Genomic DNA, 243,793 nt, shown 5'->3' with positions numbered 1-243,793 from the left:
TGGGACGTGTGACAGCGTCTGGCCGGGCTCCAGGAGTCACCCACAGGCATGCTGGGGAGCTGGCGGCCGGCCAGGAGTGTCCCGCCAGGGGCCCGGTGGGGGTGGGGGTGGGAAGCCCACGAGGAAGCCTGGGAGCCACGAGGAAGGTTAGCCACCAGCCCCCAGCCCCACCCCTGCACCAGGAAGCCAGTCCTGTCTGTCCACCTGTTCGCCCCTCCATGGGGACCGGGGGTCGGAGTCTGGGCTGAGGAGCACCAGAAGGGTCTCGGTACTTTCTAATGCAAACCCCTGGGGTGGGGAAACTGAGGCCCAGAAAGAGGCTGACTCCACCTCCGTCCCCGCCCGGTGATTCCAGGAGGGAGTGGCTGAGGGCTGCTACGTGAAAGCACTTTTGATGGAGGTTTGCGGCAGCGTTCTCAGGCTTCACGTGAATATTATTCCTGCTTTGCTGGTGTGGAACCTGGCGTCAGAGGTGTCTGGCCACGGGCAGCGGCAGGTCAGGCTCAGGACCACTCTGGGCAGGGCTAACATCACCCTGGAGGCCCCACCTCTCAATTTCCATTTTAGGGGTGCTGAGGCCCAGAGCTGAGTCTGACTGACAGAGCCACTGGCCAGGAGCTCCGGGCGGAGTGGACGCCCCGTGTCCTCCTCCTGTGGCCCAGCTGGCCGGATGCTGGGTGGCTTGAGGCCCCCACGGCCTGGAAGCTACAGTGAGAGGCTGGCCGTGACTTTGGGTGAAATGAAGCTGCAGCGGCTCCTGGTCTGACCTGCCAGGGCCCAGGGATTCCTTCCGTATCCTTGGGTGTCTGTGTGGCCCAGGGGCTCGTTCAGACCTGGGGGGTCTGTGGCTGAGTTGGAGACAGGCTCCCCCACCTGCCTCAGAGCCCCGCTTGCCAGTCGGTGGAGGGGAATTTAAGCTACCACCGGGGCTCAGGAGATGGGGCAGTGGGTGAGGTCAGCGCCAGTGTCCCGACGGTGGACGAGGGTGGGCCTTCCAGTGCTGGGGTCTGGGGAGTGGACGAGGGGAGGGAGCACCTTGTCCTTCTCCCCCAGCCCCTGCCTTCTTCTTCACACAGGAGGACAGCTTGCCTCTGGGGCCCGACATGCAGGACAAGCATTGTCTTACCACAGGGAACCATAACGCTGGTCAGGCTGTGCAGAGGCGCCTGCCAAGGTGGCGGAAACCAAGACACCACCGGGAGACCCACGTAGGCCTGCCCCTCCCGCTGGGTCTCAGCCTCCAAAGCCAGCTTATGAGAGAAACAACACTGACCCTGAAATAAAAGTGTGACGGACACGTGGGCCTGACATGCCGACCGAGCCAGGTCCCGGCCTTCCTCACCAGCCGCCTGAGCCTGGGAACAGCGCCTACCTCCCTCTGTGCTCGGCCTCTGTGCCTGCAGAATGGCGACCCCACCTCCAGGGCCTGAGGAGATGTAACAGGGTACAGTATACAGCAAGTGCTCAACAAACAGACGGCGTCTTTGGATGCGACGCACACGCAAGTCTGCTGAGACAAACGCAGTCCTTCCGCTTCCTGGGCGCTTTCCACGTGTGTCTGTGGCCTTCCTTCCTCCACGGCTCTGGCTGGACGCCGATGAATAGACGCAGGACACAGGCTGCATGCCGGCTGCGGCCTCTGAGCAGCAGAGGACAGGACGTCCCTGCCCCTCCCTGCCTCCTGGAGGGCACGGCGCCCACCCAGACGCCCACAGACCCTGGGGTGTGAAGACTGTCCAGGGCTTGGCCCCAACTGTGCACCTGGATGGACGTGGTGGGACCAGCCTCCTGGGCCCAGGGGCACCTCCTCTGGGGGACAGGCCGGCGCAGGCCCTCAGGGCCCTCCCTTCAGCCCCTGCATGCCCACCAACCCAGCCCTCCTTCCAGGGCCTTGGGCATCCCAGGGATGGGCTGCATGGTGACCTTCCAGGCTTGCCGGGACCACGCCCCCAGACCACAGCACCCCAACGTAGCCTCCCCAGGGACAGTGTGCTGGGCCCGCTCCCCTCTCTGGAGTGTTCTGGAGCCGCAGCCACAGCCCACTTGGAAAGGAAGTAGGCGGCGGCTACAGGCCCAGAGAGACCTGGTGCACCGTCCGAGGTCCCCCGTCCTATCTAAGCCCCGGGGACCAGGCAGCGCCTGCCCCCCCCCCACCAAAGGACAGAGAGGAGGCTGGCCTTGGCTGCCCTAGCGTGTCTCCCCTGGCTCAGCACGGGGCTCTGTCCACATCCCTGGAAGGAGCAGGGAGAGGATGCGGTGGCAGGTGGGGCCCGGCAGGTGTGACCGTGATCTCATGACCTTGGGAGACAACCTGCCGTGGGTCGGCGTGCTGGTCTGGCCTCTGCGGGTCTGCCCTCCATGGGTGACCTCACCCAACCCCCACAGCCCATCAGCGCAGGGCCTCAGGATCAGCTCCATCCCACACATGCAGCAGCCAAGGTACGGGGATGTGAGCTGGGCCTGCCCTCCCCTCCCTGCCACGGCGGTGTGACCGTGGCCGCGTCCTTGAGGTCTGCACTCCTGTCCCTCCCCGGTGCGTCCCACGCTCGGCCGGCGCCCGGCACACGGCCACCATGATGACTGGCCAGTGTCCTGGGGCTGCCTGGCAGGGCCGGATTCGCCCCCTCCGGTTCCGGAGGCCCAGGGGAGTCTGCTCCCTGTCCCTTCAGCCTCGTTAGTTCCTTCCTTCTCTCTGACGTTTCTCCCGTGGCTTCCGTGGACCAGGCCCTGGAGGAGCCGTGACCCCACTGCCCTCCTGGAAGCTTCTTCAAGTCCCCTTGCGCTTCAAAGGCCTGGGAGCCGGGCGACCTCTGTGCTCCCCCGGGCGTGGTTTCCGGGCGTTCCTGGGGTGGCAGGCGGCTCTTTGGGGCTATTTTGGGATCGCCACAAACTTCTCTCTCCTCCTGTGAACGGGGACTTTTCATCAAACTCTGCTAAGACGGGGGTGATGTCACTCCCAAATTACAGGGGCTCTGCTGGGTGGGGCGGGCAGGCAGGGGGTGTGACCCCCGCACCCTGCCGGGTGGCCCCAGGCCTGTCACTGGCAGGCAGGCTCGGAGGTCCCCTCCTGAGAGGCCGCACAACCACGGGGGCACGGCGTGCCTCTGGGAAAATCACGACGCTGGGCAAAATGTCTGCTTGTTTATTTAGGACGGGCAGCTGGACATGACCGTCCCGGGGAAGTGAGTAAATTGTCCTGGTCTTTCCCGGGGACGCCCGGCAGGCGCAGCCTGGAAGGGAGGGGGTTCAGCGGGGTCCCTCCCATGTCAGCAGGGCCCAGCCCAGCCCAGAACCTGAGTAACCCAAGCTCTCGGCCTGGACCCACTTGGAGGGGCCTCGTCCCCGCTGAGTGAGGCTGTCTGGCATTGCCCACTGGCCCCTGAGACCCCGGCCACCTCCCCAGGGGCAGAACAAGCCGCAGGCCTGCTCAAGGGGCCTTCCTGGGAGTGGAGAAGAGTCAGTGTGCCCTCTTGCTTCCTTCCCAAATCAGGGTGTTGGGGGGCAGACTGAGGCCGACAGAGGACAAGACAGGGAAAGAGACAGAGACTCTCTCAGGGGAGCTGAGCCCCCAGCCTCTGGAGATGTGGCCCCGTGCTCAGGACCCTCTTGGACTGGGAGGGGGACCCCAGCATCAGGAGGCCCCCAGACTCAGCACAGGCAGGAGGTCCCACAGGCCTGGTGCACCCCTCGCTCATTTATTCATTCACTCAATGAGCGTCTGGAGCTGCTCTGGGAAGGGCACTAGGTGGGGCCTCTCTCCCCAGCTCACTTTGAAATTCCATTCGATCCTTTGGGGTCATGGCACAGAAAACTCCTATTAATATGCAGCTTGCCCACCCGTGGTGGGGTGGGAGGAAATCCCGGGCACCTCTGGGCTCCTGCTCCTGCCGGGCTGGCTGGGGGACACGGGGCAGGTGCAGGGGGTGCACGGAGCAGGGGCTCAGCGCAGGGAGGTGCTGGGCCCCAGGGAGGGGACCACGCGGGAACTGCGGTGCCTGACGGCAGAAAGGCAGCGAGCTTGACTGGAGGGGCGGGGCTGGAACCAGGGTGTCAGCCTCCCTGACCTTGGGAGCCGGGCCTCTCCACCCACCGGTACCAGGACGGCGTCAGCCTGACCCGGCTCCCAAACTGAGCCATTGTGCGGCACCGTCTGAACCCCCCTCGTCAGTCGCCACGGCACTGCTGTGTGCTCGATGTTCTTCAAAGCGACTCATGTTTTAAGACAGAATTTTAATTGTGTTTTCCCCTCTGAGCCTATGACCAGCTCAGTCCTTGTGAACTTCAGCAATTAGAAAGAGATACAGTATTATTATTACTGATTAAAAAAATCAGTCACTTGCCCATACTGAGGTTGACCCAAATGACAGACACAGAGTGGAGTGGAGAGTGGGTTCTAGCCGGGGGCGCGTGTGAAGCCGTGTCCTGCGCATGTAGCCTGCTCCCTCAGCTCTGGGCGTCTGAGGCCGACTGAGACCCAGCGGAGACTTTCTCCTTGAGCAGGAGCTGGAATTACAGAGGGGGTGGGTTTCACACTCCTGCTCTGTCCTGGGACCTCCCAAGTCACCTCTTGCCCCACATCGGCACCCCCCAACTGTGAGAATTGCCAGAGGACAGAGGGTTCTTTCGCTGCAGGTGCCAAAACCTGACCGTCTGACCCAAAATAAAGACGTTTGTAAGAAAGGAAAGAGGAACCCGAGATGGGGGGTCGGGGGGTGCCCAGCAGATGGACGTCTCATCCAAGACCAGGAGTCCCTCTGCTCGGCCACCCTTGCGGGGGTGGCCCTTGTCCTCCGTGGGCACACGCGGGGCAGGGCAGTCGGGAAGCGCAGGGCACAGCTGAGTGCGGCAGGAGAGCGAGAGGAGGGCCCACTCCCAAGGCCTGAGAGCGTGTCCTCCTCTGGCCGACTGGGCTGAGACCCGCAGGTGACGGGCTGGGGATTGAGGCCGGATCACACAATGTTATCGTTTCAACGAGTAATCTGTAAGCACTCTGCTAATGAGCTATTTTCATCTTCTTTTTTTTGTACAGACTGTGAAATCTGGTGCGTATTTCACATTTACAGCACATCCCAATCCACACACGGCCTTCTCACTGGAAATGCTTCACCTGCGTTTAGATTTCATAGAACTCACAGCTGAAAAGCAGACTCACCGAGCTGGTTGCCTGGGCCGTACTTGAGAGTCCTCTGATTGACTCAAACACCCCCAGATGCACCTTTCCTTAACAGTCACTCTTCCGCTGGCAGGACTGCTCCAGGGTGAAGCTTCCCTCCTGCTTCCGCACGCACTTCCGAGCGCATTTTCACGTGCCGTCCTGCTCTGTCACGTCGGCCTTTCTCTAGCCTCTTGTTCTGCCGTGTGCGCCTTCTCCGTATCTGTGAAAGCTGCTTAAGTGACAGAGCTGGTAGCCCTTTGCTGCGATACGGTTTGGAGACGTTTTCCCAGGTTGTCACTGATCTAATTTCTACCTTTTCTGCGAAGCAGAAGGTTTTAAACATAGAAATCACAGGAGAGCCCACCTGTGTTTCCGTCCAGCGCTTTCCAGCGTGTCTATCTCTGCACTTCGAATACTTCAAGTTTTGAAACACAGACGGAGCCGCAGTAAGTGGCAAAGGTACTACATGGGGTCCCCTTGCCCGTCTCCTCTCTCTGATGGCTGAGCTTCGCACAAACGTGGTCAAAACGGGAAGCTGGCTCTGGAGCGGGGCGGTGTCCGGCCGGCGGTGCCTCACCATGCGGGGGGTTTGTGGGTGCAGCGGCACGGCAGGACAGGGCCGAGCCGTCACCAGAGAGCTCCCTCGTTCTGGTTTCATTTTGTTGATGTTGCATCCGTGTTTTTATTTTACTTCTGGCATGAAGTATAAAGAAAGAATCCAATTCAGTCTTTTTTCGTATGAATATCCTACCATCCCGATACCACAGCATTCCTTTCTTTAAACAGTTTTATTGAGGTAACATCGACATTACACGAGCTACACATATTTAAAGTGTATATCCGACAAGTTCAGTCACACAGATACACCTGTGAACTGTCATTAAAATCAAGATACTGGATATACTGTTAGCCCAAAGCTTCCTCGAGCCCTGGGTGACCTTCCCGGCACTGCCCCCCGCACCCCCACTCCACTCCCTGTGGCTTCAGGGCAGCTGGCATGTCTTATGGTTTTATGTAAATGAAGTCATGATGTGGTAACCTTTGGCTTCTTTAACTCAGACCATCATCAGTTTCTCCCTTTTTACATTTGCGTAGCATTCATGGTATGAGTGGCTGGATCCGTGGGACAGATGGACCCGTGGGACAGATGGACCCGTGGGGAGGATGGACCCGTGGGAGGGATGGACCTAGGGGAGGATGGACCCGTGGGAAGGTGCACAGGTTGTGCATCCCACCACCCACTGAGGGGCATTTGTGTTGCCCCAGTTTGTGGCTCTTACAAACAGAGCTTCAGTGAGTGTCACGTCCAGGCCTCAGACGTCCATACACAGCTTGTTCACTGACATTCATGGTGCCTACATTTTACACTTAGGTTGATCGTAACAAAAATGAAATAAAATTTAAAATTTGATTTCTCATTTGCTCTAAGCACATTTCACGTGCTCAGGAACTGGTCTGATGGTTTCTCAATCTTGTCCAAAACTTCATAAACCATCCGGCCTGAAGGGCTGGGCAGCACGGCCGATGGTGGCAGTACGTCCACGAACAGCCGGGGTGCGTCAGGCAGGGGGATAGCAGGCCAGGGAGCGACCGCGGGGGCGTGTTCAGGGTGTTGGGGGCCTCCCTGGGGGTCACCTGAGGGGAGGCCTGGAGGACAAGTTGGGTGGGGAACCCGGTCTGTGACGAGTGGGCAGTGGGGAAGGGGAAGGAGGTGGTTTCGGGACGAGGAGGGGCTGGGCCTATTCCAAGGACAAGGGAATAAACACAAGTTCACGCTGTAGAGCACAGGGAACTATAGTCAAGACCTTGTAGTAACTTAGGGTGAAAAAGAATATGAAAATGAACACACGTGTGTTCACGTGTGAAGGAAGCACTGTGCCGCACACCAGAAATGGACACAGTTAACTGACTGCACGTCGATGAAAACCATGCACCCCAAGGACAAGGGGGCTCCTGTGGGTCTGAGGTTCACCTGTGTGCGGGGGGCCCTGGGCGCGCTGGTGGGGCCTGGCGCCCCTGGAGCGGCTCCTGGGGCCTTTTGCCCTTGGCGGGCCTTGTCCTTCCTTCAGAGTCTGTGCCTGTCCCTGCCCGTCCCCCAACGTGTGTTTGGGAGGGAGGAAGGGACTCTCTGCTCCCTCGGAAGCTCCCTGTTCCTGGGGTCCCAGGCCAGCTGCTCGGGGGGCCCGCCCTGTCCTCCCCACGCTGTCTCCCCACACTCCCTGGACCAGTGGCTGGTGCCTGGGAGGCCCTGGGCCTTGCTTCCCTGCTCCCTGGGGCTGTGCAGGGTGGGGGTCCCTGGCCGGGTCTTGGGGGGCCAAGACACAGAGTCCGAGCTCGTGGGGGCGCGGTATGTACCCGGTGACTCAGAAAAGGCTGCTGACATGAAGGCCGTGCCTCATTTTGGGTAAAGGAAAGGAGGGAACTTGGAAATCCTCAGCGTCCAGTTAATCCTGCGGCGGGTTCCTGAAAGCAGAGCTGCACTGGGCCCAGAAGGCCTCCTGGGTCAGGACAGACTCAGGGGGCCCGGCCCCAGGGAGGCTTCGAGCTGGCCCAGTCCCTCCATCTCCCTCCCCTGTCAGACCTGAGCTCCGGCAGGTGGGTGAGGGAAGGGGGAGAGGTGGCCCTGGGAGACTGAGAAGGGGGTCAAGACCCTGTTTCAAAGTCTGGGGAGCCTAGGAGCTGCCTCAGGGCCGCCCCAGCCCTATGCCAGAGGCCGAGGAGGTGGGGGTGCTGTGCAGGGCGTCGACTGCTCCTTCCCTGCTGTGCGGAGGCAGCGAGGCGGTGATGCGGGACCTCGGCTGTCACCTGTGAGCTGGGGCGAGAGTCGCCAGCAGAGCCCCTCAGGGCGCGGTCCTGGGAGGGACCCGACGTGGGGAGGGGTGGAGCCACCGGGAGGGTGCACAGAGGGTGCACAGGGCCTTTCTCCTTCGAGGGGATCAGCTCAGGTTAGAAACTGGAGGAGGGAAGCCTCGGGGAACTGACTTTCCTGACTGAAGAGAGAGCCTGGGATGCAGGAGGGAAACTGAGGCAGAGTCCTTTCTAGCTGTTCGGCTGCAGGGCTGGCAGCCTGAGTGCCCAAAGCCCACTGAGGCTGTGCCAGCTGGTTCACTTCCCTACCTCCATCCACGTGTCCATCCGCTCACCCTGCACCTGTCCATCCATCCACGCATCCATCCATGCACCTATCCATCAATCTACCCATCCATTCATCCATCCCTCGGGCCGTCCAATACCTTTCATAGCCTTCTCAGCATCGGGTGTGGCTCTAGGTGAGGGAGGCACGTCGAGACACAGTCTTGTCCTCACGGAGCCGACACTCCAGTGCTTTAAATCACAGGGGAACAGAGGTCAGAAGTTCCAGGGCTCCACAAACTCCTTTGCCCCAGGGGCTCCCTCTGGGATGTGGCTGAGGGACCCCCAGGGATCACAGCCAGAGACCAAGGGCTGTCACTGGCCCCTGGCCTTGCGCTCACTAGGGGTTTCCAGGGGCACAAGGGGAGTAAGGGTCCCCACCCTACTTGCCTTCGCTCTGGGGGGTCCGTCCAGCTGGGGCTGGACAAGTGTCCTTGGGGATCTTGGAGTTCCTGACGGTGTTTCTAACGGAGACCCCTGTGAGCTTTTGGCAGGCACTGGGCTGGGAGCCACACTTGCTAAGCGCCTGCTGTGTGTGCCTCACACAGTGATAAACTCACTGACACCCTGAAAGAGAGATTCCATTTTGCAGACAGGACAGGCCCTGAGGGATGGGCAAGGGCGTCGCTGTGGGTCTGAACCCAGGTGGTCTGTCTCTCTGGGTGTTTCTCAATAAGGACCTGCCCTTGGGGGAGGGGAGCTGTCAGTGGCTGAGTGCCCGGCCGGGACACCTGGAGTCTCTCCAAGTCTGACCTCATTCAGAAGCTGGCTGGGGACAACAGGCAGCCGGGCGGCCATCCCAGGTGACCTTTCATCTCACGGCCTCCTGGCCACAGCCCGAGGTGAGTCTCGGCTTCTTTCTGGCCTCTGCTGAGATTACTCAGTGCATAAAGGGTAACTCAGTCCCGGCTCAAGTGTCAGCCTGGGAAGAGCCAGAGTGGGCGGCCAGGGGCCTCTGCCTGCCGGCTGGATCCGGAAAGACTGTCCCTCCCCCTCTCTGCAGGCGGCTGGGCAGAGACAGCACTGGACCCGGAATCAGGGGGTCCCAGGTGCAAGTCAGACCCCGGCCCAAGTGTGTCAGTGAATTTGGGCAAACCGGGGCCCGTTCAGTGCCTCTCGCCGCCACAGGGACGGGCAGACACAGCCCCGGTGCAGAGGCTGGCAGGGTGGATGGGGCTGGGGCGGGCGCAGAGACCTGGGTGCTGGCATCGTCTCCCTCCCGCGGCCACGCAGAGGCCTCCTGGGGGCAGCGTGCCGCTAACGCCAGCAGCAAGTGGACCTCTGTCCTGATGCTAAACCTGGCCACGTGCCGGCGCTGGACCTCCTGGGCCTTCCGTGGACTGGTTGCACCCCAGCACCTGCCTTCTGCTGTGCAGAATGTGCTGCCAGATTGTGCCGCCAGATTCGAAGGCTGAAGCCCTAACCCCGCGGTGTGACTCTGTCTGGAGACCAGGACTTTAGGCAGTACTTAGGTTAAGTGGTGTCATGAGGGGGGCCTGACCCAGTAGGAGTGGTGTCCCTGCAGGAGGAGGAAGAGACGCCAGGGCTCTCTCTCCCCGTGAGCGCAGGAGAAGGTGGAGTCTGCAAGACAGAGGCAGACCTCACCAGAAGTCTGGTGGCACCTCGATCTTGGACGTCTGGCCTCCAGAACTGTGAGAGATAAATTTCTGTTTCTCACGTCACCCCGTCTGTGGCGACAGTCCTGCAGACCAAGCCCGGGCCCCCGGCTAACTTTCCTCCCTTGAAGTAGCAAATGAAAAAGGGGAGAGGGGACGGGGCATCCCGGGCCTGTCTGGACGCCTGGCGGCAGTGTGGCCTCCAACAAGCCCCTTTCGCTTTGCGGGCCTCAGTTTCCCACCAGAAATGAGGACGCTGCTCTGAATGACCGGCTCCTCCACGGGCTTCTCCAGGCCAAGGCCACTGTGCCAGGTGGGGAGGGCTTGTCCTCGGCGAGGATCGCCGGGAACTCTCAGGGCACAGAACTGGGGAGAAATGGCAACTGGCCCTTGCAATGTGATCCCGGAAGATGGGCTCGGCGGGGCCCCACCCTGACGGCTGACGGCAGACCAGGCCACAGGAAGGGGCAACAGGCAGGACCCAGGACGGGGCAACAGTCCCACGTGGGAACCCCCTGGGCAGGGACCTCCTGTACCCGGCAGCCCGGAGTGGCAGGGTCCCAGTGGCCCCTGCACAGTCCTGGAAGCAGGCACCCACCCCACGGCCCCTGGTCAGTCCTGGCCCTTCGTGGGTGCTTGGGAGGTGGGCTGCCAGCTGGACACTTTCACAGAAACCTGTGGCCAGCTCTGCCCAGAGGCCTGGCCCCGGACGCCTGTCTCCTCGGGGCTCCCTTCCAGCTGGAGCTGTGCAGAGAGAAGAACCTATTTCTCAGCAAGCCCGGGGCAGCCAGGCGACCCCCAACAGGAGGCTGGGCTCCCAGCCGGAGCGGGCCGGTCCAGCCAGGTCCCCCGTGCCAGCTCTGGCCCCCCTCAGACCCTTGTGCTTCCCTGGGGTGGCAGAAGTGGCCACGGCCTTTAGAACAGAGCTGGTCACTGTCGATCTGACAGTGATGGATGGGCCAGGGCTCAGGGCTGCTCCGGGGGCTGAGTCCACTCCCCTCAGGGTGGACACGGCCCCTGGGCCTGGGGAAGGGCGCTCCGGGGGTGCGTCTGGGCAGGTGGGCTCTCTGCTGAAACCAGCATTTCTGCAGCTATTTCTGCAGGTGGCCCAGTACCTCTGACCGCGGCAGGGTCCTGCTTGGAGAGAAGCTCTCTGGGCGCTGCAGAGCCTGCTGGGGCCCGTCTGCCTCGCGGGGCCGCCAGCCCGAGACGGGGCTCAGCCCTCCTGGCTTAGTGCGGCCTCTCGGCCTGTCTGCTGTTCAAATGAAAAATCCGGATAAGAGGGGGTCACCCCTACTCTTGGGTACTTGCGGCCGGCCCCTAGGACGCCTGCCCCCTGAGTGTGGGTCTCCCAAGGGGGCTGATTCCCTCCATCCCTCCCTCCCTCCCTCCCTCACTCACTTACCCACTCACTCAGCACCCGGGGACTTTCTCTTTCGGTCTTCGTGTCCTGACACTAAACAGACACAGGGCAATTCTCCTAGGTTGGAGCTGCCCAGTAGCCACAGACTTAGAGCTTCGTGTGTGATTCCAAACTTGCCGGCGTCTGCATCTAAAGGAGTAAAAACTAGCAGGTAAAATTTAATTTCGACTGTGTGTTTATCCAGACAAACTAAAGCATTGTTATTTCTGCATGCAACCTGCGTAAAACTCCCTGGAGAGAAATTTCACTTTGCTGGCACCGAGCCTTTGCAATCCGCCTGTGTTTTATGTCGTGCTCACCTGCACTGGGACCCACCCAGAGCAGCGGTCTGCCCCCACGAGAATCCTTACACCCTGATGGGTCTGCTTCGGGTCTTGAGGTGTGAGGGGAGGGAGAGCAGAGACCGCCGGGCAGGCACTGACGTGCACGGCAGGCCTTGGGGCAGGCAGGGGTGGACGCTCACCCGGGATGCCCTCTGTCCAGGCAGCGGCTCCAAGGCCTGGAGGCCAGGTGGGTCTGGCGTCTCTCCTGTCCCGTCCACTGGGGCCATGTCCGGGTCCAGCTGGGGCAGCAGCCCTGGTGGCACCAGAGGGCATCTAGCCCTGGACTCATGCAGAGACAGCCCCCTCGCTGGGGGACTCCTGGTTTGTGAATGAGGTGGGTTACGTCACCTAAATACAGGGAGGTTAAGTGGGGGCGTTGGGACCCACACACCTCCAGTCCACCTGCCAGCTGCAGGGGCAGCGGTCACTACACAGCTGTGCTCAGGGGCCTCCTGGGCCCACTCTCAGGGTAGGACCAGCCACAGCTGCCAGGGGCCTTGGCCCTTCCGAGGCCAGGAGCAGCTATGCCGGGGGCAGGTGGAGGTGGGCGGTCTCCCCATTCCGGGCCCGGCCCTGGCCCCGTGCTGAGATCTGAGTTGGGGCGCCGCACAGGGCCGGGGGGCCTGTGAATGCACCCAGGATAACTACTTCTGTCCACCTTCGCCCTCGAGCTCCTTTCATCTGATCCCTGAAGCGTTTTACAAACTGACTCATTAACCTCCCACGGCCTGGAGGTAACTCGGTCCACTTTGTGGGAGGGAAACTGAACCACCCCTTGTTCAAGATTTACAGCTGGGCCACCCACTGAGACACCCCGTCCTGGTTTCCCCCCGATTCCAGATGCAGGATGTGCTGGCAGGACCAGGGCCCCCTCATAGGGAGTGAGAACCGAGGGGCTGGTTGCGGGGGCTGAGTGAGGGCCTCTGTGCAGCTGTCTCTGAGCCCGGTGCCCACGTGCTGTTCCACACAGGGCTGTGTCTACCAGATGCTGGCTGAATTCTCTCAAGGATTCACATGCGTCTTGCAAGTCGGTTTGACGCTCCTTCCACAGGTAAGAAAGCAGAGCTTCAGAGAAGTCAGCTCTCTGTGCAAAGCCATCAGAGTGCAGCCCCCTCAGAGCAGTCCAGCCCCCAAGGCCACACGGTCCGTCTGCGCGTGGCCACCTTGAAGGGGCGCCCTGTTCAGGAGCTAACAGGTGAGGTCAGGGTGTGCGCCCCAGGACAGGGCAGGTGCAACGGAGTGAAAGCCACGTTCTGAGAGGAGGGCGAGTGTGTCTCAGCCAAACTGGAAGCAGACATGGGGGGTGTTCGCAGAGAAGGGCCCTGGCGCGAGCACATGCCTGTAGCCCCAGAGATACGGGAGGAATGAGCGGGCTCTAGGGACAAGCCTGCGCTCGCCGACCCACCTGCGCCTGCTTTGCTGACCTGGACGGCACCCGGCTCATTGTCCTCGCCTGTCAGTCAGGCTCCCTTTACCTGCCTCTCCTGCTACTTCGGAGGCCGTCAGCTGCGACTTACAGTGAAAACCATCTTCTGTTTGACAGGGAGGGGGCGGAAATCACTGTGAACAGAGAAGGGCAGGCTACACAAGTGACGTGTCACTGGAGACCAGGGGCTGAGCCCTGAATCAATTCCCTTGGTAGCCTGGTGCTCGGGGTCCCGCCCTCGGTGGCTCCCGCTCCTCCGAGGCCCAGCTACACCTCTTCTGGGGCTGCTGTCTCACCCAGGGGGTGAGCTCGCCCGTCTCTCCGCAGCGCATCCCTGCCCCGGAGTGCAGGCCTGGCCGTGGTGCCCCCGGATCCACAGCACAGCCCGGGGCTGCTCCCTCCCCGACCAGTGCCGGTCGCAGGGGCCACAGAAGGGCCCGGCCTGGCCGGAATCCCAGGCGAGTCTTACAGAGTCAGGCCCCGGGCCAATCGTTTCATGAGACTTACCACATTTAATTTTTACAACCCCCAGAAGTAGGTGCCCCAGTCCCCACATAGAGCAGCTTGCCTGGGGGTACCTCTGGCCAGGGACGGGGGCTTGAGTGTTCTGGGCCACAAAGCCAGACCCCTTCACCTCTATGCCAGGTGCCCCCTAGCAAACACAGACATCCGATTTTCTACTCAGAAAACCCTCCCCTTGTCCGTGCAGTCAGAGTGTGTTTTTGGGGAGGAGAAGGTGGGACAGAGGCTTGGAAATCTGCTTAAACGAAGAGACACTGGGGTGGGGTGGATGCGGGGAATTGAGGCTTCTGAGGTATGGAGCCCTGTCTGGGGTCTCTGGGGATGTGACAGCGTCCCTTCTGTTCCAGAACAGGGCCTCGAGTTGGGGGCTGGCCGAGGGGCTCTGCCCGGGCAGGTGGAGGGTCCCGGCTGCTGAGCTGGGGGGTCCCCAAGGGGCTGAGCCTCACCCAGCCCTGCAGGTGGGACACACGGTCCTATTCCACAGATGGAGTGGGTAGCGTCAGCCTGGGTGACTCTACTGTCTGTGCTTCCGTCTGTCCGTCCCTCCCCGCTGCAGACCCGCCTGGTGCAGAGCCTCCAGGAAGATTTGTGGGATGAATCTGCTGCGTCTCCATACTCCCTTGCTGGCGCGGAGCATGGAGGGCAGGCCTGGGTGGTCCCGGGCACCTGGGGGCCTCCCCAGGCCCCAAGCAGAGCCCAGCAGCTCTGTCTGGCCTGTGCTGGCTTGTGCCACAGCCACTGTCCTTTGGAAAGCACGTGGCCCTGCAACCCCCACCCCCACCCCTGCGTAGTCATCCGGCAGGATGGCTCCCAGGAAGGGGGCTGAGCCTCTGGCCTGGGGAGGGGCTGGCTCTGCAAGCCTGCCTGGCCTGCCTCACGGCTGAGGGCCAGGGCCGGGTCCAGGGGACTGGAGCTGCCCCTGTGGGCATGGCGAGTCCCCAGGGAGGGTGCTGGCCAAGCCCACCATGTGCCCTAGGTCCCTCCAGGCCCTGCTAGGCCTTCCTTCCTTCCTGCCCCTCATCCCTGGGCCAAGCAGTCAGAGCCGGGCTTGGGGGTCAGGGGTCAAGGGTCAGTGGGTGTGACTTTTCTCAGCAGTTCTGCAGAGTCACCCTCAGGACAGGCTGAGCTGCAGTACTGCCCGCAGAGCTGGGCCCGGCAGAGTGAGCAGGAAGGGGATCCGCAGGGCTGGCTGCACAGGTTCCCGTGACCCTCAAGTTTCTTCTGAGGGTCAGAGAGGTGAGGTGACTTGCCCGAGGTCACACAGCAGCACGGGGGGTGAGCTTTGGCTCACCTAGCTCAGGTCAGGTCGGGCTGGGGTGGGGCTCATTTACCTTTGCAGCCCCTGATGGCCTCGGCCCAGTGAGCTCTCTGCTCTCTCATTCAGGCTCAGCGCCTGCCCTGCACACACCGCCTGAGGGTGGCTGCGCTGTCCAGCCTTCATGAACGGCCCCACTGCCCCCCAGTACCTGGACCGTGGCTTCCAGACCTTGGAGCCCCAGCCACTAGCTCTCCAGTAGGTAGTCCCTGGCGTGGCTCTCAGGCCCACTGACTGCTGGCCCCTGGCCCCAGCCTCCACCCCACCGCTGGCTCCAGCTCCCTTCCCCGGCCCTACCCCCAGCAGCTCACCGGAGCCTGCGTCCCTTTCCAGCTCTGCAGCTCTCTGCTGTCCCTGGCCCAAGTCTTTCTTCCCAAGGACCACGGGACCTGGGGAGGCTGCCCAGTCTAGGGCGCGGGCGCCGGCCTCCCTTGGAGGCCACACAGTACTCAGATGTGGGGCCAGAGACGTGTCTGGGGCTGTCGGGAGAGGGCCAAGGCTGTCCAGGCTGCTGGTCCCTTTGTTTGAGTCCCCCCGACCCCTGACTGTGTGGCCGACCCATCGGAGGCAGGAAGCTTCCGTGTGGCCACGGTGCCTCTCCCACTCGTGTTATTGGGAGGTCCAGCTCCTTCCCTCTGGCTGGTGTCTGCTGGCCGTGGCCTTCTGTCGGAGGTGAGAGGGCCTGGAGGCAGAACGAGAGGGGAGTCCAGCCTTTCCCTCCATGTCAGCCATCTTTGCAAAGTTCCTGAGAGCTGAGCTGGCCTCCGAAAGACAGCTCCCTTTTTGGAGACGCAGCCCCTGGCGAGGCCCTGCTGTACACCAATGGCAGAGAGCGGGCAGGCGGCGCCTGGGCCCGCAACTGCGTGACTTCCCTGCTCTGCTGCTTGGCTTCTCCCTGGAACCTCCGGGCCTGATCTTGTTCCCCAACGCTTGCTGGTGCAGCAACATCTGCTCAGGTGAACCTTGGAGGAGTCAGCCTCTGTTAACCTGCACAGGCGGTGTCCCTTGTTGGAATGGCTGCCCTGATGGGGTCTCTGCGGACCTCGCTCCAGGCCCGGGGTTGGGGGGGGTGTCTGCCGACTTCCACACAGTCAGCGCCACCCCCTGTGACCCCAGCGTGCAGGGAAGACCACGGTGGGGCCCCCGCGGCACCGACCCTGCAGATGAGATGCGAGAAGGGCGCCCAGCTCTGACCCCAGAGCAGCCTCGCCAGGAACTGGGAGGTGGGTTTTGAGTGTTTCTGACGTCTGTTCCTAAAAAGCTGTCCGTTTGTACGTTCGTGTAATGTACTGTTTAGTGACGACCCTGTTTAGCCCCCAGCTCACTCCACGCCGGCCACCACTTGTGCCCCAGGTGAGAGTGTGGGCCTGGTCAGGGCAGCCGCGCTCAGACCGGGGCGGAGGGCCCCTGCTCTCCTAGGGCCCAGCCCTCCCCTCAGGCCTCGGGGTCCCACCTGAAGCCCACGCCACCTGCTCCGGCCCACATCCTGGGTGCCAAGACCCTGGCACCCCCACCCAAGTGGCTGAGTGACTTGCCTCCTCGCCGCCCCCTCCTGAGGGGCCGGGCCACTGGGCTCTTCAGCCCCAGACGTGAGGGGTGACTGACCAAGGGGCAACTCTGTGGGGGTGCAGCCGGGCACGGTCACTGGGAGCTGGGTGTCTGGGGGCCCGCACATCCACTTGTGACAAGGGACCCAGCTGGAGGGGCATCTTGAGGGGGAGCAGCATGAGGCCACATTTCGTCAGGGACCCCAGAGTTGGAATCTGACCTCCAGGCCACGACTGGGTCTTTTGTAGGGAGGACAGAACCATGTTGTGTTTCACAGTTACCACCGAGGATCCCCAGCCTGGGCATCTGCTTGGAATCCAGGCTTGTGGGGAGCACAGAGGACCACGCTGGGGTTCAGATTCCACCACCGAGGGCCGAGGGGCTCGGCTGCCACCACACAGCCTGTCTGTCTGCAGGGAGCGGAGGGCAGGGCCTTCCTCTCCGCACGAATGCGGCCCTGGTCCCAGCCTTCTGACGGCCAGCGGTGTCCTCTGAGTGTGCCCGGCAATGTGCTAGTGCTGGCTGAAATACTCCGAAGCCCTGTGGCTGCTGCGTCAGGGTCGGGCCCGAGAGGACGACGGATGCTCAAAGAACCATTCACCTCTCATGAAAAATGCATGATGGTTCTGGGAACGGCCGTGCAGCCTGCTCCACGCCCAAGAGGGGACCCTGCCACTGACGGGGAGCCCACGTGGCCCTGGCTTTCCTGCAGCACCTGAGAGGGTGCAGCCCCTGAGCCCCTGGCTGGGGCAGGAAACTGGGCTCTGGGCCCCCAGAGGTGGGAGGGCAGCTGGCACGGTGCCATGTGCCCCACTGGAAGCTTTGAAAAAGGCTTTGGGCAAAATGGAGGAAGGAAACTGAGTTTAAAAACCAGCTGTGGGCCGAAGGAACTTTCTAGGGCAGGGTGTGCAGTCCACAATGGCAGCCACAGCCACGTGTGGCTATCGAGCTTTTGGACTGTGTCCAGTGCGACTGGGGAACTGACTTGCAAATTTCATTTAATTTTCATTAACTTAAATTTAAGCTGATGTAGCCACCACACGGCACAGTACGAGTCCAGGGTGATGACGGCTCCTGACAGGGTCCGGGCTACACAGGTGTGTGCGTTTGTCACAACTCACAGTCTGGGGCCTTTCAGACTTGTGAATTCCACTGCGAGCAGATGTCATCTGAAACAGACAGGTACTGAGCTCCAGTAACGATGTGCGCAGAAGTACTTGGACTGAATTCTTGTGACGCCTGCAACCTCCTTTGAAATGTACCCAGTAAAATTTGACGACCTATGGATAGGTCGGCGGGTGCACAGGCACGTGGGGAGGAAAGCGTGGCAAGGGCGACTGTGGAATCTGGGCAGTGGGTGGAGGGTTTCCTGCGACTCCTCTGCGACGGCTGCCCCGGTGCTCGGCCGGCACAGGGTGAGAGTCCAGCCTGTGTGTGTGGGCTAGATGTGGGGACAGGGCAGGTCTGGGCAGGACATGCTGGTGGACCAGAGGGTGGCCTGAGGTCAGGGCAGGTGGGGTGGGAGGTCCGAGCACCAGGGAGGGGCTGGAGGCTCCAGCTATACCTGGGGAGGGGACGTTCCAGACACGGCATCATTTCTAGGCCCAGAATGGGCCCCTCTTCCTGTGGCCTCTGCCCTCTGGGTCCAGGCTGCTTTCGAGCCCTGAGCCCCGCCAGCTGATGGATGGCTGCTCACCAAAGGACCTGGGCCCCCGAGTTGGTTCTGCTGTCGTTCCCCCTACTTCATAGCAACAGCCATTTGCAAGCCCGGTCACCACCCTCTACAGTCTGTCTCTTCCTTAGCAGGGACTTGTCCTGAGCTGCCCAGGTGCGGAGGTAGTGGCCAAACTCCAGCCTGCTAGGAGCCCGCTCCAGCTGGTCTGACTGTCCAGTTTCTTCCTGTGTCTTCCAGTGCCTAGGGGGTCACCCTCCGGCCAGTCCACTGCCCTGAGCACCTAGGACAAACCCTGGATGAGAACTGGCCCCCTGGGATGGGCCAGAGTCCTTGGAGGGAGTGTCCCGTCCAGTCCTGACCACTGGGCTCCCTTGACCCTTCTGCGATTTTGCATCTCTGTTGCTCCCATCTCCTGGGGGCTGCAGTGCCCAGGGCCCCCTCGGGGGCCGTTCTCGACCCACCTGGCAGGCAGGTGGCTGAGGGGCTGGGGACCCCTCTCCTCTGCCTGTTCTTTGCTGGCAGGTAGGAGCCTCATGCCCCCTGCAAGCTGGCTCTGCCCGCCCCACGGAGACAGCTGCCCTCCCATCGTGTGGCCAGGGCTGAAGTGCTTGGTTTGGTGGCTTGCCCATCCCCATCCCACAGGCCTGTGCACTCGCCCTGAAGCCCCACCACCCGCACAGAGGAGAAAGCTCAGCCTTGGGGTGGAGGCGACTGGGGCGAGTGTCCCCCCAGGGGTTCCCTGCTGGAGCTTGAGGCCAGCCTGCTCTGAGGTCACCACACCCCCGACGCTGACTCCTCTGGGTGGAGTGGATGCAGTTGCTGCCTGACCTGAGCCTGGAGAAAGCGGAGGTTTGCTGCCCCAGGGCTAGAGCAAGGGCTGCAGGAGACCTGGGAAGCCCACAGGCACCTGCTTCTGACTCCCACAGCCCCCATGGTACCGCCCGAGCTGCTGGGGCTTCAACAGGGCTGAGCTCGCAAGCCCTGCCCACAGGTCGGAGCCCCCATCCCACCTGCTGCTGACGGTGGACCCTGGCCCTGGTGTCCCTGAGGTGCCGGGTCCTCTGGAGGTGCTCTCTGGGAGGGGGGGTAAGCTGCCCCCTAAAGATTGGTTGTGGGAACTCAGGTGACAAAGGGAGTCCAAGCGCCTCTAGCCACTTTCCAGAGGGCCCGCGGCAGTGCTGGGCCCGGGGAGGTCCACGCTCACGTGTGCCCCGATGCTCCCGGGGTGTGCCCCTGCGCTCACACGTGCTCACACACCCTTCTTCATAGTTGGGTTTGTGGTGCCATTTCTCTGCAGCCTGCTCATTCCACCTTGTTCTGCCCCGTGTTGCTCTCAACCCGACACAGATCGGCCCCACACCCTTGTCACCTGTGTTCCACACCCATGCCTCCGCCAGCCCATTGCCTGCCAGCTCCCAAGTCGGAGAGAGGCGGGCACCAGTGCTCACTGGGCCTCTGCGGGAGCCCCCCGCGCCCTGCAGGTCTCAGGTCGGATCTGAGCATCCGCGTGGTGAGTGAGCGTGGCCATCTCTTCACGTGTCCGTGGCCTGTTTCCTTTTCTGGCCATGGCCTCTTCTTGCCCTTTGAGGGAAACATGACTTACACCTAAAAAAAATGTTCTCCCAAGCTCCCTGACCTGCCCTCCCAGCGTGCGGACGGGCGGTGCTGAATGAGCCCTTGTTGGCCGAGAGCTGGGCGCAGGTTGAAAGGGATCTGTGGACCGAGCCAGGCTGGGAAGAAAGCAGGCAGCCACCTCCCCAGGAAGGGTCGTGCCAGGAGACACTGAGCCGTGGCAGCAGGGGGAGGAGGCGAGGGGCTGGCCTCAGTTTCTCTGTCCTCTGAGGGGTTCCGGGCCGTCATGCGGGCAGACGGGCTCCCATGCGCGCCTGTGGGACCCTGGGGCGTTCTTGGGGTCTGTCCTCACCGAGCCCTCCTGCCTCCCAGGCGGCCTCCACTGGGGACGTTTCCGGGCTCCTGTCTGAGTGCTGGGCGTGGTTCCTGCCGTGGACGGGTGCAAACTCCCCTGCCCTCAGCTGGTCTCCTGTGAAGAAGGGACTGCTTTCCATCCTGCCCCACTTCCTCCTCGTCAAGGGCCATGTTGGACGCTGCCCGGTCTCTATCTCTGGTCCAGGTCGGACAGGCTCTGCGGGCTGGGTCCTGGGTGCTCAGAGCAGAAATGCATTTTGTTGACAAAAGTGCTGATGCCTCTCAGGTTCCCTGATGCTCACCCGTCTGTCAGGCGCCCTCGCTGACCCTCTGCCTCATCCTCACCCAGCCAAGAGCCCACCAGCAGCAGAGAGGAGGCCACGTGAGTCTGTCTCCTGCCCACGTGGCCCTGGCCTGGGGCCCTGGCTGGATGTCCGCCTCCCACACCCGTGGCCCGGGTGCCTGCAGGCCCCGCCACTGTCCTGGAACTCGAAGGCCTGACTCTGCAGGAGGGAGGCCAGGGGCCGAGACCCACTCAGGCCTGTGCCCTCCCCTGGGGCTCACAGCTGAGGATGGTAGGGGCCCTGGCCCTGCTGAGGCGGGTGAGGGGACGCCCTCAGTGGGGGTTTGCTGAGCATGGCTCACGTCAGGCTTGTTGGCAGCTGGCGATTTTATTCGTTTGTGAAGCTGGTCCTCCCCTGCCCCCAAATAGGTCTCTGGTCACAGACTCTGAGTTTCTGTTTCCCCATGGAGGGTCCCACTTCCTGGCGTCCCTGGGCCTTAGACCTCCAATGCTTGCTCCTCTGCAGGAGGGCAGGGTTAGGGCTCCGGGCGCCGCGTGCCAAGGTGGCTGGGGGGCTCGAAGGGGTGTCACAATCGGAGAGGAGAGATGGCCCCCAGCGGGGGAGTCAGGGTCCTGCAGGAGTCCTGAGCCCGCCGGCCCCCTGGCTGTCACAGCCACGGGATGTGGCCTGCGGGCAGCTCCACCTGGGCTGGTCTCCTTACCTGTGTGACCCCACGGAGTGGCCACAGCAGCTCTTTCCAGGACAGTGGCCACGAGCCACAGGTGGCTGTTCCAACCTGAATTAATTAAAGTCAAGTAAAATGAGCCCTGAGACCCCAGGGCACCAGCTGTGTTTCCAGTGGCCCACATAGCTGGTGGCCTGTGTGTGGGACAGTGTGGGCACAACACGTCCGTCCGCTCTGAAAACTCCACCAGCAGCGCTGCCTCCGCTGCAGCGGCGCCGTCTCACCTTGCAGCCGGGAGGTGGGGCTCCGCATTGTCCCAGCTGGGTCCAGGGCTCTGATTCCCAGGCTTCCTTACTGCCCAGAGGCTCCATGCATCAGACCACCCAGCTGCCCTCCCTCCTTTGTGTTCCCAGTGCTTGCCCTTCCTGGGGATGGATGCTGGGGAGGTTGGGCAGGTCTGTTGTGAGAGGGGGCTCAGGTCCTGTGGCATCGCCCCTTACAGACTCCGTGGTGGGATCAGAGAAGCATCCCCCCGCCCCGGAGGACCCTGCTGACACTCCCTGGCTCAGAGTGGGACCCCCGCTGCCCCAGCGGAGCCTGGTCAGAGCACACGGGGGTCGGGGGTCTGGGGTCCAGGGCTGGGAGCAGCGGCTCCAGCTCAAAAAGGAGAGCCAGGCCAAACAGATTCACTCTTCCTTTTTGGAATTTGGAGAAGGAAATCTGGAAGGAATGTGCCATCAGCAGAAGGAACGAAATACGAGGGTCCGGGGAGGCGTCAAGGCCAGCCGGGGTGAGCACGGATGACCGAGGCCGTGAGCAGGCAGGGGACGAAGAGTTCTCAGTGAGTGGCCTGGGGGCCTCCAGAAGCTCAGAGGTGCTTGGTCAGGGTGCTGAGACGCTGTCTGCCGAGTGACAGCGGGACGGTGGGTCAGAGAGGAAGATGCTTGCTGCCTCCTGTCCAGCCGGATGGCAGAGAGACCCCAGGCTGCCCCTCAGCCGTGCGTTTCTCCTGTGTGTGGAACAGTGATGTTCAGACAGCCTCGTTATCTCTGCTGACAGGTGGAGGGGTTATCGTCACTCACGGATAAACGGACGAGAGAGTGGCTCAGGTTTAACTTCCATCACAGACAGGAGTGAACGGAAACCACAGCAGCAAGAGCTGTCGGGGGGCCTCAGAAGTCTCTGAGTTAAAGGGGTTCCGAGGCCAAAAGATCTGAGGACTGTTGGTGCCGGGAGCAGCAGAGGCCCTCAGTGGGGGAGGGCTGCCCCTCCCCCGGCCGCGGCCCCGCCCCGTGTGGCGGGAGTTTGTCTTTTCCTGCGGTTTCTCCCCCTGCGCTGCCTCTTCCCTCCTCTTGCAGGCGGTGCCCTCTGGTCCCCAGGAGAGGGAGCAGGCGGGCGCCTGGGTCCTGGGGACGCCGTGGCGGGCGGCTGTCTGCTAGGCCAGGAGGAAGTTTCCTTGTTGGCGAAACAAAGGCCTGGTGGACGCGGCTGACAGCAGGGCTGACCCTGAGGTGGGTGATGGTGGGGCCCACCTGGCCTCATCCTGCAAGTCCAGGACCCCTGCGGACTTCGCTTTCTCAGTCTCTCTGTCTCAGGGTCACAGTGACAGTGGGCAGCCCTTCCAGGCAGAGAGCTGGGGACAGACGCCAGGAAATGTTCGTTTTTGAGGTGTGGTGGCCCAGCCCGCACTCAGAAGTAGCTGCTGAGATAATGGTCCCCGACCACCAGCTGCGGGCAGGACACGGACACCTCTGGAGTGAGGCGTGGGTGGCGGCCCCCAAGGAGGGGTGGACACTGACCACCCGCCTGGACGGCAGTGGGCCATCTGCTCACGCTGACCAGGCTGGGGCATCGGGCCTGTGGGCACGCCGGAGTTTGCCGAGACTGGTGTCGCCGGCTCCGTCAGAGGATGCCCCGGCCCGGGGGAGGGGGCCCCAGGGATGCTGTGTGGGTCCCTCTGGCCAAGGCCCCTGGCCTTTGACAGTGAGTGGTCAGTCGGGAAGGCCAGGAGTGGCCCTGGATGACTGGGGAGACACTTCCCCGGGCGAGGGAACGTGCTTTGGGTGCAGGGCTTGGTACCCCAGGCTTGTCGAGGGGGTGGCAGCAGGGGGGGCTTTCCTGGGCACAAGCAGAGGCGAAGTGAGTGGCTGGAGGGAGCCCTGGGCTCCAGGCCTCAAAGCCACTGCTGCGGAGGTCAGCTCCCTGGCCCCGCCCAGGCCACGTGCCTGGCCAGCAGCCCTCCCTCTCACTCTTGGCTGCCCCTCCAGGCCTGGACGTGAGCTACAGAGGGGCAGGATTCCAGGTGGATGGAGCCAAGGGTTCCCTGGACAAACTGGAGTTGCCTCTGGCCAATTGGGATGGGATTCCAGCAAAACATCCTGCCCTCCCAGCCGCTGCCCACTCGCCTCCTCGAACAGGGCTGGGCAGGAAGTGCCAGCAAAGTCCTTCCCTGCCAAGAGAAGAGTGGCCTGGGGGCAAAGAGCACAAGGACTCCTTGGCGTGGGGTCAAGGATCAAGGCAAAGGACGGACAGCCCAAGGTCACACCAAGGTCACGCTGCGGTCGGTCTGGGGGAGTGGCTGCTCCCTGTTTGCCCCTGTCTGAGACCCCCATCTTCCTACCTTGGATAAAGCCCAAACACCCAACCCTCAGGAAAATGATTGTTAACAGTAAACCCATCACATGTTAACATAAATAACATTTTTAAGAAAAACAACCATATTCTCAAAAAAAAAAAAAAGTATGAACAGCACTGTTTTACATTTTTGCAAATTTCCACAATGTTTGGGCTTCAAAGAAAGTAGCTGCATCTCCCACTTATTCTGCGTCCAGTTCCACACTCCCTCCCGGAGCCTCTGGGAAACCGCTCTGGGGACGCAGAGCAGAGAGAGTCAGAACTGAAAATAGCACCTCAGTGTCACGCCGTGACCCCATAGACACGGGAGGCCCAGGATCTCGCCTTGAGAACTGCTGCTGTGAGACATTTAATTAACACCAAAGAAGAGGGAAGAAGGGGAACCAGAAGAGCAAAAAACGTCTGAAACAAACAGAAAACAGGCAGCAAACGCACAGTGGGTCCAATGACGCCGAGGTTCACGGTGGGCCCTCCGCCCCACTGGCCTCTGGGGAGCACGGCGTGAGCCTGGTGGCGGCGGGGCCCTGGGGAGATAGCTTCCCAGTGCGCTCACTGCCACTCTTACAGCCTAGGTCCCTCACTGGCCTGAGCTTGGCGACTGCCCCACCTGTCGGGCCCACCTGGGTCCTCGGCACCTGCCTCGGGGGTCTCGCTCCGGAAGGGTTTGTGGAATAAACCACTGACGCAGCGATTCTGGAAGTCTGCGGAGTGCTCATCTTTCTGGCTGAAACAGACCCAAAACGGCAGGTGGGATTCTGTGTGGGGAACTGGTTTTAAAGAACAAAACTGTTAAAAGGGGCGTCGGGCAGAAGAACTTCAGGACAGGCACGGGGTGGGGGGGGGAGGCGGGCCTGGGCCAGGGCTCAGGGCAGCTGCCTCCTTCTGAGCCCGCGGGCCGGGCAGGCTCACAGCACCTGCGAGGAGACAACCGCTAGGCGTGTGGGGACTTGGCGAGCGGCCGTCGGACGGCCGGTAGCTTGCCGCCCACCGCGGTCGGCGTATTCGCACCAGGGAGACGGGCAGGCTCCACACGCGGGGGCTTTCAGTTTGGGTGCCGGGTCCCTAGCACGGCACGGCCTCCAGCCACGCCAGGGACAGAGGTGAAGGGTGCAGGCTGACTCAGTCCGCTGGGGCTCCCCTGCTGCTCCTCACGTCTGGGCCTCTGCCGGTTCCTGGGCACTGAGGGGGCTGGGGGGCGGGTGGGGGCCTGCTGGGTGCTGCAGGCCCCGGGGGCAAGCCTGGGTGGGGGTGGCCCCCGCGAGGCGGGCCGGCGGCCTCACCTGGGTGGGGGTGGCCCCTGCGAGGCGGGCCGGCGGCCTCTCACCTCGCTTGGCCCGCCTGGGGCCTGGCTCTTCCTGGCCTGGAGGGATTTGGACAGAGACCGTCAGTGGCGATGTGGACAGGCTGGGCGGGACCTAGTCCTTGGGCAACGATCCAGAAAACATGCCCCAGGTGTCCCTGAGAGCCCAGCCTGCGAGCAGCGCCTCCATCCCTTCCTGAGGTGGGGCAGGGCGGAGGCGGGCAGGACGAGAAGGAGGCGTCTTCGTGGTTCCCGGCTCAGCCGGCTGCGGCCGCTGTAACAGAGCCTCAGGGACACCATCACTTCTCAGCCTGGAGGCTGGACGTCCAGACCGAGGCGCAGGCAGATCTCGTGTCTGGTGAGGACGTCCCCGGGTCCTGGTCTCTGCACACCTTCGACAGCCCTGTGAGTTCCGCTCGGGGGGCTCTGCTTCGCAACCGAGGGATTGCTGCATTTCCGCAGTTAGAGGTGGTCCGAGCAGGCCACTGGGCCAGGCCGGCAGTGCGAGCCTCCTGCTGACTCCTGTGCCCGCCTGGGGCTGCAGGGTTTTTTGGATCTCCAGCGGCTTTCAGATAAGACCCCCAACCCCGGCCCGGCGCGGGGCCCGGGGCCTCTCCCTGAGGGTCAGCCAGCCGCTGGCTGTTGCAGGTGTTGTCCATTAACAGAAACTGGGGCTGTGAGTAAACAGTTGTTGGATTAGCTCAGTTTGCTTGGCAGACAAGATCTTTCAAAACAAGGATTCCGGGGGGAGGTCAGCGCCCCTGCCCCCTCCAGAACCTCGGTACGGCTGCAGGCCTAGTGAGCGTCTGGACAATGTTTACGTCATCCCCTGTGGTGCCCCGTGGACCCAGAGGAGAGGTCAGCGACTGATCACCATGGCGGGGCGGGGAGGACAGAGAAGGCACCCCACAAATTTCCAGGAAAAGTGCCTCCAGAAACCCTGGGTCCTCCCAGCTAAATTCTGGGAGTGGCGAGAGCTGTTTGGCAGCGGCGTGAGCAGCGAGGGAAGGTTGCTGTTCAGCGTTCTAGGCTGAGGTGAGCTGGTTGTGTTCCAACTGGGCTCCCCCAGGTGGGGAACGTGGGAGCCCCTCAGGGAACCTGGGTCCTCCCGCGGCCCAGGCTTGCCCATGGGGGCGCCCTGGCGTGTTATGTCGCGGTGCCCCATGCCGTGGCACCGAGGGGCATGGTGGATTGTGCCGGCTGTGGAGCGGCGTGGCTCGCTGCAGAGGAGACGTACTGAGCCCGGCATGGGCAGCTGGGCGGCACTCGGTCCTGGGTGACCGTCACCTCCCGAGGCTCGTTTTATCTGGATCTCTAAGGGGTTCTCTGCACTCACCCAGCACCTGGATCTGACCACTTTAAACAACAGCTCCTAGGGCACCCCCGTCCAGGAAGGGGAGATGTGTCCTTCAAGCCTGCCCAGCGTTGCTTTCTGCGGCTCAATGTGGGCCAAAGCCAGCTCTGCGACCCAGCATGCCTCCTCCCAGGGCCTCGGCCTCCCCTCCCAGAAACTCGTCACGTGAGGGGTGTTGGTGGGGGGCTGCAAATACTTGGTGAATTGTCTGTTCCCCGCGCCAAGGCCACATCCGATCATAAGCTGTGGTCTCCCGTGCCTGCCGCAGGTGCAGCCCAAGTTCCGCCCAATGCGTGAGCCTGAGGTGCAGGAGACAAGCCCTCCAGCTCCGCCCAGAGCCTGAGCAGACCTGGCGCACGGGGATGGCGGGAAATGGCAGCACTGGCGTGGAGCCAGGGCAGGGGGCCCCTCCAGGCACTGACAGCTGTGGTGACGGCTCAGCTTGTCCCCAGGACAAAGGAGGACACCCGGGGGGACCTGCGTGCTGAGGGGCTGCGGGGGCTGGGCCTTGCCCAGCTTTTTCTGGGCGCCAGTGAGGACCCCTTAGCTGACACACACGTGCGTGCACGTGCGCACGCACGCGCACACACACACACACACACACACACACACACACGAGGCTTGGGTTACGACACGACCCGTCCGTCCTGACGTTTGTAAGTGGGGCACGAGGCGTCCATCCTGACCTGATGGCTTCCCCAGGGCCTTCTCCGTGGGCCTGGAGGCGGGGAAGTGTGGAGAGGGCCTTGGTCGCAGCACAGGTTAGTCCTCGGGCCAGGCTGTGCGGCCTTGTTGAGCAGGAATAAGCACTTTTGTGGGCTAAGGGGGCTCTTGCAGGAAATGTGGGTGAGCCTGGTTTTTGGGGAATCCCAGCTGCACTTTCCCTGACTCACCCAAGCATTGTGCCTGGAAATGTTGAGTCTGGCAACCAAGCACAAGCTCCGGTAGATGCCTGGTGGGGCTGAGCTGGGCCCAGGCATCGCTCCTGTGGAGAGGAGGTGGGGGCTCCCCGGTAGTGGGAGGTGGCCTGCAGCTCCTGCCCCCACTGGCCTCCCCTCCAGTCCCCGACTCCTTGGGACACCACCCCTCACCCTCCAGATAAGCGCCTTGGAAACCCCAAGCCAGAGTCAGTCAAGTACCACACCAGGCCCTGAGCTGAAGAGAGGGTCCCTTGAGGAGACCCCCTGACAGGCTCTAGGGATGGTGCCCAGCCGGGGGTCTGGGCGGACCCTCCCCACACCCCCAGGCGAGGTGGGCTGGGCAGGGTCAGGGCAGCAGGAGGGGCCGATGGGGCTGCTTGGCTGGACTGGACACTGTGGCTAATCCCAGATGATTGCCCCCTGGGGAAGGGGGTGCTTGGGGACCGAGCTGTCTCCTTTTCTCTGCTCTTAGCTCAATTGGACAATCCTGAAAGCAGCTTGTGACACCTTCAAAGGTCCCGAGTGCATTCCGGGCCCTGGGAAAGCCGGCCTGAGCGTCAGGAAACCTGATCGGGGCCCCTAATTGCCTGGTGGGGATTAGCAGGGCCCTGGGCAGCCCCCCGCCCAGGTGCGCACTCCTGCCGCCCCGCCAGGACGACCCTCCCGAGACCTGGGCCTCCTTTGAGCCTGGATTAGTCCAGGCAGACGGAGGAGTCTCTGGGGCTTGAAAGGCCTCTGCACCCCCATCCAGCACCCAGGTGGACAGACCGCAGACAGCTGAGCAGGGAGCCGCACGGCCGTCCTAGGTAAGGCCTCTGTGCCCCGCCTCTCCCACGTGTGGCCCTGAGCAGGGCCTGGGGGCTTCCTCTGGTCCTGGCTCCTCTGCGCTTCGGCCCCCCAGCCCCACCAGGCCCCCAACCCCTGGCTGATCTGCTCAGCCCTGCCTCTCTCTGCCGCTCCCCCAACGCCCCTGCCCACCTCTGATGGAGCCTGGCCCCCTCCCCTCCCCCTGCTTCCCTGATGCAGCTTGAAGTTTCCCTTGGCCCCTACGGCCACTGCTGCTCCACCCTCACCTCCACCTCTCCTGTTCTGCTTTTGAAAGACAATTACCTTGTCTCCCAGGATCGTAACAGCCTATTGGTTAGTGTTTGTGCTACAGAGCATCTCTCTCTTATCTATCTACCATCTATCATGTGCCTGTCATCTATCTATCATCTATCTTCCCATCCATCCACCCACCCATCCGCCCATCCATCCATCCATCCAACTATCCACCCATCCTTTCATCCATCCATCTATCCACCCACCCATCCACCTATCCATCCATCCACCCATCTATTCACCTATCCATCCACCCATACATTCATCCATCCATCTATCCACCCATCAACCTATCCACCCATCCATCCATCTACACTTCCATCCACCCTTCCTTCTATCTATCGATCGATCGATCGATCAATCAACCTAATCTCTCTGTCATCTAAACTTATCTTGTGACAACTGAGGCCCTTTGCAGGGAATTCAGTTTTCAGGATAAGTGAGAAACTCTCTTTTAAAAAAATTTTAAATTGTGGTTACAAAACACATGACGTAAAATTTACCACCTGAACCATTTTTAAGTGTATAGTTCATAGTGTTAAGTCCATTCACATTGTTGCACAACCATCACCCCATACACCCCCAGAACTCCCCATCTTCCTAAACTGAGACACTGTCCCCATTAAACACTCACTCCCCCTCCCCCAGGCCGTGGCCCCTGCCCTCTGCTTCCTGTCTCTGTGACTCTGACTCCTCCAGGGACCTCAAGAAGTGAGGTCACACAGTGTCTGTCTTTCTGTGTCTGGCTTATTTCACTGAGCACTGCGTCCTCAAGGTCCCTTCACACTGTAACAGGTGTCAGAGTTTCCCTCCTTTTTCCAGCTGAATAATATTCCAGTGTGTGGATGGACCACATTGTGTTTATGCATCTTCCTTTGATGGACACCTGGGTTGCTTCCGCTGTTTGGTTTTTGTGTATAATGCTGCAGTGAACGTGGATGTGCAAATATGACGTTGAGATCCTGTTTTTGATTTTTTGGATATACACTCAGGAATGAGATTACTGGGTCATAGGGTAAGTCTGGTTTTAATTTTTCAGGAAGCTTCTCCTGTTTTCCAAGGCGGCTGCACCATTTTACGGTTCCACGAGCAATGCACAAGGGTTCTGACTTCTCCATGTTCTGGCCAACACTGGTTATCTTCCATTTTTTGATCGTAGTCATCCTAATCCCACTGTGGTTCTTACTGGAATTTCTCCAGTGATTAGTGATGTTGAGCATCCTTTCATTTGCTTGTTGGCCAGTTGTTTGTCACCTTTGGAGAAATGTCTGTCCAAGTTCTTTGCCTGTTTAGAAAATCAGGTTGCTTTGTTTTTGTTGTGGTTGAGCTGTGTGAGTTCTGGACATATTCTGAATATCGCTCCCTTATCAGGTACATGATTTGCACCTGTTTTCTCCTGTTCTGTGGGCTGCCTTTTCGCTCTGTTGGTGGTTTCCTTTGCTGTGCAGAATGTTCCCAGTCTGATGTTGCCCCGTTCGCCTGTTTGCGCTTCTGTTGCCTGCACGTTCGTGTGACAAGCTCTCCGCACCCAACTGCTGTTGAGGGCGAGGACGCTGGCTGTCTCCTCCCTCCTCTGCAGGGAGCTCGTTAGTGATCAGACACTTAATTTCTTGGCACATTAGATGTTTCCAAAATACCGTTCTTGCTTTTTTTTTTTGATCTCTGGAAAACTTTGATATTCAAAGCGGGCCTTTGACGCCTGCTCTCCCTGAAGACCTTTTGGGGAGAAGGTTTTGGCCCTATCAGAGGCCCTTGGGGGCTGGCTTTCCTTGGGGAGGGGTGTCCGGCCCAGGGCCAGCTGTATGAAAGGCCCCCTCATCAACTGTTGGGCGTGGGCAGGTGGGGGAACACCAGGGTGGTCTGGAGGTGGGAGGGAGAGTGGGGGAGGGTAGCTTGGAGCCCAAGGGTTTCCAGGCTTGGGGAGCCTGGCAGTGGGCCCAGATTCCCCCAACACCCCCAACCCAGGAGCCTGCAGACCTGAATCTTCAAAACACCAGCTGGTCGTCCACCCTTGTCCCAGCCCCTGCTGGGATCCAGAAACTCAGACAGCTGGTTCTGGCCCTATCTTGGGTCCTGGCGCTCCCCAGACCCCAGCGAGGGGGGTTGCTCGGACTTCAAAGAGTCCTGGGCTCCGGTTTCATGGAGGGAGGCACAGACCAGGGGACAGATGCTCTGGGCAGGACAGGGACAGCCCAGAGGGGTGTGGCCCCTCCGTGGGGGAGGGGGGAGGGGACTGTGTCCAGGCCTAGTGCCAGAGACAGGAGAGGCGGGGGGAGGGGGGACCTGTCCGATGCCCCACAGATGCAGCTCCTCCTGTGACGGCTGTACTCACCCTGCACGGCACAGGGGGCCGAGGCAGGCGGCCAGCTGGATCAGAGTCCTGGGTGGGTGACCAGAGGTGTGACCACAGGGGCGGGGAGGGAGTCCTGGACGTGAGCGGCTCCCAGCCCAGCTGAGGAAAGACCTGCTTCTCAGTTTGTTAAAGCCCTTACCAAGCACCACGCGCGCACGTGCAGGAGTGCCCGCCTCCTAAGCGTGCAGCTCCCTCTCTTCTATTTTCTCTTTTTTTTTTTTTAACAAAACATGCCCATCTGAGGAGCCAGCACCAGGTCAAGACACAACGTGACCAGCACCCAGAAGTCCCTCCTGATTATTTCTTCCTGCCAGGCTTCAGCTCTGGGGGCAAGTGACCAGGAGGGACTCGGGGGCTCTGGGTGCTGGCAATGTCCCATAGCTTGATCTGGACGGCGGTCGTGGGACTGCACGTACGTGTAAGATCACTGAGCTGCGCAGCTAAGACTTGTGAACTTTAAGTTACGCTTAAACAAGACAAATATTTGTAGACATACTCTTCATATGACACAAGTTGTATGAGGCTGGAGCATACAAAATTGCCAGCACTCCACTGTTTTGATGTGTAAAAATGAATTTTCCTGTGGCTAAACCAAAAAGCTCTTTGTTCAGGCCAGGCCTCTGATGTCCCAGAGGACTGTCCTCTCCCCTCCCCCCATCTACGTCCTCCTCATCCTCACAAGCTCCCCGTCCCAACTACACCTGGATGGGGCTGAGTGTCCTCCTCGGGCCACCCCCGCAGCTCATGACACAAGGGGACCTCTCGTGTCCCCGCTCGTGCTTCTGCCGAGGGCAAGGCCCTGCCCCCTCTGTGAGGCCACGTGTTCCCCGAGGGGCTACCCGCGACACGTGGACACCAAGGGGGAAGGACGCAGGAGTGATGGCTTATTGAGCTCCTGCTGTGTGCCAGGCATGGCTCTAGGTGCCGGGAAAATGGGAGAAACAGCTGACAGTGCCTCCCAGCTCCAAGATCATCAGTGCCAGAGAAACAGAGCAACCACTTCTCTTCTGCAGAATTAAATATATATGTGAGGACCTCTGGCCAAGATGAATTAAAGAAGGGAGTAGGTCTACCTTCCTGAGAACAGACACTACATAGACAACAGTGGTTCTCAGGAGCCTGGGCAGCAAGCAGTCAAGGACAGCAAGCAGTCAAGGACAATCCCCAGAAGGGAGGCATGTGGGCTGAGCCCCACAGAAGCGCACCTACTGCCTGGAGAGACCTTTCACGCGTGGCACAGGGCAGGGGGAACTGAGTCGAAGAGACAGAGCTGAGAGTTTGGGAAGACCCAGGTGGCTAGAGTTCTTGGGATACAGAATTGCATGGAGAGAAAACTCCAGAAGTTTTCAAAGAGTCCCCCTTGAGTATTCAGGAGATTGGTGCACAGGAAAAATACTACTAAAGGTGGGGAAAAGAACAACCTCGTCAAGAACGGAGCCTGTTTTTACCGGTCGAGCTGGAACAGCTCAGGGTTCATGGCACTGGGGAGAGTCCTCCGAGGTCTAGCCTCAAGAATGGAAAATATTACCAGCAAGGTAAAATTTACAATGTCTGGCATCCAACAAAAAATCAGCAGTCATGCAAAGAAGAAGAAAATGTGACTCATAATGAGGAGATAAATTGTTCAATTTAAAGTGACACAGAAGTAGCATGGGCGCTAGAATTAGCAGACAAACATTAGAATGTTATTAACACTTTAATGCATCTGCACAAAAAGTTATATAGAAACGTAAAAGATACAGAAAAAGACCAAAATCAAACTTTTAGAAATGAAAAACCACAATATTTGAGATAAAAAATTATATGGGGAGAGAGAGAGGGGAAAAAAAAGACAGATTAGACATCATAGAAGAAAAGATTAGTGAACTTAGAGACACAGCAACACAAACTATCCAAAGTGAAATCCATAGAGGAGAAGATTTAAATGAACAAAGCAGCAGTGAACTTTGGGACAACATACATGTATCCTAATGTGTGTCACTGGAGCTCCTGAGGAGAGGGGAGAGAGGACAGAAACAATACTTGAAGAAATAATGGCTGAAAAATCTCCACGCTTGGTGCAAAATAGAAATCCACAGATCCAGTATGCTCAGTGAGTCATGAGCACAAGAGACACGACGGAAACCACATTAAAGCATGTTATAAATTACACGAAACTAGTGATTAACAGAAAAATCTTAAAAGCAGCCAGAGGAATAAAGATGCATTGTGCACAGAGAAACAAACACGTCAGCAGATGCTCATTTGAAACAGTGAAGCTGGAAGACAGCAGAGCAGCACCTTTAAATATTGGTGTAAAAGTCCTGCAAGCCTAGAATTCAACACCCAGTGGAAACAATCTTTTTTTTTTAAATAGGCAAAATAAAGACTATTCAGACGTGCAAAAGCTGAAAGAATTCATCACCAGTAGAGTTGTTCCATAAGAAATGCACACAGGGAGCTGTATTCAATATCTTGTAATAACCTTTAATGAAAGAGAATAAGAAAATGAATATATGTATGTGTACACATGACTGGGACATGATGCTGTACACCAGAAACTGACACATTGTAACTAACTATACTTCAATTAAAAAAAAAAAAGGAATGCAAAAGGAAGACTTTCAAGCAGAGGAAACTGATATCAGACATAAATACGGATCTACACAAAAGAAATAAAAAAGGATCAGAAATGGTAAACACAGGTAAACCTGTAAGATTGATTGTTATTCAAATCTCCTTAAAAGCGATTGAGTTTTGGGAGTGACAGTGTGGGGAGTTTGGCAAAACTTTTTCCCCCAGACAAACGTCTATTAAACGGGTCAAAATTAGCAAAGACAATCATTCAGAGTTGCTGGAGACTGAGCAATGGGCTGACAGAAAATTGGGAGACGTTTATTCAACAAAGTCTGTGGAGCTTGGCAAGAACAGTGAGAGGCTGTGAGACTTGAGCTGCAGGTTGAACCCAGCCCCATGGCTCTGTGCTGTAGGAGACTGCTCTGGGGGCTTGCAGCTGAGTGGAAGCACCCGTCACTGCCAGCTCCCCTAGACGGAGGACCCATTCTGTGTGGACTCGCAGACAGTGAGTCCCAGCAGCGCCTGTCTCCCTCAGCGTCCTGGTGTGGAAGAGCTGTTCTGGGTGGGCGCCATCCTGCCTGGCTCTGTGTTGTCCGTGATTTCTACTGGGCGGTGCAGACACCTGTTACTGCCCTGCCTTCCTCACAGCTCCGACTCTGCGGTGAGGGTCTGCAGGGTGCCTGGTGAAGAGTGCATTCCTCCACTCCCAGCTGCTGCTCCACAGCACAGAGCTTCTGCCCACGGGAGGGTCACCGCAAGCTTCAAAGACTGCCAGTGACTTTTGCTTGCCAGCGGGCCTGACTTTGTCTGGATCAGATGAGGGAGCAACATACTCTCCAGAGCACTGCTGAGGACAGTAGAGCAGTCATCTGGCAACAGGTTGGTGGGATACCAGTAGAGACAGACAAGCCAGACATTTATCGGGGGGTCGTGGAAAAGCACACTCAGAGAGAGCCTGGCTAGAACCGCATGATCCTTGGTGGTCTGTTAGACTGCACGGGAGCCAGATCTGCACCCTGGGGAGGGACAGAAAGGGAACTGCCTCGGAGGGGCCCAGGTGTGCTTAGCAGACAGAGGCATGGAAGCAACTACTACAAATACGTTCCAAGAAGAAAAGCAAACCACGCTGGAAGACTTAAAGGAAGGCACGGTGGCAATGACTCATGAAACAGAGACCAGCAGAAAAGAGACAGAAATTGTAGAAGAACCAAACGAAAATTCTGGATTGAAGGTATAGTAACCAAAACGAAAAATTCACTGCAGAGGCTCAACGTAGGCCTGAGGTGGCAAAAGAGAAACTCAATGAACTCAAAGATAGATCAATGCAGATTATGTAACCTGAATAAAAAAAAGAAAGAAGACTGAAGAAAATGAACAGAGCCAAGGACAAATGTGGGACCCAGCTGAGCAAACAATATATGCATAATGGGAGTCCTAGGAGCAGAGAAGAAAAATATTTGAAGACATAATGGCTGAAAACTTCCCAAACTGGGAGGATGACAACAGTCTGCATTCAAGAAGGGCAGAAACAAAGAGCTCCACTGTCAGAAGCATCACGGGCAAAACGCTGAGCTCCTGAAAGTGCAGGAGGAACGGGACTCCACGCACAAGACAACCCCATAAAATAACGCTGATTCTCATCAGAGACAAGGGCGGTCAGAAGGCGGTGGGACGATGTAGTCAACGTGCTGAAAGAGAAAAACTGTCAACCAACAGTCCTCTGTCCAGCGCAATGGTTTGTCAAAAATGGAGGTGAAATGGAGATATTCCCAGGCAAGCACGCAGACAGAAGCCGCAAGTTCACGCAAAGCTGCCGCATCTGTTCCCCAGGCCGAAGGGGCACGACCCCTGACAGTAATTCAGATCCACAGCAGAACACGGATCGTGCCAGTGGACGCAATCGCAAAAGACATTGTGGCTACATGTAGATTCTCCTTTCTTCTCTTAACTGATTTAGAAACCAACTGCATAAAGCAACATCTATAAAGTTATACCGTCGGAGCTGTAACATGTAGACGTGCCCTATGTTTGACAACGACGACACAAAGATGGGGGTGAAATAAAGCTGTATGATGCCAGAGGGTAGCCTGAATCCTCTGGGTGAAACAAAGGAACTGGACATGGTAAGAAAGGCCATGGTTATGGCACGTGTAGTTGGGCAGAGGTGCACCGAGGACACATACCGGGGGAGGAGTGGAGTAAAATGTTTGTGTCTTACTGGAAATAACTTCCATAAATATGAAGTATTCGTTGATAAATCAAGTTGTATATTGTTAGCCCTAGTAGCCACTGAAAAAAACTTTAAAAATATAGAAATAGTTTAAATAACTGAAGGAATAGAATTGATACACTGGAAAATGTCCACTAAATACAAATGATAAACAGGCACAAAATACTAGTGGGACATAGAGAAAACAGGAGGTAAAATGTCAGATGTGACTTCAACCTTATCAATCATAGCGTTAAATGTTGATGGATTATGCAATCCAATCAAAGACAGAGACTGTCAGCCTGGATTTGAAAAAATAAGATCTCACTGTGCACTGTCTACAGGAGATGTACTTCAGACTGAAAGACACAAACAAGTTGAAAGTGGAAGGATGCACAGGGACATGCCATGCAAGCAGCAGCCACGGGAAGCTAGGGGTTTGTGGACATCATGCCAAGTGGCACACAAAATAGGCTTTATTGGAAGCAAAGCCTGGGATGGTTTCTATCCAGCCTTTGTAAATTCATATGAAATTGCAAAGGACCTAGAAAAGCTCAAACAACTTCAAAAAAGAAGAGGAAAGTTGGAGGACTGACATCATATGACTTCAAGACTTATTATAAAGCTACAGTAATCACAAGAGTGTGATATTGGCATCAAGTTAGACACACAGATGAATGGGGCAGGGCAGGGTCCAGAAAATCTTTGTCTACAGCCATTTGTCTGTCTGTCTGTCTATCTATCTATCTATCTATCTATCTATCTATCTATCTATCTATGTGTCTATCGCTCTATCTATCTAGCATCTACTCATCTATTAATGACCTGCCACGTATCTGTAACACTTTGGTCTATACACTACAGCACATACAAAAATTAACTCACAATAGAACACAGGCCTAAATGCAAAGATAGAAACCCTAGACCTTCTAAAGAACACGTACAAGGAAGAGCTTTCTGGCCTTGAGTGAGGCAAAGGTTTTTTAGCTATGACAACAAAATCACAGTCCCTAAAAAGGAAAAGTTGATACACTGACTTTTTCAAAAGTAAAAATCTTCTTCTCTTGAAAAGACACTGTCAAGATAATGCAAAGACAAGTTGAGCCGGGAGCAAAACCCTTGACATCACACACCTGATGAAGGACTTGTGTTCAGACCACATAAAGCCTCTCACAGAGCAGTAATGACAGTGCAAACAACCCAAACAAGAACAGAAGGCACGTAAAACGAGGTATACGGACAGCAGATGAGCACATCAAAAGACGCTCCACGTCATCAGTTGTTGGGAACAGAAGTGAAGGCCACATGGGATTCACATTCACTGCACGTTTGTTAGGACAGTTGAGATGGAAAAGACAGACCACACCAAGTGCTGGCGAGGATGGGGAGAAGCTGGACCTCTCATACCTCATAAATATTTTAAAAAGTACTTTGTGAAACAGCCTGGAAGTTTTTTAAAATCAACTTGAACATGCATCTGCCATATGATCCAGCTATTCCGCAGCTGGGGATGCACCCAAGGGAGGTGAGAACACACGCTCATGCGAAGACGTGTACTCAGATGCTCACAGCACCTTTGTGTAACGGTCTAGAGTTGCAGGCAGCCCACGTACCTATCAATGGCTGAACAGACATACACGTTCCAACATGTTCGTGCCATGGACTAGAGCGCAGCAATGGGAAGGAAAGATAACACAACACACGGATGCCGCTCCGAGTAATTAGGGTGGAAGGAGCCAGATGGAAAGGATCGTACGTCACACAATTCCGTGTGCACAGACTCCAGAAAGTGCGGCCTAGTGCAACGTGGGGGGACGAGTGAGCTCATTATTTTATCGCGGTGATGCTTTTCACAGGTGTGCTTATGCACAAATCGCACACACACGTCACTTATCAGTTTTACACTTTACATACGTGCAGCACATTGCATGATAACAATAACTCAATTACAGTTGTTTTCTGTGGACAGTCAGTGCTTAAAACTCATTGCCTCCTAATGATTGTACTACATTTTGCTATTATGTACGACATGGGTTGGCAGAAACTGTACAGGGCAGGTAGTGAATATTTAGGCTTTCAGGCTGGATGGTCTGTAAGAATCATTCTCCTCTGTAATCATGGGGGGAAGCAGCTGTGAGCAACGCTCACATGGATGACATGGCAGTGTCCCTGTAAAAATGCATTTCACAAAATAGGTGTAAGTTGGATTTGAGCTCAGGCCGCAGTTTGCAAACCCCTGTCTGTGTTCTGGAGGACCCTGGGTGGGGTGGGGAGTCACTGGCATCTCCCCCCAGCGCTGACCTCAGAGCTGCTCACAGCTGGACCTCAGCCCTGCTGGGCGCTGGGAGCGTCCACACTGTGGAGTCCAGACATCGCGACACGGTCCTGCCTGGGCGTCTGGGAGGAGGCTCTGTGATGTGCGGGCAGGCCTGGCCGTCCAGAGTGGCCCCAGGTCAAGTGCTGATGAGGATCAAGGGGCTGAGCCTGGGCCAGGGCCTTGCTGGGCTGTGTGGGGACCTCCACCCCGAGGCCCTGGCCCCACAGCACCTGTGGTTTCAGCCTTACTCTCTCTCCCTTGGGCATGTGTCCCTGGATCACCATGTGACATCCTGTGCTCGTGCCCTGCCCTAGCCCACGAAGCCACCTGGAAGGCAGAGAGACTTGGGAGCAGGGCCTGGGCCTAGGTCCTGCCTCCTCCTCTTGCCGACACGCGGCCCTGAGCAGAGGCCAGCGGTGTGGACAGTGAGCTCTGCGACCTGAAACGATGGGGGGAGGAGGGGCCCCACCAGCCCACCAGTCACCGTGGAGGTTAGTGCCGAGGTCAGGACACTGTGACCGGGGCTTCAGCCTCTCGGGCTCTTCATGGGCACATGCTCACGAATGCCCTTCCCCGCCCAAGTGGACTTACCCACCCCCACCCCCCAGAATGAAGGCGGAGCGCTGGCCCCCCACCCCCCCGACACCAAGTCAAGGGGGCCAGGCTGCAGAACGTGCTGGGAAGGGAAGGCAGTGCCCGAGGCAAACAGGTGGTGAGGGAGGCCCGCCCTCCTTGCTGTCACCCTAGCTCTCCCTCCAGGGGACGGGGCCCCTCCAGGTGCACGGCCACCTCCCTGCCTGGCACTGGGAGAGCACTGGGCTTTGCAGGAAGACGTGGCCCGAGAGGTGAGTCAGAGCCCTGGCAGGGCTGCCTGCTCTGCGGGGAGGCCAGGGCCCCTGCCAGGTGCAGCCCTGCGGTGGCACCGGGCCCTGGGGGCGCAGCCCATGAGGGTGCTGAGCGCGGGGCGGGCCACACAGCCCTCCATCCAGGCCCCTGGCGGGGGACGTGCACATTCCACAGCGGTGAGCACACACCTGGGCTTCCCGCAGGAGAATCTGTTCTTACTTGCGGTGGCAGCTGGAAGCCGCCTGAGGCTTTTGGTCCAGCCCTGAGCCACCCGTGGTCTGTGCCTTTCCAGCATCTGGAGCCCCCAGGACAGGCCACACCGTGATGGACCAGACCTGGCTGTGAGGAGCCCCACATGCTCCCCTGGGAGCAGGAGCATGGGGAGGCCCGCTCTGGCCAGCTGCTCCCCGGTGCCCCCACCTCTGCGTGCCCACGCTGACCCCCTCTGCCTCGGGCAGGCGCTCCCTGCTGCCTGACGCCCCTCTGCACCCCCCTCGCTCTGTGACTTGTGGTGGCTCCTCACTGTCCACAGATAAAAGGCACCTCCTGGAGCTGGCCCCAGGCTGACCGCCCACCACTGCCCTCGGCCCTCCTGAACTCCAGGCCCTGAGCTGCTGGCAGGTTCCTGCATACTCTGTTGCCTCCACATGGTCCCCTCCTCCAGGAAGCCCTCCATGCCCCTCCATGGAAGGTGTCCTAGCTCTCTCTCTGAGGTCCTTCGAGGCCCCCAGCCCTCTCTCCCTCACAGGACAGATGTCTCACTGCTAGTCCTGGTTCACAGCTGGCCCTAGCCCAGGGTCGGGTGTTGGCCGCAGCCCCCAGAGGAGCAGTCTGGCCTCCACAGCCTTCTCCATGCCAGCTGGGACAGGGACTCAGACCTTGGCTTTGCCACAGGAGTCTATCTTTAACTCCTGGACAGCCAATTCCTCTCTATTTTGAGAGAAAAAAATTCCACTCTGATGTCTGGTTCAAAAAGTCCTTGCCCAATTCCCTAGAGAAACCACTGGCCTTTGCTGTGATCCTGAGGAGGGGGAGGAGGGGGAGGGGAAGATGGGGGAGTGGGAGGGGGGAAGATGGGGGAGGGGGAGGGAGGGAAATGGGGGCTGAGGGGAGGGGGAGGGGGAGAGCAGGAGGGGGACCCCAGACAGAACCTGAGCAGCTGTGCAGAGGTTCCATCTCAGAGGGCCCGCTGCCTGGCTGCCGCTGAGGGGTGAGGACCCCCAACCCCGGCTGGACCACCTCTCTGGCCTGGCCTCCTCTCCCTCCCCCCTTTCCGGCCACACCAACGTCCACGATCATACCTTGCTTTTCACTGTTGTTGCCGTTCATATAAATAGAACCACGAGCTGTGTCCTTGCGTCCGGCTCCTGTCACTTGCTGTGGTCGCCCATCATCGCTCCTGTGCAGGCTCTGCCACATTCATTCAACCCCCCGTGGTCCTGCACACATGCCCTGGACCCATGCCTGGTGCACTGGTGCACATGCACACACAGCCTTCCTGGGCTGGTCACCCTGAGAAAAGAGAGGGGGCAAGGGCCCTGTGGGGGCGGAGGCCCCGTGGAGCGCCTGCCCAGCGGGCCCCGTGGCTGATTCCAGCCCCTGGGTGGGGAGGTGTGGCAAGTGAGCTGTCACCCTCTGGGTGACATGGATTCGAAGCCCCCATCCTGCAGCCGCGGGTCATGAGAGGGAGCCCCAGCAAGGAGAGTCTCTGTCAGTTTCCGATGCCTCCTTCGTCTCTGTCTGCTCCTTGCCCGAGATGGGGGCGTGGGCGGGAGGCACTGTGGAGGGAGGCTGGGGTCTCCCTCCAGGTTGAGAGGGGAGGAGGGTCTCTGGAAAGGCTGGGCTGCAGTGACTCCCTCGGCTTCCAGACCTGAGGCTTTCTGAGCACCTCTGCTGGGCTCCGAGCTGGGGGGCGTGACCCCGTGATTTCTGGGTCCTTGTGTCCAGGTCAAGATGGGCCCCATTCAAAGAGGTCCATCTTCAAGAAGGGAAGCCCTCCTCCTAAAGGAGCCGCTCCTTCTGCTCCAGGATGAAGCAGTGGGGGCATGGGGCCGAGGTCCAGAGTCACACGGGAGAGGAAACTGGAGTCCCTCCTTGTAGGGAGCCAGTCTCTTCTCAGAGACACGACTACGTGTCACCAAGAGATGGTGGTCGTGCTGCTAAAGGTAGTCACGCAAGCTCCCGAGATACCAAGGATTGCGCTCCGCCACCTGGAGACTAGGCATGCTGTGATCGTGGCCGTTCAGCTTCTCGGGACGGCCCTCCCGCTAGAGGATATGGTGGTCGTGATGGCTGCGGCGGGGGTCGGGAAGGGGATAATTCTGAACAAGCAAATGGAGGCGCTTACAGAGACCTACGTGAGAGCTGCGGTAGTTCCCGTGGTGCACCGCCAGCAAGAGGGCCCCCTCGGGCTTGCGGTGGAGCTAGTACACGAGGTGCACAGGGAGGAGGTCGGGAAGTTACTCAGGCAGCCATCGTAAGCATGGTGCAGACAAATGTAACGTCTCTATTAAAGGTTTCAGAGTTAAAAAAAAAAAAAAAAAAAAAAGATGGGCCCCATTCAGGCCCCAGTGGCCAGCCTCACCTGTGTCCTCGGAAGTCAGCGGTGGGTCCCTCCCCACCTCTTCCTCCTCCACCCCAGCCTCTCCTTCCCTGCCTCTTCCCCTGGCTCTGTATTAGGTAGACCCACTGGTCCCCTCCCGAGCTCTGCCCTCCCCTTCCCATCCTGGGCGGGAGGTGGGAGGTGGGCGGTGGGAGGCGATAGGCCCCCAGGCTCCTCTTTTGCTGGAGCTAGCCGTCCCCGTGGTGTACTCTGAGTGGAGGCCGAGGGCCGTTTGCCACCCTGGGCCCTTCCAGCAGTCCTCAGGACTCAGGCCCAGACACCCACGGGAACGGAAGTTAGTGGCAGCAGAGGCCGTTTCGGGCCAGTGTGGGCTGGGGTGGAACAGGAGGCCTTCATTATCGTCCGTGCGAGATTCCGGCAGGCCCAGGAGAAACTCTGCAATGTCCTTTGCGTACCACCCACGAGTGGGCCGTCCAGCCACACTGCTTCACATCTGGTTAATAAGGAGACGGAGCAGCCCCTGAGGCAGTTTTACTGCGCTCCCCCTGCTCAGAAGTCACCTGCTGGGCCGGAGGACGGCCACAGCCCTTGGATGTGGCTTCCCGGCCTTGGGTTTCCACAAAGAGCCGGATGCCTGCCCGCCAGGAACACAGGCCATCCTGCTCGTGAGCCCCTCACCCCCGACCCCGGCCCCAGGTCCTCGGGCCTCCGGGCCCTCCGTCCAGTCACAGCTACCGTGTCAGCCTGGGAGGCGCTCCGGGTGAGGCTTAGCCCCTGGTTGCAGCGTCGGCAGAGGAAACCAAGTGGAGAGAAGAGGGGCAGGTGGCCCAGCTCCCTGGGGCCCCGGACCGTGGGCCCCACGGGAAATGGCAAGGCCAGGCTCCTCCTCGTGGGTGCAGAGCGGGGGGCTGTGCACCCCAGAGCCTCCGCCTCCTCCTGAGACGTGTTCATGTCAAGTGCCCTGGATGACACCTGCGCGCAGTGGGTGCTCAGAGTGACGGCTGCTGGTTTGTTTGCTCATTAATGATAAATGATCAATAGAATTATAGATAATTAACAGCTTGAACGTTGGGGTCATCTCTACCCTTGAGAACAATCCCGTCTCGGACCGAGAAGGAAACTCTCCCTTCCGAGCTGACCTTGGGTTTTGTCCTGAATGGGCGCTGGGGTTTATCGAGGGCGTCTTCTGCATCGACTGACACGAGTACGTCATGCTTCTTTCTTAGCTGTGACTCAGTGAATTACATTTCCAGACTCGCACGCTTGGAATGGAGGCCAATTGCTCTTGGTGGATAATTCTTTTTATACGTTGTTGGATTCAGTCTGCTTTTATTTTGTGGAGGGTTTTTGCGTCTCAGCTCATGAGAGACATTGGTCTGTGGCGGGTTTTGTCTGCTTTTTGCACTGTCTTTGCCTGGTTTGTACCAGGGTAATGCTGGCTTCATGAAACTGGCTGTGAAGTGTCCCCTCCTGTTCTTCATTCTGGAAGACATTGTTTAAAGTGGGGGTTGCCCCTTCTTTGAATTTTTGGTAGACTTCTTCGGTGACACCATTGGATCCGGGGGATTCCTTCTGTGGAAGCGTCTGAACTATGGATTCAGTTTCTTCCGCACTTTCAGGAACATTCAAACGGCCTGTGTCACGGTCCTGAGTTTGGGTGGCGCGTGTTTTTCGAGGAATCGGCTCCTCTTCTCAGCAGCAGCACTTACAGACGGGGACTCATCCACGCTGCCCCCGTCATCCTTCGGGTGGCGCGGTGATCCGGAGGGAGAGCCGGTTTTCTTCTCGGGACGGTGGCTGCGTCCTCCTTCTGCTTTTGTCGGCCCTGCTGAGGTTTAGACATTCTGCTGATCTTCAAAGAGCCGGCTTTACTGCCGCCGGATTTCTCTGCCGTCCTCTCTCCAGCTCCACACTTATTTGCTCCTTTTTTTTCTGGTTTCTGGAAGCAGAAGCTTTGATGGTGGACCTGAGAACCCCGCTGCTGTGAGCGTGTGCTGCTATGAACTTCCCTTTGAGCACTGCTTTATCTGCAGCACAAACGCTGGCGTTGTGTCTCCTTCTTCTTCACAGTGTAGGACTGTATCTTTCACCAAATTTGAGATGTTTTCAATCATTCTTGTTTGATTACTCGTTCAGGCCAGCTTTGCTTTCTAACAACCTGATGGGTCCTTTGCCGTTGTTCTCTGGTCCTCAAGGCCCTGCTCGTTTGTGCATTTCTTCAGTCGGTTTTCCTCTGTTGTGCGTGCTGTCCTCAGTTCACTGACCGTGTCCTCTGTCACCTCTGCTCCACTACTGGGGCCTGATACTAGTGCTTATGTCTGCAAGCGGACTTCTCAGTTCCATAATTTCTGTTTGGTTCTTTTTTATATTTTCTCTTTCTCTGCTGAGATTTTGTATTTTTCATTTGTTTCAAGAGGACACAGCCTCTGTTTTGGGTGGCATTTTTATGATGGCAACTTTAAAATCCTCCTCAGGTGATTCCAGCGCCTCATCCGTCTTGGTGCTGGTGTCAGTGGACTGTCTCCTCTCCTTCAAGCTGCGACTTTTGATTGTGTCCTGGACACTCTGGCTCTGCTCTTAAGAGGCTTGCAGCCCACTGAGAGCTTTTGTCTCAGCCCTCCGTCCAGGTCTGGCGGCTGGGTCCTGGCGCGTGCTGTGGGCTGTGGTTCGGTGATGTCAGAGCCCCTGTGGCGTTACTTTGGCTTATCTGGTGCTGCCAGGGTATCCGTGGGTCTGGCTAGGGGGAGTAAGGGCCCCAAGGCCTCACCCAGGAGGGAGTTTCCAACCCTATGATGGACCAAGTTTTGACATGGGGTTCCACTTACTGGTGCCATTCAGTATCTCTTGGTGGGGGAGAGGGTCTGGTCTGTGGGGACAGAGGGGCTCCAGGTGGTGTGGTAGGACTCCTGACTTCAGGCTGAGGGTCCAGAAGCACTAGGCCTGGGTCCTCCTGTTCTGCAGTGACGGCGGGCAGGAGGGGTGTAAGGTTCTTTTTTTTGGGAACTGGTACCCTGCCCCTCTGAATGGTCTTCCTTTAGCTCAGGGAGGAGAATCATTTGTCTGAGGGTCTGGGTGGGAGCTGGCCAGTGGGGCCAGGCGTGGGATTCCAGCCCTGCCTCCTGCCCTGCCTTCAGGCCTGAAGGGGCTCCAGTGAGGCAGCCCCTCCCTCCTGTGCGGTGCCCTCTCCCTCTTTGCCCTCCCCCAGCCAATGCACACTCCCGGGCCGGCCCCCTCGCGGGCCGTGGTGGACAGCGCCCTGTAGGTCACTGTCTTCATCAGCCCGGGAGGCAGAGGTGCAGCTGAACCCCCCCACCCCCACCCCGGCCCGTCCCCAGGTGAGAGCAGGGCTCCTGCGCTGCTGGTAGTTGGCTGTTTTCAGGGGAAGTTGCTTCCCTCTCAGGACCTCACGTCCACACGGAGCTGTGGGCTTTGCATGAGGTTGCTGGTGAGAGACCCTCCTTTGGTGTCTCTTGGTTCTCCTAGGGATTGCTCCCGGGAAACACACTCTGCCCCCTCACCCTCAACACCAGCTGTGTCCCTTAAAATTCATGTGAAGTCCTAACCCCTACACCTCCGAATTTGGCCTTATTTGGAAATAGAGTCCTGGCAGGGCGACGTGGGGCAGCGACCTCTGTCAGTGGGGCCAGAGTCTGCCCAGCTCTTCCTTCCAAATGGACTTCTCCCTGTGGCTGTCAGGCAGGGGCTGCCCCTGTAGAGAACCTGGGGAGGGGACTGCATGGCCAGGGGCACCTGGCGCGTCCCTCCTGGAGAAGAGGACACCCCCCCCCGGGCCTGGGGATTCCTGGCCTCCTGCCGTGGGGCAGAGGGCACCGGCAGCCTAGAGGGCCGGCCCTGGGGTGGGGGTGGCGTGGGGGACGCAGGCCCCCACTCATGGCCTGGGGGGTGTCCTCCGTCCTGACGCAGGACTTGTGTAGGGGCCTCGTGAGACCCCAGGTGTGCACCAGTCTGCCTGCACCCTCAGCCCTGGGCTGTCTCTTTTGGTTATCCTTGCAACGCAGCAATCCTGTCTGTCTTACTCAGCTGCATTCTCGTGGACTGTCTTGAATGGAAGGAAAGTGACAATTCCTGGTGGTGATGATGACTGTTTACTGTTGTCCAAGTCCCGGGCAGTGCGCTTTTCCCAGTGAACGTACGAGGTGAGGGCCCTTCCCTCCCCATTTCAGCGGGAAGAAGACTGAGGCCCAGAGGAGCTGAGTGACTTGCTCAAGCTCACCCAGCTACTGAGCAGGGAAGCTGGGATTCAGGCCAGGGTCTCTAACACCTTCACTCTGTCCAGGAGAACTGCTAACTGCTAACTGCTCCCCGGGGCAGCATCTCCCAGCCCCTGGAGGAAGGGGTGCGAGGTCATCCCTGAGCCACTGGGAGCCTTCCTCTAGCCCGTCCAGCCCCACCTGGAGTCCCTCTCCCACGCCCTCCGTCTGGGGCGGCGGCCCCGGTGTGGCTGGCTGGCTGGCTGGCTGCACGCCTGCTCGTGGCCGAGCCAGAACGGTGGAGAAGGCCTGGAGGCCACTCGGGACCTCCCCCAACTTCCTCACTCTCCTGACCTAGGCTGACTGTGGCACCGGGGCCTGACTGGGTCGGAGATGGCCCCACAGCCCCTCTGGGGATGGGGCACCTGGCTCCAGCCTGTCCACCTCAGCTCCATGGAGGCGGGCGGCCTCCCTCCTCCTCCTGGCCTCACCTGCTCCCAGAAGGCCTGAGAGACCGTCCTAGTCGGGCCAGCTGTTTCTTGCTCCTTCAGGAAGGCTGTCCTGCCCTGGCCTGGGAGCAGAGGTCCTCTAGCTGCCATCCCCGGCCCAGAGTGCCAGGCCGGGTCCTGCCCTGATGGTGGCTCCCCTCTTCCCTCAGGCCGGGCTCTCACAGCACCCGGGGCCCTGCCTGCCGGGTCCACCTCGCCGGCCTTGCCCTCCCGCCCACCTTGCCCTTCACCAGGAGCCGGGCACGGGGTGGCCCTGAGCCCCGAGGCCGTCAGTGCTGATTTCCTTTCCTGACGTGGATCTAGTAGCAACGATGCCCCCCTGTGCACGGGGATGGAGAGCTTTCCTTGTCCTGGGACTGGGGCTGGGGAAGGACTCAGGCCCAGGAATGGGCAGCTGGTACGGCCCCACTCAGACCCAGGCCTCCGGTTCCAAGCCTGGAAGTGACTCTTTCCTCCTGGGCATTTGGGATATCAGTTTGCAGGGACTTTTCCTGCAGGGATTAAAAGCACCCCACTTGGTTGGCTGAGCTTGCGGTTGGGAGCCTATCCTGGAGCAGAGTTAGGGTGCCCCTTGGCTCTGCCTGAGGTCTGAGGAAGCCGCGGCAGAACTGGTGGCTCTGACAGTGGCTTTTCCCAGCTCACGCTCCCGGCACGAGGGGCTCAGCCCTCACAGCGGGGCAGTCTGTCCTTCTGCCTTTACAGGGGTAGACCTGCGAGGCCGCCGTGTGCAGGATGCTGGGGCTGGAGGTGCTGGGCGTTGTCTGGGAAGCGAGAGGAAGATGGAGGGAGAGCAGAGTGGGCGACAGGGCAGGAGGCGAGGCTCCGCTTGGTTCTCGGTGGTGCGTTTCTGTTGTTTTCAGCTCCAGGGGCAGTGGGTCGTTGTAGTCTGGAAACCTGAGTGAGGATGAGAGTCACCCCAGCTGAACCCTGTCCAGGGAACTGCACCCCGTCCCCTCAGCATGGAGTGACTCTTCTGACAGGGCAGTGGTGAGGGTTCCCCAAGAAATAGGCAGGCTGGACGACACTGCCCTGACTCTACCCACCCCCAGCCGTGGACCCTCTTCTGCGGCCCGGCCTGTCTGCCTCCAGGGATGCCCCAGCTTTAAGGGACTAAGGACCGTCGCCGCGAGGGCTGTCCTAGTCCCACTGAGGACCAGTGTTGTCAGCATTAGCAGCAGAAAAGGCTGTGCTCAACCCCAAATCTGCTTCTGTTTCTCATGTAGAACTTTCTCTGGTGCCCTGTACAGGCATGGACACGTGGTAGGCACACAGGAAACACTACCGAACCGATGAATGTCTCCAGCTGTGCTCGTCTCTACATTTTCTGAATTTCTGCTGCACCAACAAGTCATCCATCTTCCCACAGTCCATCCACCCATCTCTCCCCCACCCACCATCCACCCACCCACCATCCACCCACCCATCCATCCATCCACCCATCCCTCCATCCATCCATCCATACATCCACCTACTCACCCATTCTTCCACTCGTCCATCTACCCATCTCTCCCCCATCCACCATCCACCCACCCATCCATCCACCCATCCCTCCATCCATCCATCCATACATCCACCTACTCACCCATTCTTCCACTCGTCCATCTACCCATCTCTCCCCCATCCACCGATCCATCCACCCACCCACCATCCACCCACCCATCCATCCATCCACCCGTCCAACCATCCACACACACATCCCCTAGGGAGCACCTGTGTCCACTCTCTCTGATAAGGTGAGCCTTGTAATAGGCTATTGGCTCGTTGCTCAGACAAGGAAGCTGAGGCTCAAGCAGGGGGAGGGTCTCTGATCTCTGGCTCCATGTCTTCCACTCTTGCTGGGAGAACTGGGCCCATCTCATGCCCTCTCACTGTTTGGCTGTTCCCTCGGGCCCAAGTCTTGTTTCCCAGACCCTCTAAGCTGTAGATATGTCCCTCTGTCTCCACAGGACAAGCACTGGGCTGGTCACTAGCGGACATGAGACCATAACCTAAGTCCCAGCTCATGGACCTCTTCTCCGGGTTGGAGGGGCCCGACCTGGAGCGCAAGACGGTAGAGAGTGATGTGGAGCCAGGATGTGTCCCGAGGGGGTGGCTGTGAGGGGTGGCGGTGGTGGCTGGCTGAGCTGGCGTGTCCCAACCCGCGTGGTGCACACCTGACTGGGCAGCCACCCTCCAACCTCAACAAGCTGCCGCCTGCCTGTAGCCTCCTTCCTTCCTCCTGGATCCGCCTGAGCTGCTGGGGCCTCGTCCCCCAGCTCCCACCCACCCCCTCCCTCTCCGCCTTTCATTTCCAGCCGGAGAAAAAGGAAAACCTCTTCCTGAGACACTGCCAGCCAGCAGCCAGGGCAGCCTGCCTCCCTCCAGGGCTCCTGCCAGCCGCCCTACTGAACTCCCCACCCCTGGGGCTTTCCAGAGCCACATGGCCCCCTCCCACCATGCTCTTCATGTGGCCTTCATCTGGCCGCACATCACTCCCTTGGGTCTGAGCTCCCGTGGTTCCCATGCCCAGCTGTCCTCCCTCCTCTCTGCCTGGCAAACTCCTCTCCGCCTGGCAAACTCCTCTCCATCCTCCAGGGCCCCGTTTAAATGCCACTTCCCCCCGGGAGGACTTCTGGGCTCAGTCAGCAGGCAGGCTCATAAGAAGAGGGAGGTCAGAGGTGAACCCAGGAGAGGGGTCTACGGGTCAGAACGCCCGCCCTCAGCCCCTGGCCCACACACAATGACTCCCTGCCGGGTCCTGGCGCCTCCAGGCCCGGCCCCCAGAGTCCCAGGCTGGGGAGCCACTTCTCATGCATCCGGCTGCTTCTCTCCAGAGAAACTGGGCTGCGTTTTTCCCATGGCCCCAGGAAGCGATGTTCATGGCCTGGGCACGGAGGCATCCGTGAACCTGGAGTGAACTCACCTCGTCCCTGGAGCTGCCCTCCCGTATCTTCACAGGGTGCCTCTACCCGGCTCTCAGTACTTCCCAGGAGATGCCGCTGGTGCTGCTCTGAGACCCTGTTCCTGGAGCCCTGCTTCTCCGTCTATGGGACGAGCCGTGGTGCTGTCCCTGCCCGTCACGTGCTGGACAGCCAAGGGACCTGGGGCTTTGGGAGGTCTTGTCCCTCGAAGCTGGCCTTGGCCTCACATGCCTCAGGGTCCTGATCCCCTGAGCTCTGACCTTACCAATCATCACCTTGAAGAGAAACGGACCTTGGGGTCTGGACACTGAAGGTCAGAGTGGTGGAGGATCTCCCTAGGGTCACCTGGCTAGTGGGTGGCAGCTGGATGCAGGAGACCAGCTGCTGGGCTGCGGGTCCGTCCCAGCTGGGCTCATTCCCGGAGGCCGTGCGGTGAAAGCTGAGTCGTTTTGGCGTCTCCAGGGCTCCTGGGAGCCTTCTGGGGGCCAGCGCCTGGTTGGTGTCAGTGCAGACATGGGTGGAGTCCCTTTGTGGGATTTCTGCCCTGTTGGCCTCCCTGCAAACCCTGTACCTCTGGGCTTTCCTCAAGCCAGAGGGGGTGAGGACCAGGCTGCTGGGGCCTGTGTGACAGCCGTGCAGAGGGCAGCCTGGTGAGTCAGGTGGCAGGGTCCCCTTCCACCCAGCGGTTTACTCACTCACCAGGGTGCGTCCTGGCTGGAATGAGGCAGACGCTGTCCCTGTCTCCCTAAAATGAGCAGCCCCGGTCAGCACAGTAAGCACAGAGACCAGACGGGGGTTCTGCAACTGGAGCAGCAGTGCCCACCTTCCTGTCCAGTCTGCCCTGGCCCATCCCGTGGCCACACGTCCAGGTCCCCTCCCCTCCTTCCCTCACCCACTGCGGTGCCTGCTGTGTGCCCCGCCGATGGCCATCGGCCCTTCAGCCAGCCTTCGCTTGCTGCGATCAGGGCTGAGGGAGAAGGCCGAAGCCTGAATTGGGATGTGTTCCATGTTTTCCCCTCCCACCGGACCCTGAGGCCCCTGCGGGTGGAACTGCGGCCCCGTTTCCACCTGTGGGTCCCAGCACCTGGCACAGGCACCCCTGGAGGGGGACGCAGGAGGGAGGAGGAGGAGCGGGGCAGGGGCTCTGCCCAAAGCCTCCTCAGAAAGCCCTCTGTGAGTGCAGGTGGGAAATGCGGGGATTCAGCAGAAGCGGGAGGGGGAGGGCCCAGACCTGGAACAGGGTCCCCGCTTTTCTAAGATGAGATGGGCGTGTAGGGCAGCACCGGGGCTGCTCCGGCGCCGAGGCGACGTCCACCCTCCGGAACCTGGCCTGTAAGGGAAAAAGGAGGCCCCCAGACTCAAACAAGGACTCTCTCAGGGCCGCGTCCCTCGTTCCTGGGAGAGGAGTGTGCGCTTCACTGACTTACTGGTTCATTGTTCGTGCCTTCGTTCACGTAAGCGGTCAGACCCCTAAAAACAAACATCCGTTGGAACTATTTTTCTGGCATCTTTATTTTGGCAAAGTGTATTCACAATTCCTAGACTTGTGAACGTGACCAGAAGTTTGTGCTTTCTTAAGAACTGGAGGTCAAACGCACCCCAGCCATTGAAGACGCGGGAGCTTGGAGCACAGAGCAGGCGCCCCCAGACCAGACGAAGATGCCCCGCTGCTGGGCTTCCCCGGGTCTAGCTGTGCCTCCGACTCCTCCCGAGGGTCCCTGGCGGCCAGCAGCAGGGGACACCGGGCTTCTCTGGCTACATATGCAGGCTCGGTTGTCTGCAGTGCAGGAGAGACGTCTGGGGAACCCGCGCTGTGGGGTCCCAGGCCCCAAGGGTCTGATGCGGGCACGGGGCTGGACTGTTCACGGTGCCAAATGCAGATCAAAGTCAGGGGACGCGGGTGAGCCTGGCGGAGTCTCCAGTCCCCACAGTAAAGCCCGGCCAGCCGGTTGCAAAACGCAAAGGTCTCGGGTGATGCTTGTGCTGTTTTGGGGAAGGCGGCCAGGCCCCTACTGAAGGGACAGCGTTCCCGGGCCGCCGTCCTGCCGCAAAACCGCTTGTCACACATGAAACAGCAGATTAGGAATTTCCTATTCTATTTTTACTGCAAAATTTGCACTGTCAAAGGCTGTTGGGTTTGGAAAAGCTTTCTCCCTTCTGAGCTGCTTGGCTGCCCATGAAAGGGTGGCTGGGCTGGGTCCCCCAGTGGGACACTCACAGCCCTCACAGGGCCCTGGGATGCTGATAAGGAGTCAAAACCCACATTATCTCCTGTTTTTATTGCTCTGGTTAACCATTAAAAAGCTGGGGGGTGGGGGGCAGGGGAATTTGGTGAGTTGAGAAAGTAGCTCCTGAGGTCCTTGTGTGAGCCCAAGCTGGGCCAGGTAGAGGTGGAGGGGGCTGAGGGTTCCCCGCCCTGAGGAGGGAGGGCCCGGCTGGAGGGCCGGGTCCTGCCTGCAGCCCTGGAGGGGAGCCCCCACCCGCCCAGGCATCCCCGGGGCTGGCCCTCAGTCCAGACATGCCTGTCAGGCTTGGCAGGGCATCCACCTGCCCCCAGACCCCCAGCTTCTTTCATGTTTTGGTGAAAAGTGCAGAGGTTTCTGGGTTTGCTCCCCTCAGAGGGGCAACGCCTGTCGGGGGGTCCATGTGCCCAGATGCAGTTCTGGAAAAGTCAGTGGAGACACCCTCTGGGCTCAGAGGAGCAGGCCTGAGGAAGAGGGACAATTCAGTGGCCCAGGAGGGCAAGGAGGGGTGAAAGTCAGTTTCCTGCAAGTCCAGGCTGGCTTTGAAAGGGGAGGACCCACAGGTGCCCATGAGGTGGGCAGTGGCCAGCAGAGCAGTGGCCCCCCGCGAGCGAGCTTTTGACCCCGAGACTGTGCTGGGCAGGTCCCAGCTGTGGTGGTAGGTGGAGGTGCGTTTGGCTGTTCCGGGACCCTCTAGAGTCCCGAGTCCCACGCAAGGGAGGGCTCGGGTCCTTGGACAGAATCTCCTAATGACAGACTTGCTCTTTAAGAGAAGTCTCACTGAAATTTGAAATAGGAGCTGCTCTCCTGCCTTCACCCTCCTTTTTCTATTGGATTTGCAACCCCTGCTATTGTGAGTTTTTTTCTCTGGACAAAGAGAAAAGAAAAGCTTCCGCCTTCTCAGGGCAAAGACTTTCTGTCCTAAGGTGCGGGTGCAGGGGTGGCTCTGCCCTCCAGCCTCTGAGCTGATCTCCAGACACAGGAACCTGCCGGGATGGCTGGGTGAGCTGAGTGAGCATGTGCTCCACGTGTGTGTATGTGTGTGCACACACGGGTGGGCACACGTGCACACGTACGCACACACACGAACACATGCTTGTGTGCACAGACCTGCACACGCCTGCTGACACGCACACATATGAACACACGTGTATACACACACACACACACGCACACACATGCACACAGGCAGGTGGTGACAGCTGCCCCCAAATTCAGGTGCCACAGCAGTGTCGGGGGCTCCCTGACACCCAGGAGCTGACTTGATTCTGAGACGTCCCCCTGAGGGAACCACGTGGAAGCACTTTTCTGCGGGAGAGGAAGCTGTCTTGGGAGGGAAGTCACAGCCTAAGGTCACAGGGAGGCAGGGACAGAGGGACAGTGACCGCAAGGCTTGGGACTCCCTGCTCAGCCCTTCCTGCCCGGGATGGACACAGATTCTGTGAGATTTCCCTCCCGAGGAGCGGGGAGGGTGCAGTGAGGTTGCTTTGGGTGGAATCTGCCCCACTGCCCCTGGGCACCTCCTGGGAGAGCTGGGCGTCCACCAGCACCCAGCCGACACCCGGGACAGCGGGTCGGCCCCCGCCACAGGCTGCGGACCTGCGGTCTGCGTTCAAATCCAGGCCAGCGTTTGCCCCCTGCACCCACCTGGTCGGTTCCTCAGCGATCTTTTCTGGGTGGTGGTAGCTCCACCCAAGAAGTCATTGGCGGGGCTGGAAGGAGGCCGGAGTGCACCCCGTGTCCCACGAGTCACTGGCCAGAGCCGGCCAGTCCTGTGCTGCCATCGGGGGGCATCCCCTCGTTGTCTGGATGGCCCTCCAGCCTCTGTGGCTTGACCAGGGTCATCTAGGAGGGAAGAGAGTGGGGAGTCGTCCACTGCCTCTCTGGCCCGCGTCCCTCCTGTAACTGGACCCAGTGCCCTGGACCCCGAACCGGGAAGCTTTGTGCATGTAGAGGGCAGCCTGGCTAAGTGGTCGGGGGTTCAGGGAACAGCGCTGGGAGCCAAGGGTGGTGTTCCCCTCCACCCGCCTCGAATGGCAAGAGGGCCGGCTCGCGTCCTGTAACTGGCTGGGAAAGGCGTGTGGGACCCGAGGCTCTTCGGGACTTAGCATGTTCTATGAGCAGCACACGAACCCAGCAACCACAGAGAAAGGGTCACAGATCTACTCATCTGAATGTTTAACACTTCTGTATGGATGTTAAAACGCAGTGACAGCACGGGAGGGTGTGTGCTCTACAGAGCTGACACCCTGGTTACAGAAAGGGCGTCTGCGAGAGGAGAGGAAACGACAGAAGAGGAGCACAGGACAGAGAGGACAGGGCCCGCCCACAGGGGGTCCAGGAGACCCGCCTCCGCCCCTTGTCTGCTGGGGGGATGCTGGCTACCAGACCAGTCAGCTGCAGACCTGCAGGCGTTTTGTTTTGGGCGGGTGAGGCCCGGCGTCCTGGAGGACGTGCGCCAGTGCCCAGCGTGCGCACTCAGAATCCCACTTTGGAATCTCTCACTAAGACGCTGGTGGACAATCCCGGCACAGTCACTGGTAGGAGCAAAAAACGGAAGCAATCTAGAAGCCCCGCGTAGGCTGCTGCGCCACAGGAAGGACTGTCACGCCGCCGTGGAAGGCGTGGTGGAGCTGGGGGCTGACAGGAGCGCTGACGGGGCATCCTGGTGCAGGGCGGTCCTTACACCAGGACCCCTTTGTGAAGCCACTGTCTGGAAGGGTCGCACCCGGCGTGGGCTGACGTCCTCCGTGTGGCGAGTGGCGGAGGGGTCGGCTGCTGCGGGATTCCAGTGAAGCGAGTTCCTCCCAAACCGCGGGGATGCCGTTGCTTCCACTGACTCAGCTGCCAAATCGATGTCGGGAAGTTGAAACTGTCGAATCACACTCCCTCCCTGTGGCTCCAAGTTGTCTCTGTCCCCAGAGCTCTGGGGCTGGTTCTCCGCGGCGTCTTTGTCTCTAAGCCCGTCCTTTGGTTCTGGACATTTCTTAACGTTTCTTTAGTGATTTCCCTACGTCTTCTCTAGTCTCTTTCTCTAAACTTCTGTTTGGATGTTGGACGTCCTGACCTGCTTGTCCAGTTTGAAGACTCTTTTTGTCCAATTTTGTACCACTTGGTCCTTTGACTCTACGTTTTGGAAGATTTCTTCAACCCCATCACCCAGACGTCCTGTTCTACTACAGAATTTGATTTCCAAGACCTCTTCCTGTTCCAGCAGTGCCCGATGTCATGTCACGGCCTCAAGGAGTCCTCCCCACGTGGAAGACATTTGTGTCACCTCTTGTTTGAGACGCGCCTCCCCCCCCGCCCCGGTCTCTGTCCTGCACCAGTGTCTCTGTGTTTCCTGCTGCAGCCTGGGGACCGTGGTTTGTGCCTCGTGAGACGAGGCTGGGCTCTTTTGCCGGGAAACCTCAGGCCTGTGTCCTCCTGGGGTGGGGGTTCCCGTTTCCTGGGAAGACCCTCCTGGCTCCTGCTGGGAATGAAGGCATGGCTGAGTCCTGTGTCCAGGGCTGCTGGTCACGTCCACCCCGGGAGTCCCGTTTGTCCTTGGTTTCTGGTTCTCACCAGTCTGGCATGGCAGAGACCAGGTTGTCTGAGCAGATCTCTGCATGCTGCTGGGGTCGGGGAGGATCACCTGGGCGCAGACTGGGGCTCACAGGGGGCTCCCCGAGTCTCCCCGGGGCCACTACTCCCTGCCCTACGTAGCTTCTGTGTCACGACGAGGCTGGCTCACAGCCCTTGGGCGCTGTCCCCTCTGCCCACTTCCCCTGGGCTCTGCCTCTGGGGGCAGTGTCCCATGGCCCGGTCTGCGGGAGGCTAGCCGGGCTGGGAGCCACGGTGCCCCACCCGGCTCCTCCCCTGGGGCGAGTACTGCTTTTTAAAATGTTTTCTTTCAGACAAAGAGTGTATTTATTGCTCTGCTAAAGGGGGTGGGCTTCTGTCCAGGTGGGCTGGGGTGGGATCCAGGCACAGCCACTTTATAACCCGCACGACCTTGGCCGCCCCCTCGCCTCTCAGAACCCCATCTCCTTATCTGTTTAATGGGAGCAAAAATCCCACCTGGCAGGGCTGTTGTGGGGCACAGAGGAGATAATGCGTCATAAAGTGCCCTCTGAGGGCTTGGCACCGCAGCTGGTGTGGCTGTGAGAGCTGCCTTTGTGCCCCGGCCCGGACGGAGCCAGGGCCTCTGGATGCGCATCCCCACACGTTCCGCAGCACCACGGACGCTCGCGGACCGGCCGCCGGCTCCGCTCTGGAGGCCGGCTCCAGGGTGCAGGGGGCCCCCACCCAGGAATGCCATCCATCTTCCCAGCCCCAGGGCTGGGCTCCCGCCTCCGATAGGCCACCTGCAGCCCCGACAGGCGGCCCTATGGGCCGGGCTGTCAGCACCAGGAGGGGCCGCCGTCCCCGCAAGACCAGGCCTGTGCTGGAGCCACATCCGGAATTTGGCAGAGCCGCCCATGTCTCCTCTTGTCCAGGAATGTCCTCCGTCCTCCCTCCTCCTGAGCGTCTGCCGTCCTGGCCCCTCGCCCGGCACCATCCTGCCTCTGCTCTGGGAGGACACGTCCCGGCCGCGGGACCAGGTGTCTAGAGGGACCCGGCCGCCCAGGGATGTTGGGGAGAATCTCGGGGTCCCTGGCTGGGGTCTCCCCTGGTGCCGAATCTAGGCGCACGGTTTGCAGGAGACAGAGCCCGTGGGTTCGGAAGTAGGGTCCCCTCTTCCCCTCCCCTGAATGAGCCGAAGTCACTGAGCGGCTGCATGAAAACAGACCAGCTGGCCCAGGACCAAAGTGGTGCTGGGAGAACCTCGACTCCAAGCCGCGGGCTGACCTGGGTACCCCAGTCTGCAGCCCGAGCGGTCATGACGACCGACCTCTGGGGTCACCAGTGCCCGTGGCCACGGCGGGGGTCTGCACAGGGGACAGATGAGCTCCCCTTTCTCTTCTGCCCTCCTGGGATGTCCAGCGTGCTGGCCACTGGAGGGACGCCCGATCCCCGGTGGCCAGCTGGCAGACCAGATAGAGTTCTGCTGGACGCATGGAGAAGGGGCCGCGTGGGGAACCGTTCTCAAACCTGGTGCCCACAGACATCCCGGGGTGGCGAAGTGATTCCAGGCGCCCCCCCCAGCAGCTCCCACTCAGCAGGCCCAGGTGCTGGGGTCCCTGGTGTTCTGGGGACGGTGTGGGCGGGGCTGGGAGGTTAGTCAGACCCTGTCCCGCTCCTTGCTGGCAGGCAGCTAACCCTGAAGCCCTGGCCGCTGGGCCTGTGAAACGGGCATGTAGTTCTTGGAAGAACCCTCCAGGGTGGGGTGAGGGCCGGAGACAGCAGCCACCACGCCAGTGTGCCTGGAGCGGGGTGTCAGGCTCTTGTCTGCTGCCCACGTTTGAAATACAAGTGTGTCACATTGATTTATGCCCCTTCTGTCAGAGTCCAGCACACAAGTGAGCAATGCAAATCTCACCAAAGTTAAGTCACGGTCACCGAATTTACTGACCCCCTGGGGCCACCAGGAGCCTCTCCTCTGAGTGAAGGCGATTCCGACCTCAGGCCAGCGCTCCGGGGAGGCGCGGGGCCCAGGCAGAACCAGAGGTTGCCTTGCCTGCCCCAGGGCCCCCTGCGGGCTCAATCACTCAGCTTCCTCCTCCTTGAGCCGCAGGATGAGATCGAGTCTGCTTCTTCCACTCAGCGCCATGCCGCCCTCACCAGTGCGACTCTGCCGTTTGTTCCTCTCAGCCGGTGTGTCGTGTCCCACCCTCTGGACAAACCACGGCCCCGTAGATGCACAGGTGGGCGGCTTCCAGCTCTCGGCTCCGAGGACAAAGCAGATTCGACTTCCCCACCACCGTTCTTGCTCAGTGTCCTTCTGGAGGTCCCAGCCAAAGCCACAAGGTGCGAAAAGTAATTAAAAGGTACAAAGCTTGGCAAGGAGAATGCAAACTTTCAGTTTTCCTGGAGGACACGGTGATGCATGTAGAAAGGGCTAAGGGACATAGAGATAAATGGCCAAATTAATGGGAGGCCTAGGACGTGTGCTGGATTCAAAATCAACACATGACAGTTCGTTGCTTCTCTCAACGCCAGCAACAAACTGAGATTTGAAAAGGTATCACTTACAAAGGCCTGACGTGAAACATGTAGGGAAAAAAGAGATGTGCAAAATGTTGGCAGAGGAAATTGACCTAAACACGCTGTTGGCCCGAGTAACCAGCCACGACAAGCAGCGTCCGCGAACCGGAGGCCCTCAAAGGGGCCCACGGGCTTTACGTAATCCCTGTCTTCCTCATGACCCGGCGGCGCTGAAGCGGCCCAGACAGACCGCATCTGATGGACGACAGCGGAGGCCCACTTCGGGCCCTGGTTCCACATTCTGGGAGCTGGGGAGTCACCAGTCCGTCCTCGTGACAAGAAGACGATCAGACGGAAAAGGCAGCCGCTTGTCTCGGGTTCACGAGGGGCGGGGAGGTCACAGGGCAACCGCTGCCCCGTGACTGGGGAGGCCGAAGGGCATTGAGAACAGATCAACAGCAACCAGAAGGGCTCATGGGCAAAGCCGTGAGGACCAGTGCCAGGCAGGAAACCTAACTGTGGTGGCTGCGGGCGGACAAGTCTCTGAGCTAACCCCGGGGACCAAATCACGAGGGGCCCTACAATATCGCGAGATTTACCCCCAGGGGCTCGACCATGTTCCGTAGAAATATCAGAGAAAAATCCCCGGGGGCTTCCTGCAGGAGGAGGAGAAAAGAGATGATCCTGAAGTTGCTGGAGCACTGTGTTCTCCTTAACAAGGCCTTTCCTCAGGGGAAACTAGTTAACCAGAGCCAGATCTGGGGGTTTATCAGAGCCCAGCTGACCCAGGAAGGTACAGCCCGCCTCCTCAGCCCTCTCCAGCCGTCCTGTCCCACCGAAGGGGGAGAAAAAGCGGAAGCCCTCGGGAAGTTCACTGTCTGGGGGCTCAGGCTCACTGAGGGTCCCTTACCCAGCACCTCGTGTCGGGCTGTCAGGAAGAAATGACCAGTGGCACGAAAGGGCAGAAAACACTGTCTGGAGAGCCAGAGCAAGCATCAGAGTCAGACCTGGCCAGACGCTGGGGTGATCAGACCAGGGGCTTATTGGTGAACCCACTAAGGGCTCCCAGGACAGAGCCGTCAGCACACGGGAGCAGGTGGCAGGTGAGCAGAGCTGGGAGCTGAAGGAAGAACCAAGGAAGGCCCTCAGGACAGGAAACATAACAGAGGAGAGTGCCTGCGAGGGGCGAGTGGGCAGGTGGGACTCGGCCAGGGAGCAGCCTCAGCGCTCTTGGGGGTCTCCCCCGAAGCCTGCACGGTGGAGGAGCATGGAGAGCAGGTGAAGAAGACGGAGCACAGGGGCTGTGGGCCACCATGAGCGCGCCGCACACAGAGGAGGGACACCAGGAGGAGGAGGGACGAAGGAGCTGAAGAAACAGGGAGACTGCGGGGAAGAGAGTTTCCCCAGCTGAAACCACAGCCCCAGGGAGAGAGGTGAGCACCCGGCAAGGTAAATGGGGAGAACCCACACCAGATGCGTCCCCTTCAAATCACAGGCAATCGAGGACAGAGAAAGAGCCCAGGGGCCGGAGGAAAGACCCCCGGACTCAGGCAGGCGTCACACCAGCTCCGCAGACACCAGGCGGGAGCAAGAAACCACCAGCCTGAGTCCATATCCAGTGAAATCATCCTTCAGAGGGGAGGGAGAAATAAAGACCTTCTCAGACAAGCAAAAATTGGGGTATTTGAGAAACGCGGGGGGCGGAGGGCAGAGGGCCGTTCTCAGAGGGCAGGAGGCTGATGCAGGTAGGAAGCTCAGGCCTGCAGAGAGAAGGAGAGGGCCTTGGAGAAAAGGTAGGCGAAGGTAAATGAGACTTCCTTTCTGCTCGTTCCACAAACATTTATGATGCTGTAATGCGGTAACTCTTGGTCGCCGCAGCACCAGGTAAGCAGAAGCAGAGCACTGAGTCAGGAGCACTAGGCTTTTCATTGTGAGAATGAAAATACAAGGGGGGAATCGAAACAACGCCCAGCGCCTGGGGTGGCACGGAAAGGAGGCCGTCCAGCGGGGAAGCCAGGCTCGCCCAGGAGCTCGCTCATGCGGCTTATGGTAACGCACCTCTTTTCCTTCTCCTCAGTTGATCCAGCAGGCATCAGTGTGTTCAAAATGCTAATGCCAGCAGCGTGTTCAGTTACGTGTGAATGTCTGTGCCCCGTGCGTGTGCGCGTGTGCCCACGTGCTTATCTGTGAGCCAGACAGTGGCCGCAGCGCCACCAGCGATGGGACGGGGCGGGGGGTAGGGTTGCCTTGTTATTACGAGGCTCTCACACCAGCCGTGAAGTGCTCGGTGCCATTTGAAAGTGCACTTGCATTGTTTGTAGGTGTGTATCGCACGCAAACTCCAGGGCAACCGCTGAAAAAAGTAAAAAAAAAGAAGCATAACTGATACCTAAGAAAGGAGAGAAGTGGAAGTGTGTAAAATGCTCAGCTAAAACCCAAAAGGCAGGAACAGAGTGGAAGACAAAAACAGGGAGACAGAACCAGGGTGACAAACAGAAAACCGTGCCGATTGTGGTGGACACTGACCCAACGGATTCAGCCGTCGCTCTGAGCACCAGCGGTCTGAATGCTGCCGCTCAGAGACAGAGATGTCAGAGTGGACCCCAAACAGGACCCCACTATGTGTGGTTTTTACGAGAATCCCGCTTTGAATATAAAGACACAGAGACTCAAAGTAAAGAGATGGAGGAAAAGACAGCCGGCTAGTAACACTCATCAGGAGAAAGCAGGGGTGGCCGTGTTAACCTCAGGCGGAGACGACCCTGGAGCCAGGGGAGCAAGGAGAGGGACGGAGGGCACGTGGGGAGGGGGGATCTGCTCTCCAGGAAGATGCTGCACCCTTGACACGAAGGGCGGGGAGGCCGAGGTGGGGAAGGATGGGCTTTCTGCGGATGGTTCTGGGACCACGTACCCTCTCACCACGAGTGGCAAGTGTGGTTTGGCTTCACACAAAGACACAGAACCCAACAGACAAATGCCTAAAAGTAAAACAAAAGTAGAGTGGGTTTAGAGGAGAGGGTAACTGTGTAACTGTGGCTGGGATGGAAGTCTTCAGGAATTTACAAAATAGTACGCAAAAAAGGCAAAGACTGGTTGATTTGCTGCATAAAAGCGAAGAAATTCTATTTCATTAAAAGCCCCCTTCAAAGGAGCAAGAGGCAACTGACAGGGCAGGAGGAGATTTGCATACATGCAGCTGAGGAAGGAAGGCCCGGAGCCAGACTTTGATAGAAATCAGTGGGACGGAGCTCCGCACCTAACGCCGCCGGGCGAGCGGCTCAGCAGAGAGGAACCAGACAGCATCAGACCTCGCTGGTCATCAGGAAAGCACATTAAGGTCCCAGCGCAACATCATTACTCACCGGCAGGTTGGCAGAGGTTGAAAAAGTGACCAGCCGCGTGGCTGCCCAGGGTGTGGGGCCCTCACGCCCCGCCGGGGTGGGGACACTCGGCAGCTGCATTTCGGGAAGGCCTGGGGCCGGCCCCTCCGCTCCATTGTCAGGCCCAGAGAAATTCCCGAGCAGCGGGCTCAGGGACTTTTGTGGGAATGTCCACAGCGGTGTTATTTTTAAAGCAAAAAAGCTGGAAACAACCCAAACGTAACACTCAGAGCAGCGTGAACAACGTGTGGGGTATTTGCACAGCAGAGCCACTGACACCGGCAGGAAGGACTGGGCTCAGGGGACAAGCCGGGCACGGAACACGGGAAGCACGATTTTGCTCATTAGGGAAGAAACGGGCAAAGCTAGCTACCTCGTGATCAAAGCACACAGAAAAGCAAGGCAGTGACCACCGGGAGGCCCAGGGCAGGGGGAGGAGGGCAGGAGGTCTGTTCCGTGTCTCCCCAGGGCGGGGGGCAAACATGGGGGTCCCGCCAGTGTGTGTGTGCAAATGCCACACGTGGGGTCTGAATTCACTCTGCCATGGGCACGACTCGTCTCCCAAGTTTGGGAAAACTAAACGTTAAGACAGAGGGAATTGATTCTGTTTCAAGCTGTGCTCAGCCAGCTTCCCCCTGGCCCCACACAGCTGCTTCCTCCTGCCAGCTCTTGGCAGCCTCGTCCCTGTCCCGGAGCCCTCTCTCTGCAGGTTAGATATCCCTCATCCTCCTTTCTCCCCGAGAGGCTTTCCCATTGACCTCAGCTCCCGCTAGCGAGTGATCAGGGTCCGACCAGACACACGGGTGGAGGGGATGGGAGCCCGGCCAGGCCCCGCAGGGTAGACAGACACTCCAGGAAGTGGGCTGTTCTGGCTGTCTTCCTGGGCCCTCAGGAGGGCCCCCACCTGCAGGGACCCGATGTCCCCAAATATGCCAGGAAGACATGCCAACCTGGGTTGTGGGCTGGGCCCCAGAGTGGACCAGGCTACCCGGGGTCTTGGGCCCGACTCACCAGACTGCATGTGCCAGGTGCCCTCTGCTCAGGGACCAGGATCACTGGAGCCAATTCACGGCTCCACGGCACAGACCGGGGGGCTGGGGCCGCCTGGGTCTGCTATGTGTGCCAAGGCTTCCTGATGTTCCATCCCCAGAGCAAAGTGTTTGTTTAACTTTCAGAGAAAAAATAGCTATGAGTCAGCTTTGAGAAAACAGCCTGTGGGAAGGATGCTGGGCTGGGGCAGTGCAGCTGCCTATCTGCTGGGTGACCTCCGGCCAACTCCATGGCCTCTCTGGGCCTCCCTCTGTGCGTCCCTAACCCTCCTGGTGCTGATGGCTCTGCTGTGGGCATCTGCTCCTGGCAGGAGAAGTGGGCTGGTCTCCCCCTCTGCAGGGGTGGGCCCAGTGGGGACAGATGGCCTTGGGTGGACAACTGGCACCTCAGGACCTGCAGGCTCCTTGGTATGTGGCTGGACCCTGCCCCTCTTCAGAAGGTCTCTCCAAACACTCAGGTCCACTGTCACCATGCAGGTGGCCAAGAAGCCCCTCAGGTGCCCCTACAGGAGTGGAAACCCTGAAGGACCCGGGAGTCTGGCCCCGGCCTGACCTGCTAATCCAGGGACAGGGTGGACTGTGTGGAAGGGCTCCCAGGGTGGGGGCAGAGGAAAGCCCTTCTTCTCTTGGGGCCTGTCATGGGCTGAACCATGTTGCCCAGCCCGACCCTAGGGCCCCAGGTTGATGGCACTTGGGAATGGGGCTTCTAGGAGGTTATTATGTTCAGTGGGTCATAAGGATGGGGTTCTGATCCCATAGGACTGTGTCCTCATCAGAAGGGGGGAGGAAGAGCTGGTGCACATGACACAAGGTGGCACCTAGAGGCCAGGAATAGAAGTCCCACCAGGAAAGACCCTGCTGGACCCTGATCTGGGACATCCAGCCTCCAGAACTTGAGAAAGAAGTGTCTGTTGTTGGAGCCGCTGGGTCTGTGGTGTTTGTTTGGCAGCTGAGCTGACATGGCCTCTCAGAACCTGAGTCCTGCTGGACCCCCAGGGCCTCCTTCTTCCCATCTGACCCACTGAGAAATCTCCAGAATTCAGGCTCCAAAAACGTACAAAAGCATGTTAGTTATGTGTAGCTGTGTAACAAGTCACCCAGACCAGTGGCTTAAAAGGATAATAACCATTCCCTTTGTCTCTGGCTTTTGTGGATGGAATTGAGAGGGTCTCCCACCTGGGGAGTTGGGAAGAATGGCTCAGGTTCTCCTCATCATCTGCAGGTTTGACCAGGGCTGAAGGACCTGCTTCCAGGGGGTGATGATGGTGATGATGGTGATGATGGTGATGGTGGTGATGGTGATGATATGGTGATGTGATGATGTGATAGTGGTGATGGTGGCGATGGTGATGATGGTGGTGATGGTGATGATGGTGGTGGTGATGGTGGTGGTGGTGATGGTGGTGATGGTGGTGGTGGTGGTGGTAGTGATGATGGTGGTGGTGATGGTGGTGATGGTGATTATGGTGGTGGTGGTGATGGTGGTGGTGATGGTGATGATGATGGTGATGTGATGATGTGATAGTGGTGATGGTGGTGATGGTGGTGATGGTGGTGATGGTGGTGATGATGGTGGTTATGGTGGTGGTGATGGTGGCGGTGATGGTGGCGATGGTGGTGATGGTGATAATGGTGGTTATGGTGGTGGTGATGATGGTGGTGATGGTGGTGATGATGGTGGTGGTGATGATGGTGATGATGGTAATAATGGTGGTTATGGTGGTGGCGATGGTGATGATGGTGGTGATGATGATGGTGGTGATAGTGGTGATGATGATGGTGGTGATGGTGGTGATGGTGGTGATGCTGATGGTGGTGGTGACGGTGATGATGGTGGTGGTGGTGGTGGTGATGGTGATGGTGATAATGGTGGTTATGGTGGTGGTGATGATGGTGGTGATGGTGATAGTGGTGGTTATGGTGGTGGTGATGATGGTGATGATGGTAATAATGGTGGTTATGGTGGTGGCGATGGTGATGATGGTGGTGATGATGATGGTGGTGATAGTGGTGATGATGATGGTGGTGATGGTGGTGATGGTGGTGATGCTGATGGTGGTGGTGACGGTGATGATGGTGGTGGTGGTGGTGGTGATGGTGATGGTGATAATGGTGGTTATGGTGGTGGTGATGATGGTGGTGATGGTGATAGTGGTGGTTATGGTGGTGATGATGATGGTGGTGATGATGGTGGCTCTAAGAACAGCAATGAGGACAGCAGACACCCTGAGTCCTGACCGGCCAGGCTCATGATCATCTTTCATGATATCTCATTTCTCCTCGTGGCCACTCTGTGAGTATTTTACAAGCTTTGCTGCACCAGAGAATCACGTGGGAGTTTTCACAATTCTGAAGCCCAGGTTACAGCCCCATCAGTTATGGCTGCATGTCCGGGAGTGGGACCTGGGCATCAGGTCTTGCTCAGGACCCCGGGTGATTGCGTGTGCAGCAAAGCTGGAGACCCCTGAGTGGGGCACTCCCTGTGCTGACAGTGAGAGGCTGGGGGAGCCAGAGTTGCACCCCAGGTCACCAGATTCCTGAGCCAGGGCTCTTGGCCTCTATGCTGCCGTGTAAGACGGAGGACAGGTGGCTCTCCTGGCCCAGGCTGACACCTTCCATGGAGAGGACATGGCTACAGAAGGACCTGCTGTGGACAGAGCTCTAAGACCCCCACGGCTCTGCCTCATGCTCCAGGAGACAGGGGGCAGTAGTGGGGTTCAGGACAGCCCCGGAGGGTAGGGAGCAGGGCCCTCTTTTCTGGAGTCCCTTACAGACTTCAAAACTTGCTCTTCTCCAAAGATGAGCAGGGGGCTCAAAACTTCCCCAGCCAGGACTTAACCTCATACCTAGCGATGCTTGTGCAAATGGAGTCCTGCTTCTTAAGGACAGAAGCCCCAGTCAAGACATTCATTTATTAAGCACCTACTGTGTGCGAGCCTTAGCACGAACGGCCTTACTAGGGCCATCTCCTGGGACCCTCCTGCGAGTCACTGAGGCGGGCACTGCGTGGCCTCTGCTGTTTAGAGGAGGTGACGTAGGACGTGCTCAAGGCCATCCTGCTTGAGAAAAGAGACAGGGACCTGACCCCAGGACTCCGTCTCAAGCCCAGGCTATCCCTTCCTGGGGCCTGGGTCTAGTGCAGGACGTGGCCCATTGAGGTGCACACCCTTGGAGACCGAATTCGGCCTTACACTCCCTCCTGGCATCCACTCCCTGGCAACTGGCACAGCCTGGAAAGAATGTTCCAGAGCTTGTTGGCATCTGGGGCTCGTCCTGAGGGCTTTCCCTGTGGGCACTGTGCCCACACCCCCGGGGAGTCTCGGATCATGAGAGCTGGACCAGCAGCCAGATGTCTGCTCCCTCCCTGTCCCCGTTTGCCCTGTGCAACTTGGAGTCACCCAGACTCCTCAGAAACCGGGACCAGCTGCAGCACACGGCAGAGGGCAGAGGGCAGGGGGCAGGCGCAGAGGGGTGACCTGACCTGAGCTCCTCCTTCGCCTGGTCGGGAAACGGGAAACCCTGTCCTGCTGGCATCTCTGTTGGGTGGGTGTCACAGACACCTGTGGCTGTGTTGTCACCTGGTCCTGGGACCCTGACCACTTCTCCCTCCTCTTTCCACCTTTCAGAGTCTCCTGCATGGCCTGGAATGGACCTCCAGACCCCGTCCTGGCCCCAGGCTCCGCTTCATCTCAGACACTGTCATCAAGCCCAGATCTGCAGAGGTGTGGCTGGTTGCCCTCAGGACCAAGTCCACAGGCCGGGGAGTCCAGCGGTGCTTCTGTTCCCCTCAGCAGGCCTCGGCCACACAGCAGGGCAGGTGAAGGGTGCCCTGTGGTCCCTGGTTCCTGGATTCTTTGCTGATTGGTTGAGAATCTGAGCCACAGTCCTGGGGAAGGGCCTAAGTTTGCAGCAGGAACCCACTCCCAGGCCAGGAGGGTGTCCAGCGCAGCCTCCCATCCCTGAGATGTGCAGGCCAACCTCCACGGGCCCTGGCTTCTGTCCACAGGTCCTGACCCCCAGGAGGGGCCCCAGTGCTGGCCGCAGAGCCATCCTCAGTCAAATGAGTGGGGAGGGGAGGATGCCTGCCTTTACCGTTGTGATTATTCAGGTTAAATTAAACCAGGAGCCCAGAATTCCTTCAGATGCAGCCAGAAGCAGGAAGAGGAAATTGGTTTTCTCAAGCCTTGCAAGAGAGCTGGGGAGGCAGAAGCTTCCCTTGCTGCTGTGGCCCCGATGCCGAGGGGCGGGGGCCTCCGCCGGCCTGCACACCCTGCCCTCCTGCGAGGGGCTAGCTCGGACCCCAGCCCCCTGCTTGGGGCTCCTGGGAGGCGGTGCACCCAGGCCTATCATCCGCGTGAGGAGCCGAGGGCCCAGGAGGAATGAGGATCCCCGCCTGACAGGACACTGGGAAGGGACCAGGTGCACAGGCCACTCCTGGCCCAGTCAGGTGGGGCCCCTTGCACTGACTACTTGGGGAGAAGTCACTGAGAACCCCAACCGAGGCTTTCGGTTAAAACCCCTTCCTTCATCCAGTCCTGCAGTGAGTCTGGCTGTAGCTCCACGAGTCACCCGGAGGGATGCAGCCAGGAAAAGTCAAACTGCCCTGGAGGCTTCAAAGCCCCAACATCTGACATGGTCCGCAATTGCAACACCCGCCATGGCAGCGGGGGGGGGGGGCCTGGCTAAGAGCAGGGTAGAGGTCGCCCAGCCACAAGCCAGCTGAAGGCCCTGGGACATCTGAACCCACTGGCACCGGGTCTCCTGCGGTCCCCTCCCACTGCCGATGCCCTCCACGACCTCTGCAGTGCTCCCGCACCCCTAGAAGTATCTGGTGACTCACTCTGGTGCCTCGGTCCTCAGTCCCCAAAGCACCCCCACCCTGAGCCCCCAACCCCATAAAGTCACCCTGGCAATGCAGTGGGCGGCTGGACTCTGGCATCTGACCCGTCATTTGAGGCAGTGTCTTCATGAGTTCTGGGCTGCCACTCTGGGCTGCCACTCTGGGCTGCCACTCTGGGCCACCTCTGCCATTCCCTGCCCTTTTCTCTCCTGCATGTCTCCTCCCCATCCTCTCTTTCTCCATCACATATAGTAGCTCACGATTTTCTCCACATTAGCTGAAAAAAAACAAAACAAGACAAAACAAGAAGAAAACCCCAGAAACTATCACCATGCAATTCTTTAAAAAGTCAGAATGGTAGAAGTCATCCACAGAAAATAAAATCCACACAAACTGAACTGCCTGCTTAAATTTTGCTTTGTTCTAAGTGGAGAGAAAATTGTGCAAAATTTGACCCAGAAAAAGCAGACATTGGTGTCTGCAAAGATGGGAAGGGGGCAAGTGAGGGGTCCTCAGTGATCTGTCCTTGGGTGTCCCACAGGCCCCTGAAGACCCCCTGAGAGAAGCTCTAATCAGAAAAACTCATACGAACAATGAATGATGAAGAAGTCATATTTTTTTGTAAATTGAAATGAAGGAGAAGTGATTGCTATGAATAGAATTTCAGTGGAATGAGAAAAAGCTAATTGGAAACTGTTTGACTTCAAGCTTAGACGATTGACAAGGATTAATTATATTGGATTAATAGAGTTTGCTCTGGAAAAGTGTTTTTTTGTTGAACATTAGTCAACGAAGGCAAGGTCATAGCAACATTTTTTGTATTCAAATGTCACTGGGGTCCCCACAGCTTCACTCTCTGCAACACATGCACATACCATAAACATACACACACCCCTGCACACACGGTACACACACACTGCTCACATGCACACCCCTGCACACATGGTACACACATCCACACAACATCCGCATACCTGCACACATGTGCACACACCTGCATACACCATACACATGCACGCACACCATTCACACATGCACATAGTGACACACAGTGTAGATGTGCACACGCTGCACACATGGCACAGACATACACATGCATGCACACACTCCCTCTCCAGGCTGGGCTCTGCCCTCTGTCTCTTACTGGATGTGTGCCCGCTTCGGGGTCGGGGACCAGCCTGAGTCCTGGCTGTCCTCCCGGCTCTGACCTCAGTCCTTGTCTGGTTGGGTGAGTCCTGAGTCTTGTCAGTGTCCCTGCTGCCCCTCTGGGTGAAGCTGTGAAGCCATTTTCCCTAGGAATTTGTCCGTTCCACCTAGAATGACCATCTCATTGGCATAAACTAGAATCATATTATTATTATATAATATTATAAAAAATGTAATTAATTGGTATAAGGTATAAAAATGACACCTGTGAGGCACCTGGCAGGAGGCACCCGCCTGGCGGCCCAGGCCCCCCACTGGCCACCACCAGACTACTCAGCGCACACACACTGCCCACTCCCAGCCTGTCCCCAAAGATCACCCTCCATGGGGGCCCCTCCTGCTCCTGGGCAACCTTGGCTGTCCCCTGGCTCTCCCAGGAAAGGACTCAGCCTGGACCCCCTCTGATGGCCTGGCTTCTCCCGGCCCAGAATGGACAGTCTGGACTCTGAGGTCTGACCCCAGCTGCTTCCACTTGCCGTGTGCCCTCCACTGGGGGCTAGGGGTGACCCTGGGGCCCACGGGGTGCAGGTCTCTGGGATGAGCTCCATCTGCAGAAGAGTTGGGGAAGCTTCACTTGGAGTAGGGGATCCATGTCTTCCTCCCCCCAGCATGCACCCCATGGCAATTACGAGGCTCAGCTGCAGCATTGGGGGGCCTCTTTTGACCGTCCCCAGAGCTCTGCCACCATCCAGCGAGGGCCCACTGCCCTCTGTCACTGTCCACCAGCTGTGTGGTCATCTGAGCACCCGTGTCCCTCCAAAGGGAGGAAGAGGGCCCATCCGGGCCCCTGGGCTGGGCCTGGTGCCAGCGTCACCCGTGAGAGAACATGTGAAGCTGCGGCCTGGCCTGGGCTCACCAGGAATGATTAACTCCCTGCCCTGAGCACTTTGTTTCTCCCGGGCTGGGGCCTGGGATGGGTACAGCCTCTCCCCTCTCACAGCCCTGTCTTATCTCCCCCAGGCCTCCCTCTGTTTGTTCTGACATTAGAGTAGGGTTTATCTCCTGCTCTCAGCGTGTCAATAAAACCCCAGACCCTGCTGAGAAGCCTCTCCAGGGTCCTGGCCTCTGGGGGTGGGCTGAGGGGTCACAGCCCGCAGCACAGAGGGGAGGGGAGGGCCCTCCCGGAACCAAAGCTCCAGAGGGTCCGAGGGTCCCACCGAGGCAGCAGGGGCAGCTGCCACTTACTTTTAAGGGCGCAGGGGCCTAAAGCCCAGCAGGCGAGCCCCACCTCAGGGTTTCAGAAGCAGCAGCACGTGGGCGGGCAGGGCGAAGACGCCCACCTGTCCTCATGGCACTGCCCAGCCCTGGTGGTCCAGGGCCTCTTGGCAGAGCTGGGACCTGCGAGTGGGCCTGATTTATACAGTACTTGCTCCCTGAGGGTTGGACAGCGAAGTTGCTCTTTTCCCAAAAAGAATACACCCTTCTTGCTCGGGTGAGCCTCTGTGGGTGGGGCTGCTGAGTGAGGGGCTGATGAGGCTTGGGGAGAGCAGACAAAATTTAAAGCCCCGGACCAAGGGGACACACCCTCTTCTCCACCTGGACTGGGGCCTGGAGCCGACCCCACTGTCCCTGCTCCTGGGCCTCGTCCCGAGCCCAGCTCTGCCCCCTTGTCTGGGCCCCAGAGGCCCCGCCTGTCAGGCAGCCAGGCCCCGTGGAGGGTAAACTCCCAGACCTGCCCGCCGGGACCACCCCCACGGCCCCGAGCCGGCACACAGGGGCCAGAAATGGGGCAGGTGTCATGGGAAGTCCGATTAGACTCCCGTGGAGCTGGAAACGCAAACACCGATAGGAGCCGGGAGACTGAGCGCTCTCTGCCGTGAGGCATGATGTCACCTGCAGCACCTGTTTCTGGTCGGAGCTGCGGGAACAGGCGGGTGTGTCCGTGCACTGGCACTGCCCAGAGCAGTGATTGGTGTAATCGCCTGGGGGCTCCGGTCGGGGCCCCGGCGAGACAAAGCCAGAGTGTGTGCAGAGCTGGGTCCTGGCCTGCTGGGCTCGCCAAGCCCAGCTGACCCAGCCCAGCCTGGCCAGCAGACACAGGGCCAAACAGGGCAGCTCTGGGCCTCCCGGAACTTATCTTGAGTCAATAGGATGCCGGGCGATGATGGAGGCTGTTGACCAGGCCGGAGACAAGGGCTGCATTCAGGCCACAGCCTGTTTCCAATGAGCTCAGCTGCTCCACAGCTGGGGCCGGGGATGGGCTCGCACCCCGCCCGCCAGGGCTGTTTTCCCCACTGACTTCCCCCCGGGCTGGGGTGCTGGGAGCAGGGGAGCCCTCAGGCGAGGCGCGCCTGGAGCAGGTGCCACGAGGGGAAGCTGTCAGGGGGCCAGGGAGCTGCCCACCACCGGTGACCTGAGGCAGCTCAGTGGCCACGTCCCCTGCGTTCCCTGCAGGATGCTGGTTCCGCAACAGGTTTTGCAAAAAAACACTTGTTGGTCAGGAAACCTGGGGAGTGAGTGAGAGCAGTAGGGAACCCAAGCTCCAGCCCCTAGTACTGCCGTGAGGGCCGCCCGTGTGGGTCTGTGGGTGGACGTGGAGCTGGTGTCCTGTCTCCGCAGGCAGGCAGCTCAGGACAGGCTGTCTGTGTGTCTGTCCATCTGGGCCAGCTTCTCAAGTGTGGACATGCCGAGGGGTTGCCTGAAGGTGTCCATAAACACAGCTCTGACTCCGGGCAGAGCCTGGGGTTCTGCTTTCCCCACGAACTCCTGAGATGAGGATGCTGCCTGGGACCCACTGTGAGTGGCTAGGCTGGAGGAGGCTGTGGTGGGGACCTCATTTCAGGAGACACGGTCTTTATGTTAAGAGGTGTTAGGGTGGCTCAGAGGAGTCCAGGATATTGGGAGATGACACTGAGGGCTGGAGCAGGGAGGGACAGCAGGAAGGAGGGCACGTGGTGAAGGGGCAGCCTCCCAGCCCCGTGGGCTACACGCAGGCGCACAGGTGCCCCGGCAGACCCCAGGGCCCATGGCCCCTCTCCACTGTGGCCTATGGTGAGTGTTGGTGTGTGAGTGTGGAGACTTTCCCAGACCCTGTCCCTGGAAACCCTGTACTGGATTGACAGTGTCCTCCACAATACGCGTCCACCTGGTACCTCAGAAGGTGACGGTCCCCAGTGCCCCGGCCACCACGACAGAGCACGGCAGGCTGGCCAGGCAGGTAAACAGTCCACGTCTCACAGTCTGGAGTCTGGACGTCCGAGATCGAGGCAGGTGCCCTGCCGGGGAGGACCCGCATCCTGGCTCGTGGATGGTGCCTCCTCACTGTGTCCTCACGTGGGGAAGGGGCCAGGGGCTCTCTGGGTCTCCCCTAAAAAGGCACTAATCTCATCCCGAGGGCCCCACCCTCATGACCTCATCACCCCAGAGCCCCTCCTCCTGACACCTGCACATTGGGGGTTAGGATTTAACACGTGAATCTGGGAGATGCAAACACTAACCCCAAGCTGTGACCTCATTCAGAAACAGGGTCTTTGCACATGTATATCGTTATGGACCTCAGGTGAAGTCATCCCAGATTCAGAGTGGGCCCCATGTCATGTGACAGGCATCCTGCTCAGACAAGGGACTCAGGAAGGAGATATGTCAGAAGGAGGCAGAGATTGGAGTGAGGCACATGCACCAGGAGCCCTGAGAATGCTGGCAGCACCAGAAGCCAGGAGAGCCTGGAAAAGAGGCTGCCTCACAGCCTCAGAGGAGCCACCATGCCAACACCTTGACTTTCAACTTCAGAATCAATTTCCCTCATTTAAGCCACCCAGCGTGTGGTCACTCCCACAGCCCTGGGACTTTCTCAAATCCCTAACCTGCAGCCTGTCACCTCCTGTTTTCAAATATCCAGCATGTTGCTGTAATGCCTTCATTTAACACATGCTTGTTCTCCTGTGTGCCAGGTACAGGGAGCAGACAGACACAGGGAGCAGACAGGTACGGGGTGCAGACACGTACAGGGAGCAGACAGGTACAGGGAGCAGACAGGTATGGGGTGCAGACACGTACAGGGAGCAGACAGGTACAGGCTGCAGACAGGTACAGGGAGCAGACAGGTGCAGGGAGCAGACAGGTGCAGGGAGCAGACAGGTACAGGGAGCAGACAGGTACGGGGTGCAGACACGTACAGGGAGCAGACAGGTACAGGGTGCAGACAGGTACAGGGTGCAGACAGACACAGGGAGCAGACAGGTACAGGAAGCAGACAGACACAGGGAGCAGACAGACACAGGGAGCAGACAGGTACGGGGAGCAGACAGGTACAGGGAGCAGACAGACACGGGGAGCAGACAGACACAGGGAGCAGACAGGTACGGGGAGCAGACAGGTATGAGGTGCAGACAGGACGGGGAGCAGACAGGTACAGGGAGCAGACAGGTACGGGGTGCAGACAGGTACAGGGAGCAGACAGGTGCCGGGAGCAGACAGGCATAGGAAGCAGAGCAGAAGGTGCAGTTTTTTCCTTGGGGAGACTTGCTGCTTCAGCAGACACAGCTGGGGTCCCACCTGCAGCCCCTTGGCCCACCTCTGAGGTCACCTGCAGCCTGGTCCACGGCCCCCAACCAGGCACTAGTGCCCCTGAGGGCTCTCTGTGTCAGGGAGATGTGTCTGTCCCTTGGAGCAGCCTGAAGCTGCCAGGGCCTGGGCCCCGCAGGGCAGCCTGGGGCCAGCGCAGACGGTGCCCAGGGTGAGCCTCCGCGGATTCTTCCCCGTGGACGGTGCTAAGGGCCGTTCCACCAGCTCCTCACAGTGACCCTCACCCTGAGCTGGGCGGGGCCGGGAAGGTGGGGCGCCATTCCCAGTCTTCCTGTCTGACCCCAAAGACCCCACCCACCCTGCCGTGCTTTCCGAGACTCCTCCCAAAGCCCCCGTGGGAAAACCTGGAGCGGGACAAGCATGGCTGTCCCGTCCCAAATCTCTGCTTTCTGAGAGGATTCCCGTGTCACCACCAGGATAGGATGGGGTCAGGGCCTCCTCAGGGCTCCAGGGAGGATGGGGCCCAGGGGGAGGGAGCTGGGAGGAAGAGGCATCCTTTGGTCACCAAGCGGCCTCAGGCTTTGAGCGCCTACTGTTTGCTCAGCTTTGTGCTGGGGCGTAGCAGTGAGCCAGGTGGGACCTTCACAGTCGAGGGGCTTCGGGGGTCAGGGGCTAGTGGTCAGAGGGCTCATTGCGAGAATGTGTTCTGCTGGAAGCCAAGCTCTCTTACAAATGCACTGAATGAGAGGGGCGGACCCTGGGCTGTGGGAGGTCAGAGATGGCCGAGGAGGGGCTCAGGGCACTCAGAGGCTCAGGACTCAGGACTGCGGCCCGCGGTAGCAGGCAATTCTGGGCACCCCGTCCATGCCTGCTGCTCTGCTGGGTGCCTTAGAGCCTGCCCCTCCTTTAGACCCCCCCCCCACCCCACAGCCCTCTTCTGCAGTTGGGAAAACGGGCCTAGGAGGGGCTCACCCAGCGCATGTAAAGCCAGGAGCTCCCGAAGCGCAGCCGGGAGCACCCAGGGGACTCCACACAGCCCACAAGCACTCTGGACGCGGCCACCCTCGCTGCCTGAATGGTGGGTCCCCGGAGGCCACCTTCCTGAGCCCTGAGAGGCATGCAGGTGAGTGACAGGCCCAGGCTCTGGGACTCGGGGGGTCAATTGCCCTTTCTGGGCCTCGGTTTCCTCATCTGTGGAAGGGGCTCGCAGTTCACTCGGAGCCGGGCTGTCCAGCCAGCCACCTCTGGAGGGTGTGGAGCCCATGTCCTGCCACATGGGTGGGCCCCCTGGGCAGCCCCAGGGGACAGTGGGCTGCTGCGGGCCTGGGTCCCAGGTGTCTCCCGACCCTGCAGACCTGCCCAGAGTCTGGCCAGGCTCGTAGCTTCCATGTCCCTCAGACACTGCGCAGAGCCCAGGCTCCCCGGCACCAGCATCAGGAGGCCAGGAGCGCTGAATCACACGTCTGTCGGTGCCTGTGAGCTCCAGCTGCTTGCCGGAGCCTAATTACTTAATTTGCACTAATTCTCATGCTATTAATAAAGGCTGCCTAAAATAACATTGCCTAGAAAACGAACTTGTCTATGACACTATTTTTATCATTTTTTGAGGGAAAAAAATTAGTCACGTTGTCAGTGTTTCCAGCTGTTTCCCGTTTCTTTCCCTTTGTTTGCTGTTTGGTGCTAAACTTGGAGACGGGAATTCTGGGAGACTGCCAAAGGGACAGCAGCTTCTGTTCACAAGTCAGACTGGACACCATGCTCCTCCGGCCCTCCTGTGGATGTGTCCGCCCCGGGTGTGCTGGCACCCCCGCTGCCGTGCACCTGCCCCGCTCCTGACACAGACTGCATCCAGGGCCCAAGGGCACCCTGGCCGTGCACAGTGTCCACACGTGAGTGGTGGGCCTCCAGCCCCTGGGCCCTGCGTCAGTGTAGGTGTCTTGAGGCTCTGTCCCTGGGGGCTGCCGGGCGGCGAGGCAGGGGCCCCAGAAGTGCCAGGGCCTCAATGAATCAGGAGTGACCCTCCGTCGACCAGGAAATCAGCATTCCAGCCCCGCTGCCCCTAGTGGATCCAGAGGCCAGAGCCGTGGTCTGCTTTGAACACTCCTGCTCTCATTCCCCCGACCCTGCTTCCTGAGACCCCCCAGATGAGCCACCAGTACTCAATTCTAGTCTTAGACCCTGCTTGTAGGAACCCAGACAAGGAGGGCACGCTTGTGAACACGTGTGTGTGCGCGCACCTACGCAGGTTAGCACAGTGCAGGCGGTAGGCTGGGTAAAGCCCCCTCCCCCAAAAGAAGACCTCTGCTTTCTAATCCCTGGAAACTGGAAGCGTCACCTGGCACGACAAGAGGGCCTTCTCAGGTGTGGTGCAGTGAGGTTCTGAAGTGGACGGTCCTGGATTGTCTTGGGGGCCTACATGCTGCACATGTGTTTCGTACGAGGGAGGTGGGAGGAGAAGAGGGGTGGGACTGGGGGTCTCAGGCAGAGGGGCTCTCTAGGCAAAGGCAGGTGGCAGGAAGGAAGGTGGGGTGGGCACCTGAAGGACACCCTCAGTGGGGGTGCCAGGCTGAGGGTCAGTGGGCCAGGCTGTGCAGAGCCAGCGGGGGCAACCCTCTGCTGGGCACCACTTTCATTCCCGTCTCATGAAAGATGAAGGAACCATTGGCTAACATTTGAGAGAAAACCCAACGCAAATGGCCCGAAGTAATAACAGGGCTACGGGCTCCGAGCCTGGAGGGTGGGAGTAGGTGCGGGCTTCAGGACTGGTTTGATCCAGCCCTCAGTGAAGTCATCAAGCACCTGTCTTCTCAGGCCCTCTGTGGGGCTGGCACTGCCCCAGGCAGCTTTCCCCATCATGATGGAAAGGCTGCCTCGGCCCCAGTGTCCACTCCATGCTGGGCTCCCCAGGACAAGGTCTGAAGTTCCTGCCATCTTGTTGGCTGGGACCAGGTGCCCCATCCACAGGCCAAGGTGGAGGGCTGTCCACCTGGGCCACCGCAGGGGTCACTGTAGAGGGACGTGGTGAAAACCCCCACCCCTGCCCCAGCCTGGCCCATGCCGGACAGACCCCTAGAGAAATGTGGAAAGCGAGGATGCCATGGTCACAGTGAGGTGACAAGTAGCAGGGATGACCATTCTCTGTCCCTGCAGGGTGGCAGTGAGGGGCCTCTGGGGGCCCCCAGAGCGATGTGTCTTGTCTGAGGCCAGTGACCTGGGTGTGCAGAGGGGGTCACCAGGGGCTAATTTCCCCGGGTTGAGGGACAAGTTTCAGACCAGTCCAGACCTGGCTCCCTGATGGGAGCAACCTTGAGCTCCCTGACTCCTCCTGTTGGCTGCTCCGAGCTCGTGTGTGTGTCTGTGTGTGTGTGTGTGTGTGTGTGCGCACGCACGCATCTTGTCTAAGAGTCCCTGTGTGCACACGTGTCTGCAGATGGTCCGTGTGCATCCCTGGGTGCAGACGCCCTTGTGCACATGAGTGCCTGTGGGTGGGGGCCCCGTCTACACACACGTCTGCACATGTGTGAACAGGGAGACAGAGTGGGACCAGGTCCCCTGGAAACCCTCACTTGCTGCGCTCCGGGCTGTCTCCATTGTCATGTCAACCAGGTATTTCCAGCTCCATGCCCAGGGCCTCTAGAGTGCCCTGTCTCCTCACTGCTTGCAAAACCCGGACAGACTTCCAAACCGCTAAGCAGATTTTGAATCCCTTTTTTTAGCCGTAGAGTGAAACAAAATAAGCAAACACAAATCTGCTGATCCCAGCCTGCCTCCTCTTCTGGGGAATTTAATTTCTGAGCTTTGATCTGATACCAGGACCCAGAGGACTTGTTATTTCTAAATAATGAGCTGAATGTTTGTGCTCGGAGCCTGAACTTTTCTGGTTTGGGGAAAAATATGACTTTTCATAGAAGTTCTTTGATGCGGCCAGTGGCGCTGTCCACACAGGAATGAAAAGGCCTTTCAGAGGCCGGCGGTGGGGTGGGGGGCAGCCAGGGTGGAGGCCGCGGTGCCGGCCCTCAGGACAATGGCCTCACCGGCCTTGTGGGCAGTGTGGGCAGCAAGAGGGGTCACTGGGACCCTCTGTTCCCCTCCCCAGGGGCCTTGCACTGTCTGTGCTCCATCTGCAAGATGTCAGGGACTTGTGGGGGTCAGAGAACAGCCCCCAGGCAAGGAAGGACAAGGTATCCTGGAAGAACCTCGGAGCCCACTCTGTCGTGCTGAAAGGCTCCCGCGCCGCCTCCCTGGGGGCTCCTTTGGAGGAAACCCTGCCACCAGGTTAGTGCCTCAAACCGTTTGGGGGCCAGACCCCTGCTCTAGAGGAGGGGGCTGGAGGCCGGGCAGGCAGCCGAGGGCTGTTGCTGCAAAGGCACCTCGGGAGAGTCAGACCTGCAGGTGCATGGCCAGCTTGTGAGCCGGTGCATAAGCCAAGGCAGAGCCCCCTTGGCGGGCGCAGGGCTGGGGAAGCAGGCACTGGCTGGGCCACAGCACCCAGAGCCCTCTCCCTGAGCCCCTCAGCTGGGCACTGTCCTCGGGTGCACCTTGGCCGTGGTGGGCCAGGCTTGGGGTCACGGGGGCCAGGCAGCTCCTGGGGTCTTTCTCAGAGCTCCAGCTGCTTCCTTCTGCCCCGGGGCCATTGGCTTCTACAGGACGGCCATGCTCTCCCTGGAAAATGACCGTTCCAGGTCTGGGCTGGAGTGAGCCTGACCCACCCCCCAAGCACAGGCAACTGCACGCCCCGGGACGGCTGATTTCACACTTCAGATGGCGTTTCTCCGGAGAGCAGCCTAGAGCGGCAGCAGGCCTGTCCCCAGAGGTCAAGAGGCAAACATGGGCCCTCATCCACCCCGATGATGAGCTCTCGTGCAACCTGGAAGGAACTACCCGGCTGTTCTTGAAGCTTCCACCCTGAACCTTGTCCCCACCGCGTCTGCTGGCAGCCGGAGGCCAGCCAGCTGAGGTTCTGCGGAGCCGGGGCTCCAACAGGCGCTGGGGCACAGGGTCCCCACCGCCTTCCCCTGTTCCAGACGCAGCCCCCCGCCCGGATTCACACCTAGGGCAGCCCGACCTGGCCTGGACCTAATAGTCACAGGCCCCGGTCCACTCGTGGGCCAGAGTAGGATTTGGACATGCTTAAAAAAGAAATTCAATAATTGAATTAACAGGAAATACAGTGACATGGTTCCAAACCCCAGGCAGGTCTGTAAGCAGCAAGGAGCCCAGCGGGAGAACGAATGAGGTGGAACGAGGTGGACGCATCAAGGACAGGGCGTCTGTCCTGCGTTGGTCGGGGAACCGCGCTCCCACGACATTACTGACAGGGAGACAGCAGGCCGGGCGGACGGGGCTCCCTGTGCAGTCCTCACATTTTTTCTGTACATCTAAACATGTTCTAAAATGAAAGTTTTATTTAAAGAAAAGTTGGGTGGGGGCTGGCCACATGCTGGGGGCCCGGGCTGGGACCCCCGCTGTGGCAGGTGCTGGCTCTCTGGGGAGGCAGAGGCCCAGGGCATCAGCAGGCATGGTCTGAACCCAGAGGGCGGATGGGGGCGGGCCCAGTAGCCGAGGGGAGCAGTGGTCAGAGTCTGGGCGTTTTCTGAAGCTGAAGAGTGAAGCTTGAGGCCCGGTCTTGCCCGAGGAAGAGGCCAGGGCTGCACTGGCCAGTGCGCGGGAGGCGGGAGCGGGTGTGAGCTGGATGGGGTTCCGTCCAGGTGTGTCCTGACTCCCGACCACCGTGTTTTCTCCCGGACCAGCGATTCCAGGTTGAGAGAGAGGGCTTGGGGTCCAAGTGGGAGCCGTGGGTGCACCCAGGGGCCCTGCTCCAGTCTGTACCCCAGCACCGCCCGCCCCGACCATGGAGCAAGTCTCCCGGGGGTCCAGCCACGAGGGCCTGGCTGCGTGGGATGGTGTGAAGCTACAGCTGCCTGAGGAGAGGCCTGTAGAGGTGGGACTCCATGCCCCTCCTTGTCCTGGCCGCCACGGCAGCTCTGAGGCCCCTGGCAGAGGCTCCCTGCCGCCTTGTTCATCAAAGCAAAACCAGGCTCCCTGTCTCTTTACAGCTTGTATCTCATCTCACGGGCCTATTCACATGGACTTATGCCACAGTTCTCTCTTGCTGGGCTCTTAGGTCATCATAAGTAAGGATGCACCGAATTCCTGTGCAGGAAACACCTCGCCCGTGCACAGAAGCAGAGCCACCGGGCACTCCCGTCTCTGGTTGCTTCTGTCGACCTCTGACCCTGGCTGTGCCCCGTGCCCCTCTGCCAGTGGGAGGGTCCCTGCGTTGCCACAGGTTTGCCGAGACCCAGCGTGGCCCAACATTTCTCTCTGTGCCAATCTGCTAACACGATGGAATCTCCGTTTCATTCTAATTTGCATTTCTCTTGTCACGAGCGTGTCGAGCATATTTCTATGTGTGAAAAAGCCACTTGCTTATCTGTGTTCTATTCCCAGGTTTCAGTCGGACTGCTGGCCTCTGTCTCGCGGTTTTGCAGGCGCTCTTTACGTATTTGGGAAACTAGCTCGTTTTTTCACATGATTGTTAAAACCTTTCCCCAGCTGGTTGACTATCTTCTAACTTTGCTTGCAGTATCTTAACAGTTTCTTTAGAAACACCTGGCACATTTCTAGTCTGCTGATTCCTAGATACCTGTGCCTTTTGCCACAGCTGGAATATTTCACCTCTCTGTTGGGATGTGAAGCCAGTACTCCGGGCAACAGTAGAGTCGGCCACAGCCAAGAAAATGACAGATGTTTACTGGCAGTCTCAGAGGACTCAAAATACTCTGAGTGAAGAGGCCTCACTGGGAGTGGAGGGGACACGGAATTTGCTGGGAAGGACGAACAGGACACAGAAGCCCACATCAGATGGTGACTGGTGTGTGACACCAGGTGAGCGGTTAGGACCAAGCGAATCACAATCAGACGTGCTTTGTGCTCGGAGGTCAGAGCACCGGGTAAGCCCCTGGCTGGACTGGGAGGGGCGCTGGGCACAGGACACAGCTGATTTACATTTCACATATGCTTGTGCACCTCAACACACCATGCATCTGAGGTAGGAAGGAACACAAGAGTAAAAACTGTTTTGGAGACAGAAGCCCCCTCCTGTCCCCACAGAGACAGGTAACAACACAGCAGTGACTGCCCCGACCGAGAGCCACACCTGGGCCGCCCGGAGCCTGCGACCGCAGCGGGTGGGCCCCGGGCCTCGGTCTAGCCGTGACCCAGAAGCAGGTGGGGCTGTCGCCACCCCGGGGTGACACCAAATCCCACGGCGGAGCCAGGAGACCGGGGGTCAGGTTCTGGGGGGGTGTCGCGTGGCCAGGCAGCCGCCTGGAATCCCGCCCGCCCGCTCACCGTCCGGTCTGGTTGGGAGGGCCCACGGAGGCCAGTCAGGGGTGGGGCTGCTGTCACTATCAGCCGAATGTATCTGCTTTGAAACGTGTCTCTTCACACAGAAGGGAAGAGCGGAGTTGAGCTGAACTCGGCCAGATCACCCGGACTCCACCCTGGCTCTGACATGGGCGGCCGCGGGACCTTTGGCCTGATCTCCGGCCCGCTCCTCCCTCGGGGGCATCCTCCCGACTCCGTGTTGAGCACAGGCAGTTCGTGGTGAGGTGCGGGCAGGGAGCCCCACGGCCTTGCTGGGGAGCAGGTGGCACCAAGTAAGGAAGTAAACACGGGAGTGTGATTACGACTGCGGCGAAGGACGTGAGCCAGGTGCTGACGGAGGGGCAGCGCGGGGCCGAGGGGGAGGTGCCAGCCAAAGAAGAGGGCAGTGCAAAGGAGCCACCGTGGAGAGGGGGCGGGGCCCTGATCCGCCCGCCAGGCCAGTCGGGTCACGTCCAGTAGAATGGTCCGTGCCCGTGACTCAGCCACAGGCAAACATCTCGTGTCAAGCTCCCCGCGCTCGGATAAACCGGGAGCATTCTGGATGCCTCACAGGCTGGCCGGTCAGAGAGGGCCGCCTGGAGTCACCGGCCTGGGAAATGACCTCAGAGCATCTTGCTTGTTACTGATTAATTTTGTTTGATGTGGGAGTCTGCATGGAGTTTTAACAAGCACTAGCCGGGACTGTAGACCGACTGAGCCTTCCAGAATCACCAAGTGCATTTCAGGGTGTTTGCACGCCCAGCACTTCTGGGCTGGTGACTAGACGGCTGAGGAAGGAAAACCTGGGCTCCCTTTGACTCAGCCGTGAAATTAGGGATCTATCAGGGCCTGCAGTTTTCCCCCTTAAACTCCAGCCTGGAGACTTGTGTGCCTCTCACCAAGAAGTGGAGGTGTTGGCCTAGACAATGGAAAGGAAAAAACAGAGAAAAGTCCAGAGTCTCCAAAGCCAGGGGAGACCCCTGTGCCCCTGCGTCCGTCCAGCCTACTCTGAGGGAGGGGAGCTTGTGACAGGTGAGAGAACTGTGGCCCCGCTGGGAAGAGGGGGTGCGGGCTGTGGGCACTGGGGGTGGGGAAGGATGGATGTTGACTGGGCAACCTTGAATACTCAAGACAGTCCAGGTGGAGCGGGGGCCACAGCATCACAGGCCAGGCAGAGGGGAGCTTGCATGCTGGGGCAACGCATTTGGGTTTTATTTCCAAGAAACTCGAAAGCTGTGTCTTGTGGGCAGGAGGGAGGGAGGCCCACGCAGGCTCGCCTGGAGGGGAGGGGCTCCTTACCCAGAGGTGGGCTGGGCTTGTGGGGCAGGGTGGGGCGGGGGGCCGGCACGCCCTCTTCTAACCGGGCGCCCAGCTGGCTCCGGGCCACCTCCCCGCGCACCGTGTCCCCACCCCGTTGGCAGTGTGGGTGCTTGTGCCGTTCTCGTTTTGCAGACTCAGTGGAGACTCAGGCAGGGAATGGATGGTTCTTGAGACCGCACAGCACAGTCGGGGCTCAAGCCCAGTCAGCCAGGTCCTTCCCAACCTGACACTGGGAACCGGAAGGCCAGGCGGGCAGCCCCTCCCAGGAGGAGGGTCCAGGGCCAGATTGAGGCTCCTTGTGGAGGCCAGGAGGCCAGACAGACGGCTGCAGGGAGGTCCAGGGACCAGAGAGGGGACCGGCTTGGCTTTCGGAGCCTTTGCTTTGGAGACAGTGGGAGGGAGCAAGTGGCCTGGCCTAGGCGGAGCCTTTGCGAAAGACTTGGGATGGATCCCAACTGTGTTCTCTCTGCCCCGTGTGTGCTGGTTCACGGAAAACTGACAACAATGTAAATGACTCGTGTCCACAGAAGCCAAGTTAATTTTGTCTGGCAGAATGCAATGGATCACACCTGCGGGCGGACGCCCTTCACATCCCTTATTCCCACGGGTGGGGGGTTTTGAATTCTCCTGAGAGCCGGTTCTACTGTCCTGATGTCCTCACTGAGTTCAGTAAAATCTTTGATGCATTTTAAGTTTGTATGATAGTCATGACTTTACCTTTTAAAATGATCCTTCAATCCCCACCTCGGTCATCCGAGGTGAGGTCTGGGGCTCAGGGATAGGCAGGGCTCCAGGACAGATGCCGAGCTCAGGACAATGTCATGTGGGTCTGCCCGGCCCCTGCCCTGCCCTGCATCTCCCTCCTGACAGCACCCACCCCTAGGGCCCTCCCCTTGGCTCTGGGACAGCCCTGCACCCCCACTCTGCAGTGCTGGCATCCTCCAGACTCCCAGCAAATTCACTCTTACACAGTGTTAGTGGCTGATGGTGGCTTTCTTTAACATTTCTATGAGGATACCTTTAAAACCAGAGGGACACCACAAGGGTGCCCCGACCAGGATATGGGGGCACAGCCCCAAACAGCACCACCCAAGCTCAAACTTGCTTCAACACTCCTGTTTTTGAAATAAGATTTCATGGAAACATTGCATGCTATGCCAAAGGACCAAGGCTTATTTCAGTGCAAAACACTAGGCAGACAGGTTAGAGACAGTCTGTGGATTTCCAAACTCTGCAGCTCCCTCAAAGGGGCACCTGGGGGGACCACACTGAGAGACCCCCTCAAGGCAGCCGTGCAAGCGTCTCTCCCAGCCTCAGCCAGGGCCTGAGGTCTGAGCAAAACCCCTCCTCAGACAGGAGAGGAATGACAGGCCTCATGTTCACTCAGAGACCCTGAAAGGGTATTTGGGGATGGCCAGGGACCAGGGAACACGAGAGCAAACAGAAGCTGGACATCTCGGTGCCTGCTTCTCAGGGCCAGTGTCCTGGAGTCCCACTGGACAGCCGTCCTACAGGACCCCCATCGGACCACCATGAGCGGCAGTGGGAGGAAGTGGGGAGGAGCTGTGCTGGGCCAGAGAGGCCATCTGGGCCGTGTCTCAGCTCAGGCCGGAGTGGAGCTGGGTGTGGGAGGGTGACGGGCGTTCAGTCTCCCAGAGGTGCCCGCGAGGGGCCAGCTCACTCCACGGTAGAGCACCGGTCGGGGGTGGGGGTCAGCTCACCCCCCCCCCCCCCGTTTCTCTGCCTGTGGCCCAGGTGTTCTGTGAGACGTCTGGAGGCCCTCTAGGTGTCAGTGCCCTGCTCCGCAAACGGGGTCTTCCGGGTAACGATTCCAGGAGAGCAAGTGTCAGGTCCCTAGACAGGCCCGGCCGCGGGTAAGCCCGCTCGGTGGCAGAGCCCACCTGCCGCCCTCGCCGCCGGCTCCATCTTGCCCTGTGCACACGTTCCTTCAGGAGGTGGTCCTGGAAAACCCTGGGCTCCAGACCTGGGCACCTTTCACTGTGGGGGCGGGACCTGCTCCGTGGGGCGGGGTAGAATCTGGGCCACGGGGCGGGGCCTGGACCAGGGAGGGGGCGTCTGCGCGGGGTCCGGATCACTACCGCCCCCGCCCAGCCTCCCGGCTCCGCTGACCGGCCCATCCCTGGCGCTCTGCTGCCACCTGGTGGCAAGGTGCGGGCGCGCACCCCCGGGCCCCACCTGTGGGAGACTCAGGTGCCGTTCTTGTCCCTGCAAGGCCGGATGAGCAGATGAGGATGTCGCGCTTTTAGGCGTCCTGAGGCCCAGGCGCAGGAGGTCCGCGGAGAGAGAGTGGACGCAAAGGGAAAGCTGCTTATCCCCCAGAGTTCAGCCGGGCTCAGCTTCTGTGCTGAGAGGGGTCCCTGCCAAGTACATCGCTACCCCTGGTGCAGAGACACCTGGGCTGCACCTGGAGCGCTAAGACTGGCTGTGCTTCCACGAACTGGGAAACTGGGGCTAGAGAGGCCGCTGTAGCTTGGCCTACGGGCGGGCCTCTCCTGCTATGAGCCAGCGCTGGTCTGGAGCCGCGGAGGAAGCTCTCATCTGTGGGTGGAGCCTGTACTCCAGTGAGAGGGACGACAAACGCCAGAAAATTGTACTATAATTAAGACAATACAACATCACAAAGCATGTTGGGGAGTGCAGTGAAAAACAAGGTAACGGGAGAAGACAGCCGCTGGGGTGGTTGCTGGCTGGGTCGGGTGGCCAGGAAGGCCACTGGACAGATGGCATTGAGTGGAGACCATTCCAGGCCAGGAGACAGTGGTCCCAAGGCCCTGGAGCAGGAACAGCCAGGAGGCTGCAGTCCGTAGGTGGGGAGGGAGGGAGAGGAGAGGGTGGGGACAGGAGCAGACCCTGGCCTGGTGGGGCCGCGGCACAGGGCTGAACTTTGTTCCAGGTGCAGGAGAGCCTGGCTCCGGGCGGAGCGGGGCGGGGGGGGGGGGGCGCACTCAGGGAAAAGGTGGTCCGAGTGGTGGGGATTGGTCCCAGCCACCTTGCTTTGGCTGCAGGCTGGGTAATGTCGGCGGGGGGGGAAGCAGGTGGACACTCGCTGCCTTCAGGTGAGTGAGGTGGGGAGGGGCTCAGGGCTGAGGCTGTAGGAAGTAACTGTGTTCAGCACAAAGGCTGCTGCGGGCGCGGCTGTGGGTGGAGGCAGGTAAGATGAAGGCCGCCTCCCAGGTGTCAGGCCTTAATCACCCACAGGTGTGATGGGAGCGGGCCAGGTGACGTGTTGTCCGTGGCTGCGCTTGGTGAGCCTCGTGTCACACCGCAGGCATTATCTCATTTATTTAGTGCAATAACCCGAGCTCTGTGCCTTATCTCGCCCGCTCAGCACAGCAGCCCTGTGAGTCAGGCTTGTTGTCCCAGTCTCAGCACAAGGAAATGGACGCCTAGACGGGGACGCGCTCTTGTTTTCTGTGGCCCAGGGTCTGAGCAGGGCTCGCACCCCAGCTCAGGTAGTGTGTGTGCAGCTGTAAAATTGAGATAATCTACATAACACGAAAACTCAATATTTTAAAGGGCACAGTTCACAACGTTGAACAACCATCACCACTATGGAGTTCTAGAACATTTTCATCGCCTCAGAAAAACCCCACATCTCCAGCGATCACTTCCACCTCTCCCTCCCTCCTTCCCTGGGCGACCACTGACCCCAACCCGCCCCACCCTCGTCCCCCCCCACCCCAGGACCCGTGATGTGAGCTGTGCCAGGTTCCCCTGACTTTTGTAACCGGGGCCCCTGAGGCCTCAGCCTTCTCCCTGCTGAGCGTCCAGTGCTCACAGCTGCACCTCTCAGACTCCCTGGAATCAGGGAGGAGTCAGCCCCCCGCAGGTAACACAGGTGGGAGAGGGTGGGCAACACAGGCTTTGTGCGGCAATGTCCATGATGCACTGCTGGGGTGTGGAGAGCAGGACCAATTTGTTTAACAAGTGTTGGGTAGAATTGTAGGTCTGTATCTGCCGAGAAAGGTGTATGTGTGTGGCCCACAAAGTGTGCAGGGCGCCTGCCTTTGGGGTTCGGGATTGTGGGGAAGTGGCTGAAGTGGGTAACTTGTCCAGAAATGCACACCCACTTCCCCGAGGGAAGTGCCCTTCCCGGCCCTGGACTTGGGCTGTGGCTGTGTGACTTGCTCTGGACACAGGATGTGTGGACGTGGTGCCGGCGGAGGACTTGCATCCGTGCTGCCCTCTTGCACCTCTGAGGCCTTTGCAGAAGGAGCTTCCCCAGGTGGTCTGAACCCCAGAAAATGCAGACAGCAGCCTGAGCCCAGCCTGCAGCGAGGGCAGCACAAGCACAGTTCAGGCTGAGGCGGAGCCCAGCCCTGCTGCGCCCTCTTTGCTTGAGCTGCTGAGTTTTGGAGTAGCCATCTCTCGGCATTCTCTTGGCAGGAGCTGACGGATACAAAGGGAGGGTGAGCAGGGTAGTTCACATTTTACCCTGTATCCGAACATTTTTAAGCAAACACAGTTTAGAATAAAAAGAGGTGTCACAGGGTGGTGGGGGTTGGGGTACACCTACTAACGTCCAGCTGGCCCCGACGTCATGAAGGAGAGAGGTGACGTCATTGCAGAGTCTGAGTATTAGGAGGGTCCTGAGGGAATATTAGGAACCATTTTCATTAATCAGACAACATATGTGAAATGTGCAAATTCCTTAAAAATTGCAAACTGCCAAACCTCATTAAAAAACAGACAACCTGATTAGCCCTATGTTTATTAAAGAAATCAAATTAGTAATTAGAGCCATTCCTGCACAGAAAGCTCATGTGGCTTCAGTGGCCACAATTCTACCAAAATGTAAATTCTACACCAATTCTTCATAAATTTGAAAAGGTGGGAATACTTTCGGACTCATCCTGTAAGATCAGATCAGTGTTCCCTCATTATCAAAGCCAGACCACGTCCTTAGAGGGAAGCTGCAGCCCAATCTCCCTCATGAACGCAGATATAAAAAGTCTAAACAAAATCCTATCAAACTGAATCCAGTGTTTATAAAAAGACAAATATGTCGTGGCCAAGGGGAGTTTATCCCAGGAGTGGAGGGGTGTTGTAATGTTTACAGTCAACGCCATCACCTGCAGTCACGACAGGGAGGGGCGGCAACTTTCAAGAGCCATTGAGGGCTTTATGGAATCCGCCCTGGTGAACATCGGGGACCTCTAGAGGGTGCTGTGTTCAAAGCAGGAAGGAAGAACGCTGGAGTCAGAGCTGCTAGGGCAGGCGGTGGGGTCCTCGGCACCTTCCAGCCCAGCCAGGACAGTCCAGGAAGGCTTCCTGGAGGAGGCAGCCTGAGTGCTGAGTCTTGAGCACAAACATGAGTTAGAAAGCTGAGAGGGGAAGGTGCCCAAGCAGAGGGTGGGGAGAAGGCCAGGAAGGCAGGCTCAGCCTGGAGAGCTGGAGGACCCCCGGCTCTGGGTTGGGGAGGAAGACTTGGTCAGGGTCTCTGGAGACAGAGACCGGGTGAGGGAACACTTATTTACTGCAGTTGCAGGAATGTTAAACAATGAAAAATTACTTTTTTCTAAGATGGAATAACTGGCCAAACAGGGCTGTGTTTTTTAAGGGTGGTCTTAATGCTTAGGTTTCACCACATGTAACAGACTGCGAGTGTCACCTCACTGGACAGAGTATAGAAAATGTACCCGCAGCCCCTGCAGACATGCGGCCCAGAGCCCCAACGTGCCACTGCTCAAGCCCTGGCCTTGGGCCGGATCCCAGCCATCGGGGTGCCCGGCGGCCCCAGGGAGGGTCTCGGCCTTGATCAGCGTGCCCTGCTGGGGGCCGGCAGCCACAGTCAGACAGAGGCGCTGGGGCCTGGACAGAGAGGGCAGAAAAGGGGCTGCAGGGGAGGAAGGGTGGCAGGTGGAGCTGAACTTTCTGTCTGGAGGAGACCACGCTGGACCATCAGGGACGACCCCAGGGGACGTTTGGAAAGTTCTCACGGTCGGATCCCATTTGTGACACAAGCCGGGTGGCCCAGGGCCCAATGCTGGACACGCACTCCCTCCTGGGAGGCAGCAGAGGCTTCCACGCCGCGTGAGAGGCTGTCAGATGGAGGTGGTTATGGATGTGATTTTTCTGAGGTTCTATGAGCAGGTGCCAGGTCCGCGGCCCCACCCAGATTACGTCTCAGTCAGGGTTAAAAGGCATCTGGCGTTTCCCTGTGATTTATGTTCTGACCTTTACAGCCAGCGGCGCTAATTTCTTCACCAGCCCTGCCACCCCTGCTCTGAGAGGTGTCTCACGGCAGCCCCTGAGCGGCGCCCTGAGACCTGGCGGGACCCCCACCAGGCACCCCCGCAGAGGAAGCCTTCCTGTGAGACCTGGGGAGCTCATACACTTCTTAGCATGTAAAGGATTGGAAAAGATGTTTGTGTTACCATGACACACGCACACGAGCTCACCCACGTGAGCACACTTACATGTGCAGTGCTCACCTACGTGCACACACAGTGTACATTCACACCCACGTGTGCACTCACCAGTGCGCACAGGCACATACCTGGCAGACGTGCAGGCACGGCCCCACGTGTGCCAGCATGCAGACGCACGCAGAGCGCCCCAGATGGTTGAGCTGATGGAGGAGAAACCCTTTCTGCCCGCGCTGGGCAGGGCCCCAGGGCAGACAGGACTTCCGCATGTGTGTGTTGGTGGGGGAGGGGTGCAGAGTAAGGTGGCCAGTCCCCAGACGCGGGCCTGAGGTGGACTCGGTGCAGCTGCTGTTTCAGAGGTGACGCCGGGGAACACTGCGGGGGAGCGTGAGCGGCGGGCACAAGTGCAGGAGTAGGTAGGGCTCGTGCAGGTGTTTTGCACATTTATCCCCTATTGTTAAGCAAATATCGAAACACCTTTTGTATGAATCAGGACTCCTTTGTTTGGAAGTGTCAGAATCACAAGTCACTCTATTGCCTTAAGCCCAGTAGAGTGTTGTTGGTATAGTCAATGGAAAGCAATGGCTTCAGGCATGGCTAGATCTGGGCGCTTCTGGTGCTGTCAGGGCCTTCGGCTCTGCTTTCGGCTGTGCAGTTCATCCTCCCGCAGGCTGCTCTGGGCAGTGGTGAGACGGTCACCTTCAGCCAGGCTCATTCTGTAGGCAGACAGTGCTCCTTCCCCATAGTTCCAGCAGAAGCCAGGACAGGGTTTATCCTGTTGTTTTGGGGTCATGTGGCCCTCCTTGCACGGATCTCTGTGGTCAAGGGGGAGGGGTCCTGTGCCCGTCCAGGCCCTCAGTGCACTGCCTTCGCTGCACCTGCGGTGTCTCTCATGCCTGGGCCATGCGGTCTGCAGCTCACCGCTGCATCTGAGGGTGGAGACAGACATGAAGCGCCTGACGCAGGAGTAGATCCGACTCCCTCACCACCTGGAGCCCAGTGTGTCCTGTCAGCGTTTTCAGAGAGGCTGATCTGAACCGTCTCTTCTTGCTCCGGTTCAGGAACAGAGAGTGTTGTCTCTGGACACCAGGACTCACTTTTCTAGCTCACTCTCGACCTGGGATGGAGTAGGTTTGGTGGGTGAGGCACCCTCGGGCGAAAAGAAGCAATCGTGGGGAGCTCTGGGTGTGGAGAGGCAGGGGAACAGGTGAGACGGCCCCAGAGGACAAGGCTACTTGGAGAGCAGTGTGGATGTGACCAGTGAGCAGGCAGGTGGTAGCCGGGCAGGGGCCCAGGAAGGGGACCCGGTGCCCCCAGCCCCTACTCACATTCAGCACAGAGCAGAGTAAAGTCGGGTGAAGTTCAATGTTCTCACTCAGTTTCCTCTCTGTTTTAGAAATGGCAAAGCTGTGCGACCTCTCTCAGTTTATTATAAATCTAATACCGTGAGTTTCAGTTGAGTGAGTTCACATCTTGTTGGACCCTGGGCCCGAAGTCGCCCAAAGCTGGGGAAACGTAATTGCACAGATGCGTGAGGACAGTTAATTTGTCCTCAGCAACAGCCTGACCAGCGGTGCCTTCAGTTCCAGGTCCATTTACATAAGATGCACTTGGTATTTTTAACGGGATGAAAACGTACAATTTTGCAAATGTTTATGGACTGTTAATTTGGCTGAATGCAAAATCAAATTACAGGTAATAGACTGTGTACTTCCAGGGTTCCTCCTAAAGTAATTACTGGGGGGCGGTGCACAGGCTGATCCCCGTGGGCTGACTCCCCCTGACTAAGGGGGCTGGAGGTCAGGCTGCACCGGCTCCAGACCTCAAATTTCTGGTTCGGACCCCTCGAACTTGCTCCAGTGCCGAGTGTTGGTGGACAAGGGGAGGGGACGGAGGGCTGGAGTGTGATGACATTTAACCTCTCAGGGGGATGGGTGGACAGAGTGGGTGGGGGCTTGGGGTGTGGAGACCCTGGACCCGTCCGCCTGAATGACCCCCTGACCGCCACAGTCCTGTTCGACCAATGACCCTGGCCCTCTAGACAGACTGTGGCCGGTGTGGTCAGACCCCTGAGTTCAAATCCACCGCACAGCAAAACCAGGGCAAGGAATCCCTGACTTCACAAGGCCTCGAAGGTTGGGAGTGCTCTGAAGGGTCCAGGCACGGAGAACCCTGAGAAACCCCAGGCGGGCTGCTGTTTTATCAGAACGACCGTCTGCCTGGGCTCCGACTGTGTGGGGCTTGTGGGTGCAGCCAGCTGCTCTGGGAGGGACGTGCCCCAGCCCAGGGAGACCTGCATGAGCAGCAACAACTCCATCTTCTGCGCAGGAAGGCGGCTACAAACAGGCTGCACGTGCCCCTTCCCTGCTCCTCCCCTGCCGTGGGGTCTGCGCCTGTGGCCCTGTTGCTGTCATGTACACCCTCCCCCTAACCGGTTATTGTGGGGCCTCGGTCTGATAGGGGCACCCCTGAAACCCTCCCCCTCCCCAGTTCCCATTTCAGCCGTCTTCCGTCCAAGGAGACCTCGTCTCCCGTGAACGCCCTCCAGGTGGGACTAGAGCCTCGGACACTTGACTGTTCAAAGTCCAGTCACCTTGATGCAAAGTGTCGGCTTCCCTTCTGATGGGAGATCACCCCTCTCGACTCCAGGCTGGTGGGTGGGGGCCTTAGTTCTGCCCCCTTCCTCTCCCTTCACGGGCTCCCGGGTGGGAGGCACTGCCGTGGGGTTGGTCTCCCAGTCTGTTGCGGGGCCTCCTCCCCTGTCCCGGGCACCATGCAGTGAGGGCAGATGGGCCTCCCTCCCGCTCACCCTCGGGGCCCCAAGGGGAAGCCAGCCCCCTCTGTACCCACAGACTAGAGGACACGGGGGCTTCCCTGAGTGCCCCCAAAGCCTCTTAGATTTGAAGGTGACCAGAAGCTCCGAAATCCACGAGGCCAGGAAGGGGGTCTCATCAAAGCTGGTCAAGGGTCTGGGTGGGAAGCGCTCACCCCACACAGAACACACACACGGAGGGCTAGGCAGACGACGGGCAGACTGGGAGGTGCAGGCCTAGGGGCCAGGGGGCCCAGGTGGGCCAGCAAAGACAGGGGCATGTGGGGTGGGAGGAGAGAGGGGGCCCCTGTGTCCCCGCTGCCGGGGCCCCCAGCCCTCAGGCTGGCCTGAGAGGCCTGCTTTCAGCTTATGCTTTGGTGAGAAACAGGCCTGTCTGGGCTCCTAATGTAGAATGTTTATGCGGAGGAGTCCAGGGTCCTGGCGTCAAGATAAACTCACTCCTGCTGGGTCTGTACCCACACAGCCGAAGCCGGCCCCAGGGGAGGCGGGACCAGAGGAGTTTCAGAGGGAGCCCAGCCCCCGGGGTGGTGACTGGGGGTGCCTCTGCTCCCAGCCCAGTGCAGCACCAAGCACCTCACTTCACATGGAGAAACCAAGGCAAAGGAGGAGTCCTGCTTGACTCCTGAGCAGGAGGCCCTGTGGGCGCAGGTTGGGGGAGGAGTCCTGCCCTTTGGGAGAGAGGAAGCTGGCAGTGCCCAGAGGCAGAGGCAGTGGCAGGGTCCCAGGGGAGGAGCAGGGGTCTGGGGGCTGCTTCAGGAGGGGCGGTGCCCAGAGGACTGCCTGCCTGGGGAACCGATTTCCATGGGGCACCTTCAGCCAGGCAGTGCCCCTCCATGCCTCTCCTGCTGGGTCCTGGTGCCCTGGAGCAGGGGATAGGGCGTAGGGGGCATGAGACAGGACACAGACCTGGTCCAGTGCCACCGGTCCAGCCCGTGACATCTCAGCTAAGCCCCAGCATGTGTGCAGGCCTGTGTTGGGTGAAGAACCCCAGGCTCTAGTGGGCAAGTGAGCAGTCTGAGGGTACACAGCTGGCAAGACCCCCAGCCTGGTGTCCCCCCTACTCCTGCCCAGGGAGGCCAGGACTGTGGCATGTTGAGGGCCACTCTAGGGCAGCCGGCCAAGGCCTGGTTGATGCCAAGGAGGGCTGGTGCTGAGGGGGCTCCAGAAGACCCCTCCCACCTCCGTGCAGCATCCTCACCAGCTATGCCCACCAGCTGCCCTGCCTCTGGGTCTCGGGTCCCTGAACTCTGTTTCGTGAGCTCAGGATGGGGCAGGTCAGGGAGAAATGCTTGGGGATAAGACCAGGAGTCCTGTGGTGTGTGCTCAAGCAAGTCAGCCAGCATGGAGGCCACATTAACCAAGGCTAAGTACCAGAACATGGGAGGTGATTGCCCTGCAGTTCCATATGTCAGAAAGAACAGGCAAATGCAGGAGAGGAAAGAATGTGAAGAGAAATGAAGCCAAACCCTTACTCTGCTGCCCGGAGGAGGACCAGGGGCCAATGGGCAGCAGGTCCAGGAGTCCTGTTCAGCTGGTAGAGGGACGTGTCTGAGCATGGCACTGTCAGCTGAGGGAGGCCCCTCTGGGGGGACACAGGGATGCTCTGCCCCAGAGGTCAGAAACGGGGCAGAGGAGGGACCCCTCCCCTGCAGCCAGGCTGCACTCACAGACCCACTTGTGCCCCCATCCTGCGACTCTGTCCCTCCCCAGGGAGGCTGGGTGAGGAGGATTCCCCATGCTGCCCCTCCCTCACCCTTGAGCACCGTGCTTGGCCCGGCTGCTGGGAACAGGGACACCCCACAGTCTGCAAGCTGGACGCTGCCCAGCCTGGATCTCGCGCCGCACGATGGAGATTTCTCGCTTCGCTGAACTCCCACGTGCAGCCTCCCAACTTTGTTAATGGAAACCTGTGATCCGTGACGCGTGTGGCAGACATCTGCTCGGGGTGATGTGGTGGTGATGTACGTATCGGTGATCAATCAGCGGATTTGCAGGAGAGGTACAGAGTATTTAATTATAATTGCGTTGGGCAGGTGTGCGTGGTGGAGGCGACATTTGAATAGGTCAGACCAGCCCTCACCCTGCTGTGTTGTTTGCTATTAAATGCCATTCACTCTGAGGGCCGGGAGCCTTTCCCAAGTCGCAGGATATCACATGCTGGCAAATTGAAAATGTCCCTCTGCTTTTAAAAACATGATTGATATCCTTTGCAAAACAAATACTACACGTCACAGCACACAGATCTCACCGCCTGGTGCTGCCCCTTGGCTCTGGCAGCCATGGGCGTCTGCGTGGGACCGTGCGCGTCAGTCGCCTCGTCTCCCTGCAAGGCTGGCTCCTCCACAGATTGTCCTACTCACGGCAAAGAGTCTTCCTGTCTCAGTGAGGCTTCAATCACCAGAAGGAAATCAGAAAGAGAACTCAAAATGCAAACTTTATTTGCTCGGTATGTAGCAGAAAAATACATCTTCAGATACTCTGTGTGCCGAATGCTTACGTCTAGAACCTCTGTTGTATCACCGTCTGGTTAATATATGGTATAACTTAAAACGAGGCTTTCAGCACACCTGACAAAGGGCTGTAAAGAGCAGGAACGAGGCAGACACCCCACTCGCCCAGGATGCACAGGCACAGCCATGCCCGAGGAAGCCACGTGCTAGCAGCCTGACCCCAGAGCCAGATGACTGCGCCCCAGGCCTGGGCCCGTGGCGCGGCAGGTCCCGATCTGTCAAGTGGGGTGAGGCGCCCAGCACCCCCTCCCCGGGCTGGCGTGCTGGCGGGAGACGCCTGGCATCCGGGGCCCAGCTCCGTGCCTGGCTGGCAGCGAGCACCCACAGACACTGGCTGCTCTGGGTGCCTGCAAAGGCTAAGTGGCCTCTATGTTATGGGCCCTTGTCCTCTCCTCAGGCAGAGGCTGCAGTTGTCGGCCTGGCCGGCCCAAGGGGGCGCTGGTGGCAGGAGTGGATGCCTCACAACAGTGCCCGTCTCTGGAGTTGGGGCCACACACTTCTTACCCTCCCCCCTCTTCTCAAAGCAACTCACAGGGTGGGTGAAGGAAGCAACAGTGCAACTTAAGGAGATGCCTGGCCTTGTGAATGGGAAATGCAGCCAAGCGTGAATGCGTCCCTTGCGCGATTCAGTCCGTCTCATCTACCCCAGCCCCAGCGTCTTCATTCCCACAAAACAAGACTGTAATTCCTCGTCGAGACAGCAGCCTCCGTGGGTGTGTTTTTGTCATTTACAAAATTAGCCAATCATTGTCACCTAGTGAATCAGATTAGGTGTAATCCATACTAATGTTCAAATTAAGTCATGGAAAGCAATTAACTCTGCAAAACTGGGCTGGTGAAAAATGGTAAGGTTGGTCAGATAGTTTCACTGTGCATAATTGTGTTTTTTTAAATGCCCATCTCTACACAGTAATTAAATCATTTGCATTTCAAATGGAGTGTGCGCACCTCCAAAGCTTGTAACTGTGCACTTCCTAATTGCACACTTCGCAGCATAGCAGGGATTTATCAGCTGCCTGCTACCCGATGTCTGTTTTCTCAGGAATCCGCTGGATGCAACGTGCATGAGTAGGGCTTACTCCCTGCTCAGAAGAATAAAGAAAAGTGTGCTTTGCCCCCACGCCAGCCCACGGTTGGACCTCCCTCCCTTCCCCACTCCCACCGTTCCCTTCTTCCTTCCTCCCTTCCTGTATAAAAAAGTCCATGGATTTTTTTAAACAATCATCAAATATTCTGCCCACAACCCAAGATGCATTTGTCACTTTCAGTCACATCGTCCACAACAGGGACACAGTTAAAAAGCTTGGGCAACATTCACAGGATCAATGAGGAGCTGGCTTGACCGTCTGCACTTTATTGTTGCCATTTTTGGCTGGAGAAGGGGGTGCGGGAGGTGCCTGTTGACTTCACTGCCTGTGCACTCAGCTGACTGGCAGCTTCCGGGTGTGGCTGTCTAAGCGGCAAGATTTCCAACGTGGCTCTGAGTAAAAGTGACCCTCACACCCCTTTCACGAGGTCACCCTCTTTCCCTCCCACCCAGCTGCTTTCGGCACCGAGCCCGAGTCTGTGGAAGTTTGTAGGACGCGGCAAAACCTCACTTCTCCACTCAACGTGGGGCTGAAATCACCCCGGAGGCCCCCGGCGGCTTGGGCGCCAGCCCTGCAGGGGGCTGGCCTCAGCCCCGCTCACACTGTCCAGAGGTGGAGGTGCCTCTGCTGGGCCTCCGGCCGGGGGCGTGCGCTCTCCTGCGCGCAGGGCGGCTTGAGCCCAGGAACGGGGTCGGGGGCGGAGAGGATGTAGTCGATGCTGAACCTGAGGTCCCTGTGCTCCGCCCTCCCGGGGACCGGGGGCTCCTGCGCGCTGGCGCTGGCGGGCTCGGGGGCTCGCGGGGGCCTCTCGGCGTCCGCCACGCGAGCTCCTCTCGGCCCCTCGCGCTTGGGGCCGCGGCGCCGCCGCCGGCGCCGGAAGTTGCCGTTCTCGAAGAGGTCCAGCAGCGACTCGCAGCCGCCGGCGAACGTCCAGTAGCTGCCTTTGCCCTTCGCGTGGCCCTCTGTCCGCGGCACCTGTGCGAGCGCGCGAGGGGCTCAGCGCCGGGCTGTCTGCCAGCCCGAGCCGCGTGGGGCGTCAGGGTGAGCCCTGGACAGCCCTGAAATGACGCCTCGGCCTGGGGCTGAGCAGCTGGAGGCCGACCAGTTTGCTAAGACTGAATGTTCTAAAAACGGCCGTGCAAGTGCCACCTCCCCCCACAGCTCAGGGATGACTCGGCCCAGGTGTCACTAGACCAGGGGCGCCCAGAGGCTGCTCCGGGGGGCGGGGGGCTCACCTTGACGAAGCAGCTGTTGAGGGACAGGTTGTGGCGGATGGAGTTCTGCCAGGCGCGCTGGTTGGCGCGGTAATAGGGGAACTTACGCATGATGAAGTCGTAGATGCCGGCCAGGGTCACCCTGCCCGCCGGGCTCTGCTGAATGGCCATGGCGATCAGCGCGATGTAGCTGCGGACAGGGGCGCTCAGGCCACGCGGCGCGGAGGGAGGGCTGCCCAGAGCGCGGCTGGAGTTCCTCCTCGCCCGCGCCCTCGCGTCAGCCCGTCCCGCGCTGGCGCTTCCGCGGGGACCCTCTCTGCTCTCCCCTCCCCCAGGGCGCCTTGGGGTGTTGGAGGTGGACGGCGGGAAGGCATTACTTAGGTCGGGGACACCTTGCACCTGGGGGCTTCCCCTCACCCCGCGGAGGCTGGGTCCCTCGTCCCAGTCCCAGGCAGATCCCGGCCCCTCGCGGAGGAGGGTCGCCAGCCCCTGCGGGTCCGCCCCAGCCCCGTGGTCACCTGTACGCGGGCCGTGTGAGCCGCTGCTCTTCGTCGGAGCTGCCCGCCGGGTAGTCGTCGGCGTCGTAATTGAAGCAATTGTAGGGATACTGCGAGCTGTCAAACATCCTGAGGGGCCCCCTCCGCTGCTGCTGCTGCTGCTGCTGCTGCTGCTGCCGCCGCCTCCTCCTCCGCGCCGCCCGCCGGCCCTCCAGGTCTGTGCGTAGGTTCTCTCGGGCGCGGACCAGCGGCGCGTGCACTGCGGGCTGCTCTCTGCCGGAGCTGGGAACCTAGCCTCCTGGGGTCCCCCCGCCCGCCCCCACCCGGTCCTCTCGCATCCAATCCCGGAGTGGGGGAGGCCCCTGTCGCCGGTGAAGCGGCCGAGGGGAGCGGAGCAGGCTCTTGGTGACCCTCTGACTGGCCTCGGGAGGAGGGAGTGGGGAGCGGCGCGCTGGGTGGTCCAGCGGGCGGGGCCCCGCAGCACCGGGCGGGTGGGGGCAGGAGGGAAGTGCGGGCTGTGAAAGGCAGCGTAAGGGTGGGCGCGGGGGGGGAGGGACCCCCAGAGTTTTGTGATATCACCGCTGCGGGAAACGGTGCAGGATACTGGGGTTCTCTCTGGATTATTTCTTACAACTGGGTGGAATCGACAATTATCTCGGAATAAAAAGTTTAATTAAAAATCCACGGATGGTCTTGGAGACCCTCTCTCCCCGCCCCTTCGTCTTCCGGTTATGGGGCTGAAGCTGTGAGAGGCAGTCGCAGGACAGAGCAGTCTGGGTGCTGGGTCTCAGGTCAGCACCGCAGGGAGAGAGGTCCCCGCCTTGGTCTGGGCCTTTCTGAGCTGTGCTGCCCACACCTGTGCCCCTGCGGGCCTGGTCCTGCCCTCCTCCTCTCTCTCCACTTCCTTTGTCAAGCCCAGGTTCTGGGGTTGCCCCCACCTGGAGCCCCACAGTCAGGCAGAAGCAGAGGAGAGGGGGCTGGCGCTGTGAAGCCCCAGGCCGCCTGTCCCAGCCGGTGAGGTCTGCGGCTTCTGTGCCCCTGGGGGCTGAAGATGAGGACGCTGGTCCCTTGTCAGATACATGATTACAAATGCAAACAAGGGCTGCTACTTTCCTCCAGCCTTCTGTGTCTCAGTGAAGGCCGCCGTGGCCAACCCGAGCGCAGATCTGCACAGTCACAGCTTTCTTGGATCCATCAGAGAATTAAGGGGCAAGGCCACACCCCAAACCCAGGGGAGTGGACCCAGGACCTATCCAAGTGCTCGCTCACCTGCGGCAGGGGCCAGGGACACGGGTTGGGTGCGGTGAATGCTAACGCCTTGTTCAAGGCCACGCGAGGGCCCGCGGGACAGCCCAGACCCCTGGAACAGGTGGAAGGACGGCAGGCTTGTCCATGACCTTGCTGAACACTCAGGAGGAAAAGATGGAGCAGGTGACAGTCTGGAGGGGCCTCCTGCAGGCCAGGCCTCGGGGCGGGGTCTAGAACAAAACTGAATCCGCCCAGGGAAGGTGGGAGCCAGCTGGTGCCTCATCCCAGAGATGCTGCAGGTCCTAAGACAGGGTCTTGGGGTGCGGTGCTGGGAGCTTCTGAAGCATTAAAGGAAGGAGCCTGAAGAACGGATAGTGGAGGAAACAGCTCAAGTTATTTATTTCTTTAATTGAATAGAAAATGAAGGCTGACCGGTTAGAGAACCTTTTTGAATGTGTTTTGGTTTCTTGGAGTTCTGAAACGTGTGCTTGAGTTACTTCTGAAAAATCACTTCCAATTTAGCACCTGGCAATGAGAAAGTAAGCTTCTCCGATCTTTAGCCAAAAATTCCCTTAAAATACCACTGATCACAGCAGCATCAGCCACAAGCACAGGCCAGCAGTTTTCTGAGGTTTTTCACATTTTTTCAGGACAATCCTGTGAGTCAGGACGACTGTTTATTCCCATTTGCAGGAACAGACCAGCTCACCCAGCATCACAGCACTGGGATGGAGCAGATTTGCACCGAGACCCTTCAGGAAAGAATTAGCCACTACTCACATGCTGGTATATACTCCCCAAATTTTGGAGTGTGGGCACCATTTGCCAAACTGCTAATACATCAGAAATTTGATTTTTCATGTCTACAGAATACTGAATGCGTTGGGGTTTATTTACAGACCGTACATGGTATTACCTGAGATTTTCCTTTCCTGAGGTAGGCTTGTGTCGCTGTAAACTTCCCTCTGAGAACGGCTTCTGCTGTGTCCCAGAGGTCTGGGATCACTGTGCTTGCGTTTTCATTTGTCTCAAAGTACTTTCTGATTTCCTCAGTGATCCACTGGTTGCTTAGTCTCCACGTGTTTGCAGTTTTTGCAGTTTTTCTAGTAGTTGATTTCTGACCTTATAGTACTGTGGTCTGAAAAGATGCTCAGAACAATTTCAATTTTCTTAAATTTACCGAGGCTTGCTTTGTGGGCCAGCATGTGGTCTATTCCGGACAATGCTCTGTGCACACTTGAGAAGAAGGTGTGTTCTCCTTGCTTCCGGACAGGATGCTCTACAGACATCAGTCAAGTCCGTCTGCTCTAGTGTTTCCTTACTGGCTTTCTGTCCGGGTGACCTGTCCATTGACGGAAGTGGGGTGCTAGGGTCCCCACTATTTTTGTTATTGTCAATTTCCCCTTTTATGTCTGTTAACAGTCGCCTTATGTATTGAGGTGCTCCTAGGTTGGGTGCATATTTATTTACACTTGTTACGCCTTCTTCTTGGATTGGCCCCTTGAGCATTATGTAGTGTCCTTCTTTGTCTCTTGTAACAGGCTTTATTTTAAAATCTACTTTGTCTGATGTAAGTATTGCTACTCCAGCTTTCTTCTCGTTTCTGTGTGCATGGAATATCATTTTCCATACCCTTATTTTCAGCCTGCAGGTGTCTCTAGCTGTGAGGTGGGTCTCGTAGACAGTGCATATATGGGTCTTGTTTTCATATCCATTCAGCCGGTCTGTGCCTTTTGGTTGGAGTGTTTAATCCATTTACATTTAAGGTAATTTTTGATATATATGTTCTCATTGCCTTTTGCTAATTGTTTTGTAGTTTTTTTTTTTTTTTCTCTTTCTTCTTTTTGTTCTCTTTTCTTGCGGTTTGATGACTAGAGAAGGTCCTTTAACATTTGTTGTAAGGCTGGTTTGGTGGTGCTGAATTCTTTTAGCTTTTGCTTGTCTGTGAAGCTTTTGATCTCTCCGTCAGGTCTGAACGAGAGCCTTGCTGGACAGAGTATTCTTGATTGTAAGCTTCCCCCTCTCATCACTTTAAATATTTCGTGCCCCTCCCTTGTGGCCTGCAGAGTTTCTGCTGAAAAGTCAGCCGATAACCTCATGGGAGTTCCCTAGTATGTCATTCGTTGCTTTTCTCTTGCTAATTTCAAAATTTTCTCCTTATCTTCCATTTTTGTCAATTTGATCACTGTGTGCCTGGGTGTGTTCCTCTTTGAGTCGATCCCGATTCCGTGTGGAACTCTGCACTTCCTGGACTTGGGTGACTGTTTCCTTCCCCAAGTTGGGGAAGTTTTCAGTTACTGTCTCTTCAAAAATTTTTCTCTCTCTCTTCTCTTTCTGGGACACCTGTAATGCAAATATTAGTGTGCTTCATGTTGTCCCAGAGTTCTCTTACGCTATGCTCATTTCTTTTCATTCTTTCTTCTTTATCATGTTCTGCAGTGGTGATTTCCACTAATCTGTCTTCTAGCTCACTGATCCGTTCTTCCGCCTCATTTAATCTATTCTTGTTCCTTCTAGTGTGTTGTTCATTTCAGTGGTTTTATTCTTCAGCTCTGGGTATTCTTTATGTTTTCCAACTGTTTGCTAAAAACTTCGCTCTGTGCATCTATATTCCTCTTGAGTTCTCTGAACATCTTCACCATCATTACTGTAAACTCTTTCTCAGATAAATTGCCTATCTCCTAATCACTTATTTCTTCTTCTGGGATTTTGTCTTGTGCCTTGGCCTGGGAGATACTCCTCTGCTGCCTCATGTTGTCTGTCTTTCTATTTGTATCTTTAGATAGGTTAGTTAACGTTTCTCGATCTTGGAGAGGTGGCCCTCTGGGAGACGTCCTGTGCGTCTCAGCAGTGCACTCCTCTCTTGTCACCCAAGGGTCAGGGTCCAGCCAGTCCCAGGATAGAGTGTGGCCTGTGTGTGTGGATTCCTTCCACAGGCTTTAGGATTGTTGTTCTCTTATTTCTGGCATCTGCCCCTGGTGGGTGAGACTGGACTAGAGGCTTAGGCAGGGTTCCTGGCAGGAGGAGCCAGTCCCTGTCCACTGCTGGGTGAAGCTTGGTCCTGGACCTCTGGTTGGCATTTTTATTTTCAGTTTTGAAGGCGGAGAAGTCCCTCTGCAAGCTGGAGGGCCAGAAGAGCCAGTGGTGTAGTTCTAGTCCAGGACCCAAGTCCAAAGGCCTGAGAACAGGTCTGAGGGCAGGAAAGTATGGATGTCCTGGAGAAACAGGCCACAGGCATGCTTCCAAGGCAAGGAGGTGGGTACGAGTTCCTGAGAACCCCTTTCTGACAGCCTGGCAAGTGCTCTGTGTCACTTCTCAGTGGACCAGCTGGAGTCACCTCTGTCCCTGTCAATCATTGCAGTCAGGAGGTTAGCGCTCTCCCACAGGAAAAACCAGGTCTGGTGCCTGGTCAGCTCTGCTGAAGCCACAGTACTGAGGCCAGCAAGGGACTGACTCCCTGCAGAAGAGCCAGGGGTCTAGTAAAAGAAAGGGCTGCCTCCCCAGGACAGCTGGTGGCAGCAGAGTGTGCTGTGAAGGAGGACCAGGTGCCCTGTGGCTGCTCATTGCATGGACCTGTGCAGTAGCTCATTGGAGACCGGGAGCTAAGCTGCGGAGATGTAGCCGGAGTGGTCTGCTGCTCCCCACAAGCGAGCTTTGAGCAGCTATGAGGAAATGGAGACATCCTTACAGTTCATAGAAAAGCCTTGACACAGGGTATTTTGCTGTTTGTGCTGGGCAACAAGCAACTCCAAACTTAGTGCCTGAAACTAACTGACAGATGTTTATTGTCTTCCAGGGTTTCTGGGAGTCAGGAATCTGGGAGCAGCTCAGCTGGGTGGCCCTAGCTTAGCATCTCGGGAGGCTGCAGTCAGGATGTTGGGCGGGGCTGGTCATCTGAAGGCTCCTCTGGAGCTGGAAGCCTCCCTCATGCCTGGGGCGCCAGTGCCGGATGCTGGGGGACCCAGGTCCCTCCCCACGGGGGCCTCTCATACAGGCAGCTCACCCCCTCACAGGAGATCCAGGGATGGGCAGGGGCCCGGGGGTCCTACAGCCTAGCTTTGGCAGTGACGTACTACCACTCACGTGTGTTCAACAGGCCTCACAGACAAACTGGGCCCAGCACTGGGGGGTCACAAGGGCTTGAATTCTGGAGGCGTGGACCACTGGGGGCCCGCTTCGGGGCTGCTCTACACACAGGGAAGTGGGAACCCTTGACTCCGGTGGTGGGGACAGCATGGGGTCCAGAGAGGGTCAGGAGGGCTGGGGGGACATGGGGGACCTGGCCAGCCTGTGCCAGGATGCAGGGCTGAGGTTGGGGGCACGCCTCGCTGGAACATGATGAATTCAGGGGCAGGAGAAGAGCCGGCCCGGGTGGCAGGGGCTGGAGCTGGTGCTTTTAGTTGTCACATTGTTCCAGTCTGGTGGGATGTGGACGCTGACCTGACGATCTCAGAAATACATGATCCGAGTCCAGGTGGGGGCTCCATGTGAGAACACACTGAGGTCACCCGGCTAAGGGCCAGGAAATCTTCCAGGAGGAAATGTTTGGCAGCACCTGGAATAGGAGTTAATGAAGTAAGGGTGGCATGGGGCAGACAGTTCCAGGGTGGGAGAAGGTGCGTCTAGAAGCTTCTGGAAGGTGGGAGTGCTTCTACACTCCCTCTTCTCTGATGTTGGAATTGCTGCCGGCGGTCAGACCTTGTATTCAGCACTCGTTGAAGAATGACCCACAACTCAGTAAGCAGCTCTGGGGGTCCCGGCGCAGTGCTTCAGGCCTGGGGGCTGGGGAGCCGCTCTGAGCCCCTGGACACGGGAGGACAGGCTGGCCTGCTGGGGCTCCGGTGGGTGGCAGGGCCTGCTGATAGCTCTGCTGGGCAGCGGAGGGGCTTCTGAGGTCTTGGATTCTGGCCCTGAGGACCTGGGGGCTTCCGAGGCCAGGCTCTGCCCTAGGGAAGGTGGTCTTGCTTTTCCCAGGTTCTCCTCTAGATGGCGCCAGGGGATCAGACACGGGCAGCATCCACAGGGCAGGCCTTCCGGCCGCTCCAGGACGGCGACCGCAGGACACATCCGGCCAAGAGTAGCAGGGGGCTGCGTTTTGAAGCAGGGCTGGGCTGGGCCCGGGCCTTGGGTGGGGCTGGCTGGTGGGAGCCTCAGAGCAACCTAGCGGGGCTGCCCCTGAGCTGGACGAGGCCCTGGTGTGCACCCCACTGACCCCACTCCTCTGAGCCTCTCCCCACTTAGCCCATGAAAGCCACCAGGCTGGGAGCTGCCCCACCACTTTGGGACGGGGTAGACACTGTCCCCAGTCCCTGGCCACCCACAAATCCCTCCTCCGGAATGCCAGCTCCGAGAAGAATAAGAAAGGCCCCGCTGTACACGTGGGGATCCCCTCCCGGCAGGGGCTTTGGAATTCCGCTTTCCTGATGGAGGTGAGGTCCATCCAACGTCCCCCACTCCGCCCCCAGGATGAGGCTTCTAAGGTGGCTCTCATTCACCTGTTTCTGCCTTGTCCCTTGGGATGTGAGGACAGTGACTCGTGGGAGAGTTTCCCTGAAGACTGGGCAGGATGTGGGACAGAATGAGGGAGCTCTGGGTGCATCACCCGGGAGGGTGGCCTGAGGGCCCATATCTGGCCCACCTGGGAGCCTGCACCTCGGCGTGGTCCTTGGGGGACTGGCTCCAGGAATCTGAACAACTGACTTGCTCCCAGGTGGGGAGGCACCGGGGTTGGCCAGGTGTCACAAGGTGGCCTCTGCCATCGCCCTCCTTGGGCCTCGGTGTCACTGTCCTTGGGGCAGCTCGGCTGTGTGGGTAGGGGCTGGGGGTCGGGCGAGCCCACCTGCTTCCCCACCGCCCCATCGACACGCTCAGTCCCTTAGGCCCCTGGGGTGGGGGTGGTGCCCGACTCCCCATCGTGCCCTGATTGACTTGTCCATTTATGCGTTTCCGTGAGAAAGCGGTCCCTGCCCCCAGAGCCGCCCTGCAGCCTTGGCCAGGGGCCGCCCCTCCTGCCTCTCCCGTGGTCCCAGGCTGACTAGGGGAGGGCGTTTGTCTTGATTTCCCCCCAGTTTGTTCTTTCAGTCATGCCTGACTTCTTACTGCACAGTCTCCTCTGCCCCAAGGTGCTGTCCTGTTTACGGACAAAGCGGGCTGCCTGCTGCCGTGGGAGAAGCAGCCGTTCACCGAGAGGTATGTCACTGGAAGCCCTTTCCCGCTTTGTTCCAGACGCCCCCTGCAGCTGCAGATCTGGGTCCCCAAGGCCATGCCTCCCTGTGTTACTCCAGGGAAGTCCCCTTGCGGGTCTGGGCCTTGGTTTAGACGGAGTAAAACGGGCTGATGGGATCCAGACTCTACCCAAGAGCGGTGGTGAGGGCCTGAGCTTCTGGCCCCCTGGGCTCTCGGGCCCCGCCAGGCTCGCAGCTCAGGCCCTGCCCCGTCCCCTCCCCCAGTCCAGCAGCTTTGCCTGCATTTTGAACTTGTAGCAAAGCAATGGGTGAACACAGCTTTAAAGCCTTAAATTACACTCCAGATCAGACCGTGAGAAAGCAGACCCCTGCCCCTCCCACCTCCTCCCCATTCCTGCAGCAAAGGCCAGAGAACTCACTTCTGTAAGCTTCCCTGGGTGTTGTGCTGTGCTGTTCTGTTTTGGTGTTACCCCCGTGTTTCTCAATGACAGGCTTTATTTTTAAGCTTTATGTGATACCTACTGACGTTCTGCCCCGAGAGAGGGTTTGGGCCACCCCTCAGCCCCTCCCAGTTCGGTTGTATCCCTTCCCTGTTTTGGAGTAGTGTTGATTGCTTCCATTGCTGCCTGCGACCCGCATTGCAGCTGGGCCAGAAGGTCCTCTGCTGTTTCCTTCCTGGAGGTGACTGCTCCCTCAGGGCCGTGGTTCTAGGCAGGTTCTCACCCTGACGGGGCTGTAGCCTCCTCCACAGACAGCGCGGTTCCTCTCTGTTCTGTGTTTTCCTGGGGACCGTCCCTGGAGCCCCGTTTTGTCCCTCCTACCCTTGTGCCAGGGTCCCCAACCCCCCATCCCGCCTTCCTTTCCCTCGACTTCTTCCTGGTGCCACACCCCGGCAGCGTCCTTGGGGTAGTGTCTGTCGTCTGTCCTCACGTCAGCACGCTCACCCGGCGCTGAAGGAACGTCCCCCGGCACCACTGCTGCTGCCCTGCCCGGAGCCTTGGAGAACACTTCCTGTGTGCAGAGGCGTGAGTCTGTCCTTCCTGGCAAGTGTTAGTCAGGCTCCTCCGAAGTCCCTCCCCCTCGACCTTTGGACTCCTGTGTCTGGCTTTGCATCGCCCAGTTTTAGCAAGAATCCTGCTAAGTCAGTTTATTGAGAGCCCCCAGCCCCGGCCCTGCTTCGCCAGGAATCCCGGTTCAGCCAGAGCCCTGGACTTGGTGATTTTCCACCCACCTGCCCCTTGGCTGGAAAGCCCCACTTCCCAGGCTGCGCTGGGAGTTGAGCTGGTTCTATACTGAGGTCTCTTGTCCCCAGTGCAACGGTCCTGAACGGAACTTTCCACGGCTTTGACTGCTGCCGGGCTCTGGGCCCCTTGGGTGGCTCTGTGGGGCTTGGAGCCTCCTCAGTGACACTGCTTGGCCTTTGAAGGGGAGCAGGTGCCACCCAAAACGTGCCTCTGGCGTAAGGGTTATTTTGAGAAACAACAGCGGAGCAGTTGCCCCTTTGTGAGGGACGTCTGCACGGAGAAGGAGCCTTCCCTTGTTAAGTGTTGCCCTCTCTGTGCCGGGAGGAGGGGTGACTCTAGGTCACGGGGGACACTCGTCGGGGAGAAGCGGACTTAAACCCGAGTAACCATCGTGCCGTCGTTAAGTGCTCTGCCTGTCCACCCCCGTACCTGGCCTCCCCCACACCCTTCTTCTGTTGTCTTCAGCTCAGGGAATTCCAAGGGATCTGGAAGCTCTGTGTCAGGACCGGGGACAAAGACCAAACACCTTATCCTTGTTATGCCCCAGGCTGCAGTACCAGAGCCCTGCAGACTCGGCAACCCAGACGCCGGACCATGCTCTCAGTTCTGGAGGCTGGAAGCCCACCGTCAAGTTCCCGGTGGGGCTGTTTCTGGTGAGGCCTCTCTCCTGGCTGGCCAATAGCCATCTCCTCCCTGTGTGCACGGGGAGATCTGTGGGGTAACAGTCAGGAGAACCCCCGATAAAAGGCAGACGAGCTGTGATTTCTCTGCTGAAAAAACAGCTCAGTTCCTGTGAGCCCTCGGCCAGCAGACTCCCCCCAGGCCCAGCCTGGCCCACTCGCAGGAGACAGAGATGCTCTGGGTGGGAAGGAGGCTGGCGGAGCCCCCGCGGCGGGCTTCGGGTGCCATGGCCCTCAGAAGGGGAGCATGTGGCTGGGGGGCTGGGTCTCTTAGGCTGCCCGTGGCTCAGTACGGCCCCTGTGCTGCTGTCCCTGTGGCCGGTCCAGCCACCGCTGTCCTGGCTCCTGCCGGGTGGACGTGGGTGCCCGTGGTGCCAGGCCTGTGGAGACTCCATGCTGCCCCCGAGCATGGCCCAACCAGGAGCCGAACAGGCCCCTCTTTCAGCCCCGGCGCCTGGCCACGCCCGGTTCTAGGACCGGCATTGGAGGGTTGGCGGGTGGGCAGCTGAGCGCCAGGGAGTGAGGGACCCAGACCCCAGACAGGCCCCTGCACACACTTGCTGAATCTTTATTGCACTTTTACCACATTGCAAACTATTCCATGGAAACTCTGCGCAGGTACCCCAGCGGCCCGGCCGTAGCAGTGTGCCTTACGGACACAGCTTCCAGAGCAAGTCAGATTACGGACAGCCCGGCGGCCAAGCCCTGAAACCCTGCGGTGTTCGTCTGTCGATGTGCGTCCCTGAGGGCCCTCAGGAGCCTCTGGAAGCTGTGACGAGTCCCAGCCCCTGGAGCTCAGCCCCAGGAAAGGAGAGGTTCTGCTGTAGGTCGGACCCACGTGGGAGCACGTCACAGCGACCCTGCCGCTGGCGGAGTGGCCTCCGTGATTCGGGAAGGGGTCCGGGGTCTGCATAGACGTCTCCGTTTATGTACATTTACACCAGGTATAAATACAAAATAGTAGATAAAGGCTTCCTCTCCATATAAAAAGGGTGGGTCGTCCGCCGCCAGGCCGCTCTGTCCGTGGGCAAGAAACGCGCCCTCCAGGTCTGTTCTGGTCTGGACACGGAGAAGACGTGCCCCGTGGACCTGCCGCGAGGGCCCTGGCGTCCCCGGGGCAGCCTGGTGGCCCCTGAGTTCACCAGCCTCCCACGTCCCTCGGCACCGGCCGCGGCTCGTGGTCACTACCTCCCGGCGGAGACTCTGTGCCCGGGGTCCAGGCCGTCCTCTACGACGCTGCGCAGCCCGTCCCTCTCCACGCAGTCCCTGACTGCCTGCAGCACCACGCGCAGCCGCCGGTCCAGCGCCTCCAGGTGCGGCGGGTACAGGACGGGGGCCACACGGTCCCCCCGCAGGGACTCGGCCATCAGCAGGCTGAGCTTGTATTCCTCCCTGGCCAGGAGCTGCAGCCGCAGGTAGGTGGACTTCCTAATCCTGCAGGGACAGCGCGGTCAGGCCCGCCAGCTGAGAACCAGTGCCTCCTCCGCCCCGAGAGCGGGTCCCGGCTTAGCCCCGGCCTGCTCAGGCCCCTGCCTCTCTGAGGCCCTGGGTGAGGGTCCCGCCTCGCAGGACGGTGCCTGGGTGGGCCCAGCAGTGCACCTGTGAGTCCAGGCAGATAGGGCAGGAGGGAGGCGGCCCCCACTCAGCTCACATCTGTCTGGGCCAGGCAGACACGGAGGTGCCCCCAGCCCAGTGCAAAGGGTTCCCCCCACAGCCTCCTTCCAGAGGAGGGATGGGTTTGGGAGCCCCATGGAGGGAGGCAGAGTCTGGAGAGCTGGGACCCTGGGCCTCAGTGTCTTGCTCTGAAGGTGGGCTGTCACAAGGAGCTGGGGTCCCAGGAGGGGTGTCGGGTCTGGCCAGGTAGGGGCTGTGAGTCGCCAGTGGGGGATGGGAGGCTCTGCCTTCTGCTCAGTGGCAGGGTCACAGGTGGTGGGGCCCCTGGGCAGGGGCAGGGCCCTACCTGCAGCACTGCTGTAGAGGCGCCAAGATGGAGAGCTCATCGTGGGAATGTTTCCCAAACCTGTGGGAAGAAGAGCAGAGCGGTGGAGAGGCCCCACGCAGGGGCCGCTGTGTGCAGACATCACGCATGGGCACCTCACGGGGACAGAAGCGCCAGAGCAGGCAGTGCCTGTGTGTGCCCTGCCGGGCTGCAGAGCCGGTGGAGGCCGGGCAGTGTGGCCTGGCCCCTCCTGTCCCAGCCCCAGAGGTGGGCCCCTGAAAGCCGCCAGAGGTCTGGCCACTGGGCTGAGCAGAAGCTCAAAAACGAAGGGTCCCAGGAAGGCTGGGTAGAGGAGGCTTGAGGGTGGGTCAGCCTAGGGCCCAGCTGCAGGGGTGTCTTTTACAGCCAGAACTAGTGACCCACACTTGTAACTGTCCAGGTGCCCAGAGCTGATTCCCCTGAGGCCTCTGGGTACCTGCACATCTGATCGTTTGGAGGGGCGAGTCCCCTGCACACACCCACTTCCCCGCCCTGCATCAGCAGATCACTCTCCCGGTGGCCCAGGACTGAGTAGTGGCCGCCCAGCAGTGGCTGCAGGCCCTCCTGACGGGGCAGGGAGGGTGTCCGTCCCAGCCTCCTACATGCCTCACCACCCCACCCTCCTTGGCCAGAGCCTCTCCAGGCTGTGGAGTTCACAGGCGCACCGGAGCCCTGTTTACACCCAGCAGGAGGACTGGCCGGAGCCCTGCGGCACACAGAGGGGTCTTTGGGGTCTGGTCTGGGCTGCAGATGGGCGGGGATGCGGCAGCCCTTCACTGTGTCCGGAAGAGCAAGACCAGGGCTCACCCTCTTCCATTGTCCAAGTGGATGATAAACGTCTCGTTCCCAAACTTCTCGAAGGTCTCGTAGTGATGGCGGTCCATGTTCCCTGTGGGGACAAGTGTGCTGGGAGCCGCATGCGGCTCAGAAGCGTCCCCTCCCTCCCCCGTGTGGCCTCCAAGTTGGAACAACTGAGCACAAGCAGGACCATGGTGGGTTCCCGGGCGGCCGCCAGACGTACCCATGAGGAAGTCAAAGACGGTCATGTCCATGACATCCAGGATGCGGTGGCCGCTGTCATAGGGGGGCGTCTGCTTCACCTCCTCGCAGTAGTCGGGGTCCACTTCCCACCTGCAGGAAGCCGGCGTGAGAAGACCAGGCTCCTCCTCTATGGACAGGGAGGCCCAGGCCAACCCCAGGGGCTGCCCAGCTCGGGGCAGTGGATTCACGGGCAGCAAGGATGGAACGGAGGAAAGCGCCTGGAGACAGGCGCCTGCCAGTGGCCAGCGGAGGCTGCATTTGCAGGAGCATGGGGCTGGGAGGTGATCCAGGCAGACCACCTGGAGGCCATGCGTTTGGAGGGTCTCTGTTAAGAAGCAGGGCCTGGACACCACACAAGCGAGGACATCTCTGCGGCTGGAAGAACAGGGCGTCTCTTGCAAGAAGGGCAGGGGTCTGACACCACGTCCAAGGGCAGAGACCCCAGCGGCAGGCAGATCAGCACCCCTGCAGGGACACAACCTGTTCCCAGAGTGAGGGGCCCTCTGGTCATCCATCCCGACACGTGCAGTCTAGCCCCACCTCACGCCATGTGGCCATTGACCAGACCCCCGTGCTTGTTCTCGGCCACAGACGGGCAGGGTTGGCCCCCCAGGACCCCATGGAAGTCAGAACCCTGGGACCCCAGCCCCACTCACTCTGCCTTCTTGCGCTTATGGTATGAGCGTCGCCAGGGGTTCCGCCAGGTCTTCCTCTTGGCCAGTGACAGGTCCGGCAGGAAGGCCGCCAGCGAGCCCTCTATCTGGTCCGGCCTCCCGCACAGTGCGTGCTCCGTGGAGCAGTAGTAGGAACACTCCCCGTAGAAGCAGATGTTGTTGGCTGAGGGCAGAGGGACCTGTGGTGGGTGGGCCACTCCTCCGGACATCCATCCTGCCCAGCCACGTCCGCACCTGCGTCCCACTGTCCCTCCCATGGCAGGGCTCCCCTGCGCGCTCACGTTCGACCTCGGACACCTGCTCCAACCCCACAGCACAGAGAGCGGAGCCACACAGCGTGGTGGGGAGTTAGAGTTCAGCTCTGACCCTGGGCTCTTTCCAGGCCCCTCAAAACCAAGGGCCTGGAGTCTCTGGAGTGATGCTTAACGGCTGTTCAGTGGCTTGAAAAAGGCCCTTGTACCGAAAAGAAAGAGCTCAGCACGGGGGTGATGCCCGCACGTTGCAGCCAGGTGCGACCCAGTAGCTGCGCGTACAGACACTTACGACCCAGTAATAAAACGACAGACAAGCCGGTACTAAATGGGCAAAGAGTCCAAAGGGCTCGTCTCCAGAAAAACGTAAAAATGGCCACCGTGGACACAGAAAGCCACTCGTCACCATCAACTGCCAGGGAAACGCAAGTCAAAACCCCAAGGAGATGCCGCTTCTCAGCCACCGGGAGCTCCGACCGGAGGGACGACGGCACAAGTGCTGCCGAGGGCGTGGGTGGGAGCGCCGGGGTGCAGCCGCTGCGAGAAAGGCCGGTGGCTCCTCATCACCACGGGGCCCGCAAGTCCACCCCCGGCACCCCCGGGAGGAACGACACCACGTCTGCACACAGACTCCTGCACCATGCTCACGGCAGACTATTCACAGCAGTCAGAGACTGGAAACAGCCCGTGCCCACCAGTGATGGGGAATAAACACTGTGGTACATCTGCAAAACGGACCGTTACCTCGCCATAAAGGGAACAAACCAACACTTGCTACCACGTGCATGAACCACGAACAGGATGCCCCGTGGACGAGGCCAGACATTCCTCAGAGGAAACGCCGGGAACAGGTAGATCCACTTGGAAACGTTGGTGGCTGCCAGGCCCAGGGTGGGGGAACTGGGGTGACTCTGAACAGGGATGGGGGTTCCTTTTGGGGGTAGAAAATGTTGTGGAATCATAGTGGTGACTGTTGCACAACTAAAACCCGCTGAACTGTACATGACACGAGCTGGATTTACAGCATGTGACGTGCATGCCAGGAAGGAAGGGTGGTTTGCAAAGCGCCCACCAGCATCTCCCGGCCCAGCTAATCGGCCAGCAGGCGTCCATGGGTGTGCGTGTACTGATGGAATCCGTATTCTCTTTTGTCACTTTGTTTGTTGGTGGGGAGCCCCTGAGAGCCTGGGGGTGCAGAAACACAGGGGCCAGAGCCCCAGACGCCACCCCCAAGCCCCCTCCCATTTGTGCGAATGGCCACCTTCCCAGACCAGGCGCCCCTGCCCTGCACATCCTGCCAGAGCGGGATGCATAACCAAAGGTCACTATCAGGGGATCGAGGAAAGACCAGACTGAGATCTTGTCTGTGTCGACACGGCTCGACCTCAGCTCCACTTTCAGTACAAAGTCCTCATCTGAGCCCCTACATCCGCCCACCTAAACCAACAGCTGAGCGGCTTTAGGTGGGTTCATGTGAAAAGACAGCATTTCATGGGCCTTTTCCTCGCCAGAGACCAAATCCGGGCTCTACACAGACATCCAGGGTGGGGCTCTGACAGCCCCGGCCTCTCTGCTTCCAAGCTGTGCCACCTTGGGGAAGCCCTTCCCCTCTCTGTGCCTCGTCTCCTCTGAGCTAGGGCCGCAGCAGCACCGGCCTTGTGGGCGAGTGTTAAACACGTGATCCAGGGAAGGCGTGAGGGGCCCTGCAGAGGGAGAGGAGGGGCTTAGGAGCAGAAGGACCTGAGTCCTGGTCATCTCAGGGACAACACTCAAGACAGACAGGCCCAGGTAACCTCTGACCATCTGAGGGTTCAGGGAAGATGGGCTGCCCAGGGGAGGAACTCGGTCTCTGCGAGGGTCAAGAAGTCCCAACACCCGCCCGCCTAACAGTCCCTGACGGTCCAGACAGGCCTGCCTCTGAATGTTTTGGATGTTCGCAGGCTGCAGTGGTGCCATCTTGCCCAAACTGGACACTCCTAAGAGCAGTGGGGATGTCATGTGTGGTGGGGCCGCTGAGGAGGGGCCTGAGGCTGCCTGGGCTCTGCTATATGAACCCCTCTGGCCCTCCGTGAGAATTTAGACTGGACACTGACCACGGTGTGTGGACAGAGTCCCAGTGACTACCCAGCCAGACCCGGGCCGACATAGCGGGAAAGGGGCCAATTTAAAGAGCGAGGCTGAGTGTCTTGGAGGGGCAGGAGGGGTTTCTGGGGGGTCACATGGGTCCCGGGTAGAAACCCACAGGTTCGCACAGATGGACGTGTGTATAAGATATAAGACAGGAACTTGCCAGAAAAGTATGAGAAACGTGCTCCAGAAACTTGGGGCCTAAAAGCCTTGGGCTCCAGTCACTGGCCCCGCAGCATCAGCCACTTGGCTGCCCGACTGTCCGGCCCTGGCAGGAAGGGCCCCCTGGCCCCGTCGGGTGCCTGGCCCTCCCACTGGCCGCACAGATGTCCTCCTTTTCGACTGACCCGGAGCAGAGCCACTCAGGCCCCGGAGGCGGAAGGGAGTGGAATAAAGGCTCCAGCAAAGCTCCAAAGGCCGAAGTGCCAGCCAAGCAGAATTGGTATAAACGAATCTGAACGGATTTCGTCTTCTAACAGGAGATCAAAGCTGGCTCCCATCACCCGTGGCTTTAGAGAAAACCAGGCACTTTAAAAGGCTTCTGGGACAGAGCAGGCTGACAGAGCAGGGCGAGGGGAAGAGGCAGCCTGGCGGAGGCGCGTGCGGGAGCTGGCCGGCGCACTTAGGGGAGGCTCACCAGAGCATGATCCAAGTGAGGCCCTCCGGCGCCAAGTGAGGCTTCCAGGCGAACCGGCGGCCGGCCTGGGAGCGCAGCCGGGAGCTGGGAGCCCGAGTGTCGGCACGTACCCCCATGCCGGCGTCGGCGCCGCGCACGCGGGGATGCGCCGGGGACCAGCGGGCCCAACGCGGGACAACAGGTGGGGCGCCAGCGCCTTGGCTGGGTCATCTGCTGATACTAGTAGCTGACTGTCTTCTGTTTGCAGAAAGGAGCCCACACCCAACACACGTACGTGAGACACCAGGGCCCGGACCGCAGCTGCCTCTCACCCGGAGGACCCTGAGCCGTTCGTCAGCAGGAAGGCCCCTCTGCGCCAGAAAAAGCGAAATCCAACACACGTTTCCCGGACTTGTTTCCTTTTCTCGAGATTGCAAACGCCAGTCCCTCCACCTCCTTTTGGGCAAGTTACTTGGTCCCCTCCGTTCAACGCCCACCAGCAGTCTGGACAGAGGAAACCCAGGACGCCCGTCCAGTGGAACAGGACTCGGAAACAGGAGAGAAACGCAGGTCCAGGGGGCGGTGAGGATGAATCTCAAGATGGCATGAAGGGAGAGATGGGGCACACCTGGCACCCGCCCTCCACCTGCAACAGCCTGAGGAAGAAGCCACCTACTCGACCACAGGCAAGGCGGGGGCACAGCGGGAGGCGGCTCTGGGGGACGGGCACGGTCACCACGTCTCAACTGTGGGGTCGGTTCTAGGTGCAGCAAAACCCACCAGGCCCTGGGCTTCAGTAGAACTGTTTGAAAATGGGGATGAGGAAAGAATGGGGCTGACCGAGCCTCAGGCTCTGCTATGGCGCCGACACCTGAACCTTCCATCTGCGCTGTGGCGGGCAGCAGGGGCACAGCACTGCGTTGGGACAGCACTGTCCCACCCATTCACACCCGCTGCAGGGCTGCAGCCTGTCGAGGTCTGAGGGAGCTGCGGGCGCTGGTCCACCTGCTGCAGAGCCTGAGCACAGGTGGGACCAGGTTCGATCTGCAAAGTGCCACATCCAGCCCGAGTGGCCACACCATGCATGTTCTCAGGGTTAAGAGGTGCTGGACTTCTCTGTGCCTGGCCTGTCCATCCTTTATCGGATCTGGGATGAGCCCCTGCACAGAAACGCCAAGGCCCATGTTGAACGCAGGAGGACGAGGGGGTCCCCACACCTGGGGGTGGGAACAGGGGAGCCACGCATGTTGCAACCTCACTCTTTAAACCTTTGAGATGAAAAACTGCAGAAGGACATCGATAGGAAGCAGGCACGTGCCTGGTGGTCCCGAGGGTGTGGCCCAGCCTGGACTCAGTGGCTGTCACCGTGGGTGGTGGAGGCGCTGGGGCATCTAGTTTGGAGAGACCACGGGAGGGGTCCCTGACAAGTGGCAGAAAGCACAAGAGCCCACGGTCAGCTCTCTGGGGAGAAAAGCCTTTCCCATGGCTCAGGCCATGCGGACAGGAGCTGAGTTCTCCATGAGGCAATGAGCTCCCCATCCCTGGGGGTGTACAAGCTGCAGCGGTGGGGCAGGCTTGGCAAGGCCGACCGAGAAGCCCTCAGAGTCCATCCGGGAGCACAGGCTGTCACTCGGCCCTCGTCCTGGTCACGTGGGCGAGGAAAGGGGTGAATCCTCGTGCTCCGGCGGTTTCTGTCCTCCTTCCCGCCCACCCACCACGGGCTCCGCACGAGGCTCTCAGTGAGCCTGGATGGCGAGGCTGGAGCTTGATGCCATCAAGGGCTTGTAGGCCCCGGCTCCGACAAGCTCGTGGCCATGGCTAAGACACGTGCAGAGGGTGTCAACCTGAACATCCACGGGACGCGAGTTCAGGGGTTGGGCTCTTAGGTGCCAGCAGATCTTCAGACATAGCCTGTCAAGGGCCCCAGGTGGATTCTGTCTGCAGGAACCAGCCATGGTGGCTGCCGGGTGTGACCGAGACAGTCCTGCAGGGTGGGAGGGGCCCGTGCAGTCTCGGTGGCCCCGCCGCGCCACTCCACTCTGCTCTGCCGGCATCAAGGGGTCAACTCAAGACGCTCCAAGATGAAATGTACGTGACAAGAGGCTCGGGTGTAGGAGTGCCCCAAGCCTCGGGCCTAGTGAGTGGGGAGCGCCTGGGAACTGCTCGGCGCGGGGTCTGGACCAACGGGAGCGCCCAGGGAGGAGGGGAGGGAGGGCTGGGGGGCCCAAGTGCCCAACCCAAGCCAAGCTGGGGTGGGTAACTCGCAGGGTGTGGCTCAGTTCACATGTGCGCCCAAGGTTGATACTATGATATAACACAAATGTGTGTGCACTGAAGGTCTGTGACACAGTCCCGAAGGCACTCATCACCATCAGCACCTCAGTGATGCGCTCATCTTACGTGAGTGTGCAGGGGACCCACCTGCAGGGGGCCCGCACACACCCTCGGCGACCAGGGGGAGCTGCCACTCCCTGTCCAGCGCTGCGTGGAGGAAGGGGAGACAGCACGGCCCTGCCACTACGTGAGGGTCTTGCTGGGCTGTTTTAAATCTGGGGAAAGTCCAGGGAATGGAGGCGCCCTCTGGCTGGACCACCTGGAGGAGATCTCCCAGGAGGCTGGGGTTTTCTAAAGTAACTCATTTGCCTTTTAAGACAAACAAATGGTAGAAACAACCTCTGTGCCAGCCTGGGGATGGAGTCAGTCATGGCGCAAGACCATTCTAGCAGCTCTTAGAGTTCGGGCGTGGCTCCCAGTAAAGTGAAAAAGTAGCCGAACCCAGTGACACACAGGGGTGCAGGACACCTGGAGGAACAAGGTCCCCGGGGAGACACGGTCACCAGGGGGAGACAAGGTCCCCGGGGAGACGCGGTCACTGGGGGCAGACGAGGTCCCTGGGGAGACGCGGTCACCGGGGGCAGATGAGGTCCCCGGGGAGATGCAGTCACCTGGGGGAGACGTGGTCCCCGGGGAGACGAGGTTACCTGGGGAGATGAAGAAGGTCCTCCACAGTTTCTTGTCTCGCGTGACGTCCCGGATCTCCTTGGTCATGTTGACCATCCTGCCGGCCACGGGAGGGACACGGCGGAAGCCCAGGATCCTGGCAGAAGGAACAGGGAAAGGAGTCCTTACCTCTGTGCCCCGGCTGCTCCTGCTGGAGCTGGATGGACACCTCGCTCTAGCCCACGAGGCCCAGTCGGGGCCTGGGGCCTGCCTAGCGGTCACTGACGGGCAGAATTGGACCCACAAGGATGGAGCCTGGTGTTGTGTCTACCTGCCAGGTGCCCAGGCAACTAAAACACACCCTCGCCTCAGGGCTGAGCCTAAAACAAAATTAAAGTTAACCGCTGTCAGTGGGGCTCTTTCTGAACCAGGCGCTGCTGCCCGCTAATTAAACAGAGGGCGGGTGCGAACCTTTCTGGCCAAGGCAGGGCGCGGCTGTCCTGCAGGAGAGGCGCGTGGTGCTGGGGGCACGGGCACGTGGCTACCTCGTCCCACCCCCGCGCCCCACCCCAGTGTAAAAGAGCCCCTCCCAGTGAGCAGCCCTGAGGTTTTCGGGTGAGTCTTCTTCCCCAGAAAGGCTCTTTCCTGGGCTTGGGCTGCTCTCGACGTGGAAACTGCTGAAACTCGACTTGGGGGTTTCTGTTGCCACCACATAAGATTTGACCTTTAAAAACCCATCCCAGCAAACCGGAATGAGCACATGAGTCACCTGGGACCGTGTTAGAATGTGGATTCTGGACCTCAGGTTTGGGAGGAGGCCCGGACTCTGCATTCTGACTGGCCGGGGTGACACTGGTGCTGTACCCCAGCCACACTGGCTCAGGGCTCGCATGCAGACGGGAAGGCTGAGGGCCAAGGTGGGTCTCCCAACCCCCAGGACCCCTAGGCTGACCCAGAGCCAGGCCGTGGACCCTGGAGGGGCCAGAACTCTGAGTGAGTCCATCCAGCTTGGCCTCCTGTTGGTCGCCTGCCCACTTCCCGAGCCACAAGAGGCATGTGGAACCCCAAAGCAATTCACGTTCTGCTGGGCAGAGCTGCCTGGAGACAGGTGATCGTAGGGGGAAAGGCCCAGTTTTGTGAGACTCATGACCTTCGGCATCCGCAGAGAAGGGGACACCCTGCGATTTTCTGAGTTAAATCCATGACCCTCAACGCTCCCTCCTCTTTTCTCTGCTTTATCCCGACAGCCTGCTCCACCACCCTGGTTGAGCACACAGCAGGGCACGTCCACGGGGTTACACCACCACAAGGGCAGGGACCCCTCTGCACTTGACAGGACCGGTTGTGGCATGGGTTATGGGCAAGCCACCTACTTCCGGTGCCCGGGTGTCCTTGCCTGTTCAGTGCGGGGAGCAGGGGACCCACTGGTTGGCAGCGAGGGTGGCAGGGCCCACCGCACACATTGCTCAGACCCCGGCAGCACACGGTGGGGGCTCACCTGTCCAGGTGGAAGGCAGCGATCTCTGCGTTGTGCCTCTCATAGTCAGAGAAGTAAAAGAAGTCAGGAGGCGTCTCCTGCTCCCTCGTCTGCCTGCAGAAGACAGGACAAGCAGAAGGAGTCTGTCACGAAGGAAGGCTCCCAGGAGAAGGCACCTGTGGCTCACACCAGCTCACAGGAGCTGACTGTCAAATTCCGAATTCTGGGATCGGTGGTTGAAGCACAGCTGTCATTAAAAATTAAACTACGTAAGTTACATTTAAGCAGTGATAGATACTCAGAGCTCAGGACTTCCCGGCTCTCTCTCCACCCACTGTCCCTGAGCTCTCGAGGCTGTTCCTGGTCTGCAGGTGGATCTCGGGATGGGCACCTGTTCCCAGCCCACCTCTGGTGACCTCGTGTGGAGCCTGAAGCCGGCCGCAGAGGGAGGTCTGCACCGTGGAAACTGATTATTAACTAGTTCCTAGATCCAGGCCCCTAGACAGACTCTCCGGAGCAGCAGAGGAACCGCCCTGAGCGAACGGCTCCTCCGGCTCAGGTTGTGCAAACTGACCCGACCTGCTCTCCGCCGCCCAGCGGCTGCCTGGACAGAGGGCCCCCTGGGGGGGTGTGGGCTCCCGTTCCAAAGTCCACGAGGGGACTATTTCCAGTGTCCTCAGAGCACCCTGGTGTTTCGGCCGCTGCCCTGCGCCATCCCATCTTCCCGAGCTGAGCTGAGGTCACCATACCTCCTCCGGGGCCCCCGCTCTGCTGCTCCATCTTCCTAGAACGACCTTCCCTTCGCGTCTCACAATGCCTGGGGGTGGGGGAGCATTCCCAAATGTGTGTCCCACCCAACCAGGCCCAGGGGCTCCCAGCACAAAAGGAGGCCTCCGCCAAAGTTTGGAGTTTGGGCAATGGTGCCACTCTCTGAGGTCTCAACCATGCATATTAGCGCTGTAAAGGCTCTGACAAGGCCTGCAGCCCTCTGTTTCTCCACCCATGTGGTTCATAACACTTTCTGCATTTGTGAGAACTGCTGGCTAAGCTCTCAGTGCAAGTTCCCCACTCAAAGGCCAGCTCCTTCGCAAGCCTTCCTGATGCCACAGAGCATGGGCCTCTGCTGGCCCAGGCCCTCCCGACCTGGCGAGCAGACAGCAGTGTTTTCTGCCCCTTGCCGCCGCAAGGAAGCCCCACTGGACCACCAGCTGTTCTCGCGCTGGGCTGGCCGCCCCCTCGCAGTGTGTGAGTGACAGGAGTCTGGCTGGGCCCTCTCTGGACTCAGGTCACCCTGGGGTGGGGAGGATTAAGCAAGGAGCCCCACAGTGCGAGGCAGACTCACCTAGAGGTTAACACTCACCCCTCCACCGGGCCTGGCACAGGAGGCCACGTGCAGGGCTCTCCTGAAGGGTGAACGCCCCTCTGTAAACATCAGCACTCAGCTGGCGCGGGAGGCAGACACACTGAGACGTGTGCCCTCTGTCCAAAGTCAAGTGGGAGCACACGCTGCCTACGTGAAGTCCACCGTCGGGGACCGTCTGGCCAGGGGCAGCGCCTGGCCAGACTCAGAGAGGGGAATCGACCCTCAGCCTCGTAAGGATGCCCGCAACCTTCCTCAAGCTGGGGAACACAGAGAATCAGGGGCCCACGTCTCCCCCACAGAGGCCGTCCGGTCTGGGCTTGAATGCTTCCGGTGACAGAAGACTCAGCACCCCCACCCCCAGGTAACTCTTCCATCCCAGCTCCCGGTCCGCATCCTTCCTACCCAGCACACAGCTGAAGTTGGCTGGGACCCTCAGAGCATCCTGGCCCCACTGCCGGCCAAGGCCACTGCTAAACACGCACAGGTACTGAGTCCTGAGGCCACACGGGAGGGCCAGCTGTGTCTGCTCCCTGTGCTCTCAGAGCTCCTAGCAGGGACACACCCCCTTCTCTGCGCTTCCCTGAATGTCCCCTGAATCGGCCTTTCCAGGAACAAGCTTGTGATGCCGGGACAGACCCTGGCTGGTGTCACCCTGGCCCTGCACCCAGGCCCCGCATGAGCCACAAAGGAAGACATGGCAGGCTGCCCACTGCCCGTGACGGGGCTGGCGTGGGGGCGGGGTGGTGCCAGGAGGTACAGGCCCGGGACAGTTGGGCGCCTGGCAGGAGTGAAGGCCACACTGGCCAGGGCGTCTAAGACTTCAGGGAATGGAGTCTAGGCTTTCTTGTGGCCTCTCCTGAGTTTTAAATGCTAGCACAAGTAAATTTAATTTTTAAAAAAAACACTGTGGATTTGAGACAGGAGGGAAGGGGGCAGGGCACAGCCATTCAAGGAGTGCTGCTACAGCAATCGCCACCAAGATGGGAGCAGGTTCAACCCCCCTTCGGCCTCGAGGCTCAAGATGGCAGGAGATCTGACTTCCAGTGAACTTGAGCTTCATTATATGCTCATTGTAATACATTAGCATGGTGAATAACATGCCCACAGGCACCATGGCAGCTCCAGCGCTGACCATAAAGTCAAAGAGTGGGCAGTGGCCATATTCCTGGGAGCCCCAGCCGCTTCCCCAGGGTAGGTGGAATGGTCCTCCCACTTCTTAGCATGTGGAGCTGCTGAGCCCATAAAAACCAGCAACACCGCGCCCCGTGGCCGCCTCTCTTGCTCCGCACTCTGTCTGTGGAGCGTGTACCTAATTTTACTTTAACCTGAGCACCCAACCCCCACACCTCGTGGCCTCCCTCTTGCCTTCTGAAACAGCCTGCACTCTGTGGAGTATGTATCTCTCTGAATAAATCTACCTTTACTCAGCCGTGGCTCGCTCTTGAATTCATTCCTGCACAAAGCCAAGGACCCACACTTGGCGAGGCACGTCCCAGGCTCCACCGAGACCAGGGACACGGCCCTCCTCTCGCCCACATTTGTTTTCCTGTATCAGGTTGAACCAAATACTAGAGCCTCCCTCACCGGGTGCTGCCCAAGGCCCTGAGTCTGCGGCCGCTGAGGGCTGGGTATTTTTGAGGTTGAAACGTGGTCGTTGACTCAGCTGAGAATTACTGGTTGAGAAACTGCTGTCTACGCACACTGGTTCTACAGATTTCAACGCTTTAACCAGAAAAAGGGTGGTGCAGACTTGAGACTTCTTCCCTGCAGAACTTCTGTGAGCCCTGCATGTGCACAGATCCCAGAACGCCTCCCACCCAGGCAGCATTTTGTCTGCCTCAAACCCTACCCCCCACATCCCTGGACTTATTTCAGTCTGTTGTGGAATTAAGAGGGTTTTTTTTTTTTTTGGAAAATATGGGCCTCAAACACTCATCACCTGGGCAGTCAGAAGTCACTGCCAGTCCGCGGAGAAGAGCCCTTCACAAGGAACCTATAAAAATGTATGAAATTATTGGCTTTAAGAGGCCCCTGGGGCCACACTTGGGGCTGGACAGCACTCCCTCCTGTGCCTTCCATGGACCTGCCGTCCCCACCCTACCCAGGGGCTCCAGGTAGCTGAGCCTGCTTTTTGTGTGGCCTGCACGCAGCCTGAACTCCCCTCACCGGCCTAGCGCGTTCCAACAGGACTTTCCATGATTAGTCAGGTTAATTTACCTCTAAATAGGCACATGTGGCTGGTGGCTACTGTCCTGCAGGTCTAGTGGACGGCCTTCCTGAGGCCTCTTTGCTCCTTCTGATCGTCCCTCTGTCTGCCTGTCTATCCTCCCTTGGGTGCGAGTGTGGGGCCCGGTCCTCTGCCTGCCTCTCCTGGTGGACCTTCTTCCCTCCACCTCCCAGCTGGGTCGTACACCACCACCACCACCATCCCCAGTGCTTGGCCTTTTCCCCCTCTCTCACCCTGGCCCTCACCTCTGAGCAGGTCACAAACCTGGAATGCAAGTGGCTCTGGGCCCTGCTGCTCTGGGAAAAGCCCAGCCACTTCCTGGAGGCTCTGTGACCAGGTTCCAGGGCAGTTCCAGGTTCTTTCACATCTACTGCCTCAGGGTTTCCTGGTGACTCCACCCCCAGGCTGTTCCCGAGAAAGTAGCTCTGCTTAACTCCTGGCGGGTGTCCCACTGGCCAATGCACACCCGGGAGAGCTCAGGGGACTTAGAGCCACGTGTACCTGCCGTGGGGGCATCTGGCACCTGTCAGGGCCAACACGCAAGCATCTGTGGGGTGCGGGGACAGCGGTGCCCACCCACAGGGAGACTGGAATTTCTTTCCTCGCACTGGGCAGGGAGGAGGTGGGTTCTCCTGGCTGCACTGGAGAATATGCCGCTGCCGCTGACTCAGCCGTCTGGGAAAAGCTCTCTGGAAAAGTACTGAACCCAGGGCACCCGGCAGAAGACTGTACTCGGCTGAACCGGTCACCTGGCGGCCTCTCCTTCCTTCAGGTGTCCTGCTGGAAGGTGCGCCCAGGTGCGGGAGGGCAAGTCAGTCTTCTTCCTGGGGCGGGGGGGGGGGGCGGTGGAAATGTGGAAAGGAGATGCTATCGGACTCCGCAGGGCTGGTGGGGCGCCCAGAGCTGGCTCTGACAGGGTGGGAGAGATGGGGGCCAGGGATCAGCGTTTCCCGGAACAGCCCCTGGAGCATGGAGCCCAGAAGTCATGGTCCTGCCCAGCTGCCCGAGAGGAAGCACCCAGACCACCGGGGACCCAGGGATGGGAGGAGCATCCCGTGGCCCACGGCCCCACAGTGGGGCAGTCAACACCTGGAGGCCCCCGACACCGCCTAGGAGGTCGGCCAGCCACACCAGCCCCCTGCCTGCACGGCAGGAAAGTGAAAAGGTTTTAAGGCTGACTTTCCGGTGAAACAGCAGCTGAGGAATGAGGCAAACAAACCAGGGATTAGCGGACTGTCTAAGTGGAAGGTGGCCCCAGCGACTGGGGTTAAAAAGGGAAGAGGCAGCACCTGGTGGAAGCCAGAGGGCCAGGGCCTGAGGAAGGTTCTGGTCCACTCCTCTCTCAGGGAGGTCCCGGACTTCACGCCTCCACCTGGCTCAGACAGTCACACTGAGCCCCACAGACCACCAGAAAGCAGGCACTGGAAGGTGGCCCCGGGGGGTACACCAAGCACTCCTGACACCCTCCGATCCCAGGCCAGCTGAACTCTGGTGAGGCCACTCGGGACCAGTTCTTGGAGCCTCCTGGATGTTCACATCCCCTCCCTCCCTCCCAAACCCCCTTCCTTTAGAGGGACTTCCTTAGCTCTGAAGGAAGCACAACAGCTGATTGTGGTTATTCACACTAAAGTGAGAATGACTACTATGTTGGCCTCTTCCAGGAGACCTGTGATCTGAATCCCCAGAACCTGTGCATATGCTGCCTTAAATGGCAAGAGGATCCCTGCAGATGTGAGTGGGGGTCCTGAGACGGGAGAGCAGCCTGGATTATCCAGGTGGGCCCAATGTCATCAAAATGGTTCTTACAAGAAAGAAGCAGAGGGAGACTTGAAAACAGAAGAAGCTCTGGGAGGAATCTGTTTCCTTCCCCAGCTTCCAGGGGCGCATGCATTCCTCAGCAGGAAGCCATCTCCCTCTGGAACCACTAGAAGCCCATAGCCTGCAGTTCCATTTTAGATTTCAGACCCCCAGAACTGTCAGAGAATAAATGTGTGTTGCTTTAAGCCACTAAACTTGTGGAGTTCTTTTTCGTAACAGCATCAGGAAACAAATACAGAATTGTTGGCAACACCAAAGCAGCACAAAGGACACAGTGGTTTAGCAACCTTGGAAAGGTTGTGAAATTCAGCCTAGTTCCTCCAATCCGGTCATGCTGAAGTGTATTACAATCTTGAGAAATGACGCAGAACCTTTAAAGAGAAGGTACCTCTGTTTCCACAGAAGCCAAGGAGGCAGACTCTGATACACACTGTGCACCGCCCTTGAGCTCCATGATTGGTCCTTGGGGAGCCCTCAAGGCTCTGAGCCTTGTCCCTGTTCTAACGACACTAAAATCGGAGGTTGGGAAAGGGGAGGCAACATTTGCAGAATCACACAGCTAGAAATGGCAAGTCCTGGGTTGGGAACCGGGCATCTGACCCAATCCTGGGCTCTTTCTTTAGGGCCCCCCAAAGTCAGACACAGCTCAAGCTGTCGGTCCTGAAAGTCTGTACTTCATTCAGGGTCAGAACCAACCTGGGTGCGGGAGCTCCCCAGGCTGGGCTTGGTGCGGCCGGAAGACGGTAGCCACCAGGTAGGGTGTGTGGGCTCCCAGGGGACCCAGGAGGGCTGTGTGGCAGCCCCAGAGGTTTGGCTACAGGAACTGTCCTGCGTCTCCAAGGAAGGTCCTGCTCCGAGTGCAGGGAGCTTTCAGGACCGGGACTTCAGTGGGAGGAAGTTAACACCAGTGCGTCTCATTCCTGCAAGAGGCTTGTCCCAGGCCCCTGTACCCTCCATAACAGCTGTCACAACCACAGGTTCCCTCTCACAGACAGCCCCCTTGACTGTTCCCACTGTTACCATCAGCTTCTCAGCGTTCTTTAACTTGTGGAAGAAACTGAAAACCTTTGCTTCGGTTAAAAATAGAGTAAATTGACAGCTTATCACCAAACTTTTGAAAGAATCAAAGCCAACATGTATCTGACTCCCACTCTGAGCTGAGCCCCGCTATGTGCTTTCTGTACATCTACTCCCTGAATCCTCAGGACCACCACAAACTGTCCCCATCCCACAGGCAAGGACACAGCCAGAGAGAGAGGTCTCAGCTCACACATGGAGGGCCCTGATGCAGGGCCAAGTGTTCAGGTCCCCAGCCCTGCTTCGACCCAATGGTGCCCCAGGATTGAGAAGGGGAGGCTGGGGTGGACAGTGGGCTGGGTCACATTCTCTCCCCTGGACACCGGGAGAAAACAGCTGGTGGGGAAGGGTCTGCTGGCATGGGCCCGGCCTGGCTACGCCCTCTGCAGGCTGCCCTCTGAGACATGTGGCAGGAGTGATGGCTCGGGAGTGATGCCTCCTAGGGTAGCAGAGACCTGCTGGTGCTCCCCCTCTCCAGCTGGCTGTCCCCCAGATGAGCAGAGAGGGAAGGGGCTCCCAGTCCCTCACAGGCGAGCCAGTGCCTCCTGGTCAGTGGACCACACCAGGCAGGGCCGGCCATGCAGAGGCCAACGGGGATGCAGGGTCAGCGGGCCACACTAGACAGGGCCGGCCATGCAGAGGCCAACAGGGATGTGGGACCAGGAGGGAAACAGCAGCAAATCGTCAGGTCATACTGGAAAAAGGGCAGCTGTCTGGTTGCTCGGGGCACGGACAGCTGTCACACGGCTTTTCAGGTGTCCTAGTCAGAGTGAAGGGCCCCGAGATCCCTGAGCCCAGATGGGAAACGGAGGCCCAGAGGGTGGCGGGCCACACACAAACGTTCTGTGTGTGGTGGAGATGCACCACCATCCCAAACCCTGCAGGACAGAGCAGGAAGTGGACCCTTCACAGGCTGTGTGAGGACAGCCGGGACACACGTCTGCAGGGGTCACAGCCACTCAGCAGAAACCAGAGTGTTTGCGGACTGCTGGCCGGGGCACCCTGCTCACGCACACTGACCCACATGACGGCCCCACACTCCAGGAGGCAGGCCGCGTTACTCGGCCCGGGTCACCTGGCTGGTAAGGCGCAAGGCTGGGTGAGGCACACTGACCAGACAGCCTGGCCGGCATCCGCCCCTCACCACCTCCAAGGATGGACCCTCCTTGTTCCAAGTGTAGGGGGCCAGGAGGCATGTGCGGGTGTCCTGCAACTGCATGACAAAAGGCCCCACACGACAGTCTATCCTTCCACAGTTCTGGCGACCAGAGTCCAAAATCAAGGCGTGGGCGGGTCACACTCCCTCCAGGGGTTCCGGGGGTGCTCCTGGCCTCTTCCAGCTTCCTCGGTCCCCAACACTGCCTCTGTCACCACATCCATCCTCTGGTTTCTCTTTGTCCAAACCAAGGACACATGTGATTGCATTTCAGGCTCACCCGGGAGTCCACGGGACCGCCTCATCCCGAGGGCCTGACTGTCACATCCACAGAGACCCTTGTCCTAGTAAGGTGACCTGACATCCTGGGGTCAGGCACCACTGAGGGGACGAGGCTCTGGCTACCATCCAGGGCCAGCTTCGGGCAACACACACAGCCATCTCCCCACTCTCGGAAAGGCCCTGTGGAGCCTGACTCACCGAGAGCGGGCAAGGAGACAGCCATTAGCCTGCTCCCAGGGTGACCCTCCAGCAGCCACACAGCAGCAGGCGGCCGCCCTGACCCTCCACCACTCACATGGCAGCAGGCGGCCGCCCTGCCACTAAGGAGACAGACTGAGCTGTTTGATATCAGGGTTTTGGCTGGCAGACCTTCTGGAAACGATGAGGGGGGGGGGTCTGGCAGTTACTTCAGTGAGACCTTGCAGTCGGTATCTCCTGCTAATTTGGGCACCAACGTCCTGGCTCCTGCGGGTGTGGGGATTTGTTGCTAAACACGCCTGTCTTGTTCAGAACCTCTGGCCCCTGTGTGTCCACCCCGTAGCCCTTGAGACGGATCCGAACCAGTGAGCTCTTGAGCCTTGCTGCCCGAGTGCACGTGGCCAAGCCCACCCGTTCCTCACACCTGCTGAGCGTGTGCATCAGGGACCTTGACAGGGAGGACACGCAGCCAGCTGAGCAGCAGCAGATTCCCGGGAGGGGAGCCGCACCCCGTGGACTTAGCAGAGGACGACCTCACCTGCCAGTCCCTGAAAAGCCGGCCTCCTCTGCACGGATTTGGGGGTGACGAAGGTTACAGACCTCCTAATCTGACATGCAGGGGTGTCCTCGGTTGGGACTCTCCCGGTGGACCGGCCACGCACCAGCCAATGCGGGCCTGGTGGAGAGGGCACGGGGTGCAGTGGAGCCGGCCCAGCTGTGATCCACCATCAGCGAGACACAGGCAGAGAGCCACGTCCCAGGAGCCGAGCCGGGCCGGGCCAGGGCCCCCACGTCTGCAGGGGCTGCTCCGTGCGGCTGGACGCTGCCACATGTTGTCCCACAGGCCTGAGCCAGCCCGGCGTAGCCGCACGGTGGGCCAAGGTGGCCAGCCGACCTAAGAAAAGCTTGGTCTGGCAGTGGCTGCCCATCCCTGCTGCTTCTCCTTGGGACTCGCCCGTGGTTTGCACCAGCTCCGAGAAGGCCTCTGCCCTCCACGGAGAGGGTGGCTGCAGCCCCCGTGGAAGCCCTCCCTCCAAGGTGCTGGCCCCTCAGCTGCACAAGACCCGGGAGCGGGTGCCACAGGCCCAGCTGGCCGCCCCCCGGCTGAGCCACGACGCCAGCCCTTGGGTGGCACTGACTCTGGGGGTGCCGACCCAGCAGAGGGGCCTGGGCCCCCACAGAGCTGACCCCGCCAGAGAGCCTGGGCACCATGCAGGCCACAGAGGTCTGCAGGGACCTGCTTCCTGAGCTCCGCCACGGAGCCCTCCTCTCCAGAACTGATGGGGCAGGGGGTACCATGCCAGGATTCGGCCGAGGATGGTGGTCTCCCACCCGTTTTCTTTTGGGAGGACTTCTCTGGGGGCCACGGACTCATAATGACCACACCCAAAGATGGGTTCTTGGCATCTGTTACCCAGGCACAGATCTGCCCCTCCCGCCGGCCACGCCGCCCGCAGCCAGAGCGTCGGAACCAGCAGGTGGTCTGCTGCCGTTCTCGTGACCATGAGGAGCCCTCACCCTCCAAGGCCCCTCCCGCTCACGGGTCTCCAGGAGACCCTGGCAACTGCTCTTCAAAGTGGGACGCAGGAGAAAAGTCACTTCTATAGTGGGGTAGGAAAATTAAGTCAGGTGAGACTCAAACCACTTCCGGTCAATTTAATGAAAACCAATTTAAAAACAATTCAAAATCCGTAATTATAAAGAAAGCCTGAAGTCATTTTCATTTAAAATTAATTGCAATGACTTAGACTTGACTTCAAGAGCAAAAGGCAGAAGAGAGTTCCTTGAAAGTTTATGTTTTAAATCCCGTTCTGTGAGCTCACTGGTGTCTGTGGACGTGCCCGGGAAATGGACTGGAGGGGAGTGAACACCCTGGCCCTGAACGCAGGTGCACCTCCTTCTGTACCGAAGCCCTGTGGCTCAGCACCTTGCCTGAGGTGCTGACAAGAGGGCCTGAGTCTACCCAATGGTGGGTTGAACATTTAGCACCAAGGCTGCTGCTGTGACGTCTTTCCTCCAGTAGGAAAAACAAACCAAATCCAGCGCTTGGGGGCCAATTCCAGCTCATTTTCCAGGCTTGTCTAAGGAGATCTGAGATCTGCAAGTTTCCCTTTGGGGTGTAAAACACAACCAGATGGTCAAGCGCTCCCAGGAGGCTCCCCACCTGTTTCCTACCCAGCACGAGGGAATGAAAACCCGACTTTTCTTCCCTTTCCACTGCTGCCCCTTTCAGGACAGTGGAGCGCGGCCCCGACACCAGCAGGCCCCGCAGACCCCCACTGCCTGAGAAAAACACAAAGATACTCTCGACGTCTTGGTGCAGGAGAATGTTTTCGGAAAAAATGACTTGCTTGCTTTGGTTCTGAACAAGGGGGATAATCTTTTCCAGAAGCTCCATTTGTCACAGGCGGCCAGGGCGGGCGTCCACGGGGCTGGGGGCCTGGGAGACGCTCAGACCCACCCTCTGTTACTGAGTTTCCCATCTGTTCAGTTCCCTGCCAGGCTCTCTGCAATGGTTACAGAACTGTCGATAGCTTCCTTTTTCTTTTACTTTGTTAAGCAAAGGGATTCCCAGCTGCCAAGTAGGAGCAGGAGAGGACGGCTGACCTCTGTGTTTGGCCTGAGTCACGCAGCTCTGGCTGACGGTAAATCAGTGGGGTTTGGGGGGGCCAGAGCAACCCCTGCACCCTGGCCATTCTGGCTCATGGAGAGGAGCAGCCCCATGTGATGGCCATGCCAGGCCACACGGAGCCACGGCAGAGCCAGGCCAGCGCTGACCCCTCTGGGCAGCAGGCAGTGACTCCCTCCTGAGCCTCTGGGTACTGTGAACGTGTGAAGAGGATGACCACTTCGGGACTGCCCTGGGGATTAACTGAGACCCCTCCCAACATGTCCACCTGAGCAGGCGCCCACGGGCATTGGGGGTGGCACTGCTGTGCTGGCCTCAAGGCTCGAATGGCCAGGGCCCAGGGACCCTCGGATTCCCTGAGTGGGCAGAGCTGGACCAGCATTTCTTGGGGGCTTGGAGAGCTCAGCTGGTCAGGGGGCAACGTGGGGTGTGGGGATACCTGGACCCTGGGAGTGAAGCAGGGATCAGTGAGGGAAAGACCCTTCCCAAAGGCCCAGTATCCTGCTCCTCAGGCAACAGACCCCTGCATCTCAGGTGAGCCCCTCTGTCCTCAAGGGCTTCTGCCTTCTCCTCTCATCGGGACAGTTACTCTTGGCGCAGGTGGGCAGCTGTCCCGCAGTGGTGCTACTGGGAAGGGGCCGAGGTGGCCACAGGCCGGGCAGGCCAAGCTGGGGTCCTGGCTGCTCTGCTCAGAGGCCCCCTGAGCTGCCAGCCTCGTCCTGCCACTGACAAACTCAGGAGGTGCTCTCAAAAGCCTGTCATGGGTGTTACTTAGTTGTTTTTCAATTAACAAAGTCCATTGCTTTCTGACTGAAAAAATAGTTCATGAAATGGGGACAAGCTAAGTTCCCTACCGCTGGGGGCCTGTAAGGTGAATGACCATGTGAGACGTCCCAGTGGCTCGGGGCGGGCTCCGCAGAGGCACCAGGAACGCTGACTGGCCTGGGCACAGTCGTCGGAGAGCCCCGCGCACACTCAGACCCTCGCGGGTCACCCGCAGGCCCCGTCCAGGCCCCTTCCACCCCCCATCACAGGGCCTGGGTGGCCCCCGGAGGCCCCTCAGTCCTGGGGCACCCGTCCCTGCAGCTCTGCGCGTTTCCTGTTCACCCTCGCGCACAGCCACCTGGACGGCCCTCAAAGACCCTGCTCCTTCAAGCAGGGCCACGTGTGGACACAGCTGCTGCTTCGAGCCACGCACCACCCCCGGTGGGCTAAGTCTTCCAACGCTGCTGGGTCGGTGGTTCACTCGCGCATTTTCTCACTCCTTCAAAACTACTTGCTGAGCACCTACGACAACGTTGAGGGAAATTACGAGCCGGTGGCTGCACCCTGGAGCTCATGGTCCGGTGGGAGGGCAGGCAGCCATTAAACCCCAACCCCCCGTCACTGCAACTGGATGTCATGTGCGCTCTCACACCCAGGGGCCGTGCCGGCCCAGCTCCCAGCATCCAGCATGGTGAAGGTCGGACCAGACACGACCACCATGCTCGTGTCATCACCAGTGAACCCCTCTCCGGAATCGTCGCCTTTGGTGCCCACCTGCAGTCCCTGGGCTCTGACGCTTGATGCCCCCAGGGTCTCGGCTGTGCACCGAACCCCCCATTCACACCCGGACCTCAGGAAGCAAGGGAATGGAGGAGTGACCGGCCCCACACCGAGGCTGAGCCTTGGGCGTGGACTCAGGTCATGCACATGGAGCTGGGACAGGACACACGTTCCCAGACCCCCGCCACCCTCTTTAGGGATGCAGTTTGGAGCCCGAGGCTCCCTTCAGGTCCACCAGGCCCTGTGCCGACTGGGGACATTAGACGGGTCTTGTAACAGTGTCGAAGGGCCACACCCAGGGCTCGTGGACAAACCGCAGGGCACTGGGCAGTCCTGCATGTGGGGCTGAGGGGCCCTCCCGGGGCGAGAGCAGGAAGAGGACTCTGGGTCTCATGACTGGCTGGGGTGCTGAGACCAGGCAGGGCGTGAAGAGAGGCAGAAAGGCCAGCTGCACTGTCTGCACTTAAATCCCACAGCGGCTCAGGGAGAAAACAGCCAAGTGGGCTGCCCGGCAGTGCCCCTGGTGTGCCCTGTGTTACAGGTGAGGGCACCGAGGCCCAGGGGAGTCCAGGAGCCCAGGCAGCAGATGCCTCTCTGCAAACCCCAACCCCAACCCTCACCCTCACCCTCACCCTATCTGCAAAGGAGGCAGCTCCGCATTCACAGCCCAGCCCCTGCTGTACAGGATCCATGCGGCTCATCGCACGGGCATCAAAGAAGATTAAAACTAGGAGAGACACTGTCTAACTCACAGGTAAACTAGGAGAGACACTGTCTAACTCACAGGTAAACTAGGAGAGACACTGTCTAACTCACAGGTAAACTGGTCCCGGAGAGCAGCACCCAGTGAGGGTCGTGGACGACAGAACTGCTCTTTACACGTTAATCTGGGAGAGGCAATTACCACGCAAGGCTGCGGCAGCAATCATGCTGCAATGCAGACGTGGCCAGTCTCCCCCTCTGCCAGCCAGGGGAGCGCCGCATTCCATCAGAGCCTCCGTAAATCCTCCCCTCGTAAAAGCGATGACTAGAAACAGCATGCAAGTCTCACACTTTGATAACAAGGCATGGGACCCCTGGCCCACCAACAAGGTGGCTGTGTGGGGACCACAGAGACCCCACTGTAGCCTCTCTGCCGGCCAGGCCTGGAGGGAGGAGCTGGGGAGGAGGCATCAGGGAAGAGCCAGCCCCGCCAGTAGCCTCCCGGCATTGGACTGCTGTCCCAGAGACAAACAATCCCTTGGAGTCAAGTCCATTATGACTCCCTCCCTGTGACAGCCCTGGAGCCCACGTGGTCACAGAAAGTGGACTTCCCTGTGCCAGTGCCCATGATAGCCAGACGGGGCCCTGGTGTGGAGGGGGCCCCAGCGAGGGGCAGGGCCTGCTTGGGGCCACCACGTCGCTAACCTGGAGGAAATGCCAACACCAGGAGGACACTGGAGAGGATGCCTGGCTGAGCTCAACTCCCCCAGATACTTGTTGCTGGGAGGCCGTGGCAGGGCCCAGGGGCAGGTGGGTCCATGAGGCCACGAGGGCCCAAGGCTCCCACTCAACTGGGGGCCCCTGCCCCATGGCCCCGAGCGCGCACTCTGCAGACGCACCCTCCCTCCAGCACCTCCTCCTCTCGGGCCGGTACTGCTCCCTGGGGGCAGTGCCTCAGAGCACAGAGGCTCAGGTGTCTGTGTCTGGAAGGACTGCCTCGGCCTGCAAATACTTCTGCAGCTGCCTGTTGTGTGCACCTCAGCCACAAGGAATTCCTGGGCCTGGAAACAGCTGTTTGGGGACGGTTTCCCTGGGAGACGCAGACATGCACGCAAGCGCGCGCCCTGTTCTTTGCAAAGGTAACCCGGGTACTTAGAGCCTCTGCACGTGCAGTGCCCCCGGGGGGAGCAGGCAGTGTGGCACCTCCCCAGGAGAGACCCCATCCCCGTGCAGCGGGCCCAGGGGCCCTGACAGCCGCGGCTCTGCCTGAGGGAGAGCCCGATGGGCCTGGGACCCGATGACCACTCTCTGCTCGCGTTTAAGCCTTGCTGAGCCCCAGTCTCCTCTCCCTGAAAGAACCTCCTGACGTGTCAGCCCCGGGGTCTCTGGCTCCGCTGCTGGCTGGAGCGGAAGCTGCAAACTCCTAACAGACTTGAGGAGGTGAGGGAGCAGCTCTCACTGGGGTCGAGAACCACGGCCCGGCATGTGAGCTCGGGGAGACCAGGCTGCTGCACGGACGAGAAGTACGAGGCGGGTGTCCGTGCAGGGCCGGCCCCAGCCCAGGACGTGCAGATGCAGGCCCCCCAGGGCCACATGGTGGGGCTGCCAGACCAAGGAGCCCAGAGCAGGACAACGGTGGGGAGTGAGGGCCCGAGGGCCAAACATGGGGCGCAGGCCTGGCCTGGGCCTCAGCGACAAGGGCGCTCACAGCCTGCGGCCTGTGCAGACTGTATGCGCGGCTGACCCAGACGTTGGCACCGAGCCAGGGCCCAGACCCTGCTGGGGAACATGCTTCTGGGCATGGACACCCTGGACAGCCGCTCCACAGGGGTCGAAGCTGAACCCGAGACCAGGCCCGTACTCCGGCTGCGGCCCTGCCCTCCGGACGAGTCCTGCAAAAATTCCTGAATGCTGAGAGCAGTTCATTAAAATATCCTCAAATAGGAAACAAGTCCACCAATGGGGTTTTCACACAATGGAATGTGACTTGGCCGGGAGAACATGAGCCATGGCGGGTGGTGAGGGCATGGCGGGGACCCCTCGCTAGGAACAAGAGGGCAGTCAGCGCTGCGGGAGCTGCGGGGGAGAGGGGCCTGGGGGCTCCGTGGGTCTGTTCCTGACCTGGTGCCAGTGACCTGGTGACCTGGGGCCCTGCGTGTGCTCCGTGGTGAGCACTGCTTACCATCCTTGCACACTTTCATAGAAATGGCCCAACTTAACAGAAATGTAAATTTTAAGACGGTGGAATGTGGGGAATTCAAGTGTTGGTAAAACTAAAATTTTACTGGATTTTAGCAACACTGATATATTTGCTGTTGCTCTAACCGACCCCTCCTCATCCGACACACAGAGGAGGGGGCCCCAAGGCGGGCGAGGAGGGTGGTGGAGATGAAGGCTCTTTCCCACTGTCTTCACTCAGGCCTGGGAAGAGGCGCAGGTGGACACGGAATGGAGTCTAACCCGGACGTTGGGAGGGGCTGAGCTGCCTTCCCCCAAGAGGTATGTTGGAGTCCCAGCCCCCAGACCCATGACTGTGGCCTTACTTGGAAAGAGGGCCTTGGCAGATGTGAGCAGTTAAGAAGAGATCACAGTGGACAGGGTGGCCCTGGGTCCGGTGACTGGTGTCCCTACAAGAAGAGGGGACTTTGGACACAGACACACAGGAAGGCCAGGTGACGACACGGAAACTGTAGAGACGTGGCCACAGGTCACGGAGCTGCGGGGATCGCCGGCCGTGCCCCGAAGCTGAGCCAGCGGGAAGTGCCCTTCAGGGGTGTCGGGGCGGCAGCCCTGCGACACCCTGGTTTCGGGCTCTGGCCTCCGGAGCTGAGAGGGAAGAGCTTCCGGGTATTGCCGGCTGCCCAGGCTGTGGCACGCCACTGCAGCAGCCCAGACTCTCATGCAGGGTGGACATGCAGGTGTAGAATACAACAGCGGTTATAAAGTGGGGAACCCAGAAACTAACCCACCTTTTAGTGACATCAAAGGTGGTGGTGGCCCTGCAGGGTGGCCACCTGCTTTAAGATCTGAGTGGGGACAGTGTGGTGGTCACTCCAGCCCCACCTCCTCCTGGCTGGTGACTGTGGGTGCCCTTGGGCACGTCCCCTGACACTCTGAGCTTTGGTCTCCTTGACCGCGACAAGGTCTATGGGGTGACAGTGGCCTCCCTCCTGCCGGTGCCCGCCCAGGTCCGTGAGGCCCGTGTGCCTGGCCTACTCTGCACTCACGACCTCAGCCTGTCTGCCTCCAGGCTGGGAAGGGTGCCTTCCTGGGGGCACCTTCCTCAGTGCCCCAGCTCCTAGGCCTGGGAAGACGAGCGCTCATTAGCCAGACTTGAAATGACCCATTTCAGACTGGCTAAGCCTGGCTCCTGGAGTTTTCCCCTTTTTCTTGGTTTTCAAGCACGTGGATCGTGGATCACGGCGTGCCAGGGACCACACCTGTCAGTCCTGGTGTCCTCTTGCCCTCGTGGCTGTTTTTCCCCTCGAAGCTACCACAGGGCGGGTCCTTTTCCACTCCTCACTGCCTCTGAATACATCTTAGATCCCAAACCACACACAGGCACAGAGGATGTCACAGCCCTGGTTTCCAGAGGCTCAGGAGGCTGAGACGGGACTGGCGGGGGAGTGCACGGCGCCTGCTGGCCTGTGACCTGGGTGGAAGCGCAGCTGCAGCTCTGTTTCCAGCCTGCGATCAGCTGTTGGGCCCTAAATAGCCGCAGTTCCAGCGCACCAACTGGTTGTCCTGCCAACATTTGCAAGAGACTGAAACCAGCACACCGGACGATCAAAGAGCAAGGACTGACTCTGGGGAGGGAACTACAGGCGGCTCCCTGGAGCACCACTGGCTCTGAAAACCCACTGCCTTCCGATGCTGGAGACACGAGGGGCCCTCAGCCTCCTGTGATCCAGCCTCATGCAGAGTAAGGAAACCAAGGCCCAGAGAGGGGCGGGAGGGTTGCAAGGTCACACAGCCAGGATGCCCCTCCATGGCTGCCCCTCCTCCCACTCCAGACCGCATGTGCACCCTCTGCCTGGATGCCCCAAGGCCACTGGCACCCAGGCCGTTAAGCCTTCACGCCCTCAACCCCACTACTGTGCCCAGGGGACCACTGTGCCTGAGATCTGCTTCCCCCAAGTTTCTCTAGAACCCACGCTCGTCCCCCATCCTCACACCTCCTTGGCTGCAGCTGCCAGCATCTCTCAGCAGACCCCTGGTGAGCCCTCCTGCTCTCCCCACCCCAAACCTGCACAGCCCCCATCCCTGCGCAGCACGGCTGACTGGCCTCCTGGAAAAAGTCCAAAAGACCCAGACGCCTGCCCTCCAGAGACCAGCCTCTGCCCCCTCTAGCTGCCTCCTCACCCCTCACGTTCTGTCCTCAAACCCAGGACTGTCCCACAGCTTCTGGTGATGATGGACACGTCCAACATGGCACCACGAGCCACGTGCAGCCACTGACACCCGAGGTGTGGCTGGTGAGACCGAGAGACTGAGCGGTAACTTCACCTCATTTAAATTAACCTCAGCATAAACAGCCATGTGATGTGGTCCTCTGCACAGCAGAGGGTACTGAGCGGAGTGGCCTCTCGCCTGCGGAAGCTGCCCGGTCCCAGAATGTGCTGCCTCCTCCAGGCTGGTCCCCCGGCCTGGGGACTTCACACGCATGCTCAGGCCTCAGCTGGAGGTCACGTCTGAGAAAGCTTCCGGCCGCCTCGAGTGCTCACAGGCTGGTCACACTGGACTGAGGGTGCTGTCTCACACGGGCATCCTGGCTTGTTCTGCAGAATCCATGGAGGACCAGGCCCTGCGCCCCCGGGGCTGCGTGGCAGAGCACGCACACTGCTCTCTGTCCCGCCCTCAGTGGCAGGACTGCTGGGGCTGAGTCATGCCTGTACCCCCGCCTGGCACACGGCCAGGCCTGGCTCGGTGCTGACGGGAGGCTGACGCATATTTCTGCTGGGAGGTGGTCATGGCCAGCGTCACGGGCGCCGGGAAGCTTCCTCTCCAAGAAGCAGGTTGAAATTTGTTGCCAAGAGCCTGTACGCTCTGGTGTGTCTGCCCAGCCCCACCTGCCTTGCCAACCACCAGCAACTCTCAGCTTCCTCTTATAAACTTGGTGCCCTGTCCCCTAGACCAATCCACTGGAGTTTAGACCTACAAAGCCCTCGTCGACAGATGGGCAAACCGAGTCCCAGGGAGGGAAGGGATTTACTGGAGATCAAACAAGGATGGCCACTCCAGGCCTGCTGGCCCTGCGGACACCCCGGTGCTTCCAAACTTCAGCTACACACATCACCTGCACCCCTATGACCCAGCACACACATTTCTCAATATTAAAAACAGACCTGGAGTTCAAAATTTGTAGATACTGACAGGCATATGCAGAACAGATAAACAAGACTATACCGTACAGCACAGGGAAATAAATACAAGATCTTGTGGTGGCTCACAGCGAAAACAAATGTGACAATGAATACATGTATGTTCACGTATACCTGAAAAACCGCGCTCTACACTGGGATTTGACACAACATTGTAAAATGACTATAATTCAATAAAAAAAAAAAGTAAACAAAATTAAGAACTACACCAAAAGCACAAGCTACAAAATAATATTCAGGTCCAACATCCTCAAAATGAAAACTTGGGTTTCAGAGGACACCACATATGTGGTAACGGTCTTGTATCCAAAATACATAAAGAACGCTTATAACTTATGAGCAAAAAGACAACCAACTAAGCACTAACACAAGATCTGAACAGACATTTCTCCAAAGAAGGACATGAAGAGATACCTGACATCATGAGTCGGCAGAGAACTGCGTCAGGAGCACAGGGAGACACCGTCTCACACCCGCTGGACGGCTAGGACCAAAGAGACCGAGAACAACGAGCACCGACCAGCACGCGGAGGCTGCGGGGGGACCACGACAGCCTGTAGCCACAGCTCCCCAAACAGCTGTGTTCAGTTATCACTCGACCCAGCAATTCCACTCACAGGCCCACACGCAAGAGAAATGGAAACACGTGACCACACAGAACCCTGTGCGTAAGTGTTCACGCATCCAGAAGGTGGAAAGAGCCCAGACGCCTAGGAACAGATGAAAGCATAAATAACCCGTGGTCCATCCATACCATGGAGTAGCAACTGGCAGTAAGAAGGAGTGCCACAGTGTGGATGGACCACGCACACACGGTGCTCAGTGAGAGGCGCTGGAGAGTGTACGACTCTATTTACGTGAAATTCTGGGATTGGCAAGTCCACAGAGCCAGAGTAGACCAGTGGCTGTCCAGGCTGGGAGGAGGGCGAGGCGGGAGTCCTGGGGGTGAGGGCAACACCGCACAAGGGCTCTTTGTGGGCTGATGAATAGGCTCTAAAATTGTGGTGCTGGGTGCACGACTCCGTGGACACACTGAAAGGTACTCAACTGCAGACATTAAGCGGCTGAACCAACTATAACGTGAATTACATCCTGATAAAGCTGTTGAAAAACCTTACTTACTTTAACCCTAAAGCAAGAGTACCGAAGAAGTCAGGGCTAAGGTGCTAGCTGCATTTTCCACTGCTTGTCAAAAACATATGCCCATCAAACTTCCAGTGGTCTCACGTAAACTACACGTTGCAGCGCCCCCGAGGGCAATGCCTCCCATGCCATCACTGCTCCCTCTAGGTGGAGACTTCGGTGAAAAAATGCCACCACCGAAGTAACTCAGAATATTCAACTTGCAAAGCTATGACGAGCTCGTAGAAGAAAGTTCTCCTTAAAGAGAACTGTTAATCATGGATTTTAATTTCTTTAATGCTGTGGTCACAAACCACAGCTGTTTTGATGTTTAGACCACAGCCATGGGGGGCAGGAACACGTGGACAAGCCCTGTCCCCTGGGGTCTGCTGGCAAGCAGACCACAGTGGATGCCTGACTCAGGGCCTGGTCAGCACAGGAGGGACGCGGGTGCTGAGACATGCTTGGACTAGACCAGGAGGAGTACCGGGAGTGCCGGCCGGAGGCACGAGGTCAGCCGTCTGTAAAGCCTGCCTGTGCCCACCCTGCCCAGCCAGGGTCCTCTGCCCAGGACACGCCCTGCGCAGGGGAAGGAGGCAGCTGCTGTCGGGCGGGCAGGCTGTGAGCACGTCGTTTCCTTTTCTGGCCTCAGTCTCCCAACCCAGCCCACTGGTCACAAGCCTACCCCAGGCCGTCCACCCTGCTCAGCCTTCAGACAGGAGCCCGATGTCCTTCCCACTGCAGACAGGCCACCAGCGGAGAGCTCATGGGAGAAGGGGGCCAACGTGGGCTTCCCAAGGGGCCCCTGGAGTCCGGCTGCCTCAAGCTGCCAGACCATAGGCGGGTGACCTCCGGACTCAGTTCCTCCTGTGACCACGGTGGTGACGGCCACACCGTGGCAGGGAGATTGGGCACCTTGGCTCGGGGCTCTGCAGGTTTGGGTTCAACCTCGGGCAGTCCACACTACTCGCCACGCGCTGGTTCCCGCACCCGGAAGCGGCAGAATCATGATGGTGGGGGTGCCTCTAACTCCCAGGAGTTCCATGACTAGACAGCACAGCGTGAACCCTCAGCATGGCACGTGGCCCAGGGCACTGGTGGTCGAGGCGCCTGCATACACAGTAAGACACCATAGACGTTCTTACAGACCGCAGCTGGATCAGCAACTCTTCCAAGGTGAGAGTGACCTCGACGGAGAGGCCAGAAGGGCGTGGAGCCCAGAACAGAAGCCTCCAAATGCACCAGCCTGAGTCCCCGTGGCTCAAACCCCAACTCAGGGCATCTGCAGAGGGTCCTGCCTGCACCACTGGGGCCAGGGACCTCACCCCGTGGCTCCGGGTGCATCTGGACACGTCCTGCTGGACTCCGGAGGACACACCACCCAGATGAGGAGCCTGTGTGCCAAAGTGAGGCTAGAGGGGTGGCAAGGACCGTGCTATTGTCCAATTCCACACCTGCCAGGGAGGGGCCAGGCCCACCTGTCACCTGGCCGCCAACAAGCACCCGCGGCCGACCCCGCCTGGCGCAACCTCCTCCCCGCATGGCTCCACACACACCACCTGACATCAAGGGGCCAGGAAGTAGCTCCTCTACTCAAGCCCCAGACTGAGAAGGCGCAAAAGAGCCCAGGGTGACCGGAAAGTTCCAGAGGAGCCCCCACCCCTCCAGAATGTTCCCCAAGGAGCCCACGCGGGGCCTGGGTCTCACCTGGCCCAAATCAACCCTCCTGAGAGGAGCTGTGAACCAGGCTGGCTGTCCTCCCTGGTCACAGTACTAAGCAGGCAGCTCCAGTGTCCAGCGTCTTCCCGAGACAGCCCAGCTCACTATGGACGCTCATCAGGGAGACGTGAACTCCCTCCACACAGATGCGGGGAGGGAGGCCTGTGCTCACGGACCCCAACACAGACACTGGCCTCAGTGCTTGGCTGTTTCCCACCTCCCCAGCAGCCCCCAGCTCTGCCCTCCCGGTCTCCTTGGTCCCTGTGGACAGTCCCCTCTGGCCTCTGCGCACAGTGCTCTCAGCCCCACTGCGCCAGGCAGCTCTGGATCAGCGCAGGTCAAGCGGCCTTGGGGCAGCCGGGCAGGGCCACGGTCCCCTGTGGAGTCCCTGCAGGACATCTGTCCGGAGGAGCGGGAGCAAAAGGCCCTGAAACTGAGGCGCAGCACAAAAGCACGCTCTCAAGTTCAGCAGCAAACTAGCTCTCACGCCTGGTTTGACCTGCAAAGCATCTGAAATGCTTCTGAATTAGTTACCATCATTTTCAAAATTTAAAGATTAGGTAGAAAAAAATTCTGTATCTCGAAACTATCTATCTTGAGAGTCAGACATCAGGGCAGATGAACAGGATCTGGCGAATGAATAGACAGCTGCCCCCAGGTGGGTCCGTGCCCCGCAGCTTTGACAGTCCACACCCAGCCCAGCAGCCTCACGTGACTCAAGTGGCCTCACCGACACCGGGGGTGCAACCCAGGCTTCACACACGGTGAGCCCTCCCACCAGGGCAAAACCGGCCTTGTGTGAAACTAGCCAGCGACGGGAAGCCGCCTCGGCCCTCGTGGGACAGCCGAGCCCCAGGCCCAGCAGGGTGGACTCACGGACCTCAGCAGCTGGCTGTGCGTTTCCAGGGTGGTCTGTCTTCCAGACGTCCCTGCTCCTCCACCCCCAGAGCCCCCCGATGCCGCTGGGCCTTTAATATTGACTTTGGTAGCACAGTTTCTATTCTATCTAGGACAGGGCAAGCTGCGGTCAGAGGTCGTAGCAGCCAAGCGGCTGGTTTTAGGGACAAAGCCTCACTGGCTGGGAGGGCAGGGCTGAGTAGCTGAGACACAGACCACTTGGCTGGCAAGACCGAAAGCAGCCACCCTTTGGTGTCCGTGTTCAGGCTCTTGCTTGAAACCCTGTCCTTGCTGAGGGGAGACTGGGGAGGAGGGGGTGAGGGTGCAGGACCCTGTGTCACCCACTTTGTCCCCTTGGTTCACCCCAAAACCTCTGAAAGACTGCATTTTCCACCAGAAACTCAGTGCCCAAGAGCCCCCAGCACCAGCCCCTCGCCCCCAACCCAGCCGACCCAGCACTTACTTCATGGGTTTGAACAGCGCTTGTCCGTAGTTCTGGAACGTCATGACGAGCTTCAGCTGTGTGCCCCCCGACTTCATGGCTGCAACGGGAGGGAGATAAGGGTCACCTCTGCCCTCACAGCAGGCCTGGGGCCGAGCACAGCCAGCCCCCCATGACCCCACAACCCTGCCTGAGCCCCACAGCCTGCCCGGGAAGTCTGGGGTGTCCTGCAATGATGCTAATACACCCCCCTGACATTCAGGTGCTGGGGCTGAAGGCAGAACCTCTGACCATCTGACCCACAGACAAAGGGACTGGCTTCTGGAAGTGATGGCTGGGTGCACACAGCTGCCAGCTCCTCCAGACACACCCAGTGCACACAGACCCTGCACATCTGTGCGTGCTCACACACACACACTTGCATGTACACACACACCTGCTCGTCCAGTCTAAGTGTCTGAGGTTCTAGGGAAAGTCTGGCAGAGTTGGTATGAAGAGACCCTGAGGACCCCTTGGCTGGAAACACCTCCCCATCAGAGGGGCCTTCTGGGAGCTCCACACGGACATCAAGGAGACACATTGGAGGGGACACACTGGAGGGGACACACTGCAGGGTCTGGTGCATGGCAGCCCCGAGGTGGGCATCTCTGCCCGGCTCCCTGTGACTGGGGTCCCTGTAAGGCACCTTCACCCTCCCTGACCTCAGTCCCCCTTCTGTTGAAAGGGGCTCAGCTTCCCTGCCTGGCCTCCTCCTCGGGGCTGTGGTTGGGGTCGAGACTGACTTGTCAGAGCCTGGCTATGAGGGGGTGAGAGGGACACCACCTCCTGGGGCCACTCTCACGACCACATGGGGGTCCCGCCAGCAAAGCATCTGGAACACTGTCAGGCTCGTTCAAATCGACCTCGAGGTTGACTCCTCGAATGTTCCCGTGGCCTCAGGGCTCTGTGAGCGCCAAGGCCAGGCCCTCCTCCAGGTCCCCATCCTGGCCACCCGCCCCATGGCTGCCAGGACAGCCTGGCTCCATCTGCAGGCCCTTGACCTGGAGTCTGGAGATGCGGCTGAGGTCCGGTGTGACCCAGGTCTATGGGTGAAGCGCTCAGAGCCTGTGCCCTCCTCAGGAAAACAAATTCCACTTCACTCCAAAACACCTGAAACAACCTAAAAATGCCTGACCCGGGAAGGTGAAGGAGGCGGGGCTGTCCACGTGACCGAACACTCAGTAGCCTCTCAGCGGTACTGAAGAGCTTGTAACGACACAGCAGTTCTGTCGCTAAGCTGAGCCGTGGAGCCACCACCCTCACGCCCTCAAGCGCCTTCTTCAGAGTGGAAGGTGCGGACGCGCAGACAGAGCTGAGGCCCAGGGGTCGCCTCCCAGGGCTGGGGCTGCTGGCTTTGATTTCCTTCCCCTTGTCTGTGCCTCCTAAATTCCCACAATGATCATTTACTACTTTTCTAATCAGATGAAAACAGAAGCGATCATTCAAAGCACTAGTGGTCTGATTAAGCCCCAATTCACTGTCCCCAATTCTATTTAATAACTGGGGTCACTGGATTTGATTATTCCCTCCTGGGCCAACTGGGACAGCATGTCAGCTCTTTCCATGGCTTATAATTCTATTATTTTGTTGTTGTTGTTGGGGGAGGTAATTGGGTTTAGCTTTTAAATGGGGGTACTGGGGATTGAACCCAACCTCATGCGTGCTTAGCACGCGCTCTACCACTGAGCTATACCTTCCCCCCAATAATCCTGTTTTTTAAAATAACAAAGTATTATGCAAATCTGGTCAGTTTAATCATCCTTGCTCTGGAAGCAAGTCCCACCTGCACCCCTGTGTCCAATCAGCTCCTCCCACGGAGCAAATAAATGATAAGAAACCAAAGGGCATCAGAACCTCAGTGTGACTGAGGACTCCAGAAACGCAGGGTCTCGCCCACCCCAGCACTGTCCTCTTACTGGGGAACTGGTGCTGTCCCACCAGCCCATCGGTCACTCTGCCAAGCTGGGGCCAAATGCTGAGAGACGTCTGGAATTCTGCTCTAAAATCGCGTAGAGTCTCCTGAAAAGCTGCCGTATGTCACGGCCGAAGGCAGAGTTCAGGGGAGCAGCGGCAGATGCCGCCCGAGCCTCTTTGAAGACAGCTAACAGCTGAGAGGAAGCAGCCAGGAGCCCACCTGTCAATAAATCTCCACTGGCCGCACGAGCTTCGTGAGTGGAGCAAGGACCTAACGGAATCGCTCTGCAGAAAAGTGCCGGAACACTACAGGACGCTTCTCATCAGACCTCTTCCAGACTCACGTTCCAAGCTTGAAGTGACCGCTGAGGCCACATGGAGAGCCGAGCCAGGGCAGGGATGTGCTGACCGTGCGCCTGGAAGCCCACTTCCCTGTTTGCAGGAAGGGACTGGAAGGTGGGCTTGAGTTCCACCTCCCCTGTCACCAGCTCGAAAGGACGGAGCCGCTGAACCCGGAACCCCAAGGCAGGCTCCAGGCTCTTGCAAAGGGGCCGCATCCAAGACTCCCACGGGGCCTCTGAGGGCTGCGCCCCTCTCCCTGAGCAGGCAGCTCCTGTTCAGGGCCCGAGACTCCAAACCTGCCCAGTGGCTCTGCTAAGCCAAGGGCGCAGCGGGCACAGTCTTGGCAGCTGGGTTTCCAACCGCGGAGTTGGGGGAGCACCCCTCCCTCAAGGCCTGCATCCCCAGGCGCCCCAGCCCTCTTCCACCCGCCCACTGGAAGACGAGGCCTGCATCCCCGGGGCACACCTGCTGCCCGGCCCAGCCAGCCCTCTCCTGCCCACCCCCTGGGAAACCGGGCCTGCATCCCCGGAGGCTCCACTGGGCTCCAGGTGGAGGGTGTCCTGCCTCCTGAGGAAGATGGCCCTTCTCCCAGGTGTTGACCCACCAGGTGCACCTCCAGGCCTAGGCAGCAGGGCGTGGGGCTGAGTGTCCGGCTCTGGCCTGTGCAGCACGGCTGAGAGGCTGCCTGCTCCCTCAAGGGTGCGGTGAGCCCGGCCAGCCTGTGGGATCCTCATAGCCCACCCTCTCCCCGAGACCCTGCATTTGCACTCGAGGGGGTGTGGAAGCCACAGCACCAGCTCTGGTTGATGCCATATGGGCCCGGGGACATCCTGGACTAAGACGAGAGTGCCTGAGCCCTTGACAGACAGGAATGAGGCGGGCAGCAGCCTCGGGTGTTCTCTAAGCCTCACCTTAACAGGCTATTTCCCTCCCACCAGGAAAGCCTTTGTCCCATTTGAGACCCGGGCCCTCGAGGCAGAGGTCATCTCCCCGCTGGTCATTCCTGACTATCTTTACCTCAGTGTGTGCTCCCTGTCCTGTCCTCCTGGGACTCTCAGAACCCCTAACTCCCAACACCCAGAAAGGGGCCTGAGATGCAGGAGGTGCTTGAGAGGGCTTGTGAATGGACAGCGGATGGTCATTGCCCTGGACGTCTTTGTAACGGCCTCGTCTGTGCTCGGAACAAGGGGACACCCCAGCTGTGGCATCTACCAGACAATTCCCAGCGTCCACACAGACGGCTTCCCAGCTTGGCCTCCGCGAGGGGCAGGAGGAGGGCTGGGTGGGGCCGGGGTGGGAGGCGCTCAGACTCTGCCTGGGCAGCAGCAAGGAGGGGAGACACTGCCCTGCGCCACCAGTCCCTCTCAGAGGGGGAGCAGCCATGTGACGGGAGAAGATGGGTGCACCAGGCAGAGACACCCAGTACAGCTTCCAAAGAGCTCTGGAAAACCCAGGTGCCTGCCCTCAGGCCACGCCCGGCTCCCCAGCGTCAGTGAAGGGACAGAACCCAGTCAGCAGAGCCCCCTGAGCAGCAGGACTACCCAGATGCCAGGAGAACAGTGCCTGGAGCTGCCTGCCCCAGCACCCATGCTCCAGGGCCACCCTCCACCCTCCACGGCTCCCAGGACCATTCCCCCACTGGTCACTAATGAGGACCTTCACAAAAAACCACCTACAGGCCCGAGACAACGGCACCAGACCTCCTCGCTCAGAAACCAGGGCTGACACGTTTTCCTGAAATCAGTAACTGGCTGCCCTTTTTGGTCTAATTCAGCAGATCCCAAAGCACTCAGAGACCTCACCTCCAACACCCTGGGCAGAGCCGAGCCCCAGTCACCCCCATCCACGTGGGATCTCGGGAGTGCCTCGCAAGCACTGAGGCAGGGCTGCCCCAACTACTAGAAGCCTCGGGGCTCTCCACGGGGTCTCCTGGCTGTGTTGGGACCAGCTCCAGCCACCAGGGGTGCCCTTCCTCCCCCGAGAGGGGTCCTGTGTGCCCCCCAGCCCAGTAGAACAACAAGGCGGGCTGGGCCGCATCCCTCCCTCCTTCACTCATCCTGCAACAGCAGAAGGCAGCCCCCCATGGGCTGCTAATCGCACGGAAGGCCTTCAGGCGCCCTCGCCTGGAAGGCTGTCGGGATAAGGGGCCCAGGAGGCGATGTTCCAGCACAGAGAGCCAGCCAAGCCACCCTGGCCCCGTGGGAGGCCTGGGGAGGGCACCTACCGACACTGGTGATCTTCTGGGTGCCGAGGTCACGCAGCAGGGCATCCACCGCAGGGTTGTGTCTGGAGTACAGCTCGTAGCGGTTGATGCCGATGTGGAACTTGAGCCAGTTGGGGTAGGAGTCCACGGCCGCCTCCCCCGTAGGCAGGAATTCTTCATCCTCAGGACCTTCGTGTGGCCTGCAGAAGTGAAGTGGCCCAGGGTCAGCAGGGTCTGAGGAACGGGGGAGCTGGTGCTGAGCAAGATTTTCACTTTGGAGCCAAACAAAAGCAGATTTATTCAAAGGTGCCTCGACTCAAACAGGACCTGCAGCATCCGCACTTTCCCTGTGGCTGCTGTTCTGCCAACTAATAACAGACCTGAAGGCAGGTAATTTTCACTTAGTCTCGGGAGACGCCACAGACAGCTATAACTAAAGCAGACCAACGCAGACCGTCAGGGCTAGGTCTGCCATGTCTGTCCTGGGGTCACCAAAACAAGCATGATGTCAGCCTGGGGCTCGAGGGGCTGCCGGCTTCCTGGGGGCAGAAGAGCCGTGTTTGGCAGAAGCCTCACTGGGCACCCAGCTTCGGTTCCAACGACCAGGGTAGGAATGATGCAAGAGGCTAAATCTGATTTTAATGAAGTGGCTTTGGGTGGGGAGACAGGAAAGTGGTGCTCACTCCAGCCAAGGCCCAAATTGAGGACCTCCTGCCCACGTGGCCTGGCCTTGTCCAGAGGGAGCCCAGGGACCAGTCTGAGGGAGGACAGACCCTGTTTGCTGTTGGGATGGAGCAAAAAGTGAATTATCTTAGTTCTAATTTACATGCAAGTGAGGCCGTCCGGCCCCACGACTTGCCGCACAGCGGACACTAGAAGCCGCCCTCGGTCTCCATCACTGACCACCGGCTCTGGGCTCTGTCTCTTCTACAAAGAGGCCCAGATCTGGGCTGCTGCTCTGCCTCTCAAGTTTCTGAGTATTACCTCGAACCTGGCCAGCCAACAAAGCTCACACCTTGATGTGTTTAGAGGGAAAACACCAGGCCGGTCCAACTGCAGAGGAGAAAGGGTTTTAGGGGAGGTTTTGGAAACCTAGCCTTTCCCCTCTGTTGCTTGGGTAACCTTTTGCAGGTACTTATTTATTCTGGCCTTGCTGCTAGTTAACATTTCACCACCCTGGACTGTAGCATCTGCTTATTTTGATCTGTGTGGCAGAGGAGGACCTTGGGGGTAGGCGTTTAAACAGAAACAGTTTAAAAAGATACTCCCGGGAGAGGCTACTCGCTGTATAGGAAGCTGTTCCCCCCCCCCAAAAGCTGGCGCTGTCTGCACCCTGGCTGGGAGAACCCCTCGGCTATGCGTCACTGGGCCAGCACGCCCCTCTGCTAATTTTGTTCTCAGTGACTGGTTTACAAGGCTCATTTGGCCTCCCCAGGCTTTTCTGACGCATCTACCAGAGCCATGTCACCAAAGCCAGAAGCTTCCCAAGGAAAGGCTGGGGCAGCCTGTCACTCACTACCCCCAGCTCTTTCATTCACAGCCTGACTCCTTCTGTGAGCCAGTAACCAGGGCCTGGCAGGCCAGCACTGCTTTCCTGTAAATGCAGAACTGGCCCTTTCTGCTCCCGCCAGCCAGGCCTGCCTTCCAGGCCAGTGGCCACAGGGAGCAGCTCCCACACCACCCAGCAGCCCTTCTTGGGGAGGCAGGCATTCTGGAAACAAAGGCAGTGCCTGAGCCGGCATGCTGCCTGCCCCACAAACCTCCCTTCCCTGGGGCCTCTGCTGCAGGGTCCACGCCCTCCTGGGGTCCCGGGGCCTCTTCACACGGTGTCTGGGACGTGCAAGGGCCCTTTCTGGGAAGGGGCCTGAGTTGATCTTGGCTCTCAAAAGGCGCGCGGCTGCCTTGGGGGCCGTCCTGCCAGCAACCACACCAGCCAGCAGACCCTGCCTCACTCACCAGTCAGGGTTCTCTGCCGCCGCCGCCGCCGCCGCCCTGGGGTTGAATCTGATGTCACTGTTCACATTGAAGAGGACGTCGTCCTCCGTTAGTGGCGGAACGGCAACCTGGTACAGGGGGTGTTGGAACAGCCTGGCCAGGAGGGAGCCGTCCCCGCTCGGGCCAGGGGACGCCTCCGGCCGATGTGGGCCAGGGTCTCGGAGCAGTGGCCGGTGAGCAGGGTCTTGGGGTGGCGGGACACCGGGATCCTGCCCCTGCAAGGCGCCCTCAGCCTGTTCAGCCACGGGTGGCAGCTTCTCAAGCGAGTGGGACGTAAGATTGGAGGAAGGGTCGGAGCTGAAGTCCTGCAGGATGCGCAGCGTGTGCTTGTTGGGCCAGCCCGAGTCGCCAGCGGCTGACGCTGCGGCCAGGGGCTCCCCGGGGCGGCCGCGCGCCTGGGCCCAGCCCGGTGCCGCCTCCTCGGCTGCGGGATGCGCGCACGAGCAGCCAGGCTCCCCCGAGGGCTGAGCGGCGCGCCGCTCCAGCTTGGGCAGCAGGTCCAGCACGATGTGCAGCGCGCAGGCCACCAGGAACGCCATCAGGATGAGCACGCGGAACCTGCGCACCAGGATCATCTTCATGGCCCCGCCAGCGAAAGACGCCCCGGGGGGCTCCGGGCTCCCCGCGAGCGCGCTCCGCCCGTGCCCCTCTAGTCTTGGCTTGGCACGAACGCGGTGCCGCGGCGCGGGTCAAGGTCCATCTGGTGTCGTCCAGCTACCAGCCTCGGGGCTGCCCCCAGGCCTGCACCACGCATAGGGCGCCCACCGCCAAAGCGCCTGCTAGCTCGGCCATCTCAGGTCCGTTCCCCCTCGCCTCCCTGGGGCGGCCGCACCCTCAGCGACCCGGGCCCAGAAGCCCTCGTCTGCAGAGCTGGGGGTGTAGCTGGGGAAGGCCCCGCGCACGTAGCAGCGGGCTTGGGTCTCCCAGGCCGCGGCCGAGCTCATCAGGCACACGGGGGCCAGACGCTGCGGCCCATCACGGCCAAGGCGTGGCGGCCTGGGGGGTGGTGGCGACCGCGCGGCGCAATCCGATCCCAGGCTCGGCGCAATCCGATCCGAGGCTGGGCGCAGTCCGCTTCGCGGCTCCAAGCGAGGCTCCGGGCCGGCCGCGCGAAGGGGCGGCTCCTTCGGGCAGGGTTTCGCTCTCTCTCGCTGGCGGGGACCTGGAGGGGAACGAGGGCGCAGGGCCGCACAGACTGAGAAGGGGGTAGGAAGGCGGGGCGCGCACGGAGCTGTCGACCACGTCCCCGGGCAGGTGCAGCGGCCGTCCGGGGAGCGCAGCACCCGCACGGCCGAGCCTCTCGGCGCCCCGCGCCCCGGGCGGCCAGATATCCGAGCGCCGCGGAGCCGCCCCCCGCGTCAGCGCCCGCAGATTGGCGGAGCCGCAGCCCCGCGAGTCCGGGCCTACTCGGCTCCTTCTCTTTTCTCCTCCCCTCGGCCGCGCCCCACCAAGCCTCTGCAGCTCCGGGTCCGCTAAAGAGAGGGCGCCTTCTCACCGTGGCCTGCCGAGAGAAGGCAGAGAGGAAGGCGGAGGGCTCAGACCCGCGCGCCCGGCTCGTGCAGCGCGAAAGGAGCGCTGCGGCGCTGCGGGCTCTGCCGAGGCGGGCTCCTCCGAGGCGGGCTCCCGGGCCAGGCCGCTGTGCCCAGGACCTCCGCCCGCCCGGGGCCGGCCGCCGCCAGCTGCGGCCTGTCGGCTCCTTCTCGATGAGCCGAAGGCCAGAACCCAGGCCAAGTCCCTCCCTGGAGCCGCTGGGCGTCTGCGCCGCCAGATGAGCTCCCCGCCAGGCGGTGACCTTGTGCCCCCCGCCCCCGCCTCGGGCGGGTCCTCGCGGGCCGGGCAGCCGGTGAGGGAGAGGACGACGGGGCGTCGCGGCCACCGCGGCTGGAGTTGAGGATCGGAGCGCCGAGTTTGGCCCAAACCCGGAGGGGACGCTGGAACCTTAGCAAGGCTCCTGCACGCTGAAGCCCCACCCTACCTTGAGGGGACCACGCCTGCGCCTTAACTCTGGAGGCGTTGCTGGGATTCGCTTGGCACCGAAAAGTGCTTGTGTGTGGGAGGCGGCACCTCCCTCACTTTGGGAGGGCCGTGTGTGTGTGTGTGTGTGTGTGTGTGTGTGTGTGTGTCTGTGCACTGGCCTCCCTAGATGTGTAAAATTGGCCACCCACACCCAGGGGCGCAGTACTTCTGGGCCCATACAATTTCTGGAACCCCAGCTCCCAATAGAGAATATTCGTGTAAATTTCAGACTAAAGTCCTAGTTGGGAAAGTAAGTGAGCCTGGCCGAGGAGGACATCACACTCACCGCCAAGAGGACAGGCTTTCTGACCCCTGCCCTCTGGGCACCGCAAGTTCCCGAAGCAGGTAGCTGAAGCTTCCCTAGCAGGACTGAGGAGGGCAGTCTCTGGCGGGGGCCATTGGGTGGGACCCCAGCTCTTCCAGTGACTCACTGTACTGCCCTCTCGGGACCACCTTTTTCTCTTGCATGAATTCGGGGTCCATTTTCCCTGAGCCTCACCACTGCACCTCAGTTCCCGGCCCAGTGCCTGACATTCAGTGGGCACCCATTGGAGGGGGAGTCCCAGCCCAGCTAGTGGGAGGAATAGATGTTTCTGAGGCCATTTGAAGTAAGTGAAGGACTGGGCCCTGCAGAGCTGGAGCTGGAGGGTGTGTTGGAGCCGAGGAGTGGGGTGAGTGGACTCCAAAGGGTGGAAGTGGAGCGTTTGGGGGAGTTTCTTCCCTCCCTCTCTCCCTCTCACACTGACAGCACCAGCCGTGTGCCAAAGATGTCACTTTGGACAGGGTTACTCAGAGACGCCAAGGAGATGATGTCCAGACTGAGATGGAGGTTGAGAAGCACCCCTCATCTGGGGGAGGTGGGAGGCAAAACAGGAAGGACTTTAGGTCTGTGGTCAACAGTGTCTCCCTTGGCCCTGGGGTTCTGTAGGCTGCAGCCGTGCCAGGCCTCCCATGGTCGGTGTCTTCAGTGTGGACGTGGGGTGGGCGGGCCCATGAACCACGGACATCTTGGAGCCTCAGTGGGGCTCCCTGAGCACGTATGTTCACAGCACACACACACCCCCATTCTCTTGGGAGCTATGTTATTCAGACCCTCCGTCCACCACTGGATGGCTCCCTTGCACAGTTCTTGCTTTATCTCAGCTATCACCTTGGAAAAGCACCATCTCAATAGCCAGATGGTGTTTAGTGCCCACCCTTCCCCTGCCCCACGACTCTGATTATCGCCCAGCATCACCCGTCATGGTGGGAAGATGCCGTCTTCTGTTCTCATCTGTGCTTTGTCTCCCTCAGACGCACATGCTCCTCTAAGACCAGTGCCTGGTTCACACCTGTGCCCTGGGCTGGGGCAGAACTTGTTTCAAAGAAGGGACCGCAAGCCACCATCGAGCTTGGAGTCAGCAGGCTAAGGTGACCTGTGGGAAAAAAAGCCTTTGAAAACAGAGCACGCCCCACAGGAGGTCGGAGGATGGAAAACTCTCAGCCACATCTTTCTGCCTGGTTCTGTGGTAATTCTCCCTGAGGAGTAATTTGACTTGGTGCAGTGGGTTCATCCATGGAAATCACAAAAAGGAAACACACACTCAGGTGTGCACAGATATATATACACATGCACACACAGAGAGGCACGGCCTTAGCCAAATACACACACACACACACACACTCGGACACACACACTCACACACAGCAGCATAAGGCCTTAGGACGAGAAAGGCTCGCCTGGGGCTGAGCTCATGAATCTGTAGGGTGGGAGGCCGTAGGGAAAGGAGGGGCTTCAGGGTTGCTCTTGGAGTCCAGCCAGGGCTCCTGGGGTTCCGTGGATGAACAGATTAGGGTTCTGGGAACTAGGGATTTCGGGTCGATTTGAAATGTAAGTTGTCCTTGTACACAGAGCCGTGGGATGGATGGGCAGGGCCAGGAAAACTGGTGGGAGGGCTGAGCACTGGGCCCCGGTACTCCACCACTGAGGCCAGGAGGGGTGACCAGCCAGGGTACCGGGGAGGAAGCCAGGAGGCCATGTCAGTGTCCCAGGACGGCAGGACGCATGCTGTCCCGTGCTACCTGGCAGGTGAGTGGGAGGCTGACCACTGACCCCAGATGTGGCCACATGGGTGTCATTGGTGGTCTTAACTGGATGACCCTGTGCAGCGCGGCTGAAAGCGTCAGCAGTCCCGAGTAGAACAGAAGTGGTGGGGACCAAGGGAACCAATCTTCTGAGGAGCTTTGTGGGAAAGGACGAGGCGGGTGTGGCTCGGGGCAGGGCAGGACCAGCCCTGGGTTCTCGGAGGAGGCCTGGGCAGGAGCCACAGTCTCCACGGCACCTCATCACTCTGGGCTTATCCAGGGAAATTCACCTCCAGTCTCAACCACTGCCCTGCATGGGTGGCAGGAGGAGGCTGGGGCTGCAGGAGTGGGTACACCGTGAGGCCCTCACAGCAGGCGCTGGGACTGGACCAGAGGACAAATTGGGTGTTCCCAGGGAAGTGGGGTAGGAGGTGTGTTCCAGGCAGAGAGATGAGGTCCCTGGGGACAGATGTGGGGGAGATGCCACCTGCCTTTTAGCAGTTTAGGGCAGGTGGCATCTGCTCAGGTCCCCCCACCCTCCAGCTGTTCTTTGAGTCCAGGTTAGAGCAGCCTCGGGGGAGGTGAGCCTTGTGCCCTGAACCCCACGGGGTGTGCGAAGCAGCCAGCTGGCCTGGTTCAGGGGGCATGGTTAATCCTTTCTGGCAGGAGGGGCTGTGAGTGGCTAACTGGAGAGATGAGTACAGGGAGTGGCTACTCGTGTGGGAAGGGAAGAAGCAAGCATGTCTGTAGATGCCGTGTGTGGGGTGTGGGGCAGCACTGGAACCTAATGCACTGGTCACCTGTGAAGTGGGCACCCGGACGACAGGGAGGGGCTGGAAAGGAGACTCATGCCAGGAAGCTCAAGGTATGTGTAATGGTGGTTGGGGGAGGGCTGTACCAGGAGCTGAGAGGCCGCCAGCAGCAGGGTGACAGGGGATCCTGCCCTAGTGGCCAGGAAGTCATCCAGGAGGACCTGGCATGCCTCCTCCTTCCGGGACACCCCAGCCTGCCTCCCCCACTGCACCCCCCCACCTCTGGCCTGGCCAGCCAGTGTCCAGCCTGGTGTGGAGGAAGGAGGCCCAGAGGGACCCGCCCACCAGCTCAGGTCTCACGCCTACACCCCTGCAGTGTTTTCCTAAGGATTACTCATCCCAGACCCACGAGGGAGGCTCCGGGGCTGTTTACCAGGCCAGCCTTGGCCACAGGCTATTCTGGGAATAAGGGAGGGGGGCCAGGTGGGGACTTCTTTCTGGGCAGCAGGGAAGGGGAAGGGGTCTTGGTCTTTACTGGGCATCCATGTGTGGGTTTTAACCCCTGTCTGGGGGAACTAGAGACCAAGGAAAGATTCCTACCCACCTGTTCCTGCCTGGGACTTGGGGCTGATGGGGCAAGGGGCCTGGGCTAGAGGGATTTACACTGACCACCAGCAGGAGAGACGCCTCCTTATGAGAGGGGCAGTAAGACCAGTGTTACCTGTGCTGGGTTTGAGGGGCCCTGAGGATGGTTGCAGCGGGGGACTGTTCTGTGGACCAACGTGGCTCCAATGGCTAGCATACCAAGCACCCCCTTGCTGGTCCTCGGGCCCCACAGCCACAGCCTGAGAGGCCTTTGGAAAACAGAGCCCCTTTGTTCTGATGAAAAATGACAGCTCAAGATGCCAAAAACTGAGTGAAAAAAAAAAAAAGGTAGTAAAAAAGCTTGGCTTTATTTTGTACATTTTGTGTTGCTCACGTACACAATTCGTATTATTTTCTATCAGATTTGGAATAGCCACAAAAAACTGACCATCTACTGAGCATAAGGACAATTATCACGAAGTTCCAAAGGCAGAAAGTCTGCAGTCTGTTCACTGAGTGTATATACGCACACGGACATGCATATACACAGATACTTCTGCATGTATAATCTAGTCTGGTCACTGAGTATGTGTATATATTTTATATATACCCACATGCATGTATACAGATACATATGCATATATAAAGTCTGTTCACTGAACACAATGCAGTTTAATAAAGGGGAAAAAAAGACTAAGCTATAAAAATATTTCTACCTGGAAATTAATGCCACAAATAAAAACTCTGCTAGAAATAATTTGGGTATTATGAAGGAAACCAAAAGGGAGATTACAGACTATTTAGAAATGAATGCAAATGAGAACAGCACCTATTAGAACTGTAGGACGCCACCGAAGTGGTGTTCAGAGGAAACCTGGAATGATAACCGCATTCGTTAGTGAACTAAGCTTTCAACTCATGAAAACGGAAAAAGAACAATAAAATAAAGAAGAAATGGATTCTTACAGGACAAACCAAAAACTAATGCAATAGAAAACAAACCGCAGTGGAGCTGGCTCATAAAACGAAAAGACATTTCTCGGAAAAGACCGACGAAAAAGTCTACAGGTGGTGAAATCCAACAGAGAGAAAAGAGAAGACAGAACAGGGAGGGAGTGTGGCTGGATGTGTGAGTTCTTGGCCCTGCAGATTCTCAGCCTTGGGAGAAGCAGGGAGAGGACGGAGTTGTGAGAGTTTGGGGAGCTTGGAGGGGGTGCTCCCTGAGGCTCCCCGAAGGATGTGGATGGTGGCAACAGGCACCCGGGCAGAGCGTCCAGTGTGCACCCGGGCCCAGCACCTGGAGCAGAGGTGGACTCAGCGAGGGCGTCTGCTGTGCGCCTTCTCCTAGAAGCTCTGGTGCGGGTTTGTGGCCTAGTGCTGGCTGGACCGGCTCAGTGGTGGTTCTCAGCAGGCACCGAAGAGAACACACAGGCGTCACAACGGGGGCGTCTTCAGGTCCGAACTGAAGGTACACAAGCATCATTTGCGGTGCTGCCTGGGGGCCATCTGAGTCATCAAGGGGCCGTGGTCCCCAGTAAGGGAGGGTCTGGGGAGGACCGTACACAGCAATTGAAGACATATTAAGTTAGTTATCCCTTAGCTTTCAGTGATCGACGGACATGACTATGTGTCCACTGCTAACCTGAATGTCAAAAGCCAAAACTGGTAAGACTTACAAAATATTTTTATCTCCAAGTTGCCAGTGGCATCATTCTGTCTTTTCCTGGGTGGAGGGGAGAAATTTTAGGAGGCATTTTGTAAAATTAAAAGGCGTTAACCAAATATTATTTTATGCATGCATGTAATCTACAGGTTTAATGATTAGACATGAAAATGCAAATAAGATTTGATATTTAAAGGCAAATGCAAGATTTAGGTGAGAGGATAAATTACAGCAAAAAGTCTTCTTCGGAGCTGTCAAATTTCTGGGTCTGGAGCAAAAGTGTCATGCTGCCCTGTCACGTGGTGGGGACGTCAGGTTATCCAGAGGAGCAGCCTGCCTTGGGGGCCCGTTGACCCCCACAGCTTCAGGTCTGCCCAATTGCACCACCCAGAACCCCCATTCCACAGCAGTGGCTTCAGGTCCTGAGTCCTTGTTGTGAACTCCATCTCTTCCCCTGCTAACCCATGAAGGTTCCACATCTCCTGCAGGGTTGCCTGTAAGTCCCAGGCTCTGCCTGGAGGAGCCTGGCCAAGGGGAGCCTGGCCAGGGGACCCCCCACAGCCCTCATCCCGGAGGATCCAGACAAAACCTGCTGGTCTCAACGTTACCATAGAAACAGATCCAGGACAGAGCTCAGCACCTCCTCCCCGGCAATGTGGAGATTGCGAAGGCAGGCATGTCCGCCCCCATGGGCCGGTGTGCTGGGGGGCAAAGGGCACAGGAGCACAGCTCTGCCACTTGTCACCAGAGGGACAGGGGCCTGTGCTCCCATGACTGCTCACAGGGGAGGCTTTGGCGGGGAGAGTGTCGGACGTGGACATGGTAAAAAAGTCAGGGGTGCAAAGTGATTGCACGTAGATAATCTGGAAACAGCTGCCTAGAATGTTCTCTACACTGGACAGTGTGCTTTGAGGTCATTATTCAGGATTTTGTAGGCCATTTCTTGGCCGAGCCCCAGGCTGGCTTCTGGCTTTGCAGAAAGGCGACATCGTGTTTTACAGGTGGCAGATGGCTTTTATCACACCTCTGCATCATCGCTGTGGTGACAGGGCCGTGGTGCTGCCCCGGGACGTGAGCAGGGGCCCCAGACGTTGCCCGACAAACGTGTTTCTCCAGCTTCCCTGCTGATTGAGCGCCCATGCTCCCCTGGCCCCCACACCTGCGCACAGGCTGACCAGGCCAGTCTTCACAGGATGGGTGTCCGCTCCAGGCCCCACAGAGGCCTCGTCCTCCCTCTGCCCCTTCTGCTCCTGCAGGGACTTGCTTGGCCAAACCCCGTTCTCTTTATCAGAAAATGAATGAAACCAATTCTTGTTTGTCTGAGCCCCCCAGCCCAGGCCCTCCCCCAGGGATCAAGGCCAAAGCCCCCTCCTCCGCTTGCTCCCGCTGGACACCTGGCCAACTGGCTCCTGTGCCCCAGAGCTCCCGTAGCTGGCTCAGACCTGCCCTAGTTTTCCTGGTGTTCAGTCCAGGGAAATCACTGCATTTGGCCCAAAGAGGAAACGGGGCCCTCTCCTGGGGCCCTGCTGAGCCGCCGGGATGAGGAGCCAGAAGCATCAGCTGGGGTGGGTGAGGCAGCACAGATCCCCGGGATGAGGAGCGTTCCAAAGCCGAGGGCAGAGGGGCTGAGGCAGGAATAGATGTGAGGAGGGGTCCAGACCCTTCTCTAAAAGATCCCAACGGGGCCAAGCCCACGTCCCCCACTCCAGGTGGGAGGAGAATGGATGTCAAGCTGGCTCACTTATCTCAAGCACGTCTGGATCCTGGGTCTCACGGCCAGCGCAGGGCAGGCCCTGGGCCTCCCAGACCACCCTCGCCATGCCTTGGCCAGTCTCTCCCTGTCCCTCTGGGCAGAGCCCGCTCCAGGCCACTGCCCCTCAGACAGGATGTGACCATGGTCCATGCTGGTGCCATCCAGAGTGGTCTTTATTCTTTCAGAGGAGCCAGGGAGGGGCCCTGAGAGGCTGTGGGGACAACAAGTCCTCCTTAGGAAGCCCCCGGCCTGGGCCTCAGGGGACCCGGAGGGGAGGGGACCCAGGCTGCCTCTGACCCCCTGCCGGGAACTGCAGCCTCAGGCGGTGGTCCGTGCTCCCCAGCTTCTCACTCAGCCTGGTCTCTCACTTCAGGATGTAGGTGTCAAGGTTTAAGTGATGCTTTCAGAGGCCTCAGCAGTTTGGGCTATAAATGAGGTTGATGAAAGGTAGAGAAGCAGGAGCCAAAGGACGGACTAATGCTGCCTGGATGACGCACAGCAACGGCAGCTTTCCAGAAACACCCCCCCTACAGCTCTGGGACCTTCTGCCCCGGGGTGAACCCCGGCCCTACCTATGCCTTCGCTCTGCAGAATGGACTCGGGGGAGCCCCCAGCAGCCTCCCCAGGCCCCGTGCTGCCTACAGTGGGGTGTGGCCTCCCCAGGACACAGGGATCTGGAACTGACCGCCCCCCTGCCCCGATTCGGGCACAGGGCCAGCCCTGCCAGGCAGCAGAGGGCCAGGTGCGACCTGGGCTGATGCTCCATCGAGTTCCTGGGGAAGTGATGCCTGGAACTAGGCCACCAGGCTCCCAAAGGGCCCCCCATGACCTGGAGACCCCAGAGCCTGGAGCCACGCCTGTCGTGAACCCAGCCTGGTGCCTGTGGACCAAGAACAAAGTGAGTATTTGGGGTGTGACTGGTGTTATTTTAAATACCTATGGAACCATCTAATCGAAAAACAAAACCATTTTCTGAAACCACTGTGCGTGGAAACAGTGGAACTATTCATCCTTGTCCCCCCGCCCCCCGCAGGCCCCAGGCCGCCTCACGCATGCTCCCTACAGGGGCCTGTGTCCACCTCCCTCCAGCCTCCTCGGTTCCCAGGGGTATCACACGGTGGTCAGGCGGCTTTGACAGAAACACCACAGGCTGGGCAGTGTGAACAGCTTCTGTTTCTCAGTCTGGAGGCTGGACGTCCAAGATCAAGGCGCTGGCAGATTTGGCACCTGGTGAGGCTTCACTTCCTAGTCACTAGTCCATCTTCCCACTGGGTCCTTGAGTGGCTGAAGGGACAAAGAGCCCCTTGGGGTCTCTGCCTAGGAAGGCGCTGACCCTATTCATGAAGCCTCCCAACACAGTCACACTTGGCGGGGACGTGAACATTCAGGCTATAGCCAACGTGATGTAGGAAATGCCTGGGTCTCATCTCATCCCAGGGTCCAAATCCACCGGTAAAAAGAGGGGAGCCGACCCCTGACTTGACCAGCCACTGCCCCGCCCACCTGCTCTGTGAACAGAGGAACGGGGTTGGAAGCCCCTGGAACCCAAAGGAGCACCTGGAGGGCGACACACAATGTGGGGAGAGCTGGAGGGGGGCTGGAGTAGAGGTGATGCAGGAAAACAGATGTGGGGCGTCATGAGAAGGGCTGTGTCCCAGGCTTCGGTGGAGCTCCTGGGACGTGCCCCGCCAAGTGTGGGTCCTCGGCTTCGCGCAGGAAAGAAGTCAAGAGCGAGCCACAGTTGAGTGAAGGTAGATTTATTCAGAGAGACACGTTGAAAGGCAAGAGAAAGGCCACCAGGTGTGGGGGTTGGGTGCTCAGATTCAAAGTAGGTACACACTCCATAGATAGAGTGCGGGCTGTCTCAGAACGGAGAGACAGGGAGAGGCCATGAGGGGCAGGGTTGCCCGTTTTTATGGGATTTGGTAGCTTCATATGCTAATAAATGGAAGGGCCAGTCTAACTAGCCTGGGGAAGGGGCTGGGATTCCCAGGAAGTTGGCCTTTTCCCACTCTGACCTTTTGTGGCTAGCCTTGGGACTGCCATGGCACGTGCGGGCATGTTATTCACCATGCTGCTATATTACAATGGGCGCATAATGGAGCTCAAGCTCTGCTAGAAGTTAAATCTCCCATCATCTTGAGCCTCAAGGCCTACTGGGGGTTGAATCTTTCACCATTTTGATGTTAACTGCTGTAGCAGCATTCCTTGGATGGCTGTGCCCTGCCCCCTTCCTGTCTCAGAGGGGGCGGCCAGCAAGCTCCTCTGTGGCAGAGAAACCCAGAGGGGCATCCTTGGAGGACCCCGCTGGCCAGCTGCTGGCCCAGCCCCGGGAACTGGGCACCAGGGGCTGCCCACCCACAGCCCAGCTTCCAACCTCCGGCCTCATTCAAGGACAGCACGGTCACCACACTCATACTACCTACAAACCCCTGGCCATTTCTCCGTCCACATGGGGGCGGGTAGGTCCACCTGGGCTCAAGGCCTTGGTGTTCAAAGCAACTACATCTGAATTTGTCCCCTCCCAGCCCAGGATCTGTCCGGCCTCTTGTCTTCCTGCCCCTTTCCTCCCCAGCGTGGGGTGGCAGCTGCGGGCAGTGTTCTCTCTCCCTCCACCCTTCCTCAGGCCCCTCCCCACAGCGGCCCTCCCCACCTCAGTGTCCTCCTTGTTCAGCTTTCCCACAGCACCATCCAGGGAGACAAGCCCAGGCTGCTCTCTGGAGAGGGAGCTGATCTGGGACTTTAAAGTACGACACACTGAAAACCTAAGAACTCTGCAGCTGGTGCCCATTAGAACCTGGAAAGCCGTAAAGCCTGCATTTGCAGAAATCCTATTGGTGCCAAGAGTTGCAGGAGAGGGTCACAGTAAGGAACCTGAGATCACCCTGGGCTCTGATCTTCCTGGCCCCCTAGTCTAGCATCTCTCCACCTGCCTTCCTGGAGAACTACACATGCTTCAGGGGCCCCTCCAAGTATCACCGCACCTGTGAGCCCTCCTTGACAAGGCTCGCTCACTCCTCCTTCTTGCTCTCACCTCCCCAAAGACTCCAGCCCACGGGCCCTCCAAGGTGTTGGGGGGTAGCACCGTGCTGTCATCAGCGGGCCTGGGGTGCAGCTCAGAGCCTGGTCTCTTCATGATGGAGCTTGGAACCAGCAGTTGTGGAGAAGAGCTTGGCCTCGTAAAGGTGCTGGCAGCAGGGACCGGGGCGGCCCAGGCTTCCAGAGGCCTGGACAGTGGGAACCCAGGACTGAGTGCTTTCCACTTTGTTACATCCAAGGTGCCCCACAGGTGGGCGTACTCGACCTACTTAGGTGAGGAAACTGACTTGGGACACAAGCCAGGAGTGTGGGTGTGATGTGCCCCAGAGCCTGACACTGTCCCCAGGTGACCTCGCAGAGCTGAAAGGCATGTAAGTGGAAAACCCGAAGGCACAGCCAGGGCCACACCCAGGGCTGTGAGGTCAGCCTGCAGGGGACCCTTGTGGGTCCCGCCCTCTTGGTGATGCTGGCTGACCCTCCCCTCACAGTCTTTCTGTGGACACCAGGGAGGGTGGCCTGTGTCCCACTGACACTTGGCCTCCCATGGGTGCTGGAGGGTCCCTGGCCTCCTGTCCCTTTGCAGAGGGGAACAGATGCAGCTCATGAAGCAGGGAGGTGGGGTCGTTCCCTGCACACCCCCAGATGTCTGGTCAGGGCTCCCTGGCTTCCGGCTGGTATGAACGGTATGAGGTCCCTAGAGCCCCTGGGATGGAGTCCCCACAGCATCTCCAGGCAGAGAACCGCCAAAAGGCCAGATGTAGCAGTTAGGCCTGAAGCAGCTTTCCAGCTTTTCAAAAAAAAAAAAAAAAAAAAAAAGGCAGAAACTTTCTCTCTAGGCCAAGGATAAATTAGCTAAGGGCAAACGCAGCACCATGATCATTTATCATCTCGAGCAGGAGAGGTACTGGGAACCCTGTCCTGGCCTCAGAACTCAAGGTCACAGCTTCTACTTTCCCTCATTATTTCTATTTTTAACGATTGTGCTTAGGCCTCTTGTAAAAATAGCAAGAGGTGAGAACATTTCAAGCGCTAACGTGCCCCTTTGTCAGAAAACCGCAGGGATACAGGAAAAACCGGCCAGGATCTGGGCCACATGGCACAGAGTGCCCAGCACCAGGGCGGGTGTCCTGCGCTCCTCGTGCAGGTGAGTGAGCCTCGGCCATCAGGGCCGGTCAGGGAGGGGGCCCGGAGCAGTGGGTCCCTCTGAGACGCAGGTCCAGGTGGCCAGGGGGCCCAGGTCTGGGGCCTGGACGGCAGGGGGAGCAGTGTCCAGGAGCTCGGACACCACAGTCCCCTTGCAAGGATATCAGGACGTGCCCCTTTGGAAGGCAGCTGAAGGACGAGAAACACACATGTGTGCACAGACCTGGGTGAATGTGCACGTGTGCATACAGGCATGTGTGAATGCATGTACAGATGCATGTGTGCACCCTGTGACGGGTGTGCTCATGTGCATGCATGTATGATATGTGTACATGTGCGTACATGTGCACACACGTGTGTTAGTATGTGTACGCATGCACACAGCCCCTCTAGGCCCGGAGGAGCAGGGCTTCTCTGCGGGGCAGGAGGCTGGGCATCGGCACCAGCCTGGAGCAGCTTCAGGCAGGCCCTGCCTCACCTGCCGTTAGGGTCACCTGAGCGGGTCAGGTGGGCTGGGCTCTGCGGGTCTGGAAAGGGTTAACACTCCCCTGATGCTCTGGGCCCACAATCTGCCTTTCTTCGCAGCTCCATCTAAGACGCAGCATCTGCTCCAGGCTCAGGGCCAGATGGGGGGCCTAGAAAGAGAACAGAGGAGGGGCAGCAGCAGGACGGCCAGCTGGTCCCCCGGCCAGCACTCCGATGGCCCCCCCACCTACCCCCAGCCATGCTGGCTAGGCTGTGGCCTACGTGGAAAGGAACTTCTGGGGCTAACGGTGGCCTTGTCCCTACACAGAGGCCTCAGTGAACCTTCTGGCCCACCAGCCCCTTAGTGAACTGAGCAGACTCCACGAGGAGCTAGCCTCTGCCCTCAGCCTTCGCGCTTCTGAGTGCAGGCGTCACGGCCCTGCAGCCTGCGCAGCCTTTCTGAAAATCAGGACCTTAAAGCTAGTCGTCCCAGTTGACCCCACTAGGAAACTACTCAATTGAAGAAACAAGCAAAAAAAACATAACAGCAACAACAAAAAGGCCTCCATTCCTAAAGATATTTGTGCCTTTACCTGTAAAGTGTGTGGGGCGAAGGCAGCTTAAGCAGTTGAGGGATGGAGGGTGAGTCACGGCTCACGAGGTCACGGGGACAGGACGTGGCTCCTTACATTGACAGGCTCCAGAATGACTGGGAGCTTCAGAGAACAGTGTCGGTTATGTGTTAAAACAGTGTTATATGTGCATGAAGCAGAAGCCATGTGAAATGTGCACACTGGTGCTGAAAACGGTAGATGTGCGCCAATGTGAAAAGAAGTTTCAGCAGCAGGATTACGGGTGCGTGTTTTCCTCACATGCCTCTCTAACAGGAAGATCCAGGTTTTACTGACACGAGGAGATGGGAGGAGGTGAGGGCTGGGGTCGTGGAGGGAACGGAGGGTGGAGGGGCCAGGTGAGGGGCCCCCACCTCTGGGAGCCCCTTTCAGGGCTCACCATCACTAAAGAAACAAAGGTCAATGATGTTAACATTTCCTAAAATGATGATGGAGGAACCAATCACGGAGAAAAAATTTTAACGGTAATGGAAAATGAGGTGTGTGCATATAAACACTTTACCTTTAATCAGTTGTGATGAGGGAAGCCAGTGCCTCCAGCTGTTGTCTGGTGACAAGATGCACTCCCCGCCCCCCGTCCTGGCCGTCACTTACGGGGGCTTGACGGCAAGGAGCAAATCACCCACCAGCTTGTTTCACGACTCATTAAGCAAGCACAGCAGACACAGTCCTGCTTCTGGCATTAAGGAGATTTCGAAGCCTATGCAGCGCTAACGATGCTGGATTAGCAAAGGTCAGACGAACATTAATGGAAATCTTAGAACGTTAATGAGAGTCTTAGCTGCGCAGAGTCAGGGTCCCCCTTCCTCCTCTGGCAGCGGTGTAGGTGCTGCTAAAAGCCAGGCTGGAACCCACCCGAGGAGGACGCTGCTCGACGGCCTAACGCACTGGGGACGGTGAGGCTGGAGCCTCAGCTGGGACAGGCGCTCCTGTGTCCCGGGTGGCAGGACAGACGCAGCACCAGCCCCAGGAGGCTTTTTTTTGACAAAAGCCACATCCAAAGATTCCACACAAACAGGGTCTCCCCCTGGGGCAGGGGCAGCTCACGTGCATTTCCCCTTGAAAATAACCCTCTTGATTTTCAATGTGTAAGTGTTTTCGATGCAGTGATTTTATGCCTTTTTTAAAGGGACGAGGACCTGTAAGTGAAAGAGGATGAAACAGCAAAATGGAGCTGCTGAGGGAGTTGCGAGGGGTGGGGGCCTGGAGTCCCTCACCCCTAGTCTTGGTGGGCCAGGGACCGCTGCAGCTCTGCAGGACCCGAGGGACCCCCGCCGGAGACCCTGGTCCCTCCGACGTGTGAGGGGTCTGGGTGAGCATGCGCCCCCGAGCCTTGGAGACCACCTCTCCAGCTGCCAGGACCTCAGGTCTGAGCAGAGAGGAGAGGCGTGATTTTTGAGATGGCCGGCTCCAGGGAGAGGTAGCCTGGGCGGGTCTGGGTGACACTTTTTGGGGAGCTTCTGGGGAGCAAAGTCACACCAAGGGGACAGTTCTGGGGGGAGGGAGGATGGGGGTAGGTGGGTCCCTTCTGTGGACCTCTAGGTCCATCTGTCCCCCACAGTCCAACTCCTGGAAGTTTTCAGTGACCTGAGCTATAAAATGGTAGTTTTAGTTTTTTTTTTTTTTTTTGTCTGATATGAGGCTTAGCTGCTGCAGTGGGCAGAATGTGCACGTCCCCCAAATTCATGAGTGAAGTCCTAACCCCAATGTGATGGCATTTGGAGGTGGAGCCCTTGGGAGTTGACTAGGCCCTGAGGACGGGGCCCTCATGAATGGGACTAGTGCCCCTGTAAGGAGAGACGGGGGTCCCCCCGCCCCTTCAACCAAGTGAGGGTGCAGCAAGGAGACGGCTGTCCCTGACCAGGAAGTGTGCCCTCTCTTGACTGCTGGCACCCTGATCTCATGCCTCCAGACCCGTGAGGAATAAACACCAGCTGTGGAATGTCTGGCGTATGGACAGAGGACCAGAGACTCCCGCCCGGGGTCGCTCGCTGGGAACAGGTGCAGCCTCACCCAGCGCTCGTGGCCTCAGCCACTAACAAATACCCTTGGTTCTTGACCGCCAGCGAACACGGGAGTCACTGAGGGAGTCTGCTAAATGCAGACTGCCGGCCCCCACCATTGACTCTGTTCCGTGGGCCACAGGAACCTGCATTTCCCACAACATCGTGGGTGGCTCCGGTGCAGACCATACTGTAAAGGAGATGAAGTCTACTCTGACATTGGCTGCCCTTGATCATCCATGATTATATCTGCTCCCAAAATCCTTGCCAAGAATCACAGCCTCGAGCTCTGTCACCACGTCCCCACGGGGAGCTGACCCAGCTCGGCCCCAGGGTCTCCCCCAGGCAGGCCTGAAGGGGCTGTGTCTGACCTCTGTGCGGGCCCTCCAGACCCCGCTGGGGACACAGGTGTGCCCCCTCCCGCAAGGCCTTTTGTAGGGAAGGCCCTCTCATGCTGTGGGACTCCATCTGTGATGAGTCTCAGAGGAGGTCCTGGTCCCTCACAGGCAGACGTGTGGCTCCTGCAACTGGATGGGGAGAAAATGCTGTGTATGCACATCCTTCAGGTGTGGTTTTGCCTCCACCTTCTCCTCACTTGACTCCAGCTGGTGTGTGCCCCACCGTTCTGTCCTGCTTGCGTTTCTGGGGGCCCAGATGGCCCCAGCCTGGACTGAGGCGGGCACCAGAACAGACCAGCTTGAAGCCCCGCCCACGGAGAAGAGGTTCTGTGTAGACCTGAGAACTGCGCTGAAGTGAACAGCTCTGGTGGTCACAGCTTTGCCATTAAAATTCGTGTTTCGTGGGCTCTATCTGAAGGAAAAGTAAACAATTAGGGTGAGTTGTGACACCTCTGTGTCCCCAAGAGGTGGAGCAGGCGGAGGAACCCTCGAGTGACCCCAGGGGAACTGCAGTCCTCAGTTTAAGGAATTTTAAGCGATGTAGACCAGTGGTGCTCAGGAGGGGTGAGAGGTACCTGTCGACCACGAGGGCCGGCCCGCCCCATGCCTCCCTCACGTGGCTGTGCGGCAAGGCCCCTTCTCCGTCACCCTCTAATTTTGCCTGGTGGCAGTGGGTCTCACTCCTTCCCGAAACATCTCCCATCTGGCTGCAGCTCACCACATTTTCCTGTTTTTGTTTTTGTTCCTCTGGCCTGGCCAGCCTCCTTCTCCTGACCTCGCAGCCTCAGCGTCCTGGCTCCATCCAGGCTCTTATTCCCCAGCGTCGCCACCCTGCTCCTGGCGACGACCCCTCGGCTCCGAGCATCGACCTCTGATCTCCAGAACCAGCCTGAGGGAGCGTCATCTCCCCAGACTCCAGGTCCACGTGCCCAAGGCCTGCGCGGCATCTCCTGCCGGTGGGGTGGCAGGCTGGCCGTGTCCTCTCACACCTGCTGGACCCTGCTCTCCCACACGCAGCTTTCCCTTTGCGGGAAAGGCAGCTGCCCGGGGTCTGTCTGTCCACTCGTCTCTCCTCTGTCCTCCTCACGTCTGACTCGGACCCCCTTCTCCCTGGCCGCACTTCCCCACAGGGTCAGAGCTGCTGCCCCTCACCCCTCTGTCCTCCTTCCCCCGATAATCAGGGCGTCCCCTCCTCTTGGGGGCATCCCCTCTTCACCAGAGGAAAGAAAGGTGAAATCCTGGTGAAATACTTGTGACAGGGGCTGTGAGTCCAAGCCCTGGTCCAGGAGGAACCCCTGCTCTCCCGCATGCACACTCACACTCACTTCCCGCACCAGCTCGGTGTCCTGTGCACCAGCTCAGTGCTGACTCCATCTGCCTGGAGCGGACGTCAGATCCCACAGGGGCCAGGCCCAGTGGGATGGCCCCCACTTCACATGCCAGTGGTGGGTTCCAGGTTGTCACCTGCGCTTCCGACCGACCAGCTGTAGCAGGGGTCCCGGCCCCCTCTTTAGGCTCAGTAATCTGTCAGAGCAGCTCCCAGAACTCAGGGAAGCACTCACGCACGTGTCCTGGCTTATTCTAGTAAAGGCTGTGATCTAGGACACGGGCGCAGAGGCACAGGGCCAAGGTCCGGAAGAGTCTGGAGCATAGACCCCTCACTCCCCTGGGGTCGGGGCGCCGCCCTCCCAGCCAGGGGTGTGTTCCCCACCCGGCAGCTCTCTGGGGTTTTGTGGTGGCTTCGTCACGCACACAGGATCAGTTCTTAACTCTAGTTCTAGCCCGTTCCCCTCCCTGGACAATGCGGGCTGGGGCCGAGCGTCCCAAGCCCCTAATCAAGGTCTGGTCTTTCAGGTGACCGGTCCCAAAACTATCCAGGACTCACCGAGAGCCACTGCTTTGGAACAAAAGGCGTTCTTATCACCCAGGAAATTCCAAGGAGCTCTGTGTTAAGAACACAGGTCCAAGTCCAGATAGGAGACCTTTACCATCCAGGACATTACAAAGGCTTCAGGGCTCTGGCCAAGAAGCTCTGTTCTGCCACATTGTCACAGCCAATATCAACTCCTCCTCCCTCTCGCAGTGGCTGGTCTGTGCCTCACCGGAGACGTTCAGGAGGGAACACGGCCACCTGAATTACTGACACGTGTCCCAGACTCCCCTGCAGCCGTGTAGTGGTCAGGGAAGTTGGAGTTGAAGATATGTGAGCAGGAGGGGTGTCTGAGAGCTTCTGGAAACCTCACTGCCAGCTGGGGAATGGCAAGGTGTGAAGGCTGGAGCTCCAGCAGCCGCTTTGGGAGGGAGAACGGGGGCCGTGAGCAGGGGCGGAAGCCTCCCTGGTCACCAGTGACCTGCGCATGAATGTCACAGGGACGCCAAGCTCCAGGCTTCCTTATGTGAACTAAGATGCCCGTCTGTCTTGTTTTAGACCCTGTTATTTTGGGTTTCTGTTTGTGCAGCTGAACCTAATCATGGGAGTAACAAACACTGGCCACATCCGGGATTATTCCAAGGCATTTCCTCCTCCAGGGACACAGGAGCCATCAGCAACCTCTGCCACGTCCCCATCTTCACAGTCACCCTCAGTCCCCAGGCTGTGACCCTGCTGGCTCCATACTCGGGAGGCATCCCCCATGTGTTCCAGGAAGCCCACGGCACCGTCTCTGGCTCTGACTCAACGTTCACCTCTCCCCACAGTGCCTGTCCCCCGTCCGCCTAACTTAAAGTCCTGCCCTTCTGATCTTGTCAGTTGTAGAAAAATCAACTGAGTGATGTGGTCCAACATCCAGCTACTCACCAGGTAAGACCTCCTGGACCAGGCCTTCTGCCCTGCAGACCAGGCCTTGACCGCGGCTTCTGGACTGCGGGTCCCGCTGAGACATGAACAGAAATGGAACCGTGAGGCAGAGGAGCCTGGGGGAGGCAGCCCACCTGCCCTCAGGCCGGGCCTCCTGTGACACTGGGCCTCCTGGTGCCCTTGGAGCGGGGGTGTGTCATCCCAGCTCCGGAAACAGGAAGGAGGTGGCCACCCATGGTCACGCAGCAGGGCACCACAGGCCCATCCAACCCTGACCCGTTGTGTTAACCACCTGCTCAGTGTGAACAGCTTTGGGTGTGAACCACTGTGCAGCCTGTGCCCAGGTGCTGCTGTAAATTCCCCAGGACCTGAAATTTCTGCACCACTAGGGGCAGGGTCACCTGCCCACAAGGCCTGAGTCCAGTGTGGGAGGAGGTCACCTGCACCTGGTTTCCAAAATGCAGCCACGCCACTCTCTGCCACGACAAACACGTCCCGCGTAGAAAGCAGATCCTGGATGTTCCAGATGCCGGGGGCAGGACATGAAGGAAAAAGAAACAAAGGCTCCTGAGAAAATCCACATTCTCAGGCCGAGCTCTTCTGCGAAAGGCCAGGCCCTCCTCGCAGGCCCCCTGCGCCTGCGATCCAGCAGCTGGTTTGTGAACCGTAAAGCTGAGTGTGCTCCCTGATGATATTTCAGGTTTTGTTGAGATTCATCTTTCATAATAATCCAACAACGGGCCACATCGTGTTTACAGCCTCAGGAAGCGAGGGCAAGTGTCCTGTCTTACAATGTCCCGGCAACGTTCATTTTCCTTTAATTATGCCTGGAGAGACACTGCCCGTGTGGATGGCAGACGGCATGTAGGGAAAGTGGCCACTGATGAGACCTGAGTGGGAGGCCACACAGGCTGCCTCCTTACCCCAGGGAGGATCTGAACATGATCAGAAAGCCCTGTGCCCTCCTGTCCCCCAGGCCCACACACACATGGTGGGTCAGTCCTGAGAGGAGGCTGGCCACAGGACCCTGGCACATGGCAGCTTTTCTTGGTTGCACAACCTTCCCCCCACCACCCCTACTTTATGTCTCTGGGATTATCCTGTGAGCTAAACCCACTGTCACAAACACACCCCTTGTACACTACATGGTGGGTTCCATTCAGGAGCAGCTCGGGAAAATTGTCCACGGTGAAACCCTCAAGGTCCTCCACCCCTGCTCGGGAGAGCTTCTAGCCCAGCCCAGGCCAGGCATTTGCAGGGGTGACCCTAGCCCTCCACCCACACTGTGTCCTGGGCAAGGGCCCATCACCTGCCAGCCTTCTGCCACTTCAGGAGTGCCCGTGAACCAGCGTCCCCTCAGGCCAGAGGACCCCAAATATCTCTAGAAGCAACAGACCATTGAGGTGCAGCTGCAGGGCCCACTCAGCTCCCGAGTATGCCCAGGTGCAGGACAGAGCAGGTCCAGACCAGGAGGGACGATGGCTCGGCCATGGCCACAGGCAGAGCCCTGGAGTGTCAGGACGATGAGAGAGAGGGCCGGGTGGCTGGCCAGGACCAGCCCTTAGAGACTGCTGAGAAGGAGGCTGTCTTGTGTCATCTTAATCTCAGCCACAAGTCATTTCCGGCAAGTAAGGGGGGGTGAGAACATGTGGGTACCCCCCACTCACCACTGCAACTGCCCTGATGGAAGCCCTGGAACAGGGGGAAGGTCCCAGAGCGGGGAGACGGGAGCCCAGCCCAGAAGACTCCGAGCAGGCCTGCCCACTCCCCCAGAGCAGGCGGCTGTAGCCGCGGGCCAAGTTTTAACGGCCGGCTCTCAGGGACAGAGACGCATGCACGTAAGCCTATCATAAGTCTTAGTAAATTATCTGGAGCACACAGTCTGCAAATAATTTCCAAAGAATACACAATATTCTTCGCTATACGCTCTGTACAAACAGTCGATTCTCACTGAACACTTCTGTTGACTTTTGGTGATCTCTTGTGTCTATAGGGAACCTCTGGCTGTAACTGACCAGTGAGGGTTGTTCCCACACAAGAGTTTGTGGGTTTTTCTTTCTTTTTTTTGCTTTGATGGATAAGATCAAAATGAAGCCACAAAACCAAGTCTGGTCTTCTGCTTGTCAATGACCTCTTGGCTGAATTGGGTTATTTTTCTAATACCGAAAGGGTACTTCCACCATTTTCTCGTGCTGTTCAAGTGTGCTGGCTTCAACATGGTTTTAGTTTAATCCACGCTGCTAACGTGTTCTCTGTCCCTTTCTTAAGTCGAGATGCTCCACAAAGCGACAAATCAAAGGCTGACCTGCAGGTGCCAGCGTGGGGTGGAAACACTCCCAGTGTGACCCAGTTCAGGCCCACCTCACAGGACCGACGCGGAGGGGGAGGGTGGTCTGCAGCCAGCGCGGTGACACCAGGACGGGGGACCCCACGCGTGGGGTGTCTCAGGCATGCACACTATGCACCCCACGCCGAGACCAAGGGGGTTAATTATGGTTACAGAACAAAAGGCATGTCTATCAGTCTCATAATATAAAAGTAACCATCTGGGAGAGGAAAGGACAGGGGTGGGGCGGGGGCAAGGCACCGACCTCACCTTGCAGAGTGGGCACCGCAGATGCTGTCGGAAACAGACAAAAAACAGGCCTGTGAGTGCCCACTTATAGCAACTTCTGTGGCTCCTGCCCTGTGGGCGCGGCTACCACGCGGGTTCCCTCCCTGGGGCCCGGGCACCGCTGTGGTGCTGCCGAGTGTGTTCACTCTCGTCTTCCTCTCAGCTGTGCCCCTCACCCACTCAGGGCCCCGGCCCAGGACGCCCATCTGTTAGTCACTCACTACTCCTCCCATTTGCCAAGCCCCTCTTACGCCCTAAAATAGCTTTTCTTTATTAAAATCGGCTTATTCCAAAGCTCCTAGACAGCATTGTAATTGCTAGTTTGAAACATTAGCCAGAGGATTGTAGATAAAACAGAAATTACTTCCCAAAGAAATTTCATCTACAAATACACCGGTTTCCAGTCTCACTTTGCCCTAGTGATGCTGTCAGCGGGAACTCGGGACTTGCCTCAGGTGAAGGGTGTTTCTCAGGCCTCCTCACGTCATTCACAGGATCACCCAAGGAGTGATGCAGAGAGAGCTGGGGACCCGGCCATCCAGGTGAACGTTCCTGCTCGTGGAGCCTGCAGAGCCTGTGCCAAAGAGCCTCCCTGGACCCCTGACCCTTTTGCTCTCAGACTCCAGTCACTGGTTCTGGAAGCAGCTGTGGAGACAGCCGATGGACCGGTCCGCCCAGCAGGGCTACTTAGCTCCATTAGAGCGACTGACCCGCACTCGATCTCATTCTCCATTCCCAGCAGTGAAAATGATGGCGTTGTTAAACGCCCCACATCACAGTGAATTCTAGTGAGCCAACGAAAGCTGAGTGCACTAAAATCCTGGTCAGTGGGAACTGGAACAGCCAGACCTGCCTTGCTGTTTCCTTTTCTAAGAGAGAGAACGGGGGAGGGTGCAGCTCAAGTGTTACAGGACATGCTTAACACGCGCGAGGTCTTGGGTTCAATCCCCAGTCCCTCCTCTAAAAGTAAATAAATAAATAACCCTAATTACCCCACCCTAAAAAGAAACTTAAAAAAGGAAACAGAAGAACTTAATAAAGGAAAAATATTAAATAAAAAATTAAAAAATAATTTAAGAGAAAGAGATCAAGCAGAAATATAATCTAAAAGTTTATAATACAAATTTCGGACAACATTCTTGGATCTTGGATTGGTCTAGCATTGCCCTCACCTGCAGTGCAGGGCACATTCAAATTTGCCCTCGGGGACCATGCTTTGGCTGGCTGGCGCCTCAGTCCTGCCAGGCCGCTGTCCGCTTCACCACTCTAACACCGAAGGCCTACGTTTGTTTCCATCCTCTTTCAGGAGTACACCACTCCTGCCTGAGAGCGTTAGGGCAGGACATACCTTCCACCCACCCCATATCAGGACCCATGCACCTCACAGCCGTGGCCCCCAAATTCTCAAGAAACATAACTGATGACAGGCTTGGGTGTCTCAAGGGGGATGTGGAGAGCTGAGTGCGGATACTGTCTGGCAGCCACAGGGCATGTCCCAGCTGAGCAGAGGCCTCTGTAACCCATCCAGCCCACCCCCACCCAAAGGGGCCCCTCTGCCAGACTGCAGGAGCTTGTGCAGCGATGGCAGCCCCTCCCCACCATCACTGTGCAGGGTGATTCCCACCACCCCTCCTACTGTATCCTCCACCACGCCCTCTCCTCTGGCCCCTCCTACCCATCCTCAGGACAGTGATTCACCAAGCACCCCCAGCTTCAAGGAAGGCTGCCCTTTGGAGGGCAAGGTCTCAGGGCTGGGGGAGCAGCAGGGGGTGGCAAGAATTGCCACTCACTCCAGCTTACCCTGGCTGGGCAGCCTCCCCATAACCCTCCTAGTTGATGCCTCAGGGCCTGTTCCTGCATCTGAAAGTGGAAATGACCCCCAGAGGCCCCTGTGGTGTGAAGCCCTTCATCAGACTGTCCTGGCTGAACTGTCCTGGCTGGGGCCACCCACTCCTGGCCCAGAGGGTCTCTGCCCATTCTGATACAGGAAAAACGGACGTGGGGCAAGAGGGCTGTGTTTCAGGTCTTGGTGGAGCCTGGGACGTGCCTCGCCAAGTGTGGGTCCTTGGCTTTGTGCAGGAATGAATTCAAGAGCAAGCCACAGCTGAGTAAAGGTAGATTTATTCAGAGAGATACATACTCCACAGAGTGCAGGCTGTTTCAGAAGACAAGAGGGAGGCCACGAGGTGTGGGGGTTGGGTGCTCAGGTTAAAGTAAAAGTAGGTACACGCTCCACAGACAGAGTGCGGAGCAAGAGAGGCGGCCACGGGGCGCGGTGTTGCTGGTTTTTATGGGCTCAGCAGCTCCACATGCTAAGAAGTGGGAGGACCATTCCACCTACCCTGGGGAAGCGGCTGGGGCTCCCAGGAATATGGCCACTGCCCACTCTTTGACTTTCTATGGTCAGCGCTGGAGCTGCCATGGTGCCTTTGGGCATGTTATTCACCATGCTAATGTATTACAATGAGCATATAATGAAGCTCAAGTTCACTAGAAGTCAAATCTGCCATCTTGAGCCTCGAGGCCGACTGGGGGTTGAATCTTTGACCATTTTGGTGTTATATGCTGTCATTTCTTGAATGGCCATGCCCTGCCCTCTTCATTCCTGTCTCAATTCCCCAGGGTCTCCTTCCCCAAAGCTCTTCCCTGGTCCCTCGAGACCCCACACTCCCTTTGACCCCCACACTTCCTGCAGAGCCCTGGGAAGGGAGAACTCCCCCTCGCCTCCAAACAAAACAAAAAAATCCAGCAAGGAAGTGAGGACCTTGGTTGGTCGAGGACCTTTAGAACCTAAATGAAGCTAAGATGGACAGTGGTATCGAGGCCACTAGGACACAGTGAAGTGATGACTGTTCCTAAGTGCGTACAAGAAAGACCATCAGCTTTCACTTGGTAGAGAAAACTTTAGGCTAAAAATTAGAAACTACAAGTATTTTGTGTTCATGTTTTGGGGGGGCATAACCCGCAGTTAGAAGCTTAAACTCATCTTGACTGAAATAAAATGTGCAATTTAAAAGTTGAGAATTATGTTTCATTTGGTGGATTTTCTTAGGACTTGAGCCGGGGATACAGCCTCATAGATTGCTCCAAGAGGCTGCTCCAAAGTGGCAAGGTAGAAGCCAGGATATATTAGTTTTTGCAACAAAGATCAGGTAGTCAGAACGTTATTGTTAAAGAAAACCAGATATCTCAAGTTAGGGAATTTAGTGCTTCTACGTGTGGGAAGGTGGAAAGGTTTGGACTCACTGAAATCATTCTTTTGAGATGCACCTTAGCTCTCTGGGACCTGTATCCTGTGCTTCTCCATCCTGAGTTCCCTGGGGCGCACGGTTGGGCGGGGCTGCAGAGGCCGGGCTGCCTGCTTGTCTGCAGCCTGCGTTCCTCTTGCTCACTGTCTGGGGGTGGCGGTAGCGGCTGATGACTTGATGGCCGCAGCATCCTTTGTGTACTAATACGGCTGCAACGTTTTTCATTCACACCCAGGGGCAGAGCCCCAGGCGGGCGCACAGCCCCAGGCAGGCGCAGAGCTCAGGACTGGCTCCTGGGCAAGGAGGGGTCCTGCACAGGCGCAGAGTGGGGCACCCCGCAACTTGGCGGCAGGAGAGTTGAGGGGGCACAGACTGAGGAGGGGTGGGGGGCAGGGATGAGTCAAGATGATCGTCAGGCGAGCTGAGGGGAAAACCGGGTGGAGCCCGTGCCTGGGAACTGGGCAATGGGTTGACACTGGAGCAGCCGGGAGACTGCAGACCGCAACTGCTCAGCAAGGGGCGAGCAAGTGCCTGAGTGGTGGTGAAGGCAGCGCTGCGCAGGCGGCGAGCGAGGTCGGGCCGCACAGGCGCAGCGGGGCGGCCGCCGTGCGCACGCGCGGACGGGGCGCCCTCGTCCCCGCTGCCTGAGAACGCCTGCAAACTACGGCCAGCGTGTCTCCGCCGGTTCCGCCGCGTGCTGTGCTTCCGTAGGGCTTACCGGTGCCTGCTGTGTGTGGCGACCTCCAGGCAGGAGCCTCTACCGGGAGCCGCCCAGCCCGTCACGCGGCGGCTCCGCGGGCTCCCCTGGACGCGCGCGGGGTGACGCGTGTGCCCGCAAGGTCCGCGCGGGCCTGTGACGCCATCAGAAGACGACAGGAAGCGCGACGCACACCCGCCCCTCCGCCTTCTCCGCCCCTCCCCCTCCGTGTCCCCGCTCCTTGTCCTCCTCTCCTTATGTCCCCGCTCCGTGCCCCCCTCTCGGTGTCCCCGTTCCTTGTGTCCCCGCTCCGTGTCCCGCCCGTTTCCCTTCTCTGGCTCCACCTTGCTTCTGCCCCACTCCGTGGGTTCCAGTTTTACTGAACTGCTGGGGTCGCCCTCATTGTCACGTTGTTTACCTGGGCTTACCAAGGCCGTCTCCCGCCCTTGCTCGAGCCCCCCATCCCCGTCTCTGCACTTTGTCTTCCGAGGCTGACCTCAGGTGGCATCTCCTCTCTTCCTAGCTATTCCTGACCCTGGAGAGTGCTGGTTGACTTAATTATTTTATTTTATTGAAGTATAGTTAATTTATAATGTGTTAGATTATGGTGTACAGCAAAGTGATTCAGCTTTATGTATATTCTTTTCCATAGGTCTATTGAATGTATATTGAACTATAATCAATATCATTACAAGATATTGAATGAGCTCCCTGTGCTATACAGCAGGACTTTGTTGTTTAATCTGTTTTATATATAATAGTTTATATCTGCTAATCCCAAACTCCTGATTTATCCTCTCCTTCCCTTTTGGTGACTATGTATTTGTTTTCTATGTCTGTGAGTCTGTTTCTGTTTTGTAAATAAGTACATATGTATCTTTTTTTTTAAGATTCCACATACAAATGATATCACATGATATTTATCTTTCTCTGACTTACTTCACTTAGTATGATAATCTCTGGGTCCATCCATGTTGATGCAAATGGCATTGTTTAATTTTTTATGGCTGAGTAGTATTCCATTGTATCAATATACCACAGCGTCTTTATCCAGTCATCTGTCGATGGACATTTAGGTTGTTTCCATGTCTTGGCTATTGTAAGTAGTGTTGCTGTGAACACCGGGGTGCAGGTGTCTTTCTGAATTAGAGTGTTCTCCAGATAAATGCCCAGGAATGGGATTGCTGGGTCATATGGCAAGTCTATTTTTAGTTTTGCAGGGAGCCTGCAGACTGTTTTCCACAATGACTGCACCAAACTACATTCCTTCCAGCAGTGCAGGAGGGCTCCCTTTTCTCCACACCCTCTCCAGTGTTTATTGTTTGTGGACTTTTTAAATGATGGCCATTCTGACCTGTGTGAGGTGATACCTCATAGTTTTGATTGGCATTTCTCTGACAATTAGCAATATTGAGCATCTTTCATGTGCCTATTGGTCATGTGCGTGTCTTTGGAAAAATGTCTAGGTCATCTGCCCATTTTTGAATTAGGTTTTGTTGCGGTTGCTGTTGTTGTTATTGAGTTGTACTAGCTGATTATATATGCTGGAAATTAAGCCCTTGTCCTGCACTTGCATCGTTTGCAAATATTTTCCACCAATCAGTAGGTTGTCTTTTTGTTTTGTTTATCATTTCCTTATAAGTTTAATTATATCCTATTTGTATATTTTTCTTTTATTTCTATTGCCTTGGGACATTGGCCTAGGAGAACATTGCTGAGATTTATGTCAGATAATGTTTTGCTTATGTTCTCTTCTAGGAGTTCTGTGGTGCTTTGTCTTATGTTTAAGTCTTTGAGCCATTTTGAGTTTATTTTTGTGTATGGCGTGAGGGAGTGTTCTAACTTCATTGATTTACATACAGCTATGCAGCTTTCCCAACACCACTTGCTGAAGAGGCTGTCTTTTCTCCATTAAATGTTCTTGCCTCCTTTGTTGAAGATTAATTGACAGTAGGTGTGTGGGTTCATTTCTGGGCTCTCTATTCTGTTCCACTGATCCATATGTCTGTTTTTGTACTGATACCACGCTGTTTTGATCACTGTAGGTCCGTAGTGTTGTCTCAAGTTTGGGAAAGTTATACCTCCAGCTTTGTTCTTTTCCCTCAGGATTACTTTGGCAGTTCTGGGTCTTCTGTGTTTCCATATAAATTTTAGGATTATTTGAAAAAATGTCCTGGGTAATTTGATAGAGATCACATTAAATCTGTAGATTGTTTTGGGTACTATAGCCATTTTAACAATGAAAAAACTCAACATTAATTCTACCAATCCAAGAACATGGGATATCTTTCCATTTCTTTGAGTCATTTTCCTTTTCCTTTATCAGTGTTTTATGGGTCTTAGCATATAAGTCTTTTACCTCCTTGGGCAGGTTTATTCCTAACATTTTTTTTTGGTCGGGGTATGCGATTTTAAAAGAGATTTTTTTTTAACCTTCCTTTTCTGATACTTCCTTGTTAGTGTAAAGAAATGCAACAGATTTCTGTATGTTAATCTTGTCCCTTCCTACCTTGCTGATTTATCAGTTCTGGTAGTTTTTCTGTGGCGTCTTTAGGGTTTTCTAAACTGCATGTAGTGACCATTTTACCTTTTCCCTTCCAACTTTGATCATTTTGTTTCTTTTTCTTTTCAGATTGCTGTGGCTAGGACTTCCAATAGTGTGTTGAGTAGAAGTGGTAAGAGTGAGTATTCTTATCTTGTTCCAGATTTTAGCAGGAAGGCTTTCAGCTTTTCACTGTTGACTATTAATATTAAATAAATAGCTTTTATTAGGTTGAGATATGTTCCTTCTACACCCACTTTGGTAAGAGTTTTTATCATGAATGAATGTTGAATTTTATCAAATGCATTTTCTGCATCTATGGAGATGATCATGTGGTTTTTGTCCTTTTTTGTTGACATGGTGTGGTGTATCATGTTGATTGAACTGCATACGATGAACCATCCCTGTGACCTGGGGATGAATCCAAGGATCATAGTGTATGATATTTTTATATGTTGTTGGATTCTGTTTACTAATATTTTGTTGAGGATTTTTGCATCTTTATTCACCAAAGATATTCACCTGTAATTTTCTTTTCTTTTCTTTTCTTTTTTAAAATTTTTTGGTGGGGAGGTAGTTAGGTTTATTTATTTACTTTTCTGTTTTTTATCAGAGGTACTGGGGATTGAACCCAGGACCTTCCACATGCTAAGCATGCGCTCTGACACTGAGTTATACCGTCCTCACCTGTGATTTTCTATTTTGATAGTGTCTTTGTTTGGTTTTGGTATCAGGGTGATGGTGACTTAGAATCGACTCTGGGAGAAAGTCCCTCCTCTTCATTCTTTTGGAAGAGTTTGAGAAGGGTTATTATAAGTTCTTTGTATGTTTGGTAGAATTTCCAGTGAAGCCGTTAGTTCTGGACTTTGGTTTGCAGGGTGTTTTATTTAAATTACAAATTCTATTTCACTTCCAGTGATCAGTTTGTTCAAATTATCTATTTCTTCTTGATTCAGTTTTGGTGGACTGTATGTTTATGGAAACTTGTCCATTTCTTCTGGTTGTCCAGTTTGTTGGCATATAATTGTTCATAGTATTCTCTCTCTCTCTCTCTTTTGTGTGTGTGTGTGTGTGTGTGTGTATTTGTAGTATCAGTTGTTATTTCTCCTCTTTCATTTCTTATTTTGTTTATTTGAGTCCGAGCTTTTCTTCTTGGGAGCCTAGCCAGAGGGTTATCGATATTGTTTACTCTTTTAAAAGTCAACTTTTGGTTTTATTGATTTTCTCTATTGTTTTTTCATCTCTATTTTATGTATTTCCTCCCTGATCTTTATTATTTCTTTCCTTCTGCTGATTTTAGGTTTTGTTTGTTCTTCTTTTTCTAATTCTTTTAGGTGACAGTTTAGGTTGTTTATTTGAGATTGTTCTTGTCTTTTGAGGAAGGCCTGTATCGCTATGAACTGCCCTTTTAGGACTGCTTTTGCAGCAACCCTTAGCTTTTGTGTGGTTGTGTTTTCATTGTCATTTGTCTTGAGATATCTTTTTAATTTCTTATTTGATTTCATCGTTGACCTATTGGTTGTTTAGTAGCATGTTGTTTAGTCTCCATGCAGTCTTTTTTTTCTCATTTCTCTTTCTGTGGTCGATTTCTAATTTCATGCCACTGTGGTCAGAAAATATGCTTGATATAATTTCTATCCTTTTCAATTTGTTGAGGCTTATATTGTGGCTGAGTATGTGGTCTATCCTAGAGAATATTCCATGTGCACTTGAAAAGACTGTATATTCTGTTTCTTTTTTGGATGTAATATGCTGAAAATATCAATTAAGTATAACTGCTCTGTTGTAACATTTGGGATCTCTGTGGTCTTACTGATTTTCAAGTATGTTAACCCATTATTATATCTATTTGCTTTAGACTGATAGTCATACAGGCTTAAACACATTATTTTTAAAAAAAGAAAAAAAATCTACATTTTCTTACCCCCTCCCTGCCCACACGCACAGTTTATGATTTTGGTGTCCTCTTTTACATCTTCATGTTTATTCTTTTGCTGTTCATTGTACTTATCATCATATTTCCAATTGTGCTTTTTCCTTTTCTGTAGATTCTTACTTCCTTTCTATTTAGAGAAGACCTTCCAATATTTCTTTTAGGATGGGTTGAGTATTGCTTATTCTTTTAGTTTTTGCTTGTCTGTGAAATTCTTTCTCTCTCCTCTGTTCTAAAGAATAGTCTTGCTGGGCAGAGTATCCTAGGTTGCAGATTTTTCTCTTTCAGGACTTGGAACATATCTCGTCACTCCCTCTGGCCAGCAGCATTTCTGCAGAGAAATCAGCTGATAACCGAATGGGATTTCCGTGAAACTAGTTCTTTGCTTTTCTCTTGCTGCCTTTAGAATCTTCTCTTTATCTTTAACTTTTGCCATCAACTTATAAAATGTCTTGGTGCAGGTCTGTTTGGGTTTGTCTTGTTTGGGACCCTCTGTGCTTCCTGTACCTGGATATCTGCTTCCTTTTTTAGGTTTGGGAAGTTTTCAGCCATAATTTCTTCAAATACATTTTTGATCTCCCTTTCTCTTTCTTCTCCTTCTGGGACTCCTATAATGCACAGATTGGCACTCTTTATATGATCCCCTAGGTCTTGTCTGTTGCTCTCATTTTTTTCCCGTTGGTCTTTCTGCCTGCTGTTCTGAGTGGGTGATTTCCATTGTCCTGTCTTCCTGTCTTCCAGATCACTTACTCATTCTTTGGCATTATCCAGTTTGCCATTTATTGCCTGTAGCTCAACTTTTGACTCGACAAATGAGTTTTCTAATTTTACTTGGTTTCTCTTTATACTTTCTAGTTCCTTGTCACAGTAATCGACATTTCTGTTGACAGCCTTTCTTAATTCCTTCAGTAGTTTTATCATCTCCCTTTTCAGCTTGAGCTTTGATAGACTGGAGAGGTCTCTTTGTTCTTTCAGGGGATTTCTCTTGATCTTTTAATTGGGAGTGGTTCCTCTGCTTCTTCATTTATTTATATTTCTCTAAGTCTATGAATTTAGGAGTAATAGTTATCTACTGTGGTCTTGAAGGGCTGTTTTTATGTCGGAGCGTCCACGTGTAGCCTGTGTGCATCTAATATTTGGTTTCCAGGTCTCTTTTTAGCATGGGTGGCTGCCATGTCTTTCCTCCACGTGTGCTGGCTGGCATCCCCTTGACAGGGAGTGTGATTGGTGTTGTGACCAGAGCCTGTTCTAGATGTTGAGTAGGGCCTCCTCTTTGCTGTGTGGTTGTCACGGCCCTGTTGGGAGCCATGTCTGCTCCCCTGTTGTTGGAGTAGAGGCCCCTCCATCCATTTCTGAGCAGTGGTGCAAAGCAGGCTGGACTGGAGCGTTCTTGCTGGGAGAGGAACCATTGAATCTTCCTCTAGAGGACCTGTCAGCCGGAAAGTGTAGTCTGTGATACTGCCTGTCACCTGTGTGTGGGCTTACAGAATCCACTGCTGTTGGTGCTGCCTTCCACCCCCTCAGCCGTGCATATGCAGGCAGTCTGCCTGGGTGTCCCTCAGGCACTGTACTCACAGAGCCACCATGGCAGATCTACAGGTGTTAGGCACCGGGACCCGCTGTAGTCACATGTATTTGCACACCTGCAACTGCCATGGGAACTAAGAAGTCAGCCCCGGCCCCAGTCCTGCCTCCTTGTGCTTGCGCTGCTGCTAACCTGCCCAGTGCGCAGCAGTGATCTACTGGGATGTCCCGCAGGTGCTGTAAATCTGCCAAAGCCACCTGGAAATGGGCTCAGATGTCAGCCCTGCCTCCGCCTGGGGGCAACCCACCGTGAGCTGCTTGACTGAAAGCTGTGGTTTCCAGCTTGGATTTCTTAGACCTCTCAGGGGCGTGAAGAGGTTAACAGTGGGGCACTGAAAGTATATTTTCCAGTATTTTAAAAAGCCTTCGGGAGCCGCATCTCGCATCCATAGTTTGGCACACTTGCTGACGTGTCGGTGTTTTGGTTTTATTTCACCTTGTTGGAGTCACCGTAATGACCTCATGCCCCAGTGTGCCGGTTCTGTGGGGGCAGATTCCCTTGATTAAAATGTAGGCGAGGTTCAGGGATGAGAAGTGGTGAAAAGGAGGCCTAGTCGTAGGGATGAGATGAGGGGCTGACTCCCGAGTGACCTCAAGGGTGATGTTGGTGGAGCTGGACCATTGCACGTACTCTGAGCTGCACCCGTGCCGTGAGCGGGCCCGCAGAGCCACCTCTGGCTTGTGCAGATCCTCGTGCAGGATGGACAAGGCCTCCCAGGACGCGGGCCAGATGTGTTGGCTCTAGGCCGGCGGGCCTCATGGATAAGGGGTCTGGTGGGCAGAGCCCCTCACTGGGCACAATTGTCAGCTGTACCCGCAGCCCCGGACCAGAAGGCTTTCCTCACCACCCCACCCAGACTTAGGGGCAGTGCAGACTGATGGTGGGTGAACCAATGCTATGATTCCGGGTTTTGGTGAGAGCAATTTCAGACAGCTCACTGGCGTGACCTGAGGAGGGGCAGGTGCAGACCAGCTTTACACAGTGGGTAGTTGTTGATATTTTCAGCCTTTTCCTTGTGTTTAGTTCACCCGGGGCTCCTTTTGATTTTTTGTGAAAGGATAATTTGGCCAGCCTGGGATTAGCACCACCCAGCCATACAGACCTGGGAGAAGCGGTATCCAGCAGTGGGCGGGGGGAGCCATGTCCACCTTGGGTGCAGGGAGCGTTGGCATCAGCTCTTCTGCAGCAGGCTGAGCTGCTGGACTCGCCTGACAAGTCACAGCCCAGCGTTCTTGACCTTGGATCCCAAACGCGCATAGGGTGGACACAGGACACAGACCAGCTGCAGAGGGTCAGGACTGCAGGCACGAGGCCGAGCCTGGCGCGGTCAGATGGGCAAAGTTTATTTTATTTAAAATATATTTATTCCTTCATTATGAGAGTAACCGGTAGATGAAAAACTTCCCTGAAGCCAATGAGATCTTTTGGTTAATGTTAAAAGCTTGTGAAAATACATAATGAAAAAAAGGAGGCAGACATACTTTACATGTATTTTTAACTGAAAACTTTAAATATCTATGTGCTATTTTTTTAAATAACTGCATTGAGGTATACTTTCTATACAGTGAAATCTTCAGGTTTTAACTGTGCATTTTGATAAGTTTTGCAAGTGTATGACATCAATCAAGACGCACTGTGTTTTCAGCACTCCAGGAAGTCCCCTCAGCCCCTCCTGGGGTCAGCTACCCAAAGGCCACCACACTTCTGGCCTCTGTCCGCAGACCAGTGTGTGGCCAGTTCCAGCACTGGTGGTGACTCTCTGCATGTTTCTGCATAGGGCCAGATACTTCTGTTTAACGTTGGTCTGCTGACTGTGAAACTGAGCAGGACCCTGTAGGGCCTTCTTGGGGACAGAGCCCCGTGTCCACTGCCTCTTGTTTGTAGAAAAGCTGTAGCTTCCTGGGCCTTCCCTGAGCTCCAAAGAGCAAATTTAATCTGAGAAGGGAGAAAATGCAGAAACAGGAGAACAGTCAAGCCAGACAAAACAGTAATAGTTTAGCCCTAAAACAAACCGAGGGTCTTTAGTTCCTCCTTGCGGGCTATAGGTGATATTCTGAGCCACGTCCCTGAGCTGCTTTGCAGACGCTGCATCCCCTGCCAGGTGGGGATGTTAACTGAATGCTGACCACAGCACGTAGACCCCAGACCCACTGGACCCAGAGGGTTGATGAGGTCCAACCCGAAGTGGCACCCTCTCACCTTAGCACCAGCCAGTCAGAAGGGCGTCCACAACCCTCGCCCCGATGGTGCCTCTATCACCCTCCCTGAAAGCCTGCGGGGTTTCTTGTCCCTTGAACACGAGTTGCCCGTGCCCCTTGCTTGGCCCCACGTCGGGCGCCTGTGGTCACCACCACGCTTTCCTTCCCTGTGACCCGGTGCCAGTCGGCTGGCTTGCTGTGTGAGGACCCAAGTCTGATTCAGTAACAACTGGAGTCCATGGCCTTTGTTTTTTAGGTTGTACCACACCCTTAATCCATCTTTCTAAGATGCCCAGTTTCAGAATTTCTTTAAAGTGTAGAGAAGGTGAATAGAAATCAGTCTAAGACCAGAATTCTTCAAGAGATTCACATTTTCCCCCGTTTTTAAAGAGTTATCTTGTCTATACCTAGTTTAAAAGCAATTTTAAAGCAACCTCAATTTTCTTATATCTTGAGTTCCCAAACCATTTATCTTGGTTTTCATAGAAGCAGCTTTGATTTGTGATCGGTCTACGTAGTATTTAGTGAAATTACACAGGAAGGGCAAGCACACACCCCCAGGGTCTCGGGGACCACAGTTCGGCTGAGGGAAGTTCACGGACAAGAGGAGGCAGCCTGCCTGCCTTTGAGGGCTTGAGCCGGTGAAACAAAGGTCATGGACTTGGTAGAGCAGAGGTCAGTGTATTATAGCTTCTCACGTAAAAGTAGATCAGAACACACACATGAGCCTACACTCAGTCTTCTGCTTTCTACGTTTTGCCATACAGTTTTCCAATCTCTGCCAAGTGGTTTCGTGAACACAGGGGACGGTCCATGTCCACCAAAGTGCCCTCACTGCTGACACGAAGTGCAGGTTTAGTTCCCTTAACGGGTAAAGCGCTTTATAGACAGACACTTCAACAGACAGCAGACAGCAAGTGCTTGGAGAGGTCTGTCCCCAGCCAGGAAACTTAGACAACCACCGACGTGAGGAAAGAAGGTTCAGCTGCACAAGTAGGTGCAAATTGAAACCAGAGTCCTCTTCTCCCGCCCGAGGGATAGAGGTTAAAGGCATCACCACAGCCCCCGGTAGGCAGGGGGACCGGAAAAGTGCACGTGGCCATCCTCTCGGCACCAAAGACGTGGAGAGGTGTCACCTGTGGGCCTGGGGCCCCTTGCGCAGAGTCGAGCAGGCACCAGTCCTCATCTGAGAATAAGAGCAAAGTGTCTCCAGTGCTCGTCAGAACCTTTCGAGAAAACACCTAAGGGGCGTCACACCCACAGAACTTCCTGCACTGCTCCCCTGCCCACTCCCCTTGGCGTCTCCTCCCCGGCAGGCGTGGGGCTGCACCGGCCCTCACGCCCCACTCCTCACCCCGAGCTCAGGTCCTCTAGCTCAGGCTTCACTGTGGAGAGGCAGCCTCTCCGACTTCTTCCTTCCATGGGGACCTAGTTCTCTGAGAGGAAGGGGTCCTAGAGCTGAGTCCTCCCGGGTGCACGGTGGGGCCATGCGAGGGAAGAGCGCGTGGGCCGTGGACATTGTGCAAAGTCAGCGTGGTGAAATGTGTAGCCGCACGTGATCGCTTTGTCTGTTTCCTTTCACCCTAATTTCAAGCCTGTGGTTTTGTAATCCGTTGTTCCGAAGAACTTGGTGTGTTCTAAATCAGAATTACCCTGAAGTTAATAGGTAAGCAGATTCTCATAGAAGAAAAAGCTAAGTGGGGAAGGGGGTGCAGGGAGAGTGCTCTTAGGAAGTTCTGATCTAAAAATGCATCCAGAATGACCTTTTCTTACCACCTCCCCCAGCACAGTGAAGACAGCGAGGATGAGGTGTTTGAGGCCGTGCTAGTAACCCTGTTTCTCCTCGGATTTCCCCGGTCACTGGAAACAGTTATTACAGGCTTGGTTGCCTGATGGTGACATCCTATTTCCCCTATTCCGTCTAGGTTTACTAATTAGAATTTTTCTCTAGGAAAACAGTTTCTTCCACATTTCTTTCTTTATTTGAATATTTAATTACATCAGCGTGGACTCTGACGTTTGGTCTCTGGCTGGCCGCCTGGTACCGTCATTACTGATGAATGAACGGCACACTCATCACGTTAGTAAGTGCAGCAGGGGAGGGAGGGCAGGGAGGCCGTGCTCCTCCCTGGGCTCAGCGTCCACACTGCGGGGAGCGGTGCCACGCTTGCCTGCGCCCTTTGAAGTGCAGGGCAGCTGATAAGGGACCTCTCTGTGGACACATTGGCACAAGCTACCAACCGTTCCCAGCGGAGCTCTGGGCGGTAGAAATAACCACGTTTTCTGTTTTATCCAGAAAAGAGGAAATGTGCAGTGTATTTTGTAGCATTTACTATATTTGAAAACCTGAACTTTTTTCCACGTGTGGTTTTTGAATGTCTTTGGAGCTGTCCTTGGAGGCGAAGATGTGATTTCACCCAGGGCCCCCCACTCCGCAGTCCGATATTCAGGAAACAACTCCGGGAGACAGGGGACTTCCCCCCAGCGGACCTGCAGGAAGCCCCCAGATCAGGTCACTTGTGGCCATTGGCAGAAGGCCAGCTCTCAAGGGCCCCTGGGACCTCAGCCCAGGCAGAGGGGAGGAAGGACCTGCGCATGGCCTGTTCCGCGTGCGAGGGGGGGTATGCTGTCCCTGGGCATGGGCTGCCTCCCGCTCCAGGCTCAGTACTGGACGCTCCCTGACTGCAGGGTTCCTGAGGGGCGGGATGGGGGGTGTTGTGCGCGGCCTTTGTTTTGTGAGGCTTGCTTGCTCCTGATGCCAGCGCCAGATGCTGTGTCCCGGCTGTTTGTCAGGTTCCCTGGTGGGAGGCAGCCGGACTAAGAGGGTCACAGGCCAGTGGTGCCCAGTGCAGCCCCATTTGCAGGGGTGGAGCCAGAGGTAAGTGTTAGAACACGTGGAGAGAACAGTGAAGACACAAACATGTAATGAACACGTTTCCTAAGAAAGTCAATGGCCATTTGGAAAATGTGATGGGGACAAACTGGGACCCAATCTCCATAGGACAGCCCAGGGGCAGACTCCTCCAGGAAGTCAGAGGCTGCATGTGTGGAAAGCCCACGGCGTCACTGAGGCTGTGAAAGTGAGGGAGAGACAGCCACACCTGGGGGGCAGGTGAATTCTCCTGGGTTTAAAGATTCAGGGTGAGCCAAGCAGGAGTATATCCGGTCTTTGCAATCCCCCTACTTGGTCAGGCCCCGCGGTGGCTGTGCTCTTGCTCTCTGTGGTCCCCTGTGCCACCAGCCCCTGTGTCACCTCCACCAAGCATAGGACTGACCCTCCCCCGAGCCATGGGGCTGCATCAGTAACAGCCTCCGTGCTGTCTCACCTTTAGATCAGGATGTCTGCGCTGTGATAGCTCTGATGTCCTCGGCCTCAGGCTGGGTGGGGACAGGGCTGCAGGCCTGCGGGTGCAGCTACCATCTGCTAATGTTGTTCAGAGGCTCATCTGGAGAATGGGGAACACGAAGAGACATGGCATTTAACAGAAGAACATCGAGGACAGAGACCCTTTGTCAGACGTTAAACCATGGTATAAAGTCACAATCACTGAGAAAATGTGGCTCAGCTGCAAGAACCACCATGTATGTCCCTGGGAAAGCACAGATCATTCCAGAAAGAATCAGAATTTAGTGTGTTCATATAGTAAGTTACTAAATGCTAATGGTATCATTAATTAATGAAGGTTTATTCAAACAATGATATGAGATCAAGAGATAAACTACATACAATAAAACTGGAAATCCCAGATCCCCTTAGAATATGTTAAGTTCTAGGCTGATTTGACTTCAAAATAAAGCCATGAAAGAACAAGAAGACAAAGCAGGACAGTGTTTATTGACTCTAAGGTAAAAAGACCTTTTTAGAAAAATGTGTGAAAAAGCACACAGAAACAGATGTGCTGTGGAGCACAGGGAACTGTGTTCAGTGTCTTGTAATAACCTTTAATGAAAAGAAGTGAAAACGGATATGCGTGTGTATGTGCATGACAGGGACACTGCTGCGCAAGGGAAGCTGACACATTGTAACTGACGGTACTTCAGTTAGAAAAAATAGATTTGAATTGACATTGAAAGTATAGTTTAAGACAAAGACAAAGGTGAAAAACAAAGTAGGAAGGTAGTAATTTATACACATACTCCCCTTACATATAATAATTTCCTAGAAATACTGATTATTGTATAAATTGAAAAGTGGGCAGAAGACTTGAGGAGACAAACACAAAAAAGATAGTCAGTAAATGTGGAAACATGTTTAGGGCCAGTATTATCAAGTAAAGCACATTTAGGTGAGAAGTGCTCCCTGTTTTAAGAGATCGTGCGCCATGTTGGAAGTGAGGCATTTTCACAATCTTGGTGGAGGTGGAAGCAGGTCAGAAGTCAGGGCCACGGGTGAGGGGCGCCCTCACCAGCTCTGTGCACCGAGGGGCCCCGGCAGCAGCTGCCCCAAGGGACTGGCCTAAATTCCATTCTCACTGGAAGAAACCAGCACTTGTGGCCCAAGGGCTCATTTCAGGGCTGGTTCGGGGAGAGGTGAGCCTGGATCTGACCATGCAGGACGGGAAGGAAGGTTGGGATGTGTCATGAGTCACAGAAGCCAGCCTGAAGGGGGCCCTGCCAGCCAAACTGAGGGCAGTCTGAGCTTCAAAATAATTAGGTGGTAACCAATCGAATGCATTAACTGATATAAAGAAATACACAATAAGCTCAGAGTTTGCTGAAAAATAGAAATAGACTTAAAGAAGCTTCTCTCAGAATGCTGCAGGGGAACAGGCGGAGAAGACTGGCAGCCCCTGGCCTGTCAGCGAGGAGAAGGAACAGCAGCTGAAACGGCACACTGGCACCTGCTGGGCATGGTGGGGACCCAGCGCCCCCCGTAACGTTCCTGCTGAGGGCACATCTGATCAAGTTGCGGGGAAACACACCTGGCCGCCCGCGTGAGGTGTGCCTGGTCGTGGGAGTCCAGACACAGCTGAGAGCTGGTCTGACCCTGGGCGGGGCCGGGGAAGCCAGCAGGGACCGGCACACGGCCCTGCACTGGGGCCTTTTGTGGGACTGCACGGTCTGTGGACAGAGCAACAGCTCAGTGTCTTGGTTTGCAGGAAAACACAGGGGTTGTAGAGCCTTCCAGTCAGCAACGTGCTTTCCGAGCAGACTCAGGAAAACACAGCTGCACTGTGCTTGCACCTTCTCAGAGGGTCTGAGATCCTCACACACACTCACAGCCTTCGAAGGAAGCACACGGACCCTTCGGCCCAGCACTTCTACTTGGGAATCCACGCCAGCACAGTAATGAGTGACCGTGCCCCAGCTGTGTGCAGAAGGAAGTTTAGTTTCTTGTAAAACATCAGAAACAGCACAATGCCCACCGGCCAGGAGGTACATCCTGATACAGTCACGTGGTGAAGTGTCACTTTGTGTCTGAGTCAGTGTTCAGCAGTGGAATACGGGCAGTGGAATACGTCTGAAGTGTAGTGTTTATGAAGGTAAGTTTATAGAATGGTGTGACAGCAAAAATATCACAGCTCACAAAACGCACAGGAAAACCTGAAAGTCAGGGAGGTTTAGGAAAAGCAGCCAGTTTTGTAGGAAAGTAAGTCACGCAGGGGTGGGGGACGGGGAGGAGGAGGAGTGACAGCAAATTCAGGAAAGAAGGAAGCAAGAAAGGGCCTCCAGCCCTTTAACCCCTGCCCGATGTCACCGTCCTGTGCCATGTCTCCCCTCAGGAGGCCTGCAGTGCTGACCTGGGTGAAGTGCCTGTGTGTCCTCACATTGCTGCAGGAGGACTGGCTGGTGTTCACACTCCCAGGGACTCGGAGAGAGCCCATTGGGGTTGGCAGCCCTCCTGGGCAAGGAGTGGTCCCGGTGGACACCAGCCCAGGTGGAGGGGCAGGGGTAGCAGGGGCGGCAGGGACAGTGGGGGCTTCAGGCTCTGGCCAGCAGCGTGAACACAGAAGCAAGACCTGCCCAGATGACAAGTGTGGGGCCTTGTCCCTCATGCGCTGGCCATGGGGTGTCCCGTCACCCCCTGGCCTGCAGAAGGTGCTTCTCATCGGTGTTACCTAACCTTTGGTCTTCCTCATGTTGCCCGAGGTGAAGGGGCTTTGTCAGGGCGGTGCCTCCTGGGGTACCTTGGCCCCAGGAGGCCCCGAGCATCTCGGGCACGGTGGCTCTGTCCCCTGCGTCCATCTCTGTCTGGCTCAGCATTGCAGCCCAAGCCCCGTGCATCCACAGGCATTTTCACGCTGACCTTGACCTCAGGCTCTTGTGACTCCTGTGACCCCCAGCTCCAGGGCTTGGGTTTGGGAAATCACCCAGTGACTCACGGAGCCACGAGGGCACTTCCCTCAGCTCGTCCTGAGCCGGCTGGGGCATTGTCTCCCTTTTTCCACTTGGAGGGAGCAGCTGGGAGAGGGGCCTCCCAGTGTGGTGGGCGAGGGGTTTGGGATGAGGCCATCCACCAGCCCTGAGCTGCCCACCTGACCCTCATGCGGGAGCCGAGGATGCAGGCTCAGGGGCAGCTGTGCCCACTCCCTCTCCCCTTCAGACCGCTCCCTGCTGCGGACCTCTGCTGACATGTGTTATTGCGACAGGTCAGGAAATCTCTGAGTAACATAGTGACCCTCGGAAAGTGAAAACGGGATGATTTTGATGTTCTCTGTGTGTCAGGCTGTGCTGAAGACTCCCCCACGCCAGGGCTGGCCCAGGGGGTGGGCGAGGCCGTAACGTCTTCACTTTACAGGAGAGTGAACTGAGGCCACTCGCTCAGCCTCCCAGAGCTTCCCCACACCCAGGTGCTCACTAATTCTTTCCTTTTTACATTTTCATTGTATTTATTCTTTTGCTCACCCCTTTGTCCATTTATTTTAAACAGCCTTACTGAGTTGTGGTTCACTCACCACACAACGCACCCATTTAAAGGGACAGCTCAGTGGTCTTGGTTTCTTGATGGACACATCCATCACCACGGAGAAACCTGTTACGTTCAGCTCCCGAGCCTGCCCACCCCAAGGTAGGTGTGATAACAAAGGTTGGTGTGGCTGGTGACGTCTATTGAGGGCCACCTCTGCCATGGCCCCTGACCTGCTGGTCACTCCCGCCTTGGTTGTGGCTCTGGGCTGTGTGTCCAGTCCTGCCCAGCTCCTGTTAGAGACCGGCCGCTTTGAGGCAGGAGTATGGGGCTGGGGCCTCCTCCAAGCAGCCCAAACCTGCTTTGTCTTAGAATCTCCCTGGAATTACTGAAACATGAATATGAAATAGGAAACAAATGGACATGCTTCACCGTGGCCATCGGAAAACCACTGGGCCTAAATCCCTGAGGTCGTAGCACAGTTTGCCCTCAAATCTCCCATGGTGAGTGTGGATTGGACCCAGCATGGGACCCCGTCCGTGGTCCCCACCCCAAGTTAGATTAGTTCACATGGCCCCATGTGAGTCAGCACCGGCGTGTTAGCCAGTGAAGGAGCGATTCCTCCTGAGCACCTCTGTTCCACGGCCTGATGTGGCCTGAGACCCAGGTCACTGCCTCTGTGCAGGGTCTGCTCCAGCCACAGGCCACCTCCTCCCTGGTGGACCCCATGGCAGGGGTCACCACCAGCTGCTGCTCTGCCCATGCCCCTGCCCACACAACACTGCTGCCTCCTCCTGGGAAACCCGCCCTGTACAGACTGAGGGGCCGGGTGCAGGACACGGGGCCTCAGGGCTGACCCCTCCCCTCATCCAGGAGCTGGCTGGGGAGAGGATTTGTGCTAGCGGTGGCCACAGCCCCTGGGCTGTGCAGAGGCCCCCTCTCCTCACTCGCCCACCCCTCCCCAGCACAGGGACCCTCTCCCCTCCTCACAGCCCTGGACAGCTGCAAACTGGGCAAACCTACCCCGTTACCTGAGAACAGATGACACTTCAGCTGGCCTCCAGGAAGGAGAGCGGGGAGGAGCCAGGCTGTCCACTCCTGCATCACCTGGTGGTCTAATCCAGAACCATGTGGCTTTCTCCCTGGACACAGCGTCTCTTTCTGAGTTGGAGCCTGGTGCCTCCCTCGAGGGGAGGGGTGGCCCAGCTCATGGCCAGCACCTGGGGGCTGGGGAAGATGCCTATGAACCGTAGACCACAGTGCTGGGGGCCTGGGAGCTCTGAACGTGCCCCAGAAAGGGCCCCCAAGAGTGCTTGGGGGGCGCTTCTGAGGTTCTGGCCCACAGAGATGGGTGGGGGTCCCACTGGCCCACTAGGGTCACAGAGCTCTCAGGGAGGTCTCGGGGGGTGGCCCTCATCCAAGCTGTTGGCTCAGGGGTCGGGGTGCTTGTTCAGTCCAAGCCTGGTGCTTCTGGGGTGCAGGGAAGATGGGAGGGGGAGGGGGAGGAAAACACTTCCTGGGTCTTTATTAGATGCCTTGCCAACCAGGCTCCCCCACTGGGGACACAGTGGGGCCCAGCAGGCGTGGCCCTGCCTTTCTTGGGCCCACAGTGCGCTTGGGCAGGCCTCGAGCTCTCTGGGAAGACAACTGACCTGCGAATGAGACCATCTGGGGTGCAGTTCAAGCTGCCACACATCAGCCCCGGGCCCTGGGCCCTGAGCACGTCCTTTGACCTTTGGGGACACAGCCCAGGCTGTGCCCAGGGGGCCTGGCCAGAGGACCCCCCCACAGCCCTCACCCCGGAGGACCCCCCGAGTTAGGGTCTCATGTCCAACCCAGACAAAACCTGCTGGTCTCAATGTTACCATGGGAACAGATCCAGGACAGAGGTCAGCGCCTCCTCCCCGGCAACGTGGAGATCGCGAAGGCAGGCATGTCCGCCCCCATGGGCCGGTGTGCCGGGGGGCAAAGGGCACAGGAGCACAGCTCTGCCACTTGTCACCAGAGGGACAGGGGCCTGTGCTCCCATGACTGCTCACAGGGGAGGCTTTGGCGGGGAGAGTGTCGGACGTGGACATGGTAAAAAAGTCAGGGGTGCAAAGTGATTGCACGTAGATAATCTGGAAACAGCTGCCTAGAATGTTCTCTACACTGGACAGTGTGCTTTGAGGTCATTATTCAGGATTTTGTAGGCCATTTCTTGGCCGAGCCCCAGGCTGGCTTCTGGCTTTGCAGAAAGGCGACATCGTGTTTTACAGGTGGCAGATGGCTTTTATCACACCTCTGCATCATCGCTGTGGTGACAGGGCCGTGGTGCTGCCCCGGGACGTGAGCAGGGGCCCCAGACGTTGCCCGACAAATGTGTTTCTCCAGCTTCCCTGCTGGTTGAGCGCCCATGCTCCCCTGGCCCCCACAGCTGGGCACAGGCTGACCAGGCCAGTCTCACAGGATGGGCGTCCACTCCAGGCCCCACAGAGGCCTCGTCCTCCCTCTGCCCCCTCTGCTCCTGCAGGAACTTGCTTGGCCAAACCCCGACTTTCTTTTGGCTCTTCTTTTTCCTCAGGTGCTCACTCTGGCCTGGCATTTGGGATCAAGGCCGTATGTTCTGTTGTCCGTGGGCACCTGCAGGCTTGTACCAGTTGTTCAGGTCATCCTCAGCCCTGCTCCCTTTGCAGCAGTGTTATTTTTAATAACCAGATTTATTCCTCGGTCTGGAAGAAATCACTGCATTCGACCAGAACAGACATGATTTATGTTTTGAAAATCAGTTATGCTCTGCTCAGAAAATAAAGATGGGCACAGACACCAAGGGGCGTCCAGGCTGAAGCCCAGGGACGAGGGGCTGGTCTGGGGCCAGCAGGGTCACTTTCGAGCAGGTCATGAGGTGATGAGTCAAGGCCGCAGCCCAGAAACTAGTCAGACGCCCGCTGCTGCGGGACCTGGGGTCCTGGAGAGGAGCGGGGGTGGGGTGGGAACGCAGCCGGGGCTTCAGGGCTGCGGTCTCTGGGACTGAGAGTTGGGGCCCTGTGCACTCTTGGGCCTGGCTGCTTCCCTAAGTGAGGGACACCCTTCCTCCCTGCACGGGAGTCCTTGGATTCCCCACCGTCCTTGGTCCTGGACCCTCACCTACTGCCTCGTACACGGCCTGTGTTAGCTGGACCTGCTTCGTGCTGAGCTGGACAGAGGGGAGCAGACCTTGATCACGCGGGTTTTCTTGGATCCCGGGGGATTCCAGGCAAATTTTGGGGTCAGCACTTGAATACTCCTCTCTGGCCAAACTGAGTTCCTGATGGTCCCCAGACTCCACGTTCTCCATCTGCCAAGACAAAGTGTACCTTCCTGCGGGGCTGTGCCACTAAGCCAGTCACACCAGTTCTTCAGCCAGAAGAAACTGTCTCCTCCCAACCCGAGAGCACAGCCTCTCCATCCCTTGACAGTCAGAGCTACGTTCGTGATGGTGGTCATTTTGGGCCAGGTGGTCCCTTCCTGTGTCCTGTGGGTCCCTGGGGCCTGGCGCGTGTGGGGGGTGGGGGGTGGGTGTGTGTGTACGTGTACGTGCCCATCTGGGTGTGTGGCCAGCCAATATCCATGGGAACCTTGGACCTCGTGAGAACTCCTGTCACCCAGGTGTCATGGAACCTCACAATTGCATTATGTAGCTGGAAACGTGGGCTCAGGGACCTCACTGTGGGGCGGGGTGGGGCGGGGGTCGCAGCGAGGAAGGGATGGGGAGAGGGCTTAACCCATGTCTGTCTGACACCACAGCCCAGATGTGTCACCACGACTCTCTGCTGCTCCCACGTGCACTGGCCCCTCAGCCTGATGCCCGGGACCCAGAAAATGAATGACTGGGTTCCTGCCTCAAGGAACTTAGTGTTCTTGGGAGAGACTGACACAGACCAGGAGGGCACTGAGTGAAGGTGGGGTCAGGTGGGCACTGAGTGCGGGTGGTGGGGCTAGAGGATCCTCTGAGCGTGATGGGGAAGGGAGCCTGATGAACCCGTTAGGAGGTGACGCATGGTTCATCAAGGGCACGGGCAGGGCCAGAGGGTGGCTGTGGAGATGGAGAGGGTGGACAAGTCCGGGAATTACTGGGGGAGACTCTTCAGATGATGGTGGGGGAGGGGACGGGCAGAAAAGGAGGTCTGCTTTTCTTTTGAAGTGTTGGAAGGAAGCAAGGGAGATGGCTGGTAGACAGAGCACATGGGGACGGGAATCTGAAAATGGGCTTGTTTGCTGGATGTCCTCTGTCCCTCCCTCTTCTCTGTGCTGTCCAGCCCCGGCCCTCGTCCTGCAGACCCGTGGCTCCTTAGGGCTCCCACTTCCCTGCCCTGCAGCTGTGCCCTCTGTTCAGACGGTATCTGTCTCTCAAATCCCTTGCAGTGAAGCCATCGTGACCTTTGAAACAGATGAAACGTACACTTTTTCCAAGTGTGACTCAAAGGATGTGAGGTTTGTGCACAAGGCAGTTCTAAAAGTGGATGGGTAATTGCTGGTTCTGCTTCCTGTAATGATTTTGTAAGATCATGTCCACTCCCTCCCCCACAGAAAACAACTGGAAAATCTGCACAAAAGCAAAAAGGAGCCACTTGAAGGCATCAGGGACTGACTAGCAGGCAGATTTGGGGGGTTGTATGAAGAGTGTTCTGTGGCTTCCCATCTGGGGCCCAGGCACGGGGGGCAGAGTACTCTGGGGGAAACCTGGAGGACGAGAACATGAAAGTCGGGGAGCAGCCACCACTGAAGAGAGTGGGGGACCCGAAAGGGGAGAAATGTCCGGGGAACCTTCAGACCGGCCACCGCCTTTCTGGCCGGCTGCACCACACACGCACCAAGCCTTCTCAAAGCAGCCCGGCTGAGGACAGAAGATCTGCTCTGGGGCTGGAGCTGCGGCTGGAACCACAGCCTGCAGTTGGAGCCCAGCTGTGGTCGCCGCCTACTGAACCAGAAGAGACTCCAGTCAGTGCAGATCTGCTTTATGTGCCACGAGTGGTTCTAACAAGTGATCACACCAAGGCACTCTGTTGGTGCATTGTCAAGGTTTTGAGGAACCTCTGTTCTGCTTTTCATAAAAGCTGCACCAGTTTGCTTTCCTACCGGCAGTGCGCCAGGGCTCCCTTTCCTCTGCGTCTTCACCAGCACTTGTTGCTGGTTGTCTTTTTAATAACAGCCATTCTGACAGGTGTTGTTACTGAAACAGAGGTCCAGCTGCTCTCTGCTTGAGGCCAATAGTTGAGAAGCAAGTGTTGGTAGGAAAGGAAAGATTGCTTTATTCAGGAGGCCGCAACCTGGGGAGAAGTCACACTTGTGTCCAAAGGGCAACTACCCCTGCGGATCAGGGGGAAAGAGCTTTTAAAGGGGTGTCTCAGGGGTGCATGGGTGGAGGGAGGGGGCTGTAGGCAGAACAGCTCTGACAGTCATCTTGAAATTGGTCATGTGGTGGCCTGGTTAGCTTTATCTTGATTGTTTTAAGTGCAGTTAATCTTCAGTTCCAGGGTCAGTGTGTTCCCATTTCTTTGAGGCCAGTTCTCAGAATTGTGGCCGCTCCTATTAGAGCTACCATCTGGTCATCATGTAGTTATCTTCTTCCCCCTGGTGGAGGTTCCAGTCTCTGCAAAACAACTCAGAGGACATGGCTCAGAATATTTTCGATGGCCCTTGAGGAAGAACTAAAAGTCCTTGACTTTGTTTAATGACTAAACTATAATTATTTTGTTTTGCTTGACTGTTTCCCTGTTTCTGTATTCTCTTATTTCTCTGATGAAACTTGTTCTTTGACTGAAGTTGTTCTACAGGCAAGAGGCAGGTGGAAGACATGGGGTGGGGGTCTGTCCTGGAAAGGCCCAGGGTCCTGCTCCATTCTGGTGTGAGGTGGTGTCTCCCTGTGGTTTGGATTTGCACTTTCCTGATGATGAGTGACAGTGAGCACCTGTCCAGGTGTCATCTCATCAGATGTACAGTTCGCAAGTATTTCCTCCTGTTCTGTAGGTTGTCCTTCACTCTGTGGATGGTTCCCTTTGCTATGCAAAACCTTTTGGGTTTGAATGAATCTCATCTCTTTTTTGCTTTTGTTGCCTGTGCTTTGGGGGTCATATCCAAAAAAAAAAAAAACCAAAAAAAACCCCACCAAAATCATTGTCCAGACCAATCTCAAGATGCTTTCTCCCTATATTTTCTTCTAATTATTTTATGGCTTCAGGCCTTTAACTCTTTAATTCATTTTGAGTTGCTCTTTATGTGCGAGTGAGATGAGGGTCCTGTTCCCTCTCCTGCATGTGGAAATCAGCTTTCCCAGCACTGCTTGTTGAAGAGACTGCCCTTTCCCCACTGTGTGCCCTTGGCACCTTGGTCGAGGATTGATTTGCCAAAATTAGCTGGAGTTACTTCTGAGCTATTTTGCACAATTGGTCTATGTGTCTGTTTTTGTGCCAACACCATGCTGTTCTGATTACTGTAACTCTGTAGTGTATTCTGAGATCAGGTAATATGATTCCCCCACCTTTGTTCTTTTGTTCAGGTTTGCTGAACGGCCTGGGCTAGAAGCTCTTACACTGCCACCCTACTTCGTAGCTATTTTAAGTGATAGCAATCTAAAAATTTCAGTTAAAAAGCAGATATTTTCAGGATGGATACAAAAACAAGACTGCAACGTACGCTATCTTAAAAAATTGCACTTCAAACATAAAGACACAGATAGTTTGAAAGAAAATAGCTTTTGGCTTTTGGCTTTTGGCTTGGAGGAGGTCAAGGTGCAACTTTCTTTAGTCGTCCCGAATCCAAGTTCAGCCAACACCAGCCACCTCCACCATGCCGCCCAAGTGTGATCCCAACGAGATCAGAGTCGTATCCCTGAGGTGCACCGGTGGGGAAATCGGTGCCACATGTGCCTTGGCCCCCAAGATTGGTCCCATGGGTCTGTCTCCAAAAACGGGTTGGTGATGACATGGTCAAGGCAAATGGCGATTCCAAGGGTCTGAGGATTACAGTGAAACTGACTACTGAGAACAGGCAGGCCCAGACTGAGGTGGTAACTTCTGCCCCCGCCCTGATCGTGAAAGCCGTCAAGGACCCACCAAGAGACAGAAAGAAGCAGAAAGACATGAAGCACAGTGGAAACGTCACCTTTGATGAGCTTGTCAACCTTGCCCGACAGATGCAGCCTTGATCTTTAGCTAGAGACCCCCCCCCCCAGAACCATTAAAGGGGCCCCGGGGATGGCCCAGTCTGCGGGCTGTGCTGCTGGTGGCCGCCACCCTCACGACACCCTGGAGGACATCAGCAGAGGTGTGGTGGGTGCCCAGCGGGTTAAGACCTACCAAGAAAAGTGGTTTAACAAAGGGTTATTTGACAACAAGAAAGAAAGAAAGAAAGAAAGAAAGAAAGAAAGAAAGAAAGAAAGAAAGAAAGAAAGAAAGAAAGAAAGAAAGAAAGAAAGAAAGAAGGAAAGAAAGAAAAGGAAGGAAGGAAGGAAGGAAGGAAGGAAGGAAGGAAGGAAGGAAGGAAGGAAAAAAGAAAAATTTAAACTGCAATAAGTGGACAGGGAGAAGTGGAACTGCTTCCGGTGTAGAACCACATGTGAGGAGAAACCTGAAGACATGCACGAGCAGTTAGCACAGGTCCTGGGGCCACTGCATCCCCACCCACAGAAGGACGAGGCTGGGGGGGTTCCTGGCTTCACCCGCATACAGAATTAATTCAAAGTGGATCACAGTCCTACATGTAAGAATCAAAACTACAGAACTGGCAGAAGAAAACATAAGAATAAATCTTCATGACCTTGGATGTGGCAATGATTTCCCAGATATGACACCAAAGCACAGACAACAAAAGACAAAGTAGATAAGTTGGACTTCCTCAAAATGGAAAACTTCTGTGCTTAAAAGGAGAAAGGAGGAAGTTAATCCACAATCGAACATGACAGAAGATGTTTGCAAATCACGTCTCTGATAAAGGTCTGGAGCCCACCAGCCAGCCAAGCCCCTGCTGCCCTGCGGGGTGCGTGTGGCCAGCTCCCTCCCAGGTAATGAGGAGGCTTCAGCCCCTCCTCCCCGAGCGGTGGACACCAGTCACCATCAGCATGTCAAGGAGTGAGTGCTGATTTTTTCTGAGCCCAGAGTCCTTCCCGTCACCACCCACAAAGGTTGATGGCTTCAGGGTGCCTCCTACAAATGCAGTGTTTGCAAGTCTTTGAGAATCAAGAGAACGGTGTTCACTTTTCTGAAAAGTGCGTCTTATTATTTCATGGCAGCGACTGTTTCCAAACTGGCACCATGTGGTGCACTCCTACTCTTGTTTAAAGTGGCCACAGGGGTTTGGCTGTCCCCTATCCCACACCCTGTGACGAGGCCAGTGGTGTCAGTTCCTTGTGGTCCTCACCTTCACTGGGGATTACTCAAGACTCAACCTGTGACTCTCTGATGGACCCCTGGGCCTGCAGAGGCGCTGGGGGCGGGGGCTGGGGAACAGGCCAGGTAGACACCACACCTTCTCCTTCCTGGGGCCTGGAACCTGGCTCCTGCCCTCTTATAGGAGGGGTTTTTGGGGTGAAGACTAAGGTTAAGTGCCCCAGAACTGAAGTACTGTCTGGGGAGATGGAATCTGCCTCCAAAGGGGAAGAGTGTGGCCTGTGGGCCAACGTCCACTTCCCTCAGTGCCAAGGCCCCTGTGGTCTGCACTCTGACTCCCTACCCTCACCCACTCCCCTTGGCAGAGAAACTCATGGGGAAGGGGTCTAACCAGGCCTGGAGCAGAACATCCTCAGCTGTCAGCCCCAACTCGGCCCGTCACACAGACAGACGTGTGTGCACAGGCACACAGACGTGGACACACACACACATCTCTCCAGCTTGGGGCCCACAGCCTCACTTCCTTTTCTGTGAAGGAAACAGAAACCCCCTCCCCCGCCAGTGTGGTGTCCCTGGCAATTAGCTGATTGTGAAAACTGCACACTGTTCGTCAGAAGAAAGGGCTTCTCAAATTAATTCTCCAGATTCGAGTGGGTTCCTGTCAATGCCAACTGAATTCATCCTGGAGAATTTCTCGTCACTTCAGACACATGGGCCCCACCAGGGAGGACGCGCATCCAGGCTGGGAGCCCCTTCGTCCTCCCAGGAGGATGTTTTTGGATCCAATGGCCCTTTTATCCTGTGAAGTTTTCCTTCCTTCAAAATCAGAGCCCTCACCAGTGTGGGAACTGGTTTTCTTCCCAACATGCACAAAATCAGGTACAGATGCATCAAGGAGTTAAATACGAGAGCTTCCTCAAAAACTGCCTGGAAAGTATAGGTGAGCCTTGGAGCAGGGATCTCTTAAATACATTGTTGAAGCTCCAACTGTGAAATGAGAGGCAGGTACATACGAGGACATTAAAGACCTGTTAATCGAATCTCCTCAAAGAAAGTGGGAGAGAAGTTAGAAATGAGAAGGTGTTTGCCAAGGACACGACCAACAAAGGGTTAGCATCAGGAAATGTAAAAAAATTCTGAAAATCAACAGGAACAGGAAACGTACCCAGGTAGAAACCCAGGCAGGAGACCTGAAGTGGTGTTTCCCATGAGGAGAACGTTGTGAGGCGATGGCTGTGACCTGCAGCTGGGATGCGGACAGGACCACAGAATAAGCCCGTCTGATGCCCTCTCCCCCAGCCTCATGGGCCCTCCCCCATGGTCCAGGCTCTGGTCCAAGGGGAACGGACCCTGGGATCTGCCCCGAGCCGTCGACTGCCCTTCCCAGGAGATGGTCCTGCTGGGCATGGGTGGGGGGATGAGTCAGGGCTATGGGTCTGAGCTGTGGCCATCTGCGCTCCCTCCTGTGGGTGGCGGGGCCGGAGGAAGTGGCTCTGGGCAGAGGTCCCCTGGGGCTCATCAGGTCGCTGACCTCCCCATGGTCCTGACAGAAGGCCCAACAGAGAAGGGCTGTGGCTTCTGAGTGAGCAGACATAGACAGACACACAGACAGACAGACACAGAGACACAGTCAGATACACAGACACAGTGAGACAGACAGACCGATGCACAGACACACAGAAACATAGACACACAGACCCAGAGACACGGACAGACATATAGACATAGAGACACACTCAGATACACAGACACAGAGACACAGACAGATACACAGAGACAGAGACACAGAGACACAGACACAGACACACACACAGACACAGTTAGACACAGAGACATAGACAGACATGCTAACATAGAGACACACAGACAGACACAGAGAAACATAGACATACAAAAACACCACAGACACAGAGCAACACAGACAGACACACAGACACACACACTCAGATATACACCCACAGACCCAAAGACACACACGAACACACAGAGACACGCAGACACGCGTGCACGCGCACACACACGTCTCCACAGGGCTGCTGTAGACCAGAGCCGGGGTTTGTCTCATGGCCGAGACCGCTCCATCAGGTTGTTCTCCATCCCCCAAAGGGCGTTCGGGCTGCAGGACCACCAGACCCCCGCGGCCACTTTCTTCACTGCGGTTGTCACAGGGGCTGTTGGGAGGAAGCCATTCCCCTCCAAGGCCTGGTGCTTGAGGTCGGGGGTCCAGAATTGAGGTCAGATGGACCTCAGCCTTTCACCAGCTGTGGGACAGCTGGAGAGACTGTCCTCGCCACGCCCACATGCCTCGTGGGGTGTCGTGATGATGGCTGAGCTTCCAGCAGAGTGGGCGCCTGGCACCTGCTCTGGGTGAGACCCTCTCACCAAGGGAAGGGACGTCTGTAGCGGGGGCAGAAGCAGCCTCTGGAGACCCACTTGGGGCTCCTCTGGACCCCGCATGGAGGGAGGGTCTCATGTAAACAAACAGCGTAAGTAAGTGGATGGTGAATTGGTGGAGGAGCCAGCCCATCTGCTGAAACCATGGCTTTTCCTTCTGGTTTCCTCTGTGAGCAGTGTCTCCTGCAGGGCCTGTCGGGAGGTGCACTGGGTGGCAGGTCTGTGAGTGCGGGAGGAGGCCCCTGTGCTTGGCTGGCCCACGGTGAGTACAGGTGCCTCACTCGGGGGTCCCACAAGTCAGAGGGTGGAGGACAGGCTGTTCTGATGGCAGGGCCACTAGCCGGCTCAAGTCCTCCCTCACTCCCGTGGCTGTGAGTCCTGTGGCCCCAATTTGTCTTTCCCTCTGCATGTGATGAACTGGACCCTGTGCCCACAAGCGCTCGGTGGGAAGAGACAGCCCCACATGGCCAGGAGCCTGCCGGGGGACAGCTCGGACAAGAGCCTCCTTCGTGGCTCAGCCCTTTGCCACCTGGAGCTGAAATCTCGGAGATGAGTCCCTTCTTTGCCCCAGCCTGCTCCTCTGAGAGCTGGGGGTGAGGATGTCACCAGGAGTAAAGGATGGATTTTATCCATCAATTGCTGAGCATCAGGCGCTGAATGTGCCATCTCTCCTTTTCCTCAAAGACCCTCTAGGGTTGGTATTAGTGTTGCCACACGGACAGGCTGGTGCCATCGGGAGATCCCACGGTGGGTGAGCAGCAGAGCCGGCACCTCCACTGGGGTCTTGACCACCTGAGTGGGTTCTGTGGCCTTCTGGTGGCGCCCAGCCTCGGTCAGAGCTCAGAGCCCCGCTCTGCCTGGTCAGCAGGCGTCGTGTTAGCTGCGGGTCCTGGTGCCAGCACAGCTCTGTGTGTGGCAGAGACTCAGCAGGTCACTCTGAGTGACTGAAGGAGTGCAAGTCACGGGGAGGGAGAAAGGAAGGGATGCAGAGCCCCGACCCCGATCCCTAGCTCAGCAGGGAAGCTCCTGTCAGAAGACAAGGCAGGTGCTGAGGAGCTGGGCACCTCTCTGCAGGGAGAAGCTGCAGCTGAAAATCAGCTCTGACTGGCTCTGTGTAACAGAGCTTCTACAGAAGCATAAAAATAATTTGCTCCATTAAAGAAAACTAGTTTCTTGGGGATCCCCGCAGCTGCAATTTGAAATGGGCTGCGCGAGGCTGGAGAACAGGTCACCTCAGAGGGTCTCAGCTGCCCAGCCTCCAACCCCGAGCACCCTGCTCTCCCAGGGAGTGTGAAGTCCAGGCTGCCCCGTCTGGCCCGAGACCAGGCCTGGATGTCACCATGTTCCATGCACCCAGAGCAGCTCCATCCAACTCAGAGGTAACAGGATGTGACAGTTGCTGACAAGCAGTGGGGACACTGCCCCCCATGCAGCCCAGGAGATGACAGCTGCTTCCCTCTTGGCCTCATCAGTGTGGCGTATCTGCCCTGGGCAGTGTCCAGCCCCAGGCCTCGGTGACCAGGGACACAGAATGCTGGTGGAGAAACAAGTTAATGAGCTCCTGCGGGGGGGTTTTGGGCAGAGCCGGGCACCTTCCTGGGAGGCAGGCCTGGGCAGCACAGGACACAGCAGTGGCCTAGATTGCCAGCCAACCCTCACCTGCTGGAAGGTTCCACACGACCCTGTGCGCGGGGCCTAGGTCATGCCCAGTGCGCAGAGGGCAGACCCAGGTGCATGTGTGCCCGTGGGAGGGTGGGTGTGTGTGTGGGTGGCTAGCGTGTCTTTGTGTGGATGGTGTGTGCATGTGTGAGGCAGGAAACCACAGTGTAGGCCTGGGGTTCTAAGTCCAGGCTGACAGGAGCCCTCACTTCCCCGGGCCCTCACGTGTACCGAGCGCTGGGGCAGCCGTCGCCTGCCTCCATTCTCCCGGACATCAGCAGGAGTGAGGGGTGGTTGGGGCCACGCCTGCCCATGCGTACAAAGCCACACTCGGCACCGAGGCCTCAAGGTCATGTTCAGGATAGATGTCACCCAGCAGAGGAGCCGCCTCTGGAAGCCACTTCTAACCTGGGCCCCAGGGGCTGTCGTGGCCACCCCTGCCTCCTCTCCGTCCATCAGCCGCTCTTTGGTCAGTTGTCCAGGCGGCGTCCCCCGTCCGGCTGCTGTCTCTCCACAGCAGAGCCCCGGGCTGGAGAGCTGGCTGGCTGTTGTGCCCATTCCCACTCCTGGCTCCGCCCCCCGCAGCCCCATGGTCAGTGCGTCTCGAGCTCAGCCGCGGCTCAGGCTCCTACTTCGTGCCGCCTCTTTGCCAGCATTTTCTCTTTTCCTCCTGTCAAGCTTTGCTCCATTTCACGCAAAATTAAGTTGGAAGTGATTTCAGTCACTGCCAACCCTGAGACGACTTTTTAAATAGTGACAGGATTAATGTCCCGCCTCCCAGGCAGGGCTGTGGGGACAAACTGGCTAATGCAAATCCCACAGGGAAGAGGAAACTGCTGGTCTGTTTCAGCATGCAGACTTTTCCCCTGAAGGTGTGCTTCCCTTTGAAGAGGTCCATACAAAGCTCTACACAGATCCCACTTGTTCCTGCCCCTTGAAATTTAACTTGTAAATCTTCTCCACTGCCTTACTGGTCAGACCAAAATTACAGATATGAACTACCATGAAGCATGGGAGGGAGGCCAGGCCGTCAGCAACGCCTCCGAGCAGCGAAGGGGCCGCCGGGGAAAGCTGGGCGCTCCGCCCGGCTGGGTTCTGGCTCTTGCCCTCACGGCAGACTTGCCGCCCCTGCACCACCTGTTCCCATGGGAGCTGATGGACGCCTGTCTCTGCAGCCGGGATGTGCCTCCCTGGCCCAGGCTTCCTGAACCCCCTCCTCTGGTCTGCTATTCCTCTGCTCTAGAGGGAAGGTAGGAGGGGCAGATTATACTCTATTAGTTGATAGAAAGTGTGGGAAGCAATTAGCTGTAGTGAGTGCTCAGGAAATGGTACTAAATACATGTATTGATTTGAGTTCTTGAGCAAAGTCAGGTTGTGGTCAGGGCACAGCCCTCCATTCTGAGAGAGAACGTTCCATGCATGAACGTATTGGGAACCTCAGTTCCTTCCTGGTCTGCACCACAAGGGTGACCTTGGAATAGGGATCAGGGCTCCACATTCTCCTGACCATGCCTGCCACTCAGGCTCTTTGTGAGCCTCAGGGCAGCTCAGAGATGAGAAAGCAGACTGCACTTTCTCCAGGATTTTGGGGGGGGGGGGGCGGGGACGGGGGTAGACAGGAACCCAGGGCCAGCTTGCTCAGCCTTCTGGAGGCTGCCAGCCAGCCAGGCTAGGCCCACTGGGCAGGGCAGCCCCAGCCATGGATGTGGGCTGAGACCACAGCAGAGCAGGCAGGACAGCACACCTGCCCATAGGCTGTGGCTTGCACCCAGGTCAGACAGCGTGTTTGTGGGAGAAGGAAGGGCCCCCAGGGACAGATTCCAGTGTTAACCGCCAGACTGGACACCAGGAGAAGGTGGTCTGCATTGGGTGAGCTCATTAAGGACCCTCTGCTCCCAACAGGCCAGAGTGACGGGGCCCTCCTGAGGTCTGTGCTGGGTGTGCATGCCCACGTTTGTGTTCCCGAGCTGTGAGTCTGTGTGAGATGGGCGTGTCCAGAAATTGAGTGTGTGCGAACCGTGAGTGCAAGGGTGTGAGCCCGCTGACGTCCTCGGAGACGCAGGAAGCCCGAGCCAGCCCTGCTGTCTGCGAGCACACAAGGCGTGGCTCCCTAAGCCCTGCTCCCCTTCAGAGGGGAGGGGCAAGGTGATGAGTCTTCAAGCCGACAGGCTGGTGACGCTGTGCTGTGGGCGTCAGTGACCCGGGTCTGGGTTCAGATCCTGTTAACTGAGGACTGGGGACCATTCGGCAGCTCACACCCCCACTTCCCTCCTCCGTAGAGTGGGTCGCACAGACCCGCCGCAGGGAGGTCAGGGCTATGAGAAGGTCCCCGTGAGCACTCGAAGCAGCACCCCTTGTGGTGTGCTCCCACCCACTCTGTTTTCAGGGCTTCACTAGCATTGTCAGTGCTGTGGGGGAGCCCACCCTGAGAGGCTGATGCTGGGGGGTCCCCTGCAATGCAGCCCCCCTGCTGCTCCTCAAGCTCACCGTGCAGTTCCTGCCTCAGGGCCTTCGCACATGCTGCCCCCTCGCTGGGGCTCCTCCCTCCACCTGCAAGCAACGGGCTCTGTCCCATCAATAACGTGACCCCTCCTCACTCAGCCTGACCCCAGACCCCCAACTGGAGAGGTGACGCCCCTCCTGCCCCCGACTCCTGGGCCCCTCATCCTGTCCCCTGCTTTACAACCATCGCCACATTTATTTGTCACAAGTTATACAATTAGTCTGTTTAAGGTGCTCTCCACCAGCACGTGAGCTGCCAGAAGGCCACCCCTGATTTTCTATTGCTGGAAACAACATGGGGGACCCAGTAGGAGTTTTTGAACATGTGCTGGGGAACCAAGTGAATGTTTTAAATCATGACTGTGATCTGTTCAGCAGTGGCCCCTCCCCGCTCCGCTTCCCCATGCAAATTCGGGGTGTCAGTCCCTCCTCAGTCTCATGGGCTTGAGTCCCTGTGCTGGACCTTTCCTGGGGGTGGGGACCCTGGAGAAGGCTGGCACGCCCTGCAGGCCGTCACTTCCACGCCCTTCCTCCTGCACGACCGCCGTCTTAAACTCAGAGTCAGCAGCTCCAAGAGGGGCCCTGCTGCACAAATCATCTGCACACCCTAAAAAGCTGTTTCTTCTCTGATGAGGAAAATGTGCTACCATTTCCTGCTCTCCTAAGAGTTGGAGGTTTATTGGCATTTTATTAACTCTTAATTGGACTACAACTTTAAGCAAACCAATGAATGTGCCCTTTAAAACAGCTGTATTTTTATGGGCACTTGTTTCCACAAATTCAGAGTTCAGTGTAAGGATTCAGGTCAGTGAAGCAGAGCTTGCCGAGGCGGATTATGAGCCCCTGTGCAGCTGCCCTCAGAACAGCAGTGCTTAAAAATGGTTTATCTTCACACGTCCTTCCTGAGTGAAAGCAGCCTCCCAGTGTCACGCGATCCAGCTGTGTGAATGTGCAGGACCCTTGATTCTGTGTGAGGTGGAGGAGGATCCACCTGTGCGTAGACCCCTCCCCAGCAGGTCTGGCAGGAAGCACCAGCAGGTGTGTGCCAGACAGCTCCGGTCTGTGTCTGGGGCTCTGCTGGGGCCTCCCTGGAATTCAGGGGCTCACAGACCTATGGCTGCAATAGATGCAAGAGATAACTGATGAGATTAACTTAACTTTGTAATTCCTGCTCCCCAGACAGTCCCTAATGCAGCAACGAGTACTCAGATCCCTAACTTCAAAGAAGACAACTTCCAGATTCTTAAAGTTCTCGGAGAGGTGTTTATGCCATCAGCAGTGCTTAGCTGCTGTCACATATTAGCTCTTGGGGTTCGGTCATCACATCAGGCACCCACATCCGCCTCGGTCCTCTCCAGAGCAGAGAGGAGAGCTCTGACCACGGGGGTGCAGTCCTGCCCTCAGGAGCTGGGAGCCCGTCACACACACGTTTGCGAGCACAGCCACCATACCCCGCGGTTGCTGGGCCCAGGGTTGCCGCTTGGTTGTACATCTGTTGGTTTCACCTACTGACCATCTTCTCCAGGGATAAATGAGTGATTAGTTCCCCACTAGGGTGGATGCCTTCAGAGTGGCTGTAACAAGTTACCACAATCTCAGTGGCTTAAAATGACACAAGGTTATTCTCCTGCAGTTCCAGAATCCAGAGTGCAGAATGAGTTCTGTGGGACAAGTTCTCCAGGTGCCGGCAGGGCTGGCCCCTCTGGAGGCTCCCGGAGAGACCCTGCCGGCGTCCTCCAGCGTCCCCTCCTCTACCCTCACAGCCAGCAGTACCACATCCTCTGTCTCTGCCTCTGCTGCCTCGCCTCCTCTCTTCTGTCTTGACCATCCCGCCCCCTTTATAAAGACCCACCCAAGAAAGCCTCCGTCCAGACACTTACCTTTGTTACGAGGACGAATGCCTCCTGCCTAGAAGGTCACAGAGTCAGCCCTGAGTCAGCCTACCACACTCACATCTGGAGAGAACCCAGCCTGGGGTACTTCTCCCTCCTTGGGCACAGGCTAGAGCCCCAGCCACAGGTCACAGGGCCGGGAGGGAGCAGGGTTGGCATCTGCATGCCTCGTTCTGAGCCTGGGGAGCCCTGGAGCCCCAGAGCCACCCATCAGAGACCTCGTCAGGAGGCTCGCATAGGCACCGACCACACCCTCCTCTACAGGAGGGAGCTAAGGCCCAGGCCTCTTACCCTGCTGGTCAGGAAACTCACTGTCGGAAACTTGCGTGTTTCAACTCCCAGTGGCGATAACCCCCCACCCCTGGTCCCCTGGCCCTGCACTCACCGCACCCGGGAGAGGTTCCGAGCAGGCCCTGGGCCCAGGAACAGAGGGTTCAGGAAGGGACGAGCCCTTCTGCCTGCGGCCTTATTGGAGCACTCTTCCTTTCTCCTCCCGCCCTAGCCAGCGCCCAGCCCCGCCCCTGCACGGCTCCCAGCTCCTGCTGGTGTAACTGGACGTGAAAGGAGAACTAACCCTGCCCCCTTGTGGAGAGGTGGTGGATTGCGTGTTCGGGATGGATCCTGGGAACGGCTCTCTTCGCTTTTAATAGAGCAGTGCCTTCCTTGGACGCTCTGCAAACCAAGATGGACAGCTTTCCCAGCAGCTTTGATGGAGAGCAGAGCCCACCTCAGCACGTCAGCACCCCTCCAGGGATGGGAGGGAGGGACGTTCGAAAAAGAAGAAAACCTCTAGGACACCCCTCCCACCCAGAGAGCTGTTTTAATCGCCGGGTTGGTCTGACGCCAAGGGTGGCTGGTCCCACACTCTCCAGGCGCCTCTCCTAGCCGGGCTGCCAGCCTCGCTCATGGTGTGGGGGCCCCACAGACGGGCCTTTCTCCCCAGCCTGTGGTTTGGTTTTAGGTTGTTCTCAGTGACAGGCACCTGCCTTGATCAGAACACTTAAGAGCTGGACAGACACTGGCTGAGGAACAGCCATTTCAAGCAGTGGGACGGGCAGTGGAGATAACGGACGCCTGGCTTCCCAATACCCTGGCCCTCATTTGCCCTCCTGGGCATGGCCAGAGCAGGGGTGCCTGAGAGTGTGATCATGTGTTGGGGGGGGGGGTCCCTCTGCACATCTGCAGGGGGACAGGAGGGCGTCCTCATGCCTCACCCCCTACGGCCCCACCAGAAAGTCATCCAGGAAGCAAGGGCTAAAGGGTGTCTTTGAAGCTGACCCTGGGCCCCAGGCTGTATCATGCAACCCTCTTCTGAGAACAGATGAGCATGGGTGGTTCACCAGGCTCTGCAGAGCGCCCGGGATAGAGGTCTTGCCAAGGATGAGACCGACAGCCTTCCCCCTTCCAGTCCAGACATGTGGCCCAGAGGCTCTGATGGTCACAACTTGGCCTGGTCAGTCAGCTGGGTGCGGGTGGGGGCCACTTGGCACGGTGGGCTCCAGGAAGCCACTGCCCATTGGGTTAACATTTGGCATCTACCAACCCTGCTTAGAAGGCCTCCCCTCCAGGTACCCACATCACTATTCAGTGAATGTGTGACCCCTTGACCCGTGAAATTGTGGCTGGAGTGGGAACAGAGAGGGGTGGGGTCATCAGAAGCACCGAAGTTTTGCAGAGCACGTGTGCAAGGTGTCCTTCAGGCGCCTAGTCTGGGCTACACTGATGCTGTACATGCAGGGCTCCCCTCCAGTTGAGGGGTCCTCGCTCCTGGACCAGATGCCACTTTCCTGAGGGAGCCTGGACCCTCACCCTCACAGTCAACAAGGCCTCTGCCCCGGCCTGGTCCCCATGTCCTGGACCCCTACCAAAGGACCCCTACTGTCACCTTGTGTCAAGCAGCACAGAGGCCTCACTGTTACATAAATAACAAATTTGTTTCTGCTGACTTTCCAGAAATAGCCAGTGCACGCAAAGACGAGCCCTCCTTTCTCCCAGGCTGACTGCAGGTGGGCACAGCCTGGCAGCTCCAGACTCCGTGTGCTTCCGAATCCAGGACTGGGATGTGATTGGTGTTTGGACAGCAGGTTGGCCCTGCGTTCAGCTCTCTGAGCTTCCCTCCCCAGGGGTGGTGTTGGCCTGGTCCACGTGGTTCTGCGTAGCAGGGGCGGCTTCCTGTCCCTCTCGGGCCCTGCAGGAGGCCTCCACCTGCTTGTTTCAGGGGCATCTACTCTGGGCAGAGCCTGCACGTAGGCCCTGGGGCCCTGGGGAGTTAGGAGGGTCCCTGCCCTCAGAGAGCACCTAGCTGGCTGAAGGGGTCTCATCCACTTCCTAATAGGAGGACTGGGGTCCCCTCCTGCTCATGGTACCCCTTCCAGGACACCCCCTCCTGGGCTCAGCAGGAAGTGGACCTGCTGAGAACTGGGAAGATTCTTCTCCCTTTCCCTCAAAGAAGTGGGAGCTCAGAGGGGAACTGGGGAGGGGAGGTGACTCATTCAGACCCCAGGCCCCAGGTCCTGCTGGGGAGGAGTGGCCCGGGGGCGAGACTGAGCTCAGGGGAGAGGGCATTCTGGGGCCCCTAAACTGCAGGGAGTGGCTGTACTGCAGGAGAGGTGGTGTGATGGGGGGCTGTGGCTAGTTCTGGGGGTGTCTACGCAGAGGCCTCTTGCAGGGATCATGGGAGCCTGGATGAGCCATTTGCCCAGAAGATCTCTGAGGGGCTTTGGTGTTGGCTCCAGCACCCCTCCAGTCGCACCCCAGAGTCACATCCAGACCTCTGCTCATTGGAGACAGAGGTTCTTGTGTGGGATCCAGTGAGCTGGCCAGATCCAGGCCCTGTGGCCTCTGCTGGGCCAGTCCTCACATGGAGGTGCCTTGTCTACCCAAGGAGACGCCCCTTCCCTCACTGAGAAGAGATGCAGACCCTTCACTTTCGGGAGACGCAGAGACGCTCCCTTGCGTCGGAGAGGCCTCTAATTGCGAGGGTTCTTTCAGACCCAAACTGCTCGGAGAATTACACCCCAGAGCCAGGCCTTTTTCATTTAAAAAGCCCTATTCTATAATTAGAGCTTGAAAAAGTGGCAGAAAAGTATATAGGACCTAGTCTGCTTAGAACAGGAGCAGCAATCTTGGAAGAAAGATAAGCCCCCAAAGTTCCGAAAAGGCAGCAAAGCGCGTGCTCTGTGCTCTGTGCTCTGTGCTCTGAGGACTGGGCGGCCGCTGTGGCAGTGGGGCTGGGCGTGGCTGACCCGAGGGAGGGCCAGGGCCAGGGTCCTGGGTAGGAGGGGCAGCACCGACTGGGGAGGGGCCCGAGGGCAGATGGGCCCCAACCACAGGGGGAGCCTTCCCACCCAGGGGAGAAGAAGGTCACCCGTGAGGCCCTCAAAGTCACGGGCTTCCCTTCTTCAGACAGTGGGTGTTGAGACAGCAAGGGTGACCCTAGAGCTTGCTGGGCAGGTCCTGGATAAAGGGGCCATGGAGGAAGTGTCGGGAGATAGTGGGGAGCTGGATGGTCAGGACAGGGAACTGGCCCTCAGTACTGGGACCTGAGGAGGCCACCCCGCTGTCCCCACACCCTCTGCTATCCATCTGCTTCCTGTCCTTGTCCCCTCTCTGGGTCCACCCAGCTGCCTGACCCCTATAAGACAGAGACCTCCGGGGCCCTGCCCAGGGTTTGGCTACACCCAGAGCCAGGTTGTGACTCGGTTTACCCATTGGCTAAGCAGGAACAGTGGCGGCAGGGGACTGAGGAATGTGGTCTGATCCCGAAAGACACACGGCAGTGCCAAGAGTTCTTTATCAGAAACGGTGTAGCCTCAGGCCTGGGCCTAATTTAAAGCCCCCAGGAAAGCAGTTCAAAGGAAAACAAGATCAACAATCTTATTTTTTTTTTAAACCACAGACACGGATTTGATCAAGTTCTATGAGGAGTGAACAATGACAACAAAAAACAAAAAGAAAAGAGAGAAAGAAGAGAAAGGAGAGAGGGAGAGAGACGAAAGAAAGGAAAGAAAGAAAAGAAAGAAAGAAAGAGGGAAAGAAAGAAAGAAAGAAAGAAAGAAAGAAAGAAAGAAAGAAAGAAAGAAAGAAAGAAAGAAAGAAAAGAAAGAAAGAAAGAAAGAAAGAAAGAAAGAAAGTAGGAAAGGAGGAAGGAAAGTAGCCCTTTGTGGGAAAGAGCATCCTGGGAAGGCGAGGGCCAGAGCCGCCTCCCTAGAACATGCTGGGAGACAGACGTCAGCACATCTCCACAGACTGCACTTCCCCAAGCCCCATCCCCTCACCCACCCCCAACCCGGAGACTACAGGAAAGTTTGTCCAAAGATGACTGTGGAGTAGGGTATGCCGTGGTTCTCTGCAGGCCCCCACACTGGGGGGGGGGGGGGGTTGAGCCAGCAGGTGGGGACAATAGCCAAGATGAGGAGATGGAGAAACAGAGAGGCAGGAGAGAGATGGGGACCGACGACAGAGGCTGGAGGGGCCAGTGTGTTGGTGGAGGACCAGGGGAGAGTGGAGCAGAGGGCCCTGTGGCTGCTAGCCCAAGGCACTGATGTACAGCTGGCTCTTGAGAGTGTAGTCAATGACCGGCTGGGACAGGTAACCCACAACGTGGCCGTCCCCATGCTGCAGGGCCAGCCTGCTCTTGGTTGAGGTGACAACAGACATGGGATGGTTGATGTCATCCTTCACCACCATGATTTTTTTTGTATTCGCAGAGTATTGAGGAGTGATTCATGATTTGGTCTGTATTGGCTGTGTCCCAGGGCGCCACCAAGATCCCTAAGCCCCCAACAATTACCTCCGTATCTGCCTAGTTCCAGAGCCCTGGGATGCAGAAGGACTCCAGAAGGTCACTGCCACACAGCAGCAAGATCCGCAGTTCAATCTCATATCGCATCACCGTGCCCAGGTTGGCATTCTCATCCACAAAGGTGAAGTGCTCCACCGGCGGGCGGACACAGCAGATCTGGCTCAGGTTTGCCCCACCTTTCCCAAGATCTTGGCTGCGGTGGGCTTGGTGGGCACGTTGCTGTTCTGGTAAATGGGCTGGGAGGTCTCATTCTGGGGCTGCGTGATCACAGGTGTCATGGAGGGTGTGTTGACATTGGAGAGGATGCAGCCAGTTACCCGCGTCATGAGGTCCGGATGGTGTTCGAGCACGCTGCAGGTCATCTGCCAGATGTCCTGATAGCACTCCCACAGGTCCACCCTGATCCAATCGGAATTCTGGTCGGCCAGCTGACACATGATGAGTCGGTGCCGGCTCGACACAAGGCCGTGTTTTCCACAGGCGTCGTGGACAGAAGAGACAATCCCGCCAATGATGATAAACCTTCCAGTTTTGTGCAGATAACCCCCGGCTCTTTCAGACATCTGAGCGTGCCCTTTGGTGATGGGACTGAGGCTGCTGCAGGTGAGATAACGTGGTCTTGGCAGTCTTGGTCATGGCACGGGTGGGCCCCTCGCGCTGGTCCAAGGGTGGGCACTTTCTGTGTCTCCGTATGTCTGCAGGAGGAGAAAGGACTGTGAGGCTCTGGCGGTGGATGCTGTGTCCCAACAACCTTCTTGAGAAGTAACTTCACTTGAGACACTGCCGGCCTTTGTGGCCAGACGAGGCGGGGGCTTCCTGCGGCCTGGCCAGACACTCCCTCTCAGAAACGTGAACCCACGTAGAAATTATGAGGGTGTAACTCTCCCAACCTGTGGTTTGCTCCCCCAGCTCCTCTTACGTTTTACTCTCGATATGAAAACTGAATTGCAACAGGAATGTTCAGAATAGGTCCTGCTCGCTGCTTCAAGTCCCGGCCGTCCAAAAGAGGTAATGAGACGGTGCTTTCCTCCCCAAGGGTATTTAGTTACACCGTCTCTGCTGGCGTCCCTGTCCTAATCCCGGCCCTGCTCAGATGTCCTCCTACCAGGCCCCTCAGGCCCATCAGAGAGGGATCTTCTGCCCTGCGGGGCAGGGCCCCCAGCTCTCCTGACAGGGAGCATCTGGTGGGTCCTGCGCCCAGGCTGCTCTCAGCAAAGGAGCCTGGGTCTCATCAGAGGAGCCTGCCATGAGGATTGCCCTATTCCAAACACAGGTAGCATCGCCAGAGGAGGGACCTAGAGGACCCTGACCTCCATCGGCTATACCTGTATGGATGAGCACTTGGACTCCACTCGGCCTCACATTGCATAATACTCTCACACAAGCATGAGGAAAGCCCAGGGAGAGGGCTGGGCTGGCAGCAGCAGGGAGCCCAGGACAGAGCTGCCCCTACAACACTACCTCCACCTCTCCAGATGACATGGCAGATGGTGCTTTCCTGGTGGCGAGAGAGGTGCCGCCCACTACCTGGCCTCTGCTGCCCGTTGTCACCCGGTGGGGATCTGGACACACGTCCCAGGGGCTGGGATGAGGGCTAAACTGCTGCCCAAAACCCCATCAGCTTTCTCCAAGCTGTATCCATCATGTCCCCTATTTTCTGTCTTTTCTGATGCTCTGTCATCCTGGGGCCTTGCTGGCCAGGAAGAAACTGCCCCCCAGGGTTAACTCACCTTAGAGATGGTAGGTACTCCCCCATGAGCCCACCTGCCCAAATGCAAACCAGCCAGTGCAGAACCCACGCCCCACCCTCCTCTCAGGGTCATACACCCCAAGCCGCTATTCCCCTGCTCGGAGTCACCTAGGCCAGGAAGCAGACAGCTGGAGACCCCTGGAGCCCAGAGCCCACCCAGATTCTTCAGTCCGTCCAGCTCTAAGCCAGCTCCATGGCTGACCCTGCCTCTCCCGTCCAGGGTGGACAGACAGGTGCTCTGGCACTGCCAGGCTGCAGGCCCCCCAGGCAGCCCACCCGCCAGAAGACAGATCGTGTCTGTCCAGTTGCCTTTTCGAGGCAGGAAGGTGTGTGATCACTGGGATGTTTTGACCCCTCCTTGTCGGGGATCTGACATGAATTGCTGGGGTGGTACTGACTGCACAGAACAGCACCAGCGACAAAACATGGGTCTTGACTCCTGAAAAGACGAGGCCCAGTGTCCCTTCTGCTCCTGGGACCCCTCAGAGGGGAGCTGCACCGCCTGGCATGTTGCTTCCTCCCCGGCCAAGGCAGAACCGGCCAGCCATTTGGGGCAAAAATCATTCTTCAAACAGAAGCAAGCCCTGTTCCTGTTCCCCTTCCCTCTCACTGACTTAGAATGATGCCTTCCTACACCAACACAGCGAGCTGTGGTGTTAGGACCTGATGGTCCACACTGCAAGCATTTGTAACTGAATCTGTCAAGTGGTGATAAAGTGATAAAAACACTAGAGATTGCTTCTCTCTAAAATCACATCGGCTTTGCTACAGTAATCTCTGCTCAGAAGACTTGGTGTAATCATGGTGCAAAGCTCAGACCCCAGCTCGACTTCTAGCACTAACCCAGCGTTTCCAAACATGAACTGAAGCATCACTGCTGTTGACCTTTGTAGAAAATATGTGCAAAGTGTACATTCTTTATTTCCCCCCCCAAAATAGCATATTCTGGGCACATGACATTTCAATGATGGAGCTGCCAGCCATCAGCAGTGTGGAGGGTACGAGAGGACCTGACACCAGAGAGGTCCTTGTGACCTCTTTTCTCATGCCAGTCACCCCAGGGGGCCACCCCTCAGGACTGACTGGCAGAGTCCTGGCTCTGTCCTCCCTCCACGGACACCGGCCCAGCCAGCCCCACCCTGTACACCGTGGTTTGTAGAGAGCACAGCACAGGCCCCAGCGGGCAGAAGGAAGCACTGCCAGAATCCCCTTTGTGCGTGAGGGACAGAGGCTTCAGCCTTGCCCTCCTCAGGGCTCTGGGCCTGAAGCTCTCGTGGTCTCTTACGGCCACTTCTGTGGTCATGCTCTTCCTTTCTGAACCAGCTTGGATGCTTCTCCCCCAGAATTTCTCCTGGTTCAGTCTGTTGGGCTTGGCAAGAGGCCCACACCCTGGCCCAGAGCAGGCTGGTGTGAGGGTCGTCAGGCCCTTGGACGGTGGGACAGGCAGAGGGTCAGTGTGCACTTGGCGCTTCTTTACGGGGATGTGGTCGTAGGACTCACGCTCCTGTCGGGACAGTTCCTGGGAAGGGGTGTGGACACAGGCCAGAGGCCACAGCCGGCCCACAGGCTTGAATCTCCCGTCCCCGCCCCGGCTCTCACTTTGCCTTTGCTGTTACTTTTCTTTCCTCAAATGCACACCAACTGCAGATCCCCAGCCGAGATGAGAGAAAGTGAATAAAGTTGAACTTCCCTTGCTGAGTTCTGATTCTTATAACAGCTAACTGAATTAAAGGCCTGGGCCAGCAGGTGGCTCCTGGCAGAGACTCTGGAGTGCTTCCCTGTGACATCCCACCTGGGCAGGGCACTGCTGGCCCCACTCTGCCTGGGCAGCCCCAGATGCCAGCACAGTATTGGCACCCAAGACACATGTGGATTTACACAGGACTAGGTGGAGGGACCTGGCAGCCTCCAGGGTTAGGGTTAGGGGTTAGGATTAGGGTAAAGATTAGGGGTTAGGGTTAGGGTTGGGGCTGGGGCTGGGGCTGGGGCTAAGGCTAGGGTTAGGAATAGGGCTAGCGTGAGGCCTAGGGTGAGGGCCGGGGTTAGGGTTAGGGTTATGGTTAGTATTAGGGTTAGGGCTCTGGGTAGGATTAGGGTTAGCATTACATTAGGCCTAGGATGAGAGCTTGGGTGATGACTAGTTTGAGGGCTATGGCTAGACCTAGGTTTAGGCTGGGTTAAGGACTAAGGTTATGGCTACAGTTATGGTTAGGGTTAGTTTGGGTTCGGATTATTGCTTGGGCTAGGTTTAGGGTTAGGGTTACGGTAGAGCTAGGGTAAGGGCTAGGTTGGATTAGGGTTAGGCTATGGCCAATGCTGGTCTTTGGGTTAGTGGTACAGTTAGGGTTAGGGCTAGGTTTAGGCCTATGGTTAGGGCTAGGATTAAGGCTAGGTTTAGGGTAAGGATTAGGGTTCAGGTTCGGGTTTGGGTAAGGCTAGGGCTAGGGCTATGATGAGGACTCTTGTTAGGGCTAGGGTTAGTACTAGGTCTATGGCTAGGTTTAGGGTTGGGGTTTCCGTTTGGGTTAGATACGATGAGGGCTAGGGTGAGGGCAAAGGTGAGGGGTAGGGTTAGGGTTAGGTTTAAGTTTAGGGTTAGGGACAGAGCTATGATGAGGGCTTGGCTGAGGGCGAAGGTGAGGGCTACTGTTAGAGCTATGATGAGGGATAAGATGAGGGCTAGGGTTAGTGTGAGGGCTAGGTTTAGGGCAAGAGTTAGGTTTAGGGTTAGGGTTAGGGGTTAGGTTTACGATTAGGATAAGGGCTAGTGTGAGGCTATGGTGAGGGCTAGAATGAGGGCTAGGATTAAGCCTACAGTTCTGGCTAGGCCTAGTGTTAGGGTTAGTGTTAGGTAGGGTTCGAGTTCAGGCTAGTTTTAGGGTTAGGGTTAGGGTTAGGTTTAGGGTTAGAGCTATGATGATGGCTCAGATGAGGGCTAGGATAACACCTAAGTTTAGTGGTGGAAGGAACTGCAGATTTGGTGGAACCAGTAAGAGAATTAGAATCAGAAGTCAAGCCTGAAGATGTGACTGAATCGTTCCAACCTCAAGATAAAACTTTAATGGATGAGGAGTTGCTTTTTAGTGACGAGCAGGGATAGTGTTTCTTTCCTTTATTTTTTAAAAAATAATTTTAATTTTGCTCATGCTTTTTAATTTAATGGAGGCATTGGGGTTGAACCCAGGGCCTTGTGCATTCTAAGCACACACTCCACCGCTGAGCTATAACGCCCCCTCCCCCAGGAAGTAGTTTCTTGAGATGGAATCTACTCCTGGTGAAGATGCTCTGAGGATTGTTGAAATGATAATAAAGGATTCAGAATATTACACAGACTTAGTTGGTAAAGCAGCGGCAGGGTTTGAGAGGACTGACTGACTCCAACTTTGAAAGAAGTTCTAGTGTCAGTAAAATGCTATCACACAGCATTGCACGCTCCAGAGAAATCATCTGTGAAAGAAAGAGTCAATCAATGCAGCCAACTTCATTGCTGTCTTATTTTAAGAAACTGCCACACCAACCCCAACCTTCAGCAACCACCCTGCTGGGTCAGTGAGCATCCATCAACACCGAGGGAAGACCCTCCACCAGCAAAAAGTTACAACTCGCTGACGGCTCAGATGATGGTTAGCATTTTTCAGCAATAAACCATTTTTAATTATGGTATGGTAGTTTGTCTTTCATAGACATAATGCTATTGCACACTTAATAGACTACAGTGGTGTATAAACAACTGTTATATGCAGAGAAACACCAAGAAATTCATGTAAGTCTTTTTACTGCAACATTCCCTTTACTACAGTGGTCTGGAACAGAACCCACAATATCTCAGAGGTGTGCCTGTGCTTTAGAGAACTGGCTTTGTCGCCAAAGAGACCCAAAGTGGAATTCAACCAATTCTAACGTGTTCAAGCTTAAACTACTAACTGTAAAAATAATACTGGTAACACCTCTCTCTTAGAGTTACTGTGAGAATTATTATGAGAAAATGTTTCTAAACGGCTGGGAGGCTGGGACCTAGTACGGTCATAATCAATGCTAAGTATTAGAAAAGGAGTATAAGCTTTTTCCAATATTGAAATCCAATCTATAACAGAAACTTAATTTCTTACAAAATCAATTTACTTTCACTGGTCCCATCCTGTGGACATGAAATATTCCTGTTATAAAATCTGTCTATTCTAGAACCATGTCTGCTATCTCTCTGTGGTTTAAAATTTTTATCTTCACCTGACAGATCACTTCCACTGGACTTCCATGTTATAGCTGTAATCCCACTGGTGCCCTTAGATGTAGTAGGTTCTGTTAAAGAAAAAGAAAATGTATAAAAATGGCCAATTGATACGGTTACTTATCAAAATATGCATGTTAATTTTCCAAAGTCACAAATAACACAAAATCGAGATAATAAAAGCAATGTCTTATTTCCAATCTTCTGGACTAAAGGCCTATAAACAACCTTGCAAAGATTCTTTGAATTAAAGCCAAATGACAAGAAGAAAAAGTAGTAACTAGAACTGATGAAGTTATAAGACTAGGAAAATGACTGGAGCACAAATGAAAACTCAAAAAATAACCCTGAAATGATTATAAAGCTATAACTTCATAGACTATTTGACCAAGCCATAAGGAAAAAAAAAAAAACCCATAAAACAAACTGCAAAGCCAATACTCATCCATGATAGGAATGCTTCTGTGTGCTTCCTCTGCCACTTCAGGAGCCCTGATAGCACCAATTTGTTTAAAACGCTTAAGAAAACTTTATTTACTTAAACTTGTTATTTTGAGATAACAGCTGTTTCATATATAGTTGTCAGAAACAGAAGAAGCCCTTGTATGCCTCACCCAGTTCCTGCAATGGTAACATTCTGCAGAACTACAGTACAGCCTCACAGCCAGAATGTTGATACCGGTACTGTCAGAGAGAGAGAGAGAGAGGGAGAGAGGGAGAGAGGGAGAGAGAGAGAGATAAAGAATTCCATCACCGAGAGTATATCCCATGCTGCCTTTTTAAAGCAAAACACAGCCCCCTCTCCGCCTCATTTCCTAATCCCTGGCAACAACTAATCAGTTTTGCATTTGTACAACTTTGTCAACCCAAGAATGATATATAAATGTAATCACCTATGTCACCTTTTAGGACTGGCTTTTTGTGCTCAGCTGAATTACCTGGACATTCATCAGGTGTGTAATCAACAGTTATGTTCTTTTTATTACTGTGGACAGACCACAGCTTGTTTCACCAGTCACCCCTTGAAGGACATCTGCATTATTCCCAGTCTGGGGCTACTACAAACGAAGCCACTATGAACGCTGTGCACATGATCTTATGTGAATGTAATTTTCGTTCTCTAGGATAAACGTCTAAGGGTGCAATTGCTAAGTTGCATGGTAACTGCATGTTTAGTCTTATAAGAAACTGCCAAACTATTTTCCAGGGTAGCTGTGTCATTTTACAGTCCCACCAGCAATGTGTGAGTGATCCAGCTTCTCCACAACATTTGATGTGGTCACTATTTTTTAATTCAGCCATTCTGATAGGCAGGAAACGTAGAAGGAATGCAGTGACTCCACCTTGGTGGAACCAGAAGTCCCAACAGGAAACTTTACTGACACAGATCAGAAAAGGAATAGATATCTAATAAAAATCAATTTTTCTACTCATATTGAGTAGATAATTGAGTTATAATGCTAAAACAAATATACAAAAACCTTTCTTAGTTACATTTCAATATACTATGAGATTAAGAGATTAGACATTACAACTCAAGTTTTCCAGAAGTTAAATGGTGGGGGATGATTATAGCTCAGTGTTAGAGTGCATGCCTAGCATGCACAAGGTCCTGGGTTCAATCACCAGTACCTCCATTAAAAAACAAACAAACAAACAAAAACCCCAAAAACAAATTACCCCCACAAATTTAAAAATAAATAAAAACTTAACAAAAAAGGAGTTAAATGGCTTCATTAAATATGTATTAATATAACACCTCTGATATAGTAAACCCTGAGGAAACAACAACAAAAAGAAAACTCCTGCCTTCAAGGAATGCATACTCTAAAAGGCCACACTACTTAATCATGAAAAGAAAAATTAAACACTAAATTAGAGGTATGTCATTGTATACTGATGGCACACACAAAAAAACAAAAGCAAAAACAGATGCTCCACTTTGTATTGATCAGGAAAAGAAGATTTACTGACAAAATGATGTCTGGAAAATCAACATGTACAAAGGCACAAAACCATGAAATAACAGTAAACATTTACTAAACACTTACTTTGTGCCCTGAGCATCTAGAGTTGCTAAAGCTGTCTATCCTTCAAAATATAAAATTAAATATAAACCATTCAGAATAACATAAGAACCCACATTGATTTAAAGAGCTAATAAAACTAAGGTGTGTACTTACTTGCAAAAACCATTACCGATCTTTTTTCACTATTATGTGTCTAGAAAAGTAAATCAGAATGAAGAAATGGAAGGCTACAGACTAAAATATCTGTGTCCCCCTAAAACTCACATACTGAAGCCTAATCCCCGATGTGACAGTGCTAAGAGGTGGGTCTTCAGGAGGCGATTAGGCTACGAGGGTGGAGCGCTCATGAATGGGACCAGTGTCCCACAGAAGACGCCCAGAGAGACCCCTGGCCCCTTCCACACGTGAGGACACAGCAGGAAGGTTCTATGAACCAGAGGTCCTCCCCAGACCCCAAATAAATGTATGGACTTCCGACCTCCAGAACTGTGAGAAATAAATTCCTTCTGTTTACAAGCCACCTGGTCTATGGTATCTTTGTTACAGCAGCCTGAGCAGACTAGGACAGGAAATACAATTATCACTATTTTCAGGTTGTATAGTGGATTCATAAACCCATAAATTACAGGCATTTAACTACATAATTTATATAGACAAAACCTCTGCCAGGAATTTATCATGCAGTAACCCATGTTATTTGCTGAAAAGGGGTACCCTTGAAATCAAGGCCCATTCCAATGAAATTCCAGGAAGGACATCAGCCAGACTGTGAGAACAGTTTACATTTACAAACATTTCTGGGTGCCCAATGTGTACCAGGCATTCTGCTGGCATCTGCTGTTACAGGCTGAATTGTGTCCCCCCCGCCCCCAATTCATTCATATGTTAAAGTTCTAACCACCAGCACCTCAGAATGTAACCTTATCTGGAGCTAGGGTTTTTACAGAAGTAACTGAATTAAACTGAGGTAATAGATAGATAGATAGTCTTATAAAAGAAGAAATCTGGACACAGAACCAGACCTGCAGAGAGGGAAGACAATGGAAAGACACATGCAGAGAAGACAGCCACCTGCAAGTCAAGGAAAGAAGCCTGGAGCACATCCTAGCAGGAGCCGACTCTGCCAGTACCTTCCCTTTGGACTTCCAGCGTCCAGACCTGCGAGGTAATAAGTTTCTGTTGGTCAAACCACCCAGTCTGTAGCACGGCATCATGGCAGCCCTAGCCACAGCCTAGCCTTAGCCACCTAGGATCCAAAGAAGAGCAACAGAAGAGAGTCTGCCCTGAAGAAGCCTATGATCGAATGGGGAGAAAAACACGTCAATAAATAATAATTTAGAAATTTACTAATGCCTCTCAAGGAGATTTCTGACCTCAATAACAAAGATTTTGAGAACATATTTTGCAGGGCATTTTAAGAAAAATACTATTTCCTTTTCATTACATAGTTTCATTTTGATACTTCTTCTTCTTTTTTTTTTTTTTTTTTTAAAGTTCTGCCTTTTAAAGAAAATCTACAAAGGTTCCAGCCTCTTTTCAGGTTTTTACCTTCCTCCTTGTCCCTCGCACCTTCTGAGGAACGTGCATTTGCTCACTTCTCTCACCCCTTCCCACTTCCTCCATTTCCTCCCCCTTTCTCCTCTGGTCTTCAGTGCCTTACAGGTAAGGAAACAGAGACATAGAGACAAGGAAACGGGGTCTCCCCCTTTTTCACACACTCTGCTAAAGTATGTTTCCTTATTTCTGATTCCCAGCTGTCCAAAAAATATTACTTCCAAGTCCTAAAAATTTCATAGCCTGACCTGAACTAAAACTTTAGAAGTTACGATTTTAAAAAGGAGCCAGTTCCAGGACGTGCCTGGGCCCCTTTTCTATCAATGTCTATCTGTAAGCTTTTGTTAAATTAGTAACAATTCTTTCTTGCCTTAACAAGCTGCTTATGCTGTAAATAAAGTACACACGGACATAAGCTCTTGCAGCCTATCAGCATATATTGCTCATTCTACAGGGCAGAAAGTTCAGAAGGATGGGTTGAGTATATACTGGGATGGGGAAATGATCCCAAAAAATCCTTTTGAAATTAAATACAAGGTAGCAGGGGATGGCTTGCCATCCACAAGGTCCTGGATTCAATCCCCAGGACAATCAATCAATGAATGAAATAAATGAATACAAGGTAGCAGCGTATTTTTCTTTCTCTCTCCAAGCTGAACTTGACTATGCCAACTTTAAATCTCCAGGAAGAGACACAAGCTACATCTGTATATGAAAACACAGTTAGCTGGCCCTTGAACAACACAAGTCTGAGCCGCGTGGGTTCACCTACATGTGGATTTTTTCCAAAAATAGGTCCTACTACTGCACAGTCCGCAGTAGGTGAATCCATGGGTGCAGAGGGCTGACTTGTAAAGTTTATTACAGGTGGATTTTATACTGCATAGAGGGCCAGCACCTCTGGCCCCCCACGCTATTCAAAGGTTGACTGTACTATTTTCTACATACGTTATATAATGACAGCTAAGAAATCAGAATTAAACTGACCTTTGAAAATCACAGCATTTGGCACTAATAATAATAATAATAAAAAATAAGTTCTGCAGCACCATCAGAAGACTGTGATATTACAAACGCTTTGTGCCAGTTTATTTAATAATACAGTGTTTTATGAATTTAAAAAAAAATGTCCTTGTTTGTCCTCACCCACAAGCATCTTGGAGTGTGTTGTCTAGCTGTAAGTGTTGTCCAAGCGCTTATGGTTTTGCTGTCTCATGACTCTGTGGATTCAGAGACATTTAAAAACTATGCCTTCACTGCTGCCATTCCTGGGTTTCCATGTTGTTAATTGTTTATGTCAGCCTGGGTAGGTGGGAAGGATTCCCATTTTCAACCTCACCACTATAGCAGAAGTGGAGTTTGGGCTTCTGCTCCGAAAGCACATTTTGGTGCCTGTGTAAGAATATGTTGTTTTGCAGTTTATCCATTTTCAGTCTTTCTTCTCTAGTCCTTATTTTTTAATCATCTTGTGTTTGAGTTCTGGTGCTTAAAGCCACAAATGCTTAGAATAAAGTGAGAAGTCATTGAATGGTTGGGGGGAAAAAAGGTATTAGTTTAAGGTAGGGATTGCTAGTACTATTGATGTAGGAAAAACGGATGTGGGGAGTGAGAAGAGCTGTCCCAGGCTTCGGCTGAGCCCCTGGGGTGTGCCTCGCCAAGTGTGGGTCCTGGGCTTCGCGCAGGAAGGAATTCAAGAGCGAGCCACAGTTGAGTAAAGGCAGATTTATTCAGAGAGACACGTTGAAAGGCAAGAGAAAGGCCACCAGGTGTGGGGGTTGGGTGCTCAGATTCAAAGTAGGTACACACTCCATAGACAGAATGTGGGCCGTCTCTGAAGAGGGAGAGAGAGGGCTGGCCGGGAGGCACAGTGTTGCCAGTTCTTATGGGCTTGGTGGCTTCATATGCTATTAAGTGGGAGGGCCAGTCTAAGTGGCCTGGGGAAGGGGCTGGGATTCCCAGGAAGTTGGCCTTTTCCCACTCTGACCTTTTGTGGCTAGACTTGGGACTGCCCTGGTGCCTGCGGGCATGTTATTCACCATGCTGCTATATTACAATGGGCGTATAATGGAGCTCCAGATCTGCCGGAAGTTAAATCTCCCATCACCTTGAGCCTCAAGGCCTCCTGGGGGTTGAGTCTTTCACCATTTTGGTGTTAATTGCTGTGGCACTCCTTGAATGGCTGTGCCCTGCCCCCTTCCTGTCTCACCTGTCCCTATTTTTCCATCGTCTTGTGTTTGAGTTCCGGTGCTCAAAGCCACAAATGCTGAGTACAAAGTGAGAAGTCATTGAATGGTTGGGGAAACAAAAGAGAGAAAAGTATTAGCTCAAGGTAGGCATGGCTAATGCTATTACTGTCAGCATGTAGAATAAGATAAACTAGATTCTAAATCTAGCTAGTTCAGGACTTAGAATATTGAGCCTCTGATGGGGACTCCACAAAGCTCTGCCACTCTTTCCTGGTGACCCAGCTTGACCACCCTACCGTGTCTGTGCCTCGGCTCTCAGTTTTACAGCTGCAGCCAGACCCCTCCTAGCTGCTCCAGCGGTGGCCCCAGTATATGGCCTACCTGTCACTGCCAGCTGAATGTCTGCTTCAGTCAGTCTCTGTGTGTGGTGTGGCATGCCGTGTCCTTCTTTGGTGTGTGCTGTCCGGTTTTCCCAGCGCCATTCATTGAGGGGACTGTCCTTTCCCTGGTGAGGTTCCCGGCTCCTTTCATGTCAATTAACTGACCACATACCCATAGGTTACTTCTGGGCTCTCTCTCTGTTCCTCTGGTCCGTGTCCTTATTTTTGGGCCAATTCCACACTTTTTTGGTGACTGTAGTTTCATAATGGAGTGTGAAGTCGGGGAAGAAGATGCCTCCAGCCTGTTCTTTTGCAGAGTCTCTTTGGCTGTTAGAGTCCTTTGTGTTTCCACACAAATGTTAGAATTCTTTTTTCCGTTTCTGTGAAAAATGCCACTGAAGTTTATTTTATTGTATTGAAATATAGTCAATTTACAATGTTTGGTTTTTTGCTTGTGTGGGGCATAGTGATTTGACCAGGCTTGCTTTGAATTTGAACATTGCTTTGGGTAGAATGGACATTTTAACAACATTAATTCTTTCTATCTGTGAGTACAGGATATCTTTCCACTTATTTGTGTCTGTTGTTTCTTTCCTCAGTGTTGTGAATGAAAAATACTGCAAAATGTATCAGTAAGCAAAGAATGCTGAAACCATCAAGTCATCAGCTGCCGCCGCCACCCCCCAGTGAAGACAAGCCTTGCAGCCAGCCTCTTGGTGCACTGTGAAGGGACTCAGAATAATAAAGGACAAGATACTGGCCCTAGACAGCTAGAAGCTTGTCAAAGGAATGAATTCAATGAGCCCAAATGTTTGCTTCCTCCCATACATAGAAAAGAGCTGAATTCTTTAACTTGAGGTACCTGGTTTTCTTTAGATAACAAGTAATCTTTTATTGTTCCACCTACCTGGTCTTTGTTGTAAAGCTCCTGTATATCCTAGCTCCTCCCCTACCTCTTCGGAGCAGTCCCTCAGAATGATCCGAGAGGCTGTCATCCTGGCTCAAGTCCTCCCACCAAATAAAACATAACTCTCAACTTTAAGGCTGAGCATTTATTTTAGTTGACAGTGTCTTAGAATTTTCAGTGTTCAGGTCTTTCACATCCTTGATTAAATTTGTTGCTATGTTTGTTTTTTTTTTTTTTTTGATGCAATGGTAAATGATTTTTTTAAAAGTCCTTTTTCTGATGCTTCATTATTAATGTATAGAAAGACAATTGGTTTTTGTGTATGGATTTGTACCTTGTAGCTTTACTGAAATGATTCATAAGTTCTAACAGTTTTTTTGATGGTTTGGTGTGGAAAACTAGAAATCAGAAATTGCCCTGTTTGGCCTCCTTCCAGGTCATCCACAGCACCTAAAACATAGTGGCTGTTTAGCATCAGCACTTTGGGTGAACTGGATCTGGTTAAGGGTGGGCCTCTATAAGGAAATCTAATGTCTTCTCTGCTTTTTTCATGTGCTGTTGACATGGCTGTGTTGAAAAGTGATTTAGTTTCTAGTAATTTCAAATGTATAAAACACTTTAAATAGCATTACACAGGCCTCACATTTGCTACCTGATATAAAATACTCCAGTGGGTTTTACTAAAACTGGGATAGTCTCTCGAGGAATCAGCAGATAAACCCCAAATGAAGAAGTTTCATGGTTCCACCTTGTAATCCCATCCACAAGCCCACTTCAACCTTCACCGTTGCCCCAAGTTACGGAAATGTCCTTTTCCATTCTGATCCAGTTTCCTTTTTCTGAAACCATTATGATAATTTCCCTCATTTTCAAAACCTTAATGGATTTAAAGTGCACGAGATGGTGCAGCCTGGGCCTCTGACGTCGTGCACGCAGAGCGCCCTCAGTGCTCATCCCAGCTGTGACGTGAGTCATCAGTGCTCCATTCATTTTCCCATCATGATTAGAGATGCATCACATAACATTTACTGTTTAACCACTTTAAATACACAGCACTATCGCACGGACTGCATTTACACAGTTGTACAAATATTCTCACTATCCGTTTCCAGAATTCACTCATTTTCCCCAAGTGACACTCTGTATCCATTAACGCTGACTCCCCTCAGCCCCTGGCAATGATCTTCTGTCTATCTCTGAATTTGGCTTCTCTGGATACCTTGTCTAAGTAGAATCATATAACATCTGTCCTTCTGTGTCTAGCTTATGGCACGTAGCACAGTGACTTCAAGATTTATCCACCTTGTAACACGTGTCATAATTCCTTAGCTGTTAAGGCTGTGTAGTGCCCCATTGTGTCTACACCACATGTAGTTTATCCATTCATCTGTTGATGGACACTTGAGTTGCTTCCACCTTTTGCTATTGTGATTAATGCTATGATGACCATGGGTGTGCCCATGTCTGTTCCAGTCCCTGCTTTCAAGTATTTTGATCATACACCCCGAAGTGGAATTGCTGGGTTCCATGTTAACCCCATGTGTAAGATTTTGAGGAACTGCCATGTTGTTTTCCACAGTGACTGCACCATTTTACTTTATTCCTTTATCTGGCAGGATCATAGGGCAGTTTATGGACACACCTCATTTGTTTATGTATTCAGCCTGTGACAAATATTTCAATTGTTCCTTCTTTTTGGCCATTGTGAATATTGCTGCTGTGAACATTCATGTACAGTCTTTTTGAACACCTCTTTTTAATGCTTTGATGTTTATATCTAGGAGTGAGGTTGTTGAACCATAAGGTAACTATATTTTAATCTTTTTGAGGAAATGACAAACTGTTGTCCATATAGTCTGTGCCATTTTCCAATTCCACAAGTAACGTTTAAGGGTTCCAGTTTCTCTAAGGTTTGCGAATATTTGTTATTTTTATTTAGTTTTTGATTGTAAGCATTCTAAGTGTGTTTGAAGGGGGATGGCATTGTACTAATTGGCATTTACATCATGACTAATGATATTGTCATGTGCTTGTTGACTTTGTATGTCTTGTCTGGAGAAGGGTCTCTTCAAGTTCTTTAACTGTTTTAAAAATTGGCTTGTTTGTCTTTTTGTTTATGAGTTGTAAAAGTTCTTGGTATATTCTTGATAAAGATTCTTTTCAGGTATATAATGTGCAGATATTTTCTTTGATTTTGTGGGCTGTCTTTTCACTTTCTGGATAGCATCTTTGACGCACACAAATTTTACTTTTGAGGAAATGCAAATTATCTTTTTTCTTTCATTGCTTGTGTTTTGGTGTCAGATCTAAGAAAATTGCTAAATCCAAGGTAAGATGATTTATCCCCATTTTTTTTTTTGACAGTTTATACAGCTGTCCTCCCTTATCTGTGAAGTATTGGTTCCAGTGCTCAAGTCCTTTATATAAAATGGTGTAGTATTTGCAAATAATCTAAGCACAAATTCCTGTTTACTTTAAATCATTTCTAGGTCAGTTATAACACCTAATACAATGTAAATGATATGTAAATATTTCTGAAAAATAGTAATGTGAAATAGTTGCTGGCATGCAGCAAATTCAAGTTTTCCGGAATGGAACTTTCTCGAAATATGTTTTTTTCCCTATTTGAAGTTGGTTGATTCTGTGGATGTGCAACTTGCAGGTAAGGAGGGTTGACTGTAATTTTTTTTTTATTTTTAAATTTAAGCTTTTTAACGTATCTTGAGTTAGTTTTGTGTGTGGTGTGAAGTAAGGACCCAGTTTTATTCCTCTACACTTGGGTACCCAATTGCCCAGCACCATTTGTTGAAAACATTATCTTTTCCCAGTTTAATATTGCCCACGGTTGTCAAAAATCAGGTGATCCTAGACAGATGGGTTTATTTCTGGGCTCACCATTCAGTCCCACAGATCTATAAGTATATATTTGTGCCAGTATCACACTGTTTCATTTCCTGTTGCTTTGTGCTAAGATTTGAAATTGGAAAATGTGAGCCTCCAAATTTGATTTTCTTTTTCAAGATTGTTTTGGGACTTTGGAGTCCCCTGTGATTCCATATGTAAGGTAGGATAGGCTTGTGTACTTCTTCCCTTAGGCCTTGGGACTTTTCACAGGAATCACATTGAATCTGTAGGTTGCATCATGTACTGTTGCCATCTTTGCCATCTTAACAAGATTAAGTGCTTCCATCACCATGGGATGTCTGCATATTTACTTAGTATTTCTTTCACCAGTGCTTTATAACTTTCAGTGTACCAGTCTTGCATCCTTATTAAACCTCCTCCCAAAGTATTGCATTAATGTTGAAATTATTTAAAAGGGAATTGTTTTGTTAAAATCTTTTACAGATTATTCATTGCTAGTGTCTACAAATAAAGTTGATTTTTGTTGATTGATGTTTTGTTCTACTCTTTTGCTGAATTAGTTTAGCAGCTCAAATAGTCTTTAGTTGATTCTTTAGGAGGGTCTATATATAAGATGATGTGAATTGTGTCTTTGAATAGAAGCAGTTTTACTTTTTCTTTTCACATGTGGTTGCATCTTCCTTCTTTCCTCAGTGCTCAGTGCAGATATTCCAGTGCAATACTGAGTAACAGTGGGGAAAGCCAGCATCATGGCCTTGTTCTTGATTTCAGGAGTAAACCTTTTAGTTCTTCATCATTGAGCATGAAGTTTGCTACGGGTTTTGCATAATGCATTTTATCATGTTGAACAAATTTCCTTTTACTGTCTTGCGTGTTTATGAATATGAAACAGCACTGGATTTTGTGTAAAGTTTTTTCTGTATCAATTGACATAACCTTGTGTTTTTATGTCACATAGTTACTATGGTATATTACATTGCTTGGTTTTAATATGTTGAAAAACCTGGGTTTCTGGTGTAGAGACGCTTGTAGTACACGATCTTTTTTTTTTTTTTTTTTTTTTTTTAAACCTGTTATGGTTAAGGGGTATGGGTTAAATTTAGGGTTAGGGTAAGGTATGGGTATGAGTCAGGGCTAGACTAAGGCTAGTGTGTAGTCCTGGGTCAGGGCCATTGTCAGCATTTAGGGTTATTGTAGGGGTTGTAGAGTCAGGGTTGGAGGGTCAGGATGAGGGTAAGGGTCAGTGTTTTGAGTTTACGGGTCAGGCCAAGGGTCTAGGGGCCTGGGGTTAGGGTATAGGGTTATAGGTTAGGTGATTTGGGTATAGGTGAGGGTGTTAGGTTTAGAGCATTAGGGTTAGAAAAGTTAGGTTTAAGCATCACTGGCCCACTTCCTCCTCTTTCCTCTCCATCTCTCTGAGGTCCCCAGGATGGGCAGGGTTAGCCCAGGGGCACACATGAATCAGGGAGTTGACTCTACCACTGTTTTTCTGCTCCCCTGTCCTGGGCTCTGAGAGAAGAATGAAATGTTTGTTCTTGTCACTGATGGTTTCAAATCCAACTCAACCTCAGTCAAGGCTTGTGGGGCCTCAGAAGTCACACAGTGTTTTCCTCTGCCCTCTCACCTGGGCAAGGCATTGCTGTCCCCACTCTGCCTGTGCAGCCCCAGGTTCCAGCACAGTACTGGCACCCAGAACACTCAGTAGACAAGTGTGGATGTACACAAGACCGGGTGGAGGGACCTGCCAGCCCCCAGGTGCTCCCTTTGTGTGTGTTGATGGGCCCCTCCTGGAACTGGCTGGATATTTTGTCCCATCTGAGTGGGCATCAAGGGATAGTCAAGTCAGGCAGGACAGCCCTTGACTTCTGACCATCTGGGCAGGCATTCATGGTCCTCCAGCTCAGGCCAGCCTGGTCCTGTCAAGCCCCTGTTGCCAGTTACTAAGCTGACTATGCTGCTGGGCAATTCAACAGCTCCCTGAGCAGTGTAGAGAGCACCTTGGGAAGTTTCAATTCTCTACATCCATGGGGCTGACAAAAGGGCCTTCAGCCTCGTAACCTCTTAGCTTGCTAAGAGAGATAACAAACCAGGTGGCACCCAGACGTGGGGTCCTTGGCAGCACCATACCCCATCGCCTTTCCATGTGCTTTTGGAGTCTCCTCCCCTCCCCGCAGCAGAAATACTGGGCCTGAGGCCTGCAACGGCTCCACCCCACCAGGCCTCCCACAGGGTCAGCCTTGCACAGCCCCCAAGAAGGCTTTTTTCTGCATCTATTAAATCTCAGTTATCTTCAGCTTTAAGTGGCTTTATACCAACTATGGGATTCTGCCTGGTTTTCCATACCTCCAAATTTGTTCTTCTTTTTCAGGATTCCTTGGTCTATTCTGAGCTCCTTGCCTTTTCCACATGAATTTTAGATTGGTTGTCAATTTCTGCAAAACCCCACCTGGGATTTTGGGAGGAAGAGCTGACTGTCACCAGGGCAGTAGGAAAGTGGGGGATTGGGAAGCCCCAGGCTTCTCAGCTCAGCAACCAGGGAAGGCGGGGCTGCCTCCTGGGGTGTGGGGAGTGGCAGGATCACAGCCCTGTGAGGGGCCTGTCAGCCTCAAGGTGAGAGGGGGATAAAGTGGCTAGACAGATGTATCTGGGCTGGGAGAGGGGTCCAGGGAAGAAGAGGAGAGGCCAGGTTGGGGCTAGTGGGTTACAGCAGACATGTTATCCCCAAGGTGAGAGGGGGATGCAGTGGCTAGACAGGTGCATCTGGGCTGGGAGAGGGGTCCAGGGAGGAAGGGGAGAGCCCAGGTGGGGGCTGGTGGGTTACAGCAGACTCCATGCAGGGGACTGTGGTCCTGATGGAAGCAGCTCAGACCAGAGAGGATTGGCTGTCAGGTGATCAGCTTCAATCTCCTATTCCTTTATAAAGCCACTTTGTCAGAGTTTGAAACACCACCAGGAAATCCCTGAGTCCAGTTCTGCCCTGGCTTCATCCAAGGGGCTCAGGTGGAAAACAGAACCACTGCAGGCCCCACCCAAGTTCCCATAGGGAATGGACCCATCAGGGCACTGGGCTCACAGTCTTCAGGAGACCCTTCCCTCAGAACTGGTCTTCTTCCTTGCTCTGACCTGCTGGTCACAGATCAAGGTACCCTGTCCTGGCTCCACCCTCCAGGGCCTGGATTCTGGGACAGCTCGGCAGTGGTGCAAGACCCTCATGTTCCCTTAGCTGCCTCTGGGTGAGAATGTCTGAAAAGCTGTATTGGCTGATTTCACAGGTCTGGGTGTTTCCAGCAGGTATGGGGGGAAGAAAGGGGTGTGAGGTTCCTACATCTGCAGGGCCTTCCCAGGGCAAAGAGCTGTGCCTTCCCCTGGCCAGTCCACTCCCCACACCATCCACCTAGGAAACTCAGATCCAGGAGTATGAGGGCCAAGGCCCTCCCCTTGCTCATCTCTGACTTGCCATTCCCACAGTGAGGAGCCTGGCTCCCACCACCTGCCCTTTATCAACTCATTTCTCTTTTCCAGGTTCCATTCACAGTGGCTTCAGAATTGTTAGCCACTACACCCCAGAAAGAACTCTATAATGCAAAGCCCACAGGTTAACAGTGGTCCATTCTGCCTTTGCAGAACGATTCTGTGCATTTCCAAAGTTCACTTAGGCCAGCACCTCTTGCCCCACCACTGACTGAGAGTTTTTCCACCTATTTCTAATACAGTTAGATTCTGTCACCCTGTATGTTCCATCCTGTGATGCTGCTACACCCTAAACAACTAAATTTGAATAGATTATGACTGACCTTTGGGCTGTGCAAAGGTGTGGGCTTAGACATACTTATAGTGACACCAGCTGAAGTTTCACATGGAACACTTCACCCCCCCACTCCCACCCCATGATCTGCTCATGTGCGTAGTTTTGCCTTTTCCATAATTGTCGTAAATAGGGTCATACTGTGTGCAGCCTCCTCGGACTGGATTCTTTCACTTAGTAATTTGCAAGTGAGACAGGAAGGGGGCAGGGCACAGCCACTCAAGGAATGCCACAGCAATTAACATCAAAATGGTGAAAGATTCAACCTCCTGTAGGCCTTGAGGCTCAGGATGATGGGAGATTTAACTTCTAGTAGATCTTGAGCTTCATTATACACCCATTGTAATATATTAACATGGTGAATAACACGCCCACAGGCACCGTGGCAGTCCCAAGGCTAGCCACAAAAGGTCAAAGGGTGGGAAATGGCCAACTTCCTGGGAATCCCAGCCCCTTCCCCTTAGACTGGTCCTTCCACTTACTAGTGTATGAAGCCACCAAGCCCATAAAAGCCAGCAACATGGCACCTCGCGGCCACCCCTCTCTCTCTCCCTCTTCAGAGATGGCCCGCATTCTGTCTATGGAATGTGTACCTATTTTAATCTGAGCACCCAACCCCGACCCCTCATGGCCTTTCTCTTGCCTTTCAATGTATCTCTCTGAATAAATCTACCTTCACTCAACTGTGGCTCGCCCTTGAATTCTTTCCTGCGTGAAGCCAAGGACCCACACTTGGCAGGGCACGTCCCAGGAGCTCAAGTGAGACCTGGGACACGGCCCTCATGCCCCGCATCTGGTTTCCTGCATCACAAGTAAGACTTACCCGTGTCTTTCCCTGGGCTGATGGTGTAATGTCTATTGCTGAGAAGAATTCCATTGCGTGTGTGTGGGAGGAAAACCAGCTTTCCCTCTGTCCTTCTAGGTTCTGGGAAGAGACCTCCCAGCCCCTAATAAGACAGATTACCGGGAGAAGAACAAACAGGTTTAATAACTTGCATACCTCCTGTATACAGGGGAGAGACCCAGGAACACCGACTCCCTCCCTGAAATGGCCAGAAGCATCACCTTGAATATCACCTTCAGCTAAAAACAAAAGCGAGGCCTCGGGGAGGGAGGAAGTCATTTATGGCAGGTTACCATGAAAGCTCAGTAGACAAGGGTGTAAGGTTTAAAGTTTGTGTCTCCGTTCACTTCATTCCATAGGGCTTCCAGTCGATTGTTTCTAAGCATTTGGAGAAGTTACAGATACTTGGCTCCATTTCAGTTTGAATTTCCAGTTTAAAGGACTGAGCAGAGCCGCTGTCAGGGCGGGGCCTCCACTGGCAGTGAGGGCGACTGGGTCCGCGCTTTCCCATTGGCTGGCTGGGCCCGGAGCCCGCCTCCCCCACCTGCAGCGGGAACCGTGCGTGCGTTCCGCCCGAGGACTTGGCGTCCTGCGCACCTGACTGGAGCCGCGTCTCCTCTGGACCTGCCGGGGCTTTGGGACAACAGGGGGTTAGGTCCACGCTGACAGGAGCCCAGTCTCCTCAGGACGCAACAGGAGGTGCTGCACTGAGGGAAGGTGAGGAGGAAGGGAAAGTGAGGGGAAGTGAGGAGAAGCTTCCCGTGAGGGGCTGACTGCTGAGGGGAGGCCCTCCTCAGAGGCCCCGGGAGAGGAATGGCCGGATGTGGGAAGCTGTGGGTTTTTAGTCAGGTTCTGTGTGTGGTGCAGACGGTGTGCCGCGTCCTTCTTTGGCGTGTGGTGTCCAGTTTTCCCAGCACCATTCATCGAGGGGACTGTCCTTTCCCCGGTGCAGGTTCCTGGCTCCTTTCTTGTGAATTGACTGACCACACACCCGTAGGTTTGTTTGTAGACTGTCTCTGGTCCATGTCCCTGTGGTTGTGCCAATTCCACACCTTTTTGGTGACTGTGCTTTTGTAATGCTGTGTGAAGTCAGGGAGGGAGATGCCTCCAGCCTGTTTCCCTTTTGTAGAATCTCTTTGGCTGTTCAGGGTCCTTTGTGTTTCCACAGGAATGTTAGGAATGTTTGTTCTGTTTCTGTGAAAAATGCCACTAAAGTTTGTTTTATTTTATAGAAGTATAGTCAATTCACGATGTTCTGTTATTTTCTGGTGGAGGGCACAGTGATTTGACGAGGCTAGCTTTGAATTTGAGCACTGCTTTGGGTAGAATGGACATTTTAACAACATTAATTCGTTCTGTCTGTGAGCAGAGGGTAAGCTTCCATTTATTTGTGTCTGTTCAGTCTCTTTCCTCAGTGTCTTAGGATTTTCAGTGTGCAGGTCTTTCACACCCTTGATTAAATATATTCCTAGGTATTTTTTTGGGTGCAATGGTAAATGGGATTTTAAAAAAATGTCTCTTTCTGATGTTTCATTATTAATGTGTAGAAAGACAACTGATTTTTGTGTGTTGATTTTGTACCTTGTAGCTTTACTGAAATAATTCATTAGTTCTAAGAGTTTTTTGATGGTTTGATGTGGAAAACTAGAAATCAGAAATTACCCTGTTTGGACTCCATCCGGGTCCCCCACAGCACCTACGACACAGCGGCTCCCAGTCTTCCCACAGCGCCTCTAAGTTACATGTGGACTCCTGCAAGGGCGATGAGCATCAGCACTTTGGGTGAACTGGGTCTTGTTAAGCGTTGGCCTCTGTAAGGAAATCTGATGTCTTCTCTGCTTTTTTGGCGTGGTGTTGCCATGGTTGTTTTCAAAAGTAATTTAGTTTCTCATAAAGTTTCTTATAAAGTTGCATGTAAAATACTTTAAATAGAATTTCGCAGTACTCACATTTGCCACCTCATGTAAAATACTCCAGTGGGTCTTACCTAACACTGGGATGGATACTCCCCCAGGGAACCAGCACATAAACCCCAAGTGAAGAGATTGTATGGTTCACCTTGTGACCCCAGCCACAGGCCCACTTCAGCCTTCCCCTTTGCCCCAGCTTACGGAAATCCTTTTTCCCATTCTGTGCCAGTTTTCTTTTTCTGAAACTATTACTGAGAGTTTCCCTCTTTTTCAAAGTCTTAATGGATTTAAGGCGCACAAGGTGAATATGATCTGGGTGGCCTCTTCTGTGTCTCCTTTCACTTAGAATGTTTTCAATCTTTATGCAATTTGAGTCATTAGTGATTCATTCACATTTTTCATTGTCATTAAAAATACAGAACATAACATTTACCATTTAAACATTTAACTATGCAGTTCTATGGTATTAACTAAATTCACATTGTTGTACAGATGCCTCACCATCCATCTCCAGAACTTACTCATTTTCCCCAAGTGAAGCCCTGTGTCCAGTGAACACTGACTCCCCTCAGCCCCTGGCAGTGACGCTCTTTCTATCTCCGCATCTGACTTCTCTGGATGCCTTGTATAAGGGGACTCGTGTAATACTTCTCCTTCTGTGTGTGGCTTGTTTCACTTAGCACAGTGACTTCAATATTTATCCACGTTGCAGCATGCATCATAATTTCCTTAGTTTTTAAGGCTGTGCAGTACCCCCCTGTGTATACACCACATGTAGTTTATCCATTCACCTGCTGATGGACAGGTGAGTTGTTTCCACCTTTTGCTGTTGTGATTAGTGCTGCCACAGATATGGGTGTACCCGTTTCTATTCCAGTTCCTGCTTTCAAATATTTTGAACATATATCCTGAAGTGGCATTGATGGATCACATGTCAACCCCAAGTGTAAGTTTTTGAGCAACTTCTATATGGTTCTCCACCTTGGCTGTACCAGTTTATTCCTTCATGTGGCAGAATAACATGGCAGTTTATGGATATACCCTATTTGTTTATCTGTTTAGCCTTTGATGGACATTTCAATTGTTCTACCTTTTGGGCCACTGTGAATAGTGCTGCTGTGAATATTTGTGTAACTTTTTTTGTTTGAACACCTGTTTTTAATGTTTTGGGGTCTATGTCTAGAAGTGAAGTTGTTGAACCATAAGGTAACCATATTTCTTATCTTTTTGAGGAAATTACAAACTGGAAACATGGGCTGTACCATTTTCCAATTTTTCAAGTATTGTTTAAAAGTTTCAATTTCTCTACATTTTGGCCAGTATTTGTTGTTTTTAGTTTTCTTGGTTGTAGGGATTCTAGTGTGCTTGAAAAGGCATGGCATTATGGTATTCATTTACATGTCCATCACGACTGATTTTTAACATCTTTTCATGTGCTTGTTGACTATTTGTCTTTTCTGGAGAAGGGTCTATTAAAAAAATACTTAATTTTATTCATTTATTGGTGTTTTTCTTTTTGATTTTTATTAGGTAGAATTATTACTGTTTGACTGCACATATACAGTATATTGCATGTAAATACATATATACAATATACTGTAGATTTTTTTTTTTAGTGTGCATATAGAGAAGTGTCTATTTAAGTCCTTTTACCATGTTAAAAATTGGGTTTGTTTTGTCTTTTTATGAGTTGTTAAAGTTCTTGATATATTCTTGACAAAATTATTTTCAAATATATAATGTGCAAATATTTTCCTCGATTTTGTGTGTTGTCTTTTCAGTTTCTGGATAGAACCTTTGATGTACAAAAGTCTAATTTTGAGGAAAGGCAATTTATTTTTTCTTAACTTGCCTGTGTTTGTTATCAGATCTAAAAAAATTGCTAAATCCAAGTTCATGATGACTTATCCCCATTGTTTCTTTGAGAGTGTATACAGCTTCCCCCCCTATCTGTGAGGTATTGGTTCCAGGAAACCCTCTGGATACTAAATATCTGTCAGTGTTCAAATCCATTATATAAAATGGTGTAGTATTTGCAAATAATCTAAGCACATCTTCCTGTATACTTAAAATCATCTCTAGATTACTTATAATGAATAATACAGTGTAAATGATATGTAAATAATTGTGAAGAAAATATAATGTTATTTAAATAGTTTCTGGCATGCCACAAATTCAAGTTTTTCTTTATGGAAAGTTCTCAAATTATTATTATTATTTTTTAGCTGAAGGTGACTGATTCTGCAAATGTGGAATCAGCAGATGAGGGCTGATTGTCACCGTACCACTCTTTAAATTTAAGCTTTTTATGTAACTTGAGTTAATTTTGCATGTGGTATCAAGCAAGGACCCAATTTCATTTCTCTTGGAAATGAAAAAAATTTCACTGGATAGACAATTGCCTGGCACCGTTTGTTGAAAACACAATCCCCCCCACCCCCAATTTAATGTTGCCCACTGTGGTAAAAAAAAAAAAAAAAATCAGTTAGTGCATGTGTCTCTTCACATTAGAGTGTTGCTCTGGATACATGCCCAGCAGGGGACTCTCGGACTTTTCTTGCTTCTGACCTAAACAGGAGGAGGTCACTATGTGGAACTTACACTTCAGGAGAGGGGGCTTTAGCTCCACCTCCTTGATGGATGTCATAGATTATTAAGAAATCTTCCGCATAGGAGTTTTCTATTCAATCCCATTAAAATGAAAAAAACTATGTCATCATTTAACTTCACCATTGTGGACACCTGGATAGTTATTTTAATCTTTTGGTTATAAACCAGCACTACAGGTTTGGTTGCTCTGTTCATTCCTGCTTTGGCCATTGAGAACTCTTTCATTGGCTCCTGTTTCCTTTGAGATCATTCCATATTTTGGGTTTTTTTTCTCCTCTGGTACTTCCTTACTTTCTGATACAAGATTCAAGATGATCCTGGCTCACATATTGACTGTCTCAGTCCTAGTATAAGCCATTTCTTCAAAGAGTCCTGATTCCTTTTATTAGAGAATGGTATTAAGAACTTACACATAGAAGGAAAATGCTCTCATATGCCAGTGCAAGGAAATGTGTGCATGTGTTCCCACCTTAGTGTATGTTGTTGCTCAGGGAGGACTGCCCCCCTCCCCCACAATCTGCCACAACCACATAGTGTTTTAAATTTAAGTTACTTAGAAGTGGCCAAAGCAAGAGGGACACTCTGACCCCCGCTCTGTCTCCCTAAAAGCAGGAAATAAGTCTCACATGAAAGGTTCAGAGGCACACATAAACATAATTTGTGACTTCTTTAATTTACCACTCCAAGCCCAGACTCTGTTTAGATTCTTCATTGAGTACCCAGAGGGTACATTTCTTTGGGCTGTCAATTCCTAACAAATTTATAGTTTTCTAGATGTATAAAATCTGCCTGTTTTCACTACTTCTTACACACAAAAGGAACATTTCTATGAGAATTTTGTGTGTAGGAATTAAAATGTCTTTTTCTCCTGCTGCTCTGTCTTGCATTAGTTTTATTATTAGTCCAGCCACAAGAAGTCAAGAGGGAGAGAGAGTGAAATTTCCTCCTCCCCAATAGTATACACTCCTAATAATAGAGATTTCTATGTGGAAATGTCTGTATTCATATTAGGCAGAAGACAGGTTTATACTGATGCCTCCAACTTGATCCATTATCACATGGACAGTGTACATCCCCCCCTCCCCAGCTTATCTGTAACTCCCAGTCAGACAGTAGAATCCTGATTCCCACCAGCTTCCAGCCATTCAATTCATTTCTCATCCTACTCCAGAAGACTGGTTTCAGCATTCTTAGCTCCTTCCCCTGTGGGATGGATCTTACAGATCCCACTGTTTATGTGCAGTATGTTTTCCCTGTAGTCTACACATTCTGTTCATTCCTGCAGTTACTGAGACTGGCCCCTTCTGCTCCACCAGCATCAGTGAGTGTTTTCACACACTTCTAATACAGAGCCTGTGTTACATCCTGTATTCTGTCCTGTGACACTACCACTTACTTGATCACGTGATTGACTTATTTCTGTAAGAAATGGAAATCTCCCTCACAAAAGGGCAACCTCTACTCAGTTTTCTGAGAGTCTTTTTTTTTTTTTAAATTACTCAGATTGTAGTAGTCATTAGGCTACAGACCTATTTGGGGGGTGGCACATTCTGCTCCCCGTGGCATGAATGTGCACTACTTTGCTTATGAGTTCACCAGCAGACGGGCACACTGACCACTTGAGTTTCTAAGCCGTTATGAATAGACCTCCTGTGCATTACTTGATGTTAGTTTTTATTGGAACAGTTTTTCAAAGCAGTTGACTAAATTCAAGAGATGATTTTTTTTGGATTCTAAGTTGAGACTGTTTAGCTTTGGAATAAACTGCCAAACTGTCTTCCAAAGTTGGCCACACCTGTCTTCCACTAGGATCTTGAATATATTTTTGTATGATTATTTTCTGTCTGTGTACCTTCTTTAGCCAGATGTTTGTTTCTATCTTTACCCATTTTAATGGGGTTGTTTGTTCTAGATTTTATTGGTATAACTTGAGTAAAAATTCTTTATCAGATATGCGTTTTGCAAATACTTTCTCCTAGTGTGTGGTTTCTCTTTTGCCTTTATGAATAAGACCTTTCACAGAGTAGACGTCTATAGTTCTATAAAGTCCATGTTATTAACTTTGTGAAGATAGGCACTTGTTGTTGTGAGTTTAAACTCATCACCAGAACCAAGGTCTTACAGATTTTCTCCCTTTTCCTTCTAAGATTTGTATAGTTTTCCCATTTAAATTTGTCTATGGGCAATCTTGAGTGAATTTTGCTATCAGTTGTAAAGTCTGTGTCTATGTTCTCTTCATTCTATACGTTTTTTAATTAATTGCTCCTTAACCAGTTTTTGAGACAATATAGTGAGCTACTTGGCTGTTTTTAAGTTTGGATTTCCAAAGGCACTACATACAGCAGAACTGCATTCAGGATGAGGTCTCTGGGCTTTGTGAACTCAGTGTCCCCTGAACTTTTCTGATGGTCCACAGCAGGGTGCCAGATCCACCTCTGACCCACAGGGCACAGGTGCATTCTGCCCATGGACTTGGCCCCTTGCACAGCTGGCTGGGGCTTGGTCTCTTCAGGACCATCAGGGCTTCATCTTCTAGACAGTGGGCCTGTGTCCATGCTGTCATGGGCTGAGTTTTCTTGAGCATCATCATGAAAAGGCACTATAAGAGTGGGAGAAAAAAAAAAAAAAAAAACCAAAGTGGGGAGAAGCTTCCTGTGTGCAGCTGACTGTTTGGGGGAGTTCTGTCTACAGAGGAACCTCAGAAAGAGGTTGATGTGGAGAACTATGGGGTTTTAGTTGGTTTTGTGTGCAATGGAGATGGTGACCAGCGATGTTCTTTGGTGCATGGTGTCCCATTTTCCTGGCAATGTTTATGGAGGGGAGTGTCCCTCCCTCTTTGTATGTCCTTGGCTCCATTTTTGTGAATTAACTGACTACAGCCATGCAGGTTTATTTCTGGGCTCTTTATGCTGTTACCCTCGTCCGTGTGTCTGTGTTTGTGCCAGTTCCTCACTGTTGTGGTTACTACAGCTCCGTGATACAGTTTGATGCTAGGGAGGGAGACACCTATAGTTGTGTCCTTCTTTCTCAGAACTTCTCTGGCTGCTCAGGGCCCTTAGTTGTTCTATATTAATAGCAGGGTTGTTATTTCCATTTCAATGAAACATATCATTGAACATTTTATTGATGTTGCAGTGAATTTGTTGATAGTTTTGGGTAGAATCAATAATTTAATACTAGTAATTCTTCCAATCCATGAGTACAGAATATTTTTCTGTTTATTTGTGTCTTCTTTAACTTCTTTTTCAATGATTAATAGTTTTCTGAGTACAGGCCTTTCACATCCTTGGTTAAATTTGTTCCTAGATATTTTGTTCTTTTGATACAATTATAAATGTGATTGTTTCCTTAAATTTTCCTTCTGATGGGTTATTATTAGTGTATAGAAATGCAGCTGATTTTTGTACATTGATTTCAAATTGAACTTTACTGAATTTATGTATTTTAACAACTGTTTGTTAAGTGTTGTGGAAAATTGTAATGTTAAAATCTCGCTGTTTCTCCTGCATCCCAGGTTGTGCACAGCATCCAAGACTCGGTGGCTCCTGGTGTACTCATCCCACAGTGCCTCTTAGTAACAAGCGGACTCCTACAAGGGCGATGAGCATCACAACTCTGGCTGACCTTAGACTGGGTGAGTCTTGGCTTCTAGAACAAGGTTTGAAGTCTGTCTTATCAACTTCTCTGCCGTGGTATTGATATGGTTGTTTTGAAATGTAATGGACTTTCCAATAATTTCTATGATGGTAAGCACTACTCACAGTTGCCACTTTATACAAAATACCGTAGGGTGTTTTACCCCAAACAGGGGTAGTCTCCCGAGGAGCCCTCATATAACCCAGCAGTGAAGAAGCCGTGTGGCGTCCGCATCACTGTGTGACCCGCCGGCCCCTTCAGCTGTCACCACTTGGTCCAGCTGCTTGTTCTCTGTTTCTGGGTTTGTTACTGGGACTCTCACTGTGACAGCCTTGATGGATGTGAAGCACACGTGGTGACCATGTGATCTGGGGAAACTTTTCTTTACGGCTCTTTTCACTGGGGCTCTTTTCAGTGTTAATGGTGTAAGTTGTATCAGTTCTACATTCCTACATGATTTTCACTGTGATGAAAAATGCATATGACACTTTTAATTGAAATCATTTCAAGTACACATTTTTGTGGTATTAACTACCTTTACATAGTTGTACAAACAAGTTGAATAACATGTGTACCTACCTTAAGCATGGGAGATGCCCAGGAAATTGAGTAATTCCCTGAGATGGCCCAAGACATCACCTGAAATACCATCCTTCTCTAACAGCAAGAGAAAGGAAGGTTACGTTCATCATATAGATTTAAATCTTGGCCTTCTCTATTGATTTTTTTTTTTTTTTTGAGATTTAGTCTTTCTTTTATTCCTGGCACAGAAAGGGAGATTACTTTTCAAACGGAGAGTTCCCTTATAAATGTAAATTTGCCTCAGAAAAGGCAGTCTTGACTTGGATTTCATAGAGTCTCATGTGTCTTATTTTTTTTTTTTTTTAAAGAAATCTGCCCATTGTAATCTTCATGCGAAAGAGATGTATTTTAGGGTGTCATTTGCCCTCTTTCCATGGGTGTACCCCAACTTGCTTATGTATTCATGCATGGAAGGACATCCTCATATTTCAGTTTTCAGCCATTATGAGTAGAGTTGCTGTGCATAATTGCATGCTAGTTTTTGTTTGGACACTTTATTAAAGCAGTTGTCTAAATAGTAGAGGTGCAATGTTGGAATCTCAGGTGAGCATTGACTAGCTTTGGAAAAAACTGCCCAACTGTCTTTCAAAGTAGCCACACATGCATTCCACCTGCAGTGAGGGAGAGTTCCTGTTTTTCTTCATCTTCCATCAATCACAAGTAATGTCATTTTTTGGAGTTTAGTGGTTCTAATGAGTGTGCAGTGTTATATCATCATTGTTTTAGTTTGCAATTTCCTACTGGTATATGATTTTTGAGAACATTTTTATATGCTTATCTACTATCTGTGTGTTTTCTTTGGAGAGGTGTTTGTTAAGATCTTTACCTATTTTTATTGGCTCTGTTTGTTGTAAAGTGCTTGGTGTAATTTGAGTCCAAATCCTTAATCAGTTATGTGTTTTGTAAATTTATGTTTCTCAGTATGTGGCTTGTCTTTTCTGAATAAAGTCATAAACAGAGTTTAAATTTTTAATTTTTAAAATTCCATGATATAAATTTTACTTCTGTGGATAGACTTGGGGATTTTTGTAAAAGTTCATCACCTAGACAAGGTTATGTCGATTTCCTTACATTTTTTTTTTTAGAATAATTCCAGATGTGCATTTTATAGTTGTCTATGGACACTGTAGAGTGCATTTTGGTGTGAGTGGTAAAAGCTGAGTGGTTGTGGCCTGCAGTTCCCAGCTGGCCAGCGGGTGGCACCACGCCTGTTCTCTGACCCTCAAGGTGCACGTGTCTCACTGGGGGGTTTGGCTCCTGTGGGAACTTGGCTCCTTGCGGGGCTGGTGGAGGCTGGGTCTCCTTAGGACCCACCATGGCTTCAGCTTCAGGAAAATGCTCAACCAACCAGACCAACCACCCAGACAGGAGCCAGACGTCTTCAAGTATCACCAGGAGGCATCACTGTGGGAGTAAAAGGTGAGGGAAAAGTGGGGAGAGGCTTCCTGTGTGTGATTGCAACTAAGGAGGTCCATTGTCAGAGGATTCAGCAGGGGCTTGATGTGGAAGATTTTCAAATTTACTTGATCTTGTGTCTAGTGTTGATAGTGTCTGGTGTCATTTTGGGGGGTATGGTGTCCCATGTTCTTGGCACCATTTATTGAGGGGACTGTCTTTTTCTCACTTTGTGTTCTGGGCTCTTTTGCCATGGACCAACTGACAACATAAAGATGGGTTTATTCCTGTGCTCCCTGTTCTGCTCCTCTGGTCCATGTGCCTGTTTTTGTGCCAATATCTTACTGTATCTCTGCTGGGGACTGTGGCTTCCTAACGTCGTGTGAAGCCAGGGAGGGAGATGCCTCCGACTGAGTTCTCCCTTCTCAAGGTTGCTCAGGCTACTCCAGGTTCTTTTTTGTTCTGTACAAATGGTAGGATTTCTTGTTTTCTGTTTCTGTGAAAAAAATGCCATTTGGTAGAGTTTGGTAGAGTTTGCAGTTGATGTGTGCACTGCTTAGGCTTCGTGAATGTTACAGTAATGTTCTTCTAGTGCATGAGCACAGCTTGATTTTGTGTGTGTGTCCTCTTCAATTTCTTTATTAGCGTTTTCTAACTTTCCATGTGCAGGCCTTTCACATCCTTGGTTCATTTTATTCCTAGGTTTTATTTTATTTTACTTTTGGTACAATTGTTAAATGGAATTGCTTTATTAATTTCTCTTTCTGAAACTTCTTTATTAGTGTATAGAAAGTCAATCGATTTTTGTATATTGATATTGTATCATGTAACTTTAGTAAAGGTATTTATTACTTTTTTACAGTTTTTTTTTTTTTTTGGTGTGTTGATGTGGAAAAGTATAATTCAAAATTGCCACTTTTTTTAAAAATCACATCCAAGTCCTTCACAACAACCAAGACACAGTGGCTTATGATATTATCTTAAGGTGTCTCTTAATAATATGTAGATTCCTGCAAGGGCAATCAGCTTAACCATTTTGGATCAACTGGAACTGGAGAAGGCTTGGGCTCTATAGTGAAGTTTGATGTTTTCTCTGCTTTCCTGTTATGATTTTGATATGGTTGATTTAAAAAAAATTATTTACTTTCCAATATTTTTAAGCATACAGAATATGTGCAGTAGCAGTACAGTGTACTCTTCATCTGTAAGCTCAGGTTTCTCTCTCATCACTGATGTAGCACGTATGCCACTTCTCATGACAATCTCTAGTGTGTTTTTGCCTTGAGTAGAGACACTCTCTCTGTGTCACCACATAACATCCAAATGAGGATTCATTATGGTTCTCACTTCATAATGCAGTCCACAGGCTCAGTTCCACTGTCGGCACCTGCTCCAGCTGTACGGCAATGGGTTTTCCCAATCTGATCCAGTGGTGTTTTTTTTTTTTTTCTTTTCTTTTCCTGGAACTGTTCTCGAGACTTTCCCTTATTTCCCCAACCTTGATCGAATTAAAGTGAGTATGATCCGGCTGGCCTTTTCTGTATGGCCTCTTTTTCTTAGGATGTTTCCGTTGTTCATCCATGTTGTAACAAATATCAGTACTTCATGTTTTTCATTGTGAGTAAATCTATTCCATATGACAGTTACCATTTAAACTGCTTTAAGTATATAGTTTCATTACATTCATGTAATACAGTTTTTGGATATTAGCTATGTTTACCTTGTTGTAGAAATGTTCTCAGCACTCATCTGCACTACTTTTTCAGTTTCCCCAAGTGAGACTGTATCCATGAGACACTAACTCCTAACCCCCTGGCAAATACATTGTACGTTTTGTTATTGAATTAGACTTATGCAGATACCTCATCTTAGAATCATAGAATGTGTGTCCTTTTTTGGTTTGATTTGGTTTGTTTCCCTTGAATGACTTCAAGGTTCATCCACAGTGTAGCATGTGTCAGAATTACCTTCATTTTAAAGGCTGAATCCTGTTTAAATGTGTAAAGTAATTATAATTATTTTACTTTGATTTAAAGATAAGTATAGTTGGGTATCTACCCCCATACTAACCCACGGACACTACTTTGAACCTTTGTTGACCTGTAATAAGTGCCAGCACTTGTTGAACCACGTGTACGTCCACCTCTAGGTGGCAGTCTGGCCACGTAGGAGCCTCTGCCGACCTAGCCATGTCCTCCGTGTATTTAGGAGGTGTCTCATTCTTGGTGATTTTAATTTTTTAACTACCATCAGTAATATAAAACCATCAGCCATATCCCAATGTATGTAGTTTGAGTTAATTGTATATGTGGTTTATTCCCCTGCATGTGGATAGCCAGTTACCCAGCACCATTTGTGGAAAAGAGTAGTTAAAAAAAAAAAACAAAACCTAAATATTCACGCTTGTCAAAAATGTATTGATCCTAAGTGAATGGGATTATGTTCGGGCTTCTTATGTACTGCCATTTATCTATATTTATATTTTATGGCAATATCATATTTTTATATTGCTTTGTATTGACATGAAATTTGAAAATATGAAGCTCTATCTTTGGTTTTCCCTTTTCAAGTTTGTTTTGTCTTTTCGGGGTTCCTAAAATTATATGCGAATGTTAAAATCAACTTCTGTGTTTGTTCCAAAATTGTCATAGAAATTATGTTGTCTCTCTAGATGACTTTGGGCACTCATGCCATATTTAGTTTTGTTACCAACATGCGATGTCTTTTTTTTTTAAAAAATATTTTATTTCACTTCTTTTAGTGGTGTCATTTCCATTTTAATTTAGTAGTCTTGTACCTTGATTAAATTGACTCTTAACTATTTTAGTAATATTGATATCATGTAAAATACAATTCTCTTAAATTCTTGAGATTATTCATTGTTAATGTGTCCATGTAGACAAGTTTTGATTCATTGATACTTTGTATTGTCTACTTGCTGAAGTATTTGAGTTGCTCACAGTTTAAAAATTGAGCTAGTCAATGAATTGTGTGTGCTTTCAAGATGTATATATGTAAACTGATGTCAACTGTGTCTGTGAATGGACGTCCTTTTATATATAATGATTTTATCTTTATTCTCTTTCATCCTGGATTTGCCTGGAATTTCCTGTACAATAGTGAGTAACAGAGGTGAAGGGAAATCCCTGGCCCTCGTTCCAGATGATTGACATTGACCATGCGTTTTTTATACTGCTTTGTATCATACTGAATAATTTGTTCCTGGTTCTATTTTCACGAGTGTTTATGCCATGAAGTAGGAGTGGAATTTGTTTAAAGCTTGTGGTGAATCAAGTGGATGGGATGATGTGATTTTTCTGTATTGTACAATTGTTGTTGATTACATTGCTTAGCTTTATGTAATAATTTATGACAGTGCTTGGTTTACAATGTTAAAACATTGGGTTATCTGCTTTGGAGACATTTGCAGGAGGTGCATACTCATTTCTATTGTGCTGTTAATTTCAGGTAAGTAGTAATATACAGGGAAGTGGAGGATTCTATTTCATAGGCTAGTTGATGTGTTTTTGTTACATCTTCATGGGATTTGACCATCAGGAGAGTGCTAGGTTGTTACAAGAAAATAGGATTAAGGATTAGGATTAGGGTCAAAATTAGGGGTAGGGTATGGGAATGGGTGAGGGTTAGGGTCAGTGTGAGGGTACCGGTGAGAGTTAGGGAAAGGGTTAGGGTGTGGATTAGGATAGGAAATAGGGCTAGAGTACAGGTTAGGATAGGAGTTCGGGAACAGGTTAAGTTCAGGGTATGGGTAAGGTATGGGTCAGGGTACAAGTTATGTCAAGCATGAGGGAACAGCATAAGGTTAGGGCTAGGGCTAGAACCAGAGGAAGGATTAGGGTTAGACTCAGGGTTAAAGGTTAGAGGGTTAGGGTTAGACTAAAGGACAGGGTTAGAATCAGGGTTAGGGGAATGAGTTTAGACTCAGGGTTACACAGGATTTAGGGTTAGGGTTTAAAACAAGGCTAGACACAGGATTTAGGGTTAGGGTTAGGGTTAGAGTTAAACTCAGGGTTAGGGGTTAGACACAGAGTTAGACTCAGGGTTAGACTCAGGGTTAGGGTTAGGGTTAGGTTAGGGTTAGGGTTAGACTCAGGGTTAGGGTTAGACTCAGGGTTAGACTCAGGGTTAGACTCAGGGTTAGGGTTAGGGTTAGACTCAGGGTTAGACTCAGGGTTAGGGGTTAGACTCAGGGTTAGACTCAGGGTTAGACTCAGGGTTAGAATCAGGGTTAGGGTTAGACTCAGGGTTAGGTTTAGACTCAGGGTTAGGGTTAGGGTTAGACTCAGGGTTAGACTCAGGGTTAGACTAAGGGTTAGGGTTAGACTCAGGGTTAGACTCAGGGTTAGGGTTAGACTCAGGGTTAGGGTTAGACTCAGGGTTAGACTCAGGGTTAGGGTTAGGGTTAGGGTTAGGGTTAGACTCAGGGTTAGGGTTAGGGTTAGACTCAGGGTTAGGGTTAGACTCAGGGTTAGACTCAGGGTTAGACTCAAGGTTAGACTCAGGGTTAGGGTTAGACTCAGGGTTAGACTCAGGGTTAGGGTTAGACTCAGGGTTAGACTCAGGGTTAGACTCAGGGTTAGGGTTAGACTCAGTGTTAGACTCAGGGTTAGACTCAGGGTTAGGTTTGGGTTAGGGTTAGACTCAGGGTTAGACTCAGGGTTAGACTCAGGGTTAGACTCAGGGTTAGGGTTAGACTCAGGGTTAGGTTTAGACTCAGGGTTAGACTCAGGGTTAGGGTTAGACTCAGGGTTAGACTCAGGGTTAGAGTTAGGGTTAGGGTTAGGGTTAGGGTTAGGGTTAGACTCAGGGTTAGGGTTAGACTCAGGGTTAGGGTTAGACTCAGGGTTAGACTCAGGGTTAGACTCAGGGTTAGACTCAGGGTTAGACTCAGGGTTAGGGTTAGACTCAGGGTTAGACTCAGGGTTAGACTCAGGGTTAGACTCAGGGTTAGGGTTAGACTCAGGGTTAGACTCAGGGTTAGACTCAGGGTTAGACTCAGGGTTAGACTCAGGGTTAGGGTTAGACTCAGGGTTAGGGTTAGACTCAGGGTTAGACTCAGGGTTAGACTCAGGGTTAGACTCAGGGTTAGGGTTAGACTCAGGGTTAGGGTTAGGTTTAGACTCAGGGTTAGGGTTAGACTCAGGGTTAGACTCAGGGTTAGACTCAGGGTTAGACTCAGTTAGGGTTAGACTCAGAGTTAGACTCAGGGTTAGGGTTAGGGTTAGACTCAGGGTTAGACTCAGGGTTAGACTCAGGGTTAGGGTTAGACTCAGGGTTAGACTCAGGGTTAGACTCAGGGTTAGACTCAGGGTTAGGGTTAGGGTTAGGGTTAGACTCAGGGTTAGACTCAGGGTTAGGGTTAGACTCAGGGTTAGGGTTAGACTCAGGGTTAGGGTTAGACTCAGGGTTAGGGTTAGACTCAGGGTTAGACTCAGGGTTAGGGTTAGACTCAGGGTTAGGGTTAGACTCAGGGTTAGGGTTAGGGTTAGGGTTAGGGTTAGACTCAGGGTTAGGGTTAGACTCAGGGTTAGGGTTAGACTCAGGGTTAGGGTTAGACTCAGGGTTAGGGTTAGGGTTAAACTCAGGGTTAGGGTTAAACTCAGGGTTAGGGTTAGGGTTAGACTCAGGGTTAGGGTTAGACTCAGGGTTAGGGTTAGACTCAGGGTTAGAGTTAGGGTTAGACTCAGGGTTAGAGTTAGGGTTAGGGTTAGACTCAGGGTTAGGGTTAGGGTTAGACT

The 243,793-nt window shown here is 55.7% G+C and overlaps 3 protein-coding genes, 4 long non-coding RNA genes and 2 pseudogenes across 37 annotated transcripts; 4 read left to right on the top strand and 5 right to left on the bottom strand.

Moving 5' to 3' along the window:
* The first annotated feature begins 459 nt into the window (after nucleotides 1-459).
* LOC141573839 (uncharacterized) lies at nucleotides 460-5,881 on the top strand. The gene is made up of 2 exons (XR_012500168.1): nucleotides 460-2,439; nucleotides 5,030-5,881. It is a non-coding gene; the product is annotated as an uncharacterized LOC141573839 (long non-coding RNA).
* A 3,177-nt stretch (nucleotides 5,882-9,058) lies between these two features.
* LOC141573860 (uncharacterized) lies at nucleotides 9,059-67,088 on the top strand. The gene is made up of 12 exons (XR_012500211.1): nucleotides 9,059-9,129; nucleotides 10,995-11,206; nucleotides 11,388-11,477; nucleotides 11,810-11,983; nucleotides 12,620-14,833; nucleotides 14,982-15,110; nucleotides 15,641-15,868; nucleotides 16,029-16,135; nucleotides 16,738-20,266; nucleotides 20,348-24,127; nucleotides 24,232-24,411; nucleotides 65,168-67,088. It is a non-coding gene; the product is annotated as an uncharacterized LOC141573860 (long non-coding RNA).
* Nucleotides 52,903-62,320, bottom strand: LOC141573859 (uncharacterized). The gene is made up of 3 exons (XR_012500210.1): nucleotides 61,504-62,320; nucleotides 60,475-60,694; nucleotides 52,903-60,090 (listed from the first exon to the last, which is right to left on the bottom strand). It is a non-coding gene; the product is annotated as an uncharacterized LOC141573859 (long non-coding RNA).
* A 4,810-nt stretch (nucleotides 67,089-71,898) lies between the features above and the next one.
* On the top strand, nucleotides 71,899-105,597 carry LOC123611967 (uncharacterized). Of its 30 annotated transcripts, none has more exons than XR_012500201.1 (9): nucleotides 71,899-73,174; nucleotides 73,744-73,940; nucleotides 76,148-76,326; nucleotides 78,716-78,939; nucleotides 79,506-79,767; nucleotides 102,641-102,707; nucleotides 103,600-103,728; nucleotides 104,495-104,600; nucleotides 105,246-105,597. XR_012500201.1 is itself a non-coding variant. In XM_074345439.1 (9 exons), the coding sequence occupies exons 5-9, from the start codon at nucleotides 101,942-101,944 to the stop codon at nucleotides 105,540-105,542; spliced, it is 648 nt and encodes a 215-aa protein (XP_074201540.1). In that variant the 5' UTR covers nucleotides 73,014-73,940; nucleotides 76,148-76,326; nucleotides 78,716-78,939; nucleotides 79,506-80,451; nucleotides 101,493-101,941; the 3' UTR covers nucleotides 105,543-105,597. The 30 variants fall into 30 exon arrangements, 6 of the variants coding, with proteins under 6 accessions (XP_074201537.1, XP_074201540.1, XP_074201542.1 ...); XR_012500199.1 differs by having other exon boundaries at nucleotides 103,536-103,728; XR_012500200.1 differs by having other exon boundaries at nucleotides 102,625-102,707.
* On the bottom strand, nucleotides 93,806-95,544 carry FOXL3 (forkhead box L3). Its single transcript, XM_074345442.1, has 3 exons — nucleotides 95,292-95,544; nucleotides 94,795-94,963; nucleotides 93,806-94,534 (listed from the first exon to the last, which is right to left on the bottom strand). The coding sequence occupies exons 1-3, from the start codon at nucleotides 95,396-95,398 to the stop codon at nucleotides 94,157-94,159; spliced, it is 654 nt and encodes a 217-aa protein (XP_074201543.1). The 5' UTR covers nucleotides 95,399-95,544; the 3' UTR covers nucleotides 93,806-94,156.
* FAM20C (FAM20C golgi associated secretory pathway kinase) lies at nucleotides 105,182-146,743 on the bottom strand. 2 transcript variants are annotated; one of them, XM_074345435.1, is made up of 11 exons: nucleotides 146,278-146,743; nucleotides 144,744-145,944; nucleotides 142,809-142,987; nucleotides 138,311-138,389; nucleotides 115,753-115,845; nucleotides 114,296-114,411; nucleotides 108,303-108,483; nucleotides 107,627-107,736; nucleotides 107,413-107,494; nucleotides 106,588-106,647; nucleotides 105,182-106,061 (listed from the first exon to the last, which is right to left on the bottom strand). In XM_074345435.1, exons 2-11 carry the CDS (start codon nucleotides 145,361-145,363, stop codon nucleotides 105,812-105,814), a joined length of 1,770 nt encoding a protein of 589 aa, XP_074201536.1. In that variant the 5' UTR covers nucleotides 145,364-145,944; nucleotides 146,278-146,743; the 3' UTR covers nucleotides 105,182-105,811. The 2 variants fall into 2 exon arrangements, with proteins under 2 accessions (XP_074201536.1, XP_010964586.2); XM_010966284.3 differs by lacking the exon at nucleotides 146,278-146,743 and having other exon boundaries at nucleotides 144,744-146,267.
* A 43,197-nt stretch (nucleotides 146,744-189,940) lies between these two features.
* Nucleotides 189,941-199,654, top strand: LOC141573858 (large ribosomal subunit protein uL11-like; annotated as a pseudogene).
* A 1,670-nt stretch (nucleotides 199,655-201,324) lies between these two features.
* LOC123611961 (uncharacterized) lies at nucleotides 201,325-203,064 on the bottom strand. The gene is made up of 2 exons (XR_006719083.2): nucleotides 202,934-203,064; nucleotides 201,325-201,773 (listed from the first exon to the last, which is right to left on the bottom strand). It is a non-coding gene; the product is annotated as an uncharacterized LOC123611961 (long non-coding RNA).
* Nucleotides 203,065-206,892: 3,828 nt separating this feature from the next.
* LOC105078084 (nicotinamide/nicotinic acid mononucleotide adenylyltransferase 2 pseudogene) lies at nucleotides 206,893-207,938 on the bottom strand (annotated as a pseudogene).
* Nucleotides 207,939-243,793: the final 35,855 nt, after the last annotated feature.

Source organism: Camelus bactrianus, chromosome 18, assembly GCF_048773025.1.
Source record: "Camelus bactrianus isolate YW-2024 breed Bactrian camel chromosome 18, ASM4877302v1, whole genome shotgun sequence".
NCBI classification, from domain to species: domain Eukaryota; kingdom Metazoa; phylum Chordata; class Mammalia; order Artiodactyla; family Camelidae; genus Camelus; species Camelus bactrianus.
The sequence above is the reverse complement of the archived record's forward strand: the minus strand, read 5'-3'. Positions and strand labels throughout refer to the sequence as shown.

What these genes read in the sequence shown, in the direction of transcription:
- FOXL3 (XM_074345442.1), bottom strand. Translation starts at nt 95,398, where the DNA reads ATGTTTGACAGCTCGCAGTATCCCTACAATTGCTTCAATTACGACGCC. An exon ending in CTCACACGGCCCGCGTACAG is followed by an intron (nt 94,964 to 95,291) that starts GTGACCACGGGG and finishes CCCTGTCCGCAG; the next exon opens with CTACATCGCGCTGATCGCCA. An exon ending in TCAACAGCTGCTTCGTCAAG is followed by an intron (nt 94,535 to 94,794) that starts GTGAGCCCCCCG and finishes GCGCTCGCACAG; the next exon opens with GTGCCGCGGACAGAGGGCCA.
- LOC123611967 (XM_074345436.1), top strand. Translation starts at nt 102,602, where the DNA reads ATGCCTGACTTCTTACTGCACAGTCTCCTCTGCCCCAAGGTGCTGTCC. An exon ending in AAGCAGCCGTTCACCGAGAG is followed by an intron (nt 102,708 to 103,638) that starts GTATGTCACTGG and finishes TCCTCACGTCAG; the next exon opens with CACGCTCACCCGGCGCTGAA. An exon ending in TCCCGGTGGGGCTGTTTCTG is followed by an intron (nt 104,601 to 105,245) that starts GTGAGGCCTCTC and finishes AACTCTGCGCAG; the next exon opens with GTACCCCAGCGGCCCGGCCG.
- FAM20C (XM_074345435.1), bottom strand. Translation starts at nt 145,363, where the DNA reads ATGAAGATGATCCTGGTGCGCAGGTTCCGCGTGCTCATCCTGATGGCG. An exon ending in GCGGCAGAGAACCCTGACTG is followed by an intron (nt 142,988 to 144,743) that starts GTGAGTGAGGCA and finishes TCACTTCTGCAG; the next exon opens with GCCACACGAAGGTCCTGAGG. An exon ending in CATAAGCGCAAGAAGGCAGA is followed by an intron (nt 107,737 to 108,302) that starts GTGAGTGGGGCT and finishes GGCTTCCTGCAG; the next exon opens with GTGGGAAGTGGACCCCGACT.